This window comes from Meles meles, chromosome 11 (genome assembly GCF_922984935.1).
Source record: "Meles meles chromosome 11, mMelMel3.1 paternal haplotype, whole genome shotgun sequence".
NCBI lineage: Eukaryota > Metazoa > Chordata > Mammalia > Carnivora > Mustelidae > Meles > Meles meles.
This window is the reverse complement of record NC_060076.1, coordinates 90,504,437-90,792,794: the sequence shown is the minus strand read 5'-3', so window position 1 is coordinate 90,792,794 and position 288,358 is coordinate 90,504,437. Positions and strand designations below refer to the sequence as shown.

At 45.8% G+C, this 288,358-nt stretch overlaps 1 protein-coding gene, 1 long non-coding RNA gene and 1 pseudogene across 10 annotated transcripts; 2 read left to right on the top strand and 1 right to left on the bottom strand.

Moving 5' to 3' along the window:
- Positions 1–50,980: 50,980 nt before the first annotated feature.
- On the bottom strand, positions 50,981–230,580 carry SMARCA2 (SWI/SNF related, matrix associated, actin dependent regulator of chromatin, subfamily a, member 2). Of its 9 annotated transcripts, XM_046023945.1 has the most exons (35): positions 228,042–228,313; positions 222,777–222,854; positions 216,675–216,935; positions 213,041–213,170; positions 207,000–207,374; positions 199,694–199,949; positions 192,161–192,287; positions 189,860–190,033; positions 188,670–188,843; positions 186,172–186,342; positions 177,159–177,212; positions 174,244–174,374; positions 173,961–174,018; positions 171,690–171,790; positions 170,099–170,246; positions 167,665–167,828; positions 166,214–166,280; positions 165,430–165,540; positions 162,174–162,416; positions 160,643–160,756; positions 153,740–153,847; positions 153,047–153,133; positions 149,860–149,906; positions 147,534–147,700; positions 141,801–141,964; positions 136,016–136,243; positions 132,060–132,137; positions 126,954–127,172; positions 97,941–98,158; positions 89,775–89,828; positions 80,399–80,504; positions 79,769–79,870; positions 76,734–76,866; positions 53,028–53,170; positions 50,981–51,970 (listed from the first exon to the last, which is right to left on the bottom strand). In XM_046023945.1, exons 3-35 carry the CDS (start codon positions 216,897–216,899, stop codon positions 51,935–51,937), a joined length of 4,713 nt encoding a protein of 1,570 aa, XP_045879901.1. In that variant the 5' UTR covers positions 216,900–216,935; positions 222,777–222,854; positions 228,042–228,313; the 3' UTR covers positions 50,981–51,934. The 9 variants fall into 9 exon arrangements, with proteins under 9 accessions (XP_045879901.1, XP_045879896.1, XP_045879900.1 ...); XM_046023940.1 differs by lacking the exons at positions 222,777–222,854; positions 228,042–228,313 and adding an exon at positions 230,445–230,580; XM_046023944.1 differs by lacking the exons at positions 222,777–222,854; positions 228,042–228,313 and adding an exon at positions 229,674–229,824.
- LOC123953633 lies at positions 172,111–172,324 on the top strand (annotated as a pseudogene).
- On the top strand, positions 229,203–232,871 carry LOC123953567. Its single transcript, XR_006820886.1, has 3 exons — positions 229,203–229,528; positions 231,581–231,714; positions 232,559–232,871. It is a non-coding gene; the product is annotated as an uncharacterized LOC123953567 (long non-coding RNA).
- The last annotated feature ends 55,487 nt before the right edge of the window (positions 232,872–288,358 follow it).

The window sequence follows — 288,358 nt, the reverse complement described above, 5'->3', positions numbered from 1 at the left end:
TTTGCAAGTACTCTCTCCCGTTCCATAGGTCGCCTTTTCATTTTGTGGATGGTTTTCCTTGCTGTGCAGAAGGGCTCTATAGTCGATGTAGTCCCACTTGTTTATCTTTGCTTTCATTGCTTTAGCTTTTGATGTTGAAGCATAAACACCATCACCAAGACTGATGTCAAGGTGCCTTTCCCCGTTTCGTCATCCAGGAGCTTCATGGTCTCAGTCCTGGTGTTGAGATCTTCAGTCCATTTTGAGATGGTTTTGGGCACGGTGTAAGATAGTGGCCCAGTTTCATCCTTGTGTTTGGCTGTCCAGTTCTCCCAACACCATTTCTTGAGAAGACTTTCCTTTTTCCAGACGTGATGTATAATCGATGCATACGCCATAGGCGATTTTGCCAACTGCCGCCGTGTGTCATTTATCTATTGCTGCTTAAAAACTGACTCCAAACCTTAGTCATTTAAAACAACCAACGTGTTGATTTCATGTCTTCTGGGGGTTAGATGTATGATTTCATGTCTTCTGGGGGTTAGATGTGTCTAGATGTGGCTTAGCTGGGCCCTCCCCCTCTGTCCCCAGGCCAAAATCAAGAGGAAGCGGGGATGTGGTTTTGACTCAGGGAACATCGACTTCTGTGCTTACTCCCGTGGTCGTCAGTAGGATTTAGAGCCTCACCGGCCGCTGGCCAGGAGGATTTTGCCAGCCTTTGCCACTCGGACCTCTCCATAGAGCAGCTCCCAACTTTGCAGCTGACCTACCTGAGAATGGGAGCAAGAACAACCTCCCCCCCCAAAATGGAAGCCTTAGTCTGCTTTTTGTTTTTCTTTTGTAACTTAATTTTCCAAGTGGCACTCTATTACTTCTGCCATTTTCTATTCATTAGAAGCAAGTCATCAGTCAGTCCAGCCCATGTTAAGGGGGGGATGATCGCACAAGGTGGGCATCCCAGGAGGTGGGGTTATGATAAAGGACAGCCTTGGCCTTGGAGGCTGCCCACCACACCAGGAACGTTTCTAGAGCAGGAGGCAATCTAGAATCACATGCTGCATTTAGTTGACATATCTCTTCAATCTCTCTCTCTCGCTCTCTTTTTTTTTTTAATATTTGAAAACACGGTTGCCTTTTGAAAACTAAATATTCCTTGTGTGGGGTTAGTGTCATGATTCCTCATTGTTAGACTCTGGCCATATTATCAGCCAAATATTCTATGAGGAGTGCTGTCTCCTCTTTGGAGTGTAGACCGGGTGACTTGTAAACAATGTCAGATTATTCCTCCCAGTTCTGGAGGCTGGCAAGTCCGAGATCAAGGTGCTGGAGATTTCTTCTGAGGCCTCTCTTTTTTGGCTGACAGGTGGACACCTTTTGTCTTCACTTGGCTTTTTGTGTGCACACGCCCTTGAGGTCTCTTTGTCTTATAAGAATACAGGTCCTCTCAATTAGGTCCCCACCCTTATGACCTCTTCTGTTTACTTGGTTAAAGACCCTGTGTCCGCATACAGTCATACTGGGCATTAGGGCGTCAACCTAGGAAACTGAGAGCCACGCCATTCACAACAATTTCCTTTTGGGAGAAGAGCCACACCTTCTTGGGCATTTGCTCATTTCTCTGCTTCTTAGTGTATGGACTCATGGATTTTCCTTTTTTCTTTCGAAGGGTTGTAATTCGTAACTATTCTTATTTTGGGGTTCAGTTTGTCACAGTGTTAGGCAGTAGACGCCCACCTTTCCAGGTTGGTGCCTCTTTCCTTCTGACCGGGCCCGGCTGCATTTGGAGCACGCCCTCCCGTCCTAGGTAGGATGACCTGGGCTCTAGCTAATGAAGGGAGGGGTCTGTGCAGACTTGGGAATGTACTAAAGGACCCCGGAAGGGTACTCTTGAAACTGGTGAATTTTATGCTGTGTGAATTTCACCTCAATTAACCAACAATATTCCAGCCTCTTCTTGCGCCTTTCCTGCTCAGCCCTGGGACCAGTCATTTCTCCGAGAAATGTCTTTGAGTCAAAAAAACCACACAAGATTTATGCGATAGGGCTCCCAGCTCCACAGGGAGTCTGCTTCTCCTTCTGACCTTCTCCTCGTTCATACTCTCTCTCACTGTCTCTCTCTCAAATAAATAAAAAATTAAAAAAAAAATGTTTAAAAAAAAAAAAACCACACAAGAAAGTGAAGAGCAAAATGTGAGGTGTGCTCATTGCTTTGGTGTAGCTTTGTTTCAAGGGACGGAACCAGGATTTATTTCCCTACACACATCCCATCAATACACACAACAACATGCATCCCCATGTATCTCAGAAATCAGGAGTCTCCCTCTATAGTTCAATCACAGACCTTCCCTCCCACGTCTCTATCTTCGCCCTTGCTGTGTTTACAACTCTTCTCCCACAGTGAGAACCCCAGCTCCCAACACTGACATACGCATTTGCTCAGTGCTATAAAACATCTAAAATAATTTCAGCCTGACTTTGCCCGTTGCATTACAAGAACAAACCTAGTAAAAACAGTTAGGCCTTTTGCTGCCCTCCCTAACCCTCCTTCTACTAAAGTTGGACAGAGGGTGGTATAATGGCTTTTCATAAATTACTTGGATTAGTTTTGTTTTGTTTTGTTTCCTTTTCAGTGTCACTATTGGCTTAAAATACAGTTTGGTTGATTTTTTTTTTTTTTCAGCTTACTTTGAATTTTGCTATTTTTCTCCCTTCCCATACTTGGTCGTTTAATTTCACTTTTTAAATATATAGTACATTAACACACTGCCAGAAATCAAAATCCTGCAACAAAGGATGCATACCTCTCATACTTGGTCCAACTTGTTCCTCACCTACCCCCTGTAGGTGACTCCTTTGTTCCCACTTCTTCATTTTCTGAATTTTTTATTCTTCCTATATGTCTTTTGAAGATACGCAGTATATATTATTTTCTCATTTTTTCCTTTCTTCAAAAAAGCCAGCACACTCTGCGCTTATATATGGGCCTATTTGCGCTTCGCTTGCTTTACTCAGTATATTTTGGAAAACACTGTCATTTCATTTCGATCTGCTTTGTACTTTTTTTTTTTCCCTTAGAGCTACATACTAGTCCATTTCGTGTGTCTACCATAGTTTATACAGCCAATCTCTTCTGTTTGGACATTTAGGTAGTTTCCAGTAGTCTGCAATTACAGTAAGGCTTCAGAGAGTAGACTTGTGCATATAAATGTTGGAATTTACAGAGAGCCGGAAGCTTTTACAGAGAAAGCTTTATCCAAGTTACTAAACAGGGTCTGTGGGCCAGCTGGAGATGTGTGCACGGGGGTGCTGCATAGAAATGGGCAGAAGCCTCTTGAGGTAGCCAGTGATGGGCACTCCCCACAGGGCTTCTGATGGGACCTCCCCCCAGGACGGGGATGCCTTGGCACCTTGGGATCTCCCAGCTGTCCAGAGTGTAGTACTTTCAAGAAGGACCCATTCCTTGAGTGTGGGAGACTTTGCGGGCTTTTATGCAGCGTCTCACATTCATCCAGCAAGCATTTGTGTCTTTTCACAGAGAGCCCACGCTGACCCCTGAGTCCTGTGTCTACAGGGAGCTGGGCTCATAGTGTAGCCCCTTCTCAGGGAAGCTCTGCCCCCAGCCGAAGGGCAAGGCCTGCAAGTTCCTAGCATCACCTTTTTTCCTGAATCCGCATGGTTTGAGCGTGCAGACCCTTGTCCCCCAAGGCCTTGATGACTTTTATAGGCCCTTACCTGTGCCCAGTATAGACAAGTTGTCTAACTTCCCTGTTGCCTGGTTCTGCCCTTCCGGACAAAAATCAATCCTCCAGGAACAAAGCTTCCTCCTCAATGTGTCACTAAGTATGTCTCAGCTCCTTCCCCTCCCTCCTCCGGTCCCTCAGCACACCTCAACTCCACCCCCCAACCCCCCTCACTTTCTCTGAAAGACTGGAATCATGCCCTGACAGTGGGGGCTCCCCAGGAAAGGAGAAAAGGTTTTTTAAATGGAGTCATTCCGAAGCTCTCCTGCTCAGTTGCTTGCTGGGTAACTGTGTGCATTAAACCTCCAGGCACCTGTTCTAGAAGGGGGGTGGGGACCTGTGGCTCTCAAGCCCTTTCCTCTCCAGCATCAGCCAGCTCGCAGCCCAGCAGTTGGGGGTCAGGTCTACTAAGCACAGGTTCCAGGAGACTGGACGCCAGGACTGCAAGGTGGTGGGATGCACGGAACTCTGGCGGCAGTGGGAGGTGACCAGCTTTGCCCGTGGCAGCGCTCCCCACGCCTCAAAGCTCTGATGACATCCAACATCTGGGCCTGTCCATCCACCTCTGTCCTACAGCACAACTACCTCCAGGAACGGGGAGGGGCGCATGGTGGCCCCAAGAAGTCAGGCAGTGACCTGACAGGCACTGGGGAGAAAGGAAGGCAGGAGCCTGGAGTTCCTCATAGGGTTAACACAGCTGGGGGCACACAAAGGATGGATGCAAGCGAGAGGAACCGAGAAAAGGGGTGCAAGAGTGGGGGAGGGGGGAGGAAACACCTTCCACCCTTTCTTTTGGCATCAGGGGGTACATTTACATTTCAGAGTAAACCCAGCTGCAAATGAGGGTGGCTGGGTAGTCCCTCCATAGGCAGCTGATGCGGGGTATGCTTTGGAGCACGTTTTTAAATGTGCTCTGTGGCGAGTTCTGCCCGGGAACCCCAGCGGAGCCCCCCACCCGCCCCAGCTGCGGCGGGGCGAGAGGGAAAACTTTGCCTGGAGCTCGCCGGGCCTGGAACGGAGCAGTACCAAGCAAAACCCGGAGTGGATCTCGGTAAGGGACGCGGCAGTGCTTGGGCGCCCTGTGCCCTGTCCCTTTGCACAAACTCCGGGCCAGGCAGGCGCTCCGAGCGGCCGACCGTTTGAGCGCACCACCCCGGAGGGCTTGCCAGTGGTGGGAACCTAGGAGGGGCCGAACATGCTGTTCGGAATAATTCAGGAGGGGGAATATTCTTCCTGCTTGGTAGTGTGAAATCACTTATTTATAGCTTCCTTTCAGGCCCCGGTTTGCAGATAATCCCCCTTTCTAAGCAGCCGAACTCATGAATGTTGATCTTGCAAATCAAGCTGACACTAGAGCTTTTGTCCACCGGGGCATACATCAAGGCCTGCCTTCTCCCCAGCACGTTTCCCCTCTCATCGGAATGCCCGTCCCAGCCTCCTTGGTTCCTGAAAGGCGTGCTCCGCCCCACAGCGACCTTGGGGTCTCCAGCGACAATTGAGGGGCTTGTCTGCCAAGTGCCTGCTAAGCGCACTCGGGGGCCCAACTTGGAACGTCCTGTTCAGGGACCCAAGGGAAGTCCTTAAGAAAAATGGCCCCGGCAGGAGGAGGTCAAGGGATGACGGGCTCCCGGGAGCTTTAGACCCTGGGCTGGGGGGGTTCGGGGGTGCGGGGTGCGGCTAGGTATTTGTCCTTGAACACACAAGCCAGCCTAGCCAGGACAAGCCACTCCCGCCCCCTCCCAGAAAGGAAGCAATGAAACAATCACATTTATGGGACAAGAGGACTGAGAGGAGGCAAAGCCAGCCAGGATGTATGGATCTGAAATAATGAGATCAGATGGGCGGGGGCAGGGGGTGCAGATGTCAACTATTTCCACAGAAGCCATCGATAAAGGAGGCTTTGCTCAAAGCAAGGCAGATCTCTGGGCTTCAGAGTAGGAACAGCGGCGACCGTGGGACATGGTGCGACAGAATGCTCTTCTATTGATGCTAATGAACCTGCATTTTATAAAGTACTCGAGGCTCCGGGGAGATAGGTGCTAACCACAGACCAAATATGTATCGGACTGTTTTATGATCAGCGTGGCTGCTGAATGAACCAAGAATACAGGCACCCACACCCTCACCCTTGGGAATCCAGACTCATGAATAAAGATACTCATGCTTAATTTAAACGTTATTATGATGCAGTTTTCAAACTGGTCTCTACAGCTGAGGCAACTCATTCTTCTTCATAAATGCCTGGTTTCCCCGCGTGATTTCTCGCCATTGGGTGAAGAGCCTTTCAGAGTTCCGGCAGGGCTGCAGGAAAGGGGTGTTAATGGGTATGGTTTTGGGGGTTGGGGTTTTTTTCTTTTTAAATGATGTTGATAGGTTGATAGAGAATGTATAACAGAGGGGGACTGGATTCTTCCTGGCATGGTAATATTTCCTGCCTCCCTCCCCACCCCAGTTCCCCAAATTTGTAAATCCTCCCCGCCCCCCTCAGTGAAATGAAGGTCCCATGTAGTTGAGGTCCTGGAGAAAAGCCCTCTGCCTTGAGGTGCCAGCAAACATGAACACTGCTGCTTGGTGTTTCTTAACCAACTTTGACCGCTTTTCTGTTACTTGGACTGCCATAGGGTGTACAAGAGAGGAAACCACAAGGATGGTTGAAGATGGGTTTGGTATAGAGGAAGAGGGGTGCCCAGAGTGACCGTTTCTTAGAATGAGATGGGCACTGTCCGTGGGAAGGGTCTTTCCTTCAGGCACTGTTTAGCATGTTCACATCACTTCCACTCTCCAGTCCTTGTGTCCGGCGATCGGCAGAACGAAGCAAATAAACCCTTTTCCTTTGGTGGGAAGAATTCTAGGAACAGTTCCATGATCATCCAAGAAACGAATCAATCTTGTATTTGCTTGGGGTTCTTTGCTGCATGCTTTCTTGGATCTTGGTGATTTCCAGTTCTTGGCATTAATGGTGTCCAGCTCGTGGCGGGCATCGCTGGTTTCCGCCTGCAGATTCTCCTTCCGCCCTCTCTCCCTGACCCCATGTGGTTCCGGTGGGGCAGGTCACATGATCATTTGGGCACATGGCTGGACCCGTTCTATCCTGTCTTCTGAGGACTGGGATCTCCAAGCGGAGACCCGGAGCAGAGGAAATTGAGCATGGTGTCTGATGCGCGTGCCCAATGGAAAGGGTCCCTCAGGTCCTGATCGCTGGAGCTCATCTATGGCTGGTACCTTCCAAAGTCTATTGTGGAGCTCTTCTCCATTCTGGGACTGTCCACCTCTCCTGCGATAGAAATATATCGATATGCAAGTCATAAGGAAAACAGCGAGTTTAGAAACCAATTACTTTTTCATGAAATATACATCTAGAAAAGCACATAAAAATGGATTAAAAATAATTATTCAGTGAGCACCCTGTATGTGATTGCCGCCAAGGTCAAGCCACAGAATATTCCTTGTAGGCTTGAATTCTCACCCCTCCACTGCCTGCCCCTCCTCATTGATGAGAACCACCCCTGCTCGTCCCTAACCACTATGCTGCCAGTCGGGATAATCATTTGTTGATTTCATTTTATTGTTTTCTTGCCTGTATGTGCATTCCTATGCATTATCGCTTAATTTGGTGTTTTTGAAATTTATGTGAAAGGAGTCATTTTGTCTTTGCTTATCATTAGGTTGGCGAGAGTGCCCCATGTTATTATGCAGAGGAATAGTCTCTCACTTTCATTACCATTTGGTAGTACATTTGTGAACATGCCACAATTACTTACCCATTCTCTCCCTAATGAACATTTGCATTCTTTCCATGGGGGCAATTACAGACAGTGCCGCTCTGAGCATCATTGTGTCTTCCAACAACACGCGAGCACACTTCTCAGGAGGAAATTTCTGGGAGTGGAATTGCTGGGTCATAGGTCGTGTGTATCTTCATCTTAGCCAGGCGATGCTGTCTCTCCAGCATCATCGAACCTAGTTTTGCGTTTCTACTCTAGTTAGACGAGAGACCCCATCATCCTGCATCTCTCCCAAACTTGGTATTTTCAGCTTTTTAAACATTGTGCATCCAATGTGGCTGTATTCTTATTACAGTTCCCTGATGGCTGGTGAGGTAGGCCTCTTTCCCAATCTTCACTGGCCACATCATTTCCAAAAACTAATTACTATTTCACATACACATGCGTGTCCGCACGCATATGCATAAATGTGTATATGAATGGTTGGCATTCCTGTAAATGATCAAAATAGTATCAAGTTTTAGGTTTCTATTCAACCATCAAATTCAAGGCAAACTGTCATTTTTCTGGCATCCAACTTTTCTTACAGAATGCATTTGTTTCTCTTTACCTCAAGAGACCTCATTTTTTTAAATTTGAGGAGCTAGTCAGAAAGTCTTACTCTTAAAATTATTCCCTTTGAATTTTCATTTGAAGATCTCCCTTTACTAAAATCTGATATTAATCCCTGCTCTCGGTAATGACTTAACTTGATGTCTACTAAATGGTACCCATTTTAACCACAGATGCTCGCATAAAACTGAACCACTGTACTATTAGCCTTTGACCTGGTGGATTTGTCCATTCACATCCAAAAGAGGCAGGTTGCCTCTGTTATTTTATAACAAAAATGGAGTATCCCTCAGCCCTTCCCAGATACAACCAAAGATACCTTCACGCAACTCTGTGTAGGTGTTCCGCAGTCCTGCTTTTTTCTCTTGTCACCAGTTTTGTTCTCTGCTCTCCTTCTTGATCGTTAAAGAGAAAGGAGGGAGTGTAAGACCAAGGGGATAATAAGAAGCTTCTGGGTGCTGAATTATTGAGCTGTGGTTTAGGATTCTGTCCTAGCCCCAGGGAGCCTCCAGAACAGGGTTGGCAAATCGATTTCGCGATTTGGAGCCAGCTTCAATTCCAAGGACTCCACTAATGGATGGAAGAAAGTCCAAGTCACACCTGGGCTCTGTGGGGAAGAATGACACGAGAGTTGAGTCATGTACTACATCCCCCGTAGGACAGAGCAGTGGTCTCCAACCTTGGCTGCCTTTTAGACTCATTTGGGGGGCGGGGTTTACATGAACCAGCCTGGATCCCATCCAAGATCAATTACATCAGGAACTCTGGGAGTGGCCCAGGCATCGGTATCGTTAAACTCCCAGGAAGATTCCAGTGTGCAGCCAAGTTTGAGAACAGTGGATCTCAGCAGTCTTTTTAATCTTTTTTTTTTTTCAACCACTGCCCCCAACAGAAGGCGGTGATCTCTTTTTAAGATGATTTTTTTTTTTTTGCCTAATTGCCTTCCCTCCCAGAGAACCTTCATAAGAGTGATATATGTGTTTTTGTATTGGATGTATATCTGTGCTTTATACATAAGGGTAAGATTTTGTCACCCAAGAACCAATTTTTGCTCGCTTGACAGCACCTTTGGCTCTGTCTAGAATGCATGATTTTGAGAATCAGAATTTGCTTTTCGAGAATTCTTTGTAATGACCAAAACATGGCTTGGTACCATTTGAGATTCGGGCATGTTCCTTTACTCTGTGCCCACAAAAATGCCCCTGGAAGAAAAGTAGCAGACGTACGAAATCACATGTGGAGGCCACCGATCCACTTGGTTATGCCGTTAATAGTTTTCAGAAATAATTAAGTGATAATGTTAATTGAGCAGGGTGTTATCAGATGTGATGATCTCCTGCTGCTAGGTAAGTACTGAGAAGTGAGAATGTTTGCTTCTCTAGCAGGAGAAATGGCTTCGAGAGTAAATAAATCCCAATAAGACAGTGATCATTTCCATTTTCCATTATTACCAAAACTGATACTTCTTCGGATGGAGTTTTGTGCCTTCTAGAGCTGTCTGATGACTTTCCTATTATTCACCCGCTGAATAAAAGTCTTAGCACGAGTTTTAAACCTAGGGGTATTTATTCGTCTGTAACCTACACTGGTCTTTATCCTTAGGGATTTGCACCTTTACAACGCAAAAAAACGTGTTTCTAAACACAAATTGAAAGCCGCATAAGCAAGCTAAGGGAGAGCCACCTTACTCTCTTCCCTTTCCTTAAGTGCCCTCTCCCCTCCTCCACGGGGGCAGCTGACCCTGAGTCAGCTCTGGTACTCAGCCACCTTATTTCCTCTGTCCCTGGGTGTCATCTCCCATCTAAAGATTTGAAAACACACACACACACACACACACACAGACAGGCTTCTGTGTCATGAAATCTGACCAGTGCTACCCGGCTGCAGGGAAGCCATCCTCCCGTGCTCTCCAGCGAATATTTCTTAGTCACCTGCGCTCCTGTCCCTAACCCTAACCTCTGAGCCTGAAGTTGAGTGACACAATGACTCCGCCTCAGTGAGGACACACCGACAGCCTTCCTGCCTTCCTGTTTTCCAGGCAGGTGGATTCTTGTTCCCAAAAAAGGGCAGCTGACCATCTGGGCGTGCTGGGTATTGTAGGGAACAGAGGACTTTGGGGGCTGGGGGAGAACTGTCCTTAGGGTTTCTGAATCACTCGCCTATTCTCAGGGCTGTGGTGTGTGCCCAGGCTTGAGTCTCCTCATCGCGGCTCCGTTGGGTCCCAGCCGGACGCACCATGTTGACCAGGGCTGGTCCCTGAGTAGAGCGTTGCCCCTTAAGGGCAGGTGCCTGTGGGCCCTTTGGGGGTCCCGGAGATTGCTGCTCCCAGCTACCTGTGGCCGTGGGAGAGAAATGCTGTGTGATGGGTATTGGACAGAGATGGTGAGCCGGGAGATCATCTTACCACCTTACCGCTGGTGGCATTCTTTAACAGCTATATCGTCTTAAGCCCTTGTCGAAATGACCCATTCTCAGCGCTCCCCTGGTCTGTCTCCAGTCCGTCTGGCCACAGTGCAGAAGAGCAGGGCTGGCACTTCCCTTCCTAACATCCCCGGTGTTTCTTGCCTCTCCTGCTCTCACCCCTTCCTTCTTCTCTAAGGAAGCCCCGTGCCAGTGGCCTTGAGGACTCTGGTGTAGGGACAACTAGAGATTAAATGACAGGGCATTAAGGCGAACGTACCATCAGAACACCCCCCCGGCCCGAGCGCTGCTGATTGTCCCAGCTGCTGGGACAGCTACCAGCCCCTGCTGTGGAGGGGACAGAGACTCTCTGTCCCAGCGGGGCTCCACGCAGGCATCTGGGAGCCTGGGGATGGAGAGCCAGATTCAGGAAAGGGGGGCAGCGGAGAGAGTGGCTTGATAAAGAGCCACTTACACCACTGAGCCCCAGAGTCAGTGGAGTTTTCTTCTGAGGCTCCGGGGCAGGGGCTTCTATGAGGCCCGCCCGCTGCCTTAAAGACGTGTTGCCCTCCTTGCAATTAACAAGCGACATCCCCGGGCCACTTGCTCCAGATGGAAGCGATCCGTTTCCGGACATGTCGGTGGCAGGTCTCCCCATCCCGGGTCCATCCATGGGAGCTCTTCAAGCCCCATCCTCGTGTAGAGATGACGCAGGCCAGCTGGCTAGAGGTGGAGCCTAGAGTGCCGGGGAGTCAGAGCCTTGCTGCTGGCAGGAAGACCAGGACATTTAGATTTTTTGTCTTAACTGTCCTTGTGGCTTGGGACAAGAAGCTTGTGGCACGTCTGTCACGGTTGTTTCAATTTCACTTATTTTATGTTCTTGAGGGGGTCGAGCAAACCACACACGGTCCCCCAGAAAGGACGCTGACGTGGCAGCTTCAAGGGAGCCGGGAGAGTCTTCGGAGGAGAGTAACTGGCCCACGTGTCCTCTGCAAGTTTCGCTTTCCGGAGCTCCCGTGTGTTAGGTCCGGAAAGGGCAGTGGATTCCTTTCCTGATTTCATCATCAGTATCACATTTTTATAACTTCAATAATTCTGGCACCATCTTTTCTGCACTTAACGTTGGCTATTGACCTAAACACGCTCATAAATTTTTCTAGGCGATAAAAACCTCCTGGCGACATCACGAGTGCCTACCAGGAATCAGGAATACAGGAGAGCTGCTGTCTTCCCCCCCTTCACCGCATGCCCCCTTCCCCCCCGTGGGGCACTGCCACCCCAGTTCAGCTCTTTTGCATGATGCGGGGGCTCCCCGCTAACCTTCCTTGGAGTCCTCAGGACTGGTCTTCTGCCTTCTCCTCCTGCTGGGAACAGGGACAGTCATACCACTTCCCCAACCCCTACCCCTTGTCTCAAAAAAAAAAAAAAAAAAAGGCGGCAGTATGAGCACCTGAGTTTGGAAAGGTTTACTTCCTGTGGTTGAAAATGATTTGCCGAGTGCTTGCTGAAAATGTGACGTCACTGCGTGCTTCTGAACGCGCTGGAATTTACAGACACTGCCCCGTTAATCACGACCCAGGTCTTCTCCTGACATTCCCAACCGTGGCTCACAGTTACCGTGAGATGAGACGTGTCTGAACACGGCTGGGCGGCAGAGTATGGAGCCTTTGGATGGAGACTTTGGCTCCAGAACGGTTTCTACCCTGCGTTTTTCCGCCGGTCGGAATGTCTTAACAAATGTTAATAGGAGTTTCTCGAAACAAAGTGTTCTATGATCCGATCTGTCTGGGAGTCACCAATACCAAACGTCCTTCTTGGAGGTTTCTTTCCATGTCAATCATCACAGCGAAGTAAAACATCCCTTACCTAGCGTTTTTCCAAACACATTTGATCCCAGGACACTTTTTACCTTAAGAAAACAGCACAGCAGGGGTGGGGGGAGAGTAGGACACTCAGACTAGGAAGATGTTAATTACTGGGGATAGAGGGAAGTAAACCCTGTTAACTGGAGCTCAGCTCTGGAGTGGGCCAGGGTATCCTGGACCTGCCCGTGAAGGGTGAGCGTTCGCTGGCTCTGCGTCCGGCGCTGGACGTACTCCTTTACCTGAGCAGAGCCCTTGTTCATTGTAATCCTGACAACAACCCCACAGGTAGGACCTGCCCAAGCCCACCTTTTAACTAAGGAACAGAGGGATTAAGTAATCATCTCAAGGTCACACAGCCTTTGATGAGGAGAGGAACAGATCCCGTCCTGGAGTCCAGGTCTGCCTGTCACCAAGATCTGTGTCCTTCGCTTGAAAGCTCTACTGCTTCCCGGTAGCAGTTTCATGTCCTTGGACTGCCCTCAGCAGAGATTAGAATAAGGACTAGCGTGGGTCAGGAAAATAGAGCTGGTCCCCAGGAGGCTCGGGGTCCCCAGGAGGCTCAGGATTGACCGTCCGCTGATGTGACCGATTGGACTCAGCCAGTATCTCCAGGGATGGGGGCCAGGCTGGGATTCAGGCCTGTCACTCCTGCGTTTCCACCTCGAGTCGTTGCTGCCTGTCTTGCGGGTGGGACAGAAGCCGCTTTCCCAGCTGTGAGCCTCAGAAGGAAGGCTTGTGTTCCTTCGAGTTACTGTGGGCCAGGACCTGAGCCGGCCCCTCTCAGCTCCCTGGTCCTCGTAGATGCAGTCCCGTGGTCAACAGCACCGGCATCCTCTGGGTACTTGGAAGAAAGCCAGACTCTTGGACCCCACCTCAGACCTCACCAGTCAGAATCTCTGAAGATGTGGCCCAAGAAACTGTTTTAACAAGTCCCACAGAGGATTCTTAAACATACACGAGTCCAAAGCCCTCATCTTAGAGGTGTTAAAACCCTGTCCTGGGGTAGAGTGTTGAAGTGCTTTACTAAGTTCCTACAAGTATTAGTCGAGTCAATGGAGTAGATGCCCTGGTTTTACCAGCCTGACTTCCATAGCCTCTTCTTTTGCTAACAACCCCTAGATTTTTCTTGGGGGGTCCTGCCTCATCCTTTTCTTACACATGTGCTTTGGATGGAATGGACTCCACGCTCCTAGAAGCTAAGGTGAGTGCCAGACCCAGTCTGGTCAATGGTGCACATCGGCCTGGCCACCGATGCCTGCTTGGAGATGGGCGTGACTCAAGCCAAGCCAATGAGACTGGCTTATAGGAATTTGACTTGGGAGTCTTAGGAAAGGGAAACTTTCTTTCCACTGAGACTGATGGTGACAAGGATGAGGTATTCATGACCTGGGTACCAGGAAGGCCACCCAAGTAGAAGTCTCATCAGGAAGGTACCCTCTGGCCTCATTTGCCCTATTCTGGTCTCCGAAACCTTGATCTGGACTGTCAGCTGGATTCTAGTTAGTCCAGGCACCTGCTTACACGGCTCTCAGAGTGGACTATTCCCAAGTATTTTTTTTTTAAAGATTTTATTTATTTATCTGACAGAGAGAGATCACAAGTAGGCAGAGAGGCAAGCAGAGAGAGAGAGAGAGATTGGAGGAAGCAGGCTCCCCGCCAAGCAGAGAGCCCAATGCGGGACTCGATCCCAGGACCCTGGGATCATGACCTGAGCCGAAGGCAGCGGCTTTAACCCACTGAGCCACCCAGGCACCCCCTTTCCATATTTTTCAATTCAGATTCGTGAGTGAATGAAAATTTATTTGGGCCGTATAATTCCTCGATGGGTAGAATTTTTTAATCCTAGGTAATTGTCTACCTTGCATGTATCTTGATCTGGGATCAGAAGCCAACTCTAAGTTCAAGGATATTCTTTCAGGTGGGAACGTGGGATAGGGAGAGGGCTGGCTTCGTATGGAACAGAATATGTTTTCTGGGTCTGCCTTGTACCCCAGGCTTTAACCTGGCTTGACCTGGGCAACCAGAGGCATTAGGACCCAGCAGACTGCAAAGGAGGGGGTCGGAGGCACCCATTTAGAGAATGTAGAAACTCTGCTCAAAGCAGGGACCCTCCATCTCCTGAGCTATGTGCCCGGTGCTGGGAATAAAAGAATAAGATTTGGTCCTGCTCTCACAACGTGAGTCCTCCTCCCTGAGGTTCAGACTAAAGAGGAAGAGGAGGAGTTAGAGGGGGTGACTGTCAACTACTCTTTTCCAAAAGTCTGTCGGTAAAAGATGAGCTCCACGGGATTGCAGTGTTTGCGGGCAGGATTAATTTCCAATGTGTCTGAGAACAAAGGATGCCTGCATGTGTTGGTGCATGATAGAGCCAGGTTGAGAACGGGGTAAGATGGATGGTCTCCCCATGAGATGTGTTCGTACATTCACACATCGATGTATCGATCAATCCCATACGCTTTACTCTCTGCTAGGCTTGGTGCTAGGCTCTGGAACAAAATGATGCCCCCAAAAATCCACTCTCCCATCCCCCCTGAACTGCTTCCCCTTAAACCACTTGGAGGTGTGCTTCTGCCCCCTGCTCACTTTCACTGGAAGCCAAGTTTTTCTAGCTCCATCACTGACTCTTTTGTGGAAAGGTCAGAGGAACTGATTTTGCAAGGTTTTCTGCCTTGGGCAAAGCCCGCAAGAGCCTGGTGATTTGGCGCCCCCCAGGGGTACCCATTCCGCCCCACTCCCGCTCCGTGATGGATTCCTAGCCCTGTGGGTTCCTGGCCCTGTGGGGCACAGGGAGGCTGGCAGTTCAACTCTCCAGCCTTCACGACAGGCTTTATCACGTGCTCTGGACTTTTCTCATCCTAAGGGGGCCGGGGGAGAGGAGGCTGCAGCCCTTAGAACTAAGCTCTCCTTGGTGTAGCCGACAGAGTGAGTCGTAGAGTCAGTCCTGACAGGAGAGGAAACCTAATTCTGTGCTGCCCTAGTCCTGTGACCATGGACAAGTGACTTTATATTTCTTCATCTGTGAAATGGAGCCAGGGATGTCTAACTGTCTGTTAGAATGAAATTAGGCAGCGACTTGAAGACGCATTGTCAAATGACCCACAGAGCTCATACAAACCCCTGCTCTCAGACCCCAAGGTCTGGAGGGTTCTTGGAGTTTCGGGGAGTGAGGACAGTTGAGGACAAGCCACGCCCACTTGTAGGGAGCCAGTCCTCATCCTGAGAACTGAAGCTGCCCCAGGAAGACCCGAGTGACTCAGCACCAGCGGGCGGGGATGGGGGAGAGGGGGTCCATAGGCTGCCAGGTGTCAAGCAGTTCAAGTATGAAATCTGGGGTCCCCATGGTCTGTTGATCGCCAAAGTATGCGGATGGACCAGCCTGCTCTCCGGACGGTGGGTTCGTTTCCCACGGATCTCAGCCCAGCCTGATAAAATCAGATAAGGATGTCAGGCTCTTACGGTTTTGTTTTTCTCTTCGTCTTTAATCATCAAGTGGAAGTCAAGAACTCACTGCCTTGGCAAGAAAGAAACCCCTGGCTTTGTAATCAGTCCCTCCCTGGAAATCAGGTCACGGTGTTTCAAAAGACAATTTTCTCAAGAAAGAGGTTTTTTTTTTTTTAAAGAAAATGCCCGAACTTGCTGGCATTTTCACAAGGGTGTTATTGATCACCCATGTCAATCCTCCTAAAGAACTGTTTGTCCTCCTTCTGCTGTTGCTATTTGCAGTACATCTTATCAAAGTAGGGGGCTGGGGTGACAGCGACCTGTGCAAGGAAGAAACCAAACAGGGCTTCAGAAGCGTTACGCCTCCCTTGGGGGAATTAAATCGTTGCTGAGCCTTAGGGCCGTCTGTAGGGAGATAAGCTGTCTTCTCTCAGGCACAGACAGCTTCCATCATAAAAATTAGACCATTAGCGCTAAAAGGAAATCACAGGTTTTTGTCCATCCAGCCCCGTCAGCCCTTCATTTACAGATGTGGAAAGTTAGCGCCAGGCAGGTGGGGTGATTGGCCCAGGGTCAGCCAGAAAGTGAAAGGATCAGAACTTGAACCCGTGTTTTCTGACTCCCATGCATGAAGCCCTTTCCATCCCATTTGTCTTAGTCGCTAGTTTTGGGTGACATGTTGAGCCTTGTAGGAGGAAGGCAGAAGAAAGATCCCAGCCAGGGGCAGCTGCACAGAGGAGCTAGAGTTGGGGGAGGGAGGTCGCCAGTGGAGGTTAGTGGGTAGCGCAGGGAAGTCAAGGAGATGCCCCTTTACTGCCCAGGGAGGGTGTGTCAGTCATCCAGGAAGAGCTCTCAGGTATGTTTGTATGGGCTCAGAGAAAGCCCAGAGGGAGGGGGACGGTAGCTTCAGAATGTCACTTCTTGGAGGCTTCCAGACAAAATTCTGATCAATGACACTGTGGGAATCAAGAGAATAAGGACAGCGAACCTGTTTGTCTGGTTCACTCCCATGGCCCCAGCGCCTGGTACAGTCGTTCATTTATTCATGACCTTTACAGGGTATACACAATGGACCAGGCTTACACCGGATGCTAGGGAGAGCACGACGAGCGGAAGTACCATTGGTTCAGTCCTTGTGGATGTTATAGTTGAGTGGCAGAGACAGAAAAAAAATTGTCAGGGGTTTGTGGACTTCCTGCTTTAAGTGAATTATAGGAATTTTTATTTAAAAAAAATTTTTTTTAAAAGATTTTATTTATTTGAGAGAGAGAGCACAAGCAGGCAGCAGTAAGGAGAGGGAGAAGCAGACTCCTCACTGAGCAGGGAGCCGGATGCGGGGCTCCATCCCAGGACCCTGGGATCATGACCTGAGCCAAAGGCAGAGGCTTAACTCACTGAGCCACCCAGGCGCCCCCTACATCTTCATTCTTAACACATTCCTTCTCCAAAGCACAGAAAATAGTGGGCTGTATTGTTTCGAAAGATCTAGGGAGTAAGTGGAGGTATGACATGTGGAAAGGAAGTCTTCAAATGAATGAGACATGAGATGTGATAGGTCTGGGGTCTGGGCCTCTGGATTGTCAGCCAGGTCTTTCTCTCTCTGCTTAGAGCTCGGCAGCCTCCCATGTTGCTGAGGTCAGCCCTTCTTCGTCTTCCTCCAGTGGGAGCGCCTGAACTGTGTCTCTCCCACCCGGAGCCCAGATCTCTGAGCTCTGGAGTTAGAGGAATGAAAAGGAAGGAGACTTTTGATTTCTGGTTCAGCATGGAGCTGGGAAGTCACAACTCTATCCTAACAAGTGAAAAGCTGAAAAATCAACAACTCTCCTTCTGTCTGGGAGAGAAGTATGGTCACAGGGAAAATTGCCACCTCCAGAACCAGACAGATAGACAAGGAAACACGAGAATTACAATGTAGAGACCTTGAGGCATAGGGCATTTCTGGGCTTAGGGAAACCTGGGCTTGTACTTGAAAAATTGCCAGAGGCTCAAGGTAGACAATTCTGAGAGTCAGAAACTTCCGGGGGGACCCAGTCATAGGCTGGTTCCCACACTTTTGTGAGTTTAACCTCCAGGACCTTGAACAGACTCTCGATGTGAAGATCAGAGAAAAAGTACCTCTTGCTTTTTCAGGGGAGGGGAGGGCAAGGGGAGGGAAAAGAAGCTTCTTTTAAATACAGCTTAGCATTCTGTTCTTCTTAATAAGGCTGGCCCTTAGGAGGAACTAACCCGATCCTAACCTACTAAGGTTTTTATCAAAGCCTAATTTGTGGGGGGTGGGGGAATACCCAACCCCATGACCCTCCATAGCCATGCTGTCCCACTCAGGAGTTGAAGGGGGTTACTGGGGTGCTGTCATGAAGTTCATGGTCCAGAGGGAAAGGCTCAGTAAAAGAGGATTAATCAAATGCTTTTTCTCCCTTACACTTTACCCCCCACCCCAGTATTCTTTAGAGCAGTTCCTTTTATCTCATGTATCATGCCTGGCTGTCAAGCTGCTAAAAGGCAGAAAAAAAAAAGAATAAAAACAGTTTGAAAGAAGAACAAGCATCAGAGACAGGCCCAGATAGAGCAGGATGTTGGAATTCTCAGACTGGGAATTTAAAACAACTGCGATTACTGTACTGAGGGCTCTAATGGATAAAGTATGGACAGCATGCGTGAGCAGATGGACAGTATAGCAGAGAGATGGAAATTCTAAGAAAAAAATGGACAAGAAGCGCTAATAATAAAAAACACTAACAGAAATGAAGAATTTGTTTGGTGAATTCAATAGTAAATTGAATATGGCCAAAAAAAGGAATCACTGAGTATGAGTTTCTCAACAGAAACTTCCCAAAAGGAAAAGCAAAAAAAAAAAAGAGCCTGAACACACACACACACACACACACACACACACACACACACACAATCCAAGATCTGTAGAACAACTAAAAAGGTGTAACATACAAGTAATGGGAATACTAGAAAGGAGAAAAGAGAGAGAGAGGAACAGAAACGGTTTTTGAAGGAATAATAACTAAGAATTTGACCAAGTTAATGTCAGACACCAGACCACTGATACAGGAAACTCAGAGAACACCGAGTGGGATAAATGAAAACAACAATAAATACCTAAACATATTATAGTCAGACTGTAAAAAATGAAAGGTAAAGAAACACCTTGAAAAAAGCCAGATTAAAAAAACCCAACAAACCGACAGCAACAAACTTACCTATAGCAAAGCAAGGGTAAGAATTACATCTGACTTTTCAGAATTCTGAAGTCAGAATTATATTTGACTTCATTAACATGAAAAGGGTAAGAGGGAAAAGCCAGCAACCTGGAATTCTATACCTTGTGAAATTATCCTCAAAAGTGAAGGGGAAATAAAGACTTTCATAGGCAATAATTAAAGGAGTAGGGTTGCCTTGCAAGACATGTTAAAAGAAGTTCTTTAGAGAAAAGCTGATATAGGTCAGAAACTTGGATCTACATAAAGGAAGAGGAGGAGCAAAAGAAGGTAAAATAAAAACTTTTATTTTTCTCAATCTTAGTTGATCTAACCAGTGGCAGATTGTTCAAAATAATAATAACATTGTATTCTGCTGTTCACATATGTGTGTTGTAACATACGTCACTTACATATACAAGTACCTATGTGCGTATATAGCGTATATGTACTTATACATATATGAAGTGAATGATAATGATATGAGGGACAGGAAATAGGAATTTGGATTATCTTGTTATTATACAGTACTAACACTACCCGTGAACCAGTATAATATTACTTGAATGTGGACTAGGATTCGTAGTAAATACATATTGCAAACTCTAGGGCAACTAGTTTTAATTTTTACTTTATATATGATTTTATATTTATATTTATTTATTTATTTTTAAATTCAGTTAGCCAACATATAGTATGTTATTTGTTTCAGATGTAGAGTTCAGTAATTCATCAGTTGTGTATAACACCCAGTGCTCATCACATCACATGCCCTCCTTAATGCCCATCACCCAGTTACCCTATCCACCCAACCCCCTTCCCTCCAGCAACCCTCAGTTTGTCTCCTATAGTTACCAGTCTCTCATGGTTTTTCTCCCTCTCTGCTGACTTCTATTCAGTTTCCCTCCCTTCTCCTAAGATTCTCTCCATTTCTTATATTCCACATATGAGTGAAGTCATAAGATAATTGTCTTTCTCTGACTTATTTCGCTCAGCATAATACCCTCCAGTTCCATCCATGTCAGTGTGAATGGTAGGTATTCATCCTTTCTGGTGGTTGAGTAATATTCCATTGTATATAAACACCACATCTTTACCCATCCCTCTTCGATGGGCATCTCAGCTCCTTCCACAGTTTGGCTGTTATGGACATTCGTGCTATAGATATTGGTGTGCAGGGGCACCTTCAGATCAATACATTTGTATCTTTGGCATAAATATCTATTAGTGCATTTGATGGGTTGTGGGGTAGCTTTATTTTTAACTTATTGCGGAACCTCCATACTCTTTCCGAGAGTGGCTGCACCAGCTTGCATTCCCACCACCAGTACGAGAAGGTTGCCCTTTCTCCATATCCTTGCCAACACTTGTTGTTTCTTGTCTTACTAATTTTAGCCATTCTGACTGGTGTAAGGTGGTATCTCATTGTGGTTTTGATTTGTATTTCCCTGATGCTGAATGATGTTGAGCACTTTTTCATGTGTCTGTTGGTTATTTGTATGTCTTCTTTGGAGAGGTGTCTGTTCATGTCTTTTGCCCATTTCTTGACTGGATTATTTCTTCTTTGGGTGTTGAGTTTGATAAGATCTTTATAGATTTTGGATATTAATGCTTTATCTGATATGTCGTTTGCAAATATCTTCTCCCATTCCATAGGTTGCCTTTTAGTTTTGTTGACTGTTTCCTTTGTTGTGGAGAAGCTTTTGTCTTGATGAAATCCCAATAATTCCATTTTTGCTTTTGCTACCCTTGCCTTGGGAGACATGTCTAGCAAGTGCTGTGGCTGACGTGAAAAATGTTGCTGCCTGTGTTCTCCTCTAGGATTATGATGGCTTCCTGTCTCACATTTAGTTCTTTCCTCCATTTTGAGTTTGTCTTTGTGTATGGTGTAAGAAAATGGTCCAGTTTCATTCTTCTGCACATGGCTGTCTAATTTCCCCGAAACCATTTGTTGAAAAGACTGTTTATGCTACCCATAGGAACCTACACATTCAGTGCAATCCCTACCAAAACACCATCAACATTTTTCACAGAGCTGGAACAAATAATCCTAAAATCTGTACGGAACCAGAAAATACCCTGAATAGCCAGAGAAATGTTGAAAAAGAAAACCAAAGCTGGGGGCATCACCATGCTGGACCTCAAGTTATGTTAGAAAGCTGTAATCACCAAAACAGCATGGTACTGGCATAGAAACAGACACATAGATCAGTGGAACGGAACAAAGAACCTAGAAATGGACCCTCAACTCTATGGTTAACTAGTCTTCAACAAAGCAGGAAAGAATATCCAATGGAAATAGGGCAACTAATTTTAAAAAGTAAATAATAATAATAATAATTAAATGGCTAAGAAAGGAAAGAAAATAGAAACATTTAAAATGCTCAGCTAAAAACACAAAAGGCAAGGGTGGCTGGGCAATGAAGTCAGTTAAGGCTCTTGACTTCAGCTTAGGTCATCATTTCAGGGTCCTGAGATCCAACCCCACTTTGGGCTCTGTGCTCAGCTGGTAGTCTACTTTAGAATCTCTCTCTCTCTCTCCCTCTCCTTCTGCCCCTCTGCCCTCATAAATAAATAAATCTTAAAAAAAAAAAAACCTATAAGACAGAAACATAGAAACAAAAAACAAAGGCAACAAATAGAAAACAGTAGCAAATATGGAAGGTCTTAACCGAACTATATCAGTAATTAATGTAAAGGTCAGTGATCTACATATGCCAGTTGAAACAGATTGTCAGAGAGCATCCAGACCCAGCTTTTTGTTGTCTATAAGAAACCCACCCAAGATATAAAGACACATAGAGATTAAAAGTAAAGGGAGAAAGAAAGATCTATCATGCTGATACTAACTGACGTGGGAGTAGCCATATTAATTTCCGAGTAGACTACTGAACAAGGAATTTGTCAGGGGGAAAAGAGGGGCATTATATAATGATAAAGGGGTCAGCTCTCTAAGACTGAATAATCCTATTAAGGATTATTATTATACAATTATTATTATATTTACTATTATATAACAAATTATTATATTTGTTATACTATTATTATTGTATTATTGTTATTAGTATTATACTTATACTCATTATTATTATTATACTTATTACTATTATACTTATTAATACCTACCAACAGAGGATTAAACTATGTGGGGAAAAAACTGATAGAACTATAGGGGGAAATATATGAATTCACTATTGTAGTTGACGACTTCAACACCTCTCTATCAAAAAATGGATGTAAGTAGCAAATCAGTAATGATGCAGTTGAACTCAACAGCACTGTCAGTGCTTCATCTAGAACCATCAGAAAACACATGCTTCTCAAGTTCACGTGGAACTTTCGCTAGGACTGATCACAGTCTGGGCCATAAAATACACCTTAACAAATTGAAAAGAATAGAAATCACTCAGTGTCTCCGTTCAGACCATAATAGAATTAAACTAAAAATCAACAGCACAAAGGTAGCTGGAAAATCCCCCAAATACTTGCAGATTAAACAACAAACTTCTAAATAACACATGAGACAAGGAAGAAATCTTAAGAGAAATTTAAAAATATTTTGAACTAAGTGAAAATAAAAACACAACTTACCAAAATTTGTAGCACAAGGCAGAACAACGCCTAGAAGGAAATATATAGCACTGAATGTACATATTAGAAAAAAAAAATCTAAAATCAGTAATCTAAACTTCACCTTAGGTTTAAAAAAAGCAGAGCAAATTAAGTCCAAAATAAGAAGAAAAATATAGTATAAATCAATGAAATCGAAAACAAGAAATCAGTAGAGAAAATCCTTAAAGTCAAAACCTGATTCTTTGAAAAGATGAATAAAATTGATTAGCCTCTGGCCAGGCTAAGAAAAAAAGAGGACACAAATTGCTAATATTAGAAATGGAAGAGGAGATATCACTATAGATCCTATGGTCATTAAAAGGATAATAAATAGATACTATGATAAACTGTATCCCCAAATGTGATAACCTAGATGAAATGGATCAGTCCCTTCATGGATAAAATCTGCTGAAACTCACATAAGAAGAAATAGACAATTGGCCAATCAGAATGGGCCTTTATTGGTTAAAGAAATTGAATTAATAGTTAAAAACCTTCCAAACAAAACATCAGGCCCAGATGGGTTCCGTGGTGAATTCTATCAAACATTTAGGAAGTTATTATACCAATTCTCTGCAATCTTTTCAGAAGATAGAAGAAGAAAGAATGCTTGCTAATGTACTCTTTGAGGCCAACATTACCCTAACATCAAAACCAAAGACATGACAAGGAAAGTACAGATCAATAACTCTAATGAATATAAATACAGAAATTCTCTACAAAATATTAGCAGACTGAATCCAAGTGGCACCACAACCAAGTGAGTGTGCAAGGCTGCCTTAATATTCAAATGTTAATTAATCCATCACATCAACTGACTGATGCAGAAAAATCACATGATAATTTCGATACAGAAAAAAAGCTTTTGACAGAATGCAGCACACATTCATGATAAAAATTTTCAGCAAACTAGGAATAGAGAGGAACTGCCTTGACTCGATAGTGAACATCTACACAAAAGCTACAGCTAGCAACACATTTAGTAGTGATGAACTCAAATCTTTCCCACTAAGATGAGGAATAAGCCCAGAAAGTCACCTGTTACCACTCCTTTCAACATCATACTGGAAGGCCTAGGTAATCCAATTAAAAAAAAAAAAGTTGGGAAGGAAGAAATAAAACTGTATTTGTTGGCAAATGATGTGCTTATCTATATAAAAAAACCCAAAAGAATTGATAACCAAAAATGGAACTAATAAACAGATATAGCAAGGTTGTAGTATATAAAATTAATATACAAAAGTCAATCCTTTTTCTGTGCACCAGCAATAAACAAATAGAATTTGAAATTAAAAACAAAATACCATTTACATTTAACACCCCCCAAAATGAAATACTTAGGTATAAATCTAATAAAAATGTGTGTAAGAAAAGAAAAAAAGTATATAAGATCTGTATTGAGGAGAACGTCAAAACTCTGATGAAAGGAAATGGAAGAATCTAATAAATGGAGGGATATTCCATTTTCATGGAAAGAAAGATTCAATATTATGAAGATGTCTGATTTTCTTAACTTGACTTACAGATTTAATGCAATCCCAGTAAAAAGCTAGCAAGTTATTTTGTGGATATGGACAAGCTAATTCTAAAACGTAGAATTTTGCAGAAGCAAAATAACCAGAATAGCCAGCGCAGTGTTGAAGGAAAGAGAAAAATTGGTGAACTGACACTGTCTGACCTCAGGACTTATAATAAAGCTGCAGTAATCAAGACAGCATGGGATTGGTGAAAGAATAGACAAACAGATACATAACATGGAATAAAGAGCCCAGAAATGGATACACACAAATAAGCAACTAATCTTTAACATATGAGCAAGGCCATACCACGGAGAAAGTATGATCTTTTGAACAAGTCTTACTGGGACAAGTGCATATCCACATGCAAAAAAAAAAAAAAAAAAATTCTAGACACAAACCTTATACCCTTATAAATATTAATGGATCAGAAACCCAAATGTAGACTGCAGAGTTACTCCTGAAAGATAACAAAGGGAGAAAATCTAGACAATCTTGGATTTGGTGAGGTCTTTTTATAAACAAAACCAAGGATGTGATGCATGCAAGAAATAATTGAGAAGCTGGACTTCATTAAAATTAAAACTTTCTGTTCTGTGGAAGACCATGCCAAGATACAGAAGACCATCCCAACCCACAGACTGGGAGAAAATATTTACAAAAGACACTTCCAATAAAGGACCTAAAATACATGAAGAACTCTTAAATCTCAATAATCGGAAAGCAACCAGATTAAAAATACCTTAACAGACACCGCAGCAAAGAAGATAAACAGATGGCAAATAAGCATATGAAAAGATGCTTCATATCATATGTCCTTAGGGAAATGCAACATAAAACAACAATGAGATACTCTTCCACAACTATTATAATGGCCAAAATCCAGAACACTGCCAGCATCAAATGCCGACAAGGATATGGAACAATGGGAATCTCATTCATTGCTGATGGGAATGCAAAATGGTACCACCACTTTGGAAGACAGCTTAACATTTTCTTCAGAAACTAACCATGTGATCCAGCAACTGGGTTCCTGGGTATTTTCCCAAAGGAATTGAAAACTTATGTCCACACAGATGTTAAGAGCTACGTCTTTCATAGTTGCCAAAATTTGGAAGCAACTTAAACGTTCTTTAGTAGGTGAATGGATAAGTAATCTGTCACATATCCAGCACTTTACTCAGTGCTAAAGAAGAAATGAGCTGTCCTTCCATAAAAAGACAGGGATGAAACATAAAGGCGTATTACTAAGTGAAAGTAGTCAATCTGAAACGGTTCCCTACTATGTGATTCTAACTCTCTGCCTAGATGTTTCCCTGGAAAAAGTAAAACTCTAGAGGGCAGAATAGACAAAGCGGGGGAGATTTCTAGGACAGTGAAACTATTCTGTATGATGCTATAATGGTGGATATAGGCCATTAAACGTGTCAAAACCCATAGGATGTCCAACACGAACGTAGACTATTGACTTTGGGTGGTGATGTTGTAGCAATGTAGGTTCATCATTTAGAGCAAATACGGTACTCAGGTCGCAGATGGGGATAATGAGGAAGGGTCTGTGGAGGTGGGGAAGAGTATATGGGATGGGAAATCTCTGAATCCCCTGCTCAATTTTGCTGTGAACCCAAAATGGCTCTAAGAAATCATCTATTTTTTGTAAAGGAAAGGAAGCGTATTTCATAGCTGAGTTCTGCCCATAGACAGCAAACAGTGACCTCCAGTCTCAAACTGTCATCACAATGATTTTAGTTTTACAAGACTAAAAGGCTCAAAATGTGATCTTCCCATCCCTTCCATTCCCTCCCAAAGTCCTCGCAGCTCGCACCCCCAAGATGAATTCAAAACCTGGCTTCTAGAAAAAGAAAGAACCTGCTTAAAGTTGGAAAATAGTGGTCTCTTACCCGCCTCTGGTTATCAGGCTATTGAAACTGGTGTGCTGACTTAGCGAGAACTTCCCATTTCCCAGTGTGGGAGCAGTAGCTGGAAGCTGGGAGGAGACTAGAGGAAGTGAGACCTAACCCACTAGAAGCCCCTCCCTCCAAGAGTCTCACTGCAGAAAGACAGAACCATCTAGATGACTTCCGTCCCCTTTGGCCTTGGGGCCTGAGTACAGGTCACTGCCTATCACAGACAAATCAAGAAACAGTGTCTCCTTCCCCTCCATAGCCAAGTAGTCAGCGCTAACCTTTTGGGTGCTAGGGCCTTCTTCTCCCTCAGTACCACTGTAAGACGTGATGCCTGACTCTCGCTACCTCGAACTCAAATGTGACATGTTGACTTGATGACACACAAGATAGGAAAGAGCGGTAGAGTTCATTTAGTACAGCAACACACTGAAGTTACCCACATGATTAGAGACCGTTTATTCCAGCCCCTGAATATCTCTTTTTAAAAAAGATTTTATTTATTTATTTGACAGAGAGATCACAAGTAGGCAGAGAGACAAGCAGAGAGAGAAGGGGGGAAGCTGGCTCCCCGCTGAGCAGAGAGCCCGATGTGGGGCTCGATCCCAGGACCCTGGGATCATGACCTGAGCCGAAGGCAGAGGCTTTAACCCACTGAGCCACCCAGGTGCCCCTCCAGCCCCTCTACGTAGCACTATACTCACTGCGTTCTCACTGTATTCCGAGGTCCTTTTCCAGTCCTCGGATTCTTGAGGATTCTAGATACATGAGTTGAAATCGTGCTAAGCACAACTGGTTTCTGAAAGATGTTCTAGAGGAGTCAGTTTCTTAGCCTTGTTTATCTTTGCTACAACTGAAATTTCCTGAAACTGGAAGGCTAGCATGTGTTATTCATTTGTTCGGATAGCAAACACATCATCGGGCCTCGGTTCCAAACCCTGGGCCACACCCTTGTAATTCCGAGCTCTCCTCCTGCATGGTCTTGAATCATGTTGTTGTAACTCATAAAGTCTACCCTTTGATACGACAGCTGGGTTATCACGCTTCTTTAATAATCACTAGCAGTGTTAAGGAGGACTCCTGCTGAAGCGGGACTATAAATTATCACATTTGGGTCCAAGCCTTTGGAGTCCATTCCATTTCTCCACAGAGGAAAATGAACTTTTCTCTCATTGACTTTGATCCCTCTTGCTATTTTTTATAGTAAACATGGAGAGACTTTGCGAATCACGCGTCTAGTCATCTCTGTCTGGTCTCGTGTGGTCATTAATCCCTAGGATGGGAGATGGATGGCCTGTGCCGCTCTCCTAATTCATGACACGGGACTGCCACCAGACTCTAAATAATTAATGAAAGGAGACTTTGCTAGTGAAGGAAACTGTCAGGCCCATTAGATTTAAGTCCGATTTCAGTTCCCTTCCTGTTAACTTTTCCTGAAGTTTTTATAGTATAGAATCAATTTTTAGTGATGCAATAAAATGACACTAATTCAGATCAGCTGGGGTGCAGTGGGCTGTAGGAAGGGAGTCCAGTTAGAATGAATGAAAGATAGGTTCTTTTTTTGAATTATGGATTTATTATATGTTTTTCAAGAAACACCATGAATAAAGCTTAGCTACCAGAGGTTTTTCTGGTGGAATTGTTCTTGAAAGAGCTTGGTTGCAAAGAAGAGGAACTCCCTTTTGCTTAAGTAGAGAGACACGAGGGAGTACAGCAAGGGCTCTCGGGCCCCCTGCCCCCATTCCTTGGCACACACTGATTCTTCCCTCCTGATGGAATCTTACTGCTAGTCCCCTGGAGGGTGACCTCTGGCTGCGGGAGCGTGCGAGGTCCAGGCCGGTCATGCTGGAGGGTTGACCATCCTTAGAGAGGAGCCTCGAACAGTGGCCAGCAGGAGTTGGATAGTTAATGTTTTAGCTCCTCACTGTTGTGGTAGGACAGCTCCGTGGCACATTCTACATAGCCTCTTAGAGGTCCCCAGTGGGATTGTCCCCATAGCAGTATCCTCATTAGCAACCACTGCCTTGGCTCTCTTCTCCTCCTTGTTTTCATTCCCCGCGCCCCTGCCCGTGCTTCCTGGGATCACCTTCCAACTGCTTGGACTCAGATCTTTGTCTTGGGTCTGCTGGTGGAAGAACCCAGCTCAGATGACATTGAAGGCGATGAGAGGGTTGAGAGACTACAAGGGATGATGTTATTGCACATACAAGGAGTAGTCACCAAGGACAGCCCACATAGATAAAGAAATCAGCCCATCCATAGTAAGTCTGCATCCCGTGTCCGTAGAGAAGGAAACTAAAATTCTCAGTGCAGTGTGGATCTGGAACAGTTTAATGACAAACATTGCAATCTATTCTTCTAAAGAGCCCCTTAAAAATGGGCTGCCACGTGAGCTCCAGACCTGTCTCATCGCCCCCCTCCTGGCAGAGTAATGGAAATTCTCTCCTCTGCCGGAGCATCTGGGGCGCCTTTGTCCCTGCTGATCTGAGAACAGCCCCTCGCTTTCCTTGGGCGATGCAATTCATGTGATTCACCAAGAGTTATTTTTCAAGTTATGAATCTGGGTTCTTCATCTCCTCCAGTGGGTCACCTAGGTACTAAAACTATGAAGTCTGGAACTCCTGGGTCTCTCCAGAGTCTAATCGCTTAGCTCTGAACCTCTGTGGGTATCTGTTCCTTTCTTCTATTTCAGATTCTGTGTTTGCTCACTTTTTTGGTTCTGTCTTTGGCACAAGTCCAGCAACACCTAAATGTGGTCTCTGTGTCTTTACTTAAATTCCCAAGAGAAAAAAATGCATTTGGCCATAGTGTGCCTATGCATTCATCTAAATGACTGTAGCCACAGGGACAGCTTCCAGGGCTCACCCCTTCACCCCAGGGGTGGGGCAGGGTAGGTTGGGGAAAGGGGAAGTTGTAAAGAAGGAGAGATGGGCTGCTAAGGCACCCCAAACTACAACAACTACAGTAGTAATATTACATATCTGTTAATAACCAGAGTATCTACTGTTATGATTAAATAGGGTTTCCTTTTTTTTAAGATTTTATTTATTTATTTGACAGGGAGAGAGAGATCACAAATAGGCAGAGAGGCAGGCAGAGAGAGAGGGGGAAGCAGGCTCCCTGCTGAGCAGAGAGCCCGATGCGGGGCCCGTTCCAGGACCCTGAGACCATGACCCAAGCTGAGGGCAGAAGCTTAACCCACTGAACCACCCAGGTGCCCCTAAATAGGGTTTCTAAAGTGCTTGAGGCTGCTTGAAGGTTGTTGTCTCAAACAGAATAACCTTTCCCTTCAATTTATTCATTGGCTAATGTTTGCTGTGCTGAACTGAACCAAAAATAATAGTGGGTTAGTGATATTTAATTTTAGTTCATTTATCATGTTGGCTGCAATAACTTTCCGAGGTTGCTCAGTGTTTGGGGCAAAGTCCTATTTCCTGTGTGTTTTTTTTTTTTTTTAAGATTTTTTATTTTATTTATTTGACAGAGAGAGATCACAAGTAGACAGAGAGGGAAGCAGGCTCCCTGCCGAGCAGAGAACCCGATGCGGGACTCGATCCCAGGACCCCGAGATCACGACCCGAGCCGAAGGCAGCGGCTTAACCCACTGAGCCACCCAGGCGCCCCTTCCTGTGTGTTTTGATGCCCTACCTGGGTTAGCATGCTTTAGATAATCTGTTCACTCACTTGTGGTGAATGAATGGTAAGTACCTAGACGAACAGGTGATTCGCTGAATTGTATCTTCTTCTGAGATTCAGTTGTGGAAACACAAGCTTCTGGGGAAAGCGGCGGTGGGGGGGGGGGCAGGGACACACCGATTAACTTGCTGTATTGCTGAGGATTTGTAATCACTCTGACGTAGTCTTTCCCCAGGACAAATTTTAATTTGTCTCTGAAGTTGATACTAAATGAGCTCAGATGTTTTTGTGTTTCCGTTGACCCTGGCCCGATTAATGATATCGTAGATCCCCATGCCATGCCCTCAGTGAAGAAGAGCCTGAGCAGGTTGGTCGGCAGCCTTGCCGAGGGATTAAGAACAGGGCAGGGCTGTGGCACCACACTGTCTGCCGGGGACCATGTGACCCACACTGTCTGCCGGGCTCCTGGCTCTGCCGGGGACTGACCTTGGACAAGCTGTTGAAAGCTCCACGCTCGCTGTCCTCACAGGTAAAATAGAAATACAATACTCTCTACCTTGCAGACTCATTTTGAGAATTATTTCTAAAATAGCCTTTGGACCCATCCTTAATACCTACTCAGCCACAATAAAGCTATCCAGTGTTACCATTTAATAAAAGATTGGGTAGAAAACCTAAAAGCCAACACATCACGGTTAAGTGAACATAGATTGTCTTTTCCATGTGTTTGCATACCGTCAAGGAAGATGATTCTTGAAGCTTGTCGTGAAAATGGGAAACAGTCATGAGCGGTGTTTATTGTTAGGTACGGGGGTGTGGGGCTGATGACAGAGAAGACAATGGACACTCATTGGTGTCAAGTATGTGTCAGGCATTTGAGGAGTCCTACCTCATTTTCTCACATGGTTCATCGGGATTCTGTCCACATCCATGCGGCTCCAGATCTCGCCGTGCTACTCTCCCTTCCAAGGAAAATAAAATCCCTGCCCATCCAGTGAACTAAGAAGGCAAGACTGTGGGCTTTAATTCACCTTCAGCCTTTCACAAGTTCCGACCTTGGGTGACCTCTCTGATGCTCTCTCTCCTCCTGCTTTCTACCTCAGCTCTCTGGACATTCTTTTTAGCCCAACTCCCCTAAGGTCAGCTCTCCATGACCCAAACCCTTTTGTGTCCTGGCTCTGTTCCTCCAGATCCCCAGATCACGTTGGCCGCTAAGACTTGACCTTCTTGTTCATGGCCGCTTCGACTTCCAGACCGGCTGGGAGGCAGCCAGACCTGAGCTTGGAAGAACAAGGAGCCAAACCCCTGGGTGTTCCCCTGAGCTGTACAGTTCCTCTTGGTTTTGACTGGTTCTCATTCCGTGGATCAGAAGACTGTATTTTTATTGTTGCTCCGAAGGAATGACACTGAAATACCCATGCTGCTTTAAGCAGCCCACTGTTTGGGAACTGTTGCTGCGTTCTCAAATTTCAGCAAGGCACCTCACTTTTAAAAATAGCAGATCAATGTGAAGTTTCTTCTGTCCACAAGCTTGCTTCTAGGAGAGTCGTTTTGATAGGTCTGGGAGCAACTCCGTCTTCGTCCTAAAGTGTCACCAAATAATGTGTTTTCTTACTTGCAAATACTGTGTGGTTTGGAGCCAGGTTAAGTGAAATATCCCTGGTAATTGATGTCACAGGGAGGTTTTCCAATGGACTCTCCATCTGCCTGCTCCTGGGTTCTTCAATTTCACTTGTTTGAGCATTGCTTCGAAACCCATATCCCTACCAGGGACATAGGTATTAAATAAACAAGGAAGGATGCAAATTCTGGCCAGGCAAAGGCTTTCCTTAAAATAGATTGAATGTTCTTTCTAATATTTAATCAACTGGACAAACTATATCAGCGTCATCTTCCTTCCTCTTCCCCCTTTACGTGGTCAGGACTAATGAAACACATTTCTTTAGTGATGTGCCTTGCTTGTTGGCGTTGCGTTTGAGACCCTAGTCATGCAGTTCTTCTTCTTTATATCTGACTCGAAAGAACATTTCAATAGTCTTTTCAAGACCTTCTTGAGTTATTATTCCACTGTTGAATGTAAGAGTTACTCTTCCCCTCCAAACACATAATCTCTCATCATTTTCCTCATATGAAGTTGACAATTCATTTGTCTCCTAAGCAATAAGACACGCCGGCCTCTGTGCATAATGAAGAAATGCAAAGTCTGAATTTATTGTGAAGCACATAGCAAAACTAATTGCATTTAACCACAAAAGCCTAATCAACATAAAAAATTAGAATATAGACAGTCCGTGAATGCCAGTGCCAGAAAGGACTTGAGAGATCATTTATTATCTGTGCAGCTTACAGCTGAGAAATCTCTGTCCAGAAAGATCAAGAAACTTCTTGAAGGTCACAAACTAGCTCCTGGCAGAGCTGGGTCTAAAATCCTTGTTTCCAGAGTTGTCAAGCATTTTTCTCTTAAACGAACCAAGTTTCTCATATGTTTTGAATTTTGAAAGAGAGATTGCCATGTATTCCTCAATGTGCTTGAGAGGAAATGGGATTTGCCAAGGGACATAGATCTTTTCAATCTCAGTACAAGATCGGGTCCCATGCTACCCAGACCGTGTAAGATTTGCAGATCTCAGCCCAAGCTGGGAGAACTTTTTAGTGTCTGAGTTCTCATGTGACATTCTTCACTGGTCGCAGGACACTTGCCTCTTCCTATCTTACATTACGTTTCTCTGTGTCCTATGACTTATCTTCTGTACTAGGTGATGAACTGCTTAAGAGTAGAATTTCTACCTTTCTATCTCTCTGATTTCCTAAGTACCCAATACACTGGCTGCTGTAGATAGCGGGTATCAGTCTGTCTTCTCTCTCATCTCCCTCCTGCAAACTTACAGTGCCATATTCCAAGATTCTGTGAAATAATGTTGACTCTTTTAATTGAGGAAAGACTTTTGTTTGTTTTAAACCAATAAAATGATGGTACAGTGTAGATGACACGCAGAATGTGCAGTAAATTGAGCAGGAGTCTATATCTTGACAATACAGTGGTGTTGTACTTAATTTCATTACTGGGGGCTTTCAGTAATTTGAGCAGGGTGAAGCTGAGCTCAAGCTGGTGGAACATTTTAAATAAGCTTGAACTTATTTATTTTTGCACGGTAGTTTAAAGAGAAATTACAATTTGCAGTTTTCTCTTTTGTTATTGTCACCTCTAAAATTGGGAATAAAGCTAAAATTTCACTGTAGTTACATACAGGAAAGTCAAAAATTGGGCAATATTATTTTAAGGACCTGTTCTAGCCTTTTTTTTTTTTAAAGATTTTATTTATTTATTTGACACAGAGAGAGCACAAGAAGGCAGAGAGGCAGGCAGAGAGAGAGGAAGGGAAGCAGGCTCTCCGCTGAGCAGAGAGCCCAATGTGGGACTCGATCCTAGGACCCTGAGATCATGACCCGAGCTGAAGGCAGCGGCTTAACCCACTGAGCCACCCAGGCGCCCCTGTTCTAGGCTTTTTATGTCTTTATCTATCCATGTAGTCAATAAACAGTTATTAAATACCAGCTGTGTGCCATTCTGAGGGTGGACCAGGTGCTGTGGATATAGTGGTGAATAGGAAAGAAGCAATTCCTGGGTGGCTCAGATGGTTAAGTGTCTGCCTTCGGCTCAGGTCATGATCCCAGGGTCCTGGGATCGAGTCCCGCATCGGGCTCCCTGCTCTCTGAAGAGCCTGCTTCTCCCTCTGCCTCTCTCTGTCTCTCATGAAAAAATAAAATCTTAAAAAAAAAAAGAAAGAAAGACGCGATTGCCTTCTCTCAGGAATCTCATAGAATGATGAGCAAAACAAATAAGCAAGTGGGAAGGTAGAGTTCTGTGTGGGAGCTCTGACAGGACAAGTGCACAGAATAAGCCCAGATACTCAGTCACAGGAGAGCAGATCAGACTTTCTGGAGAAAATGACATCTCAGCTGGGCCTTGAAGGGCGTGTGGGAGTTAGCCAGGTTGATGTGGTGGTGTTGGAAAGAATGTTCCAGACAGAACCAGATGTAGGAAGTCACAGAGATGAAAGAGAGAGAGCTCAGTGTATTTAGGTGCTGGGAGAAGTCCAGAAGGTCTAGGTTTGGGAATGACAACTCAGTCACAGCGGGGACCTCCATATTGTAAAAGAGTGCAGTGGGCTTTCATGACCGTTCAGGACAGGCTGCTTGTGATTTGCCTCCTGGTGCTTACTGCCAGGCAGAAATACAACCCTGTAAAATTAGATTTATCATTTTTAACAGAAGCGTGGGGTCTAGACTTTTATGAGAAATCTGGCTATTTTTAAACGTTGGTAATTACTCTAAAAAAGTTTTAAAACACTGTGTGGTCTGAATAAACTGGCCTGTCTGCTGGATGCATCCTGAGGGCCCCAGTTTATAATCTCTGATCTAGAACAGTGGTTCAGAAAGTTTGGTACAGAGACCGCCATCAGCACCACCTGTGAACTTGTCAGAAATGCAAATTCTCAGGCCTACCTTTACTTAATGAACCAAAAACCCTAGGAGTAAAGCCAGCAATCTGGTTTTCAACAAGCCCTCCAAGTGATTCTGATGCAGCTCAAGTTTGAGAACCGTTGACGTCCAACCCTGCTGGCAAATATGGCGGCCACGTGTGGTTAATAAGCACCGGAAATGTGGCTAGTCCCCACCGAGACATACTCCACACCTAAGACACATGCTGGTTTTCAAAACTTTTTTATAAAAAAATAAAATACCTCTAACTTTGTATATTGATGACATGTTGAAATAGCATTTGAGGAATATATTGGGTTGAATAGAACATATCATTAAAATTAACTTCTGTTTCTTTTCACGTTTTAAAATGCAGCTAGTAGGAAATTTAAAATTATGTATGTTAGATTTCCACTGCTCAGTGCTGGTCTAGGATGTCGTTCGTGGGGTAGGGAGTGTGGGATAGATTGAAGCAGGTATGTGTAAACAAGCCTTGTAGGACTTTGTAAGCTGTGCTGAAGACTTATACTTTGCTCCTAGGAAACCTCGCAGTGATCAGAGCCGATGGGAAGTATGATCAGTCTGGTATTTTAGACAAACACTGGCCAGAGGGTGGCTCATGCAGTGGAGAGGAGCCAGCCTAGCCACACAGGGACCACGTGGCGTAATCCAGCGTGGGAATGCTGGCTGGCATTGACATCAGGGCCTTCTGTGTAATATAGTTTTGGGTGCCGGTTACTCAGGTGGGTGGAGGAGAAGGGTTCACCCAAAGGTGAATAATGTAATCTGTGCCCTCTACGGAGCATATGGTCCAGTAGAGAAAAGAGACACTGGGAGGCAGGCTGCAGTTCCGGTTGGAGTCCTAGTTCAGAGAAAGGACTCTGGAGCTGGTCTGCTTGAAGACTGGATCCCAGCTCTACTACTGAGCAGGTGGGTGACCCTGGGCAGGTCACCTCTCTGAAATAGGACTCCTAGTGTCAACCTCAAAGATGTTGCAAAGATTTTAAGTGAATCTATATCTTTAACCTTTTATCTGTCTGTCTGTCTGTCTCTCTAAAAGCTTACAACAGTACACAGGGTAAGCAATATTGCAATTATTCTCACAACTCGAGGGGGACTACAGAGGAGAAGGAGATGCGTTAAGGAATTAGCCTCCACTCTGAACTGAAATGCTAGTGTAATATACTGTTTAAAATTCCTGATATTCCCAAGACCAAATACAGGAAAAGAAATTGGATGCTTTCTGAAGCTTAGGACCATCTTGACTTCACTTTCTTCATTCTGTTAGTTCCTGCTACCCTGGTCTACATCTTTAACATTCATGCCTTCCCTTCTCTCCAGGAACCTACTGAAAATTTCTCAGTCTTACTGAAATTGTTATCATCAAATAGTTAAAGACCTTCAATACCTCCTCTTATATATCTATTCCTACGTGCCATATGTCAGCCTGAAGAAGGGAGTGCAGTTGACCCTTGAACAATGTGGGGGGTTAGGGCCACCGACCCACTGCATAGTAGAAAATCCATGTACAACTATGGATTCCCCTCAAACTTAACTTCTTATAGCCTACTGTTGACCAGAAGCCTTCCTGATAACATTAGGTCAGCAACACATATTTTATATGTTATATGTATTATACACTGTATTCTTATAGTAAGGTAAACTAGAGAAAAGAAAACATTAAGAAAATCCACAAAGAGAAAAGACATTTTCCCTGACTGTATTAATTGAAAAAAAATCCATGTATAAGTGGACCCAGGCAGTTCAAACCCATGTTGTTCAAGGGTCAACTCTAATGACTATTTCCAAGACCCTTTCAGGACATTGAGGTGGACGTTAATCTTCCAGAGTCACCAAGGGGAATGGGGTTGGGCCAGTAAAAAAGAAGCTTAAGGGCAGGCATTTCTTGTGAAGTATTTGAAATTCTAAGCACACTCTACCAGTGGAAGATGGCGGGTGGCTTGCCCATGGTCTACCGAGATTCAAATTCCAAGAGCAGTTTGACTTGTCTCGTCTCTATCTCTCTGGGGTCTCACACCAAATTTCATATCCTCCACAAAACATTCAGGGAACTTTCAGGTTCCCTCCATAGCATCCGGCTCCCACCCTTCTCACAGCACTTATCACTTTTGGCAACAATAAATAAACACAGACTAGAAACAACCAGAAGTTCCCATCAATATGGGACTGTTTAGGCAAGTTATAATAACAACATAATGGGATATGCATGCATTGGTTAGAGAGAATGAGGCAATTCCTTAGGCACTGATATGAAGGCTCTCCAAAATAAATTAAGTGAGAAAATGAAGAAGAGCGTGCATTACTTTGCTACATATGATGTGTGTGAAGGAAAGGAAAAAATATAGAATATTTTATTGATGCTCAGACATCATCAGTTGTAGATGCATTATGATTTTCTCTCTAAAAAGGGAAAATTGCTGCCAAACAAGATTGCAGCTCCAAAGATTAAAGAACATTGATGTGTCTTTTACAGATGTAAAAACATGAGTTTTAGCGGTGACGAAACAGAGTGGTGTTTGCTTGTTAAGCACACGGGATAGCTCAAGTTAGTGTCAAATCCTCTAGGACGGGTGGGGACTGGAGCTGCTCTCTTCGGGGGGTTTGTCACTCTGCATTGGCAGCAATGACCACAGAACTTTGGATACTCCTCTGTGGGTCACTGAAGGAAGCCAAAGAGGGGTGTGTTGGCAAGTTGGTGTCTTTATCTGTACATCGTGCCCTGTTTGCTTGCTGGTTTGGGAACAAACAGTTAAATAGCTTAGAACCAGGTCCAAGTTGTGACTCCTACCCATCCTTTAACAGAAGAGATGCTGTGGTTGACTCTGGCTCAGCCACAGAGTTTGGTGCTCAGTAGGGGATGAGGTCATGCCCATGATCATTGGCCATGGAGGACGGATTGAAGGTAGCAGAGTGACCAGGGAGGGGTCCTGCTTGTAGGGGAGATGCAAACAGGTCCTAGGGTTTACACTTGTATTACACTGGTATTTCCCCAGCCCTGAGCATAGGACACGGTGTGGGACACCCTCTGTGTGTTTTATAAAGGAAAATCATCAAAGCAAACTCATAGGCTGAAAATTGGGAACACACTTTGAAAGCACTGGAAACCATATTCAACTCTAGGGAAACTTTTCCTATTTAGGCTATTTATTGGGGATTCAGACTCTCAGAAATACTACAAGTGAGTCCATCGAAATTCTACAAGGTCATAAAGGCTGATTCATACTGAAGGGAAGCGTGCTCCGAATTAAACACCTCAAGTACGTCATGCCCTACAAATATGGTGTGATTCCTTAACACTGCTGTAGGACAAAGAAATCTTGTGGGGTGACTTTTGACACTGTTAGGGTGGCCCTTTTCTAGAAGTAGTATTTCTGTATCGGGCCCATGCTCGAGTCAGTGTAATAGGGGAAAGCTCTTATAAAATTGATTTGTAGCGAAGTGCAGTTGACACACGTTACATCAGTTTCAGCTGTGTGACATGGCGAGGTGACAAGTCTATACATTCTGCTGTGCTCACAGTGGAGCTGCCATCTGTCACCATACAACATCGTCACAGTACCACTGACTGGTCCCGACGCTGGACCTTGTATTCCCGTCATTTAACTCACTCCATAACTGGAAGCCAGTACCTGCTGTGGCCCTTCATCCATTTTGCCCATCTTCCTACCCGCCTCCCCTCCAGCTACCATTCATTCAGTGTATTTATGGGTCTGTTTCTGCTTTTGTTTTTGTTGATTTGTTTTATCTTTTAGATTCCACATAGAAGGGAAATCATATGGTATTTGTCTTTCTGACTTACTTTGCATAATATTCTCTAGGTCTATCTGTATTGTCACAGATAATACTGTGACATAAGTCACATAAAAGACTGACTTTTGACTGACTTTATGGCTGAATATATATCTGTATCTATCTATCTACATCTCACATCTCCTATTGATGGATACTTGGGCTGCTTCCATTATCTCGACTATTAGAAATAATGTTGCAATAAACATAGGGGGCATATCTTTTGGAATTAGTGTATTTGAATTCTTTAGATGAATATGCAGTAGCAGAATTGCTGGATTGTCTGAGACTTGTTTTTGACTTTCTGAGGAACCTCCACACTGTCTTCCACAGAGACTGCACCAGCTTGCATTCCCATCAACAGGGCACAAATGTTCCTTTTTCTCCGAATCCTCATCAAGACTTGTTATTTCTTGTCTTTTTGATTCTAGCCACTCTGATAGGTGTGAGGTGATGGTGTCTCATTGTGGTTTTGATCTGCATTTCCCTGATACCGAGTGAGGCTGAGCGTCTCTGCCTGTGTCTGTCAGCCATCTGGATATCTTCTTTGGAAGATATGTCTGTTCGTGTCTTCTTCCCGTTTTTAAAATCTGACTCTTTATGGTCGTGAGCTTTGTAAGTTCTTTATATATGTTGGATATTAACCCTTATCGTGTATGTGCTTTGTAAATATCTTCTCATTCAGTGGGTTGCCTTTTTGTTTTATTGATGGTTTCCTTCTCTGTGCAAAAGGTTTTATTTTGGTGTAGTCCCAATAGTTTATGTTTGCTTTTGCTTCCCTTACCTAAGGAGACATATCTAGAAAAATGTTGCTAAGGCCAATGTCAAAGAGATTACTGCCCATGTTTTCTTCTAGGAGTTTTATGGTTGCAAGTCTCATATTTAGATCCTTACCCTGTTTTGAGCTTATTTCTTTATTATTATGTTCAATTTTTGTGTATAGTGTGAGAAAGTGGTCCAGTTTCATTTTTTACATGTAGCTGTCCAGTTTTCCCAACACCGCTTATTGAAGAGAGTGTCTTTTCCCCATTGTATACTCTTGTCCCCTTTGTAATAAATTAGTTGACCATATAAGCGTGGGTTTATTTCTGGGCTCCCTGTTCTGTTCTATTGATCTATATGTCTTTCTTTGTGCACGTCCCATTCTCTAATGATTATAATACCTTTGACATAGCACTTGAAATCTGGGATTGTGATACTTTCAGCATTGTTTTTCTTTCTCAAGATTGTGTTGGAGATTCAGGGTCATTTGTGGTTCCATACACATTTTGATATTAAAAGGCTCTTAAATGAAGTTGTATCATTTCTCCAAATCAACCAGTCAAAAAAGGCTAGAATAAATATGAATTCTCTGGAATTATTCGAATGTGAATAATTACTATCAGGCTGCCCTTCTCTGGGGGATTTTACCTTCGGGGTCACACTCCAAGTATCCCACATGCCAAACCTACTTAGAGAAAAACCATGGTATTTCTTTTTTTATTATTAATTATTTTTATTAACATACAATGTATTATTTGCCCCAGGGGAAATGATGGTATTTCTATTAAACCTCAGCAAATTTTTAAAAAAGATTTTATTTATTTATTTGACAGAGATCACAAGCAGGCAGAGAGGCAGGCAGTGAGAGAGAGAGGGGGAAGCAGGCTCCCTGCCAAGCAGAGAGCCCGATGCAGGACTCGATCCCAGGACCCTGAGATCATGACCTGAGCCGAAGGCAGAGCGACCCAGGTGCCCTAAACCTCAGCAAATATTAAATTCGTAGCTTCACTACAGAGAGGTGATTTACAGCGAGTTATCGCCCCTTATGAACCAGCTTCCCCAAGGGTTACCAGGCTGAGAATACTTCTTTAGTAGCCCAACAGCCGAGAATGATACTGTGTCGAGATTCCTGTCAGCATAGGGGTCTGGTGAAGAACAAGACCTCACACCCCTGTAGTTCCCAAACTTTGCCTTAAAGCATCTAGAATAGTCCTATTTTACAAAATTTAGTGACAGAAGCAAATATGAACATTTTGCTTTCTGAAGACCTCTCAAAAAAAAAAAAAGAAGAAGAAGAAGAAGAAGAAGCCCTTTCCATGTGCAACTAAGTTATGGAGCATAAGCATGTCTTTTAAACTCAGAATCTGCTCCAAAAAAATTAAGGGCTTGAGTTGGGGGGGGAATGTCAGAGTAAAGTAATTTTGCAGGGCTCTTAAAATTAAGGTAGAAGTACTGTTGTTAGGAAAATAAGTGCCTAGCAGGTTTGGTTTAACTGACTAAGCATAAACATGACTGAGAAAGAAAGCAATCAACTTTAGTTTTTGTTGGTTTTGCTATTAAAGTCCTATGTAATTAGAAGGGAAAGATTTCTAGCAGTGACTTAAATGTAATTCTGCTAATTTGTTTTTAAAAAGAGAGATAAAAATTACAGTCAGGGGCACCTGGGTGGCTCAGTGGGTTAAATCTCCGCCTTCTCAGCTCAGGTCATGATCTCAGGGTCCTGGGATCGAGCCCCACATCGGGCTCTCTGCTCGGCGGGGAGTCTGCTTCCCTATCTCTCTGCCTGCCTCTCTGCCTACTTGTGCTCTCTATCTGTCAAATAAATTAAAAAAAAATCTTAAAAAAAAAAAACAGAGTGAGTTTAAATGATTTTTCTAGAATGATTGATAATGGCTAACCCCCATCTCCCCCCCAAAAAAACCCCAAAGAAGCCTCCAACTAGTAGTAACTCAAATGTCTGTTAGAAGAGTAAATATTAGCTAAATTATGACACTTCATTGGGAGATCATATAGCTATTAAAAAGAACGAGTATTGGGGTGCCTGGGTGGTATAGTCTATTGAGTGCTTGACTCTTGGTTCCAGCTCAGGTCATGATCTCAGGATCCTAAGATCCAGCCCAGAGTTGGGCTCTGTGCTCAGAGCAGAGTCTGCTTAAGTTTCTTCTTCTTCTTCTGCCCCTTCCCCCTACCCCCTTTCTCTCTCTGAAATAAATAATAAATCTTTAAAAGGAATGAGTATCAAAGTGGTGATGGCATTTTGCCTTTGTACCACCAATCCATGAGTTCCAGTTGCTCCACATCTTGTCAGCACTTTCCATTGTCAGTCTCTTTATTTTTAGCCATTCTAGTGGGTGTGTAGTGGAATTTCATTGTAGTTTCATTTTGCTTTTCTTTAATGGTGAGAGATATTGAGCATCTTTTCTCATTCCTTCATGTTCTTACTGGGCATTCATAGGTCTTCTCCTGTGAAGTGTCTGTTCAATATTTTGCCCACTTTCCTATTGGATACTTTGTCTTTTTAGTGAATGGTAAATGGTAAGAGATCTTTATACCTGTCCCTTGAACAAATTCTTTTTCAGATATCTGCTTCCAAATATTTTTTCCTATGTTGTGACTTACCTTGTCTTTTTTTTTTTTTTTCCTTTGGAGAGATAGAGTGAGTTTGGGGGGAGGGGAAGAGGCAGAGGGAGAGGAAGAGAGAGAAAATCTCAAGTAGGCTCCCTGATCAGTAGAGAGCCTGATGCAGGGCTTGATCTCACAACCCTGAGATCGTGACCTGAGCCAAAGTCAAGAGTTGGACTCTTTGCCGACAGCCACCCAGGTGCCCCACCTTGTCATTTTTTTAACTGTGTTTTTCAAAGAGAAAATTTTTTTAATTTTGGAAAGTCTGTTTTATCAACATTTTCTTTTATGGTTCCTGCCTTTTCTGTGTTCTATTTAAGAAATATTTGTCTAAACCAAAATTATCAAGATTTTCTCCTGTGTTTTCTATTAAAAATACAGTATTTTAGCTCAGATATTTAACACCCATTTTGATTCATTTTCAGTTAATTTTTGCGTATGGTAAGAGGTATAAGAGTTTACATATTTATTTTTCCTCAAACAGATAAGCCAGTTGATACTACCTTGTAAAGTTAAATCCTTACCATAGAATCTAACAGTCTTATTCCCCAGTATTCACCTAAGAGGCTTAAAAACATGTCAAAACAAATATCTATACCGCAGTCTTTACAGCAGCCTTATTTATAATAGCCAAGAACTGGAAACAACCAGAAATGTCTACCATGTAGCAAATGGATAAACAAATCGTGAGATATTTGTATAATGGCATACTACTCATTAACAAAAAGGCACAAAACACATATTTAACATAAATGGATCTCAAAAATACTATGGTAACTGAAAGAAATCAAACACAAAAGACCATATAATGAACATTCAACCAAATGAGATTCTAGAAAAGGCAATACTGTAGTGACCAATAGCAGATCAGTGGTTTCCTAAGTCTGAGGGTCCGGGGAAGAAATTGACCACAAAGGGGTATGGAAAAATTGTAGGATAATAAAAATGTTTTATATCTTCATCACGGAGATGTCTACATTACTGCATTTAACTGCCAAAACTCTACTTTCAAAATGGGCAAATATTATTGTGTGTAAATTTTATCTTAATAAATCTGGGCAAAGTACACAGAACATGTAAAGGAAATAAATTAAAATTTTAAGAGTGGTTCTCTCTGAGGGGACATCTGGGTAATGCAGTTGGTTAAGCATCCAACTCTTGATTTCAGCTCAGGTCATGATCTCAGGGTCATGAGATCAAGCCCCAAGTCTGAGTGTGGAGCCTGCTTAATATTCTCTCTTTCCTTCTGCCCCTTCCCCCATTCATATTCTCTTTCTCTAAAACAAAAACAAAAACAAAAACAAAAATTATTCTCTCTGGAGAACAGACACTTTAATCATGTTATCATGTAATGACCCTCCATCTCTGGTTATTTTCCTTGCTCTGCTTTATCCAATATTATAGTTACTCCCTCTTTTTTTTGATTAGTGTTTGCAAGAGGTAAATTTCTCTATTTCTTTACTTTTAATCTATATGTGTCTTATCTACAAGAGACCCTTTTTAAATGCCAACATTGTGTTGGGTCTTGTTTTGTGGTTCACTGTGACAATATCTGTCTTTTAATTGGTGTATTTAAACTATAGAGATTTTAAGTGATTAATGATATAATTGGATTAATAGCTACTATATTTGTTACCATTTCCTATTTGTTGCCTTTGTGTTTTTTGTTTTGTTTTGTTTTGTTTTGTCTTTCTTTACCTACTTTGGTTTTAATTGAGTATTTTGTATGATTCCATTTTTTCCTCCTCTGTAATTTACATATTTTTTTTTACATTTTTTTCCATTGGTTGCCCTACAGTTTGTAATATACATTTACAATTAAGGCAAGTCTCCTTTCAGATAACACTATAGCCACTACAGGGAATTGCAAGTTTTTTTGTTTTTTTTTTTAAGATTTTATTTATTTGAGACAGAGCGAGAGAGAGCATAAGCAGGGGGAGGAGGAGAGGGAGAAGCAGACTCCCCACTGAGCAGGGAACCCAACATGGGGCTCCATCCCAGGATGCTGAGATCATGACCTGAGCTGAAGGCAGAAGCTTAACCAAACAAGCCACCCAGGTTCACTGCAGTACAAGTGTTTTATAACAAATATTTCCAGTCCCCCCTCCCATTCTTTATGACATTACTGTCATTCATCTATCTGTAAGCTATAATCATGAATACATGGTTGCTGTTTTTATTTCAAACACACTCTTAACCTGTTTGATCAAGTAAGAATAAGGAACATGATGTTTTTATTTTACCTTCATTTATTCCATTTTCCAGGGCTCTTCCTTTCTTAATGTAGATCCAAGTTTCTGATCTATATGGTTTTATGGTTTTCCTTTTCTCTAAAAAAAACTTCTTTTACCATTTCTTACAAAGCAGGTCACCTCCCTCAATTTTTGTATTTATTTCTCCTTCCCTTTGGAAGGATAGTTTAGCTAGATACAGAATGCTAGATTGGTGACTCCTTTAACATGTATTTCTCTTCACTCTCTTGCACCGGTTTTAAGGGAATTCCAATGTAATACCGATTCTTGATCCTGTATAGGCAAGTTATTGCCTTCTACCCACATACATGCTGACTTTTTCAGGTTTTTTCTGTCTTAATTTTCTTCAGTGTGACTATGATATGCCTAAGTGTAGATTTTTTAATTTTTTGTTTTTTTTTGTATTTAGCCTGCTTGGTTTTCTTTTTTTTTTTTATTTTAATTTAAATTCAATTTTGTTAACATATGTATTATTAGTTTCAGGGGTAGAATTAAGTGATTCATCAATTGCATATAACACCCAGGGCTCATTATATCAATGTCCGTCAGCCAGTTACCCTATCCCCCACCCTCCTCCCCTCCAGCAACCCTCATTTTATTTCTTATAGTTAAGAGTCTCTTATGGTTTGCCTCCCTGTTTTCATCTTATTTTTCCTTCCCTTCCTCTACGCTCATCTGTTCTCTTAAATTTCTTAAATTCCACATAGGTATTAAATCATATGGTATTTGTCTTTCTCTGACTTAGTTCACTTAGCATAATGCTATTTCCATACATGTCATTGAAACTGGCAAGATTTCATTCTTTTTGATGGCTGAGTAATAGTCTATTGTATATATCTACCACATCCTCTTTATCCATTCATGTGTCGAGGGACATCTGGGCTCTTGCCATAATTTGGCTATTTTGGACATTACTGCTATAATCATTGGGGTGCACGTGCCTCTTGTATCCTTTGGATAAATACCCAGTAGTGCGATTACTGGATCATAGGATAATTATATATATATATATATATATTTATATATATATATATATATACTTGTAATCTCTGTCAAAAAAATAAATCTTTAAAATATATATATATATATATACATACGTATATATATATATATATATATATGTATGTATATATATATATATATATATACGTATGTATATATATATATATATATTTTAAAGATTTATTTTTTTGACAGAGATTACAAGTAGGCAGAGAGGCAGGCAGAGAGAGAGAGAGAGAGGAGGAAGCATGCTCCCAGCCAAGCAGAGAGCCCGATGCGGGGCTCGATCCCAGGACCCTGGGATCATGACCTGAGCCGAAGGCAGAGGCTTTACCCCGCAGAGCCACCCAGGCGCCCCAGGATAATTATATTTTTAACTTTTTGAGGAACCTCCATGCTGTTTTCCAGAGTGACTGCACCAGCTTGCGTTCCCACCACTTTCTTTAAGTTTCCTGGATCTGTCATTTGGTGTCTGTCATGTTTTGGGAACGTCGCAGTCATTATTGCTTCAAACATTTCTTTTTTTAATTTTTCTCTTTCCCTTCTGGTATTCCCATTATGCATATGTTACATCTTTTATAATTGTCTCACGTTCCTGGATGCTGTTTTATTTTTATTTTTTTTTCCCTTTGGATTTCAGTTGTGGAAGTCCCTATTGATGCTTGTTCAAGCTCAGTGATTCTTTCCATGGCTGTGACCAGTCTACGAATGAGCCTATTGAAGGCATTCTTCACATCTGGTAGTGTTTTGTTTTGTCTGGTTTTGTTTCTAGTGTTTCCTTTTGGTTCTTTGAATTTCCATCTCCCTGTTTACATTACCCACATTCTTCCATGTTTTCCACTTTTTCCAATAGTACCATTACCATATTAATTAGTTGGTTTAATTCCCTGATAATTCCAACATCTTTACCATATCTAGTCTCCTTCTGATGCTGTCTTTTCAAAATGTGGTTTGGGTTTTTTTGTTTGTTTGTTTGTTTTTTGTTTTTATTTTTGGTCTTTTACTGTGCTGTGTAATTGTTGTGGATGGGATATGATGTACTAGGTGGAAAAAAAAATAATGTACTAGGTAAATAGACCTCAGTGTGAGATTTTAAATATTCATATACCAGGTAGATTGGCCTTAGTGTGATGTTTAAGGTTTATCTGGCCAGGGATTAGGCTGTGTTCACTGTTTGCTGCAGCTATAGATGTCAGGGACTAACTTTCCCTCTGGTGCCTGTGGGGTTTGTTTTTTGTTTGTTTCGGTCTCCTTTGTTATCTTCGGGTTTCCCTAGAGACATTCAAAGCACCACCTGTGATGCTAGTGTTTGCAGCCCTTCTGCTGTCACTCTACAGCAGCCCTACAGGTGTGGTGAGGTGTTGGGGGAGCCCTATTCTCCAGGCACCCCGGTCAGGTCCCCGTCTTTTAGAGCGCCTGTGTCCCTGGGGCTGTGACCGTCACAGGGGCTTCTCAGATTGTTTTCCCCCCTTTCAGAGAGACGCCAAGGCTAGAGGATACCAGAGCTGGGTATTTCCCTTCTTCCGCATTGGTTAGGCTCTGATAAAATAACTCCGGGGAAGACAGACCTTGTTTAAAAGAACGGAACATTCTGGATATATTTAAAAACAGCTCTGTCCCTCTCTTTCTGCTCCAAGACTGAGGGGATTTTTCTCCTATCTTCAGTGTGAAAACATGATAGGCTCCTGGTGGAAGAGGTCAGGAAGGTGTGGGGCCCCTCTTGACCCCGGATCCCCGGGTGTTTTTAACTCTCAACCTCGTCCACACCGAGCCTCCAGGAGTTCGTTAGTTACAGATTAGGTTTTCCTAGGCAGCGTTTGGCTCCCTGCTCCAGAGAAACCAGTGGGGACTCTCTGTGTCTGCCCGTGTCCTCACTTTCGGAGGCACTGGTTTGCCCTGTGACTTCAGTTCTCTGGTGCATCTAAGAAGGCTGGTTGATTTTCCACGTGTTCAGCTTCTTTCTTGTTGAGTGAATTGGAGAGAGCACATCCCAGCTCCTGAAATGTCAGCCAAGAAACACGGAAGCTCAAGTGTTTCTGTCTGGTGGATAGGCTCTCCGTGATTTTTTCCTTCATACGTCCCTTACTTTCCACATTTTCTACAATGTGCACATATTCCTTTTAAAAATGATCAGGAAAACGTGTTCTTTTCATATAGAAAAAAAATTAAAAATGAGTTTAATCTCTGTTGACTTCGAAGAAAATAAGGCAAGGTGCAGAGAGTAGCATGGTACTTAAAAAAAAAAAGAATTAAAAAACAGGAATGTTTACCCCTCCCCCACAGCTTACCATCTACATTAAAATGACTTTACAGTTCATCTGTGTCATCAGGACAATTGTAGTATTCATGGAGACTCTTGCCCAAGGAAATTGCTATTTTTCATGACAGGAACTTCCTGAAGGACACGTGAACTCTTCCATAAAGCACCGAAACTGATAGTTAAGCCCTAGGACCGTTTGACTCTCCACCCAACATCCTTGCTTTCCTACTTCCCCCAATCCTCAGTTATTCTATCATGAACTTTATGCAGTTGTAAACAAATCCCCACATTGAAAGACATATCTTCAATCAAATTTCAGTTAAGTCGAACCTTGACCTTCCCTCGCAAGCAACTGAAGCTCCATCAAGTAGCATTCTCCCTTCCCGCAGCAAGCACTACGGTCGCCTCGTCCTGTCAGCAGGTGATGCTGGCGATAGCTGGGGACCTGGCCTTCGACGACACATAGGATTCTACGTATTTATGTGAACAGGAAGAAAGGGACAGAAGTAAGCACATCAGGCTCTTAAAGCTAGCTGCCTGATGAGGGCAAATTTAAAAATTAAAAATTTTTTGGTATTATTTCACTAGGTGTGGTGGACCCATATCCATTTTATATATTTTTTTAAACCCATGTCCATTTTTTTGGTAAAGATTTTATTTACTTATTTGATGGACAAGTAGGCAGAGAGGCAGGCAGAGACAGAGAGAGGGAAGCAGGCTCTCGGTTGAGCAGAGAGCCCGATGCGGGGCTCAATCCCAGGACCCTGAGATCATGACCTGAGCTGAAGGCAGAGGCTTTAACCCACTGAGCCACCCAGACACCCACCATGTCCATTTTATAATGGACTTTAATCAAAGCTTTTGCAAGAGAATTTAGAAAATATGTCTATTTGCTGGAGGGACTACGCATCCGTTCTCTCTCAAGTTTAGAATCCCACAGTGAGCCTTGCTTCATAACAGTACTTGGGCTCACAAAGGCCTCTTTCTTGTACACAATCCACCCCAGTGTTTATAAACAGGAAACTGGTTTCCCCATACTCTTGACTTCGTTGTTTTGCCTTATGCAATTTAGTAAATCCCTTGGGAAAATCCTGACTGAAAGTGATGCCGAATACGGATGCCTTCTTACCACAAGGGCTCAGTCATTCGGAACATGTCCCTCCACTTTCCATTAAGTGCGCCATCCCAAACCACACCAGTGACGGATAGCACTCACCTGAACATCCCTCTAGCCATTCCACACCTATCCATCATCGTCTCTCCCGCGGTGCTCCCCTCGTCTTTGATCATCTCTCCCTAAGCACAGCAGAGAGTGATTCATATGCTATGACAGTCTGAGGAAGGACAGCAAATGTGTTTTATCGGGGTTGACGTAGCTCTTACTTAGTAAATTTTAAGGAGAGGGATAAAATTGGCTCTTCTTCCAGGATATCTGTAGAGTGAGATTGACTGTTCATATAAAAATCTCATGGCGGGGGGGGCGCCTGGGTGGCTCAGTGGTTTGGGCCTCTGCCTTCAGCTCAGGTCGTGATCTCAGGGTCCTGGGATCGAGCCCCGCATCGGGCTCTCTGCTCCACGGGGAGCCTGCTTCCCTCTCTCTCTCTGCCTGCCTCTCTGCCTACTTGTGATCTCTCTCTCTGTCAAATAAATAAATAAATTCTTAAAAAAAGAAATCTCATGGGGACCGCCTTTATTCATAAGTGGAGACTATGTCTCTGTCCTTTGGCGAAGCAGAACGAAAAATTTTCGGCTCGTATTACACCTTTTCAGTCTGAATGAGGTTCAAGGCAAGCACAAATGAAGGCTGCTTCCTGGGAACGCTGATGACGAGAAAGCTCTGTCCCGGGGTGGGCCACGGGGGCGGGGGACATTTGTTCTTTTCACTTATCCCCATTGGGGTCGATTCGACCACAGTGACAGTTGCGGGATGGATGTGTCCACCTGTACCAGTGACAGAAATCAAGACCACGTTCCATGTGGCCTCTTATAGCTCCCCAGGGGTGATGTAGCAGAGATGAACAATATGGCAGAGCCCGTGGTGCTTTTCCAGCTGGAGCACGCATCAGAGTCACCCGGAGCGCACTTGCGCTGTCCACACCGGCTGGGTCTCCCGCTGCAGCTGGGGTCTAGGGGACAAGGTTCTGGTCCTTGGAAGTGGCTTGTCACTGAGCAGGAAGAGCCAGGGTAGCTGAGGAGCCTGGCTTGGAACTTGAACTTGGCTTGGGTGTGGGAGTACAGTCCTGAGCCGGGACTGATTTGTCAGCGTAGTGGCGTCAGCAAGGGGAGGGCAGATGCTGCCGAGGGTTTATCAATGAGGTGGGAGCCGCACCTCCCCGGAGGCATGGCTCGTGGGCCCAGGAGGCGAGAGCCTCACTTCCAGATTCTGCTCTGGAGCACTGGCCACAGCTCTGGAGTCTCTTGTTTGCATGATCCCTACTTGCAAAAAAGGAAACAAGAACTGTGCCTTCTTTACAGTGATCCTGTCATTAAATAACCCATTAAGGGATCCAGTGGATTGGCCTATACTCTTATCTGAGGACAGTTCTTGGAAAGAACTAGGCCACCTGGCGGGCTTGCCGGCTCTGGCTGAACAAAACGGCTTTTCCAAGGAGGATGCAAACAGGCAGTGCCCCAGTGCAGGCAGGATGGCCGGCCTCCGGCTCATGTGCTCCCTCTCCTTGCGCCGCCGCCCCCCCCCGCCGTGGGAGCCGGGGAAACTGAGTCAGAGAACAGTCTTCCACAGGCACAATCCTGAACCACGAAGGCAGCGGCTTGGATAGCTTTAGAGCCCCAGAGCCTCCCAGGCTGCGAAGAGTCGGATTTGTACACAAAGTAGAGGAAACGGAGGCTTGCGGTGAGATAGGGCTCTTCTCTTGGAACTGAAACCAAATCCATCAATAACAGACTCTAACTCAGTGCCCTTTTACAGGGCAAGCGCCAAGCCCATGTGGTTGGTTGGTAAACTCTACAAAGGGTAGGAGGAAACTCAGCCCAGTCTGTGATGCTCAGACTAACTGGAAATGCAGACAGGAGAGCGCACACTTAGAGGGACCAGAGAGTGTCTCCGGAGGATGCGCGTCGTGTGGGTCTGATTTCCTGCAGGATTCAAAGGAGGATGACTTGGTGATACTTGGCATAAGAAAAGCCAGAATTGTGGCATTCTCCCTGGGCGATTCTAGGAAAGGTTTTTATCACTCGATTAGAGAAGAGAGAAAACTTTTCCATTTTGGTCCCTGGAGTCATGAGTTCCATAAGGAAGAAGGCGTTAACCTTCTTTGAAAACTTTTCAAAACAAATAAATGCAAGACAGTTTTGTGACAATCGGGAAAACATGACTATGATAACATGGGAGATATTAGGAAAACTGTTGTTCATCCCCCCCCCCCCTTTCCCTCTTTTTTTAGAGAGAGCGAGCGAGCACACACACAAGCAGGCAGAGCGGCAGGGGGAAGCAGGCTCCCTGCTGAGCAGAGAGCCCAACACGGGACTCGATCCCAGGATCCTGAGATCACGACCCGAGCTGAAGGCAGCCGCTTAGCCAACTCAGCTACTCCAGGTATCCTGTTAATTCCCTCTGGTATGAAAGTAGGATTGTGGAAACCAGAGGGATGGATTGAATTGTACGGAGGTTCATGCTGAAGTATTGAGGGGTGAAGTGTTATGATGCCTGGGACTTAATTTCAAAATGGTTTAATGAAAAGGGGAGGAGGACAAAGTAGTAAGCATAGTTATGTCCTGGTGGGAGAGCATAGGCGTGCATGCAACCGTCTTTCCCTTGAGCTCTTGTGAAATCTTTCAAAATCAAAAGCTATTACTACAGCTGTGTTCCATGCCATATTATAGAACAGGATAAATTTGTATTCCCATACAGATGGGCTGGTTGAAACAGATTTTAAAGCCCTAATTACAGTTGAGCTAGGCTTAGCGTGGCTTGGTCCCTGGCCACATGTCTCCTAGTGGTGGAGATGAAGGACTCTTCTCCTTTACAACAAGCCTGGTTCATTCCAGGAGAGCGGCTCTCTCCTCCTTTTTGTTTTCTTCCCGCCCCTGACCAAGCACTCCATGGCCAGAGCCTACCCAGCCCTCCGCAGGAGACCTTCACTCAGGCAAGGGTTTCAACCCCCTAGAACTCAAAAAACAGGAGGCGGTGTTTGTTGAGCTAAATTCTTTATTAGGAAAGCACCAACACCACATTCTTGGAAATTACTGGAATTTTATTTGCCTCAGGCTTATGACTTGCAACCAAAGACATTGTGCAAAGAAAGCAAAGATTAAGTACACTTTAGGGAGAAGGAGACGATACACATCGGTAACGCAGGAGATCAGGTGGACGAAAGAAGCCATCCAATACACTAGAGAGATTGCAATATTCAATAGCGTTTTCAACAAAACTTTTTTTTTTTAATCAAGAGCAAAGAAAAAATTAAGCAATGTTTACAGTGGACATAAATCTTATACAGTTCAAAAAGCATTTTTTCAGATCATAGAGCATAAAATGGAAAAAATGTCTATGCAGGTGAAGTCTAACTACTGTACATTTATCACCTAGTAAAGTTGCTTATATGTACCACAGTGTAAAAAAAAAAATACTGAACAAATTAAAACCTTGAAAATTGCCTGATGAAAAATAAAATAACCAGTGGCTTTTAATGGCTTCTCCTGGTCATCAGTTCTACAAAATAACAACAAAAACAAAAAAAAAAACCCCAAAAATTAAAAAAAAAAAAAAAAAAACCTTTTCATCTGAACAGGTGGTAAAACCAGGCACAGTCAAACCGTTACCAAATTAGACCCACCCATAGAAATATACTATCCACCCACATATTTTCCATCAAAAGCTTTGTCTGTTTTAATCTTTGAATCTTTGAGGCCCATTTGGTCACAATATGTTACAAAGATTTGTGTGTGTGTCTGTGCATGTTGTTTTTACACCATGATATCATATGTTTGTCGGGCACTATCCTAAAGCTAGTTGATAGATGAGGATGATACAGAAACAACCCAGTGCCCGTAGGACAAATGCACTCACTGGGTAGAAATGAGAGAGGGGAGGAAGGAGGTCAGTTCTACCGAGGTGGGGGGGGTGGGGGAAGGTCCACACTGATCACTCATCATCAGTCCCGCTTGCTTCTGACTGTTCCTAAAAATTGAAATATGATAAAAATGCATGAAATCACACGTAAGAAAAAGGTGTAATAGACCCTCCAGACGCAAAGTAGAACGGAAATGGCATTTTGGAAAGGGTTAATCCGTATCTCTACATTCTGGGGCAAGGTGGCAGGACACCTGAGAGAAATCAAGGTGCAAAGGGGAGCGTCTGCTGGAATCCCAAAGCACTAACCCCCATCTGCACCGCTGTTTCGTTTTCTCCTGCCTTGGCATGAGAAAGGTCAAGGCTATTAACTGCTCTTTTTAGTGCGTTGGGTTTAGAAAATTCACCAGAGGTCAAAAGGACCATGCATTTGATGTCAACTCACAGGGAAGTCTTTGAAAGAAAACACAGCATTTTAAATGCATTTGAAAAAGTCTGGGCCCAGGGTGAAGGCCGGGTGGGATGGCATGAAGGGTTCGCAAATGTTTTTCATCAGACCCAAATGGCAGCGCGCTGAAGGGGTGTGTGTGTGATGAGGAACCTGAGGTCTCCTGGAAAGGGAATACAATGGAGACCGCTGGCACGTGTCACCCACATCCGGGACGGTGCCCCTGACCTGCCGGTCACACTGTTTGGGTCTGAATCCAACCTCTGCTGTTCGCAGAGAGCCAAACACGCCTAACCGGGGCCCGGACTTCTGTGACACGTTGCAAGTAACAGCGGTCCTTGGGGGCCCCCACGAGTGTTAAAGATGACATCACAAGGGAAGGCAAGTGTTTCAGGGCCTGGTTCCATCCCTGCTCCTGGATTTTTCTGAGATTAAAATTAGGCAGCCATCGAGAAAACTGTATTTGTAAGCAGTGAAAACGTAAGAAAGGAGAAGAGGAAACTTGACTGAGTAGTTTTTCATTTTTGGAGACAGTTAAAAAGGCACTAACCAAAAGCTTGAAATTCTTTGTCCTAGATCAGGCCGCTGAGCTCCCAGCCCTCAGGAATGAAATCTCGCCCGAGTCTCTACCTTTCCCTTTCTGGATAAAAGAGCGGTTAGACGGGAGGGACGGAGGGAGAGGGCTTCTGAGCTTCAGCCACAGCCCGCTGCACTTACATTTTCGTCCTGCTCCTCGTCGCTGTCGAAATCGCTCACGACAGGCTTGGCTTTTCCCCGATTCGGCCTCTTCTTGCCTTTGCCTTTGTCCCGGGCTTTCTCGTCTTTCTTATTGAGCTTGATTTTCACCTTAACAGATTTGGCTACGACAAAAAAAGGAAAAAGCGGTGAGGAATCGCAGGCAAGTCCTTCCGCAGGGAGTGAAAAGACCGTCAGGCTGCAGAGCGTGAAGCGAAGGTCCCCAGAGTGCCTGGAACACTCGACTCATGCCTGTTCGCCGTCACCCTGCTTGCACCCGCTCTGCTCACACACACAGCTTGGCCAGGAGGACACAGCGCACTGTTCGCCAGAACAGGCTCGAGGAGCGAAGGCAGCGGCATGGGGTCCTTTTTGCGGTCGCTTAAGGGTTGGACAGGGGCTTCCTAGGCAGGGGAAGCAGAGCTGCCGTTCTTGCTGGTGGAAGGTTGGGGTGTTTATTCAGTAGACCTTCGTGAGGACAAAGTACACGTAAGTATAAAGCCTTCTCTTTCTTTAAAGGCCAATGTTACTGTGCGGATAACTCCGGCTGACTTGAGAACTCAGCGCTGAATAATATTAACGGCACAGAACGGTACAAAGTGGCAAGTTAAATGACTGTGAACACTTTCCCCACCTCTCGTACCTCCTGATGGCTCTTCCTGGGGATGATTTCGAGAAACAAACAATTCACGGTTTATAATGACATAATCAGGGAACATAAGGAATTCGAGGGCAGCACACAGTCACTCACTTGCCTGATGCACACCCCAAGTACCCGTTTACCTTTATACTCCCTTGTTGGGGGGGGGGCACTTCTGTCCGTTAGTATGTATTTGCCCCAATTCTTTCTGAGGCTTGGAAATAGTCTACCTCAAGGGTCCACTATGAATGACTTAACCTGTCCTCTAGGGACGGCCGCTCAAGTTCCCAGTGTAACGAGCAGAGCCTGCTGTAAAGCTCTGTGTTGACAGATCCGGCAGAATGGGGGGAGCTATGGTGAGTCGAGCCATCTGGTCAACTTCTAAGCGTTCTGTTCCACCAGCCTTCAGCAAGACAGCACCCCTGTCCCCCTTCACAGGGCTATTCTGAGGAACACAAACACGGGGGAGAGCTCATCGTGCAAGGCCACGGAGGTAGGCGTGGAAGCCCAGGTACCAGGAAAATCTGTTCCGCCGCATCGTTCTGGAACCGGTGACCACCGCATGCCATCTTGAGGACTTGATGAGGAAGTCACGGAGCATGTGGGGCTCTCTTTCCCACCAGTCCTACTGGAATGTCATGTTTGTTGGGTCTCAAGGCGCCTAGAAATCGACCTTGCCCTGGAGGGAGTCATAGCTCCAGAAGGAAGCTTAGGAGAGGTTCTCGGACTTTTGTGAAGTGGGGGAACCCACCACAGTGTTTACCAAAGTGACATTTTCTGTGGCTCTGAGGCTGACCACACAGTTGAGGTCAGAGCTGCTCTGAACCGTAGTGCTAGCCTATGCCCTCTGTCCCCGCCAAACGCAGCAGAGGCCGTCAAATCCGAGTACGCAAAGCAGTCCTTCTCGTCCCCAGATGGCTGCTGCAGAGTGGACTTACAAGACGGGGGCCTGCTGTTTGGGTGGAGTAATGGGGGAAAAAGAAGAAAAGACGGGGCATGAGAAGGTCGACCTATTCCTAGAAATGCATAAAGCTGTAGAGGCCTCTTAAAAAAAATTGATGAATAGAAAAAAATGCAGTATCTACCTCTAGGAGCAGCACTTCCTGCCATTTGGAGAAGAGAAAAATTCATGCAAGGTGGAAAAGGCAAGAAAAGGTAAGAAAATGTCTCTCCACGTAGTCATTTAATTCCACCTGGGCGTGTGGGATGCTGTTAAACCACCAGGCTGAGTCCGCGGTCACGGACTTCCAAAAAACCCACCCGCCAGACTGCCAGGCTCATGCAGGTGAGACACTGGACCAGCAGAGGGACACTGTACACAGCGTCCCAAGGCTTTATGATCCCACCCTGACAGACCCGTGAAAAGGGCTAATTACCAAGGCTGGCAGGCAGAAAAACGGCCCTTTGGAGATGTCCCTGTCTTCGTCCCCCAAATGTGACATGACACGGCCAAAGGGATGAAGGCTGCAGATCAGCTGACTTTGGGAAGGGGAGTTAATCCCAGACAGACCACGTGAGCCCCGAGTTGTTAGGAAGGAAGCAGCAGCGGTCCTGCTTCAAGCTGGGAACAAAGGAACATTCTGAACTCCCCTCCCAAGGACACGACCAATCTCCAGCTACATGTAGAACAATTTCCTCACGAGAAAAAAACCCAGACATGACCTGAGTGACTGCCATCTGGCAGGTAAGTAAGGAGAAGCCATCCAACCGGTAGGAGAGGCTGAGACACTGACTGTAAACCCCACCCCAAGACCAGGAGGGAACTCAAAACCTGGAGCCTCTCCCCAAGGAGTGAAAGGTGACCCCCACACTGTGCACCCCAACTTTTAAGACTGGTACCTGAGAAAGGAGTCTCTGGAACATCTAGCTTTGACCACCCATCGGTTTCATGTGTAAGAACCCCACAGGGCTTCAGGGAGCTGAGAAATGGGTATCTCGCCCCAGGACTCAGGACAGAGGCAATGACCGAGCAGCACCTAGACTTCCAGCAAAAAAGGCTTCTTTGTTAAGCATCACCCCGAAGGTGGACCCACATTTCAAGGCCCGCTGGGGTGCTCTCTAGGGATGGAGGGATCTGTGCACTTTCCCCCTACCTCACACCAGTTTACCTCATACCCGTTTACCTCCTGGCAAGGAGCTCGTACGCTCTTCTGGTACCCCAATTTTAGCAGCTACCACCTCCTTGGGGCACAACAAAAGCCAGGAGTCCAAGAAGGCCGGTCTTTCGGTGACAGAGACCTCTCAACTTACCTTCACAGGGACGGTCTGAGGGACAAGCTTCTAATGAACACACGCATCCGTCTAAGGACAGACAGTAACCCTTTCCTGTGACCTTGTGGGGAGTGTTACTTTGAGTTCTTAATCTGCCACATATGAGAAACTGTCTCCCAAAGGGCAGTTTTCAGACTGTTCTAGCACCCTGGGTTTCCATGACTGCCAACCAGAGGCCGTCTCGAGGTCGCCTGGCTCTGGGGGCCAGCAGGCTTCGGCTTGTGACCCAGCGGCACGCTGTAGGGTTAGCTGACAGGTTGCTGCCTGAGGGTCTGGCATTTAAGCGCCTCAACCATGATGCTCACAGAGATCCTCCCCTTTGAGATGATGACTGGTCCTTGGCACAATCTTAACTACAGGGAACCCCTAAAAACGGGCTGCCTGGACCATCACGAAGGTGAGAGAGCCAGCCAGGAGGCTGGGGGGAAGAAGTTTCATCTCCACGGAGAGGATACTCCATCAACAGTCAGAGAAGTGATGATGTAATACATCAAAACCAATGCCGAGTCAAGGAAAACAGAATCAGGACTGTATTCCAAGTGAAAGAGGAAGGTGAAACCTCAGTTCAGGATACCCTTTACTGCCATGTTCTTGAGGGCTTTGTCAGAGGAGGAATTGAAAATAAATAATGGCCATAAAAGTGCTCACTGAACGGGTAGGAGGATGGATGAACACGATGAGAACTTCCACAAAGAGGTGGAGAATTCCCGCCAGCGGCCAATAAAGGTCACAGACGGAGCTCCAGCCTGCAGTGCCGAAAGTGGAAGCTCCATGAGGGGAGTGCCACAGAAGACAGACCGAAACCCAACCGGGGGCATGAGAAATACAATGGAAACCCCCTCAGAGTAGCAGCAAAGTTTTCAGCAGACTTTCTACCGCAGAAGGGAGTGGCAGATACCTGCAAAGGGCTCAAAGGGGGAAAAAAATTGGGCCAACCAGGAACACTGAGCCTGGAGAGTTGATTATTCAGAACTGGAGAGAGAAAAATATTTTCCAGACAAGCACCAAGTAAAGCTCATTGACATCAAACAGGCCTTCTTAAGAAGTGTTACAGGGACTTTTTTGGCTAAAAGCAGAAGGGGCAAATAATAAATCTCACTGGTAAGTATATAGTAATTGTAGTAAACTGATCACTTGTAAGTAAAGTTAGTATGAAGGTTAAAAGATAAAAATGATACAAATAATAGTAACTACAGTAATTAGTTGAGATACACAAGTATATACACAAGATAAAGGGATTTAAATGTGACACTGAAAACATAAAACATGGAGAGGTGCCTGGGTGGCTCAGTTAAGCATCTGCCTCTGACTCAGGTCACGATCCCAGAGTCCTGGGATGAGTCCCACGTCAGGTGCTCTGCTCAGCAGGGAGTCTGCTTCTCCCTCTTCCCCTCTCCCTGCTTGTGTTCTTGCTCTGTCTCTCAAATAAATAAAACCTTTAAAAAAAATCCTAAATGGTGCAGAGGGGAGATTAAAAATGTAGAACTTCAGAATATGTTAAAACTTAAGCTATTATAAACTTAAAGTAGACTGTGTTATAAAAGTCTCCTGGACACAGAAAGCCTACAGTCAATACACGGAAGATCCAGAGAACTACGGAGACCACCAAACGGAGTCAAGAAACCACAGATGAAGAGATGTAAGAGAAGAAAGGTGCAGAGAGGAACCACAAAAACTCCAGAAAGCAATTAACAAAATGGCAATCAGCACAGAGCTATCAAGAGTTTCTAGGCTGCAGGTTGGTTCAGCATCTGCAAATCAATCAGTGGGATACAATACATTGATAAAAGAAAGAACAAGACCCATATGATACTCTCAATAGATGCTGAAAAAGCATCTGATGAGGTACAGCATCCTTTCTTGATCAAAACTCTTCACAGTGTAGGGATAGAGGGCATATACCTCAATATTATCAAAGCCGTCTATGAAAAACCCACAGTGAATATCATTCTTAATGGAGAAAAACAGAGCTTTTCCACTAAGGTCAGGAATACGGCAGGGATGTCCGTAATCACCACTGCTATTCAACATAGTACTAGAAGTCCTAACCTCGGCAATCAGACAACAAAAAGTAATAAAAAGCATCCGAATTAGCAAAGGAACAGCCAAACTCACTCTTTGTAGATGATATGGTACTTCATGTGGAAAACCCAAAAGAGTCCACTCCAAATCTGCTAGAACTTGTACAGGAATGCAGTAGAGTGTTCAGGATATAACAATGCACAGAAATCAGTTGCATTCTATACTTCAACAACAAGACAGAAGAAAGAGAAATTAAGGACTCAATCCCATTCACAATTGCACTCAAAACCATAAGACACCTAGGAATAAATCTAACCAACGAGGCAAAGAATCTGTACTCAGAAAACTATAAAGTACTCATGGAAGAAATGAGGAAGACACAAAGAAATGGAAAAACGTTCCATGCTCATGGATTGGAAGAACAACTATTGTGAAAATGTCTATGCTACCTAAAGCAGTCTACACATTTAATGCAAAAATACCACCAACTTTTTTCAAAGAAATGGAAGACATAATCCTAAAATTTATATGGAACCAGAAAAGACCCCGAATAGCCAGAACAAAGTTGAAAAAACCAAAGTTGAACCAGGACCTCTGCTGCTTCCTTTCTGTACTCCAAATTCCAGACTTCAGGCTCATTACAAAGCTGTCATCAAGACAGTATGGTACTGGCACAAAAACAGACACATTGGTCAATGGAACACAATAGAGAGCCCAGAAATGGATCCTCAACTCTAAGGTCAACTAATCTTGGACAAAGCAGGAAAGGATGTCCAGTGGAAAAAAGACAGCCTCTTCAACAAATGGTATTGGGAAAATTGGACAGCTACATGCAGAAGAATGAAACGACCATTTCTTTACACCACACACAAAACAGACTCAAAACGGATGAAAGACCTCAATGTGAGAAAGGAATCCAACAAAATCCCTGAGGAGAACACAGGCAGCAACCTCTTTGCCCTCAGCCACAGCAACTTCTTAGAAACATCACCAAAGGCAAGGGAAGCAAGGGGAAAAAAAGCTTTTGCACAGCAAAGGAAACAGTCAATAAAACCGAAAGACAACTGACAGAATGGGAGAAGATATTTGCAAATGACATATCAGGTAAAGGTCTAGTATCCAAAATCTAGAAAGAACTTATCAAACTCAACACCCAAAGAACAAAGAATCCAATCAAGAAATGGGCAGAAGACATGAACAGACATTTCTGCAAAGAAGACATCCAGATGGCCAACAGACACATGAAAAAGTACTCAACATCATTTGGATTTGGGTAATACAAATCAAAGCCACAGTGAGATACCACCTCACACCAGTCAGAGTGGCTAAAATGAACAAGTCAGGAAACGACAGATGTTGGTGAGGATATAGAGAAAGGGGAACCCTCCTACACTGTTGGTGGGAATGCAAGCTCATGCAGCCACTCTGGAAAACAGCATGGAGGTTCCTCAAAAAGTTGAAAATAGAGCTACCCTATGACCCAGCAATTTCACTACTGAGTATTTACCCTTCAGATATGAATGTAGTGATCCCAAGGGGCACGTGCACCAAATGTTTATAGTAGCAATGTCCACAATAGCCAAACTATGGAAAGAACCTAGATGTCCATCAATAGACGAATGGATAAAGAAGATGGGGTATATGTATAAATGGAATACTATGCAGCCATCAAAAGAAATGAAATCTTACCATTTGCAATGACATGGATGGAACTAGAGGGTAGTATGCAAAGTGAAGTAAGTTAATCAGAGAAAGACAATTATCATATGATCTCCCTGATATGAGGAATTTGAGAGGCAAGGCAGGGGTTCATAGGGGTAAGGGAGGGAAAAATGAAACAAGATGGGCAGGGAGGGAGAAAAACCTTAAGAGACTCTTAATCTCAGGAAACAAACAGGGTTGCTAGAGTGGAGGGGGATGGGAGGGCTGGGGTGGCTGGGTGATGGACACTGGGGAGGGCATGTGCTATGGTAAGTGCCATGAATTGTGTAAGACTGATGAGTCACAGACCTATATCCCTGAAACAAATTATACGTTAATAAAAAAATTAATTTAAAAAAAGTTAATTTAAACATAAATGGGCTAAAGGGGGCAATCAAAAGATGAGTTGAGACTGGATCAACAGAAACAAGAGTCAACTCTCCGCTGCCTACCAGAGACTTTCTCCAGATCTACAGCCACACAGACCGAGAGGGAAGGGATGGAAAACAAAATACTCCAAGCAAATCAAAATTGTAAGCAGCAACAGTTAGATCAGACCAAACAGACTTAAACGAAGACTATGCTAAGGGGGAAAAGAAAGGCACTACATGACGATAAAAAGGTCAGTCCAGGAGATAGAACACTCCTAAATATTTATGCACCCAATATAGGAACACCTAAATACATGAAGCAAATATTAAAGGATATAAAGGAAGAAAAGGACAGTACCACAAGAAAAGTAGGGGACCTCATTATCTCATTTACATCAGTTAATGGCCTTACATGACACATGAGATCACAAAGTTAACACATGTTTAGAGAACATTTCATCCAAAAATGGGAGAAGGTACATTCTTCTCAAGGACACAAGCAACATAACATGTCGGGCCACAGAACATTTCTCGAAACATCTAAGAAGAATGGAATCATGGAAAGCACCTTTTATTTTTAACTACAAAAGTATGAAACTAGAAATCACAAGAAGGAAATGGGAAAAAAACACAAAGATGTGGATTCTAAACATTCTGAGCAACCTGTGAGTCAACAAAGAAATCAAAAAGGAAATAAAATCTCTTGCACAAATGAAAATCAGAAATGTAAGGTTTCAAAATCTGTGTATGCAACATAAGCAGTTCTAAGATGGAATTTCATAGCAACACCAGCCTTCCCTAAGAAACAAGAAGTATCCCAAGTAAACAAGCAACTAGAAAAATATAGCCCAAGGTTGGTGGAAGAAAGGAAAGAAGTTGGGAAATTAGTGAAGTTGTGGCTTAAAAAAAAAAATAGAGTGCATCAATGTAACTAAAAGTTCCGTTTTTGAAATGATAAACAAAACTGATAAACCTCTGGCCAGACTCATCAAAAGAGGGCATAAATAAAATCAGAAATGCAAAGAAGCATAAGCAACTACTGTAAACAACTACATGCCCACAAACTGGAAAACAGAAAAAAATGGATCAATTCCTAGGAACTATCTTCCAAGCCTTCATTATGAAGAAGTAGAAAATCTGAAGAGAGAAAATCCAAGTAATAGAATTGAATCAGTAAATAAAAACCCCACAAAGTCCAGGACCAGAAAGTTCCACAGGTGAATTCTACCAACCACTTAAAAAACAGTTATAACCCATCCTTCTCAATTTATTCTAAAAATTAAAGAAGGAATGTTTTCAAATTCATTTAACGAGGGCAGCAGTACCTTGATACCACACAGACACAGCACAAGAAAAGAAAATACAGGCCAATATATGTGAAAGACACAGATGAAAAAGTTCTGAAGAAAATGTTAGCAAACTGAATTCAACAGTGCATGAAAAGGTCACATGCCACAGTCAAGTGGGATTTATTTCAGGGAGGCAGGATGGTTCAAATCCACAAAACAATGTGCTATACCACATTAACATAATGAAGGATGAATGTATCTCAGTAGATGCCGAAAACATATCTGATAAAATTCAACAGCCATTTATGATAAAGATTCTTAAAGCAGGTATAGAGAAGACATACCTCAACATAATGAAGACCATATACAAAAAACCCACAGGTAACAACATATTCAAATATTGAAAAACTGAGAGCTCTTCCCCTGAGATCAGCAACAAGCCAAGGTTGCCTACTTTTGCCACTTTTATTCAACATAGTCCTAACCAGAGCAGTTATTGAAGAATAATAAATAAAACTGTCACTACTGATAGAGAACATGATGCTATATATAGCAAAACGTAAACACTCCATCGAAACACTATTAGAATGAATAAATGAATCTGGCAAAGTAGTACGTTACAAAATTAAGACAGAACTCTTTTGTTTCCATATAGGACTAATGAGCTATCAGAGAGATCTAGAAAACAGTCCTACTTTCAATTGCACCAAAGATATAAGAACACCTAGGGATGAATTTAACCAGAGATGAAAGACCTGTAGTCTGAAAACACTAAGACATTGATGAGAGAAATTGAAGATGACACAAATAATGGAAAGATATACCATGCTCATGGATTAGAAAGCTTAGTATTATTAAAATGTCCATATTGTCCACAACAATCTAAAGATTCCATACCATCCCCAAAAGAACATGAAAGGCATTTTTCCAGAAAACTGGAACAAAAAAGTCCTAAAATTTGTATGGACCTCAAAGGACATAAAATAGCCAAAGCAATCTTGAGAAAGAACAAAGTCAGAGGTAGCAAGCTCCCTGATTTCAAACTACACTACAAGTCTACAGTAATGAAAACAGTATGGTACTGGCACAAAAACAGACACATTGATCAATGGAACAGGATGAGAACTTAGAAATAAAACTATGCTTATATGGTCAAAAGAAGCAAGACTATATAATGGGGAAAAGACAGTCTCTTCAATAAATGGTGCTGGGTAGACTGGACAGCCACATGCAAAAAAGTGAAACTGGACCACTGTCTTATACCAAATACAGAATAAATTCAAAAACAATAAAAAGGTTAAATGTGAGACCTGAAACCATAAAAGTCCTCTAAGAAAACACACAGTAAGCTCGTTGATGTCAGTTTCAGTATTTTTTTGTACCGGTTTCTTCAGGCAAGGGCAACAAAAGCTAAACTAAAGAGACTAGATCAAACTAAAAAACTTTTGTACACTGCAACCATCAACAAAATGAAAAGAACCTACTGAATGTTTCTTTAAAGATTTTATTTGTTTATTTGACAGGCAGAGATCACAAGTAGACAGACAGGCAAGCAGAGAGAGGGCGGGGGAAGCAGGCTCCCTGAAAATAGAGAGCCCAATGCGGGGCTCGATCTCAGGACCCTGAGATCATGACCTGAGCTGAAGGCAGAGGCTTTAACCCACTGAGCCACCCAGGTGCCCCTAGAACCTACTGAATGTTAATGATATTTGCGAATTATACATCCAGTGAGGGTTAATATCCAAAATATGTAAAGAACTCACAAAATTTAATATCAGGAGATATTGGGAGAGGATGGGGCACCTGGGTGGCTCGGTGGGTTAGGGCCTCTGCCTTCAGCTCAGGTCATGATCTCAGGGTCCTGGGATCGAGCCCCCCATCAGGCTCTCTGCTCAGCAGGGAGCCTGCTCCCCCCTCTCTCTGTGCCTGCTGCACTGCCTACTTGTGATCTATCTCTCTCCCTCTGTCAAATAAATAAATAAATAAAAAGCTTAAAAAAACAAAACAAAAAAAAAATGAAAAAGTGGGAGAGGAGTTGAATAGACATTTCCCAAAGATGCCAGCCAACAGCAACATGAAAAGAGACTCAACATCACTCACCAAGAGGGACATATAAACCAAAACCACAATGAGAAAGCACCTCACACCTGTCAGACTGGTGATTAAAAAAAGAAGTATCTATTGGTGAGGATGTGAAAGAAAAAGGAACACTCATGCCCTGTTGGTGGGTATGTAAATTTGTGCAGACACTAGCAAAAACAGAATGGAGATTCTTGAAAAAATTAAAAATAGTACTACCACATGATTCAGCAGTGCCACTTCTGGGTATTTATCTGAAAAAGGAAAACATGAATTCAAAGAGATCAATGTACCCTTCTGTTTATTTCTGCATTTTTTACAACAGCCAAGATATGGAAGTGACCCAAGATCTACCTATAGATGAATGGATAAAGATGTGATCTATATACGCAATGAAATAGTACTCAGCCACAAAAAAAAAAAAGAACGAAATCTTGCCATTTGCTACCACATGGATAGATCGAGAGGATATTACGCTAAGTAAAAAAACTCAGGCAGAGGAAGGCAAATACCATGTAATTTCACTTAAGTATGAAATCTAGAAAATACAAATAAATGCACAAAATAGACGATAGATACAGGAGACAAATGATTGATTACCAGAGAGTGGAGGTGTTTTGAATGGGACTTCACAAACCTTGACTTACAAGATAAAGTCTTGGACATATAATGGACAGCTTAGGGAATACAGCCAATAATACTGTAATAAGTTTTATAGATTCAGATAGTAACTAGACCAGTTTGTAATACTTGAAAATATCAAATCACTATGATGTACACCTGAAACTAAGAGAACATAGTATGTCAGTGATACTTCAATAAAAAGATCCATCTATATGCTCCCTACAAAAGAATTCAGATCTAAAGAAACACAGACTAAGAGTGACAGGATGGAGCAAGACAGTCCAAACAAATCGAAGCCCAAACAAAGCTGGGGTAGCTATAGTTCTATCAGGGAAAATAAACTTTTAAGGAAGATTGGAACAAGAACAGGACCATTACATAATGATGCAGGAGTCCATCCACCAAGAGGATATAACATTGTGAATATTACTGAACCCATCATAGGCACACCTACATACATCAAGCAAATATTAATGGACCTAAAGAAAGAAACAGCAATTTTAAAGCACATGCCTTTACTACATCCAATGACATCAATGGAGAGATCAACCAGACAGAAAAGCAATATGGAAACATAGGTCTTAAGTGACATGTTGGATAAGAGGGCCTTAACAGATACATACAGACCATTTCATCCAAAAGCAACAGAATACACATTTTTCTTAAGTGCCTCAGTCATACATGAGGCCATAAAGCTAATCTGAATAAACTTAAGAAGACTGAAATAGAAAGCGTCTTTTCTGAACACAATGGTATGAAAATAGACACTAATTTTAAGAAGAAAACTGACACATTAAAATGTGGAGATTAAACAATGTTACTGAACAACCTATGGGTCAACAAGAAAAAAAAATTAAAGGAGAAATATAAAAAAAATACACTGATGAAATGAAAATGAAAACACAACATACCAAAACTTAGACTGCAAAAGCGCTTCTAAGAGGCTACACTGAGAAAGAAGAAAAATCTCAAACAACCTATTCTTACACCTCAAGGGACTAGAAGGACAACCAAGTTCCAAAGTTAGTAAAAAGAATAAGATCATAGAGATCAGAGCAGAAGTAAATGAACAAGAGTGTAAAAAGACAAAGATCAGTGAAACTAGAAGCTGTTTCTTTGAAAACCGACAGAACTGACAAACCTTTGGCCACACTCACCAAGAAGAAAAATCTGCACAATCAGAAATGAAAGAGAAGTTACAACTGATACCACTGAAACACAAAGGAGCTTATGAGACTACTATGAACAATTAATATGGCAACAAATTGGACAACTTAGAAGAAATAATAAATTCCTAGGAATATACAACCTAACAAGACTGAATCATAAAAAGAGAGAAAATACGAACAGATCAATTATTGTGTAAGAAGATCAAATCAGTCATCATTCCAGGGTGCCTGGCTGGCTCAGTCAGTAGAGCATATGACTCTTGATCTCGGGATTGTAAGTGTGAGCCCTGTGTTGGATATAAAGCTTACTTAAAAATAAAATCTTAAGGAAAAAGAGAGGGATTTATTCCAGGCATGCAAGGATGGTTTAAATCTGTAAGTCAACCAACATGATACATCACATTAACAGAACAAAGGATAAAAATCATGATCATCTCAATAGATGTAGAAAAATCATTTGACAAAATTCAACATCCATTTATGATAGAAACTCTCAACAAAGTTTATATATAGAGGGACACTACCTTAACATACTAAAGGCCGTATGTGACAAGCCCACAGCTGATACTACATTTGGTGGAGAAAATCTGAAAGCCTTTCCTCTAAGATGCGGATCAAAAACAAGGATGCCCACTCTTGCCACTTTCATCCAACACAGTATTGGAAGTCTTACCCTGAGAAGTTAGGCAAGAAAAAGAAAAGGCACCCATGCTGGAAAGGATGAAGAAAAATTGCCACTATTTGCAGATCTTACTAGATATAGAAAACCTTAATGATTTCAAAATACGTTAGAGCTAATCAAAGAATTCAGTGGAAGGATACAAAATCAGTACACCACAATCTTTCTGTATGCTAGTAACAAGCTACAAGAAAAATTAAGAAAACGATTCCACTTACAGTTGCTTCCCAAAGAATAAAATACCTAGGAATAAATTTAACCACGCAGGTGAAGGACATGTACACCAAAAACTATCAGGTATTAAATGAAACAAAGTGAAGCATCCACAGAGAAACGGAAAAAATAGTGCTATCGGCTGGAAGAAACAGCATTGTTAATATGCCCATACTACCCAGAGCAACCTGTAGGTTCAATGCAATCTATCAAAATACCATTGGGATTTTTCACAGAAATCAAAGAAACAATCCCTAAAATCCATGTGAAACCACAAAAGATCCAGAGTAGCCAAAGCAATTCTGAGACAGAACAAAGCTGGAGGTACCACATTCACTGATTTCAAACTATATTACAAACTTACAGCAATCAAAACATACAGTACTGGCATTAAAAATACACACGTAGATCAATGAAACAGAATAGAGAGCTAGAAGTAAAGCACACACATGATCAGTTTACAACAGTGCCATGAACATACCACAGTGAAGGGACAGTTTCTTCAGTAAGTGGTACTGGGAAAACAGGACAGCCACATGCAAAAAAATGAAATGGGACCACTATCTTACACATAACAAGAATTATTTTAACACGGACTAAAGACTTGAGCATACGATCTGAAACCATAAAATCCTAGAAGAAAACAGGCAGTGAGATCCTTGACATTGGTCTTGACTTAGCTGTCTGCTTTGAAAAATTATTGCTAGTAAAAGCAAGAATAAACAAGTGTGACTATATGATATGAAAAAGCTTCTACACAACAATGGAAACCATCCACAAAATGAAAAAGCAACTACCGAATGGAAGGAAAAGAAGAAAACAAAACCTGCAAATCATCTCTGTTAAGAAATTAATACTCACCATCTTTAAAGGTCTCCTACAACTAAACAGCAAAACAATCCAATTTAAAAAAGGGGCCAAGGGGGGCACCTAGGTTACTCAGTGGGTTAAAGCCTCTGCCTTCAGCTCAGGTCATGATCTCAGGGTCCTGGGATGGAGCCCCACGTCAGGCTCTCTGCTCAGCGGGGAGTCTGCTTCCCTTCCTCTCTCTCTGCCTGCCTCTCTGCCTACTTGTGATCTGTCAAATGAATAAATAAAATCTTTAAAAAAAAAAAAAAAAAAGAAGGGGGGGCAAGAATTTAGACAGACAATTTCCCAAAGAAGTATATAGATGGCCAACAAGTACAGAAAAAGGTGCTCAACATCTCTCATCATCAGGGAAATGGGAGATCAAATCCACAATGAGGCGTCACCTTGCACCTGTGAAAATGGCTGAAGTCAAGAAGACCAGAAGCAAGAGTGCTGGAGAGGATGTGGAGAAGAGGGGGCCCTTGAACAATGCTGATGGGGATGTAAATTTGTGCAGCCACCATGGAAAACAGTGTAGAAGGTCCTCAAAAATTGAAAAACGGATATTACCCATCAATTCCAAGTGTGGGTGTTTCCATGAAGAAAATAATACTAAATTAAAAAGACGTGTGAACCCCCATGTTCACTGCAGCATTACTTACAGTCCGGATTTGAAAACAATAAAGTGCTCACTGAGGAGTGAATAAAGAAAATGGCGGGGGGGGGGGGAGGGGTGTTTGGGTGAGTGATGGGATATAATTCAGCCAAAAAATAATGAAATCCTGCCATTTGTGGCAATGTGGATGGACCCAGAGGACAGTATACTAAGTGAAATGAGCAAGATAAATACCCACATGATCTTACTTAAATGTGAATTCTTACAAATAAAACAAAACAAAAAAAACAAGAACCAGAACCCTGAAGCTGGTTGCCAGAGGTGAGGTTGGAGGGTGAGTGAAGGGGATCAAAAGGTACTTCTAGGTAGAAATCAGTAAGTCTGGTAGGTTATAGTAGTGCGTGGTAACTACAGTTAGTAATACTGTGTATGTGATAGTTGCTAAGAAAGGAGATCTAGGATCCCGGCAAAAGAAAACATGTGTAATTGTTTGTGGTGATGTCTATCCACCAGATTTACTGTGATCATTTTACAATAAATACAACGGGGGCACCCGGGTGGCTCAGTGGGTTAAGCCTCTGCCTTCGGCTTGGGTCATGATCTCGGGGTCCTGGGATCGAGCCCCACATCAGGCTCTCTGCTCAGCAGAGAGCCTGCTTCCTCTTCTCTCTGCTTACCTATGATCTCTCTCTCTGTCAAAAAAAAACCAAAAAACAAAAAAACAAAACCAAAACAACAACAACAACAAAACAACGACCAGTATGTTTTTAGGTCACACCTGAAACTAACATGTCACTTATACCCTCAGTTTTAACAAGAAAAAGTGGAAGGAGAGGCAGAAAATAGGGTCAGAGAGAGTCAGCGTGAGTACAATGTTCTCGCCTTCAGCCTCCAGACGGACCCACAGCGCCCAGGGACCTACAGATTTGTGAGGTAGTAAATTTGGGTTGTTTAATCCACTGCATTTGTGCTGGTTTGTGATGGTGGCCCCAGAAAGCTCACACACCGCGTCTCAGGAGAGCTCAGAGAAACTAAACCGCGAGGGGTCAGAGGGCAGCTCTGTGAAAGCGGATTAGAGACGTGGCTGTAAAGGAAAGAAGGATCTCATTGAGGTCCCTTAGGTAGAGCTAAGGCATCAAATGCTGGGTTATCAGAACTGGGGAATAACCGTATGGAGTTAGAGGAGGTAAAATTAATAAAAGGCAGACTCACTGAAGAGACTGGGTGTGGGGACACAGACACTCATCACACTGCTGACAGAGATCACAACTCCTGGCGGTGGGGGCAGGACTCCTGTGTCTGATGTTTGAAAAATGTCTGCAGTGAATCAGGGGTAGACATTTTCAGGGGGAGTGTTTAGAGTAAGACTGATAGGTTTCTTGGACTCAGTAATGAATGGTAACACATACTGCTGTGTGAAGGCACTCACTGCTATGGGAAAATGTTCATAAAATAGAAAAATTAGGCTACGAAACAGTGTGCTGTGCTATTAAAAGAAAATAGGTAGAGAAAAAACTGGAAGACACATTCTCAAAATGCTAAATGTATACCTGGTAACAGAATTACACATGGTCCTTTCTGAAGAAAAAATATTTTCCATCTTGTCTGTACTAAATATGTAATCAGGAACAAACCTAATAAAAAAAAAAATCTGAAGTGTATCTGTACTGTTTCACACAGCAGACCATAAACTACTGGGATTAATTACCTGGAGAGGAGGTATGGGGTGAGGATGTAATTAGGTAGGAAAGTTTTGAGTTTTGAAGGGAGCCTTAACCTTGTATAAATACAATTAACAACCAGAGCTGGAATGAAGCTAAGACAGAAGAGGTCTAGGGTGCAAAATTTCTGAATGGATAAAGATGTGATACACAAACACATACACACACACAATATATATAATATTACACAGCCATAAAAAGAACGAAATTTTGCCATTTGCAGCAACATGGATGGGGCTAGAATATCACGAAATAAGTCAGCAAGATGGTGGAGTAGGAGACCTAAATATCATCGGGTACCAGGAGTTCAGCGAGATAGTTATCAAAGCATTCTGGACACCTACAAACCCAACAGGAGATCAAAGAGAAGAAGAGCAGCAATTCTAGGAACAGAAAATCGACCACTCTCGGGAAGGTAGGACGTGCGGAGAAGCGAATCCCAAACGAGGGGAAGATAGACCGTGGGGGGAGGGGCCAGCTCCCGGGAAGCTGTGGAGCAGCAGAGCACAAAACCAGAACATTTAGAAGTCTGCTCCGCTGAGGGACGTTGCTCCAGAGGCTAAGCAGGGATGGAGCCCTCGTAGGGACAGTGTGGTCTCAGCACCCGCGGGGTCTCAAAGATCGGGGGTGTCTGAGTGTGGCAGAGCCCCCAGGTATCAGAGCAGGGTAGCTCGCTGTGGAGACGGAGCGGAGGAGTGAGCTCTCAGCTCGGGGTACCTTAAACTGTGATCTATGGCACAGTCGGGCCACTGCTCTTCAAGCAGGGACCCCACAGGTGGCAGATCTGGGGAGTCTCCTTCTTTCCTCCTCTGGGAGGAATGGCACAGGAGTGCGCTGCAGAAATCTGCGTTTGGAGACTCCAAATGGGGCCGGGTGCCAGAGATAGAAATGCTCAGTCACAGGCCGGGTGAGCTCAGAGCGCGGCTGGAGACCAGGGAGATGGAAGGGATTGAGTGCTTTTCTCCGATGGCGCACTGAGGAGTGGAGCCCCGAGCTCTAGGCTCCTCTGGGTGGAGACTGGGAGGCCGCCATCTTCATTCCCATCCCCCGGAACTCTACGGAAAGCGCTCAGGGAACAAAAGCTCCCGAGAGCGAACCCAAGCAGATTACTTAGCCTAGCCCATGGCAAGAGCAGTGCAATTCTTCCTCCTGCAAAGACACTTGAGAATCACTGCAACAGGCCCCTCCCCAGAAGATCAGCAAGAACATCCTCAGTCAGAACTGCGGAACTACAGAGCTAAGGGAAAGCAACACAGATTTCATGGCTTTTTCCCATGATTCTTTACTCTTTCAAAGTTAAACTTTTAAAATTTTTTTCTTATTCTTTTTCTTTTTTCACATGCCTATTTTAACATTTTTAAACTATCTTATCAATACCTTTTTAAAAATCCTTTTTCGGGGTGCCTGGGTGGCTCAGTGGGTTAAGCCTCTGCCTTCAGCTCGGGTCATGATCCCAGGGTCCTGGGATGGAGCCCCACATCTGGGCTCTCTGCTCAGCCAGGAGCCTGCTTCTCCCTCGCCTCTGCCTGCCTCTCTGCCTCCTTGTGATCTCGCTCCGTCAAATAAATAAATAAATAAAATCTTTAAAAAAAATAAAAATCTTTTTTCATTTTCATTGCTATAATCATATTCTATCCCTTCATTGTATTTAACCCTATTTTTGGTATATGTATAGGCTTTGCTTTCTTCAAAATTTTGGGATACAGTTTCTTCTAACAGATCAAAATATACCCTAAATCCAGCACATGGCTTTGATCTTGTCTCTAGCCTGATCACATTCTTTTTTTCTTTTTTCAACCCACTTATCAATTCCTTTTTTAGAATGTTTTAAAATTTTCACCTTTACAGTCATATTCCATCCCTTCATCATGTTTACCCTTATTTGTCTCTACATATAATTTTTTTATTCTTTAAAATTTTGGGAGGTAGTTTCTTCTAACAGACCAAAATACAGCCAAAATCAAGTGTGTGGCTCTGTTTGGTTCACCAGTCTAATATACAGATATTTTGTTCTTTTTATCCTCCTTTCTTCTCCCCCCAGTTTAGGGTCTTTTCCAATTTGGTTAGTATATATTTTTCTGGGGTGGTTGGTACCCTTTTAGTATTTCGTTCTGTCATTCATCTATTCTTATCTGGATAAAATGACAAGGCAGAAAAACTCACCTCAAAAAGAGAATAAGAGGCAGTACCGAAGGCTAGGGACCTAATCAATATGGACATTAGTAATATGTCAGAATTAGAGTTCAGAATGACGATTCTCAAGGTGCTAGCTGGGCTCAAAAAAGGCATGGAAGATATTAGAGAAACCTATTCTGGAGAAATAAAGGAACTAAAATCTAACCAAGCTGAAATCGAAAAAGCTATTAATGAGATGCAATAAAAAATGGAGGCTCAAACTGCTAGGATAAACAAGGCAGAAGAGAGAATTAGTGATTTAAAAGACCAAATGATGGAGAATAAAGAAGCTGAGAAAAGGCAAACAACTACTAGACCACGAGGGGAGAATTCAAGAGCTAAGTGATACCATAAGATGAAACAATATTAGAATAATTGGAATCCCAGAAGAAGAAGAAGAGAGAGGGAGGGGCAGAAGGTATATTGTAGCAAATTATAGTAGAGAATTTCCCTAATTTGGCGAAGGGAACAAGCAACAAAATCCAGGAAGCACAGAGAATCCCCCTCAAAATCAATAAAAATAGGTCACATCCCATCATCTAATAGTAAAACTTAGAAGTCTCACTGAAAAGGAGAAAATCCTGAAAGCAGCTCAGAACAAGAAGTCTGTAACATAAAATGGTAGAAATGCTAGATTGGCAGCAGACCTATCCACTTACACCTGGCAGGCCAGAAAGGACTGGCATGATACTTTCGGAGCAGTTAATGAAAAAAATACACAGCCAAATACTATATCCAGCTAGGCTGTCATTGAAAATAGGAGAGATAAAAAGCTTCCAGGACAAACAAAAACTAAAAGAATTTATAAACACCAAACCAGCTCTACAGGAAATATTGAAAGGGGTCCTCTAAGCGAAGAGAGAGCCTAAAAGAAACAGACCAGAAAGGAACAGAGACAATATACAGTAACAGTCGCCTTACAGGTAATATGATGGCACTAAATTCCTATCTTTCAGTAGTTACCCTGAATGTTAATGGGCTAAATGCCCCAGTCAAAAGACACCGGGTATCAGAATGGATTAAAAAAAAAACAAAACCCATCAATATGCTGTCTATAAGAAACTCATTTTAGACCCAAAGACACCTCTAGATTTAAAGCTAGCGGGTGGAAGACAATTTACCATGCTAATGGACATCAAAAGAAAGCTGGAGTGGCAATCCTTATATCAGATAAATTAGATTTCAAGCCAAAGACTATAATAAGATATAAGGAAGGACACTATATCATACTCAAAGGTTCTGTCAAACAAGAAGATCTAACAATTTTAAATATCTATGCCCTGAACATGGGAGCAGCCAACTATATAAACCAATTAATAACAAAATCAAAGAAACACATCAACAATAATACAGTAGTAATAGGGGACTTTAACAGCTCCCTCACTGAAGTGAACAGATCATCTAAGCAAAAGATCAACAAGGAAATAAAGGCTTTAAATGACACACTGGACCAGATGGACATCACAAGATATATTTAGAACATTCCATCCCAATGCAACAGAATACACATTCTTCTCTAGTGCACATGGAACATTCTCCAGAACAGATCACATCCTGGTCACAAATCAGATCTCAACCAGTACCAAAGATTGGATTCCCTGCATATTTTCAGACCACAATGCTTTGAAAGTAGAACTCAACCAGAAGAGAAAAGTTGTTAAGAACTCAAATACATGGAGGCTAAAGAGCATCCTACTAAGGAATGACTGGGTCAACTAGGAAATTAAAGAAGAATTTTAAAAATTCACAGAAACAAATGAAAATGAAAACACAACTGTTCAAAATCTGTGGGACACAGCAAAGGCGGTCCTGAGAGGAAAGTATACAGCAATACAGGACTTTCTCAAGAAACAAGAAAGGTCTCAAGTACACAAACTAACCCTACACCTAAAGAAGTTGGAGAAAAAACAGCAAAGATAACCTAAACCCAGAAGGAGACAAGGAATAATAAAGATCAGAGCAGAAATCAATGAAATGGATACCAAAAGAACAGTAGAACACATCAACGAAACTAGAAGCTGGTTCTCTGAAAGAATCAGTAAGACTGATAAACCCCTGAAAGCTATTCCCCTAAGGTCAGGAACATGGTAGGGATGCCCACTATCACCACTGCTATTCAACATAGTACTCAAGTCCTAGCCTCAGCAATCAGACAATGAAAATAAATAAAAAGCATCTGAGTTGGCAAAGAAGAAGGCAAACTCTCACACTTTGCAGATGACATGATACTTTATGTGGAAAACCCAAAAGAGTCCACTCCAAATCTGCTAGAACTCATACAGGAATTCAGTAAAGTGTCAGGATATAAAATCAATGCACAGAAATCAGTTGCATTCTATACTCCAACAGCAAGACAGAAGAGAGAGAGATAAAGGAGTCCATCCCATTCACAATTGCACCCAAAACCATGAGATACCTAGGAATAAACCTAACCAAAGAGGCAAAGAGTCTGTACTCAGAAAACTATAAAGTACTCATGGAAGAAACTGAGAAAGACACAAAGAAATGGAAAAACATTCTGTGCTCATGGATTGGAAGAACAACTATTGTGAAAATGCCTATGCTACCTAAGCAATCTACACATTTAATGCAATCCCTATCAAAATACCACCAACTTTTTTTCAAAGAAATGGAAGACATAATCCTAAAATTTATATGGAACCAAAAAAGACCCTGAATAACCAGAGGAATGTTGAAAAAAAAAAAGCCAAAGTTGGTGGCATCCCAATTCCAGACTTCAAGCTCTATTACAAAGCTGTCATCATCAAGACAGTACGGTACTGGCACAAAAACAGACACATAGATCAATGGAACAGAATAGAGAGCCCAGACATGGACCCTCAACTCTATGGTCAACTAATCTTGGACAAAGCAGGAAAGAACGTCCAGTGGAAAAAAGATGGTCCCTTCAACAAATGGTGTTGGGAAAATTGGACAGTCACATGCAGAAGAATGAAACTGGACCATTTCCTTACACACACAAAACATTTCCACACACTGGACATTTCCACACACAAAACAGACTCAAAATGGATGAAAGACCTCAATGTGAGACAGAAATCCATCAAAATCTTTGAGAGGAACACAGGCTGCAATCTCTTCGACCTCAGCTGCAGCAACTTCTTCCTAGAAATATCGCCAAAAGCAAGGGAAGCAAGGGCAAAAATGAACTACTGGGACTTCATCAAGATCAAAAACTTTTGCACAGCAAACAGTCAATAAAACCAGAAGACAACTGACAGAATGGGAGAAGATATTTGCAAATGACATATCAAGTAAAGGCTTAGTATCCAAAATCTAGAAAGATCATATCAAACTCAACACCCAAAGAACAAAGAATCCAGTCAAGAAATGGGCAGAAGACATGAACAGGCATTTCTGCAAAGAAGACATCCAGATGGCCAACAGACACATGAAAAAGTGCTCAACATCACTCAGCATCAGGGAAATACAAATCAAAACTGCAATGAGATACCACCTCACACCAGTCAGAATGGCTAAAATGGTGGCAAGGATGTGGAGAAAGGGTAATCGTCCTATACTGTTGGTGGGAATGCATGCTGGTGCAGCCACTCTGGAAAACACTATGGAGGTTCCTCAAAAAGTTGAAAATAGACCTACCCTATGACTCAGCAATCTCACTACTGGTTATTTCCCCCAAAGATACAAATGTAGTGATCCCAAAGGGCAGGTGCACCCAAATGTTTATAGCAGTAATATCCACAATAGCCAAACTATGGAAGGAACCTAGATGTCCATCAATAGATGAATGGATAAAGAGGATGTCATATACACACACACACACACACACACACACACACACACACACACACACACACATGCAATACTAATGGAATAATGGAATACTATGCAGCCATGAAAAAACCCCCCCAAATCCTGTTATTTGCAACAACATGGATGGGAGTAGAGGGTATTATGCTGAGCGAAATAAGTCAATCAGAGAAAGACAATTATTACATGATCTCTCTGATATGAGAAATTTGAGAGGCAGGGCGGGAGGCCATAGGGGGTTAGGGAGGGAAAAATATTTAACATGATGGGATTGGGAGGGAGACAAACCATTAAGGTCTCTTAATTTCAGAAAACAAAGTGAGGGTTGCTGGGGGGGTGTGGGAGGGAGGGATAGGATGTCTGGCTGATGGGCACTGGGGAGGGTATGTGCTATGGTGAGTGCTCTGAATTGTGTAAGACTGATGATTCACAGACCCGTACCCCTGGGGCTAATAATACATTATATGTTAGTAAAATAAAAACAAGTCAGAGAAAGATAAATACCATATGATCCCACTCATAGGTAGATTTTAAGGCACCAAAAAAATGAGCTAAGGAAAAAGAAACCAAGAAACAGACCCTTACCTAGAGAGAACCACCTGAGGGTTACCAGAGGGGAGGAGGGAGGGATGGGGGAAGTAGGTGATGGGGATGGAGAGTGCTCATCTGAGAAGCACTGAGAAATGTACAGAATTATTGAATGACTCTATTGTACACCTGAAACTAACGTAACACTGGATGGTAACTATTCTGCCGTTAAAATAAAAAACTTAATTAAGAAAACTTCTGAACACACCAAAATTCAGTAATTCTGGTAAATATCCTAATGCAGTATTTGAAAAACACAAAGTTAATGCCAAAAAAATCCACGATGAACAAAATACCAAAACTTAAAGACAGGATCCATGTTTGATCCATGGTGGCTAAGAAGGACAACGTTTCCAACCCATTTTGACAATCATTTACTGAGACACAGATTCTCCCAGTGGGCTTGGTCCTGGGCCCAGCAGCCTCAGGATTCCGTGGGAGCAGGTCAGAAATGCTCCCAAGCCCCAACACAGGTTACAAAATCAGAAACTGTGGTGGTGGCGCCCACGGATCAACACTCCATCGGTCCCTCCAGGGGAGAAGATCACCACGGTACACAACAGATAGGTATGAACAGCAGTGTGAGTAGAAAATGTATTTCCGCTGACTTCTCAAAGACAACATTCACTGAGTCTTCGCTAGGACGCTGGCCCAACGCTAAGCTCCTTGCGCGCCTGGGGGATTTTTAATACCCAGCTTTTATAGAGAAGGAAAGTAACCTTGAGCAGGGTTACCTACCTGGCCTGAGGTTGCCCAGCAAGGACAAGGGAGACCAAGGAACGGAATCCAGATCTGCGGGGCTGGAAAGTCTGTTTTGTTAGCCCCTAGGGAACCGGCGACGTAGGTGGCAAAGGACAGATCAGCAGAGGGAGCAAAGGCCTGGGCTTACCCTCTGACTCGGACTCTTCCTCCTCCTCCTCCTCCTCCTCGTCATTGCTGTCGTCCTCACTCTCTTCCTCTTTGGCGATTTTCTGCCGAGCACTCTTAAACACGGATTGTAAGACGATCGAGTCTTCGTAGATCTAGAGGGTCATAGTGGTACCGGTTACAAACCACAAGCTGAGACCCAAGATCCTCCTGACTGCTTTGTGACGCGTGAGTCTACTAGAAACAGTGGTAGTTTTCATGCCTGCAGGCAGCCCAACAGGAAAACGCTGAGCTCAAATACTGACACACGGATTCTTCTGGAAAAAACGCCCATTTGTGGTTGAAATAATTTGTGTGTGTGTGTGTCTGTGTGTGTGTGTGTGTGTGTGTGTGTGTGTGCCCACGTGCATGGGTACAAATACTTAAGGAAGGGTTGGCTTCTGTAAGATATCCTCTCATTTTTGACAACAAAAAGAGTGTTTTAAAAACTGCATTTCTGGGGCGCCTGGGTGGCTCAGTGGGTTAAAGCCTCTGCCTTCGGCTTGGGTCGTGATCGTGGGGTCCTGGCATCGAACCCCATGTTGGGCTCTCTGCTCAGCGGGGAGCCTGCTTCTCCCCCCCGCCCCGCCTGCCTCTCTGCCTGCTTGTGATCTCTGGCAAATAAATGAATAAAATCTTAAAAAATAAACAAACTGCATTTCTTATTCGAGTTGTTCTATCCAAAACGATGGTAAAGTGACCTCCTTCAACATGCAAAAGTCCTAACAAAATGGAGGCTCGTCTTTATCATTGCTTTATCAGCACAGGCTGTTACTACTCCAGGCAATACTTTCCTTTTCGTGTCCGCAGACACTTGAGCACAGCTCTGCAGAGCTGCTAAGATCTGAAGTTCCAAAATGGTCCCTTCTCTCAAGAAATTAAAAACAGAAGTGCCACATGATCCTGCAATCCCGCCTCTGGGTACACACACAAAAGAGCCAAGCTCGAGGTTGCGAAGGGAGATTTGCACACCCGTGTCTCTGAAGGGCCAAGAGTGCAAGCAAACCCAGGGTCCACTAGATGCAGGAACAAAACGCAGTATATACAGAAAATGAATTCTTCAGCCTTAAAAAAGGAGAAATCCTTCCACCTGATACCACAAGGTTGAACCTTGAGGACAGGATGCTGAGTAACAGAAGCCAGTCACAAGACGACAAATACTGTCGTCACTTCTGTGAGGTATCTGAGCTGGTCAAATTCATAGGTTCCCAGGGACCAGAGCAGGGTGCCAGGCGGGGGGCGGGGGGGGATGGGGAGGGGTCAATGGGGAGGTCTTTCTCGGGTAGAGAGTTTCAGCTTTATCAGATGAAAGCATTCTGGAAATCTGTTGGGCAATAAAGAGAACATAATACTGAACTGTACCCTTAAAAATGGTGAAGAGGATACATTTTAGGTGTTTCAGCAAATAAAAAACCATGGGCAACAATGGCCCTGGCCGTAGAACAGTCCTTTATTGGAAAGAGGAGCCACAAGCTCAGGAAGGTGACGGGACACCCTGGAGCGAGCACCATGGGACAGAGTGCGCAGGGGACAGAGGTTAGGGAGGGGTCCTGGGATGGGGCCGTGGGGGCAGAATCTGTCAGAAATGAGAATTCAGCTGGATAGGAGCAGGTGAGGAGGAGTCCATCAGGGCTGAGGAAGGAGGGGGGCTTTCTAGGGAAGGAGACCAAGTGTATGCATCTGGCATTGTGCCAAGGTCAATTTTCTGGCCGTGACCGTGGACTGTGTTGGGCAAGATGTTGCTGTCTGGTGGCCGTAGAAGAAGTACGCAGGCTCTCTCTGTCCTATTGCTCGCACCAGCATGCATATCCGGGGCAGCAAATGGTCACGGGGCCAATGTGATTAGAAACCAAGTGTTCAGGGGGAGAAGCAGCAGGAAAAGGAGGCTACAGCACGAGAGTAGGGTGTGACTTTGGAAAGCAGCCTAGGGAGACGAAATTCATTCTGGAACCTACCACACAGTGGGTGGTAGATGGGAGGGCAGGGAAGGCCGTGTGAGAGAGAGGGAGAGAGAGAGAGCGAGCGAGCAACTAGTCCCCAGGATGGAGAAGGGAGCTAGTCAAGAAGCCACTTCTGACTCTATTTCATGTGTGAGACGGGGTGCGGGCAGACAGGGAGGCTGCAGCATGGGTGAGGCCACGGTAGGGTAGAGGACACCACCGTGAACCCAGAAATGTACTGTCTTTTCAGAAAAGGTCCATGCAAGGATTCTCATGTTCTCCAGTTTCACGACTGGAATGGCCATGAGGGTGGAAAAAGCAAGATCCGGAGAGAAGCCTAAGGAACTTAGTGCTGGCTTGACAGGGACACGGGGCCGCAGACACACGGACCTCACCTTCCTTCCCCATGACACAAGAGCACTGGGCTGGAAATGCAGACAGGACAAAAGGGGCACCTACACAAGGGAAGCGGAACTGAGGGGTAATTAAAGTGAGGGGATCCTCCCTCGTTATTCTCATCGACTGTCACTTACTCACACACAGCAGACAAGGGGAGTTCTTTATGCAGTTGGCTTGATAAGCATTTTCTGTAAGCAATTAGAGACCGTGGTTCTTTTTTCTCTAGGTTTTTTTTTTTCCCCTTAAATCACAGTAGTTTCACTTTTTTTTCCTCTTAAATCACAGTAGTTTCACTCCCTGATGCAAGGTTGCGGTCAGAAAAATGAAGGTGAATATAATCAAATACACAGTCTTGACAAAGCAGAAACTGTACCTCTAGCCTTTAAGCATTCACTAAGTGATTTCCTGGAATTCCTCCTCTAATTAGAAGCCAAGCCTTGAAGGGAAGCACAAGCAGGAACTACCGCACCTGTGGTACAATGAGGCTGGCCTTAATCTCAGAGTGCCCAAGCCTCAACTCACTTACATACTAGCTTAGGATGTACGTTTTTACTTCTCATTTTTGATTTCCACCCGGGGGGAGCAGCAATGATTCAAACAGCAGAAAAATGAAATCTACCACTTAAAAACACAGGAGCACAGGTACGCGTCCGCGTTTTTCAGAAAACTGAAGACGCACCTGGGATCCTTCCAAGTTGAAGGTCTGAGCGTTGTGGCAGAGAAGCATGACGTCTTTCTCCAGGTCACCCAGGCTCCGGTACTTGTGATTACGAATTCTTTCCTAAAGCAAATTTCGGATAAAAGAGAGGAAAGCAGAGGAAGAAGAAAGGCGGGGGTAGGGGGGAGCAAACAATCATTACTTGGTCAAAAAAAAAAAAAGCCTGATTTGATTTTCCCTTTGTCTTCACAGCAGACAGCCCTGCTGGGGATGTGGGAGTGAACAACTCCTCCAGGGGGCGCCAGTCAGAGAGACCACCCTCCCACAGGTGTCCCTTCTTGTAAGGGGGAAGGAGCAGTACAGGATGCGACATAAAAACAGCAAAAGGGTCGGGGGAGGAGTCTGAAACATCTTAAATAAAATGCAACATAATACGGCAGGAGCTCTCCACGCAATTCAACAAAATACACGGAAAGGCCCAAGCATCTCTCCGCCATTTTGGTGACAAGCCCTAGATTTTGGGGGGGGGGAGTGGTTTACGGGGGGGCCGTCCGTGGTGCTCAGATAAGGATGCCGCTGCCCACTTCTCACTGTCATCATTTCAAGGGCTTCGCCCTTCTTTTTTGTAAAGTGCGTAAACAAAATATCTACCTTTATTTTTTTGAAATCCACCGGCTTCCTAATTAATTCATAATATTCTGGCAATTCTTTCCTTGAAGGTAACTGAATGAAGACTTCACTGAGCTGCCGCCCTGAACTGTAGGGTGGGAGAGACAAACAGACACAGATCCGATCACATGCGACCGAGGAAAGAGTTTGATTCAGAAAATGCCCAAAAAGCAAACAGCACCCCGTGCCTGTGGACGTGGGGGCCCTTTAAATCAAGAAAAAAATCCCACGACCGGACTGGAGATGCGTGCTCCTTGAGCTCACTCCAGAATCACATTAAAATGCCATTAGATCCCCCCTTCTGTCATACACAGGACATGGCAGGTCCGCTGTGAGTTCCTCCTTCAGAGTGAACGCGGCTCTGCTTTTTGATAGAAGTCTTCAAAATGTCCTATTCAACCAACAATTCCATTTTTAAATGAATATAATTGAATTGGTTAAAAAAAAAAAAAAAAAGTCCACAATGGCTTTATTTCCATACTCCTTTGTCTCAAACTCCCTGTCTACTTAGAGCATAGTATGTTAGAATATACTCCGGAAACTCAGATGAAAAGCCTTTGTGTGTCTTTCTTCTCTGTCTTCTTCCTTCCAGAGTATTTTACACACTGTGAACCACACATACCTTTATTAGTATTTGCCAGAGGAACCACCTCTGGTCGCCTAACTGCACTCGTGTGCGCACGGAGCCCCTTGGGCAGGAAGAACCTGACCTCTGTAGCAAGCGTGGGCGCTTTGCGTGTCTGGGATGAGTGCGGTACCCTCTCTGAAATCCATGATTGCTTTATTTGAAAGCAAATTTAATAGCAACAAATGCTTCACAATTTATAACTTTGAAAACCAGTCTCTAATGCACTGTGAGCTTTTAACATCACTTATAGCACTGGAAGCAGGCATGGTTACAGGAACAAAAAAACTCATAATTTCGGTTCAAGAGTCTAACGTCTGACTCGGCCTCTCCAGATCAATGGGGCAGCTCGTGAGGCAGGCTGGAGTCATTTTTCACAAAAATCTCGCTTCCCTTACGAGGCTGTCTCTACTTCCTTTGTGGAGGCAGACCTACCAGATAAATAAACATACGTCACTGCCGTGTAAATTCCAGAAGGTTGAGTCCAGGAGTGTGCAAGCACGCTAGAAGCCGTGCCGAAGAATGAGGGACAATATGCTCTTTTAATCCATGGTCCCAGTTGTATCATTAAAAAATATTCATAATGACAGTTATCATAAAAAAGGCATGCGCAGTAACTCAAGCGGTTGCTTAGCAACCAGTGGGGGAAATGCTAAAGAGCATAGGGGCCTGCATAAATTAACCGAAAATCCTCTGTCAAAGGAATGGGCGAGTTTTTCTATTAGGCTGGGTCTCGGCTTTGTTTTATTTTTTTAAGACATATAGGAGCCTCATGAATACGAAAATCGGGGGCACACGCGAGGGGTTGAAGAAGGCTGCCGTTTACGAGGGAACTGGATTTTCGGGTTATCGTGGGACGTACCAAGGGGGGCCTCCCACCCTACAGCCACCCCAACCCCCGTTCTCAGGCTGACACATGCGTTTGTTCCTCCATCCATGACACCAGAGAGCGTGTGACGACAGCTGCTGTATTTACTGTCCCCTTCACTAGGGGCCCACAATTCCTAGTGGGTCTCTTTTCGTCCCATTCTGAGATTTATACACACAAACGTTTTACCTGTTTGAAAAGGAGTCTCTGAAAGGCAATTTATAGGTATCGGTTTTTCTATTGCTATCCGTGTCTTCTCCACACTCAGGAAGTCAGACCCCTTTGTAATCTCGGACTGAACACCTGACCCTCAGTGACATCTTTACGCTGTCATTTTGTACATTGCCAACAGATGGTGTCATTTTTCTATTGACGGATTACAAGGACATCTGTGCTCTGCACACCTGTGATGGACAGACTCTCGGTTTCAACTGTACTACTGGTGACATAAGAAATAAGCCGTTTGCACAAGGAATGTGATAAAGCACTTTCGAATCGGGGGGGATGAGGGGGGGGACAGCATGGCCAAAACAATCTTGGTCTGATGTCCCTGCCCTTAGTCGGGTTGTGGGAATTCTAGACCCTGTGACAAGACAGGTCTAGAATGATCTGTGCTCTTAAAGGAGAGAGCTGAACGTTCTGGGACTCAGAAAATAAGACCAAATTTTGATACTGTTTAAAAAGTTAAGGTTCACTTGACTCCGTGTTCCTGTCCTACTTCCTATCTTCCGTCTCCCTGAGGACAGAGTTACAGGGGCAAACACAAGACCCGGAAGCGACTGGAAAAAGACCTCTTGTGGTTTGTTGGTGCGATCATCACACAGTCATCTCAGTCTGGCTTTCCAGGCCCTCTCCTGCTCATTCCCTGCAAACCCAGTCTGTATTGAGGACCTGACTCTTCTCGCCAGGACGGCCTCTTTCTCCTGCGCCCGTGAAGACCGTGGTTGACTCCATTTGGTTACTCATCCCCAGTCTCCATGCCTCCAGTCACACATACTTCAAGAAGCCATTCTCCATGGAAACGGGAAGAAATTCTTACTATCAAACTAACCCTTGGTACCTACCCCTGCCCACAGCTTAATTCTTCTATGTACATGCTTTCTTTTTTTTTTTTTCCTTCTGCTCTTTTCCAAAGAGGGTGGGAACATCTTATATGTGGACAAAAGCGTCCCCCTCCCTGTTGGAGGTCGTGGTTCTGATGACCAGCTTGGGCAGGAATGTCAGGAGGACAACCGGCTTTATGTGACCTATAGAATGCCACGAGGTAGGGGCGTATGGGTGGCTCAGTTGGTTAAGCGTCTGCCTTCAGCTCATGTCATGACCCCAGGATCCTGGGATTGAGCCCCGGTTGGGCTCCTATTCAGTGGGGAGTCTGCTTCTCCCCCTCCCCACCTCCTGCCCTCAACTTGTGCAGGTTCTCTTTCCCTCAAAGCAAGCGAGCAAGCATCAAGTTAGGAGAACCCCTTGCTGACAGATCACTACAGTAACTTATTTTTTTCCCTACATTAAAGGTTAAAAAAAAAATTAAAAAGGAAGTAAAATAGCCTGAAAGAGTTTTGAATTCTTGGCATTTTTCAAACTTAAGCTGAGTAAAGTTTTTTCAAGATACCTTTTCTTTTTTTGCAGTGCTGGAAAGTTTTTTAAGTCCAGAACAATGGACTAACTGTACGATGGTTTGCAGAAGGTGTTCTGTTTCTGTTGAAATGCTCAAACCCCCCCCCCCCCCCACTCCAGGTATTTTTCCATTATGTCATTCTGTACAATTTAAGGCCTAGAAGTAGAAATTATTCACTGGAGGAGTGCGCTTCCCATGACAGAAAGGATACCCACTCCCCTCCACGGAAGAAAGGATTCCACTGATGGTCCGTGACTTCAGATCTATTTCGCACAGCGATCGATCGCCGAAGAGGAACTGTGGGCCTGATTGGAACAGCCCGGGAGGAGGGGAGGAGTGTAACCTAAAATCTAAAATAACACTGTGCACCTTCCCAGAGTTTCCAGATGCTGGTGGGCCACCAGCCTGGGGGTCCCCCCCCCAGAGGTGAATGGGCACAGGGACACACGGCCCCAGTGTCAGGGTGTCCGAGACAGAAGGGCCCCCGTGCTACTGTGGGCATGTGGTTTGGAATACGCCACTGCGGACCGCACGAACAGTGCCGCGTACACATGGGTACGCACGCACACACGAGGCTTCCTCTGCTCGGCTTCACTCGGGAACCCACTTCTCTCCCTTACTTCTGCAAACCAAAGGATGCAACTTTCACATCTGTAGTCCTGGGATTCTAAAATGATGACTGCATACACAATGAGCGCGACATAAACATCAGTTTTCCCTCTAATTACATTTTAGGCATGGCAGAAGATGGGAAATGCTCGCTAAGAGACCTACTCCTTTAAAATGCTGGCTATTCTTCCTCCCCTATAAACCCAAACCAAGAAGATAAGGTATTAGGCAAGAGGTTTTTTGGTTTTTGTTTCTGGGCTTTTTTTTTTTTTTTCTGTCTTATGGTTTTCTTTTTACCTGCCTAGGCTGATCTGTTGACAAGCATGGACAAGGGAGACCCCTGAAAAAAGAGAATTTAGCTAGCACTGAAATTGCCACATGTTTACACTTATTAACTAAACAAAACCTATCTTGCCACCATAAAAAAAGAAAAATCATGTCATGATTTGGAATATCCACTTGGAAGGATTTCACCAAAACATCAAAAAGGTTACTACCATCCTAAAGGAATCACACACAGGAAAATCTTTTCGGGATGAAAACTTTAAAAAATTGGCTCAACATTGGAGGGCAGCGGTCAAAGCATGCCATCGCTTTTCAGGGTCAGATTCCCGTGCACCTCAAATGCGCCGCAAACACAGCAGCACCCCACTTCCCCGGAGAGCCCCCAGACACCCGAGCCAGGACGGCAACAGGTGTGAGGAGCACCTGCCCTCCGTGTTCACGACTGAGATCTCTCACCTGGGTCTTCCTGAGTACGGATCGGTAATTCCTAACAAGCTTGGAGAGCTGAAGAATACGGGAGGTTACGGCAGAACAGAACACAGTGGGTGCAGACGTGCTTTTGGCCGTGGAAGTGGGAAGCGGGTAAAAATCACCCCGGGGGGCGCGTCAGGATTGCAGATACAGGATGCGCCCGAGGTAGCAACAAAAATCAGGTCACATCAGGTTAAGGCAAGGTAAGCGCCCTGGCGTCCGCAGTCGATAGAAGGCTCACTGAGCTCAGTGAGAAAAGCAGCAAGGCTTTACGGAGAGTCTTAGATACGGGGATGCCTGGCTGCGCGCTTGTTTTGGGTGATCTTCTCTAGGCTGATAATACACGTATGTAACATAAGCATGTCCATACAACAGACACAGACATACACACATGATGTTCATCACAGCGTTATCTAGAATAGCTAATGCAAACCAGCCAGGACGTTTGCTGGGGAAAGGACGACAGAATGCTAGAGGGTCTGAAATGATGCATTTGAAGGGGATGCCTTGAGGAAGGGAGAAAGCCTTGTTGGGACCTTCGGTAAAAATAAATACATAAAGGACACAGGGGGTCCGACTGTAAATGCAGTCCAACTTCAGCTAGGTTTTGAAAAAGTCACCAACTCAGGACCACAAGGAGATCCACCAGAGCATACATAAACACTCCCAACAATGTACTTGGATTCAACAGAATGAGAATTTACACGCTAGTGTAATTTGGAACCGTATCATTATCCATAAATAAAGTCGGTCTCACACACTTCTCCTGGGTTACCTTCTTTGACAACATGCTTTAAGTCAAAAACCTCATCTAATTTTTTCTGGGGAAATGCTATCTAAGGGGTATATGACCACCTTTTATTTATATCACCATAAATAGCACATTTCACCAACTGGCACCTTTTAATTCTACTATAATAAAGACAAATAAATAGAATCATAGAAGAGAATAATCGTATACAATTTATCATGTATCACACCCCTCGGAATCTACTATACTGTTAAGTTCCCATTTATTTCTTCAGGTTTCTCTCCCTGAACTTTCTACTACAAATCAAAGGTGCTTGGCAGGACGTGGGATTCCGAGAATACGATTTCTTTGCTTAGACAAGCATTTTGAGGAAGCTTGGAGATGTAGTACCTATCACTTGACTCAGAAATACTGACCCAGGATGTCTGGTTGCTTCCCCTCTTTTTCTCACTTGACATTTCCTAAGAGCAGGTAGAAGTATCGAATCCTAACCGCCCACCTGTCCAGCTGTGACCTTGGACAGCTTCTTCACCCGTTTATGTCCTCTGAAAGAGTGGGACAGGGGCCCAAACAATGTCTTCCTTTCAAAAGGCAAGGACCCACCTTCCCTTCCCCTGAGTATTTTATCCTTGGATCTGACCCTGTGTGTCTCTGCTTTGCAATAGTAAAAACTCGTCAAAGCTTTTGGCCCAACTCAAAAGCACAAAACTCTTGCAGGCAAGGAAAATCAAACGCTCCCCACCCAAGCCTCAAGTCCCACACGTCACTTTGCCAGAGGGGTGGGCTACCGGGGGCACCAGAGGGCTGCTCCAAGTGGTTATTCTAGCAAATTCCTAAGGAAGGTGTAGGGCATGTGATTCTACGTGAGGAAGCAGATTCCCCCCCCCCATGAATATGCAAGAACATACATGCCCGGTAACTGCCGTCTTTCAGAGCAATCCGTTTTTTATGACAATGCTTGTAGAGTGGCTTTAAAGACGGTTTTATCGGCCCGTAAGAAACTCTGCCTTGTTACTCCCGCTGGGGCTCCTCATCCTTCTCCCTCAGAGAGAGGTCACGGACGCTGGTACCGGCCTGCAGCTCGGAGAGGCAGACACCCTGCCCTTCCGGGCCAGACGGACCCTGGAAGCCTCTGGAGGCCTTCCGCGCCTTGCAAGGCAGAGAGGCTAGGTTTATCTGTGGGCTGCCCACCTGCTCTGTGTGGGGATAACCGGCCGAGCATTGTAAACTGAGTGCCAAGTGGCCAGGAGTCCAAGCGGCTGCTTTGCCTAAACATGCGACAAGTACCAGTATTTGTCAGGAAGGAAAAACAAAGTTCTGAAATCCACATTTCTCCGAGCAAATTCTCCCTGGACGAAATGCAGCTCCTGCGCTCCAGTTTGGCCTTTCCCAAAGTGTGCTCCAAGGAACACAAGCTTAATCAATTTTCAATGGGCTTCCCTGGGAAAGGGGGTTTTGTCAGTTTGGGATACACTAGGTGGAAAGAAGCCCGATAGGGGACTTTCGGTCAGACTTCTCAGAGCCTCTCACTGCCCCAGGGGGTCTCCAAGAAGCTATGGGACAGGAATTTGAGGACCCCAGTCCAGGGAGCACCATTTTAGACAATGCAGGAGGCTACAAGCTCACCAGGCTACGGCTCTAGAAGAGGAGGCTGAGCCCCAAGTATCCAATGCAGGAAGCAAGGCTCTTCACCTCCAAGTGTGTCCTAGTTCGTGACAACGTCTTTCACATCTAATTAGAGCTACTAGATGCCAAAGGGCTTGGGCCCCAGATCCACAGTCCTAGCCTCCCTCCCCTATTTAAAGAGAGAACTATGTCTGGTGCCAACATTGCTAAAAATAAATTTCGTCTAAAAGAGCTTCTTGGCTAGTCCTGAAGGGATAGTCAATACTAGCAACATAATCACAACAGCAAGGGCCATTTATAGCCACGGAGAGAAATCGGATTTTCCGGGAGGGAGGACTCTGGGCAGGGGAGCTGAGCACGCACACTCTCCACAGGTGGGACCCCCACACGCCACCCGTCCTTCCCCCCACGTTCCCGTGGGTGGCACAACATTCACCTACCAGAGACCCCAGGGCGATCTGTAGGTCCCCCTCTCACATCCAGTCTGCTCTGCGTCTTGTCAGTCACACGTCTGAGAAGTCACCTCTGTGCTCACACCCACCGCCCTGTCCCACACTTTGGCCCCTTCCCTGACCCTGCAGGGTCCAGTCCTATTGGGATCCAGACGGTCGCTAGAGGGTCCTGCTTTTCCCTATCACCATGGTGGCCCATGCACAGGGGACCGAGGCCTCTGCCTTGTCCCCCACCCCTGCGGTCTACTTGGGGATCCCCACTCTGTGCACGAGCAGACCCGATGTCCAGTGCCTTCACAGACCCCGGCCGGCCCCCCGTCCTCCCTGCAGGCACCGCACTCATCCTGGGCACGCGTTCTTCCTTCGTAGCCCTTGCAGCTCTGTGTTAAGGCTTTCCCTTGATTCGTTTCACCCTGTTCTCAGTCCTTGCACCGAGACCCGCACACAAAGTGCTCGGGGCTTCTGAACCCATGAAAAGAACTTTCAATTCTGCTTACCTAATACAAGCTCTGAACAACACATCATAAACTTAGGCATATGGAGAAGAGAAGCACACGGAACAGCAAGGGACGAGAAAGACTCCAGAGCCCGGAGGTAAATGCCAAGGCCTGGAACTGCTAAAAATCACAGTCTCCATGTGTCTTCTGTCGAAATGTATTTATCTAGTCCCAACTACACGCAGCCCTACCACCTCCAGGGAAAGCCCAGGCAGGACACGGGAGGCTTACGGTACCCTTTAAAGTTGGGATTAATCCACTTTTCATGGTCACATGACCATTCTGACGGACAAGGGGGAAAAGGAGCTTATGTCTGCCCTGGTTACTGGGTTGGGTGCTTAGCCGCATCACACCATTTAGACCATTAAAGCGTTCTTTCCATGTTTTGGGCGGGGGCAGTGGAGGGGGGAGGGGGAGTGTTTAACCAAGTTGCTTCCTTATTTAAAGCGGCCAAACTAATAAAGTCTGAGTTATATGTTGTTTCGATCCCCAAATGCAAATCCAGACAGAGTTCTGTCTCCTGGTGGCAGAAACGGAACCCGATTCTTGACGTCTGGCGCACACACCGGGGTTAGAGGGTCTGGCTTCCAGGGCTCAGTGCTGTTTCCTCAACACCCACAGGAATTACCAACAAATCGACTGTCTTGCACACTGGTCCCATCCCCACACAGGCATGGGGAGGCACCGATCACTCCCACCTTTCATCGCCTTACACGCACAACCGGGGATGGGTGTTCGTTCTGGAACGCACTAGAGAAGCAGCTGTAATACCTCTTCTTCCTGGCCCTAGACTGGATCCTACCACGAGGGAGGAAGAAAGATGCTGTAAGGAGGTCACTGGGTCAACCAACAGAGATGGAATATGGATGGTCGAGCGTCATAACGAGATACCTATTGTTTTAAGTTCATGCTGACTGACTGAAAGAAAAAAACCTTCAGTGCAGGACTAGAAGCTCCACCCTGAGAAAATCCTGCCCATCCCCCTCTCCCACTCCACCAACAGCACCTCTTTCTCCCAAAACCTCTCGGAGAAAAGCATTTCCATTTTCCAGCCACAGAAGCAAAAGCACACGAAGGTCAAAGGGACTGGCTCAGGACACTCAGGACCCGGGGCAGGGGAGCCCAGAAGTCCGGCCCGGGGCGTGCGCCCTTCCCCGCGCCCCCGCGGACAGCCCCGCACCAGGCACCACGCAGCGCAGGCGCTGTTCCGGGAAACCTGGACACCAAGGTGGCCCCGGGTGAGGGACCCCGCGGGTGGGAGCCAGAAGCTGTGCCCTCAGGGAGCGGGGAGCCCCAGCAGCCCGCGGGGAGGAAGACGGGCTCTGCCGGCGCGGACACACCGAATGGAGGAGTGCACAGACACCTGCGAGAGCCCCGCGACCTGCCGGTGTTTTAGGGGACCCCCGGCACCTCCACGCCCCCCTCCACCCCGATTGGGGGCGGTCGGAGGGTTGCGGGGCCCACGGAGAAATGTGCTTCCGGCTCCTTCGGAGTCGGTCTGTGGCTGGGCCAAGGGATACCTGTGTTCAGAGACAAGGGCATACGAGACAGATCCTGACCTGTTTCCTTCTATTTCCAACTGAGAATTACCGGGCACCTTCTCCACGTTACACCTGTGGTAGGGTAGAAAGAACACCGGTGTCAGAAGACCTGGGTTCGAGTCCCAGCCCAGCTCTTCCTCCTCCGTTGGGTGACCTTGGGGGAAGGCGGTTCACTTTTCCAAGCCTCGGACGCTCACCCTCCTGCCTCACCTCCTCCGGGGGTTTGGAGGAGACCACACGAGGTTATGCCTGGAACCACGCTTGGAGAAAATGCACAGTTCTCCGGAAATTGGTGGGGGGCAAACAATGATTTCCTTGCGTCTCTGAGGCTTGTCCTGCTTCTCTTAGACACGCAAAAGCCTGTTACTTCGGTTCCCTTTCCCCCTGCTTGATTTCGGGGGAGCGTTGGGGTGTGGGTTCCCTCCACTGCTCCCGGAGCAGGGCAAGGCAGGCAGCATTGGCTGGGGAGGGGCCAAAGGGGGCTGTGACCTCCCGGAAGCAGCTGTGGCCTGTCCCTGGCCGAGCCTGGCTCATACTACTTACCTCAGAGAGCTGGAGTGCACGGGGTCACAGCAGCCAGCCCAGGGACAGCACTCCAGAGGACACCACCCAGGCGGCTGGCTCTGCCTCCCAGATCTCTAGTCTTTGCAAGTAAGTCCCTTCCACTGCAGAGGACCAGGAAACCCCACCTGAGGTCTCTGGCCCTTTCACGGCCTCAAGAGAAGCCATCCTGAGCCATCCTGGGCCTGCTACACGGGTGTCCCTTTGTGCAGCGGCTAACCAAGCAGCTGCCAGGCGTGAGACATCGCAGCAGAACCTGCCCTCCCGTCCAGACCTTCCTCCAGGTGAGGACAGCTCCCTCTGGCATACACCACCTATGTGGGGCCGCCTAGAAATATCCCTTCTCGGAGCCGCTGCTGGCTCTTCGGGGGGCTCGAGGCACGACAGAGAGGGGAAAAGCATAGACCGGGGAGAGCAGAGAGGTGGGAAAGAGAACGAGCTGGAAGGTCTCAAAGAAGAGGCAGAACGGGAAGGGACGTGATGGATAATGATGGTGGGAAGCTCATCGAGGTGGATTGCGGACCACCACCTTTCCTGTGCTAAGAAACTAGATCATCCTTACCCGGTAGGCAAAGGGAAGGTGTGCAGCGTTACTTGGGAGACAGGCTCGGATCCACACCCCAGAAAGGACGAGGAGCAGACGGGAGGCAAAGGACATGGGCAGCAGGCCAGGCCATCCACGGGCCGGCCCCCGGAAGAAGCATGGCCTGGACGGATGCTGGCGTGCGTGTGGTGAGGGCACTTGGTGTGCGCGCGTTATCAGGAATCAGGCTTGGGGTTGGGAACACTTTTTCTGCTGCGCCTCGGGGACGCTGGGTGGGTGATTAGGTTAACCACGGGGATACAGAGGAGAACAGACCACAGGGTCACAGGACCTGCAGCATGGAGGAAGAGAAACGTGGCCACCAGAAATACGAGCTTAGTTTGCGGCGCAGGATGGAAATAACCCAAACGATGGGCAAGGTTCTGGGAGCCGAAGCTAATGAAGACTGGAGATCGCAAGGGATGCAAGGCTTGGAACAAGAGCGATCCCAGCAGAGTAGTTTTGAGTGATTCGGGTAAGGAGTGCATGGGGACAGACCTACCCAGGTCAGCGATCTGATCACCTTAGGTGGGGGAAGAAAAAAAAGGTACAAAATGCCAAAAACAACAACATCAAAAGAGTTCAAACAAGAATAGAGGGATGTGGATTTGGCTTTAAACATCTGTTACCAGAGATCTACTTTGGAGGGCCAGGAGGAACAGTATATGAGCAGCGCACACTGGATCGAAGCCTCTGGATGGTGCTCAGTGTGGGGGAGCTCCACATCAGGTCAAGCACATGAGAGGAAACCTTGGAATAAGGTGACATTTTAACAGGAGCCCACCCCTTCTGGAAAACGGACAGAGGGGATGTAGACCTTCAAAGCCAGCAGCTCAGCCTTCCTCGAATGGAGGGGAAATGCTACAAGGGACCATGGGATGTGCAGGACGTCAGCAAGGACAGTTTGTCCTAAGGTTGGAAGTCTACCGAGTCCTTCTGTGGAAAGGTGCTAAAATGGAATGGAATGAAATGAAATGTTGGCTCTCTATTCCCGGGGTCGATGTCTTTATAATGAAAGTATTTTTTTCCCCCTAAAAGTGACCCTAAACACAAGAGAATGTCATTGTGTCCTCTTATAATGAGCTCATGTGACCCCTCCATCCCTGAATTGCCCTGGCCAGCCGCCTACTGGAAGGAAGACCACATGGCAGGAAGACTATGTCCTCCAATGCACGTATGGTGAGCAAGTGGGTAAGTACTTTGAGGTTTTTTTGTTTGTTTATTTTTACCTTCTGGCCCTATTCTGCAGGACAGGGCTGGAAACGAGGAAGGAATGCCATAAATGTTTCCAGCGTGAAGGAATGATTTTCTACAAGTGAGGACAGCTAAAATTCGGAACAAGCCAGGGCTTTCCACCATTCTCGGAAAGGTCACCAAGGCTTCTGAAAATTCAGGGCAAGAAGAGGACAGTCCCTGTTCTGGGAGGACAGCAGAGCCTCAAGAGTGTCAGAGAGGAAGGAGCCCAGCGGCCGCCTGCCTTGCTCCTGCCCCCACCGTAGGTGACGGTTTCATCCACCGATCAGACCGGCCAGACAGGTATCTCCGGCCTCCTGCACTTCTTCCCTGGGTCTGTCCTTAATGCTGGACCTGAAGTCCCAACTGTTGGCAGACAGCAGGGCCTGTCCTCCTGCAATGCTCCTGCCACAGTCCTCCAACAACGGTCAGGGAGCGAGGCGATGAAACGACCTCCTTTTCTGTGTCCAGATTCTTCAGGGATGGGAACAGTGCTCAGATTTGAAAAGCAAGACACAATAAATGTTGAACAAAGGCTACCGGCGGATCACAGGAAGGCCCTTCACATGGGCCCAAGTTCCGGTTGCAAACGAATTACATCCTGAAGGAGTGTGGACTGCTTCTCACCATGTTTAAGAAATCACAAAGAGCAGAAATGGAGTCAGAAGACAAGAAGAGCGCCTGTGTCCCCGTGTCAAAATGGAAAAGGAAACTTGACGCTGCTATGCTTGATGTTGGACCCTCAGTAAAAAAAAATTGAGAAGATATTATTCAGATGCCACGGGGCTATTTAGGGAAGATAAATAACATCATTTGAGTACCAGCAGGGGGTCTCCTAGAAAAAGCCATGGCGGGCCAACCTCATTTCATTCTTTCGGCAGGGTTTCTGGGTGGATAGACTGGAGAGGCCACGATGTGGTTGCCTCTTGGTTTTAGCCTTTCTTGATAGTCTTGACAAAGGACAGATGAACGTGCGTGACATGATGGCATGGTCACGTGAGTTTGCACATGGCTAATCGATTTTAGGGATTATTGGCTACCACATTCCTGTGAATCTGAAGTGATTTTCAGGGGGCACAGGCTCGAGACCTGTCCTTTGCCCTTCAGAAGTTTCTCAGCAACAGCTTATAACAAAGCTTTCGATGCCCAAAAGAAAAAAAAAAAGAACTTAAAGAAGGAACCTTCTTTTAAAAGGTCTAAAAATTAAGTTATAACAGTAGACTGGAAAGATGGGACATGAGTCAGTTAAATGGAACTGACAGGGGAAGGAATGAAGTCAGTCGGTACAGGTTCCAAAAAAAAAAAAAAAAAAAATCAAATGCTTAGTTGCAGGCTAACCTTGGCAGCGTCAAGTGACAAAAAAGCTTTCTGCATGTTTTGGGGAATGGCAGCTTTTCAACAAGCCCGTGCTCCATAAAGGTTAAGTCTGTGTCAGAGTTGCTGGAAAACTTTAATGCACTCTTGAGTCACGGTAACAGAACACTAGTATCCAGCCCAAGGAGCTGACCACCCCGCGCTGCGGCATGCGGACACAGCCGGAATTCTGGGTGCTGTATGTGAAACGGGACACTAAGGAAGCAGGAGGTGCCCGAGGAAGGGGACCGGAAGGCGCACGTCTAGATATCACTCAGAGAGCAAAAGGGGGGGGGGTTCAACCTCGAGGAGAATGTGGTGTGGTGGGTACATTGTCCACAAAGGACATTTCTTGAAATGAGGAACGGGTTTACTCTCTGAAGGTCCAAAGAGAACAAACAGCTAGACGACAGTAGGCCGAATCGGTTTTCACATGGGAAATGACTTTTGTGTTTAAAGGTTTCCTTCGGTGCCGTGAACTGCCCCCAACCCAGTAACCTAAGCCTTGGGGGTGCGCACACAGAGGCTGGATGGCGGTCTGTCCGACGTGGTGGTGTGGGAAGACGGACCAGGGAGAGCTAAACCACGGAATCCCTCCAGAATCTTCCCCTCATCCAGGCAAGTCTAAGCCCCATCTCTAGACTTGGGACAGCTCTCTCTCCGAGACCCTACCCCTCCGCACCTTGCGCTAGAGCTCATCCCCGGGGCCATTTGAAAGGCTTACTAAGGCACATCAGGACGAATCCCTTTTTGAAAGAAATTAAGTCTGAGGTTAAACAGCACATAATCTCACAACAGCATTTTTGAAAAACCTTCTACAGAAACAGAAAACAATGCATAATATAGTAAGTCAAAACAAAGCCTTCTCACACTACTTGATCTGGGGAAAGAAAACGATGGAAACGAGTAGTAGCTGACCAGGATTACCTTCAGAGAGCAGTTACTGCCGAAGGAGTTTACATTTGAGAATCACAGGAAATGACTGGCTCCTTGGGGTCACATTTTTAAAAGTATCCTCCTTAAAAAACAAAACAAAACAAAAAAACAGGCCTGGCAGTGAAAACAAAGGGGATAAATAGACTCTTAAATTATCCCCGTTCTTTATAAAAAAGAAAGATACATCTGTCCCAGAATCATGCAAGAACTTTGAAAAAAACTGTCTCATGAGAGCTAATTAATTCTTATGTATCAGTTAAATATAGATGGCAGTTCTTATTTAATACATTGCTAATCTGTAAGACTGTCAGAACCCTAACATTTGGCTGAGGTGATAGGAGGGAGGGGAGTACGGCTGGTATTTCTTGCACAGGTAGGCTGAGTTGCTATATTAGTAGCTGACTTTAAGGGCAGAGAAACCTCAACACATGGAGGGGTAGGTACATTTCCCAGCAGTATTTTCTAAAACCAACAAAAATATAACAATGTAGCCAATTAAGGCCCTCCTAATTTGAGAGCCTCCTACTTGAGAACCAAGTTTGGTAAGAGAAATAAAACACAGAAATATTCAGAATCAGTGCTTTTTCTAGATTACTAACACGAACAGTCCATGAAACACGCGGCAGCGACTGGGAACGTGCCCCCTAGAAGGGACCCGAATGTAGAAGCCGACAGACAGGATGGGCCTTGGGAGGGTACTTTTCGAGGAAGGGTTAAAGAAGTCATTGAAACCAGAGAAAGGGGAGGGGAAGGGAAAAAAAAAAAAAAAGGACTTAATGTCTGCATGCTAAAATATTTAAATATTCGTTCCCCTACAATACAAGCAGAGACATGCTCGATCATCAGTCCCAGTGAAACTGTGTTTTCTGTTTTCCGGGGGTAAAAAAAACCACAGAAATCCTACCAGCAAGGGCACCTCCTTTCAAGCACCCCTGAGCTCCATGTACCCACCCGAGGGGCTCAAAGTAGTCTGAGAGGCTGGCGATCAGGAAGGAGACGACTCCCCAAGCCTGTATTCAGTCCTCAAGCTCACGGAGGGCCTCTCGAGGCAGCTACAGTCAGCCTTCCATTTTGTGGACGAGGCACACGGGCTCGGGGAGGTCGAGGCCGCTGCCCCAGGGCCCCACAGGTAGAGAAGGCGGGAGTGCGGGCTCCACCATGGGGAGCGGAACCCAGACGAGGGCTTGTGCCATCAGCTCCCGGGCTGGGCTTAGTTGAGGGTAAGGGATGGATAGTGGCCAGTCCCCAGCTATGGGTTTCCGAAAGGCATAAACCCAAAAGGCTAAGGAGCCAGCAGGTGAGACAATATAAGGAGTCGAGTGGGCCAGGTGGGAAAGGCTTGACGGCAAATGGCCGCCAGCCCGCCACGCGGGAAGGGTTACAGCAGGTGATGGGGAGTGGGGGTGCCCCCAGGGCAGGAGAGCCGTGGGGCGGGGGTGGCCACGTCTTCACTCCCACCAACTCTGACCTTAGGGAAACTTGGGTAGGATGCAGCATGATCTTTAGGGGTTTTTTTTTTTGCAAAGAATGGAAAACACCTGAAGTTTCTAAGAAATCTCGCCAGTTTTAAGGTGTTTGCTTTCTTTGTGTCCTCCCTGCCCCCACCCCAACAGCGTGAACCATGAAATAAATCAATCTGTTGGCAATATGCGGTCCACCAGCTGGTGACCTCTTTTACAGCATGCGCGGAGGAGCGAGCCATCACCTGGAAGAAAAGGTCTAGCTTCCAACCCTCTTCTTGGCCCTAGACTCACCCAGCAGGTTACAAACTAAGGCACACCTGGGCAAAGTGACCGATGTTGCACTCTCTAAGACAACGACAAAAAGAGTTGGTGGCATATGCAGGAGGGATCCTACTTATTTTTCCTTGCAACAGGGGCTGTTCAAATAAGGCACTGTTGTCCAAGCTGGTTTCCTGGAAACTGTTCCTGCCTGTCGTATGTCTGCCGGTAGGGCTGGGGACGGACAGAAACGTGACAGAGTTCTGGACTCTTGGTTACAGGGAGGTCTGCATGTTTGCTCTGGTCAAAGAAACGGGCTTGTGGCCAAATTTTTCTTCCTTGAACGGCTGTCATTCCCCTGTCAATGAGCAGGCTCATCCAAACCCAATATAATGGGGCTGTTCTCTCTTGCCACCTCAGAAATACACAAGGGATGCACTTGGAAAACAACAACAAAAACAGAAGAAGAGGAAGAAGAGGGAGAAGAGGAGGAGGAGGAAGAAAGGATAAAAAGAGTGAGCAGAGAACCTAAAAAAATATGGGACACAAAGAGGGGCATGAAATTCTGACGCCTGGGTGGCTCAGTGGGTTAAGCCTCTGCCTTCGGCTCAGGTCATGATCTCAGGGTCCTGGGATGGAGCCCTGCATTGGGCTCTCTGGTCAGCAGGGAGCCTGCTTCCCCCTCTCCCTCTGCCTGCCTCTCTGCCTACTTGTGATCTCTCTCTCTGTCAAATAAATAAATAAAATTTTAAAAAACAAAAAAACTACACCACCTCTGGATAGAAAGTATCTTCCTTTTTGTACTATTTCACCTTTATTAATGAGGTTTTCTTCCTGGTATAAAACATACACTAAAGTCCCAATGAAAAACTAAAATCCCAACTTAGTTATTCATGTTAAATACTCCCAGGTGTACAGAGCAACACTAGTTAATGTAAAAAAAAAAAAAAAAACAAACTAAACAAACAACAAACAACAGAACTAGTAACCAAAAACTGATCAATGCCGCTATGCCATCGAGAGAAATACAGTGTTTCATTCTTCTGTTTCCTATCGATTCTTCAATCAGAACGAGATGTGATCTTCCTATAAAAACTGCATCACATGATTATCAAGCAGAAACCAAAACAACTACCGAAAAGGTCGCCCAACTAGTTTATCTACCGTACTGGGCTGACAGACACTGGTCTGGGGATAACAGGGTCGAGCACAGATTTCTCAACGTTACATTGAAAAGTTCCACGAACACGAGTTACGTCTGCTGACAGACCGCACTAAGTAGAATCATGACGAAGAAGGAGATGGTCGAAACAAGCACTCAGATATTCAAGTATGTTGGAAGGAAAGAAGGAATGGCATTTTTGACGAAGCATCTGTTCCGTTTTCAACAGAATCTTGACATGAAATATTTACCTTAAGTATACTAGGGTTCTTCTCTTCCTAACAACTCGGCCCCAAAGTAGAATTTCATACAACCACTCCCAAATCCTTCCCTGTAAAGGATGCTATTTCTGAGATCCTTTAAGAATCGTCCTCTAGCTCAGACCTTAATCTTGTAATCTTAACTCCTGTTTCCAAATATCTCCAACAGCAGCTGATCAAACAGCGTCCAGATCAGCAATGGCAGCCATGGTGAATAAGGTCCCTGGTTCCTGACACCTTTGGGGCAAAAGCTGTGAAACATCAACGAGAAAGAACCTGAACGCCCCAGCACATGCCCCCCTAGATCCTGCTCTGCGGTGAGTATCAAACCTGCTCCTGGCGAAGATGATCACAGGGTAGGAGTGAAACACTCACCTGTCCTTGTAGTTTATCACAGTATCGATGATGGCGTTCATCTGCTTCGTCAGTTTGGGAGGATTTGGGGACAGTTTCTCAGCCGGAGGGCGGCCTCTTCTCTTCTTGGCCTTCTCCACGTCTTCCTTTGCAGGATCTTTATCCACATTTCTTCGTCTTTTCCGCTTCTTGAGCCGTACTTCCTCTTCCATTTCTTCCAAATTGCCGTCTTCAATGGCCTGGCATGGCAGGGAACGAAGGAGGAAAATTCAAGACAGGACAATCACCAAGACAAGTTTAAAAAGGCAACCTGAGTAATAAGAATAAAATGAAACAAATAAAATAATTAAAAAAAAAAATGGAAGTTAACAGTAACCAGTCAAGTGAGAAGAGCGAAGGCCGCCATATTGAATCAGCGCGTCTTTAAACCACGTGTAATCCGTGAACAAAATATGTTGAAAGCCGGAAACACTAATCGTGAGAAGAAATGACGAGTACAAAAAGAGCTACACATTTAAGTGTCTGAAAGATAACTGAATCCAAATGAAATTTTAGCTCTATGTAAGAAAAAGACCTTAATTGTCTCATTACTGTAAGGAAGGTGGGGGGGAGTGGTAAAGCAAAACAAAACGAGGGGTGGGTGAAGGAAAAAAAAATCCCTCTAAAAATACATCCTTACAATCACATAAGCTCTGACCCTTCTTGGAGGTTTTACATCAATTTACTCATGATTCACAACATAAATCAGAATTCCATCCAGATTTTGTTCTAATGTAGCAATTAGTAAACAAGGAAACAGGAAGTACAAAAGCCACATTCCTTGGTAAACATACTTAAATCGTCTGATAAGGAACACACACACTCACAAACAACAAACACTTTTTTTTTTCCAATTACCTGCAAACGCTTGCTTTAAACCACAGCCAGCAGCACTAATGCAGAGAGATAATAAAATAGCTATAAAAACAACCAGGTATAAAAGCAACCTGTTCGTAAATGGCTAAAAGATCCATGTGACAGACCCAGAAGTTGAAACTTTCTTTTCCCGCCCCCCCCAACCTGGTAAACCTCAGAACTTAAAAATAAAATTGCAATGAGGAAAAAAAAAGCAAAACGTAGATAAAAGGAAATTTGACCATGAAAATTAAAAAAAAAAAAAAATAACCTTTACATTTCAAGATTGCTTTCTCACACAAAATAACTGATGTTATTTGTTCCTCCTGCCTCTCAATATTGCTTCCAGTATGCAAATGTTAATCAATCCTTTCTCGTAGCTGAAAGAGCCCTAATCATAAAGCAATTACCTTCATTTCTCCACAGCACCAAACATGGCTAATATTTATGATCATGTGAGTATAACAATCAATATAAAGAGTGATTACAGCTCAGACATAATTTCTTTCACTTGTATACAATGCCTCCTGAAAAAGAAAGGTTTTATGAAGAAAACCTGGTGCAGAACACAAAACAACCTGGCATGTGAAAAATGCTGGTGGGATTAAAAGAATGTTTTCTATGCATCTTTCCAAGGTGCAAACCCATCAGAAGCAACATGCACACAGACAAGAATCCTAAGGGACAGTCTGAGGCCAGGCCTTAATAATCAAAAGACAATTTCCATCACGATCCTACAGTGTTCAGATAACCACTATGAAGGAGGCGAGATCTGATGAGTTATGAGGAAAAAGAAGAAGAGGAGAAAAAAAAAAAAGAAAAAGAAAAAAGAAAAAAAAGAAAGCTGCACATTATTTCATTAATATTCATTTGCCGAAAAGCAGGACACCCACTATACAGCTAAACACACTGCAGCTAAGCAAAGATGAAGAGAAGGAAACTGTCCCGCAAATCTTGGAGACGGAACATGCTAATAATGAATTCAGCATGCAAGGCTGTCAACAGTTAATGGTACTGCTCTCCTCAGGCACCCAGTTGCACACAGAAATACGGAGAACACCGGCTTTTGATGTGTCACACACCTACACATGCCTGGGATGTAGTTCTACTGAATCTTCAAGACGGCAACGAAAAAGGATATTTACCTTACCACTATCAGCAGGCCGGCTATCGGAAATCACAGTTAGTGGGGATAAAATTAACAAGCCAGCAAAGCAGCGAGCTGCTAGTCTCTTCATCAGCTGATCAGGAAAAAAAAGAGAGCTGGGGAAAGGCTATGTTTTCATATACAAGTAATTTTATTTTACTGAAAATTTAATACTGAAAGGATTGTGGATACTCAAATCTGCTGTTTCATTCTACCTACTACAAGGCCCGAAGCCTTCCTCCTTCAGCCTGTTTTAATATTGACAACTACTTATCATATTTTTCCCCCCTTATTATTCCAAGCAGCAGAATTAGAGGTTTTTTAGCTCAGATGGTTTCTGGTTCTTGCTCTCATTTTCACAATTAAGCCAATAAGAAAACAAATTAATATTCAAATTTACCTTACAAAATTAAAAACAATTTATGCTTTCTTTTTTTTTGTATTTTAAACCTCATTTTAGTGCTTTTAAGAAAAGACAGGCTGCATGTTTTTGGAGTAATCTAAGATTTTTTTTTTTTTTTTGGTATAAAAGAATTTTTTTCATTAAATCCATGTCAGTAAAAGCAATGTGCATGTTCTCAAGTTCAAACATTTTATACAATGTCCTCTTTCTCCTTAAAGAAAATCCCAAACAACTATGACACTTCCCTTTCAGTTTCCTGCTGTAAAATTTCTCATTGTTTTTCTTTTCAGTGGGGTACATGAAGAGGGGGGAAGTTGGGAAAAGGATAGGTCTATGCTCACCCCCTCCCCTTAATTTTGAAAAAAAACAAAAACAAAAACCCAAAACAAAAAAAAAAAACGGAACAAAGCATAAGCTTGTGATATTTGGACTTATCAATCTTTAAATCTGGGGGGGGCTAAGAAGCGAAAACAAATTGCGAAAAGAACTAGTGGAGACGATGTTTATGACAATTGCTAATACGTGCAGATTCGTCTTAAATTTAGGTTTTGGAATCACAAGGAAACACACAAAGTACTGACCATTATTCCCCTTAAATTAAGATTTTATGCAGGAATCCGTCAGCTACAAAACATCTTCCCTCCTCCCCAAAGACCCCAAACACATACGTGTACTTTATGTTCAGGGGTTTCTCAGGGTCTTTTTCTAATGGAAATCAATTCGCTAAATATTTCCCAGTGCTTTTCGCACTTAAAGAAGTAGAGTAAGATTACTCCTGCCTGGAAGTAAAAATTATTCATGGAAATTTAAAACTGTTCTTTTATTTTTTTTATAAAAAATTATTTATTAAACTGGCTGAACGGACTCAACTCAGTTCTAGGGTGGGGGGAGGCACAAAAAAGAAAAAACAAAAACAAAACCAAAAAACAAAACCAAAAAAAAAAAAAAAAACTTGCTACACAATGCTAAAGTACTACCCCGAAAAGAATGCCCTTCCAAACCTTTTACCAGCACAATAATGAAATAAATCACAGAAGCAAACCCCCAGTTTCCGACTGGTGACGTGTTGCGCAAGAGTGCGAGCCCTAATTCAACATACAGACGGCTCCCATGCTGAACTGCCTCTAGATTTAATGAAGTGAATAGGAAGGAAGTCGGGGGGAAAAAAAGTGTACAAATAAGAAATTAACACTTTCCTTCCCTATCCGAACGGTGAGCTACAACTATGGGGAAGTTTGGTGAGGCACTTCTTTCCTTAAAGGCACACTGCACCCATTTGGCTCCGGATGTCACTGAAAAAACCCTTCTGGTGATAAAAATCCCCGGCCAAGTTAAAATACTTAAGCATATTCCAGCCTGCGTTTTTTTCCTGAATGAAGCTGGGAATTACTCCTTCCTCCACTGGATGGCAACCTTTTCTTCCCCCCACCCCCTTCTTTTTGCTTTCTTTCTTTTCGTTTCTCTTTCTCGCTCTCGTTTTCTCTTTTTTAAGAATACATTTTCACGACACAGGATGTGCAGGGACGAGATACAGACAGGCTCCTTCTTCAATTAGCTCTTAAGAAAGCAGCGCGTAGGTTCTGATAAGAGAATGCAGGAGACCGTGGTGCAGGGTGAGCCCTTTGAGAGCAAACACTTTTGCAGCTTGCAAAAAAGCACATGGCAGACCCGACCGGGAAATCGCCCACACGTGGGTCTGGTCCGTGCCCCTCTCTGTCATCCTGACACAAGCCAGGTCTTTCAGGGAAAGACGGACAGTGCAGAAAGTCGGCATTATCTTTGTTCCTATCACCCGCTCTATAATGGGGCGTTATTAAACCTGACTTCCCAGTAGGACACGGGAGAAGGGAAGGGATCCATGGCTGTGAATAGGTAAATAGGGACAAGCAAACAAAGCCACAGGCAACTCTGGGGCATTGTTTCGCTGCGGTTGCCTTTTCCACTCGGGATCTCCAAGCCCACCACGCAGAGTGCCACAGCCCCCCCAACGGCGGAACGGACCATCTTAAGAAAAATAAAAAGGAGCAATTCTAAAGACATCTAGACAATGCCTGGGAAATGTCTTGGATAGGAAATGGGAGAGTCCATATTCTAATACCTAACTCTGACGTTTAAATATCCCAGCTTCTGCCCATGGCCAGGGTCTCTTGCTCTCTCTGTGGGGGGGTGGGGGGGTGGGGGGGGGGGTCTTTCTTCCTTAGGAACTTGCATTAGATTCCAGAGGAGGATCCTAAATACTGCTGGGGTATGGGGAGGGCTACAGAAGGAGGGCTAAGCATTAAAGCATGTAGGTTAAGACAATTACAGCTCAGTACTGCACTGCTTCCTGAACACCATTCACACTTGGCTAAACTTGATTCTAATATTAGGGGAGGCTAACCCTCTCTTCAGCCCTGCTGAGACCCTGGAAGCCAGTAAGACAGACAGGGATTCTCCAAGACAACCAGATGACCAGCGGTGGAAGTAGCCAAAAAAAAAAAAAAAAGTGGATTATTTTAAAAGAAACTTTAAGATTTCACATATGGGAAATTTTCTTACCACAGGGATTTTTTTTTTTTTTTAATAATAACAACAAATTGAACATGGAGCTCTTACCCAAAATGCCACCTCATTTTAGTCACTTGGTTGAATAAAGACCCTACCTAGCACTTCTGAATACAGAATTTGAGACTTGGGTCTTGGGACAAATTTTAGGTTTTTGATCATTACCATCCCTGAACGCAACTGTTTGATAAATCTCGGCATAAAATCAAATTCCCAAGGTAGAACAAGCCAGACAGCGGAGGGACAAACACTGTAGGATTCCACTTACATGAGAAAGAAGAACAGAGGTTGCCAGGCCTGGAGTGGAGGGGGGAGTGGGGAGTTAGTGTTCAAGGGGTGCGGACTTTCGGGCTGGGATAGCGAGTTCTGCAGGACACAGGAGTGATGGGCGCGGAGCCATCTGCTAAAATGTACACTCGGAATGGTGAGGGAGTCAATTTTGCACGATGTGCTTCTTACCACAACTGAAACAAGAAAAGTCACGGGGTTGGGGTGGGGGTGGGGGAACCAAACTCTGTAAATATTTAAGAAACAAACAAACCCATCGACAGGTTCCTGCATGTTCCTACCACCTCAACACACCGTGCACAAGACCAGGGAAATCTTGCTAGCTTTCCCTCCAGCCTCAGACCTTCCAGCATTTTCAACAGCTAGCATGTTCCGTCTTGCCCTTGTTGGGGACTAGGAGCCTTTTCCAAAAATCCTTATCCATTCAAAGGTTATTAAGGTAATACCCAGGATGCATGAAAATACCTGCATATGAGGGGCCTATCGATTCACAGACTTTAGAGTTTTGTTAATAAATGCCCCAGATAGTGAAAGAAAGAGAGCAGAGAGGTAGTGGGATCAATACCCACATCCTCCACCAATTAAAAAAAAAAAAAAAAGAGAGAGAGAGGAGTTGATCTAAAAGGTTATTTTTTGTTTTGTTTTGTTTTAAAGCATAGGGTTTGTTTTTTTTTCCACTGTGGTGCAATCAACTGATAACCTATTAATTCGGGGGACCCTCGTTTCTTACTTTACTCACGCCAGGCACCTGGGCGTTGGCCACTGGAGCGGACAGCGCTGGCCATGAAGGGCAAGCGCCTGGAGCCCCCATAAACCACATTCTCAGTACAGTGAGCTTTTTGGTTTCTTCCTCGAAGACTTCAGATCACTTTTGCAAAAACAAACCAAGGTGCTCTCTTACCCCTAATGGCCTAAGGAAGCTACAGAAGGAAGCTCTGGAAGAAGGGAAAGAGGTGAGCTTATACAACTGAGACAAGGCAAATCAGAACGGTTGTTCAGGTAAAGAGCGATTCTGGGGTGGGACGAGGGGAAAAAAATAAGGACAGAAGTATAAAACTTATTTCAGCCACAGGATCAACCAAGAACCCACAGGGTACGTGTTGGGGAGTACTAAGCCCAGGACTCTGTTCAGAGCATGACTTTCAGATTTAGTAGAGGGTGGCCCCAGATACATCCCTATCCCCTGGAACCTACAACATTACAAACATGAGACACGGACACCTTTGTTCTCACAAATTAGACACCTGTGACGCTCCAGCTCCCTTGGGTAGAATAAAGAACCGGAGAGAATTTGTGAACCAGCAAGAGATTTGGACAAACGATGGAGAATGAGAAGAAACACAGTTCTGCTTTCTTATCCCGAGACCACGTATCAGTGACTGTACTCACAACCCACTCATCCCCCAAGCAGGGCTTCTCAGGGAGGCCTCGGTCACCTTGTACTTCAGGATTCTCAGTATATTAAAATAAAAAGAAAAGGAAATGCCAAAAGAAGGTAACAGGTTGTGGCGTAATTTCAATGCTTGCGAAGACTAACATGATGTTTCTGAGACAGGCGATGGACAATGACTGAGTACCACATCCTCTGGAGGCCCTTGAGCCAAAGAAATGGTTCTCTTCGGGGCTTGCTTGGGACACGGGGCCCTCTTGAGGGCTTCTACACAAGACAGAGTCTCGAAGCTCTGACCGCCCCTCCCCCCGTAGGTGAAAAGCATCAAATCCCAAATAAGAGGGAGGCTTAGAGTAGGATGCTTGTTCTGCTTGAGGTGGAGGCAAAGAGCAGTAATTGACAAATTAAGGGAGGAGAACAATAAAGAGCACAAAGCAAGGAATCAACAGCGCTGCAGCCCGAGGCCACTGGATAGAGGAAAGGGACTCAGTTTCAGTCCGTGTGAAGACAGCTGGCATTGGGAACGTTTCCACTGTCCCTACGACCAATCATCATCCCCAGCAGCAACCCCTACCCACGCATTTCCACGGTCGCCTGGCACTCCGAGCTACACACACATTGGCTCAGTTAACCTTGCACCAACACCAGGAGGCAGGTACTGTTACTCTTGTCGGGTTACAGGGGAGGAAGTGGAGGCTCCCAGATCAGACCGAGGTGAGCAGCTAAGCCAGGATTTCAGCTCTGAAAGTTTGCTGCATAAACCGCACACCCTTAACCATGGTAGTTGCTACTTTGTAGCATGAATGAAGACTCAGAACCATCAGGTAAAGTCTAATTATGCTGGCTAGGCTTAGATGAATAATCCATCTGAAGACATAACAGGTTACATCTTAATAAGACGACACATGCGCACACACATGTGCACATGCGCGCACACACACGCATACACGTGCAGTTCTTGCTTTGCACAGCAGTGTGGGACCACAAAGACGACCGTGCAAGGTGAAACTGCAAAAAGCCAGCCTAACAATCAGGAAACGATGATTATCCCCTGCCCCTTGCAAATGCCCGTTGAAAAATTTAGAACTCTCATTATGCAGAAGAAAATGTAAAACACAGTAGCATGAATACCTATTTAGCACATGGACTTAAAACATTTAGAAACGACCAGTAAGAGGTTTTTTGGTTTTGTTTCTGGGGTACCAAAAAAAAAAAAAAAAAAACCTCATCAGTTTTGGACTCCCTCTGCCCTCTTCCACTCATTAACTAATCTAGGATACAGAAGAAGCCTCGGTCCTGGGCCTTGGCAAATTGCCAAAGATCAGCTCCCAACATTTTACCCTCTGCCCTTCCAATGTCCCGCAGTATCTCAGATGAGCCCTTTGATGGGGAGGGGTTGGCGGGTCTCTTCAAGCCTTTCTTCAAGCGCTTTTCCTCATTCACCTCGCTAAACTCGTCTTCAACAGAAGTTCCTCCAGCTGAGAATCCAGATTCTTCTACACGGGCTCTCTACGACCTCACAGCTTCCTTCAGTTCTCCACAGAAGGGACTTCCGGGAAAAACCCGTCTCCCCAGCCATCAATACTGGATGATCAGGGAAACCTGCTGCCCGAAGTCATCCCTGGAACCCGGGGACACACTTCACAGCAGTGCCCTCGCCTGCCCGGGAAGGCACCACTGACCCACTCAGGTCACACGGATTTTGGCTCCTGAAACCATGAAACCAGCCCTTTCCGGCAGAAAAGGTTCTTCTCCTCTGTCCTTGTCATCACCATTCTCTTTCAACGACATGTTCGCTGCAACAGTCTGGCCTGAACACCAGCCAAGTGGACTGGGATTTACACACACACACACACAGACACACACACACAGACACACACACAAGTCTTCAATTCAAAGCAAATGCTCCAGTTCAGTTTCAACTAAAATACACGGAGAGGACTTGAGCTTGGGGTTTTTTGTTTTTTTTTTTTTTTATTCATCGACTTTTTCCAATGGTTTTTAAAGAGAGCATGAGTAGCGGATGGGGTAAAGGAAGAGGGAGAGAGAGAGAATCCCCAGCAGTCTCTACGGGCCAGAGCGGAGCCTGACGCTGGGCTTGACCTCACAACCCCAAGATCATGACCTGAGCCAAAACCAAGAGTTGGATGCTTAACCAACTGAGCCACCCAGGCGCCCCTTCCAATATGGTCTCCAGTGGAATTTCCTGCAGGACTCCTGGCTTCACACCTGGTGCCACATTTTCAAACCCTCTAGCCGCCTCCAGTTTCACTTTCTGTCCTGTTTTCTTTTTTCCGCCTCACTTTTACCTCTGGGGGCCAGTTACCGCTCCTGATCATCTACTCAGTGGAATGTCGTGTGGGTCTGTCACCGGGAGACAAGGAGGCACCACAACCCCACACTTCTCGGACGGTCCCTGGACTGGGCCACAGCTCAGTCACCAACACACTCTGCAAGAAGGGATGGGAACGGTCTCGGATCATGACACACACCTGTTCACGGGCACAGCACAGGCTGAACAGCCAGTAGCAAAGTCTGTACTTGACACAATGACACGGTATACCATGCTGTTCCCTGTCCCCTCCCGAACTCACAGGGGGCGGTCCTAACCCCGGGCGTGCCTCGGAATGGGGCTGTGTCTGGAGACAGGACTTTTTGGGAGGTAATTAAGGTAGAAAGAGGTCATTCAGGTGAGCCCGAATTCAGCACAACTGGTGTCCTGGTAAGAGGACATTGGAACACAGAGGGAAGGCCACGTGAAGAAACAGGGAGAAGCAGATGGCAGCTGGAAGCTGAGGAAGGCTATAGCAGAAACCAGCCCTGTGGACACCTTGATGTTGGAGTGCTAGACTCCAGATCCGCGAGAAAGTCCGTCTCTGTTCTGTATGCCACCCAGGTTGTGGTATTTTGTTCCTGCAGGCTTTGCAGACCGACTTATATGGTCACTGAAATTTCTGATTGGGGACTGAGGTTTTTTAAGTCCGTCGTGGTCTCTATCACGGAAATGGGTATGTTCGGGAAGGACGCTGCGTGAGGACCGCCTCCAAGAAACTCAACATCCGTGTGAGTAAGGGACAGCAACTGCTGTGTCTCACGCTGTCCTAGAATCTAAGGGACACTGTCCTGCCCGGACCCGGGCTGCCGAGCTCTGTGTCGGGCAGCCTTTCCCTGGCCTGGTCTCTCCCGGTAGAAGTGGGACCCGTGCCCGGTGTTCAGGGTGGCCTGTCTCCAGGCTCATGCAGGGCCTGGCAAGAGGATCTCAGTGTTAGCAGACAAGCCCCCAAGTTAGTTCCCTTCTTCTAGGAACTTGGACTGCAAGCATGAAAGAGGGAGTCCCGCGGGTGTGGGAGCTGAAACTGAATGAAAGGAACAAAGAAAGTCGCGGGTTCCAGCCAGGGAGGCTCGAAGTCCGTATGCACAGACGCGTACTTGTAACGGACTAGACCCATGCGGGTACGTGCCTGCATCCACACATAAGCGTGCACACCCACACACGCGCACACATGCACCCACATGCAGAGAGAGCACAAGAGTGTCAGCGGAGGAGCGCCCGGGCCAAGTTCAACTTGAGAATCAACTGGGGCCCATGCAGTCATAGCTTCAGACTTAGACCTGCTCGCGGTATGTCTACGCAGCACTGCTAAATACACGTGAAGCTGTTTGTCAGGTGGGACTCTCCTCCCTCCTTTGTGCCAGACCAGTAAAGCTGAAAATCCTGAAAGGAATTTTGAGCCCTGATGAGCTACAAGCTCTATGTGTTCTAACACAATCTGTCATGCAATAAACCTTACAACGAGTCTGTAATTTTAAAGCGCAAAGAAACAAGAACAGGGGTTAAGACAGACCAGGTTTTACTAACAAACATGCTTAGCACTGCTCTGGCCTTGCACGGCTCCCGGGGCCTCCTGGGGTGCAAGCCAGGGTTTTGCTGGGAAGTGATGGCTGGGATGTGTCTGGGCCGTGCTGGGGAGCACAAGGGGCAACACCAGGAGACGGGGTCACCCGAAATGTGGTCAGCGACCTGCCCAGTGTGCACGCACACAGGGGCTGGCTCTACTAGCAGGGACATTGCCTGCAGAAAATCTCTCCTAATCGCATTCCAGGAACAGAGCACAGAGAAAGGGAATTTAAGGGGATGCACAGCTCTCAGTCATTAGATCTGAAGGAGGTAAAAAGGCTCCTTCAATCCACCTCCACTTAAGGCCCTGCCCACCGAGAGGACCCCTGCTCGCTCCACCTGTCACGTAGGCCAAGAATCAGTTGTGCTCCCAAAGATGGGGATGCCAGTGATGCTTGTTATGGGAACTACGTTATCCAACTGGAGAGTATGTAAAATGAAACACGATTGTGAAAAGACACGGGGCTCTGATTTCAAAGAACAGGGAGGACAGTGAAAGACTTTGTAAGAGGGGAGTGGCTTAAAACACAGAAGGAAACGTTGCTGACTTTGGCAAGGGCTAGACTCTCTTAACGCGGGGGAGAGTCTGCCCTCTGCGTGCTTGTAAGAATCGAGGTTCTCACGCAGGTGACGGAGGTGATCATGAACTAGACTGGGGAGTGCTTTCAGAACGCAGGCTTGAGACGCCTTCTGATGTCATTACTCATACCTCAGTAAAGCTGAACTTACAAAATAAATAAATAAAGATTCTAAGAACGCCAAAACTGGAAATCCTAAGTGAAACATAATAGGGTTACTTATGCAAAGAAGACTAGTGAGCGGACTCCAAGAGTCAACTTTAGCCTTAAGTAAAAACGTGGCAGATACGCATTATGTTTTCTATTAAAGGTTTCGTCTACTTGCGGTGACATTTTCTCAGCTTAATATTTTCAGTGACCGACCCGCTGTGGATTATGATTATTTCAGTTAAGAAGGCTTCTTTTCAGAGTGGGAGTCAAAAGGAAGTCACACTACCTTGCTTGTTCTTTCTTCTCATTCAGCCTTTTCTCCCCGGCAGTAAGATCTCAACAGCTGGATTCTGACTTTTTCCTAAGTAGTTGTGGGCTACGTCTCATTGGCAAGATCTTCAATGTTTCTTTCATCAGGTTACTGCCCGACTCAAGTTGCAGAGCGATCCTCAGGACGCCAACTCCAAGCCTCCCCAATCTGATCTTACCCAACCCGGCTGGCCATTACCTCCTGGCCCGTGAACACCCCACACGGAACAGGAGCAGAAAGCCAGGACCTGACCCTACTGCGCCATATTTATCCTCCCCCTTCGCGATTTTTCTCCCACTTTCCACCTGGAGCACCTTTCCCAATCCCTTGTACCTGTGCACCTTGTGCCAAGCGTCAATCATCAGCTCGTTTTCTGCTCAGGGTCTTGCCCAGCCGTAACCTATCACTCTGATCTTGTCCTTACCAAGGCCATGCCTGATTTCTCTCCGTTCCCCTACGCAGCTAGAGCAGATCTTAGGGAAGAAAAGCAACTAGTATAAATATAATCCAATACAAACTGAACTTTTAGACAGGGCTCCCCCGGGAAAACTGCTCGTGGCTCTACACCTGGTTACTGAACACCAGCCGTGAATTCAAGCGTCTCTGTTCTAGATCTTTCCGTGTTCATCTTCAAGGACAAAATCATAAACTCTAGCATCGAACTTGCTGTGTCTTCCCTCTGCCTTCTCGTTGCTCACTTGCCCCACACTGCCGACCTCTGGAGTCGCCTGAACGGATGACTCTACTTCCTGAGCACAGGGGAAAACTCATTAGTGCCTAGGACAGGACACTGAGATTTTCCAAAAGTTGCACAAAGCTTCCAAATCCCCCTGTTAGTCTGGTCTTTATTTCCTTCTCCACTGCTCCTTATTTAAAATCTCTCTCTACAATGCTACAGTCTTGGGTTTCCCCAGCTTTTCTCACTACCCTTTCCTCCCCTTACACACGGATTCCCCAGGTTTTATTTTTGGCCCTCGTCTCTTTTCTCCTGCTCCCGATAGTCAACATGCAGTGAAGTGTGGCCAGCTGCCCCAGGTCCGCAGTGGACATCACTGACACGTCTGGTGCCTAGAACGGCAGGCGCTGAGATGTCTCTTCATAGCCCTTGGAGGACGGGCTGCTGGAGAACTTCAAAACCTCTCTCCCGGGGGTGGAGGGGGAAGATATGATGTTATTTTGGGAAGGCTTTGGCCTCCCCACTTCTACAGCGGGGTCCCTGGCAGACTTCCTTCTGCTGAGCTACCTGGACACGACCCTCGCCCCCCAGGGTGGTGGGTGCTTAATGAACAGCCCCTCGCCACTGGTGACAGGTCCTTGCAAGAAGTAGGGTCCCCTGGAGATCCAGATTTCCCCTGGCCTCGCTGTGGCTTCAATGCACATGGCTTCAAACCTTCTCTCTGCAGCCTGGACTGGCTTTGGAGCTACTAGTTGTGATTTCCAATATCCCCTCAAATGGCCCAGCTCAAAGTCATCGCTTTTCTCCCAGAAGAGCAAATATTTCTCCCAGGATCTCTCTGTCTCATCGAAGGGCAGCATCATTTCCCCCCAGTTATCCAGGCTTTAAAAAAAAAAAAAGACCTTTAAAATCACGACTTTCCCTCCTTACAGTCAGGCAGGCCTGCCTGTCACTGCTGGCTTTACCTCTGAAATAGTTCATTCCCTTCTGTTCATTCTCCTCTCGTACAGGCAGGGTCAGCTATAATGGCCTCCCTATGGGTTTTTCTTGCCCTCTCTCCTGGGCCCTAATTCATCCTTTACAAAGCCAGCGGTTATCTTCTTTCTGCTTAGAAGGAGGAACGCACATTTGTTCTTACACTTCAGGCCCTATGGTCTTTCTACGGAACAAAGTAAAGCCTACAGGCAAGCCTCCAGGGAGGGCCCTACCTTCATCTTTCTCCTCTACTCCTATCCCTATTAAAACACGTGCTCCTAACACACAAGGTCGCAGAGAGAGGAGCCACACATTTCCACGCCTCAGTGTGGCACAAAGTCTGGAATTCTCCTTCTGAGCCCCCATCCTACACAAATCAGGCTTCTTGTTCAAAGAAACAGCTAAAATGTCCCTTCCTTCATAAAATCCTACAGGACTTCCTCCTTCCCTTGTACTTTTTACAATATATCACACGTACTTTTGTTCACTGTTGATTTAATTTTGCTTTGTATGACTTTTGTTCTTCTCTCAAAATATACCCGAATCTCCTATCAGTCTGACATCTCTTTGGGAATTAAAAAAAAAAAAAAAAGAAGTCCCCTTAGTCAAAATGTAAAGGCATTTAGATTGATGCCTTACTCACCAGCGGGCCCCAAAACTCTTGTTGCAAGAAAATTAAATCTTTGCTCTTTTTTCTTTGGCTTTCTCAAAGTAGCACGGCTTATCAAGGAAGCACACTGCAAGGCTGTTTCAGGGAAGCTATGCAATTAATATGGTGAATTAAAAGAAGCCAGACAAATGGGGCAGAATAAGTATTTTTGGCTTCTATTCACCCTGTTCCAAACTCCCTCTATAAACTGCCACTATTTTATTTTTAAATTTTATTTACTTATTTTAAGTAACCCTCTGAACCCGAAGTGGGGCTCGAACTCACGCCTCCGAGATGGAGAGTCACACGCTCTTCAGACTGGGCTCAGCAGGGGGGGGGGGTCCCTAAGCTGCCTTTATTTTAATTGGTTATTATACCATCCTGTGTCTTGCTCTGGCTCGGGGAGTAAAACGGCCTAAATAAGATACTCAGCCTCACTGGCAAAAAGAACGCCCTCACCTGGAGGAACACCCAAGACCAGCCCCTCGCTTGGTGAAAAGGCAGAGGCGCGTGTGCAAGCCCAGCGGAGCATGCGAGGAGGAGGACCTGGAGGGGCTCTGGCCTCCCGGGACACGGGGAACAAGACAAACAAGGAGGGGATAGAGAGTCCCACGCTGGGAAGATGGAGGTCCGCAAGGAGCGCCCTCTTGAGGACTGGCGGGGCGAGTCACCTTTGTGAAGCATGTCTAAACACTAATTCCACCTAAAGGGCTGTCTTCAGTTCCTCCAGATGTAAGTGCGCCCAGGGTCATCAAGAGACTCACCTGTCGCTCATCTGTCCTGAGCTCCTGCACCCTGTCAAGAAGCAGCTGGAATTCACACGCCAGGAGGAGGTCAGCTCCGTGGGCAAAGGGGCTGCCAACCGGGACAGGATTTGTCTTTTGCCAAAACCCCACAGTCCTGTAGACCTGCCCTGATAGGCATTTTCAAAATCTACAGGGCAATACAGTAACTGAAGGTTCAGCATTCATCCAACAAATCTACCTGCCGTGTAGTAAATGCTACGTCCAAAACCAGCTCCTTGCCTGTGAGGCTTAGTTCCTCATCTGTTAAATGGGCAAGATAATATGTAAGGGGATGAAATCGTGACATTGAGATTGAGAGGTCCCCGGCTGGCACTGTCTGGAACAGAGAGGGAGAGGATGGTGGAGGAACCGAAAGTCCTGAAAATTCCAGGGGAAGGCGTTTGGGTGAAGAATTCAGACCTGGCAGCTAAAAAGGAGACAGTATTTTTACATCAATTATATCCCAGAGAAAAGAAAACACATCGGTCCTGCAAAGGGGAGTGGGGTGATGGGAGTCCGTTTTGCAGGTTAAAAATAAAAAAAAAAAGCACCAGCTACGTGACACGGAGAGGTAAAAGCAAGAGGGGGGAACAGCCTGTGAAATCTGAAGTGGAGACTTGAAAACTCTGTTATGGAGCAGCAAAAATCGCTATCCCAGTGTGGGAAGGCATGCCCCCACGTATCCCTTAATGGCTTCCAAAAAAAATAAAAAAGTCAGTTGTTTGGCACAGGGCGCCCTGTAAAATAGGCTGTCTTTAAACCAAATGGAAGGACATGCAAATATTATTAACGGCAGGCTGGGGCTTGATGGATATCACGGGTTGGGATTTATTGAAACGGCTACAAAAGAGCTCAGCCTCGTAACAGGTTAAAAATAATTCTGGACGTAATGGCACTGAAATAACCCCTGGCCGAGTTTGCCTTGGCTACGTTTCCAACCTGGGGACGGGAAGGTCAGGGAGCTCACAGGTGATTCTGTGTTCTTTCCCTCGCTCTTCTGCGTTTCTTGTTACGCTTTTACAATGGGGAAAGATGCCTCCCCAAAAGCTATTTTCAACTTTCCATTAAAGGAAAAAAAAAAAAAAAAAGCAAAGCTCCAAGGGTTTTTGGGTGCGGATTATAAAAAATGCAGAAAGATAACAACTAAGAAAACAATCATCAGATTCGTGTAAGAAGATAAAATGGCGAGTGAAACCCTAAACTGCGTTTATTACTTCTCTTGCAGAATCTGTATTGATGACAGGGAATCCCCTGCGGGCTTGACACTGAGGTCTGCTGGACTCCAAGTACCCTCCTCTGCCTTCCAGCAGTATCCTCTGACACTGGTGTACTGATTTTTAAAAAAAAAATTAATATGACCGCAAATGGATTCGGTCTTGATAATTTGGGTGGGGTGGGAGGGAGGACTTGTTATGTGTCCACGGACAAAATAGGTCCCTTTGGCACCTGTTGGGCATGCTATTTGGTAGTTGCAGGGGACTCAAAAAAAAAAATATATGAAGGGGTTGGGTGGTTTCTTCTTGACATCAAAGTGCTAGAAAATTTTTGGTCTCATTCTGCATAGAATGGCAGAAGTCCCCAGCTACCTGTGTGGGGAAGGGAACTCCGTATGGCAGGCAGGTGTGCCCGTCGTGGCCACCACCACACTGGTTTCCCATCCGTCATGTCCCATCAGCACATGGACGCGGTTCAACTCTCTAAATGCCACCAACAAGCAGATCGTCCCAAATGCTGGACCATGTCCTGAGGCCACCAACACACCACAGCACCCTGTGTCAAACCCGCATTTTCAAGACAAAGCCTTCCCGAGGACAAGGAGCAAGTGTCTCACCCATGCGCCTCCAAGCTTTAGAGCCGAGTCTCAGAGTTGGAGCCAGACCAGTGTAAATCCAGAGTCCTCTCCAGGGTCACCAAGGGCAAAGTCAAAGATGGGCAGGGCAGGAAAGACGGAACCATGTACTCTTCCTCACTCTCATCCCACTTAGGGAGGTGAAATGACTCATCCAAGATGTCACGTAGCAAAATGAGGACAGATCTGGAACCAGACCTCCAAGATCCTGGTGCCTGAGCCCCGCTTCGTCCCACTAAGTTATCAGAGGCAACGTGGAAGAGTGGAATAGACCCACTGACAACCTCGATAGAGTTCTGAAGATATCCTTTTAAATAATCTGCAGGACATCTTTAGAAAATACTCTGCACGAGGTCCAAGGGAAGGCTATTTTAGAAAACGGCGTCCTGCACTAGGACTATGCTTTCTACGAAGGACGCTGAGCACCGCGATCTTAAATACTGTATGTCAGGAGGAGTGGCAGAGTAACTTTGCCTGGAGCAGAGTTTCATGGTCCCATCTACAACTTTTTTTTCATGAATTCGACAATCCAACATTCTGTAATAAAAAATAAGAAAGAAACCCTAGGAAAATATAAAAGTCGAAGGCCTTCCGCTTAAAACAACATGCTCTCTTGGGTACTTTCTTGTATGAAACTAAACATGAAACCCCAGTTAATGTAGTGCTTTCTTTTTGTCTTTTAATTTGGAGTTCAGTTGGGTGTATTATTCTGGGTTTTGCCAAAAAAGAAAGAAAAAGAACCGGAAGGCAGTTGTGAAATCTATGGCCGTTTGCAAGGAAGAGAAGGCTGCTGTAGGAAAGCGGCGATTATACTTTTGGATGCAAATTTAAGTGATCTTCATCACCCGGCTCTGAAATGAGAATGGGCCTGCAAATTCTTGAGAAGCTCACGAGCCCTTCTGTTGGAACCACATGCCTTTTGAATTCTTTTAAGGAAGCAATCTTTCCGAGAAGACACAGATCACTGGCATCGAGTGGGAAGAATGCCAACAACGTCTACCTTGACCCACATGAGTCAAAAGGCACAGGATTCACTCACTCTGCCAAAAGGACACAGACTGCGGCCACATCTCCCGAAAGCCTGCATTTGCGGCGGGTACGCGCGCTTAAGGTGCTTACTGCGTGCGGGGCGCTCTCAAGCCGGCCTGTGCTCGTGCACCAGGCAGGCGAGGGCACTGGCTTTCTTGGAGCCTCATACTTGTGGAAGGAGACAAAGACAATGGCACAATGGCAGGGCCACGCAGAAAACTGGCTTAAGCACGTGACAGACACTGGCCGGGCTGACGATTTCAGCTAGCGTGGTCAGGAGGGATCTCTCTGGAAAGAGACCGCTAGGACAAGGAGACAGCCATGTGTGATGACGGCCTGGGAAGGAGGCTTCCTGGAAGTGCAGAGGACCTGAAAGACAGCCCAGCGTGACAGCCCCCCTGAGAGCAAGGGGAGAAGTTGAGGCCAGAAAGCCCCGGGTCCCAGACCACGCTGAAGTGTTCGGGTTTTGTTTTATAAGTTTATTTATTTATCTGAGAGAGTGAGTGAGAGAGAACACGAGTGGGGGGAGAGGCAAAGGGAGAGGGAGAAGCAGACTCCCTGCTGAGCAGGGAGCCTGATGTGGGGCTTGATCTCAAGACCCCAGGATCACGACCTGGGCCGAAGGCAGATGCTTAACTGACTGAGCCCCCCCGGGAGCCCAGAAGTGTTTGGGTTAACTGCACTTGGAATAGGAGGCCGTGGCGGGGGTGGGGATGGGGATAGGGTAGGGGTAGGGGGCGTTGGTGGGGGCATGGTGGGGAGGAGGAGGGGGAGTAGTGGGTAGGGCGTGACAGGGAGCTGGTGTCTGCTTTGGCAGGTAGAGCCTCTGACCTCTCAGGGTAGCCACGGAACGGACGTGAACTAAGAGGAAAAGCCGCACCGCAAAGCCAGGAATCGACACCTTCCACAGGCCGCGGCACCTAACGACTTGCATAGTCTTTTCTTTACTCAAAGGTAGGGACGTGCTGTAGTTCTCCTCCAGTGGGGGCCAGGGGCACAGGGGTGGCCATCAGAGGCTCCGGTCTCCCAAGCAGGGTCCCCAGAAGCAGGGCACTAACCCTAACAAAGTAGGATCTACATTGCTTAAACTCTGTTCGTGTCTTGAACAGTTCAAGCTGTACAAGTCCGAGCATCTCACAATCTATTTTAATCTCTATTAATTCCCATCTGTGTACACTTGGAGACCGGCTCTCGACAAGCTCTTTAAGGTGGCTAAGTGTGCACTATTATCTCTAATAGCATCTCTCAAACCTGGCTCTTAATTGCACTAATAAGGCGGGCACCGCTCTGCCGGTAAGGAACGGAAACTTGACAATTAACACCTTGTTCCCCGGTCCGGGCACAGAGCGGCTCGGCCTCCTCCACATTGGAGAAATGGGTGTCGTGCTGAATCTGCTTTTAAGCAGCCTCTGTGCACGGCCCCACTAGTAGGAAAGCAGAGGGGAATCATTCTTTTTTTAAAATTATTTTTATTAACATATGTATTATTTGCCCCAGGGGTACAGGCCTGTGGATCGTCAGGCTTACACACTTCACAGCACTCACCATAGCACACACCCTCCCAGGGTCCATCACCCAGCCAGAGGCTGATCATTCTTAAAACCAGAGCACAAAGTGAAAGTCAAAGCAGCTTCACGTGGTTTTAGAGGTTGTGGAAGGGACCCTGCAAGTCCAAGGTAATACAGCTCACTCAACCCAGGAGGCCCAGGGTCCCCTCCTCAGCAGGTGGCAGGGCCGGGACCCACGGGCCTCGTTCCCGACAGATGGCCCCCGTGCCCTTCTGCAGCCGTAGAGGATTAAGTAGAAAACCCCGCAGGACAGAGAGCTCACAGCTGAGTGTGTAGAGCTTTCAGGGGCTTGAGGAGAAGGGGCCCATCCCACCACCCATTCAGGACGCCAACATCTCCTCCTCTTTCATTCCATTAATGAGCGGGGATAGGAGCCTCTTTAACTTCTTCTTTCCCTTTCCCCGGTCGCCCCAAACCCTGTATTCAAGACATACAATGGAAATGGTTTGGGTTGTTTTTTTTTTTTCTTTCCTCTTTTACTATTACTTATCAGGTTTATTCTGACATAATTTAATTCCTTTTTTTTGTGATAGGCAATTTGTTTTTGGAACCCTTCTTATACGAGCCAGGTTAAGCATTAGACATTTAAACCTCAGAAAACTCTACCAAGTACATGCTATTGTTCCCCCCCCCCATTTTATGGCAAAAGCTTATGCTTAGCACCCAGAGTTGCAAGCTAATTATAATTAGAGCTGGGATTTGAACTCTGGGTCATCAGATTCCAAGGCTTCCATTTTGGACCATGATCCTAAGCTATCCAGGTACACGATCACCGAAGTCCCAGTTCTGACACCCGCCCACATGTGGACACAGGGATGGTAAAATCATCCCGCTTTGCCTCTAACTGCCGGACCAGCACCTTCCCCCACCTCCACCATGAACAACGTCATTTCAGAATATGTACCTGTATCACAACATCACATCATATACCTTAAGTATATATACTTTTTTACCTGTTACGGATAAACAAAGGAGATTTTCTTCCTGCAGCTTTACTGATTAAAGAAAACGAAAGTTAAAAAAAAAAAAAAGTATGGGGGGGCGCCTGGGTGGCTCAGTGGGTTAAAGCCTCTGCCTTCGGCTCAGGTCATGATCCCAGGGTCCTGGGATCAAGCGCAACATCGGGCTCTCTGCTCAGCCAGGAGCCTGCTTCCCTTCCTCTCTCTCTGCTTGCCTCTCTGCCTACTTGTGATCTCTCTGTCACACAAATAAATAAATAAAATCTTTAAAAAAAAAAAAAAAAAAGTATGGGACAGGAACCAAATCTTGATTTCAAAAAAGCAGACATATTTCTGAAACCATCAATTTCTCCACAGGAGTTGGCTCCACATAAAGATAAGGCGACCTTACTCGGGCTTGTAAATGTCTGTAAGCCCGATCCAATTTCCCATGGTTACCTTCCATGCCTGAGTTACGTTTCGGAGCTGAATCCCTATTTCAAAGGATAGAACTTGAAACCAGAAATTCCGCACATCACAGTTTTAAAAACTGAGCAAAACAAGTCTCTCCTACTTCTCAACCTTTAGTATTTATTTTAGTTGGCCCTCGGAGGACTATCTCTTCTGTGGAACATACCCTACTGAATTCTGACAAAAGGGAGCACATTAAGGTCCAAGTGCTGTGAAAACAGTCTAGCCAGGATCTGGATTTGAGCATAAAATAAAAACAGTAGAAAAGTCACCAAAATTCGTTTAATACTGTCAAGCATTTTCCCACGCAACTCAAACCCTTGCCCCTAATCAGTTCAGTACTTCCTTCCTAAAGTACCAAGAACAGGAATTTGGCAAAATCCAAATCTATTTTCTAGGGCCTTAGCTCTCCCTTGTGTATAAAAACGGAAATGCAGCTTGCTAGAAATTTTGCCCCAGTATATCAGATGACCCAATCCTAAAAGCTAAAAATTGCCATTAGATTAAAAAACAAAACAAAACAAAAATAAAAACAAAAAAACCCATGTTTATGTCTTATAGCAAAAAGCAAAGAAAGATTATTTAAAATGACAAAACAAAAAGCAACAATATGTTAAAAGCATTCTGCACATTATACATTTTTTTTTTTAAAAAAGATTTTATTTATTTATTTGACAGAGAGAGATCATAAGTAGGCAGAGAGGCAGACAGAGAGAGTAGAGTGGGAGGGAAGCAGGCTCCCTGCCGAGCAGAGAGCCCAATGCGGGACTCGATCCCAGGACCCTGAGATCATGACCCGAGCCGAAGGCAGCAGCTTAAACCACTGAGCCACCCAGGCGCCCCTGCACATTATCCTTCTGATAAAGAATATCCCAAAAAGCAAAAAGAAAGAAACGTAAAGTCTTGTCCGTGTAAGATATTTTAGGAGGAAAGGGACATTTCACAGAATCACAGGTGCCCTCAGCTGGGATTACAGTGAGGAGTTTCCAGCCCCCGTCTCTGATTTCAGGCTGGATTGTACTGAATCCAGACCAAATACAGGAGACACTATACTGTTTCAGAGATTTCTAGAAATTTCTCTCGAGAGGAAAAATCCTCTTCCGATGGGTGACAAGACAGTTCGCTCTTTCTCCTTGTGTATTTCAACAGAATTTCAAATACTGTGTTTGAAATTCCAACTTCTTTAAACTTTCTTGGTACTTTTCCCAGTTCTTTGATTTCTCTGCCTCTTTCCCCTGTAGTTTTTGACACGGGCCGCCGGTGATGGAAAGCCAACCAGGGGATCTTATCCTGTTTTTGGCACCCTGGTGTTACGTAGCTTTTTAAGACACCCCCCAGGTAAATTCCCTTGAGAAGTGTCACATTTTACTTACTGATGACCCCCACTACTGTATGGTTTAAGACTCTCTTACTGTTTCCCCCACGTCAAGCTGTGGGAAGGAGAATCCCCCCAAATCTTCTGAGTGGTCAGAAGACAGGACCAGGAGAGGTCCCCACTCGGGCACAGAAATCATGGCGAGCTTGGGCTATGACTTGGCTGGACAAAGAGGGCATTCTCTGGGCTGCCCTTCCTCTCAGGGCTGCCATCTTGAAATCCCAAATCTTCTCAAACCAGCTGCATCTATCCCTAGGTTGGAAGATGGGAGGAAGCGAGTCTTATCCCAGCCTTTCTTGTAACTTGGTTTGGGGCCCAACTGCAAAAACAGAGCACTGCACACACAGAGATAACTTCCTCCATCACTGGGCGCTTCTACAGGATACCTAAAAAAGCATCCTCCTCCTCTTGCAGGAGGACCACACAGAAAGACAGCAGCGAGTAAGAAGGACCTGCCAAATGACTGCTTCGAGACGCTCACATCCATCGCGATACCATAGCGTACTCTTCAAAGTTCGTTCCTTCTAGCCGGCTGGCAATTAAATATTGCACGGAGCACATAATTTGGTTTGCATTCCAATTATCTCCCAGCGCTGTAGGGTACAAATCACTCACTCGGCAATTAAAAACATTCTGGGGTGTCACTAAATGTTTTACGGGAGGGAAGGATTCTGAAGTTGGCAGAAGGACCAAAGAACAGGAAGAAGAGAAAAAGCAAGTACTCCAGAATGCACCCTCGGCTCAGCTTTTAACTTTGTAATCCCTGTCCCCCCGCCGAGTTTCTGGGGCCCCTGCCCCCGATAATGATGACCATCCTGGAGACATCACAGACAGCGCGCATGGATGGAGCTAAACCGAAAAACCTGTCCCCCTGGGCTCATCAGACGTCTGCCAATTCGGGCTGATGGAACGCCTGCTCTCACACGGAGCACACAGAGATATTTTTCCAAGAAATTATCAACACGAGCCAACTATTGTGTATACGCACGTGCGCACGCACACACACACACACACACGCACGCAGTACGCGGTGCAGCCCGGTAATCGCCTTGGGTCCACCACGGGAAAAGCTCTGAAATGCTGATGGAGACCCTATTTTTAAAACCTCGTTCATATTCTCTTTTACGCTTTCTAAAGGCGCCATCCTCTGTTCAGGGGAGCCACCCACTGCCTTCAGAAGGATTAGGATAAAGTTGGTATGCAAAAGGAAAAAAAAAAAAAAAAGACCACGAATGGTACCAGCGCCTTCCAAAAACGGATTTGTGAGCCCACCAGCAGCCAGCAGGCTAAATCAGGATTCGTGGAGGGAGAGGCATCTCCTCAGATGCAAAGGCTCTTTGGCACCAGAGTGGTGCCTGGGGGACAGGGATCCGGAGAACCACCAGAAGCCACTGGGTTGACCCCTCTGGCCGGGCCACGTTGTGTAGGGGAAGCTGCTGGGCATTTGTGACAGGAAGGCAGGGCAGGGGGCCTCCTGTGTTGGCGGGAGTGAAGAGGAAGGGAGGTAAGAGGTCAGGCCCGAGGGTATTGCCACCTGTTGTATCATCAAGAATTTGTCTGGTCTTTGTCCTGGGGTGCTGGCACGGAGCTTCTAAAGCCCTTGGAATTTCTGGAGTGGTGGTGGCGTCTTTATTATGCTAATGAGGTGACCAGAGAGGGCCCCCAGAGGGCTTCAGGATGGGGACTGTCACCAGGAGGACCAAGGGCTTGATGACATGGTTGGGCTGAGGAGCCAGGCGGACCTGGGATGGGTGTGGGACCAGAGGGGAGGGTCTAATCACCCAGCTGATGATTTTATTTGATCTCATTTTATTTTTTCCCCAGCAAATGATTTTCATCATTTGTGCCTGCACAGGAATGAGCCTGGGTAAGAACTCTGGCCACCGAAGCTCAGTGGAGCTTCCTGCTCGGTGAGGCGCACCGGCGTGCCAGGAAGGTGATCTGACGAGGAGAGGGCAGGGAGGGGATCTTTGTGGGCTTCTTACACCTCCCCTCCCTATGCGTGTCTTCGCCGGCTGGTGCTGACTTGGGTCCTTCTGTCAGAAAACGGCCGCAGGGAGTGCTTTTCTGAGCTCCACTAACCATCACAGCAAATTACTGAACCTGAAGGGCCCCCGAGAACCCCTGCACTTCCAGCCAGTCAGACGGGTAGTGGAGGTGGCCTGGGGACCCCCAGAGTGCAGCGGGTGGGGGGAACAAGCACAGCCTTGTTGGGGCCTGAGTCCGTTAGCGTGTGGCGTCTGTGCCAGCTCTGGGTAGTGAGCACCAGAAGTGAGCCTGGTTGGGCTGAAACGGAATACTTGCCCTTGAGGGTCCCAAAGTGCTGTGTTTAAAGGGTTGGGTGCAAGGAGCAAGAGGAATGAGACCCTAAAAGTACCCAGAGGTAGGTATTCTCTGAAGCTAATAACGTGCAAAGCTCAGGACTCGTACCTCACATGCTCCTTCTAAGGCTCTGGGAGGGTCCCTCACAGTATGTTCATATGGGCAGACACAATGTGCAAAAGCTAGACATTTCGTTCTTGCTTGTGTTAAAGAGCTCCCTCACTGGGGCGTCTGGGTGGCTCAGTTGGTTAAGCGTCTGCCTTCGGCTCAGGTCATGATCCCGGAGTCCTAGGATCCAGGCCAGCATCGGGCTCCCTGCTCAGTGAGGAGTTTCCCTCTCCCTCTGCCCTGGCCCTCCCCGTATTCACTCTCTAATAAATACATAAATAAAATCTTAAAAAACAAAACAAAACAACAACAACAAACCTTCCTCACCCACCCAGCCATCAGATTCTAGAAACTTCAGTCTTGACAACCCCCTGGTGGTGACTGCCATCGCTGAGAAACAGGGCTAGACTCTCTTGCATGGTCTAGCGTGATACGAAGAAGGCAGCCAAGACTTTGCAGAGTCTCGAGTAGGGCACAAAAGAGCTGGGAGCATGAGGACAGCCCCAGGGGGTTGGGGGTCTTCATAAGACGTCAGACTGCCGGAAAGCTGCCAACCAGAGATGGAGCTAGGACCCCAGACTTGAACAGCATAAATCACGGAAATCTCCCAGGGAATGAGATGGGACCAGAGACCTCCAGGGACGGGACAGACAGGTAGGCCTGTGCTGAGCCCAGCAGAGACCCACAGGATAGCGGGAGAACCAGGGCACCGGCCCCCAAGGCCACCAGGAAACACCAGCTTCTACCGGTCTTCTATCCGGATGCCACCTGGGAAGGAAGGTGGGACAGTAGCCCCCAGGAGAGGAGAGAAACAGCCCCTGGGACCCATGAATGCTGACCTGACTACCCAAAAAGATATGTTAACTTGAAATTGGCTAACACCACAGAAATCTAAGTTTCCCTCAATGGAAAACAGAATAACTTTTAAAAAAAAATCTTTTTTTTTTTTAAATTGAGCTGTTTGAAATTGTGATTCTTTTCATTTAAAACAACATTACGAATACAGAAAAATTTTAAAGTCTTCCAACTAAACAGATTGTCTAAAGGTCACTGTGGGAATTTTTAGCATAATAGGATTATAAAATAAAACCTGTTTGTGATAAAACCATAATACAATGTTCAAAGAAAGTGGCCATATCACTTAAATTTAACCTAAACGTTCTGAGGCAGAGATGGCTAGCTAGTCACCAGAGTCGTCTTCTCCTGGGCTGGTGGCTAGACCCCATTTGCCGGTCTCCCTTGTGGCAGGTGGGGCCGCAAGGCCGAGCCACAGCCCATGGAACATGAGCGGGAGGGATGGGAGCCGTGGCAGCCCCGGCCCACCCGAGCCCCACACCCGCCACTCTGTGCTGTGCTCCCCACTTCCCGCTCGCCGGGGTGCAGACGAAGAAGCTGGTGGAAGCTCCCTCAGCCCGGGCTCTTGAATGGCCGCATGGAGAGCAGCGGCCACCACCAACCAGAAACATCCACCTTGGGCTTCGATGTGAGGAAGAAAATTCTACTGTTTTTTTTCCCATAGGCCCACGAGTAGGGCATGTGCAGGTCCGGCCGTTGCCACCATGAGCGTTAGCCTAGGCCGCACTCTTCCAACTCAATCCGCTGCTAATTCAATGTGGCAATCAGTGGGCGCTTACTTTTTGCACACAGAATTCCTAAGTCCCAACCAGATCCACCTCACCCACTACGAGGGGAGTGGGCGTGTGGACAACCACCAAGAACAGCAGGAAACTGGATTGTGAGCTGGACCCAAAGAACGGGCACGGACGCGTGAGGGCTCAGAGAACGTTCCATGACGGTTTGTGAGGGCGCCACGGCTGTGGTGACGGTGGAGCTGGGCCTTGAAGGATGAGAAAGGCTCAGGAGAAGGAAAAGGGTGGGGAAGTGCCTCCCGCACCGAACGTGGGCAAAAAGGCAGAGCGTTTCCTTGAGAGGCGGCCCGCCTCCTGGCACCGGGGCTGTGGAGCCCGGGGTGGGGAGCGGCTCCGTTCGGCTGCCTTCCAGCTCCGCGAGTCCCCGCATCCCCGAGGCCTCTGCCAACAGGCTTTGTATGACATTGCCAGGAGAAAGAAGAATTATTTTAGCCCCGTCTCAGCATTTCTTCTGCAACGGTCTCTGCCATAGTCCCTTTCAAGGCTAGGTCGGCCGGGTCCATGCAGCGCGCTCAATCATAAGCCAGGAGAGAACATCTCTTCACGTCTGGGCTTGTGAAAACCCCTTGAAGATAATGTTATTATCAAAAAAAGCTTGCTAGGCTGATACCGAACAGGACTGCAGCTGGTGGATGAGAAAACAAATGACAGTAAAGCATCTATTTTGAATGCTCAGGCCATGGGGCGAGCTTCCTGGACTGTGGGCCCCAGCTGACAGCGAGTTACCAGTTCCTTCCAAATACCGGCAGACGGTTTGCAAAAGAATGGATCACGAAAAAGATGGATTACAAGAGAGCTGTGCTGAGCACACTTCTGTCCTTCCTGGGTGACTTCGTATCTCACAAGACAGCTCAGCGTCAATGTGATATGATATAATATAATATAATGTAATGTAAATAAAAGGTACTTATATAAATTATAATGTATATATTATATTATAAACATGAATTTCACAGTGTCATTTTCAAAGACAAACCAGTTTTCTGTTTTTACACGTGGATGTTAGAAGTCAAAGAGAATCTACTGGACCACCAGAAAAGGGAAAGGCTCTCCTAACATTACCGTAAACGAGTCAATGTCCACCTTCCTCTTAAATGTTACAATTTCATTTTGCCAACATTCCTTGGGTCCCTACTATGTGCCAGGCACTGTGTTGTTCATTAGTAATAGACACTGAAGGAAAAAGAGGACAAACAAAGCATTCTACACTTGCAAACTTTCTAAGATCCACGTTATTTTTCTTTTTTTTTTTTTTAGATTTTATTTATTTATTTGACAGACAGAGACACAGTGAGAGAGGGGAACACAAGCAAGAGGCATGACGGAGGGAGAAGCAGGATTCCTGCTAAGCAGGGAGCCTGATGCGGGGCTAGATCCCAGGACCCTGGGATCATGACCTGAGCCAAAGGCAGACGCTTCACCGACTGAGCCACCCAGGCACCCCTAAGATCCATGTTATTTATCTTAAGAGTGTTTCCCAAAGATTATTTGAAAATGGGTGATTTCAGCTACATTCTTGCCTAAAAGACAAGGTAATGTTGTTTGTAACATCTGTAGATCCTATGTATAAAGACAAACTTTCCGTGTCGGCCTGGAGGGCCGTGTCGTCTGCCGTAATGGGATTCCGGGTACTCAGTTTATCGCTTGAATAAAAGAGAAAGGGAGGAGAATTCTCCTGAGCTCGGAAATGATTATTAAACAAACACCAAACTCTTCCCATTACAGAACGAATCTTAACGATACCACTACAACCTCACAATAGGGAAACAAAAGGAACCCACAGACCCCACATTCTGGGGCCACGGGGATGTGTGGATAGGACAGTCAGACAGTCGCGCGAAGGAAGCCGGATTTCGCATGCCATTGTTCAGCCATAAATATGAGCGATGCTTTCTTCGTCTCTTTCTTTTTTTCAGGCTTTTCAAAATTCAGGTCACGTCTCTCTCATCATACAGCAACCGCAGTACATCCCATCTCAAGTGATGCCCAGACCCGTCGGCCTTGGATAACCAATCTCGAAGCACGTCCCCTGCCTTTCTACCCGCCCACCTACCTGTGTCCTGGGTCCTAAAGCCACGTGTCGCAAAGCTCGGAACGGCATTCCCCGTCGATAAAATGAACCCCTCACAACAGCTTCTGTTTTGTTTGGCTTTCAACCCGACGGAGCTATCTCCAGAGCGCCTTTACCAGTCCTGCCTGGCCCGAGGGTCCCAGACTGCTGTCAACACAGGTCCTAAGTCTGCTCCCAGCGAGGAAAAGTGGGGCGAAACCTTCAAACACAAGAGTCCCACTGGCCATGGCATTCACACACGTCACTCTTAGGGCCACTGAGATACGTCTCTGCTCCCCAGGCAACACTCTGAGATTTCATTCCCCAGTCAAAATGAGAACTCAACATTTTCCAAAGGGGGGGGTAACCCCAAACTGCAGAATAACATTTCCAAACTTTAGTGACCACTGTCTGTGCTTGCCCTGGACACACCAGATGAGCCAAAACTGAGCACGCAAATGCTTCAGCACTCACGAATTCTTGTTTCTAGCCAGCTGTGCATCCCTGCATCATCACTGAACCTCTCTGGGCCACGACTTCTTTGTCCCTAAAACCAAGAGCGTCCAAAGCCACCTTCCAGCTCTAATTTCTTTGGGTCAAGGAAGGAACCACGCAGCTAGAAACCACACTGTCTCCAGACTCTCTCCGCAGGCCTTGGAAAAGTAAAACTCCGAGTCAAGACCAGGAAATGGGAGGGGGAACAACGAAAAAGATCCCTTGGACCCCCTTCCGCATTCTGATCCTAAATCCGACAGTGAGGCACGACCAGGCCAGTGGTCATGAAGCGTTGCCAGTGGCCAGTTCTGCTCTCGTGAACTTCAAGGCCCTGCCGTGAAACGCAAAGAGGCCACTGCCACCGTCAAACGACCTTCCCCGTGTTCAAGAGCCGCCTCGGCTTTCCCTGGACACTTGTCCCTGGGCTCCCGATCGCTCAAGCCCACAGGGGCGTCCGCCTGGCAAGCACAGGTAAGAAAGCAGCCACACCTACCCTCAGCCACTGCTTCTCCGTGAGGGCGTCACTGTAGTCCACGTCCCGGCGCTGGCGAGACCCTCTCCCAAATATCTTCTCCTCCTCTTCCTCACACGTGAGCCGCTCTACTTCGGCGTCGTCCTTAATAATCCAGGAGGGCAGCTCGTCCTCCTCCATGAGGCGGGGCTTCCGCTTCGGGTTCCGGGCATCCTCCCTCCGCCGGTCCATGTCCATACGCTGGAGGCAGTAACGACAGTGTCACCAGTGGGAACGGGGACTCGGCACAGGGTCGACCTCACGGCACACAAAACGTCCCCGGGTCACCTCCTGTGGTTTCAGGGTCCCTCTCTGCTTTTCCCATAAAGTCGCTCGATCCTGGCTGACATGTTCCAGCTCATTCCTCGAGCACCCTGTCCCCACGGGGATTCTGCAAGGTAAAAATCTCTTCCCTCCCTCTGGACCCCATCTTCGAAATTCATGCCTCTAAAAGACACTCTTTAAAAATTCCTGTACTACGCCTGCGTGTGCACAAAGCTCCCGCTTTAAGGCGTAGTGAGGAAAGTCCTATTGGAGATGTATTTAAAATAACTCACTGCTTCCCTGGCATCCAAATACTCTGTAAGCCCAGGAAAGAAAAACTCCATGAAGAAAACTTCCCTCTCCTCAATAGGGCTCATGCTTTTAATTAAACAACTGAGGGGCGACCCTTGGACTGGGACACGTGGGCATGTTAAAGGCTTGATTAGTCATTCAGCCACGGAGGTATTGAATTTTTGGCGCACTGTGGGCTCTGCGAGAGGGATGTCCTTCAGCTCTAGCTTTTAAAAAGTCGAGCTCTTACGAAAATGCCACAGCACCAGAGAAGAAGGTCGAGCTCATCTCAGCTGCTCAGGTCATGAGTGAAGTGTCTCTCTTTCACATATTTTCCTAGACTCCCAAATGCCTGTGCCCTACCTCTTGCTTGCTTTGAAAAAATCCAGTGCGCCTGTAAGACAGTTAAGTGCCGCATACTTGGCTCTAACCTGTAGTTAAACAATGTGCTAGCTTCAAAAAGCAAATAAAACCTCCACTGGACGGCTGCATACGTTAGTTATATAAGTATACAGATAGATAGGTAGGTAGATAGAGAGGTTGCTAGCTAGATGTATTATTGCTACAATCGAATAGACCATTAACCGTTCAATGATTTACCTTTCCCCTTTCCTCCTTTGGTTCTACCGTACTGAAACGGGGATTCAACATAACTTTTTCGTAAGCGTTAAAACCGGCAACCGAAGGTCAACGACATTTCTACTCAAATCCAAACTTGACCTCTAGGATCCACATAAAAAATTCAAGTTCAAAGTCCCTTAAACGGCGCTTCAACTTTTTTTTGGAAATCATTATATCCCCAAGATGGGGCAGGCCTGCAGCATGGGGGAGCCCCATGGGTGGATAAATGCGGCCGTCCTGTTCTGTCATGTGCTATAGTTAGCTGGACAGGCTGTTCTTAATCCTGCCTCCTGACGCTCTGGGATCAGATACGGGATCCAGCAAACTTGCATGATAGCACAGTGTGTGCCTTGCTGGCGATGCAGCCTGGAGAGGGGACTCTCCGAGCGCCCTCCGCACACCACTGTAGACTGCTGATATGAAAAAAAAAAAAAAAAAACCAACAAAACACACTTTTTTGGGTTAATGCAGTCTACTGAGATGACATTTTGGTTTTTGGTTTGACCACCATTACCTAAATCAAGAACTGTTAAAAATGACTTACACCATGCAGTTGTCCACAATTGGGAACATACTCTTTTCTGACATAGAAAGAAAAACAAATTGGTATAAAAAATAAAAAGTGAATTGATATATAAAATTGGATATGAAAAATAAATGGCACTTGCTTTTTTTTTTTTTCTTTTAGAAAGGGCTGATGCACTATTTTTCAATAAGCTTAAAGTTCTGACGGCTGCATCTCTCCCTAGGGATTTCTACTTGCGGAAGACCAGAACGAAATCTGAATGTGATACGCAAGGATGTCTAATTTACTATTCAGGTACAACATGAGTATATTTGTCTTAAGACCTGATTAAATAAATGTTGTGTTAACAAGTACAGTTAGGTTTTTTTTAAAAAGTACTTCTTGCCTTTGTAGGGAACATAACAGTTTATAAAGTTTCATGCTTGTATATTACCAAAATGTTTCATATTTGTACCTTGGTGTGTCAAAGATCTTTTTAGGTAAAATTCATAGGGAACCGGCATGAAAGATCACTGTTTCTGAAGTCCCATTTTTGGAAGGAAATGAGAAAAATATTCAAAAGAAAGGTTTTATTTTAAAGAGACTGTGTGCTTGATGAGTGTTATTTAACTCCCATGTCTACGAGAAACCAAATCATAAGCTTATATTAAATTTTACAGAGAACTTTTTTTTTTAATAATAAGGGATAAAAAGGTTAAATATATGAAATCCGAATCTAGCTCCCATTCCATTCTTGTCTCACTGAAAGTCATCAGAGCGGCTGGCAAGGATTCAAGTTTGATTTCCTGCCCCCTGGTGGAAGTGCTAATGCACAGTAAACTGGCCAAAGGCGGCTGCTGCTTAGATGGAAAAAAAAAAAAACCAAACACCCCCAAACCCAACCCCAAATTTGTATAATTCAAAAATGAGAAGTCAACCATTGAGAAACAAGCAGAACATGCCCCCAAATTGAAATGCCGACCAAAAGGGGCTCCCTCGCCGGCTTCACTCGTTCTAACCCTGTTCTTTGCATGATAAAATATTCCCAAATTAAAAGAAGGCTGGGCCTTGGCCAGACATTCCATTACTTCCTCCCCGCCCCCGCCAAGGCTTTCAATTTCTGCAAATACCCAGCCCAAAAGTCAGAGAAAGGAAGTCCTCTTCTCCCCTCACTTTGGGGCTACCGATGGCAATCTCCATCTCTGGGCCTGCTCTGGTTTGTGCAATGACAGGCAGCTGCTCCATTCCTGGCCTCAGGAGTATTTGAGCTGTGGGTCATGCTGAATTATTGCCAGTCAGTGAGCAGCCAGGGAAGCGGAGGGCCTCTTGCCCCCGTGGTCCCCAGAAATCCAAGTTTTAATAAGTTCCTCAAGGATAGAAAAAAAAAATGTCTGCTTCCTCTGTGTATCTCTAACGTCCCTCAGTAGAGAATGGGCTATAAAGGGAGGGACCAACAGTTTAAGTTAAGAAATTTTGGTTTTTTGGGTGTCTGGTGGCTCAGTGGGTTAAGCCTGTGCCTTTGGCTCGGGTCATGATCTCGGGGTCCTGGGATCGAGCCCCGCATCGGGCTCTCTGCTCAGCGGGGAGCCTGCTTCCCTCTCTCTCTCTCTGCCTGCCTCTCTGCCTACTTGTGTTCTCTGTCTGTCAAATAAATAAATAAAATCTTAAAAACAAAAAAGAAATTTCGGTTTTACGAACACCCTACATGGACCATGCTGTTATATGACCCTGTTGCATCATTTTGATCCAAAATGGCCCAACCCAGGGAGGGTGGTGCATGGGGAGAGGGGAGGAAAGTACACATTCCAGGTTGGGAATCATTCCCATGGCTACCTAAAACTTCCCTCACAGAGAACTAAGTGTCTTTTTATCTTGAATCGTTATGTGTAGACACAACGACTGTTCCCTAGACAAAAATTACAAAATCCCCGCCAGAAAAAGAAAAAAAGGAAGCCTCCACACAGCTAGAACTCCTTTCTCGGACTGCCGGCACAAAGAAGACAGAGAACGCAAATCCTGTGGGTCATCTCTGGCCCAGGGTCCCGTTTTGTTTGGCACGCAGTATTAGATCATAATAAAAAATTGAATTTAGCCGCAAACATTTTGAAACCCAGCGGTCACACACGAGAAACCTAGATTTCCAGCTTCTCTTGGCAATCTGGAATTCCTGGCTCCATGGGGCTTGGGGTCCTGTCCCCCTCAGACAATGCAGCTCTGGGTTACCACCACCGCCCCCTCCCTCACCCCTCGACTCGCCTCACTCCTGCAAACTGCGTGTCTGACACCTGAGGGCACTCAGACTGGGGAGGTGGCTCCACGTTACAGCTCACATTTATCCTCTCATTCCGCCATCAAACTACATGTCAGGAAGATCCGCATGATTGATGGTAGTGGAGGGGGCCTGGCAACTTTTCTATGTCCTGATCCACGCTGACATCGTCTCAAGGCCTAACATTTTGCAAGGGCCGCCATTCATTCAGTCGGTATTTGTGAAGCAAGCACTACGCGCCGCGAGCTGTTCTGAGCGTCGGGGAAGCAGAGATAGAGAGTTACCCACATGCCCTGAGAATGGAGTAAAACATCCCTCCTCAGGGCCTCCTTCGCTCGCCAAGGGGGCTTGCTTCCACACGTCCTGACCTTGGCAGGCCATGCACACAAACCGAATGCAGATTTCCGCAAATTACCCGTGACTACCTACGTAGCGTGGAACATTGAGGTTGAAGCCGTGGATGTTAAATCCTCAAATGTCAAGGTTTTTTTCTACCTGTCCAGACCAGTGAAATCCAACTGACTCTTCCACTGAAAGGTGACACATCAAAGCTGCACCTTGAGATGCTTCTGGAAGGTTCCCATTCCCTTCAGCAGGCTCCCGTCACTGTTAAGAGGCATGACCCTGTTGTTGGGTCACCGTGGGGCATGTTTGTTGTGACCCAGTGAGGAGACAGCAAGGGAATGGCGACAGACCATCTACAGAAGCTGGGCAGGTTTCCCGGAAGACGCTGGCCTGGAATTAGAAATGAGCCAGGAAGGGGGCAGCAGGTTGGGGGGGGGGGGGGCGTAGGGAATCTGTAGCAAAGCTGTGGACCACATGGCCTGTCCAGAGGGCACAGCTGCCACTAAGCCCTGGCCGACGGCATCCACACAGAGACGTGGGCCTGGTATTGCCTATTCTCCTTTTTCAGGAGAAGCCAGAAATCAGGATTCTTTTTTTGTTGGCAACAAATTGGAAATTTAAAAAAAAACCTGCGTGGGCCAAACAAAATATGTCTGTAGGCTAAACGCAGCCAGTTTGCAGCCTCTGAACTGAAGGGAAGTCACAGGCTTCACAAACGAAATGCCACCGGGGCATGCGAGCTCCGGACATCTCGGGTCAACAGAGAAAGGGGCATGAGTTCCTATGACATTACCATAAAGAGATCAAATTCTTCTTCTCGTCGAGCAATCATTTGGTTCAGAGTTTCATCGTCGGGCACTTCATCTTCTTCCTGGGGTCAAGAACACAAGGACTTAGCAGGCTTTAAGGAAGAGCTTGGACAAGTGGGCAAGGTACCAAGGAGTCACGTGGGTCTGTCCTGCAGACCACATCCAGAAAGCAAAGACAATGGTCACTGGGTGTCATCTTTGCCATTGTTATTTCACAAGCCATTCAAACCATCTTCCCCGAGAAAAATCTGTTTGTAAAGCAAACATGGTACACGATGAAAAACCCGGGGTTTTAGGGGCATGGAACTTTTACTATTAAAACAAAGATACTTAACGTCTCCCCACCTCAATGACCTCATCTGTAAAATGGGTATGACATTTACTCTGAAGAGAAGTTGCAACATTTAAGTACGGAAATGCACAGAGGAAAGTGCCTAACATAAATCCTTTTACTTCTATTAATCTCAATCTACACGTAAGTGCTTATTTTCGAATAAAAATAGCTGATAGTTTGTGACTAGGCACAGAGCAAGACCTTAAAATTACATAGACAGGTCAAATGCAGAGCCTTTAAGATATATATCAGCAGTGTCTTTCAGTGGGAATTCTTATGCTAATGGTTAAAGCTGTGGATGGGACAATTCAGAATGTAGCTGTCACAACCCCCCCCCAAACTATCCTTGATTAAAAAAAATTAAATTAAGCAGAGAAAGCAGGTACACAAGGGCTAACATTTCCTTTTTATATTGTGTTAGACCAAGGCACGTGCTCTCTCTGCAAATTCCTCAGAAGCAAGTTCTCCAGCTTCCTAAAAATGTGATGACTTCCATACTTGAAGAAAAACATGATTTTAAAAGTTGGGCAGAAGCTGCAGAACTTACCTTCCAAAATTATTTTTATCATATGCTGGCTAAGCGTGTTAAAAATTGAACGGAGAATTTCAGTGTATTAGCAGGAGGAGGAAGGAGGAAAACCCAGAACTTCAAACATCCAATTTCCCAAATTATACATTCACAACGAGGCACCTTGTTCTAGAAACAGTGTGAGTGTACGAGCGGCTTAAATGAGATAACTCGGGTGCTTCCCAAGATAATGTCTGACGTGCTGTGTTAGAAATGAATGCATTTCCATAATGCAAAACTCTAATGATTCAAGTTAATAATTACTTCTAAGACACTTTCTATGGTAGTTCATCTCTAGACTGATTAAAGTCAATTTGTCTCAATATTCTAGTTCATCTGATGAAGACTAGCTAGCAGGGGGCTGATATTTTACCATACACAGAATCTGGTTATCAGGTCCTTTGGTGAAAATGTGCTCGGCTTTGCCTGCTCTACACCGAGAACCTCATACTGTCCACTCATTGTCTACACAATAGAGGACTCCGACTTCCCGGGGATTAGGATGAAAAGATTGTCTTATGGGGCGCCTGCCTTCAGTTCTGGTCATGGTCTCAGGGTCCTGGGATCGAGCCCCGCATCGGGCTCTCTGCTCAGCGGGGAGCCTGCTTCCCTTCCCCTCCCTCTGCCTGCCTCTCTGCCTACTTGTGATCTCTGTCTGTCAAATAAATAATCTTAAAAAAAGAAAAAAAAGATTCTCTTGTAAACTGGCAAGAAGACTGCTTAAAGTGGTCTGATCTTCCCAGAGACCGGAATGCCTGGGAGGCGGGTGAAATCTTTTCCTGGACTCTTTGTGCCTTAGTCCTTCCTGGCCTGTCAACCAGGCAGATAGTGGCCTTCATATCTGGTACCAGAGGCCTTGACTGCAGTCTTCAGTGTCCCCAAACATCTTCACATCCCGAAGGCCACCCAGAAAATGGGTACCGTGTCTGACACACCCACAGCCCCGAAGGAGCTTGGAGCCCCAGCAAGACTGCTTGTAATGATCCCACTCCAGCCCCCCACCCCAGCGGCCCCCAGGGCTGGGAGATCCTGACATGTCCCCGCAGCCTAGGAGGGAGGGAAAGTTCCAGGCTCCCTTGCGCCCCCATGTAAGCCAGGCCAGCTTCTGTTTTCCCAAGGTCTTCACAAAACAAATGAAGCAAAAACCCAGTGGAGGCCTTGGGCTGAGTGTCAGCTCGGCCCACACCTGCTTTGGGACCGCATGTGTCGCAGGTCCCCCTTTCGTTTACGCTCCCAGGTGTGTAAACCATAAAAACAACAATGACAAAATCACCCGAAAACCTGATTCTAAATTAGTACCAAATACTTAATTTTAAGAAATCAAACCTGTATCCCATATTCAGTTTTGAGAATCAGAATGGTGAACTATTCGAGATCAAAATTTTAAAAATGTGTGTCAAGGTAGGAACGCATGTGCATGCCTACTTTTCATTATTTTAATGAAACTGCATACATAACTCGTCCGATATGGAAGACAAGTTAGGAGGAAACACCCCAGAAAAATGCTCTTCTGTGTGTGTAAAGCTTTATTTCAGGATTCATTTAAATACCAAACTCCAGGGCGCCTGGGCGGCTCAGTGGGTTAAAGCCTCTGCCTTTGGATCAGGTCATGATCCCAGGGTTCTGGGATTGAGCCCCGCATCGGGCTCTCTGCTCAGCAGGGAGCCTGCTTCCTCCTCTCTCTCTCTGCCTGCCTCTCTGCCTACTTGTGATCTCTCTGTCTGTCAAACAAATAAATAAATAAAATCTTAAAAATAAATAAATAAAAGGCAAAAGATTTATACTATCTGAAGAGAAAAGAATTTGCCTTATAATTTATAGGAGATTTCAAAAACCTATATCCTACAGAAGGCAAAGTCAAGCTGCATCTAATATATGCAATGAGAAGGGTGCTCCCCTGGTCGCTGTAAGGTCAACCCGCTCTTCAGTTTACGAATACAGGGATATCAAACCAAACGTGTCCATCCCAAGATAACCCCGTGATAAGGAGGGGTGCTGGAATTTTTGCACAGTTTTCTAGACTACACTGGAACTATGTCTTTCAATCTCTTTCAAATCCATTTGGGCTGAAAATTTAGTACGGAATTAATAAAACTGGTGGGGCGCCTGGGTGGCTCAGTCGGTGAAGCGTCTGCCTTCGGCTCAGGTCATGATCCCGGGGTCCTGGGATCGAGCCCCAGCTCGGGCTCCCGGCTCAGCGAGGAGTCTGCTTCTCCCTCTTCCTCTGCCCCTCCTCCCGCTTATGCTCTCTCTCTCTCTCTCTAATAAATAAAATCTAAAAAAAAATTGCCCAAACTGGCAATCTAAAAAACCAACAACAAACAAAAAACCAGTGATGACCTGAAGATCCCCCCTTAGAGAAACATAAGCAATGTGTTCTTTGAACAACCTTGCCAAAGAAAAAGAGGTTCTTTACTTTTCTTTTTCTTTCTTTCTTTCTTTTTTTTAAACTGGTCGTTTTCTCAGCTGTTGATCAGCTTGTACAAAAAAATCCGAATTGGAGGTAAATGCCATGCTTTCCCAGTAGGAGCAAATAGGTTCAGGTGGTTGTGAGGGCTTGTCCTACAAGCATACTGAGGTGCTTAATCAAAAGGCAAAAGACAACAGAGGGCCCCGGGGGATGGCAGAGAGAAAGGGCAAGGACGGGCCCTTCCTCCCCAGGGGTCTTGCCTCATTGGTGGGTTTTGTCCCTACCAGCCTCCTGCCCAAGGGGCCAGGCTGTAGTTCTGCGTGCGCCCTACAGAGGGCGGTATTTATAACACGACCCAGCCCCAGGCCTGGGTTGCACCTCTGGGGAGAAACCTGGGAAGAAGCGAGTCCTGGCTGAGCCTCATGGTGCCTCTAGCAAATGCTTCCCAAGGCCCTGGCTTGGATCACTTTCAGAGGCTTTCTGGGCTTGGGATGGAAGATAGCCGCTAATTTATTCATTTTAATTAACGCCAGCCCAGGAAATTCTTTAAAGAACAAAGAGGTCATTCTTAATCCTCCCGAGACAGAAGGTCACTGTCGGATCTCATGCACTCGGCTTTCTGTAATACCTCATTTTCCTCCTCGTGCTCCAGGATGGCCTGCAGGAACGCCCTCCGCTCGTGGCTCGAGGACTTCTGGTCAAACATGCCCGCCTGGATCACCTTCTGATCCACGTTCAGCTTGTACTTGGCGGCGGCGAGAATCTTTTCCTCCACGCTGTTCACGGTGCACAGCCTCAGCACCCGCACCTCGTTCTGCTGACCGATGCGGTGAGCTCGGTCCTGTGCTTGCAGATCCTGTGCGGGACAAGGACAGGCCGTGAGCGGCAACCATGCCCATGAGTGGCACCCGTGCCCATGAGCAAGCGGAGCCTGCCCCAGACGGGAGGGAGGGCTATTTCACCACCCGCACGCATCAAAGATTCTGCTTTCACTGCTCGTTCCTCCCTAACGGAGGGAAGCTGGGCTCCACGGAGCTCCATTCACCATCAGCGTTAGTCCCCAGCTAAACAACAAAACAAAACTCAATACATTTGATGTCAGAATTAGGACTCTGGTATTACCTATAAGTGACCTTAAATTGGAAGAAATCATGGACGCTGGTATCAAGTGTTCAAGGAGATTTTTTTTTTCAAGAAGATTTTAAAAACAGTCATGAATTACACACACATACACACGCACACACCCACACACATACACACACACTGTACATACAGGGGTTGCTCAGGGGACAGATCTCCTGGCATCTAAACCCACCAGAGACACAATCTTCAGTTTGGGGAATGAAAAGGATTGCTAGTGTAATACACATTTGGGGGGCAGAAATCTGGCCGTGTGTATCAGAGGTGTGAAAAAGGTTCCTTGACTCCCGAAACTGTACTTCCGGCAACTTATCCTATTTTAACAACCATGGATATGTACCAAGATTTACAAATAAGGGTGTACCTCTCGCTGTTAAGTATCATTTACAATTTTTGAAAAGCAGAATTAAATAAAAAATCAACAACAGATTAGTTAAAATAATTAGTCTTTGTAATCTTAAGTACCACATACTATATACTGTATAGTACCATACAAATCAACTAGAAACTTAGTGTGACACAGAGCTATGGCAAGTAAAAACTACAAGCTACATAAGTAGGTACAAGAGGACCCAGACCAAGGAAAGGCAGGAGGGGACATGCCATCGATATTGACATTCCCAAGTAATGAGAGAAGACTTACTATTAAATTTTCCTCCTTTTATGTTTAAATGGTTTAACTTTTTTTTTTCTGCTTTAAACATATATTACTCTTAGAAGAAGAAAAAGGTTTTAATGAAATCTTTTGATCAAAACCTTCCCTAAACCTGAGGCCAAGTTACCTGGTTTTAATGCTACAGAATAAAACCTTCTCAGTCCGTCACTTTTACTCCTTCTGGCCCAGGCGACGGTCTCTGCGCCCATGCTAAGGAGTGATTTCCATGCGTCCCCCTTAGACCTGTTTACATTTTTAGGCCAAAAGTCGGTCCCTTGTGTCCCGCATCCTGATTTCACACAGAGCTGTATTCCGCAGCTCTAAGCTCATCCCCTGGACCGCGTGAGGTTCCTGGTCGTGCATGTGCCACAGGTGACAACGGGTCAAAGTCCACCCAGGGGACCCCCCTCCCCACCGCTGTCTTCGCTGCAGGGACCTCTATGATTAAAAGACTAATGAGGGATGCCTGGGTGCCTCAGTCAGTTAAGCTGCTGCCTTCGCCTTAAGTCATGATCCCAGCGTCCTGGGATAGAGTCCTGCATCCGGCTCCTTGCTTGGCGGGGAGCCTGCTTCTCTCTCCGCCTCTGCCTGCCACTCTGCCTGCTTGTGCATTCTCTCTCTCTCTCTCCCTCTCTCTCTGACAAATAAATAAAAAACTAATGAGGCAGGGCGCCTGGGTGGCTCAGTGGCTTAAGCCTCTGCCTTCGGCTCAGATCATGATCCCAGGGTTCTGGGATCGAGCCCCGCATCGGGCTCTCTGCTCAGCGGGGAGCCTGCTTCCCTTCCTCTCTCTCTGCCTGCCTCTCTGCCAACTTGTGATCTCTCTCTGTCAAATAAAAAAAATAAAATCTTTAAAAAAAAAAAAAGACTAATGAGGCAAAAATTGTTCCTCAGAAGATGTCTGAATAATGTCAAATATCGGACAACTGACCCATGAACGCAGCTAGCACCCATCCAGATCAGATGATTTTCCAAAGAGGAGAAAGTGAGGTGGGTAAGTGAAATCCAAAGTTGGGGAGCAGGAGGCAGAGGCCTAAATAATCATTTGGAAGACTTGGTTCAACCATTCTCTCAACGCACTCTCAGCAGCACGGCGAGGCAGCGACCGAGGCAGTGACCGAGACGGCGAGCTGTGTGCTGGCAGCCTCCGGTTATCCTCTAGAACGGGGTCAGGGAACTGCTTCTGCAACGGCCCAACAGTTAAGTTTCTATGAATAGTAAAAATTCCAGGCTGTCTGGGCCCAGAGCAAACACTCAGCACCTGTTCTCACCAAAAAACGGATCATCATCTTCTTTTTCCCCCATATTACATTTTTCTACTTAAAAATGAGGGAAAACCATTCTCAGCTCACAGGTCTTACAAAAGCCCCCAGGTCTGAGTTTGCTGACCTCCACCCTAGAAGATGCTGACAAATCACAAAAATATTGCGATCCGGGTGACAGAAGACGATGACAGGCAAGGAAGCAGAGGGCCTGGGGCATCTACAAAGGGGGTCTTAAGTCCATGAGTCCCTGCCAGCGGGCCGCGATGAGGGGTTCTGTTGGGTTTTGTTTTGTGGGGCTGGCAGTGGTGTGTTGTGTCTATAAAGCCATTTATCTATTTGGAAAGCAGCAAAAATTAGTGTTTCTAGCCTGAAGCAGTTTACAGAATGTAAGCCTGTGCGTCTCTAAGTCAAAATGGGGAGGGGGTGTCCGTGGTGCTGTTACTGGATGGATTCGTCAGTACTTCTGAGGTCTTAGGGAGGAGGCGCTTCATCACGCTAAGCAGATGTGATTGTACCTGAAGACAAGAACCTAGTCTGAGAAGAGGGCCTCCCAGGTAACAGTCTGAACAACTCAACTCCAGCTCCATGGGCCAATAGTAAGGGCACCAACCCATGTTTCCAATCCACAGTTTGGAAATGAGAGCCTCGGTAATCCCGCAGGATTTTACTGCTAATGCCACAAGCGTGTGTTCTAACTTTACTTCTAACAAGAGCCCCCAGCGGCGACTTGTATGCCTCTCTCTTCTTCAGTCTGTCAACTTCTGTCGAACAGAACCACGATTTGGTCCATGTGCCTTAATTTTGACTCAATGTGACAAAGAATTACTACAAATGCCTTTTTTTTCCCCCAGTGCATGCTAAAACCGAGATGGTAAAAAGAGCTCCACAACTTTCACCTTGGGGACCATGCAACCTTTATGCAGGGGTACAGCGTGGAAAGGGCCCAAAGCCAGGATTCACAGCCAGACAGACACGGAAAAGCTGTTACTGACTGGTTTCCTTACGTGGAAGGTATTCCGAGAATTCGGTAAGAAATTTGCGAACTGCCTTGTAGCATCCAGCGGAGTTTGCTGCTTAAATGAAAGTTAGTTCCTTACCTTGTATATGGAAAATCAATATCACTCAAAGATCACTGACTTCTGAAAATGAAAAAAAAAAAAATCTGCCCAAACTGATGGCCACATTTAAGTGAGGACATGAAAAATATGTTCAGCCCAGTTCCCCAAATCAGGGGGCAGTGAAATCTACCTACGGCAGATAAAAATGTTTGGAGAAATATATGGTCCACGGGCCGGGAACCTGTAGTAAATTAGACCAGAGGAAGTTTGAGGTCCTGGTGTTTTGTTGCCCAAGTTTTAGTTCAAATACAGGGAAAGGTGAATGAATTGTTCTGGAGTTCCCCCTTTAGTTAAGGGTTGTAAGCTGGTGTGTGTGTGTGTGTGTGTGAGTGTGTGTGTGTGTGTGAGTGAGAGAGAGAGAGAGAGAGATGGGGGAGAAAAGTGGGGAGAGTCAAAGGGACAGAGAGAGAAGGAGAGACAGAAGGGGGAAGAGGGAAGACAGGAGAGAGAGGCGTGGAGGGAGACAAAGAGAGCCAGGCACGGACGGCCCAGCATCCTTTCCCTGGTAGATCAGCATGTCTAGAGGCAATGAATGCCCCAGCACTTGGAATCCACTGTGCCAACGCAGGCGGAGAAGCCACAGATGTATTTACCTCCAAAGACAAAATCCAGCGAACCCTCCAATCACCTAGAGACAAGCTAGTATTTCTTTTTTCCCCTCTCAGGGAAGAGTTAGGCAGCAGATGTAGGGTGATATAAATCACCCTGAACTCTCCAGGGAGGAGAAGAATCACAATCTCCTCCCCTAGATGCCCAGCCGAGCCTCAGCGCCCGTGGGCCTGCAGCCACTCTCAAAATGTGGGACGGATGCTGAGTTCCCAACAGTGAACAGGAAAACTGCAGGTCTACCACTGGAATAAGAATTCCACCTGTGCCCGGGGAATGCAACATGGGCTATAACAATATATAAAAAATATTAAAATATTTCCCAAAGACTTAGAACTAATATACTCTGTGCTGGTGGCTCCCGAACCCTTTCCAAGGTCCAGACATTTCCAGAGAAATGTTCTTTACTGCACTGACATAGAACGGCTGAGGGGCACTGCAGGGGTTCAGTGGCCATGGCCTCCCCGAGGCTTGGAATCACCGGCCTGAAATCAGTGGCCCTCAGCTAGGAGAGAAATGACGCAGAATCTCTGGGGAGCTTTTTGAATGTCTCCACAAGTCTGGGAAGCACCTGCAAAACTGGGTGTGGGGTGGCAGGGAATGGGAAGCAGGCGTGTGTGCATTTTTAAAAAGCTCTCTCATCGTTCTGTGCATCCCACGACCATTCCCTGCCCCAAGTGGTCCCCTAAGCCTTTTCGTCCCAGTCTGCACAGTGACCCCGTGAGATGACCGCTCGGCGTGTTTGCAGGGAGGAAACCGAGGCGCAGCCTGCGGCCCGGGTGAAACTGACGTGCGCCTCCCATTCCTATGGGAGACCTGCGGTTTTCCGTCTACTGTTTTGAACTCACATGTGCTCCAAAATGAATCAAATCCCGGCGAACATCATTCTACCCAATTCTGCACGAGCAGGCGCACCACCTCCACAGGTCAGAGGCAACCCCAGGAGAGCTACAAGAGACCCATTTTTGGGGCGTTTTCAACCATCAAAGCACACCTCTAAAAAGGAGGATATTGACGCGTATATTGACCTGGCTCAAAGAACTCGGTAGTAGATGCTCCGGGGGACGGTCTTTGATGGCGATTTTAAACAAAACACACAGACTAAAAGAAAAACTACTAATTGTATACAAATATACTAATTGTTTGACCCTCAGCAACTACAGCTTCTGGGGACTTGTTTCCTTGCCTGGAAAGGTGCATTTAGTGACATCGACAACCTTACGGGACTGGGAAAATGGAATGAACCAATGCCCGCAAAGAGGCCGGCACAGAGTTGGGTCTAATAAATGTGAGTTGTTGCTGCTTTTGCTTCAGAGCTTTTGTGATTTATCCTGTAACCAAACACCCATCCCAGGAGATGGGCTGAAAATGGAGCAGAAATGGAGTTTCTGGATCCCCACACTGGAGCTTTTCAAGGCACATCGAAGGCATGTGGACGACGTCTCACTACCTACCCCCGAGGGAGGCAAGCGGACAGCCATCCTGATGTGCACGGCCGTGTCCCCTCTAGAGCAACGGCTCCTTCAGAAATCCGTTCTTCCCCACACATGTGAACAATGACACCGCCAGTCTTTCAGCCCCCGTAGTCCCAGAAGGGACACAGGGCACCCGTGTGAGAGACAGACAGACCTGGTGAGGATTCCAGTCGCTGTCAAAGATGACCACGGTATCCGCTGCCTGCAGGTTCAAGCCCAGGCCGCCGGCTCGGGTGCTCAGCAGGAATATGAAATACTGGGACCCGGGCTCGTTGAATTTCTTCAGCAATGCAGCGCGGTCCTCAGACTTGGTGGTGCCTGGGGGTAGAAGAAAAGTAAATTTGCCAGTGAACTCCCATCCGAGAATGGCACCGAGCTAGAGAGATCGGCCGGCCTCCTGGAGAAACAGATGCCTTAGTGAGGTAATCCGCTGAGGTTTTGGGTTTTTTGCTTTTTGAAAGGAACTTCAGACATTCTGCAATTAAGAGAGAGAGAGAGAAAGAGATTTTTCTCAAATCAAGAAGGAACACTGTCGGGGCGCCTGGGTGGCTCAGTGGGTTAAAGCCTCCTTCGGCTCGGGTCGTGATTCTAGGGTCCTGGGATCGAGCCCCGTGTCGGGCTCTCCGCTCAGCGGGGAGCCTGCTTCCCATTCTCTCTCTCTGCCTACTTGTGATCTCTCTCTGTCCAATGAATAAATAAAATCTAAAAAAAAAAAAAAAGAAGAAGGAACACTGTCTACTACCCATTGTTTCAAAATGCTGGGTTTAAACACTTAGGACTGTGTGCCTTTGTAACGCCACAAATTCTAGAACATTCTCACATTAACCTAAAACTTAACGAAAACATTTTCTAGATTTCTGTGCTTTAAAACACCAAATAATTTTTAAAAGCCCACCTACCAACACACACACACACACACACACACACACGCACACACGTGCCTACGAACATTATTGTATTGGTTTAAGGCAATCTCACCAAAGGGCATTTAGAGGGAGAACTTGTTGATGCCAAGAGGGTGGGGAAAAAAAGGGAAACCGATTTCCACTGCATTTTACCGTTTGGATTGCTCCTGAGCGTGATCAAGCTGGGAATATTTCTATCCCGATGAGCAAGACCCGAAGCCACAGTAACCCCATGGGTACCCGTACACACACGTGGAAGCTCGTCAGGCTGCTTCGCACGGGCACATTCTGCTGAGTTCACAGGGTGCGACCTGCGACCCAGCCCGGTGGTGGCATATAACCCAGGGGACCGGAAAGGACTCCACAATGGGGGTGGGGGAGTGGGAGGGTGAGCGGAGAGCGCCAGACCCCAGAGCAGGGCGCTCAGGGGCAGGGCCTGATGTCCCCCACCTGCCTCCCAAATTAGCCACTCAGACACCCGTGTTGTAATGTCTTTGGGGGAGGGGGGCACTGCTGCAGAGTTTTGAGAAAAGCTTTAGGCTGTTGGGAAGCAGAGATGCACGTCTCAGGATAGCCCCCAAACATCTGCTATACAAATATTATTTCTACGTGGTGTTCTTGTTTTAAAGATTAAAAACACACGAGCAACTTATTTCAGAGGATTAAAACATTTAGGTGAGGACAGTTTAGGAAATCATGTTACCCTGAGGGTCCAATACCCAAACAGGGGAGGGGGAAGGGTTGGGGAGGGGAGGGAGAGGGAGAGCTCTTCTTCCTGTGAATAAAAACGGTAAGTACCCTCCTGAGGAGGAGGGGAAAGAAAAAAACAAGCCCAATTCCCCATATATAGCAAATGGGGATTAGGACCAAGGGGCTTTGGGGGTTCTCCTCATTAAACAAAGCAGCGTTCTGGAGAGCTCATTTTGCTTTCTAAATGAGATTTCCAGTTTACCCACCTGGTCAAATCCTGCAGGGAGAAACAGCAAAGAGTTCAGACTTTTTTGGCGGCGGGGGCAGGGGGGAGGCACTAAATGTGCCGAGTGAGGTCTCCACTCTGTGGGGCTCTTTTTTTTTTCCCCCTCTTTTCATGTCAGAGTTGGCTTTCTGAGACCACAGTGACCTCTTTGTTCGAGATCCTAATGGCAGACGAGCTCCGTGGTGTCGTGAAGCCGGCTCGCTGCTGGCGTCTCTCCAGGTGCAAGCATTAAAACAAAACGACTCGCGTGCAGTCACCGCTCACGTGATTTACCTCCGCTTGAAGCCAGAGAGAAAGTCCCAGAAACAACGGCAACGGCAAAAACGTCTCCAAAGTGAAGGGAAGGAGAAGTTTCCAGAGACAAGGACGTCCGTTTCGGGACAGCAGGGTACAGTGAGGTGACAAGTTTGGTTTTAAATCCACTGAACCAATCGGCTACCGGCCCCATGATTAAGCTATAAACTAAAGGGGCTCGGGGATATGCCTCCTGGGGATGAAAATAACCCTACAGGCAAAATAAAGCACTGGAAAACAAAAGAAACACCAAAAGGACTTGGTCAAAGGAGTTTTCGGGTCCTCCTCCGCCAGATAACTCAAGCAGAGACCAACCGTGTATCTGGTATGGATGCATGCTAAGTAGCTGGGAACATGATGAAAAATCTGTGATTAAATTACTTTTCATGCAAAAAAACGATGACCTTTCTAATGACGAGGTTCAGAATTTGCTGGGTTACCATTCCCATCAGTCACAGGTCCCCCAAGTCAAGATCTTTGCTCTTCGTCAGCAATCTTGGGGAGAGCGCCTCAGGGCGACTCAAAGTGCTGTCGGTTTACCCCCAGGGCAATAAATGCTCCTTGCACGCGGCACAGGACCTCACACGCCCAGCAGCAGCATCAGTCCCACGCTCTGTTAGACTTCTGAGGTAGAACGTAACCAAGAACACAACTAACAGCAAGTGCGATTGTGTTGAAAGTTGCAGAATGTGCCAGAAGGAACACGCTGCCAGGCTTTCATGATTACTAATTTTAACTTAGTTTAGCTGCTTTGGGAAAATTTCGTCTCCTGGGATGTAGCTGCACCACTTGGTCTCACTCAAAAATCATTTCCAGGGAAAACAAAGACTATAACGGGAAGGTGTGGCCAAATTTGTTCACGCAACCATAATCTTTGCAGGGGGGAAAAATCCGTTTAGCTGTCACTGAGTGATTCCCCACCCCCCAAGGCCAAAAATCTGAAACCTCAAATTCAGCAACGGAAATATGACGTCATTTTAGCAAACGGGGGAAGAGGCAGGTGGCTGGAGGCTGGGGCATCTGCGAGTGTGGAGACTGATCGTTTGCCCATCGATTCTCTCCGGCGCCTCCACAAAGGGCTGCTGTTTCTTGTGGGCGGAAGCCTGTACTCTGTTCTCAACTCCACTGGTAACATTTTGTTACGAAGCTTGTCTACCTGTTGTCTCCCCCAGCCTAATGGCGAGGGCCCCGATGACAGGAACACAGCGGCTCCATTCAGCTCATACCTCGTTTCAATTCATCATTTTTAAAAATTCTGAGTAAGCTCGAAATCATTCCTGAAATGTCGCCCCCAGGACAGCAGCCTGCGTGCCTGGAGAGGGGACGTAGCTCCCTGGTCTGCTGAAACTGATTCTGAACTAAGCGGGAATCTGAGAGATCGAGGTTAGAACCTGGCTTCGCCGCTTGCGTCATGCGTAAGTTTGCGCGTGTTTTAATTTATGCATGTCTCTAATTTATGCGTGTCTCTAAGCCTTTGTTTTCCCATCTGTGAAATGGGGATCCTATTCATACCTAGGTAAAAGGGGGCAAAAGTAGCCTGTTTGCCAAGAACATTAAATCAATGACGCACGTGAAGCGCCTTGCTCGGTAGCCCACATGCAGCAGGCATCCCGTCGTTACCTTTTATGACAATTATTATTAGTAATAAATGGAGACGGTCCGCCAGCAACAGCAACCTGTGAAGGAGACTCTCTCAAGCTGGCAGGAAAACACGACAGAGATTTGTTTCAAGGAAAGCACTTCTTGCCAGCTTCCCAGACTCGAATACTCCAAGGCTGCAATCCGCCAAGAGGGGAGAGGCTACAGGAAAAGCCACACAGTGAAATAGCAGCTAAGAGGGACGCCAGGATGCCCCTCACCTGGGCAGCTGGGAAGGCAGGCTTGCCCTTCGGAGGGCTGCTGACCTTGCCCCTCCCGGAGAAGGGATGGGAGAATCAGGTCAAAAGACAAAGGACGAGACGCAGTGCGGGAGATTTGCCAAAAGAGACAGACTGCGGACGGGAGAACGGTGTCACGAAATCAAGAAGGGACACTGACTCAGTCGTGCATCTGTGTGCAGTGACTTCGGAGGGGAGACGTAAAAAGGTTTTTCAAAATCAAGTCCGTCTGAGGTATAATTAGTTCAAAAATTAATAATACCCTAGGAGGTAGCCTTACCCCCTACGCCATAAAGAGAATTCATTTAAAAGATAAAATATTTAAAAATATATTAAAAATACATATACATATAAATATATGTAATTAATATAATATATATTGCATAATATACAGATATAAATTAAATAATATTAAACATATAGTTAAATATATAAATAAAATATATATAAAAATAAATATTAAAAATAAAAGACACGGAGGGCAAGACTGAGGTTAGTGTGCGTCCAGTTCTATCTAATTAGTGGCAACCAGCGGGACAGAATGTTGGACTGAACGTAAAACAAAACCTTTTATTTATTTATTTTTGGTTTTGTTTTTAGTTTTCATTTTTTTTTTTTAAAGGAGGCTCTACGCCCAGTGCAAAGCCAAACAAGGGGCTCAAACTCACACCCCCTGAAATTAAGACCCAAGCTCAGATCAGGAGTTGGACGCTTCACCGACTGAGCCACCCGGGCGCCCAAAACAAAACCTTTTAAAGGAACATAAACTTCTAAATTTCCCATGGAGCCGTAACTTGAAGACTGCGTCAGACAAAAACAGAGAGTAGTAACACCGTTCTATTTTGTGTGCAAGGGACTCCATAGGGTCCTGGCTGAAATCTGCTCTTATTCCCACGCACTGCTCTTTGAAAGTGTTATCCCCTTGCCACAACATGGGGCATTTGGTATCTTTCAGCCTCGAAAATAATAGGGCCGGTATCCAAATCATACAGTACTTTTAGAAATAAATATCTCTAAATACGTGTTTCCTTCCATTCATATTTTTTTTACACTCTTACTCTCTTGAGAGAGAGAGGGAGAGCAGGGGAGGAGCAGAGGGAGAGGGAGAAGCCGGCTCCCCCGAGCCCGATGTGGGGCTCGATCCTGGGACTTCGAGATCATGAACTGAGCCGAAGGCAGATGCTTAACCAGCTGAGTGCCCTCCCCCCCAATTCACAGTTTCTTACTGATTTTCCAAAAAGTGAAATATACCAGGCAAATCAGGCAACTACTTCCCGTAGTTTTATAAAATCCAGGACACAATGGGGCCCTATCTCTTAATGCAGCATGGAGATATGTTCTACTTAGGAGAAGAAAGAAGCTTTAGCGAAAATTCAGCATCATCCTAAATGAATAAGTACAGTGTTACCGAAGAGAGGAGACACAGGCTTCATCCCTTTAAAATACGCCGCAACAGAGAAAGCTCAGGGCTCATCAGAACATTCCGCAGGGTGCGTAGCTAACCCACCATCCCGAAAGCAGAGAGGGCTTTTAAATTTTAACTTAGTTTCACTGAGTTTAATCGCGGCACTTATCAATGCCTCCAAGTCCACTTGCGCTGGCTTGTCCGGGGTTGGGGGGAGGGGGAGGCAAACAGCTATGCCCGTGATTTCGGCTTATTTTAAGCTGGAGGATATAAAAAACGCTATCTGCCAAAGCTGCCCCTCACCCTGCTAGTTAACTCTCCAACAACTTCCCTCCTGCAGGCTGGGACTGGACCTAAGCGTCCCCCCCCCCGCCCACCCACCGGCGCTCCCCATGGCCTGGCTTCCAAACCTGATCCCTTTGGGACTCACCATCAAGGCGAAGGTACAGGAAGTTCCGAAAAGCAAAGTAATCCTCCATGATGGTCATGAGAGACGTCATCTGGCAGAAAAGCAGCACGCGGTGATTAGTTGCTCTCAGTTTTGGCAGAATACGATCAAGCAGCTCAAACTTTCCTGAGGCCCGATACAGCTCGGCCCTGAACCCAAAAAGGCAAAACCAGAGGACCGTGTTACTGCTGTCTTCTCGAAGGATCCAGGATAGCCTGAATGAAGGGTGGATATCCACCCCTGAGCGATGGGGGCGGGGCATGGAAGAAGGAAACACTTCTCTGCAAAACCCACGAAGAGTACATTCCAGATGTTACGTATGGGGACAGATTCTGGAAAGAGAAGGAAATCCTTTCGTGTTCCTGGTACTTTCACTGTCTTTCTCTCTCCCCCTCTCTTCATCCCCTCACCCTCTTTCTCTCTTACGCACATGTATAGTCCTGAATCTGTTGTATTTCCTTAAATTGCTACTTGGTAAGCTCGTAAAGTTACTAATTTAGGGCACTTAAGTTGTGTTCAAATATTTCTTGAGCATCTACTACAACCTGCTGGGCACAATTCCAGGCACGTGTATAGGGATGAGAAAACAGAACCCCTGCCTTCCAAACGGCTAATTGCAAATTGTGATGAGCACTAAAGAGAAAAATAACAAGTTGCCAAGAGACGACACATAGCAACACAGGACATCTTTAAATCAGAGCAGGGTTTGGCAAATTTAGGGCCTGGCCTGCTGCCTATTTTCGTAAATAGAGTTTGACTGGCGTGTAGCCAGGCTCACTCATTTCTGTTTTGTCTATGTGGTGGCTTTCACGCCACACAATGGCAAAGCGGGGGCACAGACCTTTTGACCCACAAAGGCAAAAATATTTGAGATATGGCCCTTTAGGGGAAAAAATTTCCCAGCCTTTGATGCAGGTGACCTCGATGAAGAGAGAACAGTTGAGCAAAAACCTCAAACAATGATCAACAAGACAGCTGGTTAAAGAATGGGGGCTTGGAGGAGGAGGAGGAGATTCCAGGAAGTGGGGAGAGTATGTGCAAAGGCCCCGTGGCGCAAAAGAGGCTGGGGAGTCTGAGGAACTGAACATAAGCGACAGGGGAATTCTGGAGATGGGGACAGAGAGGCAGTGGGTATGCAGGATAGGGGGAGACAGATGTCAGAGAATTCTTTAAGCCACACTGAGTGTGTTAGCTTAAGTGCAACAGAAAGCCACTGATGGGTCTGAAACAGGGCAGTGGTGAGACCTGCCACCTCTACATGTCACCATGTACACTGTACAAATGGACTGGGGAGGGGACATGAGGTCTGGGTTATGCAGAAATTCAAATCACAAAGCGGATGGTGGGGGTGGTACCTGCTGTCAGAGTGTCAAGGAGCTAAAGCAGGGCCCTTTCTCCTCCGTAATAAACTCCTCTCTTTTGTCAACAGGGATGTGATAAATTATTAAAACTTAATTGTCGGGCGGCTATGGCTGGGAAAACTCATCAGCACACGCACTCGACAACACCACAACGGGTCATCAGCAACTGTTGGTAGCGTGTGTCGTCTCTAACGGACACATTGTCACGTGCATGTCTTCCCTACCTCTGTCCCCTGCTCCGGGGCAACCCTGGCCAATCTCACAGCTCCAGGCATGACCACGGAACCCAGAAGAGAGGGAAGCAAGCAGGAGCAGGACAGCCTCGTGGCTCTGGTTCTAGATGGGTCCCAAGTCCTAGTTCTTAGCCCAGTGACACTGTCTGCCCTTGGGATCCAGGCGTGGCCCCCCGCATCCTAACAATCAATGTCCCGGGTACAAAACAGAGACTTTCTGTGAATGCAAGCGCCTTTTCCACTGCTGTTGTAAGGATGGCCACTGCTCACAAAAAAACCCATTTCTTGTACGGACCATACTTTGATGAATGTAAAGTCACACATATGTAGGGCGGGCAAGACGTTTCCTCCCAACCACGCCCATGTTAAGTATCAACTTGAAATTCAAAACGATCCATTGATTTTTGGCCCAAGCTACACTACTGGTTGTGAGTACAACTCTTTGAAGTTTCCACCGCACTTCTAGGACACGAGGTTATTATTAATTCTATTAAATGAGATCCATGTTCTTTGAATAGTGACTGGATCAAAGCATGCAGAAATTAATGCCAGTGAAGTAAAAGAGAGGGCTAATACCACTCCAGTTAACAACTCTGATGCTGAGGTGAGCGCTGGGCAGAGAAGGCCGGCAGTGTGTGTTAGGAAACACTAGGGTGTGAAAAGTTTCGGTATGACCAACAGTTCTTTGGAAGAAAGATAAATTTTAACATTTACCCATTGATGACCCCATTGGAATAGCCCAGGTGTTCAGCAAAGGATTCCTTTAAAAGAGAAGAGAAAAAAAATTGATTAAAAAAAAAAAACCCAACCAGATATGTAAAATTATTAATTTAATAATTTTTCTTTTGGTGAGGTCATCCCATTTATTTCTAGAGAATAGTTAAATAAAATAAGTAAGTATGAAAATACTCCTTAGACGATGAACTAGAAACTCAAGGTCTTTGAAGGCAGACTTAGAATGCAGACACAAACGTGTCCTGGAGGTCCCGTAAGTCTCCAGAATCTCATAGAGACGTCACGGTCAGTTCACACATCAAACAGTGATTAAGTATCTACTGACCCAGGGCTGAGCCAGGTAGGCACGGGGGGGAGGGGGGGAAACCAGAAAAAACTGAACTATCTGTCCCCTAGAAGTTTAGAGTCTAGACTAGAGAAAGGGCCTAACAGAAGCAAATGAGGATTCAGACGTACACGGAAATACACTGCAAAAATAGTTAACAGTACAAGTCACAGTGACCGTATGCTATATTCTAACTCGGAGTTTCGAGAAATCCCGACATCCCTCCGTACTATGCTTTTCTCTTATACCTAAGGCCCTCAGTGGACACCGGCCACTCCCTCAGGTGTCTGGGCTCCCATCCTCAAAACACAGGACTTGAAATTTAAAATGAGAATTTCAGAATTTCAAATTGAATTTAAACTCCTGAATCATGTAATTCCTTCCTCACTGATCCTGTAGAAGAAATAAAGGGCTGTTCTCCGACGGGTGTTTCCAGGCTGACTAGAGGGAACGGGCCAGCATCTGTGGGGAAGGGAAGCATGTCTCGCCTTCCCACTAGCCGCCCGCTGTCTCCCTCCTCTGCCCTTTCCTTCCCCCAGCAGCAAAGCTTCTCCTCCCCGGAGACCAGCTCTCTTTCCCTTTGAGCTTTCCTCTCACGTCTGCTCACTGCCCATCCTTTACAGTGGGCTCTGCAAGTCAACACCAACGGACAATGGCCAGAAACCCCACTCTGACTCCAAGAGCCAAGCCCTCCCTCTTCACCTATAGCCACGCCTGGCTACATTTTGGGGATCCATCCTTATCGCCTAAGCAGGACTATAAAAACCCGAGAGTGGTACGAGTCAGGGCACGGTGATAAGTTTAGGGATTAGCATCATTTCCTTGTTGCTGTTGTTTGTTTTTTTAAAGATTTTATTTATTTGACAGAGAAAGAGAGGGAAAGAGAGCACAAGCAGGGGGAGCCGCGGGCAGGGGCAGAGAGAGAAGCAAACTCCCCACTGAGCAGGGAGCCAGACGTGGGGCTTGATCTCAGGACCCCGAGATCATGACTTGGGTGGAAGGCAGACGATTAACTGACTGAGCCACCCAGGCGTCCCAGGGATCGGCACCCTTTAAAAAAAATGTCTTCATTTCCCTGGTTTGAAGGTCCCCAGGGAAACAGTGAGCCCAGCAGGGAAAGGGGACTTCTGGGCTGATGTCCTATGAACAGAGGTGACGTGCAAAGCATACAAAGACAGAGGCAAAATGCACACACCAGCCCTGAGCCAGAGCTGGGCCATGTGTGCCAAAGACTCTGGGTCTCATTGCTAGGAATACGCTTCCGAAAGTTTTTATGTTCAAAACAAATTGCAAATCAGTCTGTCTCTCTACTGATGGCTATTTAGAATGGAAATATGCCAGGAATGGAGGGCAGGTTACTTAGGCTCGGCTCCCCGGGTTCTCCAGACAGAAGCCCGAGGACGGAAGGCTTCATCCCCCTTCTGACACGGTCTAGCATGTTTCAAAGGCTAATTTTTTGCATGACAACCAAAATGAAGTAAGACTGACACATAATTTTCATAACTTTTAAGTCCTCAAACCCTTCTACGAATCAGAATAAGTATCTCAAAATTGTTTTCGGGAAAGAAGGGGGCGGGAGGGTGGGTTACGGGTTCACCTGCCATGACACTGGTCATTTTCATCATTTGACCTTTTTTTTTGTTGTTGTTAAAGTTTCGCCTCTGCCAGGCCTATAAGCTATCAGCACGTGATGACAGGACAAGTGCATGGAAGTTTGGAGACGTGAAGAGATTTTCACCAGGTCATGGTTACAAAATGGCCCAGGGACACGGCCTCCTTGTAGTACGTGGGATTCTCTTCACCTGAGTGTTTCAACAGCCGTGACTTTCCGGTGGGATTTTATTTTTGTCGCTGGTACTGCTGCTGTTGTCAAGGGACTTGGGTCTAGAGCTTGTCCGCCTAAAGACGCCCTGCCCTCTGGATGTGGAGGCAACCACCAGCTCAGGCAGGGATGGGTCCCCGGAACAGGGAGGGGGCGTGCCATAAAATACTCATCTGAGGGGAAAAAGCTGTCAAAGTCAAGAATATTTCAAAGGCAGGTGTATTTCAACCTGATTTTTATACTGTAATTATTAAAATTCTGATTTTCCGGAACCTTCTTTTATGTCCCTTTTAATGAACCGGGGCAGGCGCCGGAGGGCTCACTCGCACGCCGCGGCCAGGAGGCCCCACCACAACCCCGTGCCTAAGCCGCCCCACGGGACAGTGGGGCCTCCGGTGTGGCTCCTCGTCCCTCCTGCTCGGGCCAATGGCTCCCACGGGGCTGAAGTCCTCTCCATTTAGGAAAGTTATTTACATGCCATGAACAGGCCAGAAAATATGCTTGCCCCTAAAAATAGCTTTGTGAGAACCCGAGTGTCCGGATAAAAGCCGGGACGTCGGGACGGAAGCCGTAAAGGAGAAAGGCAGATCTACGGAGCCGAACCAAAGGCAGTGTCTGTTACAAAGAAAACACTTCGAGGGCATCTTCCTCTCCAGTGGGTACAAACACGTCTTCTTAGTATTCTTCATAGCCTCCTTCCTTCCGTTTCACAGCTCCTACCGTACGAGGCCATTCACAGCATGTCCCCAGCCCACGGGACGAGCCCGAGCTCGCAGTGTCTTCTTGATGCTTTGAACCCTTGGTTCTAAAATTCCAGGTGCTACAGCGCTCGGTGCCAGGGAGGACGAGGGTAACCAGAACGTTCACGTGTGTCGATTCTCCTTGTCGAGCTGTCAGAACACATCCTTCCAGCATCCACACCTATCTCGACCCTCTTTTTATTTTTCCTTTTTAAAAAAGTGGTGTGACTAGGAACAGGGCAGGTGGGATCAGAACAACAGCGGAGAATACAGGCTTACCTCAATGTGCTGGAACATATAGGGGTGGTTGCAGATTTTCCTCAACTGCATGATGGTGTTCATGAGTGTCTTAGCGCCTCCCTTCCCCTGAGGACGAGTGGGGAGAGCAAACACAGAACAAACAAATCGTTAATTGACCAGATACCCCCTAGTTCTTAAAAAGGAGGCATTTAAGAAAGGGCCAGAGGTCTTCTCCGTAACCTACGCCTGTGAGGGTCTGGAGGTCCTGTTCTGTAAGTTTCTCAGTGACAGATACAACATCTTTCTCGTGACTAAATTATCCTACAGGAGGGAGTCATATCGAGTTGATGGCTTGGTGACATGACCGCTTGTGCCCCAGGATTTGGGGAAGACAGAAGCCTGTCCAGATGCCCAGGGAGGGACACAGGATTTTAAAACCTTCTAGGGTGCCCCCTGCAGACATTTAGGCGGAATATATTCCCTGCAGAATTGACATGTGCAGAGCTAAAGGCTATTTTGGTGATACGGATATACTCCATTCTTCCTGCCCTGATGCAGTCTGCAATTAGGTTACGAGATTTCCTTTGGCAGCTACGGCAGCTACAGAAAAGGCCCAGAAATACAGTTTAGTAGATCAGCACGAGCAGGGACACTTCCTGGGAGGACCTGACGTCACGGCCCAGAGAAGACAGACACACCCCACGCTGCCTTGCGTCATCTTCTGAAATGTACCTTCTTATCTTTCTCCGAACCATCCGTGAGGAGGATCCCTTTGGCTTGCATGTGGCGATAGAGAATTTTCTGCAGCGCGGACATGTCACACTTGATCACGTATTCAACCTGGGGGAGAGAAAACAGCGGGTATGTTGGAGCAGGAGAGAGGATGGGGCCTGTTCTGAGAAGACTGCGGGGACGTGGCAGTGGGCGGCAGTTCTGGAACTCTGCGGTCCCTCCGCTTCCCCTCCCTGGATTCACGGAGCCGGGGGTGGGTTGGGGGTGGTGGTGGAGACCGTGGTCATCGCTGCAAAGGGACCATAACAATGGGGGGGCCTGCCAAAGGGTGTATGTGATCGAGGGTCACGTCTTCTGGAATTTCTTGACTTGCTCCATATTTGAGAGAGAGAGAGAGAGAAGATTGCAAACTATTCAAATTCAAAGATACTCAATATAATTTCCTCCTAGTATTTCTTCCATTTCCCAGTATACCCCCTTTGATACGAGAGAAAAACACTGACCGTCCAATATCCCAAGACTTGCTCTGTAAGACATTTTTGATTATTTATTTGACAGAGAGAGAGAGAGCACAAGTAGGCAGAGAGGCAGGCAGAGGGAGAGGGAGAAGCAGACTCCCCGATAAGCAAGGAGCCCGATGCGGGGCTCGATCCTAGGACCCCTATGAACCTGAGCCAAAAGCAGATGCCTAACCGACTGAGTCACCCAGGAGCCCCTGTAAGATAATTTTTTCGAAGGTCATAGGCAGAAACCCCTAGTACTAATCCACAAGTAAGAGTTGTAAGAGCCCTAGGTTGATGGCCACTGACCTCTGCTTTTCAGAGACAAGAGACTACTTCCTGTGAGGACGGCAGGTGGGGATTGGATGCAACTTTATGACCACCTCAAGAAGGCAAAGAAAGAAAGCCTCATGAGCTTCTAGTTGGACTATCACAAAAAAAGGGGAAAAAATCTGATTTAAAACAGTTGAAACGGAATTCATGTGCCCTTGGCTTAGCACACACCTGCAATACTTCTAGAAGGTTCTTAATGCATAAATCTGCCTTGATTATGTCCCAGTATTATTTTCTTTATTTAAAAAATCCCCAGAATACAAATGTGCAATTTTCATAATAAACATCAGATAAATGCCTAGAAATCTGCAGAATGTGATTAAAAGTAAATCAGCAAGCTGCCTAATGTTTAATAAACTGATTAAAAATGATCAGGTTATTTTCAGCTCTGAGGGCCAGGGCGAGTAGGTCACAGATGAAGAGAAGTTGAATATTCATTCAACTGTGGCTTCAGAAGGAATCTGTCGGGCCAGATGGAACTGCCATTAATAGCCTTTCGCCACTTGTTTTGATGCACCAAAGAAGACTGGAGAAAGGGTCCTTTGCAGAAAAGTTACAGAAAGCAGGTGACCTTTTATACACTTGTTTCTGTTTTTAATGACCTTGGCCAGAGAGGGAAAAACAGAAATCTCCAAGTTTAATAAATAAGAACGCACTTGCTCCAGGCTTTCTGTTCCAGATGCCTGATCATGTCCTATTTTTAAAGTACTTCGCCTTTTTCGAGAGCTGTTCACTCTCAAAATGAAATCTGATCACGGCAAAGAAGAGAGGTGGACAACTTCAGACACAACCGGTAGGAGCATAAAAATGGCCCCAAGGCAGGCGCCTGGGTGGCTCAGTCGGTTGAGCGTCTCTTGATTTCAGCCCAGGTCATGATCTTGGGGTCGTGGGATCGAGCCCCACATCGGGTTCTGTGCTCAGTATGGAGTCTGCAAGACTCTCTCCCTCGGCCCCTCCCTCTCTCTAAAATAAGTAAATAAGTCTTAAAAAATAAAAAATGGCCCCAAGGGTTAATATCACTGAGCTCCTTCTGTGGACCAGGACTTATATGGAATGCTCTATGTCACAAGGCAATATCATGTCTGCATTTTATACAGACCCTGAGCCTCTGAAATTTAAAAGACTGGCTCAAAGTGATGGGGGTATTTAATGGTGCAGTTAGGACTGGAAACCGAGTCACTGAGTCCACTCTTCTAAGCTCTGTGCTGAGGACGACCTAGGAGACATTCAGGCTTTCCCATGCTCACCGCCATTGTGGGGGACTCTCTGCAGAAAGGGATGGCTGCCACTGCTGGCTCTTAGGTGCGCTGGGGCCAGCAAATACAGAATTAGGGATGGCACCCTCAACCCCCTTCCATCAGTCAGCCAGTGCTAAGTGCTGGAGGGGAGTGAGTTTGGGAAGTAGGAGGCACGGACGATGATGCCACGTAGACAGGGATGCCAAACCCACACCGCCCGCGGCACATCCGTCAACAGAGAGCTGAGCCCACCCCGAGGACCTGACAGCCGCTCGAAGACTATGGGGTGTGGTATATTACCACTTTCTGAACTGAGATTTCCAAACAGTAAGTTACGTATCTCAAAGGCGGAATGGAGTAATATTTAATTACATCAAGCGTTCCAAATGTCTGCATCATGAATGTACAAGTTGCCCATCTTGGTGAAACTGATTTATTGTTTCATGCAGGTCAAATCAAAATTAGGACCGATTTTAGGTAGGTCAGTCTCTACTGATCCTCCGACACTGCACACATATCTTAGCATATTCAGGTATCTCTCTCTCTCTCTCTTTCTATACACACACACACACACACACACACACACACACACATACACATACAGCCATCTGCAAGTCTAGTTGGTTCTTGATTATCTATGAATTAACAAAGTGGACAGTCAGCATAGACAACCCCAAATGGGAGCTAAATCACAAGATCAATTTTTATTTAGTTTATGTTAATTTTACATACGTCCTTTCGTAGGAGCTGCCATTCTTTCCCGAGTACAAGGAATGGATTTAATGCTAGAGCCTGGGTGCTGTTGGGGGCACTGGGGGGATGGTACCTTCCCTCGCCCACTAGGTGTGTCATCGGACTCATGACATTACTAAATCCTCGTCGATGAAAGCTCATTTTTATTAAATACTCATCCAAGAACACTAATTTTGCTACAGAGCAGAGCTGCGCTCATCCAACTTTTGACCCTCCTATGGCTGCTTTAGTTCCATCTGAGCACAGTCCAGCTACGAGACAGAATGACCGTGTAGGACACAGAAAATATATTTTTACGAGTTTTCCTAGTTTAAGACTCAATAAGAAGAAAAGAAACGGCCCAATTAAAAAACAAACAAATAGGCAAAAGACTTGAGCACCGTTTCATCAAGGAAGACATATGGGTGTTGAATAGGCAAGGAAAAGATGCCCAACACCAGTGGACGTTAGAAAAATGCAAATTTATCACAGGATACCAGTGCATGCCTACTGACATGGCTAAAAATGTCAAGAAACTGATGGTAGCCGATGAGGACTGACGAGAACAAGGAGGAAATGCAAGGCTCAGACATTGTTGGTACAACTGCACAATGGTTCCAGAAGTTTCCTACAAGGCTACACATGCACTTCCCATAGGATCCAGAAATCCTGTCCCTAGGTCTTCATTCCAGTGAAATGAAAACCTATGCACCATGGATACAGCACATGCATGCATAATTGTCAAAAACCAGAGACAACCCACTGTTCCCTCCACGGAATGGACAGACCTACTGTGGTGCGTCCATAGACAAGAATGCTAACTCAGCAATAAAAATGAGACAACCGTGGCTATGGGAACAACTTGAATGGAGCTCCAACATGGTACACTGAGAGAAAAAAACCCAGGGGCAAAAGGTCTGATGATGGGACCTGATGTGTGACTCCATCCCTGCGACATTCTGGAAAAGGCAGGGCTACAGGGATGGAGAACAGATCAGCGGTCAGACCAGGCCAAGGGTTCCAGAAAGGATGTGACTTAAAACAAACAGCACCAGGGACTCTTGAGGGGGGGGTTCCTGGGAGGGAGAACTGTTCTGTACTTTGACTGTGGGTGTGGTTCACACAATTAGGCATTTGTCAAAGCCCACAGAACTATAGACCCCAAAGAATGGATTGTATATGTAAATTTAGAAATAAAGTTTAAAAAAAAAAAACAACACTTCCCTAATGGGTGGCTTTTCATGAGAGCATTTCAGAATGACTGCTATGGAACAGTTGGCCTTTTTCCTGCCATCAGCCAGAATTCCTGTCCAGGCTCTTTAGAGAGGCTGAGAAAGACATACGCGTTGTTTGTGGCCGTAAGCAGATGGTGGCAGAGGGAAGCTCCTTACCCCCCGAGGATGACACTTCAGTGGCCAATTTCCCTCAGGTAAAAAAAATCCTAACAAGACAGAAAAAGTAGAGGGAACGCAGGCTAAACCACACCAACAGCTACTTACGTGGGCAAAGTGGTAAGTTCCCCGACTGCCCTGGAAAGGCCGATGAGCACACGGGTGGGGGAGGGCCACCGAAAGCGCGAGGAGGAGCAGAGCATGCAAGAGAACTTGAGAGGAATGGAAAGGGAAACTAGAAGTCGGAGCAGCGGGAGTGGACGCTGAGGAGTAAGGCCCCAGCAGCCGTCGGAGTTGAGAGTCTACACACGCCAGGCTTCGACTCAGGGGTCCTGCATCCACTAAGTCCTCTCAATGATTCTGTGAGGCAGGTGGCATTTCTCTGCCAGTTCACTGATGAGAACACGGAGCCCCAATGGATTCACTGACCGAAGCCACATGGTTAGTAAGGCACAGGGACGGTGATAGGGCGTGTGTGCTCTGAGAGGGGGCCCATGATTTCTACTCCACTGAGCTCCCTCCATGAAAGGGAGCTTATCCGTAGATAATGAATCACATACAGGTCTAAGTTAACATATATATACTCAAATACTCAAATACTACCCTGGGTATTAAAGAGGGTAAGTGTACTTTACGCAGGAGATACTGCTCTATAATCTAACCCTGATTTTTTTTTTAAGCGTACCAATACTCAGGGAGATCTTTTGTGAATGGAACAGTAGAATAAATATTTTAGTAAAGCAGAGAATTGCTTTGTGATACAACTTATCACCCCATGGCCCTTATGCTGGGCAAGTCTGGATTTTTATAGAGTGGATTTTCTTCAAACTGGGCACATTTCCAACTTGTGATGAGCTTTCAAAAATCGATCTCTATTAGCCAGTCCTGGAAATTAAGTAAATAAGATGAAGACGTTCTAAAGAATGAATAAATGAAGGACTTCAGTTAATTACCCTTGATTTTTATACCTCTGCTAAAGAAACAAAGGAGCCCAGGACATGTTAAAACCATTAACATCCGTCTCTATACCTTGCAGGATCTCTTGCTGGGAAGTAGTTCAAGGTGGCTATATGACCACTGGACCAGTTTATTCAGTAACTAAGGTCCACCCTGAACAGTGAGGGGGTCACCCAAAGACACCGAGACCGTGGGAATTAAAAAACGATATCAAGACCATTCAACCCAAGATGCATTCACTAGAAAAATAAAATACCTAAATACTTAAATATTTAGGCTTCTGCTGGGATAAGCATGATGTAAGAACGGTGGTTAAGTTTAATTTTTTTTTTCCTGACTGTTAATTAACAGGGGAGTCTGGAACCAAATCCTCTCTTGATAAGGTGATCAACTTTGTATGCTCTCTTGTCAACTGCTACTTAAGAAATGAATAGGATGAACCAATCTGTACAAAAACCAGAGTCACGACACAGAAGAAACACAGTGGCACAAAATACACACTTCAGAACTGGCTCATGTACAGAGAAAACTCAAATCCACATCTCTCTCCTGCCACAAGTAGTATATGACGCCCAACAACCTATCTTTAAGAGAATGAAATTCAGGGCTGCCTGGGTGGCTCAGTGGGTTAAGCCTCTGCCTTCGGCTCAGGTCATGATCCCAGGATCCTGGGATCGAGCCCCGCATTGGGCTCTCGGCTCAGCAAGGAGCCTTCTTCCCTGCCCCCCTCTCTGCCTGTCTCTCCACTTGTGCTCTCTGTCTCTTAAATAAATAAAAATAAAATATTAAAAAAAGAGAGAGAATAAAATTTAGAACTCAGAAGGGTGTGGTTCCAAAATATGATCGGGAACATACTAAACTAATACCCAAACCAAACCAAAAAATGTGGAGCAAAGGGCTCAAAAGACATTCTAAAGCTCCGAGAAGCCAGTGTGCTAAACGCCATGTGAAAATTACCTGCTTCAAATATTCACGGGGACTTAGTTTTTATGGTACAGGGCAAAATCCACATCCGAGAATAATTAGATGATGTGTCTATAATTTGAAGGAACTCTGTTTTTCACTTATTATCCAAAGAGTGACGTCATAAGCATTAAGTACACCTCTAGGAAACCTGGTAAATGTTTACGAGGACTTATGATGATGATGTAAGCCCCAAACTCATATCCTCGTTGGACTCACTGGCAGATCAATTCGGTGGCGCCCGCAAGAGTGAACTTCACGAGGTTAATAACTTAAAAAAAAAAATCCAAACTTAAAATATAATGTTAAACTAATATAACTGAGTTGATGTAAGTGTGAGCGAAAATGTCAGTAGACTCGATGAATTTGTTAATTTCATAAAAGCCGGCACCAGAGCTTTAGGGAAACCAGGCTGAAAATGTTGAAATTTCCCTTCTCTCTCTCTCTGCATGCAAACCTCTAGCTTCTCTCAACCAAAACTGTCCTGTACGATATTTCCAAGATCCCTGGGACTAAAACACGAGCTGGTTGTTTAAAGCCTCTGCCTTCGGCTCAGGTCATGATCTCAGGGTCCTGGGATCGAGCCCTGCGTGGTGCTCCCTGCTCAGGGGGAAGCCGGCATTCCCTCTCCCACTCCCCTTGCTTGCGTTCCTGCTCTCGCTGTTTCTCTGTCAAATAAATGAACAAAATCTTAAAAAAAAAAAAAAAGGAAAGAAAAGAAAGTTTCAGATGCAGGTACTTGGGGGATAGGCAGGGAAAGGAACCACAGCTTTGGAATTTGCAACATACTTTCTCGGGCAGCTGGGACTCGACTTCCTTCTTCAGCCTCCTCAGTAAAAATGGTCTTAACACCTTATGTAGACGCCTGATGATCAATATAGTTTCCTCTTCATTTAAGTCCACCTACGAGAGAACTTCAGATGAGTTGGACATGTTTTGTTTTGTTTTTAAATGATATTTCACAAAATAATGCTGTAGGGTTACATTTATTAATTTGTTGTGTTATGTGATTGAAATTTTATGTTCGTTAAGGCTAGGTCTTTACCTGTTTTTGCATGCCTCAGAATCCTCTTCCTATGTGCCAAGTGGTAATAAAATGGCGTCTAAATGGGCGTCTTTAATGTGGCTTTTTAATGGAACAGTTGGCCTTAACGTGGAATTCCATGGAAAAGGGGCCAGAGCCACCAGTCTCCCAGCTCAGAAATTTTTTGGACAGGACTTCAACAAAGCCTTACTGAAGACTGAGACAGACCCCAAGTAAAGGAGTAAGAGTTCATGTGTGCTTCCTGAAAGTCAAAGCCTTAAGTTAGGCTCCTAACTTGGGATTGTCTCAGAAGCAGAAACACCCCAAGGCGACAAGGCCTGGACAGGAGAAGAAGAAGAGAGTAGACCCAGTGGATGGTGGTGGGTGTCCAAGCCCCGTACCTCACTCTTCCGTTCCTCTCCCCTTATCTTGGTTAGTCCTCTTTATCTGGAACCTTCTCTAGAACCTCTGGTCACCTTTCTCTATGAACCTCTAGGGGGCAGACTTGATTGACATTACTTTCTACAAAGGGGCAAGCCAATGAATTACTGACAAAAGGCAAAGGTCCCTATGATGTACTTCAAAATTAAAGCGCTGAATAGTTCCAACATAAATGTCCTGAAAGCCTTCTAAGTGGCTTTTCATTCCCACAGTTAAGAAACCACTAATCAAAAGGACAGGTACCCATTCCTTTTCTTGCAATGGCCCGTGTCTTCCTTCCATAAATGAGCTCCAACAGAAGACAGATGGTTGACAGAATGATAATAAGAAATTTGAAAATGGCTACTCCAGATTTGAGGAGTATTAATGTAGACATAAAACAGGCTCACACTAAAATTGGGAAAAAAGTGTGTACAGAAAATCAGCGTGAGCTAATTCAGTTTCACGCACAAACTCTTCATGGGGAAACAGTTTAAGGAGAAGCCCAGTTTTACAAGGAAATACGTGCTTCAGTTGGGTCGGTTGATCTGGTTAAATTGATTCAACAAATCTCTCTCCATTCGTCCACCCTGTGGCCTGTACAAATAAGGATTCCATCAGTCAGGATCATTCTCTAGTGGCCTGATTAACATGTCAGGAAAAGACCAAGGATCCTAGACCCATCACTAGATCCATTTTCCTCGGGCCGAAAACACCCCTGGAAAGAGAACACCTGCACGCACTGATGAGTTTTGTAAAGTGAGCAACATTGTCAACCGCCCTACAGGTTTTCTGGGGCTCTAACACTTCCAGCTTCTGGTTCTTTACATTCATTTCATTGCCATAGAGTGGAATATACAAAAGGTAGACCAGTACCCTTTCTCCAGTCATGGCAAATGGGGCGTTAAACCACTGTTCAAAGGTGCTGCAGCTCTTGAAAATGGTGGGGAGGAGGAAGTTAAGGAGGGCCCAGAGTTCCGGGAGCTTATTCTGCAGTGGGGTCCCAGTCAAGAGGATCCTCCTGGGGGCCACATAGTGAGTGTTCAAGACCTGAGTCAGCTTGCAGTGGTGATTCTTCATCCGGTGGCCTTCATCCACGATCATGTATTTCCACCGAATCTGTAACCCAAGAGGAAGGACCAACATGAGGCGAGCCAGGGGAAATACAACCACCTCCAACAGGCAAGCCGTGGTGTGGAAAACCAAGGGATTCAGACTTTGTGCGTAATACGGTGTGACTCTCCCTCGTGATAACGGGATGTCAGTGCCAATGCTGCTTCGGCGCCGCGTGATTCCAAACTGCTCTTGCCAAAGAGGGGAACTTGCACCCAAGATGAAACGGTTGGGCCGGGACTAGCTCCTGCGTCTCCTGAACCAATACTCCCTCTGTTAATGCTAGACCACGACAGCTCTCCCTGATTCAGTGCTCAGGCTGCCTTGGCTCATAGCAGCAAGAGAAGAGAGCTCCCCACTTGCAGCAGAAATTAGGGATCGATTTTCCAAGATGGCGTCAGTAGGTGCGTACAGCTGAGATGCTCTGGCTTCCTGCCTTTGCTTCTATTGTTATGTCGTTAGGGCCTGGCTCAGCTCAGTGTTCCTTTCTCTTCTTAATTTGAATGAGCGGCTAACATTTAAAAGTTGGAATATGTCACATAAAAATGTGAACATCCAGCTTCTCTTGAAAAAGTAAGATCTGGCAACCTGGAGTCCCTGGGTTCTGACCCAGGTCCTCACTGGTCAGGTCTCAGATCACTGTTTTAAGATATCTAAAGTGAAAGGATATACTCACTGGCAGTGAAGACAATGCTAAAATATCATTCCTCTGTTTTTGCCAGAACTTTGGAATTAAACACAATCTCCTTGCCCAGCATGACTGCTGCGTGAAAAATAAAGAAAGGCCATATAACACTGTATGTACAGTGAGTCTGTACACAGGCCTCTTCCTCTCTCACAATTTACCCTTCAGTCCTCTTCAAGGTCACTGGTCTCAGTTTCTTTAAGTGAGAACAATGTGGAATGTCCCACTAAGCCTATTCATTCCCTACAAAACAGTGGCAATGGCCAAGAAAAGCATCTGGTGTTCAGATGTCCCTGGATCCTGCTCCAAAGCTCCCAGAGAGAGAGGAGGGAGGTGAGCGCAGAATTCTAGATGGTCCTGCCTTCCTCATTAGAAGTGACAGTGAAGTCGGGGGAGAAGTATAAAATCAGTCAGGCTGGGATGTTTGGGTAAAAGAAACTACCAGAGCTTTTCTTATTTTAATTCTTCCTCCACTACTTCTAAGGAAAGTGTCCATGAGAATGAAATTGTACGGACAACTACCCCAAGCTTACCCACAGCATGAAACGAGGCCAGCAGATACAAACGTATTTAAGTCAGCAGTCAAAATCCACTTTCCTAATTTAGCTTATGACCTAATAAACAAGAAATCAGAGGACTTCGATTCTGCTAATCTACTCATTACCAATTAGGTCTTCTGCTTGAACAAAATGCCACTATCCTTTTCCATAGCTTCATTCCTCCAGCAACAAATAAAAGCAATTCATCTCATTACCAGGCATCTCTGATGAATGCAGAAATACATATGCAGAAGATGGGATAGGGTTGTTTTCTTTTTTTTAAAGGATCTCCGATGTACAAACACACATTCCCAGAGTCCTATCAAAAACATGTCATTTCGGGGCACCTGGGTGGCTCAGTGGATTAAAGCTTCTGCCTTCGGCTCAGGTCATGATCTCAGGGTCCTGGGATCAAGCCCCGCATCAGGCTCTCTGCTCAGCGGGGAGCCTGCTTCCTCCTCTCTCTCTCTGCCTGCCTCTCTGCCTACTTGTGATCTCTCTCTCTCTGTCAAATAAATAAATAAAATATTAAAAAACAAAACAAAACAAAAACATGTCATTTTTGACACTGCCAAATTCCTCTCTGAGAACGAGGAGCAGGAACACGGTACTGTCGCCAGAGCCATCTCAATTATTAAACCTCCCCTGGGAGCACACTTCCTGTACGGGAGCTCCCGTGATGCCAGGAAGGGAACTCACGGTTCCCAGAGCAAAGGTTTAGCGTGGAGAGAGAACAGACCCCAGAAACAGGAATTCTGTTCACTTCCAGCCACCGCTTAGTTTCCCATTACAGCAATTCCAAAACACCACAGGGTAGGAGACATCACCGGAGGAAGAAAACTGAAGTTTCCACGTTTGGTCCCACGAAAGAAGGTTTTCTGAATGAATGCATTAGGAGCCCAGGCGATAGAAATCAAAGAGCAACCTTCTAGTTTCTGGCTGAAGGACAACTCAGGACATACAAATCAGGAGACAAGCGTGTCACAGGTAGAAAAGAACTCTTTCTCAGCTTCAAGTGAATAGTCACAGAAACAGCCCAGAGTCATCCATACAATGGCCCGTTATTTCACCAGGGGGGAAAAAACCTAACCCAGAAAGAGCACCAAAGCCGCAGCGTGGACAACTGTTCACCCGGAGAAGACCATATGGAGGGGTGCCTGCTCATTTTTGAAGAGACAAAGGCACAAGAGGAATGAAGTCCTGCTGCTGACAATAACCCAGGGCAACAAAAACAATTATTTCTTCCACAAGCACGTTCAAGGCCGCTGGAGAGAAAAGGAGCCGCACAAGGAGTCCAGGTGAATTTTTTTAAGAGAGGTAAACTCGGGGCACCTGGATGGCTCAGTGGGTTAAAGCCTCTGCCTTCAGCTCAGGTCATGATCCCAGGGTTCTGGGATCGAGCCCCGCATCGGGCTCTCTGCTTCACGGGGAGCCTGCTTCCTCCTCTCTCTCTGCCTGCCTCTCTGCCTAGTTGTGATTTCTCTCTGTCAAATAAATAAAATATTAAAAAAAAAAAAAAGAGAGGTAAACTCATAAACTACGAGAGGCTCCGTCACAGAACCAGGATCGACGACATACGCCAACAAAAGAAACAAAACAAAATGAAACAAACAAAAAAAGGCCTAAAAACCCATTCCCGAAATATATCTGACTCTGAGAGAAAGAGAGAGAGAGAGAGAGGGAACAGCCATCTAACGATCAAATTATCCCAGTGGGCCCCATGGGGAATCCTTTACACTCCAGCGCGATGGTCCATAATGAGAGGTAAAAGAATTTTTTTTTTTTTTAAACATACCTTTGCAAGAATGTGCTTGTCTTTGATAATGTACTCGTAAGTAGTCAGGAGGACGTTGAATTTGCCACTCCGCAGCTGGGGGACAAGGGAGCGACGCATGGCGGGGGTGCCCTAAATGGAAAGAAACACATACATATATATATATGACCCAATGAGAGTAATGTGTGCATTTTGCCTCACTGTTCACAGCTTAATGGAGCCCAGACCCGTGAGCGCGGGCTGCGTCTCTATGCATTATCGTATACGGACCCATTATCCACGAAGAAAGTGCCTGGCAAAATCGTGCACATCTGGACACTTTCCAGACCCTTCTAGGCAGGCTTTCCCCCTGGAAGCTGAGGGAGGGGGAAGACGGAGAGGGAAATTACAGCAACCCCGAGGTGGTGGGGAACCCGCTGCTCGGCTGAAAGGCTCCATTTCCGTGGGAGCGAGCAAGCAGGCGGCCCGGGCGCCCCGGTAATTGCCGAACTTCGCAGGAACCGCGGGCGCAGCAGCGGCGGCCCGCGGAATGTGCGGGATTTGTCATTTGTATTACTCTCATCAGAAACCGCGCAATATGATAATTAACAATTTTCTTCTGCATTTCACTATCTGAAAGTAATTATGGTTTATTACAGTAATCTTCTTGGGATGATTAACTCACACTGTTTGGTACATGATGTACATGACAAAACTTTACAACCAAATACAGTTCACAGGTGTGCATATGGAATGAAGAAAAAAAAAAAGAGGAGGGTCTATTTTTTGCTTTTCCACATTTATATATAAACACAGCATTCCAAACCTTGTAAGAAATTTTCACCACAGAAGGAGCCCATTTGTCAAATTCATATGTCCAGTTAGACAGAGTCCTGTAGAACAAAGAAGAAAACAGACAGAGAAAACGACATTGCTGTTGCGATCCGCGGTTAAAAAGATGTCCTTATTCATGCTCAGGCCTCACCTTGAAAGGGGAAGAGAATAGAAAATATCTCAACTACGGGATTCTTTGAAAGGTGTGGAAATAAGAGACAAGTGGGAAACAGGCTGAGCCCAAAGCATGACAAGTGTGTTTGTCAGTTTTTAGGAAATATCATAAGAAAAAAGAAATAAATAAAATTTTAAAAAATGCATAAACATAGAGAAGGGAAAATTAAAAAAAAACAACAACCCTTAATTTCAATATTGAAAACAACAACTGCCAGAGTGATTTGGGGACTCTTGAGAAACAGCCATGTCAGTTCACAGAAAAGATGAGTCAGGAAAAAAATAAATGACAAAAGCACATGAAAATATTAAATAAATCTGTCAAGAGGGGGCAGGGGGAGAAATAGGGAATGCCTTTTTTGTTTTTTTTTTTTAAATCCCTGAAAGCATAACCATAATACAGGAATCAGAACATGCAAAATATAGATAAAGAACTGAATATGTACTCGAAACGTAGATACAATACCAAGGATGTCTAAATACTATGGATTTGGCTAATACAGATTCCGAAGGTCTGCAAACAGTCCTCGTTTAGACAGAATTTGCAAATGCGAAACCAGAATCCCTCCGCTTGTCTGTCTGTTTTGCAAGGTCCAAGTCTGTCTTAGCACCGAGACCGACAAAGATCTCAGCGACTAGAACTGCGACCTAACACCAGCAGCCAGAGACACTACCCTCCCAGGAGGGCCGTTCTGAACAGGTATTCCTTCTCTCAGGCCCAGAAAAGACCTAGGAGGAACCGCCCAAGCTCTGGGAATTGAGTGGAGGACAGGAGGACCTGTCCTTGCAGAGCAGTGGAATCATGGACGTTAGACTGCCCGTTCTGAAAGCAGTTTAATGCCAAATTCACAGTTACGATTGTGATCTAGATTCTGCTCTAAGAGATTCAGTCGAGGCAGATTAAAGAAGTCATACTTTTTTTTGAATATGTGTAAGCTTTTGGAAATACGACAAGGGGAAAAAAAATTCAAGAAATCTTTAAAAAACAGTAATCAAAACCTTTCTGCCCCGTGAGCCCCTTAAGGTGTGATACGGACTGTGTGGACTGAGGCGTGGTGCGAAGGGCTAATGAAATCACTTTGTCCTGTGGTCAAACAGCCATTCAGAGAGGCCCGGGGTGGGAAGCGAAAGCCTAAGTTCAGATCAGCAGCTTCTGGTGATCCCGCTACAGGTTACAATTCTGCCTTAAATGGAAAAGAAGGACTAGCTCCTAATAGGACAATCTACAACACACAGAAAGGTAAGTACGGAATAAACGACTTTACTTACGAAAGGGGAACAATGATGAGATAGGGGCCATTGAGTCTTTTGTGCTCCATCAGATAAGTGATGAGGGCAATGGTCTGTATAGTCTTCCCTAGCCCCATTTCGTCAGCTAAGATCCCGTTTAAATTGTTATTATACAGGGAAACCATCCATTCCAGGCCCTGGAGCTGAAATGAAGAGTAATTGCTTCAATTATCCAAGATCTGCACAGGTAATTAATACTAATACAACTCAAGTGAGGCTGCGACTTCTTAACTCCTCCGTGCTATATGTTGGATTTCCCACAGTAGGAAAGTGGGGGGAAGCACCAATACAAAAAGAATTTAAAATATGAGCCTGTAATCATCCCTGCTGCTTGGCAGGTGCTAAGTGTTAATCAGATTTAGAAATGACGGGCTGTAGCATACTGGTGGGATTTTAAGCAGCTTTGCTGCTCATCCCTACTTAGCATTTCACAGTATATGACATTCCAGAGTTATTATAAATGAAGAAAACCCAAACGAAAATCCATTCCAACCACTCCAAGAACAAAAAGCCAATGTGAGGATTAGAGACAAACAAACCAGAAGGCAGGTTTGGCACACAGATCAGAGATCATTAGACACAGCCTTCTTGGCCATGAAGAGCCTTCCCGGGCCGGGATCCCCTCTGCCAGCAAGCCGGCTGACCAGGGAGCCGGGGCCTGCTGCTGGGCCCGCAGGACCGGCCTCGCGTGGAAACTGCCATCGAGGCACTCCCCTGGGGCAGCGCAAGGGAAGCTGGAAACACGGATGACATATTTTTAAAGGATGAAAGGCCTGCACCAGAGACAGAGCTTTGTGGAGTTCCTGTGTTAAGTACAAGAAAGGCTGGGGTGAGGGCGCCTGGGTGGCTCAGTGGGTTAAGCCGCTGCCTTCGGCTCGGGTCATGATCTCAGAGTCCTGGGATCGAGTCCCATATCGGGATCTCTGCTCAGCAGGGAGCCTGCTTCCCTCTCTCTCTCCCTCTGCCTACTTGTGATCTCTCTCTCGCTGTCAAATAAATAAATAAAAAAAATCTTTAAAAAAAAAAAAAAAAAGAAAAAAAGAAAGGCTGGGGTGGAAATACAAAACTGTTTCACTTCCTTCTCCCGACCGCCCATACCAATACCACCACCGTCACATAGATGTTGGGCTTAAATGGCAGAAGCAATTCAATATACTTCTGTATATATACATATGTGTGTGTGTGTGTGTGTGTACATACTATATAACACATACAGCTATTTGTGCATATTATATGTTATGTATTACATGTAAGTGAATATACATAAATACACAAATATATAAATATGCATGTCTGCTGAAGTTAATTTAGCTTGCTAATTAAGTTATGCTCAGGGAAATGTTAATTTTAATTTGTTTTATGTAAGAACCAAGTGAGTAATTCAATTATTTTCAATATTTATTAAATGACTGCTCTGTGCAAAGGACCATGCAAGGGGGTACAGCAGATGGACGCCTGCCCATTCCGCAGGAGGCAGCCTCCCTGCAGAAGCTTGCAGTCCAAGAGGAAACAAAGGCATTCGTATACCCACAGGCTCTGAGAAGGGGTTCAAAGTACGCGGCACACATATGAATACGTATCATCTTATTTAAAATTGTTCTGGCACGCACGTTCAGTTGCAGCGAGCAGAGATTTTCTTGGGGAGAGTCCTGCGATGGTCTGCAGAAATACTTCCACAGGCCACTTAAGGGAACTTGTACCATGCAAGACTCCGAATCATCCTAAAGGATTCTGCAGGAGGACAGCAATACCAAGAGACGGGAGAAGCAGGAAGAGTTCCGAGGGAATGCGCAGACGCGGAAGTGACTGCAAACCGGAAGGGACTGCAGCCGGAAGGGACTGCCGCCGGAAGTGACTGGCCTGCTACAGGATCCCAGACCACCAGACCTTTAGGAAAGTCAACTAAATGCCAGAAACATCCGGACAGTTGTGGTGGTGGTTTTTGGTTTTTGTTGTTGTTGTTTTTAGATTTTATTTATTTATTTCAGAGAGAGAGAGAAGATGAGAGACAGAGAGCATGAGAGAGAGGGAGGGTCAGAGGGAGAAGCAGACTCTCTGCAGAGCAGCGAGCCGAAGCGGGACTCCATCCCCGGACTCCAGGATCATGACCTGAGCCGAAGGCAGTGGCTTAACCAGCTAAGCCACCCAGGTGCCCCAGTATTTTTTTTAATGAAGCCAAGGGGCTGAATTTTGCATTTGTGTTAAACCCAGATAAAACAGAAGCATAAGCTGGCAGCAGAGGAGACCAGAAATTCATGAAAACAGTGGGAGGTGATAAGGGAGTCCCCAGACCATGAAGGGGTGGGTCTGGGGAGCGAACCAGACGTGTGTGGCTTTCCCAGGAAGCCGTGGAAAGACCCCCTGCTAGGTCAGGGTTACGTAATTATTAAAGGGCCCGACCCCCACATGTTACCTGATAATGCTTCAGGGTCCCGTTAATGAGGAGGGCAGACTGCTTCTCCACGCGCTCGGAGATGGCATGGGCCACCGTGTAGTAGGACTGGGAGCCCCTGGCGCTATACTGCATGCTGTACTCGTCGTCCACGTCCTGCTTGGCCGTCCTGAGACACAGAGAGCCGAGAATCATCCACAGATCACTGGGCGCACGCATGGAGAGCCGAGCCCCGCTGTGCGAAGTATGGTTTACTGATCATCTCCTGTACATCTTCTGGTGAAAAGACAGGACTGGTAACCCTCACAGAAAGTGAGCAAGCTGGAGGTTAATTCATGTGCCTGGGCCACGGGAAAGGTCAAGAGTCAGGACCCGCACGCAGGCCCGCCTGACCTCCAATGACTGATCGGAGCAGGAACCGCATCCCTGCAGATGACCCAGGGATGGCCAGGGAGGCCATCCTAGGCTCTCCAGATGCAAAGATAAACCCTATCCACAGAATGGTGTTTAGAGCTTGCTGGGCACGAGAGGGAGGGAGCAACGTGACCACAGAGATGGGAAAGGCACCAGCCGGCTTCCACGTCCTCTGCCTTGCTAACAGGCTGGTGTTTAACTCCACGGACAGTGAGGAGCCACTGGGCAGTTCTAAACCTTCGGCAGACCCAGAAAACAAAGTTTCCTAGTGTGGAGCCCACAGTCCTCGAATCAAAGGAGAAAACATAGGCGCCCGGGTGTCTCAGTCAGTTAAGCGGTTAAGTGTCTGCCTTCAGCTCAGGTCGTGGTCCCCGGGTCCTGGGATCAAGCCCTGCGTCAGGCTCCCTGTTCAGCAGGGAGTCTCCTTCTTACCCTGCTGGCTCTGACTGTCACTCCCCCTGCTTGTGCTCTCTCTCAAATAAATAAAACCTTTAAAAAAAAAAAGGAGGGGCGCCTGGGTGGCTCAGTGGTTTAAGCCACTGCCTTCGGCTCAGGTCATGATCTCAGGGTCCTGGGATCGAGCCCCGCATCGGGCTCTCTGCTCAGCGGGGAGCCTGCTTCCTCCTCTCTCTCTGCCTGCCTCTCTGTCTACTTGTGATCTCTGTCTGTCAAATAAGTAAATACAATCTTTAAAAAAAAAAAAAAGGAGGCAATATCACAATGCCTATTTTTGCTTTTTTTTTTTTTTTTAAATCTCATTACTTTAAATCGTTCTATTTTACATATCATTTCCCCCAGGTTTCAACATTAGAGCCACACAAGCAAAGTGCTGACATGGAGAACGGCCCTGGTGAAGACTGGATCTGGCACTCGGACTCGGGGAGGACCATGAGGTGCCGAGAGGTCCTGGGGTGCTGCGGAGACCATGTGGGAAGGGGGTGCTGGCTGGCAGCGGGGACCTGGGCGGAATGGCATCTCTCATGGGCGTTCCTGGCTAAGTGACAATACCACTGAGGAAGGTGGGAAAGCCGAGCTCCAGAACCGGGGTGGTGACCTCTGATGGCAGCGTTTCAAGGGGAACGTGGCCATGAACTTGGTTGCCTGCCTTCCTCAGACAGAAGTTCTCTGAAAGAAAATCTGTAAAGCACAATTCTGGGGACACGCATTCTCACAAGGGAGAAAACTGAGTGGTACGCACTCAATGATCTGCTTGGCGTCCTTCTCGGAAACCTCTTCGCTGTTGGGATCCAGAAGTATTTTCTCTTCCGTGTCCTGCCGACTGGACTCTTCTTCCTCATCCTGGGGGAGGGACAAAGACACAGGAAGGATTCCAGTTCAGTGACAAAATCTCTAGGATTGGCATTTTCTGAAGGGAGACTGAACGGTGTTCAGCTTCACAGAGTAAACACGATGCAGGGAGAAAGTAAATTTAACACCTCCCTAAACCAGGCGATACGCGGTTCCATTTCTGTTTAAATCACGGAGAAGAGAACAGAAGAAACCCTCTGAGGATCCGTTAGAACCCTTGCTCCCAATATAACCGGCATATGGGTCTTTGTCATTGGTTATCAAAGAGTCTGGCAGACCATACCTGCTCTCTCAGAAAAATTCTACAGCCAAGCTTTATGCAGTGGCAGTGTCGTCCAATGAGGTTTATCTGAGGTGCGATTATTGCTAATTGAAAAATTCTACAGCCTTCTCCCCAAAGCCAGACTTAGAGGCTTACTACTGCCCTTCTCATAAAAATGCCCCCCGATAATTTAGCCAATGGGACTTGGGTGAGCCCCATGCATTCCAGGTAGAGGGGCTGGAACTTGAAACCCACTGCTTTGGGACCACTTCACATCACAGATCTCTGAATATTTAGACGAAAGCTGTCAATAACTTGGCAAAGGATTCATTACGTGCTCCTCTCAGCCGCATACTACGTTCTGCTGATCTGTTGGAAAGCTTTGCTACATAGTCATTATGCCCAAGACCAACCACTGCTGTTGGGAGCTAAACCCTCCAGACTCACCAGGGGAATTTCTTTAAAAGCAGGTTTTAAGAGATTAATGCTTTCCCATCGCTCTTGGATGAAGAAACGGGAGCGGACAGGATATTCATGCTAACAACCAAACCTCTGATAACGGACCACTGAGATGCTGGGAGGTGAGGCGAGGAATCAGTTTGGCTCCTTTGTTTTCCAGGAAAGGACTGAGGCTCTGAGCAGGGACGTGACTCGCTGTGACAGACCCGAGACGGGGACTCAGGTTCCAATTCATTCTAGTCCCAGCTGCCTGGAGCTGTGTGCGGCTGTCTGTCCTGGGCGGACACCTGCGGGTTCAGCAACCCTCCTGTCCCTCCCTGGCTCTCTGACCCAATGACTTCCAGTGCATCTTTTGGATTCTTCCAATGGATCATTTACAGACCCATTCATCCGAGTGAACAAGAAACATTCTTAAAATTGATTCTGGAAGCTTCAAAGACCTCAGAGCCAAAGTGGCCTATAAAAAATAAATAATATGCAACCCAAAGCAGCTGTTTTTGCTGGTACCTTTTTTAAAAAACATAACTTTTTAATTCCTCCTCTTTGTAAAAGTTAACAAGTGTTCACAGTAGATTAATTTAGGGGGGAAAATGGCAGGTTCCACAAAATAGAAGAGAATCATAATTGTCCTAAAATTCTGGTGAGTGACCTGATTGGTAGGGCAGCTTCGCCCGGTCTGTGGCCTCAGTGCCACGGCGCTCTTTGAACCAAGATTCCTCGACACTGGTAAACAGAATTAATGACTACCCACAAACAATGCTCTCAGCAAGGAGATAAAATCTTCTTTTAATCCTTCTATTTATAATTATAACGCACTTCATAGTTGATCTAAAGAAAACCCTTTATTACTCTTTCTTAAGTTCTGTTAAAAGTATCCAAGGTTACCATTTTAGGTTCTAGGAAACTTACTGCCCATTCGTTCCTTCTAAGAGACTGAGAAATGTGCTTCTTTTGGGGTAACGGGAATATCCAAGGAATTTAAGCAAGAATCACATTTAAAGAGAAACCAAGAGGATCAATAACTTCATCAAACCAAGTCTGTGTTGCCCTTATATCTACCCTTCCAGACTTACAATTTTGAGTAGACTCTAAGACTTAAAGGACCCCGGAAACTTCTGGGTGGCTTAGCCTCCGCGTGAGCCAGGGAAAGCAGGGCACTGCCTTCCCAAAGTAACACATCTCCAGTTCTCCCCAGAAGACCTTTCCACCATCTCCCATTTAATGTCAGCCTCTCTTTTCTCGGTTTCATATAAATTCAGAATTCTCCGAGACCTGCCACTAGCCAAGAGCCCCAGCGAGGTCACTCTACTGCTGGACACCATCACCATAGCTCTGGGGCATCCTCAGCTCCAGATGTCACCCCAAGGTTAGCATTGGAGGACACAGTGATAGACAAGGGCTCTTCCCACATACACTCCAAAGCCTGAGATACCCACGTACCTCCTCCTCGTAATCAGAATCGCTCTCTTCACTGTCGGATCGCGGGGCAACTTCGTAACTGCAGGAAAAGGAGTGGGAAGGAGAGGGGGCTTACTTTTCTAAAATTAGAAGACACCACACACGCACATGACCTACGTAGCATGTTCTGTGTACAAATGACAAATGCGGGGAATCACTTGAACTGTTTCAGCGAAGGTCACGGTGCTGGTGTTCTGAGATTTTATGGGGACCGCAGACATCTAAGAAGCCACTGGACACCAGAATTTCTACTTTAATGCCGTACCCGGGATTCATTTCCAACCAGGCGTCCAGCTGACTTGCTTTGGGTGCTTCTGGTCCAAAGAGGACCTTGCCAGTTTCTGTGTGAGTCACTTTGACGGGCAGGTCACTCATCTGACTGCTTTCATCAATGGGCTAGAAAGGAGAAACAAAAGCACATCACCGCTGGGTGTTAGGACCGCCTCCCAGTTCTGTGCTGGACGCTGCCCAGCATCTGAAACCTCTTCCTGTGACTGGAAAGTTCCCACCTATGAGTCCTGGCAGGAGGCAGGAGGTCACCTCCTACTAAAGACGCTGAAAGCACCAGCCTTTCTTGCAGCAAGGGCGTCCGTGCAGACCTCAGTTCTGTCAACTGGACGCACCACCAAGGCTTGGAATTAGGAGCCGAGGCTCGGGGAAGCCGGGAGCAACAGGCATGCTGGAGGGAGGGCAGAGCACAGGGACAGGCCATGCCGAGCCTCTGCCCATGCACCGTGTCAGCCACGGCCTCACTGACTGGCTGGACAGTAGAACACCGCCTACTGTAGCCTTAAGGCAGGCTCTCCAGGCTTCCGGAGGTCCGATGAATTACCCAATATCCCATGAACTTACTCCCTTCTTACTTAAATCTGGCAGAGTTGTCATTTGTCATCTGCAAATAAGAACCCCCACATAATAACCCCCCCCACATAACAACTACTGCTAAGTCGTGGTTCCTGAGAGAATGGGAAAAGAAAGAAGTATTGTCATCTGTGTCCCCTCTCGAGGGGCCCGTCTGAGCTTCTGCAGAACCCAATGTCCTGCTCTCTAGCTTGGCCACGGGCACCTGGCAGCGAGACAGAGCCAGAAGCTGGATCCTCTGAAACCGGGCGCACGGACCAAGCCCGAGCTGAAGTTCCTTACTAGCGTCTTCATGAAGAATGGCTTGCTCAGAAAATTAAGAGGATAAATGAAATCGCAGAGGCCGTGTCTAACCTACTTCAGGGAACAAATTGTTTTAAAAGGCCTAAAAAAAAAAATGGAGTAATCAATCCTATGCAAATGAATGCTACTGATTAGCCGGTGACCACACCTGCAGGACAGACCCGCCCCCCCCACCCCAGGCCAGACACTGCCCTGGAAATGCTTGATTTGTGAGCAGTCCAAGTCATCCATCTCCTTAGAAGTAATAAAATTCAATGTTTACACAATTCATTAATTCCGAAGAATTTTTTTCTCAGTTGTTCTTAATCGGAGTTAAATAAAAATGACAGGAAACACAGGATACTGCAGTGTATCTTCCGTATCTTAGAGGAAATGACAAAAAAAAAAAAGTTCTTTCTCCCTTCTCCTTCAACAAAACAGTCAGGATAAAAAACAAACAAACAAACAAAAAACCCCAAAACACAATATATTAGCGAGTATCTACCAAAAAAAAAAAAAAAAGCTTTTAAAAAAGAAAAGGCCAAGTCCAGCCTGTCTCTTCTTTCTTCTTTGATGTGGGCTAAAGCAACAGACTGGGACACTAGTGCTCGGCACACGTGACGTTTCTTCCTCACTGGAGGCGCAAGGTCATCCACACGCCCACGAGGTAAAGCAAAGAATCTACCAGTCGCTATCGCCTCCCTTGGAGAAACCGTATTCCGTCACGGTGGACTATTAGAACACAGCCTGTTTTCTTGCTTATGTCGTGCCTCAGAGAAAATCGGGAGCTGCTGTGGCTGGAATTAGGACTTTGGCAAAGGCCCTGAATGAGCACGGCAGAGAGTGAGAACATGATTTCAAAACAAACTGAGCAAGACGCCCACTTTGCCCAGTTCAGCAAACAGAATGCACATGGGTTAAGACTTAAAAAAAAAACACACAAAAAAGGTGTACGTCGCAAGCCCAAGATCAGCGGGGGATCTTCCCAACAGACAATGTAGGAGCACTGTCAACGCGAACGCGTTCGATCTCCCAGTGTGCTTGTTAATTACAGACCCACGTGAGCCGTGCTTACGTAAGGCTGCGGGCTTTCACAAATTAGAGTTATTTCGAAGGGCTCCGATAAATAGTGTTCTTCCCCCAGAACGGCCCACGGAGGGTGGCTGACCCATGAGACACTCATCCCGATCCTTTCTTTCCTTGTGATGGATTACAGTGGTGAAGCAACACTTATTGTTCAAGAAGTTTCTGCACGGAATAGTGGTTCAACCTTTCATCTCCAGATCCAGGCTGCTCACACTCACAGCACGCCTCACATGCACAGATTCTAGAAGGGTCCCCCAAGCAGGTTTATCAGAATCTGAGAGAGGAGAAGGCCGTTTGAAACAAACTCCTTCCCATCCCACTCTGGGGCCGCGCCTCCTCGTGTGAATCCCTGGCAGAGAACTTTTTTGAGTTTTTGGAGGAGAAAAAAAAATCTAGTAAGTAAGTAACTGTGTTCTCATGATTCCGGGGAATTTTCAAAATCCCAAGAAATCACATTAGGCATGTGGTGGTGAATCTACACAGAGAAGCACTCTTGTGAGCCTACACAAAAATGTCAAAAAAAGAAGCTCACCAAATATGTAAATTGTTTGTGTTTACGGAGTTTTATAATTTCAAATTAGTAATATACTGAGGAAACTGGGTCATATCTTTATGCTTCTGTATCACTTACAGGGAAAATGCAATGATAGAATCACTTGAGATTTTTACACGTTCTATAGAGTCATAAACATATATGCGCACAGAAGATTCCGGAACATGTACACAAACTTAATATCAGTTGATTGGCAGTCTGAGACGGAAGGAGATTATATTCCAGTATATCCCTTTTCTACTTGCCTACTTTTCTACTATGCTAATGTACTACTATTTTTACTTAGAAGCGAATAGCTGAGTAAAAATAAAGTTGGTGTTCACAGAAAATGGTGCTGGAGGGCATGGTGGGGACTCATTGAGCAGAACACGGGCAGGAATGGGCACAAAACTCCTCACCTCTCCGTCTGGTCCCAGGGCAGACTCTCCTCCCTCGGCAATCTCTTCAGCCTTCTGCAAAGCAAGGTCAGACATTACACATCAATCAAGAAGATGGCTATCGGAAAGATTTCGTGGCAACTCCGTGGCCCACAAGAGCACTTCATTGCTACTCACCACCGTCCTCTAACAGAGCTTAAGTACTGACGTCTTTTATTTCCATTTCTCTTCACTGTCTGAAACAAAGTGTGTGGGATTTTTCATTTTTGTTTTTTTTTTTTCTGGCAACTTGGAGGGAGTTACTGAATGCCAGGTGTGATTCAAGCCTGGCCCACGCCAAAGATTCGTGGATGACATTTTCTAGAACCCAAAGAGCTGAAGACACGGGAGCAGCAGGGCTGAGGTCAGCGCGTGTGAGATGTCCTCGTGTCTGGCAAATCCTGACATAACCAGCCCAACTTTCTCATTCCTCTTAGCAAGTTTTCTAAAAATGTCGACCACCGGTAAACTTGGAACCGCTTCCTGGGTCATAAAAATTCAGAATCATACAACTTTCTGTGAACTCTCTGGATGTTTTCCACTCTACCTAATTGACTACTCATACCATATAGTATTTCCACGGTGGGCGCTATGAGGAAGTTGGATGCAGATACTGTGACCTCATGAAAAATTCTGTCATCGACCATTTCTTAAATATTTCAGAATCTTAGTCCATTAACCTCTATGTGCCTCAAAGACGGCCTAAATGAAAAGCTAAGATTATGTCACGTTTCGTACATACCTGAGAGGGTCTCATCTGCAATAAACACGAAAAAGTCTTAAATTTCTTTCATTCATAACAACCTTTCTGACAAGTGAAATCTTTACCATCACCTTCACAGAATTCTTATTTTAAAGTTATTGCTGGAAAGCTACACTACCACCGCGTGAGGAAAAAAAACCCACAACTTTAGTCATTTCCTTTATCAAGACATTTAAGAAAATGAGCTTTCTTCCCCTGGGCTCTTTAGTTAATTAAAAATATATATAATGATACAGAATCGATATTAACTCTACTTTGTTTACTTAAGGCATTGATTATAGAATACATTTTTGCTTTCCATGAAAAATAACTCCACTGTCTCTTGACAAAACAGCTTTTATAGAAAATGTTCCAAATCCAGCCTTTTGTCTACACAGAAGAAAAGCAGTTCCCACAAATGTTTGAAATTTTTGAAGTTTTTTCAAAATTTTCTTACAAGAAATACATGTAAGTACGTATGCCAAAGCACAAGGCATGAAAAAGTGCAGCATTTCTACCACAGAGTAGGAAATAAAATGCTCCCTTTGGTTATGACTTCCCCAGAATTTACTGATCTATGTCACCCCAAAGCTAAATGCTCCCAGGCTCGAAAGGAATGGTCGGCTTTAAAAAGCGCCCGGCCCTATGTCTTGGCTACGGACACAGAGAACAATGGCAGAAAAGCTCAGAAAGGAAACCACCCCTTCAACCAGCCCCTCACAGTTCCATTTTTTGGAATTCTCAGGCACTATACTCAGGCGACTGTTTTAATTAATGGGAAGAAGTCAATTAATCCCACCATTCTTTCCATACAAATCAGAAATAAGCTACAAATTTGGCCAACAAAGAAAATCAAATGAGACAATGGATAAGCCAATTTCCAGTATCTCGCTGGTGGAACTGCATCACCATCTCAATGAATAGTACATTAAAAAGCTTGAAGGACCATAGATAATAGATTCAGAACCATTCTCAAGGATGGTCTTCTATGAACATGCTACTGACTCGCTAGAGTGTTATCTAAAAACCACCCCACCACCAGGCCCTTCCTTTACTGAAAATCCTCTAAACTCATTTTAAAAATGAATTTGATACCAAAATAGAGACACAACGTAATATGAGATTTAAGAAACTTGGTTCTGGGACTAGAGCACCGGTGTTTGAATCCCAGCTCTGCCACTCCATACGAAAGACGTGAGCTGTGGGATCTTGAGCAAATCTCTGAGTCTTGGTTCCCTCTTCCATCAGAAAGGGACACTACCAGTCCCTCCCTCGTCAGGCGGAGGCAGGACTAGGTCATGATTTCAGGATGCACCATCCAAGGCTCCATGAAATATATATGACCAGCGCCCATCTCCACAATGTGACAGATTCAATGCTAGTCCGAGGACGGCTCCTTCATGTCCGCGAGGACTGGCTACAGCACCGCCTGAAGTCAGGGATTCCTGTGTCTGTCTTTGTCATTTGTGTGTCCCAACACCTACAAGGAGTCCTAGCCCATGAAAGGTACTACGTAGATGTTTGGTGACTGAAGGAAGGGAAGCATCTGGAACAATGCTTTCCACTTAGCACACATTCAGTGGGTCATCATTATTGGAATTAGATGCCGGTCTATCTGCAAGCCATAAAACAGTTAAGAACACACACACACATACACACACACACGCCGTCTATTTGCAAGCCATAAAACAGTTAAGAACACACACAGATGCGCGCATGTGCGCGCGCGCACACACACACACACACACACACACACACACACACCCTCACCCAACTGGCGCTCTGCGAGAGGTCTCTTGCACACCCTGAACTTATACCCAGCCCAGCTGTTACTACATGCGGTGGAAGCCAGGTGGCAGTCTTCTCTATGACAAGAGAGAGCACGTTCTCCCATCATGCCTTGGATTCTTTCAGTTGGTGACAATCTCCGGTTCTCACATCACAGGGGTGGCTTTATCCTCCCGGCTCAATCCTCTCCCCAGAAAACAAAACAAAACGAAACGCTTCCCTTTTCTTGGTTCAAGAGTAAAAGATTAACTCCAAATGAACTGCGATGGGGGCTACCACGTCTTCTACCACCTGGGGAACTTCGCATAGTTCTCTCCATCCTGCGATCACAAACACGTCCTACACAACCAGAGGAAGCCTGAGCTGGGTTTTTTCCAAGGGTCCACAACAAAACAAAACAATCTGCAGCCCTTCACCTACTAATCAAGAAGTTGGGAACTAATTAAGCTGCTGGAGGGAGGGGGAGGGCCATTCTCGTGGCAATGGGAGGGGATACGGGACACAACACTCAAAATGGAAAACAAGGTGGTTCCCCGATTTCCAAGGCCAAAGCCAATTTAGAAATTCCACTTGGGAGGCCTCGCCAAGCTGTGTCTCACCAGCCTCACCGCTACCTGTCTTCTGGCAGAAGCTATAGAAAATAATCAGCAACAGGGAGGAGAAGGCAAAGGAATCCCGAGATGGGAAAATCCCATGAAAGCCGAACCCAGGAAAATAAACCCCAGAGGGGCGCTTCACTCCCATGACCATGACGCGGGCCACAAACAGCCTCAATCTGTGAGGAAAACAGTTTCGTACCAATATTTTACAATTTTATAATTTATATTATAAAGTGAGTGCATTTGACCTCCCAGCAGGGGTTCTTCCGCTCCCCTAAAACAACATTTGAAAGTGCGGGCAACTTCAAGGCTCGTTCTGTTTTAGGGGAAACCGAAGTGTCCAGAAACCACCTGGGTTACTTATACTGTCATTTAAGTGGATCTCTGAGCATGAAGACAGGTGATCGGGCAATAAAAAAGATCCAAGAACATCACATTAACAGGCAATTGCACATTACTTTGGTTGCACCCTGCAACGAAAGCCAATTCCAACATTTTTGACTCAAGTAACCGGTCAATCCAGTTAAGCAGGACTTTGATCCAAACTTCTGTTTTCACCCATTTTGATACTGGACTAATCTAATGACTGATCACCATGGAACCGCATTCACCTGCCGTTACCGGAGTCCCTACACTCAAAATGCCCAGCATTACCTTAGAGCCTTTCAGGCACACCTGGGTGGTTCAGTCAGTTAAGCATCTGACTCTTGGTTTCGGCTCAGGTCATGATCTCAGGGTTGTGAGATCGAGCCCCGCACCAGGCTCTGCACTCAGGGTGGAGTCGGCTTGGAATTCTCTCCCTCACCCGATCTCCCTCCCCTTGCCCATGCTCTCTGTCTCTCTATAAAAAATAAAGAAATCTTTGGGAAAAAAAAAAGAAAAAGAAACTTTTCCTTTCACCTGTGAAATTCCCCTTGTAAGGGAAAGTCTTCACCTTGGGGACAAACGGGAGAGAGAAAAGAATTGAGAAGAACAGGAGAGTGACTTGAATTGCCATGGAATATCTCAATGACGTCACTGCTTTGCCTCTCATGCTCTTTTCACCAAAAATTATACCGAGAGGTTTTTCTGATTTGCTGCTATCTAAAAAGGGTAAAAACACACTTCCCGTTGCTCTACTGACCAGTGTAGAATTCTGTGCCAGAAAGAGCCCCCCTCCAAAATGTCACAGTCCTGAAATGTGCTTTATAACAGCATTTTCTGAGAAAGAGAATAAAAGAACTTTCAGAAGGAAGAGCAAACACCATGATGAAAAAAATACTTGGCACAGCGGTCCCCACGGATTCTCTGCTGGTTCCTGCTAGTGTCATGAGTTTCCAAGAAATGTCACACATTCGCAACAAGGGTGTAGTTCTGTTGGTATATGCTGCATTGGAAGATCTGGAAGAGGGAATTAAATATTTATTTCCGGCCTGAAGTCAACCGCTCAGGAGGCAGAACCCGTGAAGGGACTAGACTTCTCAGTAGGCTGGACGTGGGAGGTGTTGTAGGGGGCGGTGAGCCTGGGCTCCTAACCAGAGCTTAAGGAAAAACACCCTCAAGTTACACAAGGACCACCTGATTACCACCTGAAACCACTGCAAATGAGGGGCCCCACAATTAGAAAATTCTGTGTGGTTATGAAGGGGCGGCGGGAGGGGGTGGGGTGGGGTGGGAGGTTGAGGAACCAGGTGGTGGGTAATAGGGAGGGCACGTACTGCATGGAGCACTGGGTGTGATGCCAAAACAATGAACATTGTTATGCTGTAAATAAGCAAATAAAAATAAATAAATTAATTAAAAAAAAAAAAAAAGAAAATTCTCTGTGTCAGAGCTAGCGAGGGAGGGTAAGCGGAGTCCAGCAAAAAGGGTAAATCCTCATTTCCAACCGCATCCCTCAATGGTCAAAGAACCTGTCACTGTCTGAAAAGACATCCTACCCAATGCCTAACTGATCCTAAACTGGGGGGAAAAATGGTAGCCAAACATTTATTTCTCTTGACATCATCGCAAATATATAACATGGGAAAAAAGAAGATTTTATTAAAAAAAAAAACCCTTAGAACCATGTTTCAACAATTGCTAGCCTATGTTTATACCACAGGATTGTTTGGTAAAATAACTACTACTTACTGAGCATTTACTATGTGCCCAGGTACCTTCTAAATGCTCTAGATACATTTGGCCATGTAATCCCATCACCTCACAGATCAGGAGACTGAAGCACCAGGCAACCGATCTTTTAAGGAAATATTCTATAAGGGAACAAAAGCACATCAGTAGGGTATGTTTTCTGACGCAGTGAGGAACTTAGAAGGCTGTAGACAGACCTGAGTTCTTGGGTGGTGGCCCAATTTTCTACATCAGCACACTCAAGCCTATCTGTACACACCCTGGTGGCTTGATTAGCCCCGTGCCCCTTTTCATCCTGTAGTTCACCCTGCAGATCTTAGAGAACAATCAAGAAAGAGGACAGAGACCTCAAGGTCATGCTGAGGGCACGTCGGAGTCCATTAATCCTGTCGCCCAGCAAAAGCTGGTTTCACATCATGGATATTTCACTACTTTGCAAATTACTCCTCCTCGAACACCTAGGTAGATACACATAGTTTGCTTCCTTTTCCTCCACTTCAAGGGCATTAATGGAAGACCGGGCTGAGAGCAGTAAGTTCCAGAATGACTCATAAACGTATACTTCGTAGCAGCGGCTCTCATGGAGAGAACAGAGGTGCAAACACGCTCGTGGCAGGTTCAAAGAAACCCACTCTCCTGGTCAGCAACAACAAGGAATTGTAATATACTTCCCCAGAAAGAGAGATACCTTCTCAGTTACACTGGGGCAATATTAAAAATAAAAATAATAATAATAATAATAATAATAATAATCCTTTTCCAGTGAAATCCCAAGTTCAACCGATAACATGTTGGACAGAGGTACCTGCGGCCCAGCTGCCCCTACACCTGTTGCCACAGCACAGCGCCGTCCGTCCAGTGGGTCACGAGAAACAAAGGCTTATTGAGGCCTTACTTAATCGCAAAAAACACACTCCAGATAGGCACAGCATCATATTCGATTCCATGGGAAGAGCTGAAAGGGTCAGCCCAGACTATTTAAGCTTCTGAACACGGCCATCCTCCCCAACAGAGAAGCCGCAACAAGCCACCCTCAATCATCCACTCTAACGGAGGGGAGAATGACAGATAACCCGGACTGTCCAATAACCGGCTTCTGAAAGCAACCATTTCCTCCTTTGCACTTGAATAAAGGTACATCTGGAATTAGGTGACTCGCTTTGAGCCAAATCTCAAACCCCCAGGAAAGAGATGGTTTTCAGGAAGGACTGGGGGGCATGGGGGGCGGGAAGGGCCAGGTCTCTTCGGTTTCCTTCCTCATCCCATCTGTCCCAGCAAGAAGGCTCTAGAAGGAAATCCTGCCTCTCCTAGGTCCTGCTGAGGGCAGGGTGAGCCCAAATGCTAGGGAAGGCACACCAGGGAAGAGGCAGAGCTGATGAGAAAGTCATGATTCTCCTCACTCAGTCACGTGAGCTAACCAGCGGGAGCCCCCGGGAGCGTCCTGTCTGGCAGAGGGGAGCGGGACTGGCTTTGGTAATGATCATTCATTTGCCAGGAAATCAGGCTCCCCTCCCCCCCAAGTCTGGCTCCCAGTGTTCCTTCACAGCGTTCATCACGGTTTACGGTGATCTCTTTGGGTATGTGTTTGATCAATGTTTATGTGTCTTTCGCTCTCCGGTGGAACTGAGAGAGAGGGCAAGTGTACTCTTCCTCCACATCTCCCTCCTTCTCCCCCAGCACTGAGCTCTCTGCCTGGCTCACGGTAAGCATCCAGGTAATATGCGCCACACAAATGGATAAAGAGAAAGAGTATCGGCCATCGGCAAACCCAAAGGCAGGGCTTGGGAAGTAGAGAGCCTAGAGATCACGTGGGGTTGGCAGCACCAGTAAAAATGTTATGACAGGTTCCTGCCTTGTACAGATTAACCGAAAATAGAGGCACAATCACTACCACTCAATGATATATCCTTCTTTGCTGACAATGATATAACCATCTAATATCATGACAGAAATCTAGTAATTATAAGCCAGAAGCACAAATCTGGGCCATTAGCTTTTAATCACACACAAAAAGTAGAATCTGAACTTTAGTACCGAAAACACCAACAGTGACCTTTTGTAACCTGTGCAAAAGACATCTCCGCGTTAGGAAAAACGAAAACCATCACTTCACAGGGTCCCCTTGTGGAATGTTACAGAATCCCACCTGTATGCCCATGTGCTCTCTCCTGACTCTGAACACGTCCTGGAATTCTGCAAAGTCTGTAACGCTACCTTGACAAGAAAATGAGGTATTTCTCACCGACAAAATTGTCTAAATCCGAGCCCTGAGTCATCCCTTGTTCATCTTCACAATGCAGGAAGCGATCTTATACCTAAGGAGTCAGGGGCAAGGAGGCGCCTTCTCCATCATTCATCCCACCCCCTTAATTACGAAGCAGGTATGAGAATTCAGGAGCCATGAAATTAATTATTTTTTTGAAAAACATTTTGTTCAGTGATTCAGTGCAGAGAATACATGATGAATGCCGCCCAGCCTGGCTCCTCACGACCCGATGAAGACTTCCTGGTTCCTGTGGACGTTGGGCATCCACGCCGCTCAGGATCCGCCATGAAAACCAAATGTGAACCAAGAACCAAACCACCAGACCACTCAAGCTTCCAAGAGGACCTACATTCACAGGTCAACCCAGGCCACGTACACCTGTATCCAGATTACAATAGCCGCAGAGCTGAGAGTCTAAATCTCATCCTTCCCTTTCCTCGCTGATTAGGATCTATTTTACACGAAACCATTTACTGTCCTCTGTCACGACCGAAAACCCTGGTCGGCCCACTCACCTTGGCGCCACAACAGGGCAGCTGAACTGAATGCACCATTTGGGCATTGCTGTCCATCTGAACAAACAGGCTCAAACAGGCTCTGACAATATCCGGAGCCATCCCTCACCCCTTCCTCGGGTTCTTTCCAACAACACTTTGCATTTTCCGCTCCATGTTCAAGGCCCTGCCACACTGGCGTTAACCTCAAGCAAACACACATGTGTGCCCATGTTTTTCCTTTTTCTATTGACCATGTATGCTTCATTTTGAAACATGCTATGGAACAAGGAAAACGTGGACTGGAGTGTTTCAGTTCACTTCCTACTCCTTACACGCTCATCTCCAACATTCTCTCTGGTGTGCCTGGCTCCCTCCCTCACACCGTTGTGCCTGGCTCCCTCCCTCACACCGTTGTGCCTGGTTCCCTCCCTCACACCGTTGTGCCTGGTTCCGTCCCTCACACCATTGTGCCTGGTTCCCTCCATCACACCGGTGTACCTGGCTCCCTCCCTCACATCGTTGTGCCTGGCTCCCTCCCTCACACCGTTGTGCCTGTTTCCCTCCCTCACACCGTTGTGCCTGGCTCCCTCCATCACACCGGTGTACCTGGCTCCCTCCCTCACACCGTTGTGCCTGGCTCCCTCCCTCACACCGTTGTGCCTGGTTCCCTCCCTCACACCGTTGTGCCTGGTTCCCTCCCTCACACCATTGAGCCTGGTTCCCTCCATCACACCGTTGTGCCTGGTTCCCTCCCTCACACCATTGTGCCTGGTTCCCTCCATCACACCGGTGTACCTGGTTCCCTCCATCACACCGGTGTACCTGGTTCCCTCCCTCACACCATGCCGCCCACTTGCGTAAGCATTTTTTGCAATTCGGTCACCTGAATCTTCCACCAGGTCAGGAAGGAGTTCGTGTGAAAGAGTCTTCAAGTGGCCCCTGAACACGCGCACGCCCCCCACCAACTTGGCTGCCGCCATCAGGCACTCACCTTCTTCCTCCTCCTCCTCTTCTTCTTCTCTTTTGCCGCTTGGGCTTGCTTGTGCTCCCAGACCAGGTTGGTCAGGTTAGCCACATACTCATCGGTCTGCTGCAGAAGGTAAGCTAAACGCCGGTCTTTCTTTTGATCGATCAGTTTTCTGTAGCCCTCTTCATCTTCAGCCTATTAAGGAAAGAAGGACATGATGAGAGCACAATAAAGACATACACAGCTCCACTCTCCACTCAGCACTCCCCATCACCATCTGAATGCTGACGGCTGGTGGGTGCCGTGAACGGAATGACCCAGGCTGCGGGAGTGACTGTGCGCGGTCCAGGATGGTTGGGGTAGGGTAGGGGGGCATGCCTGGGAGGGCATTGCCCACCCGAGTCCCAGGACATGGGCTCTGTGGCAAAGTCAGGACCCAAAACAACACTATTTGTCAGTGTGGGCAAGCACTCTGACTCAGCTCTGTGTTTTTCTAGGTTTCTTAGCCCAAAACAAAAAGAGAGAGAGAGATGCTCGAATTTGACAATTCATCATCCAAAGTGTATCCTTCCCTTGGAAGCATGGAAATTCTCAAGAATAACCCAAAGTGGAGAGAGGAGTATAGTCTGTCAGGTGACCAACACCAAGCAACCCAAATGAACTCATGATGGCTCCCGTCTCACCGCTACCCTCCCTGCCGTTCCTCTCCCCAGTCCCAAGCTGGGCTATCCTGCAGCCAATTCCAGACATATCATTGTTTCATTTGGAAACATTTCATCGAGCACTTCTAAGGGCAAAGACCCTAATGGACTTTGACAAGTGTAACTTCTTGTATGCAAAAGCATGACAAACCGGGCGGTTGACAGGAAATGTCAGATCTGGGGGGACTTTTGTCACAGGCTGGCAGGGCGGGCCGAGGTGACCACAGGCAAGGCGTTTAGCACCCAGAGTCTGATACTGCTGAGCGATAAAACAGATTCAGTCATTTCCACCTCTGCCTCCATTAAGCAACATCATGAGGTTAAATGCCATAAAAACTAATGTCCTTGGAGCCGTTGCAGGAGAAATCTTTCTTATACGTCCCAATAGAAGGACATCCCAAAATATTTCCCTCGTGTGACTCAGGATAAAAGGGACATGTCACAAAATCCTCCAGAGGCCAGGGCACTGCAGCCCAGCCGAGGATCTTCCGTCCAGTGTCTCCCCGAGTGACAGGCGTTTTATCACTCGGTCTAGTGCTGTCTGCCCCGTGGATGAGCAGGAACCCCAAATGCTATTATAACTCTAATTGCTTTTGGTTATGGTTGATCTCACTTGAAGAAAGAGTGATAAAAAACTTCAGTTTCTCTGTTATCTCTATATTCCATCATTTAATTGCAAAAATTAATGATTTGCAAATGCCTAATCATTAGCGTCAAGCCAATCTGTTACTGAGGTTCTAATATAGTTTCGCTCCAGCTGAATCAGACAAATCTGCTTCGTACTCAGATCCCTAGAAAAGGGCCTCCCTGGCTGGGTGGAAATCTCGTGGACAGTCTTCTCCTTCCCAGGGGAGAAAAACAGGGGAGGGGGAAGGGAGGTAGGAGAAGATGGTAAGGTTTAGTGTACCTGGACGCAGAGTCTTTTGAAATATGCTTACTCTCTGGAATCCAAAAAAGGTAATGAAAACAAAATGCAAACCACCAGACCACCAAAGAAGACAGTGTCACTCGGAATTTTCCAGGGACATAATTACGGGTCAAGGCTAACGATTTCATCTCCATCCCATAGTCCGGCATTATGTCCCAGATACATAGGTCTCCTATCATTATAGATCACACACACTTTTCTAAAATCCACAGTGTGCTCTGAGGTCCAATTCCAAAAACGAATGGTCAATAAAACCAGACACCCAGGCCAGCGATGTGAACCGTCCCTTCTGGATTTATCTCCCCATTAAAAAAACAACATCACAAAGGAAATGATCCATGAAGACCATCTGACAATAACACAGCCATAACCAAAAAAGTAACATTTCAAAATTAACTTAAAAATCACTTTTTACACTAGAAGGGAGAAATTTCTACCATTAAAAAAAAAAAGGGTTAAGCACTAGGGGCTTCAAGAAACGGACCTTCTTGGAGTCTAAGACACAAGTTAATGACACCTTTGCTCAAAACAACTTGTGTCCTTAGTCTCAAAGAGGCACTATTTTAATAACAATCATATTAGTCCTTCCAGACCTAGTTGTTAAATGCCCTGCAAACTGCGGTGCCTGCCTCGATGGGAGACGCTATATTCTACACAGCAAGGCTACCCCAGGACACGGAAATATTACATACTCGTCAGCTGTGGCCCTGGGTTTGCGGCATGCGTTGTCCGGGAAGGAGATGTTTTTACTCCACCCGTACGAAGTTCAAAGGGGCCTGCTCATATATTTGACAAGCTGCTTTAACCCACCTTTGAGATGGTGTATTTACATTCTCAATACAGGTGCACATGGGAACCCCACCGCCCATGGTCCCCGCAGGCGAGCCCCTTACCATCAGTCTCCGCATTCTCTCCTTTTCGATCCGTTCCGTCTCTTTTTTCTGCTCTCTTTCCGTGTTGGCGTGCCAAGTTGCCACTGCTTTGGACAGCTTCTGGATCTTCCCGGCCACAGACCGGTGGTACTCCTTAAAATCTTTTGCATGCTGCAGAATGCTGTTGAGGTATTCCTATAGGACCCGAACGGAGGAGAGAAAACGATCCTTAAAGCCTACTTCCCAATGTCATCTGAGGTTTCCGTGGAGCCCAAGAAAACGCTCAGGGCGTCTTTCACAACAGCGGAAGACTAGAATCTTCTGTGGGGCAGGTGCCCTGGGATGTCTCTTGGTAGCTGAGCTGCGCGATTTGGGGCTAGTGGGAAAAGCAGCCTCTGGGAGGAGGCGCCAGCTTGTAAGGGAAGCCTCTAGGACCTCAAGGATAGGGCCTCGTGAAAACTGCTAGATCAGGCACTGACAGAAGCCTGCAAACTGGGCAAGGATAAGACTGAAAGCAAACCACCCTCCCATCAACCCGAGGGAGGTGGCCACTTCCAGGGAGAGCAGGTCCTAAAGCTATGCCTCCTTCTGCTCTAACTCAGATGTCTTAGGACTGTGACTTGAAATACGGTGAAGGGGCAGCTGAACTCACCGCAGAGGATTTGGAGCAGTTTTTTAAAGACAGGAGAGGAAACGTGTACCCATGAACGTTAACATTTTTCAAAACGAAACGAAGCCGGGCACTAAATTAAGCCCAGGAAAACAAGCACAATGTATGGGATTGCATCGCAAAATCAGATCCGCCATCAAACGTCTTCCAAATGCCTAGAAAAGGGATGTTTTAAAATATCTGCCCCTAGGAGACCTCCAGATGGGCCCTGGAAAAGCCCAGGAGACTGTATTTATATTTGCTATAAAAATAACCACTTGCTCTCTTCTTTCCTTTTCCAAGTTCCCACTCCGGGAGCCTTTGCCCTCTGGCAACCGGCCTGTGCCCATTTAGCAGGCAGCCGCAGGCGGGATGGTGAGGACGACGCCTGCCTCGTATCCAGAAGGCAGGGCCCTCCACCTCCTCCCAGCCACAGGGGGCCGCAGACAGGCCACCCACCCACCCCCATGGTCTGTTCTCCAGTCCTCCTGCCTCCGCCGCCAGAGGGTTCGGTCAGGGTGTCTCTGCCACCGTGGGGGTGCAGGGTCCAGCCCCCCCGTACCTGGTGCTTTTGCCGGCGTTTCCTCTCCTGTTCAATCTTCTGCTGCTTCTCCAGCTTCTCCGTCATGCGGGCCTCTCGCAGGGTCTGGCGCTTGCTCCGCTTGTAGGCTTTGGAGTTAAGGGCTGTCTCCAGGGTCGTGTCCCGTCGCATGCAGGCCACCACCTCCTGTCTCAGCTGTCAAGGGGCGGGGGGTGGGGGAGAGCGGTTGGAGAGCCTGTCCCCAGATGCAAGGCCCGGCTTCCGGGCCCTGCGCTGCTCCAGCTCCTGGTTAGTGGAGGCACACGGCGGACTCTAGAAGGTTCAGCACCCCAGGTGGCCTTTTTGTAAATGAAGGGACTACACCATGCGAAATCTATGGGGTATTTTCAAAGATAGCATAAGTTTTCTTTCCAAGATATTCAGATCAGGGGAAACACACACACACACACACACACACACACACACACACTTACAGCACTGTTAACACTACAAAAAAACCAGACGCTGACTTGGGTTTTAAATAAATTAATTCATTCTGCTTAATTATTCTAATGGTATTAATTAGCTAATGATCTTCTGAAATATTTGACTTCATTTTAAGTGCCACAGTAACATTCTCTTTGTGTCTAAAGATTAACTTTAATGCTGCTCTGTTAAAAAAAGAGTGGAGAAATGACTTCCTGTTCGCGTACAGGAGCGGCAGGCACTCACCCAGTATTGGTTCAATGTTCATGCTCGTACGGAAGATGGGACGCACGGGCGCTGACTTCCCCCCACTCCCAATAATCATATCCTTGGAGATATTTACATTTCACACTTTATCATGGAGTTCCTTTAGATTATCATTAATATGATGTCTTTTTTTTTTTTAAGATTTTATTTATTTATTTGACACAGAGAGAGACACAGCAAGAGAGGGAACACAAGCAGGAGGAGTGGGAGAGGGAGAAGCAGGGAGCCCGATGCAAGGCTCCATCCCAGGACCCTGGGATCATGACCTGAGCCGAAGGCAGACAGACGCTTAACGACTGAGCCACCCAGGCGCCCCTAGATTATCATCAATATGATGTCCTATCCACGTTGTATGTTATGTGGTGGCAGCCGGGGATGGGGTTAGGCATATACATTAAAATAATAATTCAACTGAACCTCAACTCAGCATCGATTACAGTTAGTTCACTGGGAAGCTTCATAGATCGTGGATTTTTCTACAACATCAAGCAAAAAATCAGAGACCAATAAGAGTCCGGCATAGTGAAGCGAATCGGACTATAATCTCACTTGTGAAAATATGCTTGGTTATTAATCATTTAACAATACTGGATCAAGCACTTTATCAATGTGTTGTAGGACATCACCTATAAGAAAGGAAATGAGTAGGACTCAGAGCTTTTAATTTTCTTTCTTTTCGACTTCCAGCTGAAATCTGCTCCCATGGAACTATGGCCAGCTAGCACCCCACCGCCACGGACATTATAACCAAGAGGGCAAATGCACTCCCGGGTTCATGGGACAGTAGCAAGTGGGGTAGCTTTGCGATTTCAGTCACTTCCTGCAACAGACCAAGTCATGCAATTCTATACTTCCAAACTACTTTCATTCATTAATAATTCATTTTGCACGCCCCGAGACTTTCACCAACCCAACCCACCCGCCTGAGGAGCACATGTCCCTTTTCCCCTTTGGCTTAAATGAGGCAGTGTGCGGATCGGGTGACCTGCACCTGTTGGGTCCACAAAGCAAAACTCATCGATGTAACAGTTTGCTCTCCTTCATTTCTCTAGTAACTGAGATGATAAAACAGCTCACGGCGCCAGCTCTGATTCACCAGCGACCACTAAGAACCACAGGAAGAACCACGATCAGTCACCACGTGCGGGTCTGATGGGGTTAAACGGTTTTACATGTTTCTGTAAATGATGAGTTACTCATTTCGCAGAGTGGCTATCATATTTGTTAAAATGATTTTCATCATCACGGCTCAGATTTTACATTCATGTTTACAAAAGAGGGTCTGGTCCTGCTCTCCCATGCTTTTGTTGGGAAGCTATCCCATTCGTTCTCGAGGTTTCATTCACAGTAACAAAATGCCATTACTCTGACTTTGGAAACCATAATATTGGGGGGGGGGTGTCTCTGATATACAGAAGCACAAAAAAAAAAAAAAAAAAGAAGAAGAAACAAATCAGTCTTCATTACTTTGAGCTCTATGCAGCCAGTCTAAAAGATATGCTGTTTTACTAAGTTTCTATCCTTATAACAATATTGAACAGACGTACATCTCTTTCCAAAGTCTCAGATTCGCTGGGGAAAAGGCATTACCTGACGCTGAAAATTGAGTAACCGAAGTGCTTTCAGTTCCACCGTTGCTTTGGTTCGTAAATCTGGTGGCAAAGAGCCAGGCAGATTTTCCAGTTCTTGTATCCTATGAGCTATGCGAGCCTGGAGCCTAGAGGAGACAATGACATGAGGGAAGGGGGAGGTGGAAATACACATTACGACTTAGCCTTAATGATAAGCAAGAACCCTCAGTGGGTCTAAGTTCCTGGCAAGACACATTTCAGATGTTGCCGGCCGGCCGATTTCTGACACCCAACTAGAGTTTCTGTTAAACAGAGAAGAGCTACCTTCGCATGAATACAGACAGGGGCTACGTGTTACGGGACACTCTGACCTTCTTCATTAAGCTCTCTCTAACACCCACAAGAAGGGCCCGTGATACACCAAGGAGGGAAGTCAAGTGTCACAGCTCGCCCTGAACAGAGAGAAATCGAGAAACAGGACGGCGGGATTGGCTCCCGAACGCCCCGCTGGTCAGAGCGCAGATCCTGAGATCTCTTCCTAAGATCTAGGCCTGTCCCAGGCAACCGGGCCATTTGCCCTCCTTGCCAAGACGCTGATGACAACAGCCGTTTAAGCTGAGTGAACAAGAGCCCTTTTAGGGGCTGCTGAGGCCACAGAAATCAGCCAACCCAAAACATTCAGAGAGAGCCCTGCCAACCACAACCACTTCCTCTGTGAGCCGGGCTTGTCTGAAAAAAGAAGAGGCAAATTAGGCATTTTTAAAAATCAGGGTTGGGGCAGCAGAGGATGGTAAAGTAACAGTGTTTAAAAACTGTGAATTTCTGGGGGGCCTAGGTGGCTCAGTCGGCTAAGCATCTGCCTTGGGCTCGGGTTATGATCTCAGGGTCCTGGGATCAAGCCCTGCATGGGGCTCCCTGCTCAGCGGGGAGCCTGCTTCTCCCTCTCCTGCTCCCCGTTTGTGCTCTCTCTCGCTCGTTTTCTCTGCCAAATAAATAAATAAAACCTTAAAAAAATAAAAAATAAAAACTATGAACTTCTAGAGAAGGATTGCTGCAGGATTCTCATCTCAGACATCCTCGAAACTATAACTGCAGGTCCTTCTTCATAATAAAGACAGAAAAAAAGAGAAAAGACATCCCACTTTCTTCACTCAGTTGGGATACTTTTACTGTTACCCATATACACTGGCTTCAGGTTCGCCTGGATCCTGTCCTGACAAATAATTACATGCCATTTAAATCTATTTTTAGAACTACTTCCCTCCAAACGTGGGGCAGGAGCGTCTTGGAATAGATTTCATGGAGAGCAGCAAAAGGCAGTAAGTTAAACTAAGTTAACACTAAGTACACTACGGTGTAGCTAATGCACAATTTTAATTCTCCCTCCCTCCCTCTCTCCTTCTGTCTCTATCTCGGTCACACGCACGCACACACGCACGCACACACACACCCCTACAAGGTAAATGTTGTAATGGTCCCATCTTCCCGATGAGAAAATCCAGGTCTGGAGATAGCAAGCAACAGGCAGACTGCACAGTGAAGGAGGGAGCCCAGACAGGAGTCCTCATTTACCTGACTCCCCGCAGTGACACCCTAGATAACGAATATCCACTTCCTAACTGCAGCGGCGGGACCTTCAACTATAAAAGCTGATAATTAAAGATTTTTGTAAAAATTCGTATTTTTACAGCGGGGTGCCTGGCTGGCTCAGTCAGTGGAGGCTGTGACGCTTGGTCTCAGGGTTGTAAGTTCAAGCCCCTTGGGTGTAGAGATTACTTAAAAAATAAAACCTTAAAAAAAAAGTAAAATAACTAAACACAAATCTGTATCACGGTTTTGTCAGCTTTTAAGATGCTGTGTGTTAACACGAGAAAGTAAAATCTTGTCTGACCTAGATGTCACAAAATATCATAATACTTCAATTAGCCCAAATATCACAACGAATACTTTAAAAAACAAAAACAAAAAACTAATAGCTGTTTTCTCTGGTAGAAAAGGAAATGGGATTTTTTTCAAAACTTCAAAAATGATAGTAAGAGAAACACATCATTTTTTTTCACTGACTTCACTGCAAACAATATTATGACAGATTCCTATCTTATTTGGTACACACACATTATTAATTCTGATTTCCTGACTGATTCATCGTCATAATGTGCTATTAGTAGTACTGTTGCTGTTATCCCGCTGTTTCAGCCGCACGTGCCAACACAAGCGATCACACCTGTAAGTGGCGCCTCTCTCCTCTTTGCAACAGACTAAACATCTGCGAGTGCAAACAACAGTAAACTTCCATCAGTTTTGACATAAAAAAAATAAGTAAATAAAATAAAAAATAATCAACTTCCACCATTTTCCTCTTTTCATCAAATTGTTCAGACTTACCCGACATTCTTTCACATTCCTATTGATACTCATGGGATCATTATCATGTTTTTAAAAATTTTTTTTTTCATTTTTCACTGTAGGAACAAAGGTCCATTTCATTTGTCCAATTCAATTTTTTAAATAGTGATGTAGCCCCAAATCTCCAACTATAGCCAAAGATGATGCATCTTAACTACAAGTTTGACAGAAAAACCTATTACTTTTTTTAAAAAAATGTAATTTATTATTTTTATTATTTTTTAAAGATTTTATTTATTTATTTATTTGACAGACAGAGATCACAAGTAGGCAGAGAGGCAGGCAGAGAGAGAGGGAGAAGCAGGCTCCCTGCTGAGCAGAGAGCCTGATGCGGGGCTCGATCCCAGGACCCTGAGATCATGACCTGAGCCGAAGGCAGAGGCTTTAACCCACTGAGCCACCCAGGTGCCCCCAAATATGTAATTTAAATGGGGGAAAAAAAAAAAACCCTGAAGAGAACAACTTTATTCATGCAGAACGAAGGCCATCCTATAGGAAAATTAGTGATGAGAGCCAATGATTTCATCAGGCTCCTTCCCTGGTTCTAGACTGACTGTAGACCTTTTTCATCTGAATATCCCAGAACTCCAACCATCCTTGGTGCTCTGGTTTCCTCTCTTTGACAAAGAGGGTCAGGTGCGAAATTAGAGGCATAGCTGCTTTTCCTTAATCTTCCAAAGGTCTGTGGAAATAGGACTAAACAAATAATCTTAGGACAACGGGGCTGAGAGCACAAAGATTAAGTCACAGGGACCAGGATGGGATGGAGGGAGGTGGGGAGTCGGAGTAGGTGGGAGCTGGTGCGGGGTCGGTGGGGGGGGACTTCTTCCTGAAACATCTGCTTCTCCAAAGGGCCTAGTGATTTGTCAGTGAATCTCAGCTTCCCCAGCACAAAAGAATCTTTCTTTTATGAAAGGGAGGCAAGAAGTGCAAAGTGGGAACATTTAAACTGCACAATAGGAAAGGGAGATTCCAGAGTAAAATGACATGCGTTCGGTTCAGCACGGGTTGGGTGGGGAACGGGTATACGAGGGGCTCCTTTAATGTAGGAAATTTTCTCTCCTTGCGGTGGTTGTTGTCATTGTTAATAGAAATCTTCATTTTAAATAATGCTCCTCTCCAGACAATTTCATCTCCCCATCAATGGGATCCAGCAGGTAGTCCGATAAAGAGATTCGAGATTCTAAACTTCCAGAAACAACAACACAAGCAATACTGCTAACTGCAGGAGACTCATTTAGTGTCCTCACGAGCACAGAAAATTGAAGCAGAATTAGGTCACTCAGGTTTTTCATACAGATTGAACAGTAAATCAAGAGGGGTTACTGTTCCGGCAAGAAAAAGAGTTCCATTAGAGGTAACAGAATATTTGCTCAGGTCCAGAGGAGAAGTTTATGATTCCTGTAGGAGAGTTATTTGAACAGAAAATAACACTGGTACATTTTGTTCCTTCAAGAAGCTGAGTGACACTTTAAAAAAAAAAGAGAGAGAGAGAGAGAGAGAGAGGGAGAGGGAGAGGGAGACTGACTTTTTGTAACTCTGCTGATAAAACGGCCCTTGGTAATTTTCGGGAAGGAATTGCAGGGCTGCACTGGGGAGCTGAGGAAGGACGGAAGGCAGGCTAAGCAGACGAGGCTCGCCTCCTGAAGCAAGGTGCGCCACTGTGTCTGCACTAAATCCAGAGGTGATCCCGGAGAGGCCTGGCCTGATGCGACCAGGCTCTTCTCGGATAACTCCTTGGAATGACAAGTGCACCTTGCATGCAAACATCTGTGGAACTCGTCTGCATCCTAATGTGACATCCCCGAGCCCTTTGGCCCAAATGTCTAGCTCGGAGTGGAAGAACAGAAGTCAGGTATACTGACAGGGCAAGGAAAGTGTGCCAGAAAGACAGAGAAAAAAAAAAAAAAAAAGGCACTGGAAATATCTCTCCGACACTTACTACAGGAAAAGGCAGTCCGTTCCATCATTAAGAGAAAGATGGTCAAGAAGAAAAGGATCCAATTTAAATGGGAACAAAATGTTTTAATGGCAGAGCTTGTACGGATCTGAGGCAAAGTGTGCACAGGCAAGAAACTTATTTATGCTCTTGCCGCGTGAAGAAGGTCAATTTGTCAAGATTCTGATTTTATGATGAACAAGAGAAACAGCCAAATGACTTAAAAGTTCGAAAGAAATCTGAGATTCTGACAAGTTCCCTTCAATTTTCGTAGATGAGGTAAGTGATATTACAACGGTCAAAGACATGAATATCTGTTAGAATTTCTGACAGATGATTTTTGCTCCAACCAAGTTCATAAAATTATAGAAGAGGGTTTTTTTTTTCCCTTAGACCTTGCTCACATAGTCAATCAGAAGATGAAAAAACATCAGACCCCCCCAGTTACTGGTGCTAAAGATGAGTGAGCCGCTCTCTCAACAAGGGGCGAGAGTTCCTCCGCTCTCACAAGAGCCCACAGCACTTGATCAAATCCTTTCTAAAGGAGAAATGTAATTAATTTCTGCTACTGAACAATTCATCTCCATACAGAGAAGTCAGCTCTCGCCCCTCTGACCGAGGAAGATAAAAGATACGCTGCAAGCCTGCCAGTGGAAACCTATACCTCTTCTCAAGATGGCCTCAGGAAAGTTCAAGTCCAAAGGCCCCAGGTTTTCGGACCCAGGGTTGCCAGAGCGATGGTTTCGGAAGCCACGTGGCTTTCCGGAAGAGGAGACGTTTATCAAGCAATGATAATAATAGGACAAATAGTCATTACCCCATATTGTGCAGGGCTTATCATTTAAAAGATACTTACACCTGTATTTTTTTTTTTTCTTATTGGCATGGGACCAGAGGACCAAAACGTTTCCACCCTGGAACAGGCTACAACGTACCACTCAGTCCTATATACTTTGGGACATCTTCCATTAAGATCACTTCTGAAAAAGGGGCTACAATGGGCTCATGACTAGAAAGGCCTGCAAATTAAAGTTCTGGTAAAAACAATAAAGAAAATTTAGGACTCAGTAAAACACATACACACCCGACACAGGCTGAGTAAGGAAAAAAAAGTCCAGATGTGTTTCTAGGTATAGAGAGTGTCTGTTCTGAATATCGTTTGCATGACGGACAATGGTCCTTGTAGCTTTGCACATTCAAGGAAGGGAAAAAAAAAATGCTAGCTCTTAGGAACTCAGGATTTTAGAGTAACTAAACAATACCTCCTTGATTCCATTTACTGTCTTTTTGAAAAATACCTGTGGGGCCACATGGGGGGGCTCAGTCAATTAGGCAGCCGACTCTTGATTTTGGCTCAGGTCACGAGCTCAGGGTCGTGAGTTCGAGTACCGCATCCCATGGGGCTCTGTTTCCCGCTCCCGCAACCCCTTCCCAGCTTGCCAGTGTGCACGCTGTCTTAAATAAATAAATCTTTTAAAAGAAATACTTTTGAATTTTTTTTTTTAACTTGGTAACAGCATACAGGACCGTGTATAAAAAAGTTCTCCTGCCCCAAATGAGAATATAGGGCTAACATTTGACTTCGTACCACACAGTGATCTGCATAGCAACATTGCAATCCCAGCGGACTGATTGGGTATCTAACTCTCTAGGGGTACCTAAAACTCAGGCAACAGCAACATGAAAGCTCTTCATTGAGGATTAGTATTAGGAATGAGAGAAGAGCTCTACTCTTCATCCAAAAAGCTAAGCGCATTTAATGGCAAGTTACTGTGATTTCTTCCTCAGAGTCACCCTCAAAGCTGGCAAGTTATATTTTAATCTAATAACAAGTCATGTGTTTTTCAATAAAGACCCAGATAATGTCTTTCAAGGGAGCCTGGATGTTATTTACTAACATTCCCTAGGACTTCTAAACTTTAGTTTTCTTTTGACTGAAATAATAATCAGGAAACAGTAATAGCTGATATGTACTGAAAGTCTTTGTATCGTTTTATGTTCCCCCTACAAGAGGTCCTGCAACACTCTCTTTTAACACAAAAGGAAACTGAGTCACAGAGAAGAGATGTCACTTGGGGTGCCTGGGTGGCTCAGTTGGTTAAGGGGCTGACTCTTGATTTCAGCTCAGGTCATGATCTCAGGGTCACGGGGCTGAGCCCCATGTCAGGCTCCACACTCAGTGGGGAGTCTGCTTGGGATTCTCTCTCCCTCTCCCTCTACCCCTCCACCCCACTCACATATGCTCTCTCCCTCTCTCTCTCTCAAGTAAATAAATAACTAAAATCTTAAAAAGAAAAAAAAGGAGAGAGAGAGAGAGATGTTACTTGACCAAGGTAACACAGCTGGTAAGTGACAGAGCCCGCATGACCGGCCAACTCCAGAGACCGTGATCATAGCCTTGTTTTATCTTGACTCCTTACTCAAGGACTCTCTTTTCGGTTAACATTAACCATTTATTTATATGAAGGGCCTACTGGCTCCAGCTTGACCACAGTCCGTTTTTATAAATAAAGTTTTATTGGAACATGGCCAGTGCATCATCGTCTGTGGTGGCTCTCACGGTAAGGGCAGAGCTGAGGGACCTTCCTGTGGGCCTGCAAAGGGTAACATGTTTACCATCTGGCCTTTTACAGAAAAGGGTTGCCAACTACGGATGAGGACGAATATGCCAAGTCAGGTGAGAATCAAATTTCTGGAATAAGAGTTTAAATACGGACTCGCGAAGGCAGCTTACCCCTACGGCTGGAGCAAGCAGGAGAGCCACAAATGCACACTTACAATGAAGAAGCCCACTCAGCAGCTCTCCTTGCATGAGGTGTGTCATGCCCCTGGAGGTCCGGCTGGCAGGGCACACGCAAGGCGCGGCCAGCTCGGAGTCATTTGCAGGATAAAATGACACGCCACAACAAGGCCCTGCTTGGGCTAAGAGTGAGAAGACGCCCTTTTTGGATCCACAAGCTCTCGGGGCTGGGCTTCCGTCTTCGTCTGCCTGGCGCCCATGACGGTGCCTGGCGTGTCACCAGGGGGTGATGACCGTTTTCTGACTCCGTGGCTGAAAATCACAGCCCTGCCCACTCCCATCACCCCAGTGGCAAACAAACTCGGGGTCGGGCCTGGGCCTCCTCCCACAGGGCAGGGCGACCCCCCACCTCCCCCGGGCTCCGCGATGCTCACGAGGACGCCCCGGCCGGGGCTGGGTGCGGGTACCTGTACTCGCGCTCCTGCAGGATCTCCACTGGGTCCAGGCCTTGCGGTTTCTGGATGGGGCTGATGCGGCTCTGCTTCTGCTGCAGCTGCAGGACGGGCGAGGGCTGCCCCGGGGCCGGCTGCGGCACGGAGGGCCCGGGCACGGCGGCCGCGGGCGTCTGTGTGGCGGCGGGGGGCGCGGGCGAGGGCCGGCCGCTGGGCGCGGGCACCGGCAGCTTCTGCGGGGTGCTCGGGCCGCTCAGCTCGGGCCCCGGGCCTGCGGGACAAGAGCGACATGGGCAGCTCGGGCGGGCTGGCGCCCTCCGGCCACCCCCCGCCTGACCGCCGGCCCCCCGCCTCGGGGGACAACTGAACATCTCCGGACAAGGGAGGAGGAGGAAAGGAGATGGGGAATGGGGGAGGTTGGGGGGGGAGGAAAAGGTCAATGAGAAGAGCCTGGCATCTATCCCCAGAGCACCGTGCAATTCACTGATGAACACCGGTGAAATGGTCCAAAGACGATGCGAGTCGTACATCCATTAAAGGAATGCATGGTCAGCGTTTAATGTTGCTCTGGGGTGGGTTGTTGGGGTTTTTTATTTTTATTTATTTATTTTTTTTAAGGATCACAGGTGCATTCAAGAGCTCAGGAAAGTAAGGGAGTCATGCGGCAGTCCGATGCAGTCTGGGTGCGGTCCTAAAATCACATTCTGCAAACTGCACCTTGTGGGTCTTGAGACAGACCCTTAGCCTAAGCCCAGGTTTCCAAATACAGGCAGCAGCTCGGCCAGCCCACCCCTGCGAACCGAAAGGGGCACACGTTTTCCCTTAATGACCTAAAAGGCACATTTCAGGCTTAATCAGTGCATCTCAGGAACTGAAGGTTTGTTTGTGTGTTTTTTTTTTTTTTTTTTAAACCACATATAAGAAAATGTTTCTGAAAACATTCAGTGTGTGTGTGGGTCGGGGTGGGGGGGATAAGCAAATCCACTCATTCCACCTATAAAAACTAGCAAATATTAAGATTCAGGAGAGCATTTTTTTTTCTCATGCTAACAGAATAAAGGGATATGCAATCATCAAGCTTATCAAAAGGTACCTAATAAGTTAATTTAATGCAATTTTCCACATTAAACTTTAGGAGTTCAAATTGATTGCTAGGTATGGACCGAAAATAAGAAGTGTTCTGTCTCTCTTCAGAGTTAAATTTTTACTGACTTCAAAATTATAAATAAGATTAGTGATGCTACCAGATGAATTAGGAAATGAAAAAAAAAAAAAAAAAAAAAAACCTCAGTAAGCTGTTAAAACCTCTGAGAGGCATTCTCCCAAGCATTTTCTATATCTTCTCGAAAAAAAGTTAAAACTATTAAACGGTAATAAAATAATAGTCTGTATACTTCAGAGTGCCTTAATAATTAACCATACAAAGACGTACATTATGAAAAATTAGAAACATTTATTCAATTTCCAGCAAACACTATTCAGAAATGGGCTTAAATGACAATGCAAGGAGAGGATAAGGAAACATTTTGACAGGAGGAATGTGAGTAATTAGAACAAACTGCTTAGGAAACTGTACACGTGTGTGTGTGTGTGTGTGTGTGTGTGTGTGTGTGTGTGTGCATGGTACTAATGTTGTGCTTTTTTTCACCTTCCTTGTGAAATTAGATAAACTTTCCAAAACACATGCAGCTACATAATCCTGAGGTAGCCCTGGGTCCAGTGGGGGGTGAAAAACTCTTGAGGGAAGAAAAAATATATTTTAAAAAATTTTCTATTTTAGGCATCGTAGATGTACTGTCGTAATAAAGAGATTCTTTTCAGCTAAATACTTACTGATTTTTTTTTCTTCTGAATGGGAAGTCTTTTACATAATGCATCGCGTTTCATAATATTTTATATTTAGAAGTTTCTTTCATCCGTATATAAGAAACCGATTTCTACACATTAAATCTCAGGGTTGTTAAGCATTGGAATGAGTTATGGAGGGATGTTCTAGAATATGTTTTCCCTAGAGAGGTCTTTAAAACAGGGCAGATTTTTCATCTGGTTTACTTTAGGTGTGATCCAGCCAAAAAGAGAGGAGACAGAGATTTCTAACAGGTTGATTCTCTGTGATTCTATAAATCTCCTTAATAAAGTCAAGAAACTGGTAGAATTCAATATATTTCAAGACTCAGTACAAGCATACTAAAACCCACTCACTGAGCCCCCTAAAAACACCACCATCTTTAACGAAGAAAATGCAGGTCTTACTGATACGATAATATCGTAATAATTACTGTGTGTTCGGTTCTACGAGTATTTTCCTCCTTTCAAAGTTCAGATAATTCATCAACAAAGCCAGAACAGGGCATTGGTGTTACACCTGCCACCTGGTTCCAGAACTTTCTTCGTTAGCTTTCTCGCCTGTCATTACCTACGCAGAAACCTCTGATGACTCCTTGAGGTATAGTCAAGTCTGTATTTTTAAAGCCACATTTCATCAAAGGAAGGTATCCACACCATGTCTGATACCCCTAGTTCCAGTGCTAGTCATTTTCAGCCTATGACTCAAGACAAAATCCAATACACACGCACATGGCTCGACTTTCTGAATCCATTAAAGACAAAGACATTCTTAGTCAGCTGACCGACCCTTAAAATGGAGAAGCAGAGAGACAGAGACCCAAACATGAACTTCCATATTCAAATCTCCCAATTCAAAAAGTCCCACAACTTGCTGTGAATGGGCCTCAGATAGCCACTTAACCCCGTGAGGCTCAGTCTCCCCATCCTTAGAATGGGGTAGTAACCTCACCCCCTAGGATGGGAGTGAGGACTCAATGAGATTGGGCAGCCACGTGCTCCAAGCCTCCACTCTGGTCATTTTTTATACTAGCAAGGCCACGAAGGTTAGAAAGTCTAATTCAGTTACTTAGCTTTATAGAGAGACCCCATGGCGAAGGCAAGGCTTTTAGGGAAGCTTGGTACTGTGCTGGCTGGCAGTGCTGGGAGTACACTCTCCTACAGCAAACTTCAGGATGTTTCTGTGGCTCAAGACGACTTGGCACAAACATTCAGATAAGTCGGCTTGCCACCTGCTTCCTGCCGAGCTCCTATCAAGAGCCACTTACAAGCAAATTCCTTTCCCTACTAAACACTGCGAGTTCATTTACTGCGTGGGGCTATTTTTTTACTGAGAGTTCATTTACTGCGTGGGGCTATTTTTTCCTCCCTCCCAACAGATTACATAAAAACTCCTACTTACAGAGCCCAGGGAAGCGAGGACAGCTTGCCGCAGCTGGACATGCCCAGAATGTAACTGCCTGTTCCTCGGGTTTCTTGCTTGTCCCTCAGGCCACTTAGAGCCGAGGTGCCTGGCTGGGTAGGCTCTCTATTGACAGAAGCCATCCCTGCTACCGACCCCCGAAGTCTGCTAAACGATCAGACCGCTTCCCGGGATCTTCACACGTAAGACAAATTACATTCCTTAGCTTATCTCCTATCCACCCCCCTCCCAACATAAACAATTTAGGCTCAATTGTCAGAGCTCCCAAATGTGGCCGTTTTCCCCTCAGTCCTCACCTTGGAAATCAAGGCAGAGGTATGTCCAGACACCCCTGAGAGTGACCCCGTGCAGCTAAGGTGGGCAGGGGGGACCTTTCTCGGATGCATCCCTCTGCCTGATTTTAAGAAGCAGGGAAACGAACTTATTAAAACACCGGAGTCTCACATGTACAGAATTTCTGGGCATTCAGGGCTCACACTGTCTTCCTAGCATACTAGGATCCTCATTCAATATTCTGTGCCTTAAATAAGGATTTAAGTGGTTTCTATGGGTTGAGAAAAATAAATGTAATGAAGTGTATTTAAATTGAACGTACCTAGATATTTTAGGTACCCAAAAAGAGTGGGGATGGGAGGGGCAGGACATAGGAGAGACAAGTGCTGAGAAAAATTAGCAATGAAACGTTTACTTTCTACCATAAGATCCTCCCCACCCCACACCAACCCCCCCCCAAAAAACAAAGAACAACAAAAAAACAAAAAAAAAAACCCTGAAAAACCCAAATTATACAGTTCTTATTTTTAATTTAGCTTTATTCTGCATAGAAGAAAAAAATGAATCAAAGTGAAAAAACAAGATGATGGCTTAGATGTGCACAGAGCCCACAGCAGGTAAGGATTTAGAATTGTTTAAATTTAAGAAGAATTATTTATTCAGTGTGCAAATCCTACAGTCAACCCATAATTCTCCAGTCACAACCTTTGAGGATGTGGGTCACTTAGGGTGAGTCACGTCGCTGGAGCAGGTTTGAAGCAGTCCACTCCAGCCAAAGAGATTCTCCCAAACACGAGTAACACTCCAAAGCCGGACAAAAGAAACATGGAATATACCGCCAGATAAATGGACATCCTTAAACTTATTTTTTTCCCTGATATATTAGTAGAGGTATTTATACACAATTAATACTTTTTTTTTAAATTAAGGAGGGACAGCGATAAGTAATAAAAAATTAAAAAATATTAACTCTAAAAATAAAATATGCTTTGCCTTATTTTGACTTGTCCTAAATGCCAACCCCCCAGAAAAGTCTGTCAAGTAACAATGTCATCTGACTCTGAAAGCTGAGGATTGGGGACAAGCTGTGCAACACTTTGGGGTGTAGCTGCCTTCCCAGTGGCAGGAATGGGTCTGCTCTGTTGGCAGGAGGGAGCTCCCTCCAGCTGTGTCCACAGACTCCTTGCCCACTCTGGCATAAAACACTATCTGCCCAAATACCTTCCTTCCTAATGAAGCCTGACCGCCAGAAATACAAGGGACAGAGCACTGAGTAACACAACGGGTTCCTCCTGACGACAAAGGCCTGGTGAGCAAAGATGAAGCATCAGAGATGGGTAACGTCTGGTCCAGAAAACACACTCGGGATTGTGCTTACTGGGACGTGAAGTGGCCGTTAGGCACAGTGTCCAGACAACGGAAACTTGATCCCCTAAGTTTTACTACTTTATTCGGTCTCCTTATTCGAACTTTGGGTGAAAAGGTTTCTGAAATGAATCCTTCAGCTTCCTTTAAAGGGTACTCTGGCCTCTTTTCCTGCTGTGCACGGGTCCTTTTAAAAAACACCCATGTCTGGGGCGCCTGGGTGGCTCAGTCGGTTAAGCATCTGCCTTGAGTTCAGGTCATGATCCCTGGGTCCTGGGATCGAGTCTTATATCGGACTCCCTGCTCAGAGGGGGGTTTGTTTCCCCCTCTGCCCTTCACCCTGCTTGTGCGCTCTCTCTCTCTCTCTCTCAGATAAAATCTTAAAAAAAAAATTAAAAGCAGCAATGCTCGTGGAAGTCTGTGATGACACCCCAGGCCATGTTTCGATGCACAGCGAAGGACGCCTAGAGGACACGGTCCTACACCACTAGCGCCTGGGAGGTACTGGCTTTGCTTCTCCCTCCTCCAACTACCAACTCTCTGGTGGTTGCCCTTCAGCCTCTAGAGGAAACTACTGCAATGTGGCATGTTCCAGAGTCCTAATTCCGCTGCCCTTGTGTCTGGAGAACCAGTGGACAGCCTCTAGGTAAGGAGCGGAGATCCTTTACCTTTTGGGACACACATGAGGAAAACGGCTGCTGTCTTTGGCTCCCGGTTTAGGACACGTTCTTTCCCTGGCCATGCATGAGCACCTCTGTGATGAAGGAGCCAGAGGGTAAGGACACAGGCTCTGGGGCACACCCCTAGCATGCGCGTCCCGTCCCACGTGCAGAACGTCGAGCTGAGCACAATGCACAAGGCAGGCCCATGGGTACTTAGGAAGCACAGGCTACACACCCAGAGACATGTGTGTACTTTTCCCTTCCCTCTGGCTGCCTTCCCAAGAGCTGGAGTTAGACTGTTCTGAACCCTCCAAACGCAATGGATGTCCACACTCCCATTTTCGGCCCGGCTTTCCTCAGTCCACAGGGTCCTCCACCTGCCAGAGCGCCACGGTCCCTACACAGAGGTCTGGAGCGGACGCGATCCTTTCTTGCTCCTTAAACACCCATTCCTAAGGCTACATCCGCAATTAACAAGGTGAGTTAATCCTTCCGGTAGGCCAACTCATGGCGCGTCCCCCACCAGAAAAGAAACGTTTGCAAACCCAGAAGGCAGACGGTAACCGAAAGATAATACTACTAATATGAACTCCTCTCCACTGCCTAAGTCCCCAAGCTAGACAAAGTACCAATGTCCCAAACGAATCATTGGCAGTGATCGGCACGTCCTGGCTTGCCCCAGGGAGAGGGAAGCAGTCACAGGACAGGGTGTCAACGTTGAAAAGACCCCGGGATTCCAAACTCTACTTAGGACAGAACCATCAACTCTTCGTTTATCTGGTGGTTAACAGAAACCTTGCCAGAGGAAACAACGTTCGCGGAAGCTCATCGCACAGCCCCCCCGCACCTCTGAATTCTAGTGGCGGGGTCCAGCCAGACCGTCAGAAGGCCATGCAAAGGACCAGCTCATCTCCACCGTTACGTCCTATCACAGCCTGGGATCTGATGCCAGGGTCTATAGAAGAAAGAGGCCGCGTGAATTCTGTCACTCTGTTTATTAGGAACAAATCTTATCGATGCCTCTATCATGCAGTGTCTCTTACAACAATATTAACAATACCAATAATTAAAAAAAAAAAAAAGATCCCACCTGGAAAATCTACCTTATAGTCTCAGGCTAGAAAAGGCTCTGCGTCCCTCTGAGTAATGGGTAAGCCGCCTGCTTCTGCATGGTGAGGCTTTGGTAGCAGACCCGGGGTCTCCTCTCCTGGCTGCCAGGAAGCCGCAGTCCTCTCTCCGGCAGCAACCTGAGCTCTGGGGGGCCCTCCACGCCCCTGACCTCCCTGACCCCGACTGCTATTTCCCACTGTTTCTGATTTCCTACTTGATAATGACTTTACCGCAGGTTAACTCTGTGGAGGTCTCCCTAAATGCTCTTCACCACACCAGGGGGCAGAGAGGAATAAATCAACACCCACAGCGTGGCTCAAGGAGAGCTGAGTCTAGGGGTGCCTCCTGGCCACGGGAACGCTCTAGGGGCTTGGTTCGTAACCTGGACGGGGTGGCCGGGCTCCCCACCGGACCAACCTTGAACCTCTTCAAAGAGAATGCACTATCGCGGGGGACACGGCTTCCTTCCGGGGAGCCCTGCGGGGCAGGGGCCCAGGGATCCAGCTAGGGAAGCCACACCAGGGTACAACAAAAGGCTAAGCCAGAACGGGGCTGAGAGCAGCCCAGCGCCTCTGCGCCCTTAGCAGTCCTCCTTAGCCGAGCTGGACCGTCGCGTTACTCATTTGGTTGCACATTAACCTACCAGATGGTCTGTTGTAGTTAACAAGGGCCTGCGGCTGCGGCTGCTGCGCCTGCGGCTGAGGCTGCGGGGGCGGCTGCTGCTGCTGCATGCCGGGCAACGTCCTCTTCCCCTGGACTGCAAGCTGCAGTGTTTCGGGGAGCGGCTGGCCCCGGGCCAGCATTTTGTAAGCTAAAATCTGCGCTCGCAGCTGATGCAGTTGGACGGGGCTAAAAGGCGAGGGACCTCTGTTGGGCTGGCTCATCGCCTGCGGATCGCCCGAGATGAGGGGCCCCGGCTGGCTCGGCGGCATCTGCGGAGGGGTCGGGCCGCCTCCCGACATCGGGCTGGAGACGTGCTCTGGGGCTCCCAGCGGAGACGGGTGTGGCGACATGTAACCTAGAATAAAACAGGAAAGGAGATCACATGCTGCCCCCAATGACCCTGGAAGCCCGGCAATCGTGGTCATTTGGATGATTTTCTGCAATGGCACCGCCTGCTAGAAATTTAAATATGCATCACTTAATTACAGAACTACGGGTGTTTACCAAATTGCCCTGTACCAAATACATGTGGTGAAGATTTTCCAGTCATCACATTAAAAAGTGAAAGACACAGAGCCAAGTTTGGTAATACATTTTGCTGAAATCAACATACCCCAAATATCATTTCGAAATAAAAAATGATTAAAGACGTAGTTTACATTCTTTTTTTTTTTCACGCTAAGTGACAGCACATATCAATTAGGACAAGCCACATTTTAAGCAAAATGATCAATAGCCACGTGTGTTCTAGAAGCTACGCTGCTAGTGGCTGTTGCACACATAAAGCCAAGACAGCAGGGGACAGTGTTACACGTTAAAAGTAGTTCCAACCTGCAGAACAGAACCTGGTGAGTGTGTACTATCTCGCAACGGGGAATGAAGAGTCTCTTATGGGACAGCAAATTATTACTTGGTATATTATCGTGCACAATTATTGAAGGCCTCCACTGCCACAGGGACTACATGAGGCACTTAGTTTTCTCCCTTGAAACAGAGCCTGATGGAAGGATTGAGTGCAGGGGATTTACTTGGAAGGTGCAGGCACACTGGCTTGGGGGGTGTGGGTAGAGATAGATGAAGTAAGTAGGAGACAGCAGCTGCTCTAGTGGGTGCTAATTTTAGGTACAATCTCTGGTGTATGAGGTCAATGACTCACCTCTAAATTATCCTAGGGAACGAGGTGGGGGTAGGGAAGAAGCTGGGGTATTTACACTCTTAGGATCATCAATCACTGCTTACGTCACTGGTTTCAATCTGGGGATTATTAGTCCCCAATGACTTTTCCAGGTGTGGGTAAGAGGGGCTGAAGTCCATTGGAGGCTCCACTGGAGGCAAGACAGCAGGCTGGCCAGTGGACTTCAAGTGGGTGGAAGGACGGACAGGGAGGGTAAGGACAATTAAAGGGATACAAGCGGCGTATACATTGTTTCTTTAATCCTCACCACAGTCCCCAAGGCTAAGTGTTGTTACTTCCATTTTTTTTTTTTTTTTAAATAAGGAAACTGAGACTCAGAGTGTCACATAATTAGGTCTTGGCAGCTTCAAGATACAAACCGAAGTCCGTCTGACTCCAATGTATATATAGTCTTTCCAGGCTCTAATATTAATTTGGTTTTACACAAACAAGTTAGAGACTTGAAAGTCTCAAAAATCTTCTAGGAACCATTTACAATATCCCATAAACACGAGAGTAGTCTGTTTGGGCTTTAAGAGATCTACGTGGGAAATTTAAGAATACATTTCTCAGAGAAGAAAGGTTAAAAAAAAAAAAAGCCTGAAGTATTTCAAGGAACTCATTTCAGGAGATGAACTATAGATCCTGGCCAACGAATTCCTAGAAAAACCTATGACTGAGCATTGCTGGCGTGAGAGCCAAGGTGAGGAGGGAACGAAGTAGCCTCCTGCAATCCTAAAAGTTGCCCCGAATTCAAACTGAGTGCTAATTAATCGAGTCACGGGTGTCCTAAGACACAATATAAAATATCAGATTCAAGGTCTTTGCCCTTTAATAAATGTACTCGAAGTCACAATTATCATAAAGGTCATCACACAGGTGTTTATTAGACATCTGCTGTGTGTTGGAACTATGTCGGGCTTGAGCAGAAAGCTCCCGCATCCACGTGGGATCACGGAGGCCCAAGAACATCAGACCGACGCTGAGTGGGGACTCAGCGTCACCACTGAAAAGACTAGAGAAGAGAAAGGCCATAATTTTATCTCGAATCCCAGTTTGGAAAGGGAAATAAATGTATTTAGATGGTCTAAGATGAGGGTAGGTTCTGTCCGACAAGCCGGTGAGCCTCGGAGACCCATCCAAAGCAACGCCGCCCTGAGGAGAACTAGAAGATGTACTAAGTCTCATTCCCCAAATCCCCACCTCATAACGGAGTGCAAAACCACTCAGCCATTAGGGTTCTAGTCAACCATCTGAGACAGCCAAGAAAGTGCCCCAGAGCAGCCTGCATGACCAGCAGAAGTTTAAAGCCCGGTATGCTGTCACTTATGACAGAAAACGTTTGAGAGGATCCCCAACACGCACAGAACTTTGTCATTAACATTCTTCCTCCTCCAGGAGGCTTATGTTCGCCCTTTAATTGTAATGCTGGTGCCTGCAGGCATATAGTTTGCTCATTGTTGAAAGCACCATCCTGACACCTTTTGACCAACCCTCTGTCTACCACAGGGGGAGAAACCTGCAACCAAAAATCTTCCTACTGGGATTTGCATAGTGGAATGGGTACCATCAGGCATTGAAATGGGTCCTATGTCTCCTGCCTTCCGGTCTCTCCTATTTCCAAGGTCATCAACTGTGGCTTCCCCAAGATGCGTCACAGGACGGCCAACACAATGGACCAAAACATCACACAATGCAGTCGAAACTCAACTGTGGACTGAACTGCTCTGTCAAACTATGAAGTATGGGAAAATGAATCTAGAAACGTGAGACAGTTGTACCCGGCACAGCGATTAGGTTTACCTCACATTCACTGAGGAAGACACTGAGAGTGGAATAAAAATCATTTTCTGGAATTAATCCATGCAACAAAATTTCACCTCAAATGTGACAAGAAACTGGGGATGGGAAAAAAAAATTTTTTTTCCTAAGAAATACAGGGGATGTTAACAGAATCATTCTATCTCAGTATGACATTAAAAATGTGACTGTTTAAGCTGAAGAGATTTTTTTTCCCCCTACATGACTAGCATTCCAAAAAACTTCAGGAAAAACCAGAATCTAAATGATGAGACAACATAACATATTTTAGTAATTATCTTTAGTTAAGGAAACGGGGCGACGCAATCTCCTGAGAGAGAATAGATATTTGTCTGTGGGACGCCAGTGTCGATACCGAATCTGCTCTTTTTGAACTCCGGTTTGATTTGCACATTCAAAAGTGGTCCCAAAAAATGTGGCAGTTTTCCGTTCCAAGTCTGAGGGCCATTATCTCCCTGGTTTCACCTTGCTTCAAGAGAAGCGGTCATGTCTTTCCTTTTAATAATCTTGAACATATAAGTGCCAATTTTATATGAATTTTCTCTTCTCTCTCTCACACACACAACACACATGCACTGAATATTATATTCTTGCCTTTGAAGGCTTTTCCTGTCCAATGGACTAAAAATAAACAATGTTATCATTTGGGACCATAAGGTACACGATTCAACATTTATTGAAGGAAATGGTTTTGTTTCTCAACCAATACCGCAAAATAACCTAATACGTTGCTAGGTAGTTTAAGCTAGCAGTTTTCCAATCAATACCACACCTCTCCATACGTGTGTTTATAAAGGTTGTTTCTTTTTTTTTTTTTTTTTAGAATGGGGTCTTTAAAGATACATGCTATTACAGGGTCTATTTTCTTTTTAGATCATTACATAGAATAAGACCTATTATACCAATACTACTTTATGCAAAAATATGCTTTTAAATAACTCATTCCCCAGCCTGCAATGCACTTTACTGGTTGGCAGAAATATATTACATGCTAATTCGGATTCCATTTAATGCAGACCCCTACATTTCCAGGTAATTACGACTTGCTGAAATTATATAAAAATTAGTATCTATTTAAAATGGTTGACTGGTGAATGCATCAGCTCACTTCTCTACCTAACTGAGCAAAATGAACAAGGTATCTATCCAGTTAAGTCCTGGATGATGTACCAAGTGTTGGAGATCCCAAGAAGAATAAAAGGAAACAAGCAGTGAGGGAAATTTTAAGATACATGAAAGTGCTCACCGAAAATTCGTGCATTTAAAGTGTTTTGTGTTGGAGGTTTCCCTCAGGCCCTACTCCTAGAGGCACTGCAAAGCCGGGAGCAGACAGTGCAGGCAGTTGGCTTTGACCATCGTGGAACGTCATTCATCTACACCTCTCCGGGAGTATAAAACAGATCTTCATTAGCCTGGGAACACACCTGGCTCCTTAGAATTTAACTGTTAATCCTGCGAGTGATTCTTAGCCCTGAATGGGTCAAGTATTTTCTTCCTATACTGCAAAAAATCCAAAGGAATCAGGCAGTCTGGCTGCCGTGGTCAAAATTTGAGGCGTCATCTGAGATACTCGTACCTGTTTGCCATCAAAATTTCAATCAGAGGCTGGGATTTTCAAAACCTGCTTGACTACGAATGAAGATATACTCCTATGCTTCCATGATTTACGTGTGCGCGCACACACGCACGCACGCGCACACGCACGCACGCGCACATTTAATTCTGAATACCTTTCTCAAAATCCTCAGTCAAAAAATCTCCCCTCAGGTGGAAGGATGGTCGATCAGGAATAGAGAAAAAACCCCACATATGTTAAACGACAAAGGACTACCTATGACAACACATAAACCACAAACTTTGAATGTGAAGATCAGCATGTTAGGGTTAACTTGTCCTTGGTTAAGGCAGGCCCTTGCATGTTGAAATGACCGTCCAGTGATTCTGCAAACAGGTCACACTCAAAGTCACTGTGCCTTCAACAGTGAGGGAGGAAAGTGCCAAGGAGAAGAGAAATATGCCATATATGGATTGGCCATTACTGTGGGTTGAATTATGTCCTCTACAGGGATAGGCCAGGGCCCTAACCTCTAAGACCTGTGCAGGTAACCTGATTTGGATACAGGATCCTTGCAGATGTCATCAAGTTAAGATGAGACCATACTGGATTGGGGGGGGACCCTAAACCGATGACTGGTGTCCTTACGAGAAGAGGGGAATCTGGCCATAGGCACAGACACTCCAAAGGTCACATGGAGACCAAGAAGGATTGGAATGAGAGATCTACAAGCCAAGGGGTGCCAAGGGTTGCTCTCAACCACCAGAAGCTAGGAAGAGGCAAAACAAAAGGTTTTTCCTGAAAGCCTTCAGAGAGAGCAGGGTCTGCTGATACCTTGATTTCAGGCTTCCAACCTCCAGAACTGGGAATCAATTTCTGTTGTTTCATTGCCTGCCCTTCTCACCCCCCCCCGCCCCCCCCACCCCCGTTTGTGGGAATTGGTTACAGCCGTCCTAGGAGACAAACACAGCCACCCACCAGCAATGACAGGTAATTCCACAGCCAGAAAAAGCCACCTTACCATGTCTGAGCATGCAATTCAAGGGACACAGGTGGCTCATCTTACCTTCACATCTCTGCTGTCATCTAGAGGCAGACCTGGTTTCTCCTTCTGGCCCTGTCACTTACTCACTTAGGAAAACAGCAAATTCTCAGAGATTCAGCTTTCCCATCTAGAAAACGGGGCTGACCTCATTTACCTTCAAAGATCGTAATAAAGAATCCGCCTCGGGTGCACAAAGCCACTTTGCAGATTGCCTGGACACAGCGGGGGGCTAGTAGAATTTACAAGGATCTTGGAAATAACACCGCCCATACGAAAATCATAGTCGTGTTGGCATGGCTGCGGGGAGAAGCACCCTGCAGGGTTCAGCCTTCCTTAGACACGTTCTTTGGAAGTCACAAGTAAAGTAACCGGTAGACAGAAGACAGACAGTGTGGAGCCAACAGCAGGTGTGCGGCGGACACAAACCTTGGCTGTGTTGATCCATCGGACTCTGGGGAGGACCCATTCCCGGGTGAGGCGGCCGCATACCAGAACCCTTCAAGGAGCCACAGTGCATATCTTCTAAAATCCCTTTGTCGTGCAGACCATCGGTGGGCTGGAACATTGAAAGGACATCAGTTAGGTGTCTCCAGAAGGTACAAGATTTCCATCTGGGCCTTTAAGATCCCTCACTTTTAAAGTCTTCAAAACCGTGGCATAATCGTCCATTGCTCATACAACAGACACGTACTTTTATACCTATACGACCTGTATTTTCATATATTACCCATACTTCATAGGTGGGGATGAAAAAAAAATTAGACTACACCAAGAGGGTCAGCAAAACTATCCATAAGTCGAAAGTTAAGGCTTTAAACAGTTGGGTTTTTGTTTTTTTTAAGATTTTATTTATTTATTTGACAGAGAGAGAGATCTCAAGTAGGCAGAGAGGCAGGCAGAAAGAAGGAGGAAAGCAGGCTCCCTGTGGAGCAGAGAGCCCGAGGCTAGATCCCAGGACCCCTGAAGTCAGTACCTGAGCGGAAGGCAGCGGCCCAACCCTCGGAGCCACCCAGGCGCCCTAAACAGTTGGATTTTTGTGTGTGTATGATGTCAAACGCCTACAAATAAAAATGACGTCCTGCTCACAGATGCAAGTCGCTCTTCCCTACCCTTTCAAGTAAGTCCTGAAACCTTTTGTGGTTGAAGGCAGGCCGAAGTCCGAAGGAAGGCTATTTGAAATGTCTGCAATGATGGTTTTTTGTTTGTTTTTTTTTTTTTTTTTTGGTCGTATTTTTTTTCATCAGAGAGGAAAGAACTATACGGAAAGTTTCAAAGTCAAAACCAGAAAGTTCCAGGCAGTGGGGAAAAGAGGAAGAGCGGGGCAGGGCGCTGCGGGAGGAGGAAGGTATGACGGACGAACCTGCGCCACAGACAGAAGTCAACTTGCAAACGTTTTCAAGGCAGAGTTTGGGAAGAAAAAAGAAAAAGTCAAGATCACAGGGACTCCAACCAGGACCAGGATGTGAGGCCTCATGCCTAACAGGCACACGATAAAGAGCCATCGAGCTGACATTAATCCAATCCAGAATTGGGCAACAGAACATGTGTGTGGGGAGGTGGGGGGGAGGAAAACTCTATTCCTCCCCGAACTGGAAGAGCAATTTTCAGAACTGCCTGAAAGAAATAGTTCCAGGAGTTTATAGAAACCAAATGACTTCAAGCAAGAAAGTATGAGTGTTTGCAGTTTTACAGAAAGGAAAGTTAATTTCTGCAGAGTCAAAAGCATGCACTTGAAAAGAGGAGAAATTTACCATAAAGAGGATGTTCGGAAGAAAAATGGGAAGAATTTGGTATAAAGAATGTCTCTGAGTCTGTTAAATAGTAATAATAGGGAGGAAATCAAAGCAACACAAGCAGATGTATTTAGGCCACTTGTTTATTTCCAGCGACGTTGAAAAGCAAAAAGCTGCATCTCAGAGGGAGAAGGAGGAGAAAGACAAGGCACAGAACTGCCCTGGAAAAGGACTCAGAAAGGGGAGGCATCTGGTCAGCAGGTGTGAACTCGAGGCTCTTAACCGCATCCCCACGCAGGGAACCATCTGGGGGGTTGGGAGGAAGGAAGAAACAGGAGGGAAAAATGCAAACTCTGTAAAACAAGAGTAAAGTGAAACAAAAAAAGAGTATCGTGGGGGATAATGAGAAAATACGAGAAAGGCACTAGATCACAAAGTAGAAGGGATCAGAAGAGATGATCGCCCATAGAAATGACCCAGTGCAAAAATCCATCCGTGCCCCAACACTCAGTCATACCTTTCCACCTTCCAAATGCCTAAATAATACTAAAGGTCAGCTAAATCTTTCCTTCACGTTTTATCTTTCATTTGGGAGGTGAGACAGCCTCGAACCCCCCTGAAATTATTCAAACCACTTGGACTAAGGCCCACGGGTGACAGATCAGGCCTATAATCGCTCCCAAATTAATTTAATAGGAACGCAAGACAATGTAATGACTTCAGTATGTCAAGATGTTCAATACGTCCCCTCAAGAGTATGATTTGGAAAACAAGCAGCTTGCTTTCTTTACATACCGGACAAGCTAAAAATGTGTTAAAAAAACAAAACAAAACAAAACAGACTCGAAAGCAGAGCAAGAACGTGGGACGACAAAGCAGGGTGTCCAGTGTGTGTTGTTAAAGGAGAAGAGGAGGTTCCAGAGTAATTAACAGTGATGACATGGTGGCATTATGGCGAAAGGAAAACAAATCCAAAAAATCAGACCTGTATGATGCGCACACCTGGATTTATCCAGGACCTTTCACTGAGCAGGGAGGAGCGTGAGGTGTAAAAAGCAAGCACAAAGCCGTTACCTGGGGTGAAGCCAGGATTAACCGTTTCTTTATCTCAGTACGGTTTTACTTTTCAAAATGAGTACATATTATTTTCCTGATTTGAAAATCATTGAATAACCAGATTTGTTAAAAAAAAAAAAAAAAAAAAAAAGGAAGAAGAGCAAAGGAAAAAGGAAAAGGAAAAGAAAGGAAAGGGAAAGACAAGACAAGACAAGGGTAAGAAAAAGGGTCTTCCCTTCTGGGCGCTGACGCCCTACTTTAATTTAAAACTGACCTCCAGTCCTACACGACTAGAGGAAAGACTTGCTCTTTTTTGATGTAATCCTTCTGTTTTAAACCAGGATCTTCCATGGTCTGTCTCCCTAATACCAAGAGGCAGCCTGACCGCCCCATCTATCTGTGACGTCATCCAAAAGGGATGGAAAACCTCTACTTGTCTCATCACACACGCCCCTCGGGTCACTGTAGTGTGGCCTCACTGAGTTTCACTGGCCACTTACTCACTTTCAGAGCAAACAGTCACAGGATCTGGTTGGCTTTCTCAAGAGGCAGCTCTCTCTTCTTTGCATCTCCTGTGAAAGGCCTAACACCTAGTTATACTGAAGGGATCCCTCCTACAGCCACAACCCAAGCCTCATCAATAGGAGAGTATTACAACCTCAGTCCAGAAACAGGCAGATGGACCTGCACTGTGCAGAATCCCAGCCCTCTTCCAAAATCAGAATAAAGCCACTTGACGGGGGAGATAGCAAAGTGCATTTTAGGGAGTCCCTGGAAACTACTTCATTTCAATAAAGCCTTAACAAAAAAAGAAGCCTTAGAAAATGACTCGTTTACTTTCCACTCTGTGGGATCTATTTTTTTTAAAGTAAGTATCAACATTCTTAGGGAAGAATAAATTTCAATACATCCATTCGTGGATGATATGTGATTTTACATATACAGCCGGAGAAAAATCAAGATTTATGCGCAAATATACGTACTCACCAGACCCACAGCCCACAACCCACAAATCACAGAATCTAATTGTCAGAACTACAAATCCTATCTAGCATTGTTCAAAAAGCCAAGATTTGATCTCCCTTTACAACGTCTGTAACAATAACAGAGCCTCAGAACGTATGTTTTTAATAATATACAAGATAAGAAGACAAAGACATTGCTTGATTCTCTTATTAACAAGAGTAGGGGAAAAAAAGAGTGGGTGTTATTAGGGATATTAGCCATCCATGCCTCAGAAGACAAGGGCGAACAAGAAAATAAACTCTTACCTTATGCATCTGGTGCGTGCCTTCCTGCGGGAAGTCAGCGGACCCCATGGCCGGCATAGGGTGTGAGACACTGGGAGGTCCAGGGCTCGGCCCCATCATACTGTGCACAGAACCCGGGGACGGTCCGGGTCCTGGACTAGGTCCAAGAATGGGTCCAGGTGAGGGTCCGGGCCCCGGCGAAGGCCCTGGGTGGGGCATCGCGCCAGGGTCTGTGGGTGTGGACATCTACCTCTCCGGTCTTGGCCAGTCGGTAGAGGGATCCTGAGTCCGAAGGAAGAAAAGAGAAAGGAATGTCTTCAACATGATGTTAGGATCAGAACGAAACAGTGTGAGTCTTTCACGGTGCCATTTCTGTAACAAACATCAAACAGGACTGCCCTGTCGCATCCAGATGTTTGAGGGAGCGCGATAGAGATCCATCTGCCCTAGTCTTTATGAAGACCACTTGTTTAAAAGGAAAAAAAAAACCCACTCTAAATGATTCCCCAGAAAGATATAAATCATCCAAGATACAAAAAAAGACCCACTGGAGAAACTCAAATTTAACACATAAGCAGAATTCTAAACAAGTTGGAAATTTATTACCAGAGTCAACAGATGCTCTCCATTACTTACTGGCTTGGGCACCTTACAAGTCATTAACCCCCCAAAGCCATTAAAACATAAAACCCCTGAAAAAGTATCCAACCAAGACACATTTTCCTAAGCGAATGAGCGCCGGAAACTTCACAGAGAATTCTAGACAGTTAAAGGCGGGGAAAGAAGTACAATTTCAGAAACAGAGAAGGAAAGAGAATTAGCCATTGTGGGAAAAGCAGAGGCTGTGGGACAGGGGTTCAAATACCCACAGAGAACAGCGAATGGCTGAGACCGAAACGCAGTGTTAAGTGGTGTGTGACCTCCGGGTCTCCCCTGCCCCCCATGCATCATCATCGTCCCCACCGTCTCTGCTGTACTACAAGTAATCAGAAGAAACAGTTCATTGATTTCTTTTTTTAAAGATTTATTTGTTTGACAGAGGGAGGGAGAGCACAAGGAGGGGGAGCAGCAGAGGGAGAAGCAGACTCCCTGTTGAGCAGGGATTCCCAGTAGGGGGCTTGATGATCCCAGGACCCTGAGATGATGACCTGGACTGAAGGCAAAAGCTAGCCAGGCGCCCCAGAAGGAACGGTTTCAAGTGTGGCCCTCCTGCCGGCTCATGAATCGAAGACCAATTGGAGAACTGAGACCAGGGATTCAACCTTGGCTTCTCTGTGGCCCAAGATCTCCAAGAGAAGTCATCTGTGACTACCGGATCGCACCCAGCACGGACAAGGTGAGAAAATCCCAGTTCTCCGACTTCGGGAAAGTCAGATTCCATCACCCACGCTCCGAGACTTCTTGACATCCCCTCCCCTGAGGAACCGCCTCATAGTGGGCATGCCTGCCTCTTGGACAGGAGCCAAGACGAGCAAATACGCTGTTTCCCAGAGGCCCCATCGATGATAACTGCAGAGTGCTAGTGGTCAGCGTGACACGGGACCTGATGCTACCTGGGGCCATGCACACTGTCCACACAAAAAACTCTTCTGCTGTCAACCTCACAAAACACAGAAAGAGACCCCATCGGTGATTTGTTTACCCACTACTTAGTGGCAGGGCTGGGAATGGACCGCAGGGGCCCAGCCGCTCAGGGCCGGGGAAACGCAAAACCCCACATTAGTTTCTTGCGTAGCCACCGGCTCGCCTCTCTTGCTGAGTCTCTGGAAAGTGAGAGCCTCGAGGGCAGGGGTCTTGCTCTCCTTTACTCCTGTGTGTCCCCTGCAGCCCGCCTGTAGTGCGGGAAGGGCTCAAAAAAGAGCTGAATGGAGGCCCACGAATAACAAGGGCAAACTATGAATAGTATCCGTTATTTGATAAATAAAAAATTAGAGAGTAATCCGTGCCGGAGCTATGTTCACATAAAGAAATCTAGGAAGGGGAGGCAAGAATTTAGGCCATTCTGATGAATGAATTCGAGCTAAAATGGGAAGCAATGAAAGGCTACGTTGGAGGGATTATAACACAGTGTTTTGCTGATACAAGATGGGACTCAGAACCCAGCTGAAGTGGTTTCTAAAACAACAGGGAAGCTTCAAGGGTGAATTATAGCCTTGAATTCACTAGAGAGCCAAATGTTATTATTTATTCTTTGTGATTAACAAAGCAGGCAGAAGTAACTTTTTTTACTTTTTTTTTTTTTTTTTTTGCATGCCACCCCCTCATACACAGGCTCGTTCAGTCGGCGTCCTAAATTTAGGGAGCTGACGTCAACTCGGAGGTACTACAAGTTATAATGTTCTTTCATGTATATGAGCAAACTAATACACCCCTTTATTTTTCAGTGAATAAAAGGAAATTGCTTACTTCCTGTTATGGTTTACCTTGAAATGGGCTTCAATAGCTATTCCGGTAACCCACCAGCGGTCTGAACAATGAAGATGCCAATACTGAGCCGGGCAGTCGCCACTGGCCACATTTTCTGTTTTAACGTACATTGTCCCTTAATCCTGCCTCGTGCCTATGGGGCCGCTTCCTTGGGAGAGTCTAGCCGAATGCTGCGATTACTTGTATACTGTCCCATACGAATGCTCCTCGTTTTTGTGTTAAAGGCAACTCCTAAGAAGGTTCTTAAAGGGGAAAAGAGACGAGAGGGGGGAATGGAAAAGTACTGGATGCCTCCAGGGACTGTGGACACAGCAATGTGTTGTGGAGGAAACTCCTTAGCAGAGAAGCGTCCGGTGCCTGGGCCGACCGCGCAGGTCTGCGAAGAAAGGCGCTCAGAGAGGCCTGGAAGTGTAACTGAGGAGGAGCCTTGCCCCGGCTCCTGCAGGCAGGAATCTGGAGGATCCTCCAAATCGGGAATGGGACACTCAGGCTGCTCTCATCGCGTCCAGAGACGCGGGTTCTGTCTGGTCTTCCCGTCCCGGGACCACCACCCACCCTGGGGTCCGGGGCACCGGTGCTTTTCATCTATAGAGTCTTCTTGGTTCTTCTGGGCTTGAGCATCTCAAGGCTTCCCCCATCTGCGCACCCAGGACTCCAAGCATCTCGAGGACGGGCTCCAGTCCTGCATACGGTGGCGTTCGCGGGGCAGAATCTGGGCTGTCCTGGGGTTCACGCCCCGCCACCAGCACCCAGGTAGACTGACGAGGGATGACTCTCAAGGAGGAGGTCACAGCCCTGGCCTCTTGGCCCTCGCTCTTTATTTCTGCTGGGAGCTTCATCGCGGGTGTGAGGACACAACCAGCCTTTCCCCCTGCGGAGAGCAACTCGGCCGCTGTGAATTACAGAGCAGCTCAGCTCTCGAGCAGGGGCGCGGGGCACCGCTAAGTTGCTGTGGTTCAGGTGTCAAGTCCAGTGTTGGCCAACTCAGCTTCTCCTTCACCGACCACCCGAGTGTCCCTAGGAATCAGACCCTTTCCTTCTTCCTTCAAAGCAGGAATGACAGCATGCAGACAGGCAGTGACAGGGGTGGACACAGCAGGGACTGGGAGCGGACAGCTCAGATCACCAGGACGGGGGAGGAGCCCAAGTCTCTGCACAAGGTAACACTCAAAATCTGAGTTTCCTTTGGGTTGGGAGGTACAATGGGGAGAGTCACACACTGTCACAGATGAGCGCAGCCTGTCCCACAGTTACGTGGCTGACAGAAGGAAGGCAATGTGTCTGGGGTGGGGAGGGCAAGAGCATAAAGCACAGCAATCCCCCCCCCCCACCACAACCATGCACTGCACTGTGAGTCCCCGTCCTCCCCTAATGCACTTCCCAAGGGCTGGCCGCCGTGTTCCTGGCCAAGACATTTTCAGCAGTACACCCTGTCTTTTTCTGCGTCCGGATCCTGCCTTTACAACTGGGGAGTGTGTGTTTTTAAAAATAAAAGTCGTTGGAGCTTTCCACAGCTGCAACTTCCCCAGATGCCCTCCCTCCTTCCTTCTCTCCTGAGCTGAACAAGCCCCAGCACACCCATCAGCATATGAAATAGGAGTTCAACTTCCTGGAACATGGAGGGTCGCCAGCCTGACCATGACGACAGCGACCAAACATACACCTTTTCCTGTCCTACTGTGATCAGCCGAAATACTACTGGCCCCGCCCTTGCTGTCATATTTAAACATGCCCCCAGGGGCGTCACAGTCATTGGAGCAACCTGAGTTGAGGTCACCTGCTGTCACATCCCCCTGTAAAAGGTGAGGGCAGGAAGTGAGAAAGGGACCACGCAGCTGGCTCAGAGTCACATCTGTCAGCGAACTCTGCATCTCCTGCCCCAGCCCCGTGCTGAGCCCCTGCACCCCTGGGGCAGGCGGGAGCCCCATACGTGCAGGAACCAGGAACGCAAAGAGAAGGGCAGAGGAGTCCCCAGACGGCACTAATGGGAGGGAGATCCTGCCAGGCTGAGGATCTGGCTGTGATACCAGATCAACCTATGAAGGGACAGAGAAGTGACCAGAAGCCCAGGAGAGCGTAGGAGGTGGACGCAAGGGCATGCGTGAAGGTCGCTGAAGTCTAATCAGACGTCCAGAGGGTCCATTCTGCTTGTCCATTCCCAGCTGTCCTGAATCTCCACTGCCCACAAGGCAGGTAGGAGGCACCAAAAGGCCCCGAGGGCTTACCCCGAGGCTCCGCCAGTCTGATAGGGAAAGGGACTTTTCCATAAATAGCAGGGGCCCAGATGGAAGCTCCTGCAAGACGAGAAGGCAAAGAGCTAAGGACGGACAGGAGAGACTGCCTGCACCCTGCAGGGTGGAGGGAGGCAGAGGGAATACCGGCAGGCTTCCTGGAGAAGGTGGCCTTTCAGCTAGGCCTCCGAGGAAAAAACATAAACCAACCAATCAACCAAATAAATAGATGTATGTCTCCCAGACACTTTCGTTTTCTAGGCACAGAAAGGGTTTTGTGGGGAGACAGGACACCCCGACTCGACAGCAACTCTTCGATAACTCATGCGAGGAAGCAGGGGCAGATCCCGGCTTTCCTGCATGTCTTCCTCGCTGCCGGACTTACACAAAGACTGGGGTCCGGGTCAAAGGTGGCACATTCGCAATAAAAACGAGGCCCCCCTCGCATCCCCGGAACAGCTCCGTCCTTTTAAAGTTCTCTGGCTGTTGCGGGAGAAGTGCAAAGGCTCAGGAGATGGTTAAGATAAAGGTCTTTTTATGTCTGTTTGCGGATTCAGAACGTCTTCTGACCTGAAGCGCTTCTCGCTTTCTGTGCAGCTCTCTATAAAGGAATTGATAATTCTCCTACAAGAAGTAGCAACATCTCTCCAACGGGAACAGAAGCACTGCTATTCTTAATGGGGGAGTGGGGCGTGGGCAAGAACAGCAGTGAAGATAAAGGAAATAAATCCACCAGAAGTTTCTTTTTCAGAGACCAAGGTTGCCTGGATAGACAGTGAAACATCCCCAAAAGGCCTCCCCCTCCTCCGTCTGGGCCGTGCAACTTGAAACAGTACCCACTGTGATTTGTGCCATCGGGAAAAACCGGTGAAGTTCAACGTGACATGTCATTGGACCCCAAACTCTAGAAAAGCCGAGAAAACATTTTCCTCCTAGTGCTTCCTGTCAGTTTCTCATTCAAAGTCAAGTAGGTTTTAAACAGAGGTAGGATTTGGGGGCCTGGGTGGCTCAGTCTGTTAAGCACCTGCCCTCGGCTCAGGTCAGGATCCCACCAGGGATCAAGTCCCACATCAGGCTTCCTGCTCACTGGGAAGCCTGTTTCTCCTTCTCTGTCTGTACCCCCAACCTCCTTGTGCCCTTTCTCTCTGTCTCAAATAAATAAATAAAATCAAAACAATAAAAATAAAAAGGGGGTGGATTCAAAAACGGTACTCGGTCCAGCTTCTGTGAACTTTTCTGTCAAACAGTCAAGGAAACAAACAGCATTAGGGGCTGCCCTCCCTTTAAATAACCCGGCCTGGGACTGTCCTTGCCCGGAGTCAGACCTGGCCAAGGCTCAGGGGAAGCGCTGTGTGGGACAAAAGAGAACACAAACTTTGCAACAGCTAATTCCTGCCCTGCCCTCCCCTGGGGATACTCAGGGACCTGGCACTTAACACCATCACCCTTCAAGACGGTGGCCTACCTGTGTCACAATCCCAGGACCTCCTCCACGAGGAGAGCCGACCTTTCCCCCGAGGAAAAAGGCTTCAGAGGACGGTGCCTATGAGCAAACCCAAAATACCAGAAAAAGTCCCTCAGCAAAACAACACTAGGGCAGAGCATCCTTCTAACACAGGACTCATGACCTTTGGTAGTTATAAAGGTTATCACCGACTGCCATCACTTCCAACATTTAGTTGAACCCAAACTGCTAGGCAACTGGCCAAAACCAAACCACGCCAACCAAACCGACAAAAGCTTGCTTCAGAGCACGCCCCCCGACATGTACTGTCCTGTGTCCATTTACATGTACAACCCTCCTTCCTCGGTTCTGTGAGGTCCCTCTGCAAGGCAGCCTCGTTTGGGTTGCTGGTAAGAAATGATGGTAACCACCTCTGTCCGCTAAGATAACTGCATTTACACATTAAACCTAAACATATGAGTCTGAAATGCCTATTTCAAAAATTCCTCTGGCCGAGAAGGTGAGCTATGACTTCGCAGTAAAGCTTGACCCTTCTTTGCTGAACGAATCTCAGGGACAGGACGGACGGGTTTTGATATGCCCCACTTGTCTGGGCTTTCACAGCAGCCACAAAAATTCAAGCAGGAACCCTTCAAGTTCACTGCAATTAAAATGGATAATGGCCATTTACTGCTAACATGCCCTTTAAAAGAAATCACCACCATAGCTCATTGGAGCTCTTCAAGTTTCGAGTTCTTCATCTACAAACTAGGCAAAACAGTCGTCGGCTACAACCATGATTCTGACATGAATCAAGTAAAATATCACATTTGAAGACATCTTCTGAGCTCTGCTGTAAAAATGTACATTACCGGGACACCCTTTCAATGGTTTCGACACCCACCCCGGCCTCGAATCCACAGGGCCATCTAAACTATTTTTGCTCATGAATTCCCTCGTTCAAAACTTCTGAGACAAGCCTCCAGTAAGCACCGGATAAAATATTCACGCGACAGTCCGGATATCAAATCTTTCTACCACATCCAACACTGTCTTCCGCAAATTCTCCCCAACACGAACCTTCTCCCTGAGCCATCAGGTCAAATGTCTTCTCACGGATTCTTCAGACTGGTCCCTGTAATCTCTGGATTTTCTTCTGATGATCAGTACCCCCATGTGCCCCACCCCTGCCCACAAGGCTATCCCACGGGCCTGCGACAGCTCCCCCTGACCTCTCCCTGCATCATGAGGCCTGCGCGGTTCATCATATGCTCAGATATACTCTTTAAGACACAACTGCAGATTTAATTGTAGATTTATATCTCAGTTGTAGATTGTGTACTTTTCACGGAGATATGGGCTTTGCTTAATAGCATTTTAGCGCATGTATGAATACGACACAGCGGCAATGGCCCGGGTCGCTGCAGACCCTACGAAGGGCAACACGCGCCCGCTCCAAAAGCAGTGCGGGGAAGAGGGGAGAGGGCTTCCCTCCTGAACTTGCAAGTTCAGTGACTTATCTTCCAGTGGGACCGTAACAATTGGAATACGCAACATCAAGTGGGTGAAGAAATACGTAATCATCCTCAATAAGGAAAACACAAACACAAACCAACAGACAATTTCCCTGCGGTTACTATTAACCTACAAAACAATACATCCCGATATTTTTTGTTCGGATATGAGTTTTCTATTTTTAAGTAATTTAAATTTCCAGATCCTGAATTCAGCTTTTTAAAAAAGGGGGGGGAGGGGGAATAAGAATTATATTTAACGGTTTTTAAACTTCATACTTATTTCAACTCCTAGGGGTTCCGCTGGACAATTCACGAAAGGGTCAGCCCATATTTGGAGGAGATCAGCTCCTAAAAAGTTTCTAAAACATCAATGCTCGCAACGCTGTAGATAATGTCTTGGTGTAAGACCGATGCTTGGGTTGATGCTTACGTCCCTGAAAATACTAGAGAAAGCTGTGATTTTTAAAGCTTTTACATGATACAGGCATATAGCCTGATTATAACTGTGTGAATGTTCTGAAAGTCTTACATAACGAAGAAAGCATCACAATTCACAGCTTCAGTTACATAATAATGTGTTATAAATCCAGACGCCCAGAAGGGCACCACTTACGTCAATATTTCAGCCAAAATCCTGTATTCCGTATCTAAACCATCATTCCAAATGAGTAAATTAGTAAGTTATTCACTCATAATTAAAATCAAAAGATGCCTCTATCCAACTTCGTAAAGACCCAGCTAGGTGGTTTCTGAATTTCATCAGCTCTACGATATGTTTTGCTGAGGTATGATTATTCAAGCATCTTTGACTGCATCTTTAGAACCTGTAATACTGACCGTCTCTAACGTATCTTGAATACTTCCAGAGAAAAGTACTACATTCACATGAGAAAAAAAAAAAAGTCATAATAAATAGCAATGAGGTGTAAAGTTTTGTAAACCCAAGTTGCAAGATCCCATTTAACTTGCTGATAAATAACCTCAAAATACATATGCTGTCTTTCATAATGATTGCGGCAGCACTGAGTTTTAGACTTCTGTATTCTCTGGTAAATCATGACTTCCTATGCAGAAAAAATAAACACCTCAGGCCTTCCTAAGTACTCTACCAAACAGTTTTACTGCTATCCCTATTTTCTGCTCCCAACTACTTACGGAATGACCCGAGACTTTTTCAAATGGCTAGAGATTACAGTCCCCCCATGCAAACTCTTCCCAAGATGACAGAGAAGTCAGCATCCTCTGTAGGTCTGAAACGATCTACAGAACACATTTAAGGACAAGGAGTGATTCGGTAGACCACTCTTTCCCACAAGAAAGTGACGAGAGAAAAATCCGAAGTAGCTCCCAAATATGGCTTTCCCATTAGGGAAATTTTCTCATCTGTTCACCAGAAACACTGCAGAAGAGAAAAGTGACTCATTTATAGGGAGTTCCTCAAGTCCATTCATGTTAAGCAACAAACTGTCCGTGGCTCCCCTGAAAATCAGCTTGACCCCAAACAGTGGGAATCAAAACTTGGGCTGGTTGAAATCAGGTCCTATCCACACTCGCTCACAAGGCCAGCGCTGGCAAACCCTGCCCGGCATTATATTTGTGATAATTCAGTTCTCGCGGCAGCGTGTCAAGATGTCACCAATCATGATTTATTATTTCTCTGGAGTATCAGAAAGCTGCTGACCTAGGGCAGTTTGACAAACAAAGACCTTGTTTACGAAGGAAGACTTCTAAAGGGGGAAAGAAAAAAAGAGAAAAAGAAAAACGCCAGGAAAACACTGGAGGACGCCACCACTTGTATAGCTTATGAAAGTTTTCTCTTTTCTGATCTTGCTCTAATAAATAAAAAGTCTTTAAAATGAGATGTCAAAATATTACAGTAATATAAGGGGCATCCCGATGGTCTCCTAGAGAGAATGGGATAGGCTTTTACACTGGCCTGTGAATGTCTAATCTTAATCAAAGACAGAAAGTTTTGAATAATTATTTGCCAAAGTGTTACTTTCCAGTTACACTGTCAGAAATAATCCCAGCATTAGCAATAAAATACAAGCAGGGACACTTTTTTTTTTTTTTTTTGGTCAATTCCAAGCCTCAGGTATTGGTCAAAGCACCTTTCAAGAAACTTGACAAGAAATGCTCAAAACCCACTTTAAAACCGAACAAAAGAAAAGATCTAAAGCTCCTTTGAACACACTCTTGCGGTGAATATTTTCTTAAGACGCCACAGTGCAGCTCGTCCCAGAGCTGGGATGTCACTGCTGTCACTCAGAAGAGAAAGGCTGCATTGAAGGAGACACTCCCTCCCTTCTGACCATTCTTCAAGGGTTCTGATACCCCAAACTCCTAATTTATTTTCACAGTCTTCTTTACCCACAAGGCACCTCTGCTTAATGCCTCCAATCAGGTAAATGGATCCTGGTCCCCAGGTTTGGATTTTTTCCTTAGTCCACTGCAATAAATATCTTTGGTACCTAACAGGTTATCTCCAAATCCCTTCTTCCCAGTGGCAAACACTGGAGTCAGGGAGCTTCTAAAAAAAAAAAAAAGTCCAGGAGAATAAAAGCGCAATTAGATCCCTAAAAGAGGGAGTGTGTCAGGATTTGCATAACAATACACCAACTTGGATAAAGACCTGCCACACCTCTGAACACTTCACCAGTGTGCTCGAAGTAGGCTGGATGTCTACCAGGTCTAGTGTGAGGAAACAAGCCTGGGGCAGCGGCCCCCCCAAAAAATCGATGCAAAATATTACCGAAATATCTGACCGTGCACATCCAAGTGTCCATACACACACATGCTATTGGGTATGGCTTTTATTTTAGTCAAGCTCTCAGGGCCTTCTGAGTCTTAGCGGTGAGGCAGACATTCTCTGCTACTCCACACGCCAGCAACAAGCTTTCTGTTCCTACAAGCATTCTGCTCCTAGGAGGACGGCACGACCAGGTGTAAATAAAAAAGTCCTTTGAAATGGGAGTTTAAAATTTAACTCTGCTCTTCATGACGCACAGCACAGATGTTAAAAATAACCGCTCCATGCAGGACATGAACGTGTATCCTTAACGCTTCCCCTAGGCTCTAACATTTCAGGTACTTAGGAATGCAGTCTATCTAATGACCAGGAGACAATGATGACACCTCTCCATAAAATATTAACCCCCGTCGCTTTGCGGTTTCAAAAGCACCAACGTCCACCAGATTGGGGAGGAAGGAAAAAAGGCAAAACCTTGCAAAACTCTCCCAAAAGTTATATAAACAAAGGAGGGGAGAAGCCCAGTGTGGGCTTTGCACCCATGTGCTATTAAAATTACATAACACCCGGCGCAGACATTAGAGAAGGAATGGATTCTGCACAACAGCCCCCTCAACTTCCCTCGACTCCCCAAGCCCGGCTCCTTCTCTTAAAAAATCCAAACGCCTGGCAGGACCAAAGCGACGACTCGGCATATTTATTTTATTGCCAGAGTAAATCCTGCGAGAGTTGCAGGCACGTTTAGGCCCGAAGTTTGAATGTGCAACAGCAGCGACTCCACTCTCCGGACCCGGAGGAGAAAGAACTGACAAGCGACAGCAGCCGGCGAGGCCTTCTTCTTCCCCCTCGCGGGGCTTCCCGCTGGAAAGTTTTCCACGCGATCGATCGGAGGGCGAGGAGCCCGCTTCCCCCGCCTGCCTGACTTTGCAGGAAAGGCGAGCCGGGAGCCCGGAGGGGGCCGGCAGGGAAAGAGCTGGAAAGCTCCGCACTCGGCGGGCGGCGCCGGCGCAGGCTCCTTACCTGGGGGACGCGGAACAAAAAGAGGCGCGGGGCTCGGCGAGCCTGCGGCGGCGGCGCGACCGGCTGTCGGAGCGGGGCTCCCCACCCGAGCCCTAGGCCCGCGCCCGAGCCCGCGGCCCGGCCCCCGCCGCCGCCGCCGCTTCCTCCCTCGCGCGCGTCATGTCACGGCGATCAAACATGTCTGTGTGCGCTTCGCTGCTGTGACTTCCTGATTCTCTGCCGCTCGCGCGCGCACACTCACACTCACAGCCACACGCACACGCCACCCCCACCGGCCCCCGCCACCAAACCTCGCCTGGTCCTCCCGGGGCTCCCGGCGGCTGCCGGCGCCTCTGCTCGCGACGCACGGGCCCCGGCGCGCACAACACACACTCACACTCACGCGCAGACACGCTCGCGCCGGCCCCGAGGGCGCGGAGACGCGAGCGGCGGGAGCTCGCCGCCCCCTCCCACCCCCCTCCCTACTTAGCCGCCCTGCCAAACTTTTTTTTTTTTTTTCCTGCCTGATCCGTGTCCAACTTCCCTCCACCCCCACCCCCCACCCCCAGCAGTCCGGCCTGCCCCGCGCTCACCAGGATCCGCCGCAAGCTGCAACCCAGATAAAAATAATAATGCAATCCAGGCGGCGGAGGCAGGGGCGAGCGCAAAGACGCTGGCAGGCGGCGATCTCCCCGCGTGTACCGGAAACCCGCCGAGTGCCGGGACCAGGGCACTGGGGTCCCCCGGAGCGCGCACTGCTGCGCCCCGCCCCGCGCGGTGCAACTGCGCCCAGGCTGCGAGGCCTGGTGCGGGGCACCCGGAGCACCGGGCTCTGCGTGCGCCCGCAGCCGGAGGGCGCCTAGGGACTGGCACGCCGGACCGGTTATTTGGGGAAGTGCATCGCGACACCTTTGCAGATGGCATGGCCCTGTTTTGCAACGCAAACGGGAGGAGGGAAGACGGCCGGATGGAGGGGGAGAGCAGAGGAAAGGGTAAATCAGGTTGGGATGGGAATAAAGCAAACTCGAAAGCAGGGAGCGAGAAGGAAGGGGTGCGTGTCATCGTTGGGAGGAGGCTCCCACCCGGTCTCCCCGCCTCCCGCCCTCGCCACCTCCTCCCTCCTTCCCCCGCCCCCCCGCAGCCCTTCCCCTTCTCTGGCGAACGCCACCAAGGCTGCCCGGGTGCGCGCGGGTCCTGTTTGTGACAGTCAGGCAGAGAAGATTATCCAGATCATGGCCTCCCGGCCCGCAGCCACGGCGGCTCTCCCGGGCCCCGGCGAGCCCCTAGCACCCGGACGATCGCGGGCGACCCACGCCCGAGGTTCCCGCGGCTCAAGCTGGGGGACGACGCCAAGCAAAAGAAAACAAACCCCGGGAGGGGGAGGGCAGGGTAACTGAGCCCGGCGGGCACCTCCGACCTCTTTCTTTGGGGCCTCCTCCCGCCCTCCCGGCAGTGCGGCCCGGGCCGGACACCCCGAACTTCAACACCCGAGCCCGCGCGGCCACCAGGTACCCGAGGCAGGGACGTCCGCAGAGCCCCGGGCGCAGCGCCCCGGTAACCCCTTTGCCTAAAGGCCTGCGTACCGGTCAGCGTCCTCATCCCCGCCCGAGAGAACCCGCCAAGTGGAGGTGACACCTCCGATCCGGCACGCACCGGCCCCGCGGCGGTGGCTGCCGCCTCTAAGGCGCGCCAGCTCCGGCTTCGCCCGCCGCGATCCGCTGGCGTCTCGGCAACGGGAGCCCTTCAAACAAGTCCCCGGGAAGCGGGCGGCAGCCGCGTTCGTTGGCGCCCCGCCGCCAGCCCGGGCTCCTCGCCCTCCTCTCCCGCTCCCCTTCCAACTCTTCCGGGGAGGACTGCTGGGGTGAACTGTCGCCTTTCCATCCTCCTCCCGGGTCCTCCAGCCTTCCTCCCTCCACCGTCCCCCTCCCCCAGCGTTAAGGGGATGGGGGGGATTGCAACCTGGCCGAGTGTGTGTGTGTGTGTGTGTGTGTGCGCGCGCGCGCGTGTGTGTGTTGCAACCTTGAGTTGGCAGCGCATCGCTGACTGCCTACCTAGGGTCAAGGCTGTGGTTTGTGGGGATTCCCCCCCGCCCCTCGCCTCCCCGAAGTAGTAATTATTACTGTTATTATTAGAACAGCAAGGTTCGGTTGAAACTTTCCCGTTTCTTCCGCGGCCGCCCGGGAGCTGTCGTTAGAGCATTCCACCTGAGGCCCGCGGGGAGGAGGCGGGCTTTTTTGTTGTTGTTGTGGCGGTTGGCCCGCCTGTTTGTTTTGGTCTCCGTGCATGCACAATAAATAATAATTAGGATAATAATGAATAATCCCCGGCGAAGGCGGCGCGGTGCCGGAGGGGTTCGTGCGGCGGCTGCAGCCCGGAGGCCGGAGGGAGGGGAAAGAGGAGAAAGGAGTTGTAAGTTATATTTACCTTGCTCGCGAGGAGTGTGCTGGCTGAATCTCTTCCCTCTCTGAGTCACCCAGAGTACAGAAACAGAGGGAGAGAGGACTAGATTATGAATATGACTTCATTGATGACAGCCATCCCCTCCTCTTCCTAAACTCGGGCTCCGCCCCGCGTCCCACCCTCGCCGCCTCCACGGGCGCCGGAAGACGCGCCGCAGTTGGCCCCGCGCGCCGCTCCTCCCTGCCCGGCCGGGCGCGGGTTGGCGGGACGCGCCTGTCACTCGCCCCGCTCAGCGACTCCGGGAGCTCGGGGGAAGGAGGGGGCGGTGTGCAAGAATGTGGATCGAGACAGCTCTACTGTATGCGTGGATCCGTGTGTGTCTGCAAGGCGCCGGCTCTCGGGCCGTGCTCGTGCCTGGAGCAGGGAAACTGCGCAGGACGCCGAGAGCCCCAAGCCCTGGAGGAGTTGGGCGCCCGTTATCGCTCTCTCCGCCGTCCTCCGGGCCGGGGGCGCTGCCGGGCTCCCCCACCCCGCACCCGGGAGGCTGGGGAAGCGGAGGCGGCATCGGGAGAGCCAGGACAGCCGTAGTAATAGCGCGTAGTAGTTTGGGGGTATGTGGAGAAGGTGCTGGAATGTAACCGTGCCTCCGCCTGCCGGAGCCAGCCTGCAGAGGGAGAAGGAGGGGACAGGCGGAGGGCTCCCGAGGGGCACCAGAGCGCTTGGTGGCACGGTCTTGACCGTGAAAGAAAACACAGGCATCGTCGAGCCGGCTGAAACTTTTTCTCCCCAACCCCCACTCAAGGTTGTAATTATAAATCTGTCCCCTTTCTCCCCGGTAAAAAGGGAGGCGGGCACAAAGAACATTCCTGCCAAATCTGTCTCTTTTCTGGAGGACGGCAAGCTTCCAACTGCCAGTGAGGGGAAAAACAGCTGAGAGGCTGAACGCCTTGTAAATAAATAAGCCCACCCTAACCCCTCTGTTTACTTCGTGGACCAGATAGGGCACTTGAAGCTTCCCTCACCTGTCATCTTCGAAGAAAATATATACGAAATTACGGAAAAACAACCCCGTGGGGGCGGGGCGAGCGGCTTAGGGGACAGCTGAAGCATGGAATCTGCTTTTGATTTAAGAAGGGGAATAAATCTCTTATCCTGTACAGTCCACAGGCTCTCCTCTCCCACCTCGCATTTAAGAGCGATTAAGGCTCCGCACAGTAGATTGCTGGCACTTGGCAGTTGGGCGACCTCTTGTTCCAATTCTCCTTGAAATACAGTTCTTTGGCTGGCGGAATAGGTCAGTGTTTGCTGAGACAATTTTATTTTTAGTTTTATGAAGTGTGAAAGAATGTTAGGAGATTTTAAATCAGGGGCCTATTATTTGACTCAGATTAATGTAAGTGCTTGACTCTTAAAATTAAAACTGTTCCTATATGGTAGTGTTAGGAAAAGAATGATGTATCCCTTATTTTGTAATGTAATGGCTTCAATTAGTCATTCAAAGTGCGCTGTGGCTATTTGGTTGAGGATTTTCCCCCTAGAGTAAAATCCTATTTTAAGACCATTTTGCAGTTGCAGAATTGACTCTTGGAGCGGGCGGGTCTGAAACGCAGTTCTAGGATGCTGGGAACCAGGCCCTGGAGAAGTTGACAAGAAACAAGGCTGCATCGGCTCATGAAATGGCAAAATCTGTTTACGTGGCTGGTCCACTGCGAGGGGAAGCAGAGTTTGCAAGGCCACCGAGTTCAGGAGCCAAGGAGTGTCAATGGCAGCCACCCCGTAGTTTCGAAGGCTTTGTTACTTGCTTGATAACTTCAGCGTTATGCTTTCCCATCTATCCCAAAGTGAACCTCAGGATAACAAAAGAGAACGCATCTAAGAGAAATAGGATAGAGTATGCCCTAAAGGATTGACTGTTAGAACTTGTTTTTCTGCCTGAGGATAAGCCAGGATAACTTTTACCCAGGAAACAAACATCGAGAAACCTTGAAATTAGCAATGTAGTAAAAGTATAACTTCTAACTGCCTCCTAAACCGCAACTAATAATATAGCCAGATAATCTAGTTGTCAGTAAGAGGGCCCTCACCTAATGGCAATGCTTATTACATTAGCTAATAATAGGTTCTAATTTTTTTTTCAGGCCCAATTTGTTTCTCTGGCACACCAACCTCACACTTATCCTTCCTTGTGCACAAGTACCTTTGATCCCTTTAGGATTCCATCTTCACCGGCCACGCCACATTTCCAAGAGAGAACAGTCGTCTTCGTAAGACGCTGGAGGAAGAGACTGGCTATTCCTCCCGGCTTTCTGTCAGAGGGCGAATGGAGAAGAAAACGCTCGCTTTGCTACATGTATATATTCCTCGGCTCATATAAAATTTTGATGCAGTGCTTGGAAGGACTGGTATCAATGCATTCTATACTCAACTATGGGAACTGAAAAATAAAATCTGTCTCTGGAAGCAGAGCTTAAATACAGATACTGCGTCTCCTTTTCCCTTCGTATTGGTCTAAGAAAGCACCACTTTCTCCCTTCAGGTCTTCCCTTGGAAGAATCGTCTTGTTTATGGCATGCGCTGCAGCAAGTAGAAATGTTAGAAAGTAAGGCCTACATTCAGGAGAAATGAAAAGGCAGTCACTCAGTACGGGTGCGGGGGAAGCTTGTGGAACACGGAGCAGAAGCTTCATCTCTAAGGTAAAAGCAACATGTAACAACTGATGTTAAGGAGGAAAATGATGGGGTTCTTTTGTCTCGCAGAAGATCCACACAAAAGCCAATATGGTTGCAGGCTAAAAGGACCCCAAGAGGTTACGCAGGTTGCTGTGTGCACATGAAGCTTTTCCTTTTGGACTCTGATGAGTCGTGATGTGTTCTCTGAACTTGCTTTTCTCTTTCTGGTTTGGCATCAAGAGACGGAAGTCGCTCTTTCATGTCTCTATGGCTACTTTCACTTGTTATGTAAGTCGGCTGTGGTTGATGTTCTGTTTAGAGTGGATGTTGGGTTTGAAAATTGGGATCTGGCCATAACATCCTCATAGAGAACAATTCCTCATACAACGTTTGGGAGCTTGTAATCCCACCAGGCAAACTGGTAATGGCCGGCTGAAGTGTTGCCTGGCTTCCGACAGGAACAAGTCAGATACTTGGGGAATGAATACTTCTACAGTCATGGAGCCTAAACTTGTTCAGGCTCTTGGACAAAAGTGAATTAGCCAACATTCACTTTAGTGATGAGTTTAGAATTAGCAAGTAAATTGACTACAGAGGTAAAAGCTCTTCTTTCTCCTTTTTCCCAACCAACAGTCTCAAGAGATTTTGTTTCGTCAGTCATTCCTCCAAAATATCCACCCCGTTCTCGGTGATGGTGTCACCCTCTCACTTCAGAGCCTTTGTCTATTTCCAATCCATTCTGTGATAAATTTCAGTCATAGCATGTCATCCAAGGCTGAGCACGGACGGATTTCTGCCAGTCTCGTTGACTTCCTCAAACCCCTCGGCACCAGAAACCTGGTTTACTGGCAGGTTCCTAAGGGGCCATACTGGATATACCTCCCTCCGACCAAAATGCAGATTCCCAGTCATATCCTCCAAGACTCAGCTATGGCCAGCATCCTTCCAGTGGTCCTCCTTGCCCTCCCCAGGCAAAGGAAGCTGCTTAGCCTACTCTGCTCCCATAGCAACCAGTGTGTACCTCCATTATAGCTCTTATCACTTTGATGTGATTATTCGTTTGGTTTCCTCCACTAGATGGTTAGTGCCTGGAGGGCCTAGAGCAAGTTCAATTCATCTTCGAAACCTCAGCACTTAGCCAGGCGTCCAGTACACTGTATGTTGTTTAAAAACCAAACAAAAACACCAAAAAGCAAACAACCCCCCCATATTAAAATTATCTGATAGGATCTAAGGGTTCTTCCCAGTTAGTAATTTTCATGCTAATGAACAGGATTACTAAGTGTTCAGAATCCCCTGTTTTCCAAGCTGAAAAGGCTAATAGGCTTTTGTTTGGTTTGTTCTGTTTTGTCTGGGGGTGGGGATGTGAGGTCGGAGGTGAAAAACTACAGTTCTCGAAGTCATATAGAGAGCACTGAGAGGAGGTTTTGTGTGGATTTTAAATTAGGCGAGGGGCAACATGAGTACACTTAGCAACCGTGTGATAGAGTAGTTATCATTATAATAGTATCTCCTTTTATTCCTCCTTCAAATCACAGGCCGGGGTTTGTGCACAGGCCTTGACCCATGCCCTTTGTCCACTTGATGCGATTGAGTTACGTGACATTATCCCCATTTTGCAGACGAAGAAACTGAGAGGCATTAAATAATTTGCCTAAGGGGGGTCTCCATAGTGGAGTGAGCAAGGCAGTTCACTGTGATTTGGGAAGAACCTTAGAAATTCTATTTCTTGGGGGTGCCTGGGTGGCTCAAGGGGTTAAGCCTCTGCCTTCTGCTCAGGTCATGATCTCAGGGTCCTGGGATGGAGCCCCACATCAGGCTCTCTGCTCAGCAGGGAGCCTGCTTCCCCCTTTCTCTCTCTGCCTGCCTCTCTGCCTACTTGCGATCTCTCTCTCTCTCTGTCGAATAAATAAATAAATCTTTAAAAAAAAAAAAGAAAGAAAGAAAGAAAGAAATTCTATTTCTTGGGCACCTGTGTGGCTCAGTTGGTTAAGCAACTGCCTTCAGCTCAAGTCATAATCCTGGAGTGCTGGGATCAAGTCCCGCATCAGGTCCCCAGCTCTGTAGGGAGTCTGCGACTCCCTCTGACTTTCTCCCCTCTCATGCTCTCTCTCCATCAGATAAATAAATAAAATCCTTTAAAAAAAGGAAGAATTTATTTTTCCTTCACTGCTTAGAATATGTAATGCCCGGGGTGCCTGGGTGGCTCAGTGGGTTAAAGCCTCTGCCTTCCGCTCAGATCATGATCCCGGGGTCCTGGGATCGAGCCCCGTATTGGGCTCCCTGCTCGGCAGGGAGCCTGCTTCCTCCTCTCTCTCTGCCTGCCTCTCTGCCTACTTGTGATCTCTGTCTGTCAAATAAATAAATAAAATCTAAAAAAAAAAAAAAGGGGGCGCCTGGGTGGCTCAGTGGGTTAAAGCCTCTGCCTTCGGCTCAGGTCATGGTCCCGGGGTCCTGGGATCGAGCCCCGCATCGGGCTCTCTGCTTGGCGGGGAGCCTGCTTCCTCCTCTCTCTCTCTCTATGCCTGCCTCTCTCCCTACTTGTGATCTCTATCTTTCAAATAAATAAATAAAATATTAAAAAAAAGAGTATGTAATGACCAAAAAGAGGAGAGCTTTACAAACGTTCATTATATTCATTCAAGTAGCACCTTTATGTGGTGCCCAGGAAGGCGGTCACATGCCCAGTGCTGTACCCGAGGAGCATTCACCGAAGAGCCCGGGGACCGGTGACGGTGCCTCCGCCTCGTTCTTTCACTGACTTCAGGGGGTTGACACTGCCTAAAGCTCACAGCTTCCGCAAAGTGTCTGGTCTGGTTTTAACCAATTAACTCTCTTATTTGCAAAACAAGTGGCTTCAAAGATTCCTTCAAAGAACTCGAAGATTGAGATAAATCCAATAATGCACTCACAGGTGAAAATCAAGATCAAATCTGCCACGTTCAGTTCTAAGAGTTTTTGGCCAGCCGTTCGGAGACGTGAAAACAATGACAGTCTAATTGGATCTGACAGGGAATAGGTCAAAAACATTCACAATTTTGCAAGACTACTTGCAATTTGGATTTCTATGAACAGTCATTAGTGATGAATTCTGATCTGAGCATCTATTTTTCCGTGAGGTATTAGCTATTGATAGAGGATGATATCATCGCGATTCGCGGGGTATTTTATTTTCTCATCTTCATCTCAACTTCTATTTTGTGTATTTTTTTTAAAGATTTTATTTATTTATTTGACAGATAGAGAGAGATCACAAGTAGGCAGAGAGGCAGGCAGAGAGAGAGGAGGGAGCAGGCTCCCCGCGGAGCAGAGAGCCCAATGCGGGGCTCGATCCCAGGACCCTGAGATCATGACCTGAGCCAAAGGCAGCGGCTCAAGCCACTGAGCCACCCAGGTGCCCCTATTTTGTGTATGTTTTATGATACACTTGCTATGAACACATGCATTACGAATTAATATACATAAGTCATGGTCTATCCTTATTTCATTCTTTTCCTTTTTAACTGCAAGCGGAATGGGATCAAATGACTTGGAGAGAACTAAGTGATGAAGTCAGAATTTTTAACCCAGCTGGGTAAAGCTCCAGACTCGGTGTGATCTATGCTGCTCATGTAAAAACTTGTTCCATCATTTATCATCAATACAGGGTTCTTAACCCATTAGGGGATGGGAGGCAGTGGAATATAAATGATCTTTGGCGAATTCAACAATCCCTCCACACTGTGTTTGAAATTCCGTGATTATGTTGAGATGCACTTTCTGCAAAGGAGTCCATACCTTCAACCAGATCCTCCAGGAGCTCTTCAACACAGGGGCTAAGAAGCACTGCGATCGAGCTATCACCAGCATTAATGATCTAGGGAACTTTTCTGATAAGAAATTAACCTTTCCCTTAACTTTCATAAAATAAAGCGGGCACACTCTCCATGTCCAATCATGTTTGTCCTTAGAAAAACCATTTAGAATTCAATATTTCTCTAGATAATTCAAATGCTTCTTAACTGCCCAAAGGAAGGCTTCATTTGTCTCTGGAGATGAGCTTTCTGAGGATAATTTCATTCTGAAGGATTTTTTCAATAATACTCCATTATACATTGTTGACGGGACAAGAAGGGGTTTTGCAAATGTTGTCGTGAACTTATCTCTGAGGCTTCGACGCCTCTTTGGGCAGGTGCATTTTGGGGATCAGAACAAGAATCCAGAGCCTAAAGTTTTTATTGTTATCAATTCTTCAAATATTTTAACTTCTCTTCGGCCATTGTCCCCACTGCCCTCTGTTTCTCTGAATGATGATATGCTTCTGTACCAGTGCGGCGCTTACGTCATCCCCAAGCCCCTCAACCACACGCTGCAGGGGCAGAACATGCCGTGGGGTCCCTTCCCACGCTGCTGTAGGAGATTTTATGGCAGCATTTTACTTTCAGACCACCTTCGGCTGTTACCGGACTTATCTTTTCAGCTGCCGTCCATTGCATCTTATGTGTGCGCGACCCTCTTCCAGCTTGCCTTCCAACACATCACCCACCAGATTCTTGCTTCAAGTTCAACACGCAAAAGCGCAATCTGCTGTTGTTTAATCCCGGCCATTTTTTTCCTGTGCCTGAAGTCGTTCTATGTAAATTCAAGGGAAGAGTAGAAAATAAACCAGGAACATATAAAAACAGAAATAACCATGAAAATTACCTTAGATGACTCTTTAAAGAAATTGAGATAAATCATCTGCTTTGGAGGAAAAAAAAAAATCAGTCTCTCCGCAGGTGGGGACAAAGCACATCCCACAACAATATGGTTTATTGTAGTCTTCAATGGTGTCACCAGCCAGAAAGTGATGAATATTAAAAAAAAACAACAACAACAAAAACCAACAACAAATATACAAAGTTTGAAGAAAGGGTGGCAAGCATCTGGATTCTGCATGGGGCAAGGTTCAATGCCAGGCAGGAAGCTTCTATCTTTTATCTCCCCTTCAGATAAACTCAGCTGAACAGTTCCTGACTTCACTGAACACTGGGCACGGAGGAAGAGCTCACATTTGGTCTGGAATTGTGAATATACAATTGCTTATCTTGCCAGAGACATTGTGGTATCTGTAGGAATTTTACTATTTTGAAGACTGGATACTTTTGGTCATAGACTTTTCTTTTTTTTTTTTTTTTAAAGATTTTTTTAATTTATTTATTTGACAGCGAGAGAGAGAGATCACAGGTAGGCAGAGAGGCAGGCAGAGAGAGAGGGAAGCAGGCTTCCTGCCAAGCAGAGAGCCCGATGTGGGACTCGATCCCAGAACCCTGAGATCACGACCCGAGCCGAAGGCAGCGGCTTAACCCACTGAGCCACCCAGGTGCCCCGGTCATAGACTTTTCTTAAATAATGAGGAAAGCAAGGGAATGGCTGATAAGGTCAAAGAACATCAAAACATGCAACGTTTTTTGCTTGTTCAATAGGACTTTGGGCCTGGGGGCTATGCGTGCATCTTAAAGAGATCGACACCTCACACTTTACCTACATTTTACTGAGCTACTTAAAAAATACATCTTCCCATGGGGGCATGTGTCTTACGGCGTGATTTATTTACCGACATTAATGACCGTGACCACCGTTACCTGATATTCTGCAAGTCCCACGGCTCATATCAATGTTTATTCTCTAAGAACTTTATGACCCGAATGCTGAGCTATTATTTCTAGTGCTAGCATAATAAATAAATACTTACCAATTGAGGAAAATAATTAAATAATGCAAGTGTAATGGAATGATCTAGGTAAGGGACTATTCTTTTAAACAGCCTACAGGTGCTAGTCTCACTGGTCTTTGAGCTGTCACAGGCTGTATATCCATGTCTGCTTTCGAATGGTAACACTACAGCTTCTTATAGGGATCCCTTTAAAAAAGACATGCCAGGGGCACCTGGGTGGCTCAGTTGGTTAAGCGTCTGCCTTCAACTCAGGTCATGATCCGGGGGCCAGGGATTGAGTCCTGCATCGGGCTTCCTGTTCATCAGGGAGTCTGCTTCTCCCTCTCCCTCTGCCCCTTCCCGCTGGTCATGCACTGCTCTCTCTCTCTCTCTCTCTTGCAGATAAATAAGCAAGAAATCTTTAAAGCAAAAAGACATACCAATCTCAGAGCCCCTGGTTCCATGCACAAAGGAAGCATCATAGACTAGAACACGTGGTTACATGGCTTGCCCATGGCCACCCACCAAGATTAGAGTCTTGGTCTCCTCGCTCCCCGTCGGCACTCCTTCTCCTGTGCCACGTTGTTTCCCCTTTTTAAGAGAGAGAAAAAGAATCTCCAAGTTCACGGTCTTCAGCTCAGTAACAGCCATCGACGCCCAGGTGAAGAAACGGGCCCACCGCTGTCCACCCCGTGCTGTCAGACTCTTTTTCATAGACAGTGGCTTTCGAATTGCTGTGACAGCCCCTCTCCGCCCAGAACGTATTCTCCATCGTGACCCGAAACACAAATACTTAGGTATGTAGCGAATTGTGCCAGTCAGGGGCCAACTGGGGAAATGGAGGAATTTAATTCAGGAAACTGCTTAAACAGGCGAGGGAAGAGCTGGAAAGTCCGATTTGGAACTGAGAGCACCAAGAGTAAGAAGCCACACTCACCTCGAGGCTGAGGGAGCCAAAGGATGAGGCAGAACTCCGAGCCCAGAGACCACGGTCTCCTAGAGCGATGGGAACCCGTGACGGTTCTCAGAACCACTGCGGGGGTACAGCTGTTGCTGGAGAAGCAACCAGAGGCAGAAAGAGAAGAGACCCTGTCTGACCCTTCCTTCCTGTCCTCCAGCTGTCCTGTCTCCGGCTGGTGCCTCCCAGGGGCTGACGGCAGCAGATACCGGCTCCTGGAAAATACAGCCCCACAGAGTCAGCCCCACTGGCTCCAGAGAGTCCAGCAGAAGACTGAAGAAGGGATCTAGGGCCAACAGACACAGTCAGGGCAACAAAGTCTCTAAGAGCACTCACCCCTGCTAACGGCAACGCTCTCTGAAGTGAACGGTTTCTATTCTATTTCTTTTTGTCACTGTGGCACACACCCCACTATGACTCAGAACGCACAGTGAGTTGAAAAACACCCCTTGGACCCGTAAGGTGATACACATTTCAGGAACCTCTTGCCCTCACCTAAATATTCTTTCAGGTCAGGTTATTAAAATGTGGGTCTCGTGATCAAGACTTTATGGATTGTATCATCTGAAACGTAGTAAAATAAAAATTTCCACCAGGCTCCTATACCTGGACCATCTTTCTTTCTTTTTTTTTTTTTAAGATTTTATTTATTTGACAGACAGAGATCACAAGTAGGCAGAGAGGCAGGCAGAGAGAGAGGAGGAAGCAGGCTCCCAAAGAGCAGAGAGAATGATGCGGGGCTCGATCCCAGGACCCTGAGATCATGACCTGAGCTGAAGGCAGAGGCTTTAACCCACTGAGCCACCCAGGTGCCCCTCTTTCTTTCTTTCTTTTTTTTTAAGATGTCCAGATACCAAGTAAATAATGATGGATGACAATGAGACAAGTCAGTTCCAGGCTTAATTTTTCCACATAATCAGCAAATAGCCAGCGATAATAAAGCTTTATCAAGTCCCTTCATTTTCGTTTTCTGTAGAGACTTCAGAGTACAGCAATAATAGTTATATTTTTATAATAGAATCATTCTGTGTAAGTCATTTTTACAAAGATACTCGTGGTACCACAAACCAGGCTTAGTATGCATGAACAGTCCCCTACAACTGTAGTAAGACATTAAATGTAAAATTTAACTAGTGTTTAAAGCCAACTATAACATATAAATATATCTAAAACTACAGATGCAACAGTTTTAGATTTGTTGAAATCTAGTAAAATAGATACAATATCCTAATTTGAGTTAATAACAAGAAAACTATAGCTCGTGATTACATTTTCACGTGACTGTCAGATTGCATATTATGTTAACAGCGAAATCCATAAAATTTCCCACCTTGGTAAGAATTCAGACTATGAAATCTGCTAGTAATGCTCCCAGGGCGTACGGTTTTAATAGATTCATGATGGATTTGTTGGTCGCTAGTCATTATGAAGGCATAGGATCTGGCCTCTGCTGATTTGTGTATTCACGGTCTTTTTTGAAAACTGAGCAAAACTATCTAGTAACACTCTGCGTCAGAGACACTATCTATTAACATAAACAGAGAAAGAGAAGGTCACTTAGGCATCTAATAACCTAAACACCTTGTTTTGTAGGACTGAATCACCAATGCATATAACCTGAATTAAACTTGTAATCAACATTCTGCTGAACGGCCACAATTCCTTCTCTCTTCTGAATAACAACCCCCCTGCCCCCGTTCCCCGCTCCAGGTTCTCGCTTCACGGATGGATACGTTACCAGGCTTCAGAAGCTTCGAGGTGTATGACATCAGACACACTGCTGATAATGAACTAGGAAAGCTGCTTGGAGCAGCCAAATAACACCGACGGACATAAGCATCAACATTTGTACATTTAGACAATCTACGTATTGAGAAAACGTGGAAAGTGAGTGTGAGGAAATACCACTAAAGTCCTTTCAGTATCAATTGTGAAAACCCATAACAATTTGTGGCAAGGCTCAGCAACACCAACGGTGGGCTGGCCACCTTCCAGGGGGAATTTGCATGCATAACCTCCCTCCCAGGAAAGCTCCCCTGTTCCATGAGCTTCAGGGCTGGAGAAGTCACGTGACCTTGACCTGGGAGCCCTTTTACCTTCACTTACAGACTGGAAGGATTTGTGCCGTCTTGTGTTTCTGGTCTGGGTTTTCCACCTGCAGAGTGGGGAGAAGGCAACAATGGCACCCGACACAGAGCACCTTCAGGAGATTGTAAAAGACAGTAGGGATGATGTACGTGTCATGCGTCACCACAGAGGAAAACACTCAGTAAATGAAATGATTCTTTAAACTAACTTCTGTTAGTCTCTGTGTCCTAACAGGTCTTAACACTCCTCCTCCTTCTTGGATTAGTTACGTTCAGTTCTGTCTAAGGATTTCCCTTCCTCCTCCTCTTCTGCACCTTCATGGGCCAAGCCCAAGTTTCAGGTCTCGCTGGGAGTTTCCCGCTGTGAGCTCCCTTGAACTCCTCAGCTCCTCTCTGGCTCACAAAACTCTCCATGTCAAGGGCCGATCGCTCCCCAAACTTTCCGCCTCTTATCCCAGCTGCCCCAGAGGCATTGCGTTTGGACAGTTTTCCTTCATCTTGTTCTGCCTACAGCATAATTTATCATTTTACCTAAAATTTGTGTCCTCTTCGAGCACCTCTCCTTATGTCCATTTTTAAATTATCTCCATGCATTTTCACGATGATAAACTATGACCCCATAACCAAAAATCTTGATTCGAGGAAAAAAAAAAAACTCCCCATAGTTCTTCAGCCCAATCCAATCACAGTGATAATTCAGTTGTGGTTCTTTCCTTCCAGTGTTGCCCGTCACATAGGTGTTTGTACTGTTGTAACCACAGTCTGCTATTCTAATTGTATCTTGCTTACAATTCTAATGATTCCATGAGGATTTTCCATGTTGGAGAAGTTTTCATAACAGATTATTGTTTTACTGTTATCTCCGTTTCCAGCAACTCTCTCCTTCAGTTCATTCTACACACCTGGCTAAATTTCGTCTTATTCATAGCACGGCTTTACTCATCTTTGGTGCGCTCGGAACCATGGGTGATTCCTTACTGTTCAAAATAGGAAGCCCAGGCTTCTGAGTCAAGCTCAAAGGTCCTCTTCAAACAGCAAGTCCATCCTTTCCAGCCTCGTCTCCTATTACAGAACTTCTCCTTAGGCCAAATCGCATCACTTCTTATTCCAAACACAGAAACGATCACTGTCCTGGTGCCTTCCTTTAAACCATTCTGCCCACCTATGATGCCCACTTGCTGGCTGATGCTCCCTTGAGCTCAGACGCTGCTCCCTCTCCCAGAAAGGCTTCCCCACATACTGTGGTTCCTCTCCTCTCTCTCTAGGCCACTTGTTGGGCAAGCTTCTAGGACCCTATGTTCTACCTCTCTGTGTCCTCAGAGCTCAGCACAAAGGACATGCTCAATAAATATTTATTAATGAAGATGATGATACCCACTGTCAGCACAGCTGTTCTGCTTTCCACGATAATGAGGAAAGCAGTATGGGAGCATTAGGAAGAAAATTCACTCTAGTCCTCTTTAAATGCTGCCAAAGTCCGAAGAGATATACACGTATCCTCTTTTCATAGCGAAGACACAATCAAAATTAGGAAGGAAGGTTGGGAGGGGGTGAGGAAGGAAGGGAGAGAGGGAGGGAGGAATCAAAAGGACTATTTTGCATTTTCACTGTGATAATCGATTTCATTTGTGATAGGGCAGAGATCAATGTGAAGCATTCTTAGGATTGCCACATCGCTATTATAAAATGTCTTGGGACCCAGAAAGCTTAAACAGTGGATAGTAGAAGAGTCCAAATTAGAGCCCTAGGCTTTCTAAATCCAGCCAGCGCACAGTCAGTCACATCAGAAGCAGGATGGTATGGTGGCGAAAAGCTTGGGCTCTTAAGTCCTGCTGCCTCGCAGACAGTTTTAACGCTACCAATTTTAACTACTAGTTGAATGATCAGGGAAACTCTACCTAACTTCTCTGTGTCCCAGTTTCCCCATCTGTGAAAGAAGGACAACAGCAGTGGTATTCTAGAAAACGTTTGACAAATGGCTCTCCCCCCAAAAGCCCCGATTTGTAACATATGTCGATTTCCATGGTATAAATAAATACTCCCACAATGACTGATTTCAGGCTACCGGCAGGCTCACAAAATTCCTGAAAATTTAGCAGTGGACGCTTCCACGGTCCCACCCTTACGGAGTTGATGTGAAGATTAAGTGAGTTAATACATGTGAAGCCTTTATAACGGGCCCTCGCACATCATATGTTTCGTTGGATAAATATTAGCTGTTTCTATTATACCATTTTAGTTTCCCTCCCTCTATGGAAATGGAAGATAGAAATAGCAAGTACTATTGAAAAAAAGCAGTTGCCTTGATTTCAGTTCATTTCAACCTCTTCCTAACCACATGTTTTATGTTCACTATTGCCAAGCAGCCCCCGTTGACTTATTTGAATTTCCTCTCCTTTTTCCTTAATTCATCTTTTTCGGAAGCATTCTAAGAATCAGAGGACTGGCTAAAAGCCACATCCCAGGAAAGAAAAAGGGGTTATAAAAAGTAAGGATAATCCCAACTGAAAATTTTTTTCCTGGATAATCATTTTAAGAAAAGCCTCAGGACTCCCTCAAACGGCTAGACATGAGAGTTCATTTGGATACAATTACTTACCGCCCATTCGGGGGTGGGAGGGGCGGATATGAGATGTACTTCATCTAGTCTCTTTTCAAAATAATTTTATTCCCTGGTGTTCTTCCTGACACAAATAAATAGGAATTGTTATTAAAAGGAATCCCCAAATATAGGACTCTGAACGGGACTTCCTGCTTTTTGGTTTCAATGGGTACATCCATGACTACCGCTTATGAAACACCTGCGGACAAATACCCTGCTTTGCCAGCTCTTTCATTAGAACTAATGCTCGGGCAATAATATCTGCCACCTACAGGAAACAAAGTGCTTTACTATCTTGAAACCAGAAGTTGACCAGCCAACAATTCCGCTCATCAGCCGGAGCCCTGGGCCTTGGTATTTTTCTCTCGAATGTCTTCTGCTTTCTTGATCAGCTGTCTTGTCACACATTCTGAATTCTTCTTTTGCTTCTCCCATTTGCAAAATGGTTTTGAATGGTAGTTTTGTGAAATGTGGTCCCTTCTCGATTATTTTCTCCAGGGTTCCTTTCCTCCTGTTGCTCTCAATTTGGGACTTCTTTTCCACATGCCATGCCCAATGTCATCGCCGACTGTTAGGGAGTCTTTATAGTAGGAAGAGCCTCCTTTTGCTGTTGGAGGAACGTGAGAGACAGTGAAACATCCAGGCTACAATCCCATGTGAGAGTCTGCTTGCGTTCTGCCTTTTTGGAAAAAAATGGGAGGCTGTCTCAGCCTTTTTTTTTTTTTTTTAAAGATTTTATTTATTTATTTGACAGACATCACAAGTAGGCAGAGAGGCAGGCAGAGAGAGAGAGAGAGAGAGAGGAGGAAGCAGGCTCTCTGTTTGGCAGGGAGCCTGATGCGGGACTCGATCCCAGGACCCTGAGATCATGACCTGAGCCGAAGGCAGAGGCTTAACCCACTGAGCCACCCAGTCACCCCTCTCTCAACCTTTAACCTACCGTTTCTCCCCCTTCCCCTCAGGTCCAGGCCACCAGCCTTCTACTATCTGTCTCCAGGAATGTGACTACTCCCATCAGTGGAATCAGACAATATTTGTCTTTTTGCAAATGGCTTATTTCCCTTAGCATAATGTCTTCAAGCTTTATGCATGTTGTAGCACTTAACAGGATTTCCTTCCTTTTCAAAGCTGAGTAATATGCCGTGATACACACCTACAACGTTTTGTCTGTCCGTGCTTCTGCCGAAGGGCCTTTGGGTTCCTTCCACTTTTTGGTTATTGCAAGTAATTCTGCCATGAAAAGCGAAGTGCGATCTTTTCCAGTCCCTGCTTTCAGTTTTTTGGGGTATATACTCAGAAGTGGAATTGCTTGGATCATATAGTAATTCTATTTTTTAATTTTTTGAGGAACCACCATACTATCTTCCCTAACAGGAGGTTTTCCTTTGCGCACGAGTTTACACTCCCACCAACCGTGCACAAGGATTCTAGTTTCTCCACATCCTCGCCAGCACTTGTTTTTTTCTGATTTTTCTGTTTTTAATGTTTTAAACAGTAGTCATCCTAATGCATAGGGAAGTGGTACTGCTACAATGGGATACCACTTCAAACCAACTAGGACGGCTGAATACTGACTGCTTCAACAAATGACCACTGCAAGCCACCCGGGTGGCTTCTCTGCCTTCAGCTCGGGTCATGATCCCAGGGTCCTAGGATTGAGCCCTGCTTCAGGTTCCCCGCTCAGCAGGGAGTCTGCTTGTCCCTCTGCCTCTGCCTCTCCCCCCCACCACCGACCTGTGCTCTCTCTCTTACTCTGCTCCTATTTATAAATAAATAAGATCTTAAAAAAAATGGCAGCTACAGAAAATAACCCCTATCCGTGAAGATGTCGAGAAATGATTAGAGCCTTCACGCACGGCTCGTGAGAATGTGAAATGGCACGGCTTCTGTGGAAAACAGCTCGGTGGTTGCTCAGTCAGCTCACCGTACAGTTATGTGACACAACCCCGTTCTCAGGAAGGGAGTGGAAGAACTGAAAGCAGGTGTTCAAACAAAAGTGTGTGGGGGAGCTCACGGCACTATTCACAATAGCCAAAAGGTGAAAGCAACCCAAATGTGTGTCAGATGAATGAATAGGCAAAATGGGATGTCCTTACACAATGGAGTATTATTCAGCCATGAAAATGAAGGGCTGATACATATTATCACACGGAGAAACCTTGAGCGTGTTATGCTATGTGAAAGAAGCCAAACACATTCGCTTGGTACAACATGTCCCAGCATGGAAAAGTCTAAAGAGGCAGAGAGCAGATTAATGGTTGCCAGGAGCTGGATGGGGAGAAGGCAGGGTGGGGAAGGACGATTCAACAGGTAAGGGGCATCCTTTCGGGGTGACAAAAATGTCCTGAAACCAGATAGTGATGATTGTACAACATTGTGAATGTGAGAAACGCCACTGAGTTAGACACTTGAAAATGGTTACAGTTTTATGTTATGTAAATTTTACCTCAATTTTAAAAAAACTGACTGATGAATGTATCGTTCACCATCTATGTGTCAGGCATAGTGGATGTAGAGTTGATTACGATAGCATGTCTCTCTCTGGACTCTGAGATCCTTAAGGACTGGCAAGTAAAATGACAGAGAATAAAGGTCTGTGCTAAAAACATTTCCTAGGCTGCTGAAGGCCAGTCCCACCTGGGGTGCTAGCGATAACGATGGTAGGGCTTTCCAAATGAAGTAAGAGTCTTGGAGGGTTGATTGGTTGATGGATTAGAATGCTTTTGAGTATCCCCTTTGTGCCTGATACTGTGTGTGGCTAGAAATGCAATGACAAACAAAATCAGATGTCATCCCTACGTCATGAAGCTTGCTTTGGGGGCAGGTCAGACACTGATTACAACCACCTGCAGACTGAGGTAGGCACTATGAAGAAAAGGAATACTCTTCCACGAGAGTGCAGAATAAAGAAAGAGTCTAGACTAGCGAGCGATCTGGGAAGGTTGTAGTTGCTGCATAAGGAGCATGAGGCCGGAGACACAAACAGGGACTGAAAGAAAGATGCTCTTCTTTAGCTCCAACATGATAGGAAAAGGGTAAAGAGGGCTTGTGTGATGGTTATCACCATCCTGCGACTCAAGAATGGACTGGAAGGGGCACGAGTAGATGCAGAGGGGAGACCTGTTAGGAAGCAGATGCAGTTGTTCAGGGAATAGGTGATGGTGTTTGCAAGGTGGAAGGGGAGATGGAAAGACATAGACCTGGACCAATAATGCAGAGGTGGAATTAGGAAGGGAAGGGGAAGACTGGCCCAGGTAGACTGACGGCCGGCACAGAGGCAGGAGGCGTTAAAGCCTCAAGTGGAAGCTGGGAGCAGCTTACCAGCGTAAGCCTCACAATGGCAGCGTCCATGGGAAGGTGTAGCTTCAGGAGCCATGAAGGGTGTTGGGGAATTCTGCAGACATCAGATCGCAGTGGCGCTCACTGGAGAGTCTGGACCTTGCCTTGGTGGACATGGGAAACTGTGAAGCATTATAGGAGAGAAATGGGACTGCAAGATGTCTGTTTTAGTACGATCCTTACAGGGGTGCTAGTGAACGGATCTAGGGAGAATAAAGTGAAGATACTCAAGTATTAAAAAAAGGAAACCGACCAGGGGGTTGTTGCAACTGCTTAACACAAGAACTCGTGTGTCTGGACTACACAGTGTCATGAGGCTGGGGGATGGGATGGCTCTAAGAATCAGTTGATAACCACAGCAGTCACGGTTTGTTGAACCCGTGGCACATACACAACCACAACAACGTCACTCAGATGGCCTCGTGGGTCCTTGTCCGCTTAAGGGCTGTGGCATGAAACAGATGAAAAGGTCCCCCTGGAGCAGAGTCTCTGAAGATATTTTGCTTTCAGAATTTGCCCCCATGCTGATGTGATTCGGTCACTCAGCTGAACTACAAGTTCTTTAAGGAGAGGGATCACGTCTTATTTGCATATCATGTCCCACCCCTACTGCCATACTTGCCTTGAAGAAGGGACTTAATCAATACTTGAATGAGTATGTAAATTAAAAAGGCCTATTTCTCAGTGTTCCTGCCCTAGTACTAAGATCAAGGGGAGAAACAGACACAGCTTGAAGGATTCTAGAACTGAAGCCCCCACCAGTGAGCTTACAATGGATCAGCTACCTTTTTTTTTTTTTTTTTAAGATTTTATTGATTATTTGACAGAGAGAGAGAGAGATCACAAGTAGGCAGAGAGGCAGGCAGAGAGAGAGGAGGAAGCAGGCTCCCTGCGGAGCAGAGAGCCCGACGCGGGACTCGATCCCAGGACCCTGAGATCATGACCTGAGCCGAAGGCAGCGGCTTAATCCACTGAGCCACCCAGGCGCCCCGGATCAGCTACCTTTTAAGACAAAACGTTGCCCTTATTCTGCTCATGTTGCATAAGAATCTGTCCTCTTTATCACCGAGGTGTGTTGCTGTTGACTGGTGTTCCACTGTGTGTTGAAGTAGAATAGCCCGTGATTTACTGGGGTCTGGAAAAAAACTCTCTCGGGCTCAAGACACCTATGAACAGACCATCACACCAGGATCCAAGTAACATGGTGGCAAAATTGTCCTTGAACTTGTTCAAACTGTGTCAAATCCATCTCGGGGATTCTGTAACAAATGGTCCTCCCAATGGACATGGCTTGTCAGGCATGAACGCTGTTTGTCTGCTCTAAGCACATGAGCAGATCCCATTCGAAAATCTGGTTCTGAGACCCCTCGTTCAGAAAACTTTAGTCTCAGAAATCTTTAGTTAAGACATAATTCCCAAAAGGCAAGGCTTTGAACATATTGGGGATGGGGAGAAAGCAATTAGACTAGTAATTCAGAGCTTAGAACTTCCATTGGCAGTATTTAAAGCTTAAAAAAAGGCTTTAACAACGAACAATTAGACAAAGTTTCACAAAGAAATCAGAGAAAAACAGAAAAAGTTATTTGATGTGGGAACATTAAATGGACTCTAAATGTGTGTGTGTACGTGCGCACATGTGTGTATATTTCTATATATTTCTTAGGAGGTTTGGTCTTCTGATTATGACACAAAACTATGGAAGCAGGGTCACACAATTTCTTTTAGAATTAATTTGTGTAATTTAAGAGACAAATGCTAACCTCTTTGAATGGCCACATTTAGTAGAGCTCTAGGGTTATCATTTCTAACCATCATGACCCAAGGCTACTTTCTTTCATTCTTTTCTTCTTTCTTTTTTTTTTTTTTTTTTTTTTTTTTTAAGATTTATTTATTTGAGACAGAGAGAGAGAGAGAGCAGGGGGATGAGCAGAGGGAGAGGGAGAGAGAGACCCTCAAGCCTACTTCCCACTGAGCATGGAGCCTGATACTAGGCTGGATCTCAGGACCCTGAGATCATGAACTCAGTGGAAATCAAGAGTCGGATGCTTACCCAGCTGAGCCACCAGGTGCCCCAACCCAAGGCTGTTTTCAAACCAGCTGTCCTTCCTGTTGCTGATTTAGTAACTGGAGATGGGGGGGGGGGGGGGAAGGTGTAGGTAAATGGCAAGAGAGGAGTAAAAAGGAAAAACAAGGCCTGAGAAATATTTGGGGTTGCATGGAACATTGTGGAGCTGTAATTCTCTGCTCTTCTGACTCTTACTCTGTGTCCTGAGGGCTGGTGAGTTCCTGAACTGGATTAGTAAACTCCCTTGTCTTCTATCTTCCAGCTGGTACCAGCCGAAACTCTGAGCCATGGGCAGGAACCCTGGGGTGGGGGATAGTGAGATCAGGATGCCTACTTCTCTGCTGAACTGCAAACCTCCACCTCGGGCCACATTTATTCTAGGTGGTGGGGGAGAGGGGGGTCTTCCAGGGCGACTTTCTTGGATTCTGAGATTTGTTTCTTCCCCTTACCCTCTCAGGTATTAAATTCTCCACTATACCATCCTCTGTTGATTTCCCTGAACCCTGCCCATGCATTTGTAAATATCCCTTCATTAACCTGCCTGGAGTTCCATTTGAATGCACCATCAGCTTCTTGCTGGGAACCCTGATGGATACAATTGTCTTCTAAGGCAAACAGAGCACTGAAGCTCTGACCAGAGGATCTTGGAAAATCCCAAGGAGATAGGGTAACAATTTTTACTGACGTTTTCCTTCGGCCTCCGTAAGGAAAAAGTGAACGGGTTGTTTAGAATGTAATCTGTGGTTAATTATTGATGGGATAATGTTCCCTTCTCTAGCATTCACTCTCCTCTGGTGAGCCCAACTCCCCCATTAACTATAAACAAAATTAGGAAACTACTTTATGAACTAAGTTTTAAGCATCTTAAGTTTGAAATGCCTGAGGGAGAGCCAAGTGGTAATGTTCTCTAAGTGTTCAAAGATGAAACTGATGGCCATTGGAGACAGGGCTGTCCACACTTCAGGAGGTGTTCCAGGAGAAGCTGGAAAAGTCAGGAACTGGTTCTTGAACTTGCTGATTTCAAGGTCATTTTCCATGTATACCTTTAGGATTCTTTACTTTATGCTTTAACAGTTGATCATCGTAGTTACTATGAAAATGTTGACGATTCAGTTGGATATTTTGATATAATGATATGTGAACAATATGTACATTTTTAGGCTCAAAGTCTTAAAGAAAACTCATCTTCAGTATGGCGTAGCAAAACCCTGGTCACTGTTTCAATCCTAGCTTTTAGCAAAAAGCTGTGTGTTCTGTGGAAGCTGCCTAACATCTCTGTACTTGGTTTTCGCTTAACTTTCTCAACGACAGATGGTGGGAATTCAGTGAAGTAACGCCTGGGACAAATTTAGGTCCTCAGCCAATGTTAGTTCTCTTCTTTTGCTTCAGCATCTCCATTAAACTGTTCCTCCTGCTACATCAATTTATGTGCGAAGGTAAATAAGAATGCATTTAAGAATTCTTTTCTGTAATTGAAGACCACAATCAAAGTAGTGATCACCACAATCACTTCAGCATCTCACAACTTTGAGGGCACCGCGTTCCATGCCATGGAGAATACAGCGCATAAGAAAGTCTTCCCCGAAAGGGCTGATATTTTAAAACACTAGTAACACATTCTATCCATACAGTGCTTTTCACCTTATAGCCATTTTGCTTGGAGCCTGAAAATAATCCTTAAGCCAGGCATGATTATTTCCATTTATAAAGGGAGGAATCTAAAAAAGGGCAGAAAACCTCACTCGTTGTCCTCAAGGAAGTGGTCTTCCCGCGGGCTCATTCAGACATGTGACTCAGTTGAGGAAACAAGTTTTTAAAAACCAAAATAATTTTTAAAACTTAATAAAGGAAACACACAGTGGCCGAGATGATCCACGTGAGTTAAAACTAAATCATCTCTAAGTACCAGGAAGGATGTTAAGAGCAAGAACACCTCCTTGGGCTGAACGACTGAGGGTATCAGAGAAACATGCAGCCCAGGGATCTAGAACACGGGTGAAGGAAACTTTTCCCCCCCTAAGATTTTATTTATTTATTTGACAGAGAGAGAGAGACAGTGAGAGATGGAATACAAGCAAGGGGAGTGGGAAAGGGAGAAGCAGGCTTCCTGCTTAGTATGGAGCCTAACTTGATCCTAGGACTCTGGGATGATGACCTAAGCCAAAGGCAGAGGCTTAAAGCCTGAGCCACCCAGGCGCCCCCAGTCTAGGGAAACTTGATGAATTCCTGGCTCTTTGGCAGGCAAAGCAGATCTGTGTCTATACCGATTCTATGCCTCAGCTTCCTCATCTGCAGAATGGAGGTAATAACAGAATTTACCCACGGCGGATCTGTGAGTTTAAATGAGATGATCTAGTTGAAGTGCTTGGCAGAATCCTGACTTCGGGGACAGTGTTTAATAAATAGAGCTGTTAGGATTATAAAATAGAGCAACAGAGTCCCAGTGGAGAGCTAATTTGCCTAGAGCCACAGAGCTGGTTAGTGACAAAGCAGAGATCAGAGCCTGGACCATCCTGTCCCGTGTCCTTTTGTTATAAATGAACCATAGCTTAATTAGGTTTTAAAACACGGATGATAAGCACGTCAGCTCAAAGACAGACTAAGAGCTAGCCATTCTGCTATCCACAGTCTATCAATGTAGCTTTTCCAGAAAGCAGACACATCACAAGTATCTATGCAGAAAACATAAATAAATCAAATTCCTTCAGAACATTCTGGTCTTCCTCCTACGTGTGGGACTGCCTTACAGCGGAACCCCTTCTAACATGGCTCATTTGTGATCTGAGTGACCAAATCCCCTTAGACAGGTATAAGAAGGTACTGGCTTACAAAACCCTTGGTTCTTACCGTGGCTAAGGCCATAGGGAGGCCCCTGTGTAGACAGTTCTGGCAGGACAGAAAAGGATGTGGAGATGAAAGAACTAAAGTAAAGCCTGCAATTATCTTTGAGACTAGCTTGTGCCTGGTTTTATATACACTCCTTAGCTATTTTGAGTCTCTCGGGACTTATCACTCCGGGCTTAATTCAGAAAGCATTCTTCTGGTCACATGTTGTCGCCATGGGACCAGAAGACCAACAACCAGTCACCATAATGTCCATGGCTAATAAGGGCAGGACCTACCACAACGCATTAAAACAGAATGAACTTGGCCAATCAAGACTTAAATAATAATGCAACTTGGAGCAAGATTAGCTTACTTAACACGACTCGTCAGCCTTGTCTCTGCTCAGATCACCTCTGCGAGATTGCTTGCTGTTCTCCGCCTTTTAAAGGCATTTCACATCAACCCCAGTCAATTCCAGCAAGGACAATTTGACCCAAAATCTTTACTGGGTTCTGGAGGCACCATTCTCTAGACTTTTCCTGGAATAAAAGTAGAGCCTCCCTGGGTTTAGAAAGTACTTTTCTGGTTAATGAGGACTGCACAGCTTTATTCCTAATTACGGTAGTCCCTTTTATGGTGTCATGCTTCTAGAAGAGATTGGGAAGTTTGCATCCTTAAATGCCAAGCCAGCAAAACAGTTGTAGCATATATTAAAATCTGAGTAGCTATAACTCTATTTAAATCCTTAAGACTAGTGGAGCGACTGCCACACAAACTATCTACAGACTCCTTGAGTCACACGGGGGGACATTTCAGTCCAGGGTCTCGGCTGGGACTGAGTTGACAGAGCCGGGCTTGAGAACACGGATATGAGAGATTCTGGGAGACGCCTTTCTCAGTGCGAAATCTATTTGTCCTTTTCCTTTCCTAAAGAGTAAGGTGACATTTCTCTGCCTCTCTGTTGAGCATGAAGAATTTAAAGCTGACCTGTTTAGAGGGCCTGGCTTCGTCTGTCTGGGTTTTAGCCGATGTGTATGGTGTAGAAATGGGCATTCCCAGCAACAGACACTGTGCTGATTTTTTGGTCCCTTTCGGGGAGGTTCTGCACTCGTGGCTTCCAGTTGGTTCCTCTTTGTTTTGATTTCATCTGTGACTTCACCCTTAAAACCAGAGGGAGTTTGGTAGTCGTTTTTCTCTTTTAGAAAATATGGTGGGTCGTACATGTCCCATCATCAATGGTGACAAAATACAGAAGGTAATGTAATCCCCTCTCCTGACTTGGGTCAACTTCCATGAGGATTCAGGGGAGCCTTTCTTTTGGGAAGAGGCCAGCACGGTAGGACGGAGTCGGTTCCCAGCACTGCCACGCACGTTTCTTTTGCCTGTCGGCTTCCACAACCGGTCTCTCTGGGAACCACGACAGACAGTCCAAAGCCCGGAGCATGGGGTACAAGGCAGGGCTTGCTATGTGTTACTTGCTGTTCCCTTTTCCTCCAAGATGACCAGGTGAAACACTTAAGAACCCACTTCGGGAAAACAAAATTGCAATAGAAACTTCAAGAATTATGGTAACCAGGGAACATGATCTTCTTTGGTAAGGAACTGGCAGAAAATTGGAGAAATTTCTAAAGCTGACATTCCTTTCCTGTCATTAACCCTGGACCTTTTAGACAAGAGGCAGCAAGACCAGCCTACGTAAGAAATATATAATCAAGTACAAGATTAACATCTGCCGACTTACCACCAGGGGACAATATCAGGCTATAATTACTGTTCAGATGCTCCTTATAAAATACTGGGCTAGGCGATACCAGATCCAAAAAGGGGTATTGACAGTTTCTTCCAAGAGCATCCAAAGAAGGGACGTAGTTGTGGGGAAAGAATATTGGTCTTGGACTCCAAGTCTTATCTTGTTACCTATGAGCCGAAGTTTGAACCCGGGTTTTGTTTATTTCTTATCTGTCAGTTAGGCAGGAAAAATTCTGATTTGCTCTCAGGACGACCGAGAGGAGTGCTCCTCAAATGACCAAGCGCCCAAGGATCTTGTTAGATTGTAGTCTGGTTCAGGAGGTTTGGGGCAGAGCCTGGGATTCTGCATTTCTAGCAACTTCCAGGAGACGTGGACGCTGCTGGTCATGGGCCACACTTTGAGAAGCCAAAATTTAGAGGACTGTAGGAGATACACAAGTCAAAGGACTCGTAAGCTGCTATAGGTGCAGGTGAGTAACATGTGAACAGAAGCAGGAGTCACATACCCCACTGAGAAATGCTCTCCAATGAAAAATATTGCGGATTTTCGTGTCTTTCCATTCTGTGCTGCTCCTTGCGGTGCTTCCACCAATACGTATATGAAGAATTAATTTTTCTAGTGTGGTTAGGATGGAGCCCGTGGGAGTTCGACATGCTTGGCACAACATGAATGCTGAGTAGAGAAAAGGCAAGCTCAAAGGAAGGAGGAAGGAAGGGAGAAAAGTATAGAAATATGTTGTGTTTTAGGGGTGGGGTGGTTGTCTCATCTTGGAGATAAGGAGGTGTCCCAGAAAGAAGGGAGGCAGACCATTGGCATTTTGCCTCGAAATTTAATGGCAGCAGTGAGTGAAGACAGATTAGTCAAAGGTCCTTTATTGACGATGGGGAAATTTAGGGATACTACTGTGAATAAACATGGCTTGATTAATTTCCAGAAATTACTTGTGATGTCTCATCTGTCCCTATGACTGTATCTAAGCAATATAATAATGGGCCCCTGAAAGAGAGAGGAAAATATGGAGATAACCTTTTTGTCAAAAAAACAAATAAACAAAAAAACCCCCAAAACATTACTTTTAGAGCGGAGCCCAGACCATGGAACAGCATTTACCGAGCACTTGCTGTATGCAGAACAGGATTCCAGGCAGTAGGCCTGTTTCCATGGAAGGTGCTCCAAACCACAGCTCAGCCCAACGGGGGCCGCTGAGAGCAGAGCTGCTTTGCCTTCTCTTTGTTTTAGGCAAGATGCCTTTACTTCTCAAGTTTTACAAAGACATCACAGGTAATTCGGAGTTCCTTTCTACTAATATTCGAACTAACGGGAAAAAAAAGGTGAGCATTTAGAAGTAAGGCTCCCTAAAAACTCTTACTTGAAGGACACCTCCCAAGGCCACCCTATCTCAAATTGCACCCCTGTCCTACCCTGCCCGACCCCTGCTCTCTCCTGCTGTGTTTCTCCCCAGCGCTTAACGCATCTCAGATACATGAGTGATTTCGGTCTTACTTTGTTACCATGTGTTATCATGTGTCTTCGCCACTAAGACACAATCTCACTAAGGGCGGGGATTTTTGTCTGCTTTGTCCGCTACTGAATCCCAGCAAGTTCAATGATTTCGGCACACAGCATGTGCTCAGCAAGCATTGGTTAAGGGAATAAAGAAATGGTGAGGATTTGTTGTCGATAAATGCTCAGCAGTGTTTTCCTGAAGAACTTGAGAGACGAGGCTGTATGCTTTCAAACTTGTGGAAGGCACTTCCGGATTTCTGAAAACCACACCTAACGTCTCCTTATTTCATTCTTTTTTTCCCCCCTTTCTGCTTCCAGCTAAAGATGCTACCCACTGTAACGCATTGCCCAAGATTTAGTGAATGTTTATGGAACAGTGAATATGGACAGGACACCTCTTTCTCCTGCATCCTTCTAAAAGAAAGGCACTCATAAAGCCTTCCGGAGGGCTCCGGAATTAGCTGCCCAGACGCTCCCTAGAATACAGAAATCACTTCTGAGTCCCCAAGGAAATTCTTTCTCCTTGTGTCGTTGGCTGGAGAGCCCCGGAAACAGAACTGGGGAAGATGTCTGGTCTTTTTGAAGGTGCTGAATAAGAAAGCCTTTGATGGATCTCAGTCGGGCTCCCACAAGCTTCCTGCATCAAGCAGGGACCCACAGCATCTCTTGAGACAGGAGGGCAGTAGGAAATGCCAGTCCCTAACTTAAGGTTCCCTAGGGCTGTGGCAGTTTGAATGCCCATCAAACCCCAGCTGAAACGGTGCTTCCTTCCTATAGAGCCCTTATCTGGGGATGCCTTGGAGCTGGGGACCTTCAGTCTGGGAGCTGCTGAGGCAACTGCACTTACTGTCTTAACCCTTTAAAGGAGGCCCTGATGGTATCTAGCGAGCAGGGGGTTGCGGTGACCTGACTTTAGAAGGGATTTAGTGAGCACCGAGCCCCAGCCTGTGAATCCTATTTTCAGTCTTCATGCAGTTTTAAGATTTAGCCCAATTTCCAGACCATCCCCTACCCAGGCTTGAAAATGGCTTTATTTCACACTTTGCGGCAGGAGGTAAGTGGGTTTCTATGTGAAAGTGATGGTGCCAAAGACATTTACGAACATTAAAAAATGTCTGAACATGGCTTCAAGCCACTCAGCCTATTTCTCATCCTGCGCCGTGCCTTGTGAAGCGTATGCAAGTTCAGAGCTCTCTTTGAAATCAGTGGCAGTTATAAGCTTGGAGCAACTCTGTGGGGCACTAAGCAATATAATAAATGAGCCCCTTTGAAGACCGACCATTGTAGTTGGGCCCTTTTTGTGCTATCCCACACTGATTTCTCAGGGATGTTCTGCGGTGGTGGGAGTGGCCCGCCAGCACACGCCCTCTGGTTCCCCACCTCGGGCCTGAATGGGGGAGGGAGGCCAGAGAAGTCAGTCCTCTGATTTCCTTAAAGAAATGACCCTGATCTTTTGCTACCCCTTTGATATCAACAGGTGGGATAAGCCATCCCACACCCACATCCCTTGATTTGAAACAAAACCAAAAACAGCTGCCTTTTATCTGCATGTGCTTTTACTGGTCTATGCAGCAAAAACCAGCAGCAGTAACGGTAAGAGAAACAAAACACAAGCAGACAGCTCTTACCTGCCAGGAGGTAACGCGGATGTATTTGTGTATCCAGGGGTCTGCAGATCATTCATTTAGTTGAAAGCAAAGAACACAATCTGGAATATTTTTCATGTTTCTCTGATGACATTACAGGCCAAGTTGATATTCGAATACTGAGACGTTTCTTGAATATTCTTAAAAGGGAATGAAAGCTTTTTTGTTTTGAGTCATGAAGCTGGGTAAGACACCTATGTTCAGGTTTAAGAGAAGCCTCAATTGTTTAGTCCAATTTTTCAAGTGCAAGATTGAATGGCAACTTGAAAGCCACCTCTCGCACTAGAGGCAGATTAGCTAATTTCTGCCGAGCGCCATCTTCATTCCGCGCAACCACACTGAGATCACTGGTGTTAACCCTACTCGGCCAACAGGAGAACCGAAGCCAGGGGGCTTCGGTGACAAAGAGTTACTCGTGATAGAGCCTGCAGCCAAAGCCAGGCCCTCTGATTACCAGATCCAGCCCTCATGCCACCATGAAACTGTAGCTGCTTCTCCAATGACAACAACCCATCCCTCTCTGCCATAAAATTAGCATGCGGTTCATTTACCACGAGAAGCGTGTGAGCGCTTGAGTTAGGATTAAGTCCCTGTAGGAGCCAGTCGAGAATGATGGTAAGAAAAGTAAGTATCAGAAATAGGAAATATCAGAAACAGACTTCAAGGAAACTTGCATTTCTAGATACAAGTGTGGGATAAGAAAGTTCCAAGTCCTTTTTACCATCTTTGAAACTTTTCCCAAAGCAAGAGCAAAGATAGGCAGACGCATCTTTGTAGCTGTTGATTGGTATAAGGCCTCTTTTAGTTCACTTTTTAAAAAATTCTGCCTCATTCCAGAATGACGCTAGGTGCACAGCAGATAACAACTAAGTGAGGCACAGGAAAAGAACAAAAGGAGAACAATAGTATTAATTGGCGACCAGAAGTGACTTAAAACATGCTACTGCACACCACAGTGAGCATGAAGGCAACGCATAAACCTAAGACCCACGAGGAGCAGTGGTGAGATCATATTCGTCACAAGAACAATAATAGCAAATGCGTACGGTGGACTTAGGATTTGCCAGACGACAGGACCAAGCACCTGGACATTGACCGTGTCATTTAATTCTTACTGCAGCCTCCCGAAGTAGGTAGGATGACTTTGGTTATTTTGCAGATGAGAAAACTGAGTCCCAGAGAAGTTAAGAGCCTCCAGGTCAGCCAGCTACGAGGTGCCGGATGCTGGATGGGAACCCAAGCATTGTGGTTTCAAGACCATGCACCCTACAGCCGACGAACACACTGGGGTTGCCAGTGAAAGACCAAGGGAACGCCTGTTTCTAAGGGAAAGGGCTCTCTGTGCCCTCATGAGTGGAACATGCATGGTTCAGAGGCGAGTGGCTTTCTCCACATCCTCCATGATGCTAACAATGCTGACAGGCCAATGGGTGTTCCCTGTGGGGTCCCTCGATGCAGGCCGAGGCCCCATGCCGAAACGTAAGTCACTGAAAGTAAGTAAAAGTAAAAGAAGCCAAAATGATATGGTTCAAGTATTTGGTTTGGATGGTTTACCTTGATCTTGAGACATAATCTAAAGTACCCGGAGAGATGGACGGACTTCATGTCCTTCAAGCAATCCTCCGCGGAGCCTCCTTAGCCGTAAACATCCCTGGAGCACGGCTCTGCCGGAGGAAACAGAAAAATCACGACCACAGAGAATGGAGACCATAAATCTGGAGGGAAACTAATCTCAGTTGTGCCTTCGCTGCTACTCCACAGTCCTATTACCCGGGCTTCTTCCAGTTCCCTCAGCTGCTGTTCCGAAACCTTTCCCACTCCTCACAGCCTTCAGTCTTTTCTCTTCGGGATGACCTTGTTTCTAAGTTAGGGACCAGCAGCCATCAAAATGGCTTCTTTCATTTTCCCAGCGTTCGCCCACAAGCCCATGTGCATCAACACCCATTCTTTCCCAGTGCTCATCTCTAGCAAAGGATGCTTTTCCCGTCAGAGGGAACGGCATCCGTCCACTGGACAATGGACATCAGTCCACTTTGCCTCCTTTGAAAATGTGCTTTATCCATAACATCCTTTTCTTACCTTTGATGTTCTGTTGGCCATCGCCCTCAGCAGACCAATATGCTCATCCCTCACCTTTAAAAAAAACAATTTAAATAACGAGTGTTTTTTTTTTTTTAGCACATTCATATCTTTTTCTTTTTCTTTTTTCTTTTTTTCATGTCTTTTTTGACAGCGATTCCTTTGCAAAATGCAAGTGAGATGTACTCACTCTCACTCCACATCACTCATGGGCTCTTTGATCCTTTCCAACCCGGCTCTAGGCCTGTCGCTGCCCTGAGACGGCCCTGCCTGCTTCACTTCCTCATCCAACAGAAGAAGCTTTTTTTTTTTTTTTAAAGATTTTATTTATTTATTTGACACAGAGAGAGAGAAATCACAAGTAGGCAGAGAGGCAGGCAGAGAGAGAGGGGGAAGCAGGCTCCCTGCTGAGCAGAGAGCCTGAAGCGGGGCTCGATCCCAGGACCCTGAGATCATGACCTGAGCCGAAGGCAGTGGCTCAACCCCCTGAACCACCCAGGTGCCCTGGAAGAAGCATTTTTCATTCCCATCTTATACGACTTGCCCTGCTGACCCTTCTCTCATCCTGCAGTTCTGGCTTTGCCTTTCACGACATTTCTCTCTCTCTCCTGGCTGATGTCTGCCCTGGTCACTCCTTGTCTGTGCCTCGACTGGGTTCTTTTTCTCTCCCCTCTCCTTGGATGTCAGTGTTTTCTTTCCCATTTTATTCACGTTTGGGGGATCTTGTTCCCAGTGAGGTTTAACATCTAAATCTCTATCCTGAGCCCTTGTCTCCCACTGTTTTCTAAATAGTTCCACCTGGGTATCCCACAGGCACTACAAACTCAGTATGTCCAGAATCCAGCGTGCTCATCTCTGCCTCTTGACTACACGAACTGCTCTCCCTCCTATACTCTTTGTATTAGTGAACGTTAGACCCTTGGCCCCAGTTTCCCAAGCCAACGTTCTTGGAGCCTTGGACAGCATTTTCACGTTCCAAGCAACAAACCCTATTTATTCTTCTCTCATTTACCTCTCCTGTCTAAGGGGCCACCTTTCGACTTGATTTGGGCCCACTAACTCCCTCAAGTACTGCCATATAATCCCTAACATTTCTCTCCAGGAGTTTTCATTTTCAACCCCGCCCCCTTCACTGGAGGCCCCGAGTTCAAATACAAACATGTGATTCCGTTACTGCCTTGCTTGAAATTGATCGTTAGCATCTCGGGATTCCGAGCGCACTATTTGAAATCTTTTGTCTGCCTGGAAACACCTATTCACATTTTTCCTTCCTCTGGGAAGTTTTCCAGAACAGACTGCAATGTGTTCTCCTAATGTGTCAATCAACTTTGTGGATCAACCAATTTTGTAAATCTCATTGTATTTACTTGTTGGCAAGTCTGAGTCTCCTTGCCTAAACGCCCTGAGAATAGGACCTCACTTTCTCCACTTTGTATCCGCAGCACGTGGCCTACTGGTAGGCACTCAGTAAACATGAAGACAATGGAGGAAATGTAGACATTTACAGAAAGTGTATAATTGCAACGAGTGAAAAAATGTTGACTGGGGAATCTCTTACCCTAACAAGAGACAAATATTCAATTACTTCTTTATAATAACTCACTCTTCCTCTTATGGGGAATATACCTCCAGAAAATATTGCATATTGAATAATCCAAAACCGTTAAGGTTAACCAGCAAAGAGGAACTAAGGGATGCTTTGTAGCTCCTAGTTATTTTGGACAAGCATGTTGGAGGCAAATGGACATTGGTACCCATTTACCCAATCTGGGTAACCTGGGGTGAATCTCCTACCCTTCTTCTCTCATCCTTTGTGTCCTGTTTGACCCTGAGATCGGAATATTCCAGGGAAAACCAACCCTTACACTAATCTGGCACTTTCGGGTCATGTCAGCCTTACCCTAATGGAGACATAGCTCTCCTGGCATTCGGCACTTTTGGAAATGCACAATTAACACACACAGAGATTTGTTGGCTGATATCTTCATCTTTGCCCCATTTCCTTTACATTGATTTAGTGGTGGGTAAAGCTAGGCCAAGAGCACGATTTATCCGCTTGACCTTCAGCCTGGCCTGGAGCCTCATTAAAATCTGTATTTTCGTGGTAGGCCTATATTTTGATCATTAAGTTAATTTCCTTGTTGTTCTTTTTTTTTTTCTGAACTCCGAAAGAAAAATCAAATTATGCCTCTTGGATCAAAAGAGAATCGAGAGACAGAGAGAGAGTCACGGGACAAAAAGATGCAAGTTCACGAACAAGGGAAAAGCAGATGGTCAATGACTCCGTGTGAGAACTCCTTTTGGCAACCGGTGCTTGTGGGTCAAGACTAAAAAACTCTTCTACATTTAAAAAAGAGGCTCACATTTCTGGCTAGTTAGGGTTGTGAAATATCGGCACAACTGGGAAGGTTAAACAAGGTTGCCTTTTTTGTCTGCTGTGCAAGGTAGTTATGAGAATTAAATGTGGTCAGTGTATAGGAAAGCCATTTGCCAACTGTAAAGTTCTCCACTCCTGTGTAGAGTTACCAGAGTGGCCACTTCCTAGCGACTCTGGATTTTGGGGTCACTCATCTCCGCAGGGCTACAGGGCTTTCAGCCATTGAGTTCTGGGGAGCACTGGCCTTGATCGGTAGCCCAGCATCTGCCCCCACCCCCCCAGCAAGAATACCAACTGCACCACCTGCAGAGTACGTTATTTGCTTTAAAGGCCACGGATCTTTTTCTTATTTAAAAAAATGCAAAAGACTTTCTGTTTTTGAAACCATAAATGGCACTGACATCCCTCAAGATTGAGAGCACGATTGTCTCATTGTGAGCACCCCCTTATTATGAGGCGAGGATGTTGTTGGCAGGAATGAATAATTAGGTAACTCTTCGCGGGCACATTTTCTTCGGGTCCCAAGAGGAGCGGTACAATTGTAACATCTCCTTGGATTATTTCACAAACATATGGCAAACGAAACACCTGAGCCAGATGTACAAGCATATTATACGAGGTCTGTTTTAACTTAAAACTGTGAAATACATCAGATGGTGGAGTTATTTTGGTCGTGAACATCCATCATGGAAAGAGTATAGAAGTATCTTTTCTTTATTGTCCATTTCACTTGGGCTGGAAATAATCAAGAACAGAATCGCTGGGAACTCATCACCTGTAGTAGAAGATTCCAGAAAAAGTTCAGGACCTAATGAAGTGCCTGGTCTGGATTTCCATGGGCCCCAGACACGTCCACATAGTTTATTAATGCCTAGTTCCAATATTCACCGCCGGTAGGTCTGGAATCTCAACGAAACAATGATTATTTTCTCTTCTCTTTCCCTCATCTTGTGTTCTCACTCCTCTGGAGATGCGTATAGGTAATTTAATACAGAAATTTTTTAATAATGAGGATGTAGTCTCTACTGATTCAGTAGGGAGTTCCTGGGGTATTTTTTTTAGCCTATTTTGTTATTATGACATTGGTTGTTTATTTTACTAAAGACTCATCATCTGGTACTGGCTTTTTGGAATCAAAGTCATCTAAGCAGAAACGTCCATCCCATTTGCTGGAGGGAACATCCCATTTCAGGATGACCGGGATAAATTTTAATCCGAGTTACTTAAATTTCGGAATTAGACGGTGTAGATGCCACTGAACTCCCAAGTGTACCGTGTTGTGTGTGTTCGGTCTGATAAGAAAATAAAGAACACACAGGTGCGGGCAACTGTATTTCCCCTTAGATACATACATGCAAATTCCATTCGCATTCATGAGTGCCTCTGCATGGGTACTGAAAAGGATGTGGACCTAAAGTTAGGATGGGATCTATTACCTTATCCAGTTTGAAAAAAAAAGACAAGACAAGACTTGCATCACACTCGGGATCTTTTTCTGATAAAGAGAAACACACAGGGTTGAGCGTATGTCAACAATATGGCCGCACCGGCCCCAGGGAAACGGTACTTACTTTTATAGCTGCTGCGGCATAGAGCGGAGATCTTGGAGTTGAACGACTGTGGCTGGCAAATGTTGAAGCCGACAAGAGAGGTCCACCGAGTCTTGGATATTCTGCCTTTGTGCTGCATCAAAATAAGGAAGCGAAGTATTTATGAACTTAATTCTGATTTTCAATTTTTCCCCCCATTGAAATGGCAATTCTCTGCACGAGAGTGTGTATAGATGTGCAGCTCGGATGTGTTCCTAGCCAACGTGATATTCCATAAATGTGGTGCACCTGTGTTTTCTTGGTCACCCTGCTGTCACCGGGGTGCCTTAAAGCGCTCTCTGCAAAATAACTGAGTATTGGAAGGGGGAAGGGCGGGAGTGTGAGAGAAGGGGGAGGATCTCCTTTTTAAAAAAACATTTCTTCTCAGGGCGCCTGGGTGGCTCAGTGGGTTAAGCCTCTGCCTTCGGTTCAGGTCATGCTCTCGGGGCCCTGGGATCGAGCCCCGCGTCGGGCTCTCTGCTCAGCGAGAGGTCTGCGTCCCCCTCTCTCTCTGCCTGCTTGTGATCTCTGTCTGTGTGTCAAATAAATAAATAAAATCTTTAAAAAAAATTCTTCTCATTTGGAAAGCCTTGGAATGTAGATTTAAATTCAGGTTAAGGTATAAGGTTTATCCCAGAGAGGTTGACAAATCCCCGTGTGGGATCACAGTGGCCCCCGATTCTCTCCTATCATACCGACCTCCCAGGGATGTCACTGTGTTTATAATACGCACTTCTAATACTGCAGACCTGCTAAGGTCAAGGCATTCGGGGCCTGTGGTCTCGGGCAGACAACCACCCCCAACTGTACATCACACGGCGACCCCTCTGTAAAGCTGCTAAGCCAGCATCTACTGGTGACCAGTGGGGACACGAGCAAAGGAATGACCTCCACCCAGCAAGCCCAACCCTCCCCCGCGAGGCTGAGAAAGGGACTTGGAGTAGCAGGGGGAAACCACAGCAAGTGGGACAAAATGGCCGGCAATGAAGGCAGACACCCAAACAGAAACAGTCATTCTGGACGCCCACCTTCCTTTCCCCCCAGCAGATTTAAACTTCGGACAGTCAAAGCAGTCATGTTCTGACTTTAAAGGGCCGAGGCCGGGTGGCCACTGGGTGTTCAAAGACTCAGTTCCTCGGCCCTGGTGGTGGCGGCACGGCAGCAGCCGCAGAAAGTGGAGTTCAGTCCTCTTGGCATCCGATTCTAGAAGGGGGAGGGTCGGGAGGGAGGGAGTCTATTGGCCTAAAAGCTGAAACATCTGCTGGGGTTATTAACGGCTTTTTGGCTGAGTTCAGCAGCGGGGCACCTTGCGGTGGATAGATCCTTCTCTCAGCAATTCAAAACAATGCAGTTAAAGCAAATTTCTCATTTTCAGAGCACAGCTTAATGAGGCATACAGTATTTTAAAAATAGTCACACTTAAAACGGTCACTAGCAGTCACTGCGATCCGTGGTTACCTTTGCCGCTGCACCGAGCTGTTCACTTGGTCGGGATGATTGCACAACGCGGATTTTTCCAAAGACCGCCGTAGCTCACGGTTAACTCGCTTTGGAGGAATTTTACATTATTTATGAAGTTTATGCAGATTACCCTACGATGTAAATATTGGCAAACTTGATCAAAACCACTTAGAGGCCTTGTGGCTCTCTCCCTTCCCCAAAGTGTGCATTAAACCATTTTAGGCCCAGAGGTCCAGTTCCAGGAAAGGTTCTAGGGGCTGGATTTCGAAGATGAGGCAAAAACTGACTGTGTGATGATGGCCTGGGCTGGGAAGAGCATTGGTTGGGAGTCAGGGGCCGAGGGTTCTGCTCCTTGGACTAACTGGCCAGGTGAGACCTTGTGTGTGTTGGGGGGGGGAGGGTGGGGAGCGGGTCACTCAATCTTTCTGCCTCAGGTTCTTCGAGGATCATGAGCAGGCCTGGTGAGGGATACGCCCTCCCGTGTTTCCATTCAGCCCTGTCATCCTGGGAACCATGGAGCTCAAATGCAATGTTAAAGAGCTCCTCTCGTGAGATCCATGGTTGTGACCAAGCTGAGTCTGGTTTGCATCAACGCATGAGAGTCTGCGTGCATCTGGGTGCGGGCATCAGACGAACGGTAAAATTGAAGAGCTCTGCCAGTCACTTCAAGAGAGCGTACCATATGCTGTAGCAGACGTGGGCAAAGTACAACCGGCCCAGCTGGATTTCCTAGCCGGTTAGTTTATCTGGCCAGAAGACAGCATCCAGCTCAAGAAAGGGTCACATGTCGCTTTGTATCCTACTGATCCAGCATGCTAACTTTGGCAGCAGGAAGGCGGTGACGAGGGAGAGAAAAGGCTGACCTGGGATGGGCCAACTTCTATGACAGTGCTGAATTACCCACAATTCCCACCCACGCTTCTCTCATCACCAGCCCCCGTGCCCAGGGCCTGGTAGGAAAGAAGAGAGAGGATGGCCAGCTCGCTGTTTCCCCAGGTAAAATCGTAATCTGACCACTAACTGCAGGGGGACATCATAGGAGGACAGCAACCCTGCTTCCTGCATTCTGATCCAGGATCCTCTAGGCACAAAGACAGCGTTTATGCCTATGCAGAAATGATGCTGGTTGGTTCTACGATACACGCTGGTCGGCAAGGGTCTCATGAATGTGGGGGCACTTCTTTTTTTTTTTTTTTTAAAGATTTTATTTTATTTATTTGACAGAGAGAGAGAGATCACAAGTAGGCAGAGAGGCAGGCAGAGAGAGAGGAGGAAGCAGGCTCCCTGCGGAGAGAGAGCCCGATGCGGGGCTCGATCCCAGGACCCCGAGATCATGACCTGAGCCGAAGGCAGCGGCCCAATCCAGAGCCACCCAGGCGCCTGTGGGGGCACTTCTAACCTGTATAACCAACAACTTTTTATCACGAGGCTTAGGGTACATGGTCTAAGTCACCTTGATTTGGCTTGTCCCTTACCTCAGTCAGTGCTCAAGTCTCACTCAGACCCGCTGGGAGCATCACGCAAGTCAAGTTAGTAAGAATAAAATTGAAGACTTTCCACGCTGCCCAGAAGGGTTCATATGGTGTGGTTCTTATTTCCCGAAGGAACTTAAAGGAAAACCTTCAGAAGGTTCAGGATATCTGAGTCCTACAGATCAAGGACAGGCATATCCTCACGTTCCTTGTTGCAGAACCCATTTTGGTGGTCTAAGGCTTGACTCTTACATGGGACAGTGCACCTATCAAAGGCAAACTCCTACCTCTGCAAAGATACAGGATATTTGGGAGATGCTTCTGACCGCAGTTTGGCGCCCTTGTTACCATTGAAAATCTAGCTGATGTCGCACCTTGTTCCCCAGAAACACCAGCCAGCCTGCTGCTCTGAGGTTTCCTTGTTGCCCCAGGAGGCTGGCCGCTGTTGAATGACCAACATGCCGAGCCCCGTCTACCCAGCTCGAAGCGGTGAGCTGAAAGCCTCAAACTTGGGAGAGGGCAATCTCAGGTCAGGCCACCAGCCCCTCCGCTGGCTTTGTGGCACAGGTTCCCACCGTGTTCCCATGTTATATGGACACTGTCACCTTGTGCAACAGTGAGGGAGCCACCAGAGGGTCTGATGTGAGGCAATGCCAGCTCAGGATGTCTTCCGTAAGCACCGCATATCCCCCGTGAGCTTCCATGGAAAGTCGTACCCGAACTTTTCTTCTATGGAGAGACAGATGGGATGGGGAAGGAAGATCCGGCCTTTGTTGCAAAGATAGTGACCAAGGTTCCTGCATAAATGGGATGTCCAGTTCCTAAGTCCAGTGCGACTGAGCTCAGGGCTGTAGACTCACAGAAGGCCCACCTAACACGTGTTCCTCATTCAACAGATCCCTACTGAAGCCTGGGGACTCAGGTTGGAGACTGTTTGTGGTTCTGCTCCCACGGGCCACTGAAAGGGTAGCCACAGACAGCCACAGTATGGCCTGAAGCTGACCTTCTGCAGACTCGTAAAGAGAACCCTAAAATAAGGCTGATGGGAAATAAATATCAATGTGTCGCTCTGCTCCCCAACATATCAACAAATGTATGTCAGAAGCAAGAAGAGACATGCCTTCCCATCCCATGTCACCCAGAGCATGGATGCTGATTTGCTGGAAATATGCATGTGTGAGTTTTAAACACAACATCACCTGTCAAGTCAGGGCATGCATGAGACCCAAAAGCAAATATTTTTCGTGTTACTGAATAAAAAGTGATAGCGTCCTGCTTAAACTCTGCCATACTTACACAAAATTCTAATTCAGACACAAAGGGCATGTGTAGTATTTAGTACAATCACACAGAAAACAGAAAACCTACGGGCCATCTTTACTTCGGCCAATAAGCTATTAGTTAATTTTGAGGAAGTCCAAAAGGCATATAATAATCTTTCTTCCAAAGTAGAGTAAGACAAAGCATTGTTACCATTTACGGTTAAGTAATGTAAGGCCATCATACTTTTTCAGAGTGAGTATGAAGATCTGGGGGTTTAGTAATACTGAGGGACAACCTAATAATCTTCACAATTGCTAGAATTGTTCTTCTATAATTTGATATCAATCAATCATTCAACAGCTATTTCTTAAGGCTGACACATAGATGAAAGATGGAGGAGATAATGCGATCTCAATATTCCACAGCAAAGCAACCACACTCTCATAGCAATCCAAGGGACAACAGGGGTCATCACTCTAATCTGACTGTTAAGTGGGAAGACAGGCTTACAGAGGTTTAGCCCTTGTCCAAGGCTCCAACAGTGAGGTTTCTTTACAACATATTCCATTACTCATCATAGTTTTAATGACAAAACCAGACATAGAGTAAATACTCTAAGATAGGACTGTAATCACATTATCTGTGTGCTGGTCTCTCTTTTATAGCCTCCCCCAAATACCCTTCTTTTAGAGAGGAATGCCTCTTTGATCCAAAAGGAGTAGGACAGTTTGCTCTTAAGAACTTTCAGTGGAGGGTCCCTGAGTGGCTCAGTTGGTTGAGCAACTGCCTTCCACTTGGGTCATGATCCTGGAGTTCCAGGATCGAGTCCTGCATCAGGCTCCCTGCTCCGCAGGGGGTCTGCTTCTCCCTCTGACCATCCTCCTCTCATGCTCGCTCTCATTCTCTCCCTCTCTCATAAATAAAATCTTAAAAAAAAAAAATTCAGGGGAAAGTTGGTGTTGATAGTCAACACTAATCTTTATCAATTCACCAATGGATAAATAAATATTTTTCTGTACCAAAATACATAAGGATATAAAGTAGCACCAACTGTAGGTGAAGTGTTCTGGGGATGGAAAACCGATACTGTTGAGTACTCTTTATGTTCCAGATACCTGCTCAGAGCTTTGAAAAGTATGTGATTTATCTTAATTATAATAATCTTGTAAGGTAGGTACTTTTTTACAGATGAAGACACTGGGACCCAGGGAGGGGAAGAAAACTGCCTAATGTTACATCGTTACTATGTGGTAGAGAGGTGCTTTAATATCAGGCTACCCTGTCTTGACCTCTTTGTTGACCTGTATGTAAAAACACATATCCTGAAGGATATATGTTCAAGAGATCATGCATAGTAAGTGATGGGCCCTAGAGATAATAAGTGATAGGAGAATTCAGAGGAGAAATCACTGAAAATATTCCTGGAATGAATCAGTGATGAATCCTGCCAGGTTCGAGGGCTCAGCTACCATGTTCCATTGAGAAAGTGGGTGAGCCAAGTCTTGAGGAATGGGAGGTTTTGATAAGCAAACGTGGTAAGGAAAAACACTTCTACTCTGGGGACATGGATCCTAGCAGAGAAAGCATAGTAAAGAAATCATGTGTAGATTGTCTTGGCTAGAAAGGAAGGTCCCCTTTGGGAAGTCATGAAACGAGGCTAGAAAGGAAGCCAACGTTCAGACTCTAAAAAATTCAGTGTCGAGGTAAAGGGTTTGGGTGTGATGCTTTGGACTGTAAAAAGTTCCTTGAAGCTAGATTAGGGAACCAGAGAAAGGAGAGTATTTCAGATTTTCCTATGACAGTCCAGCCATGAGGTAGCAATGGTAGTGATACAATGAAAACAGACTTAAAAGGAATTTATGGGGTAAAATAAGCACTGTTCTAAGGGGACAAGGGATTGATTGCAAACCCGTGCAGATATCATTCCCTTTAGGGACCTGCTATAATAAAGAAGATTCATCTGTTGACTGCTCAATTATTGAATGCCTACTGGGCTGAATGTCTACTACTTGGGGCTACAGCCCTACTCTGTGCTGCTAAGGAATTTACATTCTAATGGATGCTCTGGGGACTGTGGCTTAGGCTGTTAGGAACAGGCAGACTCATGAGGGGGGATTGCTTTTGTTAGAAGACAGTGAGCGGGAGGGGAGATTAAGGCAACCGAATGTAGAACAACAGTAGAGAGTATTGTCTTAGTGGGGAGACCAGCGTTAGAAGGAGAAATTAATAAGCCCTACAGAAGTAACCAGCTATCAGATCATTTCCAAATTACAAACTATTGCCTTTGCATTCCCCATGAACACACCCCTTCAGCCTTTTTATCCTTCAATCTATACCATGCCCCGAATCCATGTTTCTTTAGTGCTCTTTTGGTGTCACTAAAATTTTGCCTATCAAGGAAACAAGATTTGAATAATTCTATTCGTTGGCAACACAGGAAGATATCTGACTATGTCTGATTGCTTCGGGAGTGCTAGGAAATATTTTTATTCCATGAAATTCTTTAGGGCAGTGCTTCTCATAGCTTAATGTGCACACAAATCACCTGAGAATCATGTGAATATGCGGCTTCTGATTTTGTATATCTGGGATGAAGCCAGAAATTCTGCGTTTCTAAGCTCCCAGGTACTACTGCTCCCGGTGGTCCTCAGAGCTAACTCTGAAGCCTTGGTATCATGGTGTTACTATATCTCACACTGTCCTCTGTCAATGATGATACTGAAAACAACTGTTTTTATCTTGGAGGTGTGAAACTATTAAGACAAAGGCAATAAAAAGAGGAAATTAAACTATGAGGAAAAAGGGCATGTACAAATTTTGTTATGTAGACAAGAGTATGGATCAATGAGCAAAGAGAAGGGCATATTATGGGGAAAGACCTCCAGATTGGGTGGTCCAAGGAAGTTTCACAGAAAGTGATGCTTTTGAATGGGTCAGGATTATAGTAGACAAAGAAAGAGAGAAAAAGAATTGGAGTCATAAAATAACATCAGTGGCATATTATTTTGATTATTGTAGATTTGTAACACATTTTGACATCTTAATGCATGGGTCCTCTCATTTACCTCTCAATTTTTTTGTTTGTTGTTTTGTTTTGATTTTACGGAACTGTAGATTGTCATTAAGTTTCAAGAAAAATATACTGAGATTGTTTTGGATTTCATCAAATTTAAGGACTATTTGATGAGGCATTGACATTTCTTTAATATTGTCTTCCCGTTGCTATGTTTCTCCATTTATTACAGTCTTTATGCTCCTCAAAAAATTTTCCAGTTTTCTGGGAACGGTATCTTTTTTTAAGGTAGATTTTTTTTCTTAGGTATTATATGTATGTTTTGGTTAATCTTATTAATGATTTAGTAACTTTTACTTTGGAAACATTCTCTGTAGTTAAGAACTATCTTTTCTTTTCTAATAAAATTGCAGTTTATTTCCCTATTAAATTTCTAATCAGTTATTGCAGATACATAGGAAAAACTCCTGAATTTGTATAAATAATAGGCATGTTCTTTTCACATATAAGTTTACTAACTTTATTCTTTTCAAATGAGTTTTGTGAATTTTTCGTATAAATAATAACATCTCAAAATCATGATAATAATGTTGTCACTTGTACTCCATTTAACTTTTGCACCTTACTGCATAGGCCAGGACTTCAAAAATGTTTAATTAGAATGTCTAATTAGGTGAATACCTTTGTTCTCTCTTTTGTGTTGTCTTTTGTGATTTTATATCCAGATCAATATTATTGAGTCATTCTGATTTATCTTCTTTATCAAAACAAATTTGATATTTGTGTTTAATTTTGATTAACAATAATAACCCCACATTACCAATAGTCCTTGAGGACTCAGCCTTTCAAGTCTTGAGTTCTAGTTTTGCTTCCTCTCTTGAATTTTTCAAAACAAACACCTGAATGGCATTTTATTTATTTATTTATTTTTTAAAAAGATTATTTATTTATTTATTTGATAGTGAGAGACCACAAGTAGACAGAGAGGCAGGCAGAGAGAGAGAGAGGGAAGCAGTCTCCCTGCCAAGCAGAGAGCCCGATGTGGGACTCGATCCCAGGACCCTGAGATCATGACCTGAGCCGAAGGCAGCGGCCTAACCCACTGAGCCACCCAGGCGCCCCTGAGTGGCATTTTAATTTTAGTCTTCAGATTGCTGAGATTTTTACACACATGTAAAAAATGGTTTAGGTTCAGACTATTGGGTTATAATTTCTTCTTATAAAACATATCTTCAAACAGTTGCTCTTTACAGTAGTTTTAGGTTAAGTCTGAGTTTGTTCTGTGTAAGATAATCACTTTCTCCCCTGACTGAATGTCAGAGAAATTCGTTGCCAGTTCTCTCTGGTCTCAAACCAAAAGATGTCCAGAAAGGGACACATTAGCTCAGCTGTGGTTAGCTCCTCAGGCCTTGGGCACTTCGACGAAGCCGGGGGTGGTGACACCTTGCATTATCCAGGCAGCTCCTGCTTTTCCAATGCATGTTTGAATGGAAGCACGTTTCTAGAAACAGATGGGGAGCTAAAAGTCTGCCTGGTGGTGGGCAAGATAAACAGAAAAGACACAATCAGAGCTATGCCTTGAGATATGATGAGTTTGCCAGGCCAGGCAATGGTAGATGGGAACAATTCAATCAAAGGACCAGCATGCAGCCAAAGCACAGAGATGGAAGACCAGGCAATTTCACAAAGGAAAACCACGGGGTGCGTGAAGGGGATAGCTGGAGCCGGCAGGTAGGATGGGGCCAGTTGGAGCAACACCCAAAGAAAAATGGGTGCTATTCTGAAGGTAATTGCCATTCAAGCCAATGAGGGGTCATCCAAAGTAAGAAAGCTCGGACTTCCTATGCTGACTCATGTTCAGACTTACCCTTCTGGTGGTCAGCATGGGATTTGAGGGTGGGCCGCTTGGGAGCCTAGGGGAGAGAGGAAGATCTGGAATTGGAAATGGAAACGGATCGGGGACAAATGAACATGTCGGGGACATGTTTGGGGGTTTGAACGGACAAGCATGTAAGGGAGGGAGAGGCAGAGAGAGAGATGGAGGAGCCAGGATGACGGCTGTTTTTTCCAGAATGTACAGAAGCATTTCCGGAAGGAGCTATACACAGGGGTCTGGAGTTGGGAGAACGCTCTGAGATGGTGAAACAGAACCGGGCATGTGTAAGTGGGAGGCAGTGCAGCTACTCAGAGAAAGATGATGAAATGTGAAGCAAGAGGCCACCTTGAAGAGACTGGATGGGTCAAGGACTGAAACACGCTCTCGGATTTGCAAATGCAGAAGTGAGTCGCCGTGGCTGCGGAGTTCCCATTCAGTTGTGGAATAGAAACCAAGTAGATAGAAACAGTGGTTATGAGAGAAATTAGGAAGGAGGCTGTGTGATCTTCTAGAAGCTGGAGGTAAAGGGAAAAGAGAAGTATGAGGTAGTTGAGGTACAGGCTAAGAATTTTTGTTTAATTGATGTTTAAGTTTGAAACGGAGGAAGCAAGCCCCCAGATTAGGTTTGGCTTATCCTGGATCTTCAAGTTATTTCTGGTTTCAGTTCCTTGACTGAACCATAGGGTCTGCCCAACTTTCTGCTAATTTATCTTTTCTTCCTTTATCTTCCAAATATTTTTGTTCTCCAGAAGACTGTTCAATTGTATTTTATTACCTTCCATCTTAGTGATCTTATTTGATAGAGAAAACCATAATTTTGCTGAAATCAGCAACCTAGAAGTGGAAGACATTTTGGATCATTTTCTCTAACCAAACTGTAATCCCCTTTTAGCATCCTTGACATATATCTAGTGATAATAAATTGCTACTTCAGAAGGAAGCCAATCAATTAGGTTGGACATACCATACTTAACAGCATGTCCGCGTTAGCTCAGCTGGAATGTGTTTAGTGCAAGTATTAGGTGACTCCAATTCAAAACTGTTTACACAAAGATGAAAACAGAGTATTGCATCTAGTAAGTGTTTTAGTAGGCAAGTTTCACAGTTTGCAAAGTCAGTGGTTCAACATAATGTCAAAGACCTAGGATTTTTCTTTCTTTTCACTGGACTCTATTCAGTGTAATGGCTTCGTGCTCCTCATTGTCACAAGATGGCTGCCATTCTCCTGGGCATCACGTGCAATCATCAGACAACTGGCAGAAGGAACAGGGCATATCCTGCTTGACTCTTTTTTATTAGTGAGGAGACCCTTTCCAAAAGCCTTCAGAATATGTCCAGCTTAGTGTTGCACACTGACAATGAGTGTGGGCAACAAGATACATTACCTGGGGTTGTATTCTAGTTCTACTTATGCACTTCCTTGGACAAGCATTTTTAGTCTTTCTAGCTCTGAATTTCATTAGCTGCGAAACGTAAGAGTCCTACAACCTACCTCATAGGGTTGGTGTAAGGATTAGCATAAATATATACATGAAGAATTGGGAAAAGTGTCTGGCATAGAGTCAGTGCTCCATTAGAGTCCATTATCACGCATTCAACAAACCTAACTGAGCAATGTGGCCAGTTCTTAACCAGCCACTGACAAAGGGAAGGCGGTTACTGTAAGTGGCTTTGAAAACTCAATATTTGTCCTTGAAATGGGGGCTGAAATGTGGATTCGTATATGGATTATGACTAAAAACCTGGACTCTGTTAACAGGAAAGGGAGAAGAGATAGACGGCTCTTGGGGAGGCAACCAGCAGCACTGACCACACAATGCACAACCTGCCGATTACTCTCATTCTATTCATTATCAGTTTGCCGACAGTGGGGATATTGGGAGAAGAAGCTGGAGGCAAAGACAATATTATGCTTCACATGCAGCCGACACAAACATGGTGGAGGTCAGGGACACTGACACCTGCCCCTCACCCCCAGCCAAAAGTCCACGTGTAAATTCTGACTCCCCAAAAAACTACTAATAGCCTGTTATTGTCCAGAATTCTTAACGATAACATAAAGAGTCGGTGGACATGCATTTTGGGTGTTATATATATTATATGCTAAATTCTAGCAATAAAGTAAGCTGGAGAAAAGAAAATGTTACTGAGAAAATCGTAAGGAAGAGAAAATCCACGAATAGTACCGCATTTAGATATGAAACAAATCTGTGCATTGGTGGATCCCAGAGGTCAAACCCAAGTTGTTCAAGGGTCAACTGTCCCGGCAATACGTCACTAAGACTCATATTCTAAGTATATGCATGCTTGAATCCTACTAAGAGAAACCTGAAACTATAGTAAAAATACTGAACAATTAGTTACAATATCATCTAAAACATCAGTTTAAAAAAATTCTATTTCTACGTCAATTTGCAAACATTTTTCCGCCGACTTTTCTCCCTTAATTCTCACAACCACCAGGTAATAGATGAAGGGTGGGTTGTCTTACCCTTCACAGATGATACCGATACTCTTGGATCTCCAGTAGTAACTTGGATACAGAGTTAAGAAGTAGCAGATTTTCAACTCAAATTCAGATCCCCCATTTCTGAGTAAGAAGTTTTCTTCTCAATCCCAGTGGTTTCCCTGTAAAATAAAGACATTCTGAAATGTTTTCTTCAGCCGTCATTAGCAGGGGCTCGCTGCAGTCTTATGGCCAAGAATCAAATACTATGTGCCAAGTATATGCCAGAATATGTAAGCACATGCCCAACCGTGACATTCTTAGCACCATTCATTCCCAGAGAAGCAAACACACACGTTTACATGTCACTATTCTATGGAAGGGTTATCTGGAGTCTTTTGTTATTATGAACATTCTTTCTTCAAGGGGCCAGTGCTAATTGCTGACTCCCATTTTTTTTTTCTAAACCAAAACTGGCAATGGGCCATTTGGAAATGTGATTGCAGAAGATATCATTTATGAGAAACCTCTTCACAAAAAGAGTTGTTTATTTAAAAAAAATGTTTCATCCCAGAGAGGCAAAATTTGGATAAATCACCATTAAAAACCATGTGAGATGGCCAGTTATGTATATTTCTTCTTTTTCAAATAAATCGTCATATTTGATAGAATGGGACAGTTAGTGACCTTTAAAAAACTTTAATTACCCTTTTAATAGAAAGTGCTTGATATGTTTTCTAAGAGCGTCATAATCATTGTTATCATGTTATCATGATATGCCCAAAGTTTCTGTCAAAGACTCCAGCTGGGACCCCTGCCCTCTGGACATCTGGTTACCTCCCTCTGCACCCTATTTCTACGGCTCGTGAGGGTATACAGGCCTCCCTGTGATTTCTAGGTGTTTCTAGGACTTACTCTTTTATGTTTTTCTTCGCGTCTGCACTCCAAGATCCTGGTAGGAGATCGGGGATCTGCTCTAAATGAAACAGGTGTGCAGCACCCACCTCTTCACTGGTTTCATTATTTTATTTTTATTTTTTAAAAAAGATTTTATTTATTTATATGAAAGACAGAGCACAAATAGAGGCAGGCAGAGAGAGAGGAGGAAGCAGGCTTCCCGCTGAGCAGAGAGCCCGATGTGGGGCTCGATCCCAGGACCCTGAGATCATGATCTGAGCCAAAGGCAGAGGCTTAACCCACTGAGCCACCCAGACACCCTTCTTCACTGGTTTTAAAAACAGACAAGCCACTCACACATTTCATGAGTTAAACAGCCCTGGTAGGGAAATGGAGGTTCAGGGGGTAGGGCTATACTGAGAATCATTTAGACTTTCCCTGCCATTTTAATTCCTGTCTGGGAATAAATGCAATATTATTCTTCCTCTCTACACTACACCAGCCATCCTCTCCCCAAGGTCCTGTGATCTCCATTGTCAGGATATTTTCTCTTACCATTCCCTTTCTAGGAGGAAATCCGGTGTGAAATCGTAGTGTCAAACAATATTTTCCCATTTCTTTGTATTTCTAGTTCACCTGTCCAGTGTCCACACCATAGTAAGTTTAAATAAAAGACATTATTACAAATATACTTGTCCAGACTTTTCTCTCCGTTCTTTTCTCAGGTGAAATCATAAACTGGACCAGAGGTTGGCAACTGAAGCGTGATGGCCAATTGTGGCCACACATGTTTTGTTTTGTTTTTTTAAGATTTTATTTATTTAACAGACAGAGATCACAAGTAGGCAGAGAGGCAGGCAGAGAGAGAGGGGGGAAGCTGGCTCCCCGCTGAGCAGAGAGCCCGATGCGGGGCTCGATCCCAGGACCCTGGGATCATGACCTGAGCCGAAGGCAGCGGCTTTAACCCACTGAGCCACCAAGGCGCCCCGAGGCCACATCTGTTTGCTACCATTTTTTGTCTAAGGTTGGTTTCACACTCATTCTCCATGAGAGTGGAGCTGAGCAATTGGGACAGAGACCATGTGGTCCCTTAAGCTGAAAAGATTAACAAACTGGCCCCTTATAGAGAAACTTTGCCCCGATTTAGGCAATATTCTTGAAAATACTTGTCCCTAGGGCTCTATTGTTGACAACATTTTTATTTATCTTATTCATCTTGCTCCTCTAGCACCTCTGAAATGCCTGTTCTCTCCATTGTACAGAAGGGAATTATGGAAAGACAAAGACCATACTATTTTGCTAATATGTAGAAACTAAAAATCAAAATGAATGGACAAACAAGCCAACAAAAACGGAACCAGACTCATACATACAGGAACAAACTGGTGGTTGCCAGAGGGGACGGGGCTGGGCGATGAACACGGCGGGGGAAGGGGATTAAGAGGTGCAAACTTCCAGTTATAAAATAAGTAAGCCATGGGCAGGAAAAGTAGAGCATAGAGAATATACTCAACAATATTGTAATAACATATGGTGACAACACACTGTGGCGAACATAACTTAATGCATAGATAGAATGATCAGGTCACGAGGCTGTACACCTGAATATAATATAAAATCAAAAGTCAATGATACATCAATTAAAAAATAAAATAAATAACAAATCCAAAGTGCACAGGGACAAGGTTAAGCATGGGATGGAGTAAAGATGGAAATAATGGAAGTATATTGATATGTAGTTTCTCCCCTCATCTCTTAATTCAGACAATTAAAGCCCAATAAGAATTTCCTATTCAAAAAAGAAAAAAGGAAAATTAGAAGTGACTAACCAAGATCACAGAGGGAGTACCCGGCAGCTTTGGGATTGATTAGTACAAACTGACGTGTTGGCACACTCCATATGATGCCCTACTCCGTTTACTCTGAATTCTTGAGGTAATTCTGCCTGTTCAGTTCCCCTCCCTGAAAATGCCAGGAGGTAAGAGACGTTTGAATGGAGAAGAAACAACTGTGGCTGAGTTTTTCTGAATTCTGCATTCCCTGGAATGGGATTAGAAGGCGTGGAAATGCCCCAGAGCTCAAGAGCTACCATGGATGCACGGGTACCTCAGAGCCCAGCTGTTGCTTTGGCTACACTTTGCCCCTGGTGGGACTGTTGGCTTGGCCTCCTCACTCTGAATTCAGTGCTCTTTCCACTATATTAAGCACACTGTTGAATAATGATAGTACAAATGAATGATCATGATTTCATTAGGAAAACACAAAAGAAGAGATGAAACTTTGTGTTGGAGTCCAAATGTGGCCATCACCAATTCCATACCTCTTTGTAGGTACATATTTCTCCTCAGCACCAGTGGGTGGTAGAGTCTAATTCCTTTTCCCTTGAATCTGGGTGCTTTTAGGGGCAGGTCTGAGGTGGGACTTTTGACATTAGGTTATAAGAATTTGGCAATCTCTACCTGGCTTTCTTGGAAGGCTCTTGCTGAGAAGCTCCCTCTCAGAACCTCACTGCCATGCTATGAGAAATGAAATGCACATAGAGAGGTCAGACCAGTGGTCTAGTCAAAGACTCCAGCTCATCTCAACCAACAGTCATGTGAGAGTGCCATCTTGGATGGCCAGCCCAATGGAGCCTTCAAGATGACTGCCTGATCAATCCTAAGCAAGAAGCAAGCATCCTGACAACCCATAAGTTTGTGAAAGTTAATACACTATTGCTTCGAGCCACCACATTTTGTCACAGTGTTATGTAGCTACAGACAACCAAAGAAAAGTTTTGGAATGAAAAGGCAATTTAATTACATACAAGATGAACATATTTTGTGAAACTGGTCAAACTAAAAAGAAGCCCATGACCCAATTATAACCAGAGAAAAGTAATTCCCTAAAGTTAGTGTGACAACACATGGTTTCAGATTTCTTTGGTCGCTTACCCCTTCCAAGAAAGGGGTAGGGGTGAGATGTGTGCAGGCGAGAAGAGGTTTCTGCAGCATAATCGTGCCTCAAAGTTGTTCGCTGTTAGCAAGAGCAAGTTTCCCCTGTAGATGCTTCAGGCACAAGAATCTTACTCCTGGTAAAAATTTAAGAGGTACAGAATAGAAATTCCTCAGTACCTTCCCAGGATTAATCAAAAAATGAGGGTTTCCAAACTTTGACCTAGAGAAGGGGGGCCGTGGTTGAAGGAAGGTCAAAGGAGTAGAAGAGAGAAGAGGAAAGTTGGAGGCACTCCAAGAATGCCTGGGTTTCCATCTGAGGCTGACTTTGTATCCCTGGAAGGTAATCCTATGGAAAAAGAGAAGACATGGTTTCTCTACCTGCGGTTCCTTAAGGTACTCTCAGCTGACTAATCAAACGATGTATGCACCTCGCAGTGAATTCTTTTCATGGTTTAAGATCTCATTAGTGTCTGGATTTCAGTGAGCTTATTTTCCTCACAGAGAGAAGGGTGATCATCTTGTGGATCAAGGAGGTGTCCAAAAATGTCTCCCTTCAGTTTTAGGGCAACGAGATCCTAATATTGTGTTTCTTTAGTTTTGAAAGTGGTGTGTGTGTGTGTGTGTGTGTGTGTGTGTGTGTGTGTGTGTGTGTTCAACAAGGTCAACGCTCTGGACAGTAAGTTTTAGTCCTTCCTTCTCCAACACATCCCACCTGCTCTCCCAAGCTGGTTTCTTCTACTTTCCCTGTCTCCCTCCCTGTGCTGGGTATGTTACTCACGCCTGCAGATCTGCTCTGCACTCAGTTCTCCCTGGCTCTGCACAGGAAAGCTGACTTACACCAACTTCATCAATGGACTCCCCCTACCACCTTGCCCTCCAGTTCTGGTTGAGTCCAACCAGTGGAGAGCCCCAGAGAGAAGAGTGAAGGGAGGGATAACAGGGAGATCACCACATTTATTTCTCTGGCTTCATCTCCGTCACTCTGGACCAGGGGTGTCCCTTGTCTGAAGGTCTGAGCTCCTCTCATGATGCCCTTCTCTGCAGGGTACGCTGTTGAATAATGATAGTACAACTGCTCCCTCCCCTCCTCTCTTGGGCCTAGAAATGGTACCAGCCTTGCTTTTATTATCTCAGCGTGCTACAGTAACCCTTATGGCTTCCCTACAACTCTGTAAATAGTCTTTTTATTCAATTTATTAAATTCACATGGAATGATCCTAATTTGAGCATGCCATCTCTTTCCTGCTAGAACCTGATGGATACACTACTTTACACTATTGGTCATTACATCTTAGTATTAATTTGGTTCAAGGTTTTTTGTTTTTGTTTTTTGGTGGTTTTTTTTTTTTTTCATTCCTTGGCTACTTGTTACTTCAAGTCCAACTATGGCACTAAAAGATTTCTGGTTGCCCGGAATTTCATGGAGAAACAAGCAAGTGGAGTTTGCATTGGTGGGGGAGGAAAGGGCAGGAAGATTAAGATCTGTCACTCATGAATCACACTTGAAGGAGTCCTTCACTTATTCTGACATTAATTTTGTATCATACCCTGCCCTTCATCTCCATGAAAGCATTCGTTAGGTCGACTAATGGCTAGGTGAGGGTGGAGAGCTAGTTTTCGTCTTCCTGGTGGGGCGGGGTGGGAAGATGACTACATGGGGATGCAGGGGTGAGGCGGGTTGGTGGCGCAGTGGGTGGGAGGACGCACCAAGACAAAGCTCTTCTACACTGCCATTGTGCTCAGAAGGACCATAACTAAGCACATAGCTTCTTGAAGAGGAACATACAGGTTTTCCAATGTAATTCCCACCTTTTCTGTTGTGATTTTGTTAGTTTCAAAACCACCCCGTTCTCACAAAATGTAGGTGATACTGAGGATGCTGTTAAAGGTCTCCTGACTAATTTCCGGGCTTCTAAACTGAAGACCTACTCAGCAGTGGATGTGAAAGAGAGATACTTGATCACAAGGTCATGGTCCCTGCAAAGCCCCCAGTGGTTCTCCATTGCTTAGGACGCAACACTCAAACCTTAAGCCTGATATTCCAAGTCCTATAATCTGGATTAAGCCTTTCTTCTTAGCTTCATTCCAATTCCTAGCTCCTCTCCTACGTCTCCTCCCTTATCTCTCCATGCAGATTAATCTTTAGCCAAATGAACTTCTTCATTTCAAAGCAAGCTATACAAGAGCCCCCCTTTAGAAGCCCCCCTCAGGGCCTTCACTCTGCTTCTCTGCAGCTGGAAGTCCTTCCTTCAAACACCCAGCCCCCCACCGGGCAGGGAGCTGTGGGAGGAAAGGGTGCTTGATTTCACATTTTGTGCATCTCTCCTGCATAGCATAGTACCTTGCGCATTCTAAGGATCATCAAAAGAATTTGTGGAATAAATTAAAGTAGCTGATCCAAATGGCAGTTTTTCAGGAACTGTTTCTAATTTTCTTTGCTTGAGGAAAAACAGGCAAGGTTGAGGTTCAGCAATGAGAAAGGTAGACAGCAAGAGTTCTGTATTACAGGATAATCCTTAACTCTTCCTTTTCGAAGCAACATCTATTTGTCTATCTATCAGTGGATCTATGTTGATCGACTAGACCATATTCATGCACAACTATGAGGACAGGGATGAAAAAGAAATTAAAAAGAAATCGTCAGTATCACCATTTGCCAGCAGTAAGTTCTCCGTAAATACAAACTCCACGCAGGATTGGTACTGTGTAAGTGCTTCAAGGTGCTGTGGGGGAGGGGACAATTTCTTTCATGGTTCTTCCATATCTGTCTGGATAAAGAAGACAGACCATGGAATCGAGAAGAAAGCCAGGAATTGAAAAGACAGAGTTGAACGTCTTAACAATTTTTCTTTCTGATTGGAAAAGTGTCCTATTCTGGTGTTTAATGCTGCAAAAAGTTTCCTTCAGTAAGGAGTTAAGGTTAGATGTGGCCCAGTGCCTAGTGAAGTCCTGTGGGAAGACCAAAGGAAGGCAATGGACAAAGCAGTTTGGAAAATGTTACTTCCAAATCGTTTTATTTCTCCAAGGGGGGGCTCCAGCTCCAACATTTACCCTGTACCTTATAATAGCACTTGGGGAGTCATTAAAAGCGTTTGGTGTCACTATTTTAATTAAGAGTGAAAGTTCTAGAAGGGCCAGACACGTCGAGGCTCTGTCAGCAGTGGTCATGGGGGAGAAGTGGAATGTCAAATAAACGCAGGCTCTTGGCGTCTACCAGAGTCCTAGAACCCCGTATTTGAAGCACATTTGGAAAGCGTACTTCCTCTAGCAAGGGAAGTGGAGTTGGTACGGTAAAGTGTGATGCTAGACGTTCTCTATATATCTATCCAGATCTATACCTGTAGCATGGATGTCCACTAAAATACAGAATCCAGAGTCAGCTAATGAGAGTTCACATTTTTTGCTAAGGATCGCAAAAGTGTTGTAAAACTGGATGTGCGGAAAGCTAAACTCAAATCTTGAAATATGACTAATGACAGCATCTGCCACACGTGGAGCCTTCTTTTTTGAGCTTCATCCTTGGACACCCAGCTTGCGTGACAGATGTGGGACTTGACAATCCGTGAGGTACGACAATGGGCATATCTTTATACCTCCTTTCAAGATTGCACAACACGTCATTTTATTGACCAACAGTTCTCTGAAAGTGTACTTTTTTCAGGTTACTCCACCTCTCTGCACCTTTTCTGATAAACAAAGAACCCTCTTTTCAAAGTCCTAATTTATCAGGACACAATTGCCGAAGGAGCAGATTCTGTAACCTAACTACATTCTTTCGGCTTTGGAGGGGATCCAGGGATATTTACTTTAAGTGTAGTGCAATCTTACTATAATAAAACACTGTTTGTGAAACATTTCCCGACAACCGCTTACATTAGGATGTTATGCCGTTAGCGATTACTACTCTACCCAGGGTACACTATATCAGAGAAAACACTAAACTTTAACTATTTCCTCCTTTGGGAATCTGAGAGATCACTTTGCGCAGATTAATGAATTATGCATTCTACGCTCTGTAAAAATGGCCCTTGACTGCAGATTTGAGTATGCTTGCCCTTTGTAGAGAGCTGTGTCCATGAAGACAGGGATCCACAAACATAAACATGTGATGCTTCTACATATATTTAGAGAAAACTTCAGCATGTGAAAAAATAAAAAAGTAATTTACGTACAACTTAGCTTGGCCCAGCAGTACCCAGTTCAGGAAATACCTCCAGAGCTGCAGACACTAGTGTGTTAATGTCTTTGATTACTTTCATATGGTACACTTGGAATTGTTAAAACACAGCTGCCACACATCAGAAGGTACTAGAAACAATCTGTTGGACAATGCAGCAAAATGGCAGTAAATGAATTTCAGAAATACCCCATGCTAGTTACTAGAGGATGATTTACATGAAAAAAGAAAAACAACAAAAATTTTAGAAGTGCCAAACACATCAGGAAATATCCCCCAAAGTCACTGGTCTTTTTTGGTCTCAAACATTCCTTCAATATTCTGCTATATTCCTAACTGGGGTTGGAGGGGGGAAGGAATATACATATAAATATAAAATATATATAAATGTAAGATGTATATATATATAAAACATGAATATAAAATATATAATATGTAAATATAAAAGTATAAAATATATATGCTTTCCCCAATATTAATTAATGAAGTTTTTTTTCCTTCCAAGATAATTTTGTTTGTTAAAAGTAAGCTTGCCAGTTTTACGGGGCTAATTATTATCCAGAGGTAGAATAATCACCTTGCTAGAGCAAATATTAAGGGGTGAATTTGTTTCTAACCCTAGCTTCAAAGTGCCGTGACATCTCATCTTACTTATTCTATTCTTAAAACTTTCCAATGAAGATGATTCAGCAATGTGTCTTAGAAGCTCGTTTGGTGTCAAACCAGTCACCTAAAAGGACTTGGAAAGCATCAGACATGATCTCAGTGGGTAAGCAAAGTTACTAATACACAAGGGAGGGACCTGAATTCTGTTTCTGTTTCAAACAGAATCTCTGGCTACCAATATTTTTAAAGCAGACTCAGTTTTGAGGATGGGAATTGCCACAAAGTATGCAGGTGGTTTGAGTATTGCTAATGGAGTAAAACGCTGTTCCCTACATTGCTGATAGATCACAAGTTCTCATTAGCAATGTGTTGTTTCAACAGCACTGGGTTAGAAGAGGCGCAGCCAAAACAGTAGAGACAGCTGATGTTTCAGCAAAATGAATGTAAAGTATTGATATATGCAAAGGGCAAGTGTACAAAGTGTCAGAGGCATGAACTTGAAAGTGATCTGTCAGCACATACGAACAAATCACGATGCCATGCTAAGTTTGAGGCAGGAGTCCTCAATCTCATTTACCTGGAAAATGAATAAGACGAAGGGCTTAGAGATGCCCTTTTTTTTTGTTGACCTATGGTGAGTGTTTCCCCCAACTGCAGAGAAACTGAAAATGAGTGTTTAAAATTAATACAACTAATACTTTTTAAAAAAAGATTTTATTTATTTATTTGAGAGAAAGAGAGAGAACATGAGATTGGGGAGGGTCAGAGGGAGAAGCTGACTGCCTGCTGGGCAGAGAGCCCAATACAGGACTCAATCATGGGACTCCAAGATCATGACCAGAGCTGAAGGCAGTTGCCCAACCAACTGGGCCACCCAGGCGCCCCTCAACTAATTCTTAAAGAGCACTTACTATGTGCCAGGCAGTCATATGCTGGGGAATAGAGCTGGGAATAAGACAAATGCCCTGGCTTTTTAAGTACTTACGTTTTGTTGGAGACAGACAGGCGATAGAGAAGTAACCAAAAAAAAGAAAAAAGAAAAAATCAAACAAGATAATTTCAGCTAATGATAAGTGTCATTAAAACCGTAAAACTACATAATGTGCGGGAGGGACTGTGGGTGGAAAGATGGGCTAAAAAATTGTATTGTCAGAGAAAGCCTCTCTGCGGAAATGGCATTTAGGCTGAGATCTGAATGACAAGAAGGAGCCCACTTTGCAAAGCTTGGAGGGAGAATATTCCAGAGAGAGGGAACAGCAAATGCAGAGACCCTCGGGTGAGAGTGAGCTCTGCGAGTTGTAGGGATAGATGAGGTCGGTGAGGAGTGAGGCCTGAGCCTTACAGGCAAGGAGAAAGGCACTTCTGTGTCAGAAGCCTGAATATTTTCACAGTTTACAGCTGAGTTCAGAAAGGTAAGAAGCTCTTTTAGGGTACCGAGAATCGGTTTGATTATGGGTATGATCTTAGTTTTCACCGTGTTCCCCGTTGTCAGAACACCTGTGTGCCCACAGAAGGGAGACTCCGTGAGCACTTGGGCTTTGCTGCCTCTTGTCGCGTTTGTGAATGTTGCACCCGAGGCCTCTACAAAGTCCCCACGTTTCCCTCGGGTCGTCTTTAGGTCCCATGGAGGCAGGGGCAGGCTGTATATGGCCGTGCATAGATCCGTGCCTTACCATGTGACTCTGGGACCGTTCTTCAGTTGTGCTGTTTCTCTGGGTACCTCCCATCTGCTGGCCCTCCTGGGCCCCTGGGCCTGGGGTCACCTTGGCTGGGTGTGGCTTCTTTCCCTGCCTGGGGACAGCACCAGCACCTTCAGAAGGCACCGAAGTCCTGCCCCTCCACTGAGAGGCTCACATTGCCAGGGATTCTACAAAGTCAGGGAGAATGCTGTCGTTTGTGAAACTGCCCTCTACAATGGAGCTTAAAACTGTGTACTTGTGACCACAGGCTCACAGTCTGGTGACAGTCCTTGCAGTTTCCACTGACAGTGCCACGAACTTGCCTTCTCCCATCTCCCCACCCTGCACCCTCCCCACCTCTGGATGCACACACAAGTGCACTGGGTTCTAACCAGGAGACAAAACGCAAGGGGAAGTTCTATTTGCTTCTCAGCAGTACTCCTCTCCTCTAACAAGCGGCTGGCTTGGTGTCCAGCTCTCTGTCCCCCTAAATATATCTTGGTCTTTGGAGTCACACAAACAGAAGTCTAATAAGCCCTTTCTTTCTCATTTCCCCATCTGCCCAGCCGCGGCTGAGCTCCAGCTAGTGGACGTAATTTTCTCTCCATTGGCTACCCCCCTGCGTGTCTGTGTCCTCTCTGTTGGCGTCCATCTCCCTGGTGACGCACCTGCCAGGGGCACCATGCGGGGGGGCCCAGCCATGCACGAGGCTGTCCTCACTGAGGCGCCCGGAGCACTTCCAACAGCCAGGACACCGGTGGATTTCTTAGCCTCTCCTGTGAGAAGATGACCTCCGTCAGTTCCAGGATCCATTCCAGGCCTGCAATGATTTTTTTTTTTTTTCAGGTGTGGATCGAGCACTTTCTGGCTTTTAAAATGTGATTTTCCTGGCCTTCTGTATCCTTCCCGACAGGCAGCTGCTTGGGGCTGCAAAGCAGCATCCCGCATATACTGTGTGGCCAGATGGAAATGCTAATTCCCCAGGCAACGGCTCCAGCCACACACTCTTCCTGTTTCAGGTCAAGCAAAGCCTCTGGCTCATATCTCCAAGAGCACAGCCTTCCTCGTTTACTCCTGGTTCTTGACGTGGGGTGCCTCCGGCAGACTTCCCCTCTACTAGCCCGTTACGCTGGGTGGGCTGCCACGCACATATGCCCTGACGTCTGGGGGGCCAGTTCCCTGTTTGCCAAGCTGTGTCCCCAGGAGTGGTTGTCAGCCTGAAAAAGGTGCGTCTCCTTGCAGCTTGGCCACCCAGAGAGGCTGCTTTTTTGTGATTTGCACAAAGACGCTGTTTGTGCGGTCCCGACAGGTGTTGGTAGGAGTGGTTCATTTCTCCATCCTAATGACATCCTCTGGGAGCCAGCCTAGATTTTTCATTGTCTCTGGCCTTCCAACAGTCTTTCCACTTCACGGAGAGAACACAGACCGTCCTGTGTCTCTTCACGGAGCTTCTCAGGCAAGGACCGCAGGTGTCTCCTGCTTCAAGGACTCGAAGTGCTGTCCAAATGCCCCAATGAAAGAAGGAACCTCGGGCAGGGACGTCGGTGCAGGAAGTGGGCGTTCCTACGGCACTGCAAGTAACATGGTGAGCATTTTCGTGTGCCTCCAGAAAGTCCCCTGAAGTTTTAGCCAAAGGGCTTTCCTCTCATTTGGGGAAGCCCCCCCCCGCCCCGTGACCAGCACAACCTCCGACCGCTCGGATGCACCTCCAAGATGTGAGCAGACCAGTGTTGTCGCTCGGAGTGAGAGTGTGCTCTTGGTTCTCTGGGAGTCAGATCTGTACCGGGAATCTTCCAAGAGGAAAAGAGGCAACTCTTTTTTAAAAGTTCTTGTCACCGCCCACTAAGGCAGAACTGTGGGCCTCTGCAAGTTCTTCCCCTCCCCCAGATTTCTCAGAAATTCTTGGGTAGTGTATCCAGTGAACCCAAAGAGAAAGTCAAGTTAGTTAGCACGCATCCTCTTTGTTTTTGGTCTTCTGATATCACTCCCTGTGTCCCGTGCTCGGCGTGGGGACCGTGTCTGATGTCTCCCTCCTCCACTAGATTTGGAGGGCTCTGCCTATTCTGATCGCCTTACCCGGGGGACTGCAGCCTCCGATGAGCCCAGCTGCTGCTCTGACAGGCCACGGCCCCCACGGCTTCTTTGCCACCAATGGCCAAGTACCCATGAGATCCCAGAGCTGTTCAGAATCCCATTGTGGAACGGGGGACATGCTCTCCTCTTCAGCCTTCTGTTAACACTAGAGGGTTCCCAAAGCAATAATGTCTGTGGTCTAGAATCTCCGAATGAGCCTCCTGAGCAGCTCTATCATTTTTACTTATATCATCCCAGCTTGCCTCAGGATGCAGACACAGGGTGGGGGACGAGGCCAGGAGCTCATCCAAGAGACAGATGCTCTGATGTATTCATAATCACCTCTCCCTGGCTCTGTTCCTGACCGAGCCTGTGCCTGGTTCTCTTTTCCATTCTGATGAGACCTGCCTGGGAGGCTCCTTAGCTCATCATACAAATCGACTTATGGCAGGCCCACCTTGCCTCTTCGCCAGGCTCGCAAGGCTCCTTAGCCCCTCACCCCTCCATAGATTTTTCAAGTGCAACGAGGTTATATATTTTCTATTTGCTGTCGCTCTGTCCATGGGCTTTATAAGGACGTGGGAAACACTCAACCACTTTGACAATCTCTTAAGTGACAAAACACATTAACCAGAGACTCAATCAGTCATCCTCTTCCACGTTCTATTAATGGAGTAATGTTTCAAAAGGTTATAATTGGGATGAATTTGTTTGGCAGCTAGTGAGGTCATCGTGAATCAAAAATGGGGAGTAAAAAGCTAGGATATTTCTTCATTGGTATTCAAGAATATGTGTAGCGGTGAAGAGAGAAAAACACCTGAATTTAAATGTAAGTTGTAAGAGTTCCAAGCAGCTTAGATCCCATCATTAAG

Bases quoted from the DNA above. Each gene is read 5' to 3' on its own strand.
- SMARCA2 (XM_046023940.1), bottom strand. From the start codon at position 216,899: ATGTCCACACCCACAGACCCTGGCGCGATGCCCCACCCAGGGCCTTCG. The intron at 153,134-153,739 runs GTACATTTCAGA...ACTCGTCCTCAG, and splicing joins GTTCGGAGAAAGATAAGAAG to GGGAAGGGAGGCGCTAAGAC. The intron at 127,173-132,059 runs GTAATGTCATAG...TACTGCCTCCAG, and splicing joins AAGAATTTGATCTCTTTATG to CGTATGGACATGGACCGGCG.